The sequence below is a fragment of the Ctenopharyngodon idella genome, chromosome 7, assembly GCF_019924925.1.
Source record: "Ctenopharyngodon idella isolate HZGC_01 chromosome 7, HZGC01, whole genome shotgun sequence".
In the NCBI taxonomy this organism is placed as follows: Eukaryota; Metazoa; Chordata; class Actinopteri; order Cypriniformes; family Xenocyprididae; genus Ctenopharyngodon; species Ctenopharyngodon idella.
This window is the reverse complement of record NC_067226.1, coordinates 30,558,839-30,773,370: the sequence shown is the minus strand read 5'-3', so window position 1 is coordinate 30,773,370 and position 214,532 is coordinate 30,558,839. Positions and strand designations below refer to the sequence as shown.

At 35.8% G+C, this 214,532-nt stretch overlaps 5 protein-coding genes and 1 long non-coding RNA gene across 12 annotated transcripts; 4 read left to right on the top strand and 2 right to left on the bottom strand.

Moving 5' to 3' along the window:
• Positions 1 to 2,785: 2,785 nt before the first annotated feature.
• On the bottom strand, positions 2,786 to 24,347 carry cers3a (ceramide synthase 3a). 2 transcript variants are annotated; one of them, XM_051901576.1, is made up of 11 exons: positions 24,033 to 24,347; positions 19,148 to 19,329; positions 18,027 to 18,144; positions 17,257 to 17,375; positions 13,655 to 13,712; positions 12,000 to 12,050; positions 11,364 to 11,456; positions 10,926 to 11,054; positions 9,368 to 9,474; positions 9,050 to 9,203; positions 2,786 to 4,788 (listed from the first exon to the last, which is right to left on the bottom strand). In XM_051901576.1, exons 2-11 carry the CDS (start codon positions 19,318 to 19,320, stop codon positions 4,657 to 4,659), a joined length of 1,134 nt encoding a protein of 377 aa, XP_051757536.1. In that variant the 5' UTR covers positions 19,321 to 19,329; positions 24,033 to 24,347; the 3' UTR covers positions 2,786 to 4,656. The 2 variants fall into 2 exon arrangements, with proteins under 2 accessions (XP_051757536.1, XP_051757537.1); XM_051901577.1 differs by lacking the exon at positions 24,033 to 24,347 and adding an exon at positions 23,832 to 23,963.
• Positions 24,348 to 29,539: 5,192 nt separating this feature from the next.
• Positions 29,540 to 38,582, bottom strand: lins1 (lines homolog 1). Its single transcript, XM_051901587.1, has 6 exons — positions 38,271 to 38,582; positions 36,428 to 36,727; positions 34,160 to 34,249; positions 33,821 to 33,965; positions 30,125 to 30,693; positions 29,540 to 29,719 (listed from the first exon to the last, which is right to left on the bottom strand). Exons 2-5 carry the CDS (start codon positions 36,716 to 36,718, stop codon positions 30,338 to 30,340), a joined length of 882 nt encoding a protein of 293 aa, XP_051757547.1. The 5' UTR covers positions 36,719 to 36,727; positions 38,271 to 38,582; the 3' UTR covers positions 29,540 to 29,719; positions 30,125 to 30,337.
• LOC127516742 (uncharacterized) lies at positions 30,609 to 35,261 on the top strand. Its single transcript, XR_007931067.1, has 3 exons — positions 30,609 to 30,752; positions 34,443 to 34,482; positions 34,637 to 35,261. It is a non-coding gene; the product is annotated as an uncharacterized LOC127516742 (long non-coding RNA).
• On the top strand, positions 36,743 to 52,196 carry asb7 (ankyrin repeat and SOCS box containing 7). Of its 4 annotated transcripts, none has more exons than XR_007931063.1 (6): positions 38,670 to 38,752; positions 39,567 to 39,643; positions 41,835 to 42,088; positions 45,428 to 46,033; positions 50,270 to 50,702; positions 51,832 to 52,196. XR_007931063.1 is itself a non-coding variant. In XM_051901581.1 (6 exons), exons 2-5 carry the CDS (start codon positions 39,597 to 39,599, stop codon positions 50,407 to 50,409), a joined length of 1,047 nt encoding a protein of 348 aa, XP_051757541.1. In that variant the 5' UTR covers positions 38,670 to 38,752; positions 39,567 to 39,596; the 3' UTR covers positions 50,410 to 50,432; positions 51,832 to 52,196. The 4 variants fall into 4 exon arrangements, 3 of the variants coding, with proteins under 3 accessions (XP_051757540.1, XP_051757541.1, XP_051757539.1); XM_051901581.1 differs by having other exon boundaries at positions 50,270 to 50,432; XM_051901580.1 differs by lacking the exon at positions 38,670 to 38,752 and adding an exon at positions 36,743 to 36,761 and having other exon boundaries at positions 50,270 to 52,196.
• Positions 52,197 to 73,872: 21,676 nt separating this feature from the next.
• On the top strand, positions 73,873 to 103,863 carry aldh1a3 (aldehyde dehydrogenase 1 family, member A3). The gene is made up of 13 exons (XM_051901574.1): positions 73,873 to 74,041; positions 74,440 to 74,544; positions 75,168 to 75,308; positions 77,096 to 77,225; positions 83,281 to 83,342; positions 90,266 to 90,394; positions 93,057 to 93,170; positions 93,927 to 94,029; positions 96,999 to 97,183; positions 97,265 to 97,429; positions 99,667 to 99,824; positions 100,632 to 100,706; positions 101,009 to 103,863. Exons 1-13 carry the CDS (start codon positions 73,943 to 73,945, stop codon positions 101,082 to 101,084), a joined length of 1,542 nt encoding a protein of 513 aa, XP_051757534.1. The 5' UTR covers positions 73,873 to 73,942; the 3' UTR covers positions 101,085 to 103,863.
• Positions 103,864 to 104,978: 1,115 nt separating this feature from the next.
• lrrk1 (leucine-rich repeat kinase 1) lies at positions 104,979 to 209,482 on the top strand. Of its 3 annotated transcripts, XM_051901537.1 has the most exons (35): positions 104,979 to 105,146; positions 107,687 to 107,867; positions 116,764 to 116,930; positions 126,625 to 126,796; positions 127,193 to 127,372; positions 128,273 to 128,421; positions 129,034 to 129,260; positions 131,530 to 131,657; positions 132,246 to 132,409; positions 133,122 to 133,259; positions 135,352 to 135,464; positions 135,945 to 136,015; positions 137,193 to 137,322; positions 139,401 to 139,513; positions 144,131 to 144,348; positions 146,408 to 146,572; positions 147,467 to 147,639; positions 147,729 to 147,849; positions 148,026 to 148,185; positions 150,272 to 150,548; positions 152,848 to 153,019; positions 154,246 to 154,368; positions 154,678 to 154,847; positions 156,401 to 156,540; positions 160,024 to 160,282; positions 167,151 to 167,320; positions 175,933 to 176,130; positions 177,892 to 178,169; positions 182,120 to 182,314; positions 184,542 to 184,693; positions 190,960 to 191,077; positions 192,447 to 192,563; positions 197,636 to 198,516; positions 204,323 to 204,424; positions 206,835 to 209,482. In XM_051901537.1, exons 2-35 carry the CDS (start codon positions 107,795 to 107,797, stop codon positions 207,010 to 207,012), a joined length of 6,192 nt encoding a protein of 2,063 aa, XP_051757497.1. In that variant the 5' UTR covers positions 104,979 to 105,146; positions 107,687 to 107,794; the 3' UTR covers positions 207,013 to 209,482. The 3 variants fall into 3 exon arrangements, with proteins under 3 accessions (XP_051757497.1, XP_051757499.1, XP_051757498.1); XM_051901539.1 differs by lacking the exon at positions 154,246 to 154,368 and having other exon boundaries at positions 104,981 to 105,146; XM_051901538.1 differs by lacking the exons at positions 104,979 to 105,146; positions 107,687 to 107,867 and adding an exon at positions 112,483 to 112,651.
• Positions 209,483 to 214,532: the final 5,050 nt, after the last annotated feature.

Below are 214,532 nucleotides of genomic sequence, written 5' to 3'. Positions count from 1 at the left end.
GCCTAAGATGATTTTTTTTTCTCTTAGCTGGTCTCCCAACGTGTCCAAAATGATGTTCTAATGAAACTTGACCAGCTGGCAAGCTCACAAAACCCCTCTAAAATCAACCAGCCAAATGGCTGGGAGACAAGCAAACCAGAAGGTGGTTTGTTGGTCTGGGTTTTAGATGTGTTTGGGGTTCTTGTCAGCTGGTCAGTTTGGCCAATCAGCTAAACCAGCCGAACACTAGTTCAGCCGGGCCAGGAGACCAGCAAAATCATTTTAATTCAACTAAGGGCAACAAAACCACCTTAAACTGGTCTTTCTCCACCATTTACATAGTCACAGACCATAGTAAACTTGATTGTAAATTGTTATAGCTTACTGTAGATGCAACAACTTGTCAAATTAAGAATTACTATTAAAAATTAATATGAAATATTATTGATTAATTATCTTTAAATAACTTTTTATACTCTAAATAACATCGAACCTTAAAAGTGCAAGTTGTGTGAAACCTTGCAAGTCAAAATAATGACACATAAAAGAGGGGTCATTTGAAGTATATTGCAGTATATTAAAAGAACAACTTCAGTCACTTTGAACGCATTTTACTGCATAATCAAAATCAAATGTATGAAGAAAAAAAAAATGCAAATAACGTCCTGACAAACGGACTGATAAAAAAGGGGGAAAAAAAATCCATCTCTTTGTTTTAAAGACATTCTTTGTCATCAAATAACTTATTGTGAATCCTTATATAACAGGATCTCCGTGGCGTATGCTGGCATTGCCTGTAATTGTGCTTCATCAGTTTTAGAAGCAACAGATGTGATGTATTATTACAAATGCAGAGCATATGCAGACCTGGATAACGTTATGAGAGAGTATCGATTTAAGTACTGGATGATTATTATATATTGAGCTGAAAATTGTCGTTTTGAATGTTAGTCATTTAGTTGTCCACACAGATAAAGCAGTGCTATTGTAGAGTGGGACAAATCTTTCCCATAAATAGCCCATATACACTAATTAAAGGCCCAAAACTATGTGAGGTATGTGCAAGTCATGTGATTAAACACAAAAATGCATTTGGCGTTTTGCATGTGTGACAATACGCCTTGTTTTAATATTCAGCAAGAAAAAATAAAACAAAACATTATTTAAATGTCCTTTATTTTAAATATTTTACAGTGCATAAGGTTGTCTGTGATGCAACATTATGCACTAAACTGTTTGAGAAGTTAAAACAATGAAATAAAGGAGCATTTTAGTTGCTACAGTGTTTTTTGTTTTTGTTTTTTTAGTGTGTTGCTATCCAGGATGTCTTATAGGTGTATGCTTGCCTTAGAAAACATCACTAATTAGTATCTCATATCCAAAACAGGAGAAAGGCCTAGTGCAGTCTAGAGATGCTCTTATAGAGCTGAACAAACCTTTGGTGTAAGTCAGATTTAATCTACATTAATTTTGTGGATTCTCTTCTCAATAGAAAAACTCATATACCAGCAGGCCGTACCCTGAGAACAGAGCTCTTGTGAGTGGATAAAGTTCATTAGAGTAGGTCAGCAGAGGCTTTAATCCTATTTCAAGTGCTTTGATTTCTCATTCCTCTTCGCCAAAGTACCACAGAAGAATTACTGCTGCTTCCTGTGGATGGCGGGGCCGCTGGCACAAGTGGCCTTTAATGAGCAATGGCCATGGCAAAATTATCTAGGCTGGATACAGTGGTGATATCTGGATATCTGAGCACAGAGTGCAGAATTTATCACAAAATAAGTCTGCTGATTGTAGTTTGAAAATACAGTGTATAGCAGTAATAATGCACTGAAATTCATAATCACTGAACCACCCAGAACACTCAACTATTCAAAAAACCTAAGAAAAATCCCATAGAAAGTTAATTGCATGCCTCAAAATTTGAGGTTCATGTCCATAAACGGTTTAGGATGAGCTATGTGACAAATGTTAATACCCTGGGTTAGGGGTTTTCTCAAATCAACAAAACCTGAGTATGAACAACAGTACCAGTGATGCTTACTTTAGCAAACACTACTAATAAAAATCATGTTTAGGAGATGAAGCGTTATATTAAAGCAAAACAAAATATCACCTGCATGACAACAACACGGTTCCAAGTAGTCCAGATCCTTACAGTCATCCCTGGGAAAGACTTTACAAGACAGCAGTTACTCATAAACACAAGCACAATAATAAAAGCAAGTACCGTGACACTAAAAATAATGCCGTTTAGCAGGTATCATTTTAGAGTCGACGCCGTAGAACACAGGTTGTGTGATTATTGCACAGGTCAAGAGTGTGGTCAACTGCTCCCCCTAGTAGTGAATAGAGGCAGTTACACTAAACAGATAACTTGTTCAGTGTGAGTGAGTTTTAAAAGGCAGTTTGTCCTGTTTCATTATACCATTAAGCTGCTTGAGTGCCATTTACACACACTGATTTTAAAGGGACAGTTCACCCAAAAATTAAAAATTCATTTCTGTTGTCATTTACTCACTGTTATGTTGCTTTTGGAAAAATTATACACAAGCACATTTTATGTAAAATCTATATCTATAATAAAACGTATATATAGAATCGATTGTAATATATCTACATAATATCTGTTTTGAGCAACAAAACATTTTTTATGGGGAAATTTCACCCAAAAGTCCAGAGATTTCAAACTGGGGGTCTGTAGAACATATAAAACATGTAGGGGAGGAAAAAATTGTGACTTTTCTATCTATTTAAATGAACATTAACTAAAGATATGGTAAGCATTATAATATTGTTTACTGAAATATTAGATCAAAAACATCTTTATTACAATAAAACTATAAACATTTAAAAAAAATTATATCCTTCAATGAAGCCTTCACATTTTCAGTGCATAAAACAGTAAATGCACTACATAAATTCTCAAAACCATCTCTGCTGATCTGTGGGTCTTTGCATCACCCCAGAAAAACAAAAATGATTTGTCATACTTTTTTTTTTTGCAAAGGCCTTACCTCATTCACCACAATTCATTCTTTGTCATTCTCTCATACACATATCAGCTGAGTAAATAGCCTAAAACACTTGCCAAATCAGTCACTCACACATGTGAGTATTAAACCAGTTTATAAAATGTCAATAAGACTTATTAAACAATCTCAGAGTTATCACATACAGCATTCTTCAGATATACTTACGTAGTTTTAAGTCACATACATATTATCTTATGAAAACGTGTCTACGCTAAACACGAGCAGAGCATCAGAACTTTTATATTTCAACTTCTGTCATAGCAGAGCAATAGTTTGAAGGCACAGATAAATAGACAGACAGACAGATAGATAGATTTAGTTTGTATATTTCATATTTATACATTTAATTGACATATTTAAATTACCTTTTGTGGACCAGGTTGAAAAAACACTTCACACTTGTTTAAATTACAATTCAATAAATTCCTCTTCCTGTCATTCCACTTCAGCTTCCTGAGGTTGGGCCAATTCTTCAACCCTTATGAAAATTAACCATGATTTTACTACAAATAAAACCAAGAAAACATGATTATAGTTAAACTCAAATTAACCATGGTTTTGCTACACTAACCATAGTTTAACCATGGTATTTGTGGTAAAACTGTGGTTATACAAATGGTAATCAATCTGCCAAAAAATATGGTTACTACACTTTTACGATAATAAAAGGTTAGGGGAATTGGGAATTGTGAGATTTCCTCATTCCTAGTTTGAAGATAATCTTGTGGAGCAAGTAAAAAAGTTAAAACATGTTTTAACACCTTTAAAACTAGCTATTTTAAAAATAACACTTCTGGTTTTGTGGCACACACATCTGAAGGTGACTATTAAACCTCTGACTGACTGAAAGTCCTTCATTTTCAGTGACAGCTGGTGATTTGAGTTGAGCAGAGTGTCATGCGGTGACTGCCAATGGGAGTGCAGATTCAGAGTACACATAGAAATGCATACAAGAAACCAGCAGTGCAGAGACTCAGGGCCTCCAGCCATCAAAAGTTTATGCAGTGTGAACACCATCAAGCCACAATGTTGGACACATCCGATGCAGACACTAAAAGAATACGTCTGCTGTCTACTGTTAGAGCCGAAGCTCCAGAGTCCAGAGGTTAAAGTGATACAAGAGTAGATGTTCTTCTTCAAAATCACTTGCAAGAAATGCAGACTTGAGATTTCATTTCAGTTCTTCATAGACACTCCGTTGGACAGCAGAGGTTGATGTAAAACTCAGCAGCACAGCGGTTGAAGCCTCGATGGATGATGCCAGACAGCGAGGGCAGCCAGTGTGACGTGATCTTTGAGCTTCAAAAACAATGAGGAGTCTATTAAATCTTACGAGGAGTTTCTTTTTCTTTGTGCAGTGTTCTTTCATAATTACCCATGTGATCCTGTGCCACAATAAAAAAGTTCTTAGTTCTTGGGGGGGGGGGGGGGGGGGGGGATGGGAGCCAAGACACACAGCGCCTCACCTCCAGTGAAGCCGTGTGGAGAAAATAAACGTGTTTTCAGTGTTATTAGAAGATGCAATTTGTTTTGACAGGTCTCTGGCATATTCTGTGTGGAAATAAATCAAAAGAATGTTTTTGGCTCTTTGCATCCCTGAGGGCAGTTCAAAGTCCTTCACAGTTTAAGGAAAGATGTGTCAGTGTCAGTGATGATTAGCTCCGCCTCCTCCACAGCCATTGGTCACTTTCACATGTCCGTCATTGTTCTCGGTCACATTGGTTTCCCCATCCTCTTCCTCGTCTTCTTCATTGTCACTTCTCTCATCTTTGGTTAACTATCAAGAAAGATGCATACAAGAAAAGGGTGGAGTTAAAAATAAACAATAATCATTTATAGTGAACACAACATCTAAGATTCTTTTATTTCTCATATTCAAAACAAATTTGAGAAAGAAAATTTGACTGGTGTTTACCCATGCAAAACTATGCTAGGGCGTTGTGGGTGGTTGTCAGGGTGTTGCTATGTGGTCTGAGTGTTTTTTTTTTGTTTGTTTTTTACATGCCACAGTTTAATAGGTAACATTTTGCAGTAAAGTCCCATTGGTTAAAGGGTTAGTTCACCCAAAAATGAAAATTCTGTCATTATTTACTCACCCTCATGTCGTTCTACACCCGTAAGACCTTCGATCATCTTCAGAACACAAATTAAGATATTTTGATGAAATCCGATGGCTCAGTGAGGCCTGTATTCACAGATATGGTACTTCCTCACTCAAGATCCATAAAGGTACTAAAAACATATTTAAATCAGTTCATGTGAGTACAGTGGTTCAATATTAATATTACAAAGCGACGAGAAGACTTTTTGTGTGCCAAAAAAACAAAATAATGATTTTTTAACAATATCTATTTCAAAACACTGTTTCATGAAGCTTCGGAGCTTTACGAATCGAGTCAGTGATTCGGAGCGCCAAAGTCACGTGATTTCAGCAGTCTGGCAGTTTGATACGCGATCCGAATCACTGATTCGATTCGTAAAGCTCCGAAGCTTCATGAAGCAGTGTTTTGAAAAAAACATTATTTTGTTTTTCTGGTGCAAAAAAAAGTATTCTCGTCGCTTTATAATATTAAAGTTGAACAACTGTACTCACATGAACTGATTTAAATATGTTTTTAGTACATTAATGGATCTTGAGAGAGGAAGTACCATTGCTGTGAAAGCAGACCTCACTGAGCCATCGGATTTCATCAAAATATCTTAATTTGTGTTCCAAAGATGAACGAAGGTCTTACGGGTGTAGAATGACATGAGGGTGAGTAATAAATTACATTATTTTCATTTTTTGGGTGAACTAACCCTTTAAGGTTAGTTAATGCATTTACTAACAATGAGTAATACATTTGTTACATTATTTACTAAAGGGGACCTATAACTCCCCTTTTACAAGATATAATACAAGTCTTCGGTGTCCCCAGAATATATGTATGTAAATTTTCAGCTCAAAATATTCCACAGATCATTTATTATAGCTTGTCAAATTTGCCCCTATTTGGGTGTGAGCAAAAACACGCCATTTTTGTGTGTGTCCTTTTAAATGCGAATATGCTGCTCCCGGCCCCCTTTAGAAAAAAAGCCGAAGCTTTAACAGCTTGTGCTTCGGTTGCTCAACAACAACAAAGCTGGAGAATCTCACGCACCCAAAATAATGATTGTCAGTAACGGTGTTCATCCTTACATTGATCAAACCGGAGTCAACACTGATGGAGAGACTCAGGAAGAAGTTTTTTAGAATTCAACTGGACGTTTCTGAACGGTTAGTGGATAAATTTATGTAGTTGCTGTGGAGTTGATTCAACTCATTGACTAGCATGTGCCGTCATGTTAATCTTTTGTGCAAATCCAACATTGAATTGACCCTCGTTTGTGAAGCAGTCCAGCGTAAAATGACGGCATGGTAACAACACTCTACTACAACAACTCTTCCTCTTCTCTAAAGCAGCCCAACATGGGCTCACCCCCTTTGTTGCGTGTTCCCGGGGGCAGGGTTTATGTAAACTTTGGGAAGAAGTTTTTAGTAGTCCCTACCAGCCGTTTGTTATAGTCCTTAAACAGCAAATTTTTTACAAGAAAATTTCTCCCTTTGTATTGAACTTTGAGCGTCGTAACTTTGCAGATGTTGTTTATGCTCAAACAGCAACATTACACACTAAATAAAGTGGTAGTTGTGTAGCTGTCAATGGAGGGACGGAAACCCCTCGGATTTCATCAAAAATATCTTAATTTGTGTTCCGAAGATGAACGAAAGTCTTACTGATGTGGAACGACATGAGGGTGAGGGATAATAAATGACAGAATTTTCATTTTTGGGTGAACTAACAATTTAAGAGATCCAACTTTTGATTCTAATACTGTATTAATAAATGTTAAAATGAACTGAGATTGATGAATGCTTTAGAAGTAAAGTGTTACTGTTTACAGGTTTGTTTAAATCACTAACCAAAAGTATGTTGCATATATAAGCAGTAGGTTTATTGGTCCTTAGCTTAGCAAACATTTGAAAATCAAACAATAAGCAAGCTGATCTTTGAACTTCCTGTACTTTACAAAACCAAAATGAAAACCACAACATCTGAAATCAGAAAATACAGCCAATCTTGAAACATTAACCTAACGAGCCATTTGTAGAAACCAGATGCGCAAATACACAATCCATCATCCATAGTAAATGAATCCGAACAGTCTGATGTGCACTAAATCACGACTAATTAGGTCCCTTTGAGCAACAGGCTGCAGGTACACAGAGCAGAGAAGCGATTGAATCTGGCATCCCTCATCCGCTCTGCATTTGCGAGAGATCATGTACGTTGCCAGAGCAATCACTCTCAAATTATGACTCACCTTTTTCAATAGACTGAGCTGGAGTGAAAACAATAGAGCACTAAACACAGGCTGGCAGGGCTTATTTTAATCAGAACACGAGTGTAATGGGAAATAACAGAACAACGGCACAGACCTGGATAACTCAGTCACCGTTGCAAGCTCATGTCATCATTTGTGTTTGGAGTATAATTCATACAGGATGACTTTGCCTGTAACTGTAAATAAATGCACTGCATAGGCCTTTGCTTCACATTAATTAAGGCAGTGTTTCCTACAGGATTTTGTTGTTACAACAGGGCACGGTTGCCACCTTGTGGATAAAGTAATTACTGAAAAAAAAATTAAATGCGCATGTGCGACCTGTGTGTACAAAGTACAAAAATGTACGGCGCGCGTACTCTTCTGATGACGAAATTCGGGTCACGCTGACCCTCGCGTACGTGTAAAACGTGAAGTATACTTTGGGCTTAATTATCAGTTTTGTTTGCAGATTGCGGTTGTCACTCCCATACATTACCAAACTGACAAACTGGAGATGACCACATTTAATAGCAGTGTTAATCTCCATTTCCGCTCACCTAGCACTCAAAAGATTACATGCAGCATAAATATAATTGTGCTCCTGGGCTGTACCAACCCACACTGGTATAACCAGCATTATGGGATTGTTAACTAGACAGGTAAAGCCAGCACTGATGCAATTATAATCACAATAGGAAGTGGGACAAAAAAATAAACTGTCATAACTGAAACGGTACCAGCTCACAAGACAACGTATATATATATATATAGACAAGTTTTCTTTTATACAGCTTTAGTCAGGAACTCTTAAAAAAAAAACAGTCCTTTCACATGCAGGTCAGAGCATCCAGAAATTTATCCAGACTGAATATATGGCACAGTTTTATGACTTGTTAAAAGTCATACGGTCTCGGTTCTGTCTATTGAGATGATTGAGAACTAGCCAGAGGGTGGTAAAGTAATAGTGTTAATGGTATTTGTTAGTGACACATGGCCTACAGGCTTTTGAGTCATTTTGATCTGCTGCAACTGGAACAGTTTTATAAATGGTTTTATAATGTATTCAAGGCTTTTCACGCAACACTTAACCCCAGGCTAATGTCTTTTTAACCCTGGGTAAAGCAAGGTTTCACACTAGTAATTTTGAAAGAGGTTAGCGATGCTTTTAACCATGTGTTATAAAGATCCGTAATTAACTGCAGTGCCAAACGTATTAAGTGCCAAAATGTTATAGGAGTTCTTTAGCAACAGACAACCAATCATAAACTGCCTCAATGCTTGCCTCATTAAATATAATGAGCTTTGTACAATCACAGATGTTTTGTGTTAAACATATCGAAAAGTGATGCATACATTCATCTGCATTTCACTTTCATTTTGTCCTTTTATTTGTACCATGTTTTAAAAGATTTATGTCATAACATTTACACAGACGCACAAGCAAATGTAAAAACAAAACGCATACAGTAGCCTATTTGCCAAATCAATGTTATTAACTGCATAAATTTGAAAAAAATAAATAACCCAGGGTTTACAAATGTACAGTAAGAAATCTCAAAATACGCCTACCCAAAATTAATTACCAAATATTGTATAAGTATACTTTATTACTAAAGTATGAATGATGTGTATGAATGATTATCATGAATTTAAACAAATAAAACATTCCCAAATGTAAATGTAGATCAACTTACACTTCCGAAAAGGAACATCTTCACCATACGCAGAATCAGATAGGCCCAGAATATGTGGAGCATCAACAGGATGACAAGCATGAAGTTAAAAAAGTAATATCCAAAGAATGGAGGGTAATAGTCGGGCGGGTAAACCCATGTGCAGTGAATGATCCTGGAATAAAGATACATGAGACAACATAAAAATGAGATTTTTACAGCCTTTCATAATATCGGTAGGAATAAACAAATAATGCACATACTGTTTGTTATATAACCTACACCTGAAACTCTTTATCAGAGCTTAAAGATGGAAATAGTCACACACAAAATTCTCACCAAAATGGAAATATTATGAGCCGCGTGACTATGAAGATAGCAGCAAATACCACAAAGATGCCATTGCACGTTCTTTCCCATTTGGCATAGTTGAAGATCTTGGCAGACTGCAGAGAAATAACACAAAAACAGACAGATGCAGTTTCAGCTGTATAACATTAACCGTATGAAACCAATAAGAAAGAATCAGTCATTCAATTTGCACTGTTTAAAAGTCACCATGAAATCAAAATCTTGTTCAAAATCCTGGAATATTGCAGTGTTTATTATAAATGATTTATCCGTGCACATTATTATTATTTTATTTTTTTAATTCACGTGCATTTATAATCTTTAATCAAAATAACTTCCCCTCCCTCTTGTAGTGACATCTCTTCTTTTTTCTGATGATGTGTTTACTGGTACGAGGGCGGGGCAACCTGTCACTCACATGAGATCCACCAATAGCAAACCACAACCACCCAATCAATTCCCCATGGACAAAATCAAGTCCCACCCTACATTTTTCTTGTTCCAGAAGCTGTTTCATTCGGATATACGTCACACAGAAGAAAAGCCCATCGCAACTTCCATTTCATGGCGACTTTAATACTGACTCTAAACTATTGTGACATTAATAAAAGGGTTAGTTCACCCAAAATTGAAATTTCTGTCCTTAATTACTCACCATCATGTCGTTCCACACCCGTAAGACCTTCGTTCATCTTCGGAACACAAATTAAGATATTTTTGATGAAATAGGGTTTTTTATCTCCCATAGAAAGCAACGAAATTACCACCTTCAAGGTCCAGAAAAAAAGTAAAAACATTGTTGAAAGAGTCAACGTGACTACAGTGGTTCAACCTTAATGTTATGAAGCAACGAGAATACTTTTTGAGCGCAAAAACAAAACAAAAATAACCACTATATTCAACAATTTTTCCTCTTCCCTGTCAGTCTCCTACGCAGTTGACACAGTGATGAGCTTCCATGTTTATGTCCGAATACCGGCTCAGTATTGGCCGACGCTGTTCACGTGAGCAGCACAATGCTGTGATGCTGTCGCAGGGGCCAGCCAATAATGAGCCAGCGTTCGGACGTAAACACGGAAGTACTGCAATGTGTCTTCAACTTAAACAGCTTAGGAGAATGACAGGGTAGAGAGGAAATTTGTTGAATAAAGTCGTTATTTTTGTTTTAGTTTTCTCGTCGCTTCATTACATAAAGGTTGAACCACTGTATTCACATTGACTATTTTAATGATGTCTTTACTATTTCTCTGGACCTTGAACGTGGTCATTTTGTTGCTTTCTCTTGAGGATAAAAAAAACCTCTCAGATTTCATCAAAAATATCTTAATTTGTGTTCAGAAGATGAACGAAGGTCTTACGGGTGTGGAACGACATGAGGGTGAGTAATAAATGACATTATTTTCATTTTTGGGTGAACTAACCCTTTAATAAACATTCTTAAAGACACCATTAAATAGGTAAAACCCTAATAAAAAGGTAAAGTGGTAAAAGCCTAAAAAAAAGAATAATCAAAAAAAAAAAAAATCATATTTATCATATTATTAACCTCCAAAAGAATGTCTGAAGAATCGTGAATGAGCATGACCAGGGTCCCGACCCGGATGTAGTTTCCACACCAGGAGAAAGCCAAGAGTGTCAGTGTGGCCCAATGATGGATGATCTGTTCTTTAAAGTCCTGAAATAAAGATTTACCAAAAAATGTTCACAATCATTCTCTGTGAAAGAAGTAGATGTGCGGTTAGATGAGATCTGAATCTGAAATAAAAACAACAACAAATCAATCTAGTTTTAAATGATAGATTACAATAGCTTTCATTGTGCATCTTTATTTATTTTTTTAAATAATAATCAGATGTTTATTCTAGGTCATGTGATAAAAGGTTAGGCTCAAACAAAACATAGTTTGAAGTTTAATTTGAAAGATTTTAAGTAGTTAAAATCCTGAGGGTATAATTATGCAGAATAAGATCAACATGATACTGACCTTTCGTTTGACATCGAATGTTATTCTGAGCACTAGCGACAAATAGAAGCTCATCTCCACAATATAATACCAATACTGCGACTCTAGCATGGACTGCAGAAGCAAAAACACAACAATAAGCTCTCAGAGAAATGCACAATAACAAGGTATGACCACCGTTACATTTTTATGATGGAAAATGTAAAAGAGTCTGATTGATCCGAGATACAACTCAATGTGAATTTTGTGTAATTCATTGTGCTTTGATGCAGCGGGAGTTTGAAGAGGGTACTTTTTTTTTAGTGATTATTCTAGGAAACTCAATGTTTTGAGTGCCAATCTGGATGATATCACTGTTCTTTTGATTACAACCTGGAACTAACGAATGAACGGTTCCAAAAAAAACTCTTCAGCTGAGCCAACAAAAACCATCTTTCTTCTAAATATGGCCATGTTTGATTTGGAACAAGCGTGAGCATTATTATCTGCCTTATTTATTAGCCATGTCGTAAATTTGAGCATTGCGTGAACACTTTATCGGGGCCGGGTCAAAGTGAGCAAATTCTCACCTGCTCTTATTAGTGCAGGTAATATGAACAATAAAATATCCCTTGGAACAAATACAAGCAAATTAAAGATCTGAAGTCTGGAGCTTACCTGTTTGGGATAACCATTCCATACCTCCCGCAAATTATAAAACCAGGGTTTCTGTGATAAATAGAGGAATCAATTAAAATACTGATCAGCTGACAGCAAAATCTATGACAACAGGGACTCTAAACAAAGTTTAAACTCTAAACATTATTTTCTGACATGAAAAATTAGCTTTTTATTTATGTATTTATGACAGTTTCTATAGAGCTGCAATGTGACTGTGTTCTAAAGTGTGCATTTTAAGGCATCGATGGGATGATCCCAACACAAAGACTACTCCCAAAGGCAATCCCATAATGCAGTGGTTCTCAACCAGGGGGCTAAGAGGGCCTCAAGATGACTTAAAATGATTTAAATAAGACAAAACCAATTTTAAAAGGACTAAAACAACTAAATATCAAGAACAACAACTGTTTTTTTTTCTTCTTTTTTTCAATTTGAAGAACCAAGGTTCCTATAGACCTTATTTACCAGAGAAACAAGCGCGCCACCATCTTTAGAATACTGTCTTTGAACTTCCGTTTTTGCGGTAGCATATTTCTATGGCATCGCTGTTGAAGAATAATTAGCTGGTGAAGTGGATTTACCTGTTGTAGAGTTAATGAAAGTTATCATAATTAGTTCCCTGTCTACTGACAAATGTCAGTAGACCGGGAAGATTTTAAGATGAGCAGTTCTTTCATAAATACATAAGATCGCTGTGGAAATACAAGCCGGAAGTCAAAAGACAACGAGCGCAGCGCTGAAAAGGGGTGGGGCTACATAAGGTCTATACTATAGTGTTGAAATTGGAAACCTGGATATGTGAAGATGCCTGATTTTAAAAGTGCAATTCTAGACCTGGAAAAGTCAATAAATTAAAACGCCATGAGCATTTTTATCTATATGCAATTTTCTAGTTTTTCCAAGAAATGGCAAAATATTTTGCCAGGTAGAAAGTGAGTAAAAACATTTTTTTAAATCCTTGTCCTCACCCCCTAAATCGCAAAAAGAGTGGGATCCCTTAAGAATTCAGCATCCATTCAGCTCTGGAAGCATAAATTTTAGTTTTAGTTACTTTTTAAATTTACAGAAACCATGAGCGTCCTTAATTTTGAAAACAAATTTTGTTGTGGATAATGGGGGGCTTGGAGTCAAAATGGTTGAGAATGAATCACTGCCATAATGCATTGCAATATTTCAATCTGAATGCAAGTATACGTATAAATCATGCAGTAACAAAAGGAAGAATCAATATAAATAGTTCAATTTAATTAAGAATAAACTAGTTTACCCAATGTTTGTCTGAACTATGTATCGTGTCATTAACTTAGCAACATGATAACACCAAATTCTATTAAAATCAATCGTTAGTGGCGTCCTCCTGGGCGCTGTGTATGCATTTGTATGACGCTGCCTATGTAGTGTGTTTCAAATCGATCTGTATTTCCCACAGTGCTCATCTGTCAGAAGCTTCACTCACATTAGAGCTCTCAGTCCCTGAGGGCATCATAGAGCTGATCACAGAACAGTTTCAATGGTCCTAATCATGTCAATCATCAGTACAGGAAAACAGGCAAAATTTTCACATATTTCTTACTTCAGATATGCAGAAGGAAATACGTTAACAGGTTCATTTTACAAGGAAAACTGTGAGAAGAGGGAGAGGATAAACTTACATCATACAGGGCTATGATTCCACCAATGAACGCCCCCAGATAAAACACCATCCGCCAACTATAGAGACAACCCAACAGAGAGGAATGCTCATGTGATCAGGGATTACATTCAGATCAAAACAACTAATCAACACTAGTCTGGACAGTGGAAGCACACAGCAACAAGTCAGCAACCACTTGGGTTTCGGGCCTTGTTTAGACTTAATGACCACTGCAGTGCATTGTGGGTATTACATATGGAACAGTGTTTAATAGGTGACACTTTACAATAAGGGTTTGTTTGTTAATATTATTTAACTAGTTAACAAACTAAGAATTAACAATACTTCTGCAGCATTTATTATCTTAATGTTAATCTCAACATTTAATATACATTTTTTTCAGATCAAAAGATGTCTGTTCTCTGTCTCATTGTTAATTTGAGTTAATGGATTAACTAACGCTAACAAATGAGACCTTATTGTAAAGTGTTATTGTTTTATAAAATAAAAACAGTAAAGAAACAATTGTATAAAAATAAATTAGGCAAAAAAATTTTTATCTATTTGGATTATTGTAGCTTTCTCAGACTCGTTGAGTTTTTGTTGATTTCTTAATGAAAATAAATGATAAAATAAATAAAAAAATATATATTATAAAATAAAATAATTTTACTTTTGAATCCTACTTCCTATGCCATTTGTGCAACTATTTCTTATTTTAATTCAGGGTTCATATATTTTTGAGAAGCCCAATTTTGAAAGTGTGATTTCTAGCAGGGCTCCGAATGGATTCGAAAACCGGAAACAAACGAATTTTTAACAGGAACATAAACAAAAACGGAAACGAAATCAAGATGAATCATTCTTGAACAGAAGCGCTTATTTGAAAATACCATTAACCGGTTAATAACGTTGTTTTAATGTTCTGTGTAATATTTTAATTTGCCAGTCAACCAATCATGAATTCAAATAGGCTAGTACTATGCAAATGTGAACTTGATGCGTCCAAACCAACGTGAGTGAATTTTTTTTTCTTTCTTTTTTTTTCTTAACGTGAGTGAAATGCCCGCGCTCAGTCAGGAAAGTCGCTGGCATTAGCTTTTGGATCTCAGGAGTTTTTCCGAGGATATGTCACCAACACCAACCATTAAAGTACTGTGAAAATTAATGGCAGTTAATATCCAGTAATTAATATCCAGTGTGGTGTGTTTTGAAACCAGCGAAAATTGCAGGTTAGTGTAGAACCGCTACTATGCAAGATTTTTTTTTTTTTTTTTTTATAGGCCTAGTTAAACACCTTGCTGTCAAAGTTAGTATTGTGGCTTTATGTATGGCGAGATACTTGCGTGTCATTATATTATTAACATTTTACCAAAATCAAGCTCAAACGGAGTTACTAGGTGTTTCACCAGCGAATGTCAGGGATTTGTGTTTTGTCAGTCATTAACGGCCGCATCTGAGGCAGTTTAGCATTACGTTTCCATCAATTTACAGGTTACAACGTTTACTGTAGCTATATGTGGGCGCTCAGTTTTTCCTGTCGTTTAATACATTTGGCCAAAATCTTGTAATAAGAGATTAAGTGCTATTGACAGGCTGTATATGAGGGCAAATACCAGACTGACAACCCTGTCGGCTCTTCAAATATAGCTTTTACAAACATCGTGTTTCAATAAAGTAAACGCTGTACTCATTTAAAGAACCAGTTTTTTTTTTTAGAGCTAACGTTTACCGACAGTTTGAGGATCCACGAGGTTCAGTCACAAGACACACACAGCGGTGAGTATTGAATGCACACACACCAGGAGCAGTAAGGCCCAGAAAGGTAGTATAGACCTTATTTACCAGAGAAAAAAGCGCGCCGCCATCTTTAGAATATTGTCTTTAAACTTCCGTTTTTGCGGTAGCCCTGTATATTTCTATGGTATCGCTGGTGAAGTGGATTTACCTGTGGTACAGTTAATGAAAGTTATCATGAGCATTGTTATGTTTAAAACAAATGTCAGTAGACCGGGAAGATTTTAAAATGAGCAGTTCTTTCATTAATACATAAGATCGCTGTGGAAATACAAGCCGGAAGTCAAAAGACAACGAGCGCAGCGCTGAAAAAGGGCGGGGCTACATAAGGTCTACAGACATCGTTAAATTAGTCCATGTGACTACAGTGGTTCAACCTTAAATTTTATGAAGCGATGAGAATACTTTTTGTGCTCAAAAAACAAACAAAAATAACTACTTTATACAACAACTTCTTCTCTTTCCTGTCAGTCTCCTACATGTTCCCGTAGTACACACAGTGCAGCGCTTTTGTGTTCTACATCAGAACGCCGGCTCAGTATTGGCCGGCGCTGGTCACGTGAGCAGCACAATGCATGCGTGTGAAGCTGACGCAGGAGCTGGCCAATAACGAGGCCTTGAAAGTGGCAATAACGTTGCAGTCTATCGGAGGCCAGAAAACTCTCAGATTTCATCAAAAATATCTTAATTTGTGTTCCGAAGATGAACGAAGGTTTTAAAGGTTTGGAACGGGTTTTGGCACTAACATTTAGCATTAGACTTTTTTTATTAAAGGGAGGGGAGGAAATGCTATTTCATGCATTACATGGCTAAACATGGCCAAAGTTTCAAAACACGAGTTGGTTGTATGACGGAGTATTTCTATGCCTGGTTATGGACCAGGGTTTCAGAGAGTTTTTTTTTTTGAGTATGGCCCTTTATCACGTAATAAAGGGCGGAATTCCTTGTATAGGCCCTGATAAGCGTGCACACACACATCACCCAGAGCAAGAGCACGCCCATAAATGCGCTTCATTTGGGTTACGGAAGCCGAGACATTTTTCAACAATGTCACCAAAGGAGTGTGTTTTTGGTTGTGAGGGAAAGATGACCTTTTTTCAGTTTCCCAAAGAACCCAGCGTTAAGGGAACAGTGGATGAAGTTTGTTTTTCTGGGACAGCAACGGAGTTGTGCATGTGTGTTTGTTTGTTCCCGGAATTTCGGTGATGAATGCTTTGTAAACAAGTCCCAGTTCGGCGCTGGATTTGCAGATTGCGCGGGTGGTGAGTAAAACTGCATCAAATGTCTGTGTTTTGTTGGCAATCGGCGCTCAAGTGCATAAAATGTAACCAACACAAACGTTTTTGTTCCCTTTTTATTTATAATGATGTCGCAGCTTGCAGACGATCTCTACGCAAAAGCTGTGTGCACTCTGCCCACGGCAGGCACGCCTCCAGGAGCTCAGCTTTTTTCGGAAAGACTCGGTACAGCGTATCGATCTTTTATAAATATGATAAAACTAAAGACTTTTGGGAGATATGAAGGATGCAATACTACTCTTCAGGTACTCAAGATTATCATGAGATTGGTAGAAACTGTGTGTGATACCCTTGCATTCAAGGTTTACATTTTATGTTATGCATACATTCCCTGAAAACCAAACCCATGTCCTTGCCATTTCTAGAGCCATGTTTGAAGACTGCTAGAACACTAGTTTATCTTCATTATATGATACAATATACAAATTATACAAATATGACAACAGAATGCAGCATTTGAACAATTACAATCAAGTATTCCAGACAGCTATGTGGTAAGTCATATTAGTTTATGTGTATTTCATACCTGGCCTCTCTGAACTTTTTTAGAACACTAGGACGGTCCTGGTTTCGTCTCCTCCTGAACCAGCGCTCCACTTGTCTACTTGACCAGCTGCATTTTTTACACAGGCCATCAATATCTGCCTGATAAGAGATGGAAGAGATCAGAAGGGTAAGTGTGTTGTTCATATGGTGTGTTGTTAATTCATTAAACACTGCAACCATCTTCTGCAGAAAAGTGGCATTTTTATTATCAAAAGTGGTGCAATAATTATGGCTTTATTTTGCCAAATGTTACTACAACAAAAACAAAAAAACTACACAGGTTTGCCAGATTTACATAAACATTTGAAAAAAAATTCTTATCAAACACATCCAGTCAGACTATTACATGAAGGCATTGCATCAATTTCTGAAGGAGCCAAAACTGCTTCATTAGTCAAGCTCAAGTACTTGATCTGGGTTGATAATTTAATCTAATAATTAATTTGTTTGATATATATTTTTTTAATAATTCAACAATTAAATCTAAATCTTAAATATAGTAAAATGTAATATTTATAGGTGGTGGGTAAAACAAATTTTTAAAAAAAGAAGGAAAAACACCCTAATATAAATCATGTGATCTGGATGGAACTAAGTTAAATTCATGTTTCCAAAAAAGCTTTAGAGAATCTTGCCTTAAATGATGTCTTAAACAGTGAAGATCCACCGTGATCAAGCCATAGGCCACTTTAAACCTGATGAGGATCTGAAGTTCAGAATGATATGTTGTTAAGTGAGAGAAGACGTTACCTGTCCTGGGTGTTTTGACTTTGTAATGAAATAATGTTCAAGAACAGCATTGCGCTCCACTTTGTATCTGGTCTTCTCTGAAACGCCAAGCGAAGCTGCAAGCGGTGTCGCTATTAACCTAATCAGACAGACATTAGTAGAATTAAACCATTGATATTTTTATCAAGTATATGCTGCCATTATGTTCCAAACATGAATAATCAATAATCAAACATAGCTGTTTTAGGTCTTTTTCATAGTGAAATGTTTTGTTAAATATTTAGTTAAGATTTAGTGTAGGTAATAGTGTATACATCTTTGTGGGTGCGTCTCAATCAGCTCCCTAGTTCAGTAATCAGGTCACTGATTAGGGAGTCAGCCATTTTAAGGGCTGTCTCAATCACAGAATCCTTCCAGTGCACTGAAACATTCGCTCCCTAAAAAGTCCCACAATGCAACCAGGGAGCATCGATGCTCACTATATTTCCTTCCCGAAAATTCTGAAGTGCAAAACATAAATCACGTGAGCCAACTCACTACACTTAATGACATGCGATAGATTTTTTTTTTAAAAAACAAACAAACCATTATTTAATTATATTTCAGCATAAACATACATTGTTAGGAATGGGTAATGAACTTAATTTAGCTAACATTTATAGTGTTGCAGGGATATGTAACAATCAAAGTATTTATCATAATATACTTTTAAATAACAAACAATTAATGTCAGAAAGATATCTGTGCTGCTGTTGTTTATAAATACAGATATGTTCAGATATACATCAACAACATTGCCATATCGCTGGGAAGGGAGCTACGGAGCTGACTGAGACGCCTCACCCTGTATTTTGTATTTAGATTAGCCAAAAACCATCATTATATATTATATAGAAATGTCAATATAGTTGCCTATTTTTTGTCAGCTTATAGTGTAGCTCCCTACTTCAAATGGGTAGCTTTAGTTTAAAAATGAGCTTTTTAGCTTGAAAAGTTGATCATATCATATCTGTTGCAAAAGTGGATCATTTACAAATTCTCACGCTGTCCGTTGAAATATACACCCTGGGGTGATCGCTCAAATTTCCATTTAAATTTCTATTTCCTGCAACATAATCATAGAAATTCCACAACCAGCTCACCTTTCAAACAAGTATCTGACTAGCAGGAAGACTAAAGCATACGGCACAGTGACGTAGAGGTGGGAAACTCTGGCATAGACGAGCCCTTCCTCGTCTTTGAGATCGGCCCACGTGAGGTTCCCCGGCAGCCATAGCCGGTCCCACCACAACCACTCACCAATCATACCAATCATGACCACGATCTGTTGAACACAGCAGATGACAAGCACAGTTAGAGAAGACTGCACGTATCACATTATAAATAAAGTGTTTTCAGCCAACACTCTGAATACTGAATTCATTCATGGAGAAAGTGAGAGTGTATTTAACATGAAATCAAAATTGACACTATTTACACTCTTAATACATACAGTGCCTATAGAAAATCATCATACCCCTTTGAAATAGTTAATACATATGTGTCGTACAGACTAATAATCAAAAAAAAAAAAAAAAAAAAACTACCAGCTTTATTTATAAATTTTGCCCTACAACAAAAAAAGGAAAGAAATAGGCAACAGTTCTGAAAATGAATAATAACAAAACCCTGAAAAACTAAGATAACAGGGTTTAGAAAACTACTCTGTACTTCGTAGAGACACCTTTTGCTTTAATTACAGCCATTAATCTTTTTGGATATGTCTGTACTAGCTTTGCACACCTAGTTTGGGGAATATTTGCCCATTCTTCCTTGCAGAATTGCTCAAGTTCAGTCAAATTCTGTGATGTGCAGCAATGGACTGCTCTCTTCAAGTCCATCCACAGATTTTTTTTCATTGGATTTAATTCAGGGCTCTGACTTGGCCACTTAAGGACATTCACCTTCCTATCCTTAAGCCATTGCGTTGTTCTTTTGGCGGTATATTTAGGATCATTGTCGTGTTGGAAGGTGAATGACCTGCCCATCTTCAGCTGTCTAGCAGAGGGACGCAGGTTTTCCTCAAGAATTTGGATGTACTTGGCAGCATCCATTTTCGCTTCAATCCTGACCAATCACCCATTCCCTGCTGAAGAGAAACACCCCCACAACATAACGCTGCCACCACCATGTTTCACAGTAGGTATGGTGTGTTTTGGGTGGTGTGCTGTGTTTTCTTTTCGCCAAACATAGAGTTCAGTCCAAAGAGGCCAATTTTGGTCACATCAGACCATAGCACCTTTTGCCAGATGGCATCAGAGGCTTCCAGGTGTGTTTTTGCATAGTGCAAGTGCATTTTTTTCAGGAAAGGCTTCTTTCTTGCCACCCTGCCATACAGGCCAGCTTTGTGTAAAGCTTGTGAGGTAGTTGTCACATGCACAGATCGACCAGTCCCAGCCATAAAGACTTCTAAGTCCTTCAAAGTTGCATTTGGCCTCTTGGTAGCTTCTCTGATCAATGTCCTCCTGGCTCGGACATCCAGTTTGGATGGACGGACGGATGGCCTAAACTAGGCAATGTGTTGGTGGTGCCATACGCTTTCCATTTCTTAATGATGCTCTGAACAGTACTCAGAGGGAGAGCTAAAGCCTTCGATATGTTTTTGTAGCCTTCTCCTAACTTGTGCCTTTCTACAACTTTATCCCAGAGGCCTTTTGAAAGCACTTTCCCAACCATGGTGAATTCTTTGCAGTACCATTCACTACTAACAGTGGAATCTTCAAGAAACAGCTGGTTTTATTCTGAAGTAATCAAAACCACTACGCTTTACCAAACCAGGTAATTAATTTTTAATAATCCTTCAGAATGTTTTAAAATGTTATTTTCACTTTGATGGTTATAATGTGTACATACAGCTCAAAACAGCTAGACTTAATTTATTTTATTTTCCAGGGTGTAATGTGACAAAAGGTAAAGATTTTCACAGGGTATGATGACTTTCTATAGGCACTGTATTCCTGGAATTAATGTTCATGATACATCAGTGCATCAAGTTTCATAATAATAAATAAATAAATAAAACATTATTATTATTATTGATACCTACATATCAGTACATAATTTAATAAACATTTCATTGTAGCATACATTCATACAGCATAAAAGTAAAAGACTTTAGAACCTTACAAAAAAAGATGTTTCTATTATTTTTTTAAAGAGAGATGTGAAAGAAGATTTGGGAAATGAAATAGGAGATATTTGGAAATTGGAGGTTAAAATTTTGATTAAGGACAAAAACTCCAAACTTGTGTGCTGAATATATAATTTAAATCAAGAAATAAATGAGTAATTTTAGAGTTAGATATAGCCTTTAAAGACACATAAGCAGTCATGATGAAATCAGGCTTGTTCAGTGCTGTGGATTTATGCCATAAACCAAAACAGATCCTTGTTATTTTCATTATTATTTTACAGTACTCTCCTGCATCCATCTACACCTACAACAAATGTGCTGAAAGCAGAATCTTGATAATATCACACAATAAAAGGTCAATTATCAAATTATGCAGAGACTTTCATGAAAGTATGTGTTAAAATGGTTGAGATTCTGTAGCTCTTGTTATAGGCTATAACTGTGCAGATTCTGACAATCCAGTTTTTGAGCCCTAACAAAGAACTTGTCCAATTTGTTTACTGTAAAACAGCTCTGCTGCTACTGAAAACAGTGTTTAATAGGGTCGATGCTGACTCAAGGCAAAACCACACACTTATGTACCTACACACACCTGAGAAGCCACCTGATCTGGGAATACAAGTAGAGCTGGTGTGAACCTACATGTTATTGTGTTGATTTAAAGTTCAGATGCATTTAGTGAATTACACCATGCGTAACCACACCTCACACCCAAGTTAATACCGTCTAAGTATTAGTTGTGATAATCAAACACACCGAAGCTGTGCTAGAAGGAAATATTAATGAGGCTCTCACAAGTGAAAGTATGTCACAGACACTGAACTATAACGTAATCCTGGGTTATTTTAGTTCAAGTTTCACACTGTCCAGACTGGGTTAGTAATTAATCCTGGGTATCAGGTTTTGAGATTAAACTGTACTGTAAATCCTGGGTTAACATTGATTGGCTTGGCCAAATTTTTAAATACAGCATCACAAAGGTGATTTGAAAGTGTGGTGAAACATATAAAGCAGGTTATACCATATTATATATATATAATACATACATACACATATATATACACACACTCACACACGCCTCATTAGTGGCTGTTCCAATGGGCCGATAAATGTAAGCCGTCCGCCATATTGGAACGGTCAAAACACCGGTCCGTGAACATTCGAGAGAAAGTTGACTGTGTATGAATATCTATATCTGCAATAGACTTCAGCACAATACAACAAGATGAAGGCATCAGCTAACAAGACATTAAAAAGTTACCATAGCATAAAAACCTGTAATATTATGATAGTACATATAAAAACACCTCTGAAAGGTTATCCCATTTCTTTGGGAACTTAAATCTCAACAGATTCACAACCTGAAGCTACGCAATGTTGTGGCATCATTGATTCTTACTGTGAGTGACGACACGTTGACTGTTCCAAGATGGCGGACACACCGACGTGTTATTGGCAAAAATATTTTTAGATAAAAAAACTGTGAATAAAACTTTAGTTTATCCATTTTGGACTTGGAAATAAATGTCGATTTATCAGCAAGGGCAATTAATTGGCTGACGTTTGGAAATTATCAGACAACAGATGTAGCATTTAAAATGTTTGATTACAAAGATAGTATACATATATACTACTGTTCAAAAGTTTGGAGTCAGTAAGATTTATTGATTTATTTTTTAAAGAAATTAATACTTTATTCAGCATGCACACATTAAACTGCTCAAAATTGACAGTAAAGAAATGTATAATGTTACAAAAGAACTCAAATTCGAATAAATGCTGTTTACATAAAAAAAGCTTACCAACCCAAACTATTAAACTCATAACTAATGGCTGACCTTTGCAGTCTGATGATATTTTAATATATCTGCTCATTCCTTTAACCATAATATAATTGTTCCTTTATTTTATTTTGGCTTTGATCAGGCAATCAATGGCAGTCTTTCTCCCTGACTGTACTATGACCAAAGAGAATGACCAGAACACCATGTCAACTGAACATAAAGGGCTCAGAGTCTGTTTGAACAAGATGCTGAGTAAACAAAGCTGTCTCCACATGTACAGATAACACAGGATTATTATTATCATCAGTCCCTTCAACCCCATTACTGTGAAACACAACTCTAATGATACACTATCACAAAGCTACTATCTTCTTTGTTAACCATTTCTGATAGGAAGAAACTAGGATAGATTAACTGAATAATTCAAACTCAACTTAAGCTCATAAAAAATATCAAACTTTAGCATTATAACCCAGCTTAAAATGCGGTTGTCATTTGTAAAACACATTTTAACACTCTTAAAATTCAAAGAGACCATGATGGTGTTTTGCAATTGCTAAAGTTGAAGTGTCAAAGATTTATATCCTCTACTTTGACCAGTTATTTATTTCTTTCATAAGGGGCGTCTTTTCACAGCATCTCGATTAAATCTGGTCAAGAATTTTCTAATCACATTTTGATTAGTGCCAAGCCAACCACAAGAGATTTCGGGAGAAAGCAAGAAGAAAGAATTTAATGCGAGCAGATGAAACCAACAGACCAAAGCAAAGAGACATTAATCTACTAATGGATTATACGAAACAAACCCGAAGCTTCTCAAAATGCCTAAATACAAATAGAAACAACAGAAAACCTGGGTTTAACACTTACTTCCAGTCTTAAAACCCAAAAAGCTCTTAAACAGGCAGGTTTCCACAAGCTCTACTTTTCATTTGAGACACTTTCCAAACATCTTCCATAAAAGTCCTCTTATTTTCTACATTTTTCTTGTTTAAAACTCAAGATTGTTCTGGCCATGTCACAACCAGTGGCACTGCATTAACGCAAGGTCAAGAAAACCCACACGCTTACCTCTGCTTCCTGTCAGCAGTTCAGTGCAGCGTTCAGGTAAACGTCTAATCTCACGCCGCTCGCTCTGCGTTCCACTGCTGACGGTGGGAAAGTGTGTAACATGACAGCACCGCTGCTCTCGAGACCCACTGGAATACTCTTTGTTTGAAGTTCTTTGCGGTCACACCCCTGCCTTAGTAGCAATTGACTTGTTTCTTCCCCTCCCTACTTACTTCCTCCTTACCTTCTGTAGGTTAACAGGCATTCTGTAGGTTCGCTCATGCACACACGCACACACAAAAACTGCGCCCTAAGGACTCGCCTCATTTGCATTGTGCAACTGATAAAGCTGCAAGGTGAGGGAGAGATAGTGTGTGAACATATACGCAACCAGATAAGACAAAAGGACTTACAGACAGTCAGTGACTCAGTGACATGGGGTGTGTTTCGGCAGAACACGTTGCCTGTACTTGCACCCATTCACTACCTGGAATTAATTCAGTTATTTATAGCAGTGGATCTCAACTTGTTTTACTTCAGGACACAATCTTTACATTGGACATCAAGTGGTGACCAAACACAGTGTTAGAATCTGTGCATAAAAAGTAAACAAAAAAAATTATGTTGGCTCTATGCAGTTCATGATTAACATTATGATTACTATGATAACACAGAATAGAAAAATTTAAATTCTGGTCCTTAAATGTCTCTTGAATGGGTGAAACTCAACCCATACATTGTGGTTGACATAAATCACAATTATTCACGCTGCAAATGAATCAATATTTAATCTTTTTCCCTTTTTTTTAATCTAATTTGGCTTCTACTAAGCAATAGATATATTTGCACCAAAATTAATTTGCTCTGATCATTTGGTTTGTTGCATTATATTATTTGTATTTAGTATTTTTTCCTGCCCTTCACTTTGTTTGAGGTCAGTAAGTTTTTGTTTTTGAAAAAGGTCTTTTATGCTCACCAAGGCTGCATTTATTTGATTAAAAATACAGTAAAATATTGTGAAATATTATTACAATTTAAAATAACTCTTTTCTATTTGAATATATTTTAAATTGTAATTTATTCCTGTGATCAAAGCTGAATTTTCAGCATCATTACTCCAGTCTTCAGTGTCACATGATCCTTCAGAAATCATTCTAATATCATCATTTGCTGCTGAAGAAACATTTATTATTATCAATGTTGAAAACAGTTGTGCTGCTTCATATTTTAGTGTAAACCATGTTTTTCTGTGTGTTCTAAATATTGTTTAGCGACATTATTTGAGTGTTGCACAATTTAATCAGGCTTATTTATATTGAGGAGCTAGACCAAAATGTTTTATCCTCTGGGATTTAATTAATTAACATTCTCTAGTAACATTCAAGTTGAGGAGAGTCTAATCATCTAACAAGCCTAATCATGATATTAATGTGAGCAACAGCTATGAGATGTACTGTAGTGGTGCTTTTCCCTCTGAAGCTGTTGCTGGATGTTGATTCTGGATATTTGCATGAGAACTGATGGAAATTTACTTGCTCTCATTAGTTGGACTTAGTGATGCAATTTAAATGCTAAATTATGGTGTTGGTCCTAATTCCACCATCCTATCCAGTGGAATAAACCTGCAGTTAATATATTATATATATACATACACACACACACACACACATATCACAATAATCTCACAATAATAGCCACAAATGCTGAATGAGGGACTTGAGCCATATCTAGAGACCAGAATATCATCTTGGAAATTTTGCTTTTGTTAGAAAACTTATTATGGAGGGAATTAGCAAACCATAAACCAAATACAGTCAAACCAAAAATTATTCAGACATTTTTGATACTTTTGATATATTTTTACTAGTGGGTGCAGGACACTACAGTTCATTTATGTTAGTGAGGATAGCAAAATTAAGTAAACTGTGACATATTATACCCAAATATTCTTCATACAGTGGACTACCAGTAAAATTGATAAATTTGGAAGCAAAAATTATTCAGACACTTTGACCTGACCATGTTTTGACATAATTAAGATTAATTTTTTCTGACACAGTTTAACTCTGAGATCTTGTCATATTTTATTACCATTTTTTAAACTATAGTGAATAAACTGTATTAATGAATGAAATGTTCAAGGTGTCTGAATACATTTTGGTTTGACTAATTATTATTTTTTTTAATATGTCATGCAATGTTGCAATAAATAAATAAAATAGCATAATAAAATAAGGCATGAAATTTGTATTACATGAGGTTTTTCATTTTAATGCATATTTCACATAGCATTTCATGTCCTTTTTTATTTTACGTAAAAAAAATAAAAGTACAATGAAATGTAAGCACAAATAAATAAGACGTGAAGTGAAATAAAAAATAAAAAAAAAAAACAACGTATATTTCATGAGGTTTTTAAAGTGTTTTTTTTTACATAAAAAAAGGTAACGCTTTACAATAAGGTTCCATTAGTTAACGCGAGTTAATGCATTAACTAACAAAGATAAATATATTTGTCACAGTATTTATTAATCTTATAAAAAATGCAACTTTTCATTGTTAGTTCATGTTAACTCAGGTCTGCTAAATAATATTATTAATAATATTAACCTTATTTTAAAGTGTTACCAGATTAATACATTTCACGCTTTGTGTTTTATTCTTAAATTTCTTTGTACTTTTATTTATTGCAACATTCCATGCTTTATTTAATATTTTCATTATATATTTATTTAATTTAGACTATTAAATCCCTCTGTACGTTATTAATTTTGATGCAAAAATAATGTTTTGGTTCAGCGATGTATGTTTATTCACTGCAGTAACTGAACAGATTGACATTCTTGATCAGTCATAATCTATTCTTGTTAGTTAGCTTTAAGTCAAAGCTAGCTAACTAATCCTGTTTCTCTGGGGTTCAATGCTGTTTAACAGTTTTAGAAGTGAGGTAGGGTTGTAGGGGAAGAGACCCCTGTTATGTAGTCTGGTTACCGCCATCCTCAAGTCCATAAGACACACAAACACTTTACCTAACAGAGATTCGGACGCATATTCAGTCTCAACTTGTTCCAGCGCCATTACAGATGCTTCAGCATCTGTCCTACCAGAATCTACATCAGTATTCCCAGAGTTCCTGTCAGAAACTTGCTCTTCTGCCTCATCGGATTCGTCTGAGCTCCCATAATCAACCAGACGTGGAACTGAGACATCGTTACCTGTTGGCAATCTAGTGCAGGGAACAACATGCAGCGTCTCTGAAACAGCAGAAGGAGTTTGAACGGAAGCATCAGTTCTTCTTCTAGTGGCACCAAGGTTCAAATCACAGTCTTCGATATGACGACAAGACCTACACAAGCCTGTCCAGTCTTCACGGAGAAGCTTCAGGTAGCGGACGCAGTATTCCAAGAAACACGTTTCCGAGGAGATGAGGAAGTCAAGTAGCACAGTGTGGTCGAAGGAGAGGGAGCGGAGCAGAAGTATGAAATGACAGTGAGGGTTACAGCCCCAGATGCAAACCCCCGAGTCTGAGGAACTCAAACTGTGAAGACAAGGAAAAAGAAACTTTCACCATTCAATTACAAATTCATCTTTTTCAATATTTTTTTTTTGTACAATAGCTATTCCTTAATAAATAAATAAAACATTTTTGGTAACACTTTAGTATAGGGAACACATATAAGCTATTAACTACGCCTTTTCCCTTTATAAACTCTTAATTTACTGTTTATTAATAGTTAGTAAGGTAGTTGTTAAGTTTAGGTAATGGGTAGGATTAAGAATGTAGAATAAGGTCATGCAGAATAAGGCATTAATATGTGCTTAATAAGTACTAATAAATAGTCAATATTCTAGTATTATGCATGCTAATAAGCAACTAGTTAAAAGATCTTAAAATAAAGTGTTACCACATTTTTTTTTTAGAACCTATTCTATTAAAGCTGTAAAGGTCCATTCACACCAAGAACGATAACTTTATGAGTGTCCACACCAACGCAAAATAACTTTGTTTATCATAAGCGCGCACTGTAGTTTTGTCGTCTGCTGCTTTAAATGCTCAATCTCTTTAAAGCAGAATGGATTCTGATTGGCTGTTTATGTTTTTAGCATTTATCAGCTGGAAAAACTCTTTCTGAAAGTGATTCCAACAATATTGTTCCTCTGTGTCATTATCGTTAGTTGTGGTTGCTTTTAATACCAAGCAACCACTCAGAGAACTCCTTAGCAAAATCCCTAGCAACTGCCTTGAAATTAACAAGTTAAGGCTGGAACACACTTTGACTTTTAAAATCTGAATAGACTTTAAAACACTATGCATCATACACTAGCCGACTTTGTAAATGGTTACACAGAAAAATTGGGCATCATACGCTAAAGAACTCAAGATCAACTGCTGCCAGACTTTCAAGTCGTTCCGAACGCAACAAACTCACAAAAGTGTTGCTAGGAGACATGCGACAAATAAAAAGAAATATCTGTTCTAAAATTGATTCAAAATATCAAACATGTTTGATATCTTCCAAATGGATCAGTGTAAAGTCTGTGCTCATCATACACTACGCAGTTTTCTATACGTCAACTCTGTCTGCCCAAAATCCGTAGACTATAATTTTCTCCAAAAAGCTTATTTGCAATCACTCAGAAACTAGAAACAACTTGTCACCCAAGCAAGGAATATATGACCTTATATATGTAACCTTAATGTGCTTTAAAATTCATAATAATTTAAAATTTCAGACAAGAGTTTGTCAAAACAACATATAAAGTTTGTCTGAACATACTTTTTGATTTACAAATTCACAGGTCACCAAACATGAATTTAAGTATGCAGTGGAAAAAAAAAAAAGTGTGACCACTCATTCATTACAAAAGAAAGAGGGAAAAAAAAAAAAAAAACCAGTGTGGTAAGATTTAATAATATTAATTAATTAAGCAAGGATGCATTAAATTGGTCAAAAGTGACAGTAAAAAACAATGTTACAAAAGTTGTCTATTTCAAATAAATGTTGTTCTTTTGAACTCTATTCTTCAAAGAATCCTGAAAAAAAATGTATCATGGTTTACACTAACACTGATAATAATCAGAAATGTTTCATGAGCAGCAAGTCAGCATATCAGAATGATTTCTGAAGGATCATGTGACACTGAAGACTGGAGTAATGATGCTGAAAATTCAGCTTTTATCACAGGAATAAATTACATTTTAACATATATTCACACAGAAAACTTATTTTAAATTGTAATAATTCAAAATATTGCTGTTTTTACTGTATTTTTGATCACATAAATGCAGCCTGTGTGAGTGTAAGGGACTTCTTTCAAAAAAAAAAAAAATTCAAAATCATCCAGACCCCAAACTTTTGAAACTTTCTGTACATATTAATAGGCTTGGCCTATTATTTGAGTAAAATTTAATTTCAGCAATGCTGTACATCATTACCTCTGGAAATACCCATTTCAGCAGGAAGAGATAAAGTTTTGGGTACAGTTTCATATAACAGTGTGTGCAAAATAGATTCCAAACCTTTTTTGATATAAATACAAGCCAATCAAAGTCTTGGTTGACTCCATCATGTCATCATCCTGCTCAGCAAACACTACAGACACCCAGGAGCAGCTGTGAGCGTCTGCGGACACCAGAGTCCCGTGACGCTGGAGGAATGACATGAGCTCTGTTAAATACCGCCGGACGTCAATGTCACTCTGAGCTCCTGGAAATGACAAGAAACACAAGTATTATGAAGAGATGCAATGCCCTCTGCTGTTGTAAATGACTAAATGGCATGTTTCATTTTAACTAAGCTGTGGTGAAGGACTAGAATGTTCAATTTATGCTTCACACACACACACACACACACAAGCAAACATTCTTACATTTCAAGTAATTTTTAATAGTTTTAGATTAATAACAATAACAACACAAGGTGGCACGATCATATGAAACAACATTAATTATTGAAAAAAAAAAAATTAAGCAGTACTATACCTAAACTGTATAAACTTGGTAACTTTCAGATATCAAAAATAATTTTTTTTTCTTCATGCTGGCAAACAAACTTTCATTTTCTAGTTGCTAATATGTTGTGAAAACTAATAAACACTATTTTGACAGTTACCTTTCCAATGAAGGGACTGGATGTTTATTTCTAGTGACTTCAGCAAAATCAGGCTGACGGCTCTCAGAATCACATCGTCCTTCTGCGTCCCAGCGAGTCCCACATCACAGTTCCCACCAAAGAAACTGGACTGAGCTTTCACAGGCACTTCCTTGAGCCAGCCTGCATTCACTTCCTGTAACACTCCATCTGCCATGGCCAACATGTCCTCGGTCAGGCTGTGATCTTCATGTGACGAGGACTGACTTCACCTAAAGCCCAATCGTCCCCGGCTCTCCGCAGAAGACTTCTCTTCAGGAGAAGCAGCGCTCGTTTCTTCACAAAATATTCCACGTCAGCTCTCATGACATGAAGGAGCGCTTGCGACTCAACGAATATGACTCTCTGAACAGAAGAACAGACTCCATATCTGAGCCGGGCAGCGCTGAGGACCTCAAGGAGGTCAAAGAACTCACACATGGTTTTAGAGAGATTCATCAGTTCTCTTTTGTGAGGGTCTTGAGTCAGAAGGTTGTTGTGCAAGTCAGTGATGGAGGCATCCAATCCAGAAAGAAACTTCATCAAAACATCTATGGAGAAGACAAACAAGCAGCTGGATATAAGAGATCATGTCCTCTGGAATGACAAGGTAAAGTTTAGTTGTTTAATCCAATGTAAATTCATGCAATACTGTATCTTTTTATGTTAATCTGAATATATTAAGCATTAAACCTGAAGTCTCATCCCGTTTATGCATTTTTAAATCATTTTTTATATTGTTTCAAAAATAACTACAATCTTTTGTTTGTAACTACTAGCTGTTGTTTGACTGCCTGCCATTCTAATAGTAATAACAATAATTAAGAAAATTATTATTATAAAACAATATTATTATTAATATTAATATTAATAATAATAAAAAAAAATCCAACATAAAAAAATACAGTTTGATAAGAATTTTTGATCATTTATTCTCTTACCATTCTCATTTTTTTCCCGATATTGGAAGTTACTGTTTTATTATTGCTAATAATAATGATGATGTTATATATATATATATATATATATATAATAATAATAATAAACAAATAATATTAATAACTCACCTTATTCTCAAACCATTATTTTTTTTCATGCCACAAAGGTATTACTTTATTATTATTATTATTATTATTATTATTATTATTATTATTTATATACAGGTGCTGGTCATATAATTAGAATATCATCAAAAAGTTGATTTATTTCACTAATTCCATTCAAAAAGTGAAACTTGTATATTATATTCATTCATTACACACAGACTGATATATTTCAAATGTTTATTTCTTTTAATTTTGATGATTATAACTGACAACTAAAGAAAATCCCAAATTCAGTATCTCAGAAAATTAGAATATTGTGAAAAGGTTCAATATTGAAGACACCTGGTGCCACACTCTAATCAGTTAATTAACTCAAAACACCTGCAAAGGCCTTTAAATGGTCTCTCAGTCTAGTTCTGTAGGCTACACGATCATGGGGAAGACCGCTGACTTGACAGTTGTCCAAAAGACGACCATTGACACCTTGCACAAGGAGGGCAAGACACAAAAGGTCATTGCAAAAGAGGCTGGCTGTTCACAGAGCTCTGTGTCCAAGCACATTAATAGAGAGGCGAAGGGAAGGAAAAGATGTGGTAGAAAAAAGTGTACAAGCAATAGGGATAACCGCACCCTGGAGAGGATTGTGAAACAAAACTCATTCAAAAATGTGGGGGAGATTCACAAAGAGTGGACTGCAGCTGGAGTCAGTGCTTCAAGAACCACTACGCACAGACGTATGCAAGACATGGGTTTCAGCTGTCGCATTCCTTGTGTCAAGCCACTCTTGAACAACAGACAGCATCAGAAGAGTCTCTGACCTGGGCTAAAGACAAAAAAGACTGGACTGCTGCTGAGTGGTCCAAAGTTATGTTCTCTGATGAAAGTAAATTTTGCATTTCCTTTGGAAATCAGGGTCCCAGAGTCTGGAGGAAGAGAGGAGAGGCACACAGTCCACGTTGCTTGAGGTCCAGTGTAAAGTATCCACAGTCAGTGATGGTTTGGGGTGCCATGTCATCTGCTGGTGTTGGTCCACTGTGTTTTCTGAGGTCCAAGGTCAACGCAGCCATATACCAGGAAGTTTTAGAGCACTTCATGCTTCCTGCTGCTGACCAACTTTATGGAGATGCAGATTTCATTTTCCAACAGGACTTGGCACCTGCACACAGTGCCAAAGCTATCAGTACCTGGTTTAAGGACCATGGTATCCCTGTTCTTAATTGGCCAGCAAACTCGCCTGACCTTAACCCCATAGAAAATCTATGGGGTATTGTGAAGAGGAAGATGCGATATGCCAGACCTAACAATGCAGAAGAGCTGAAGGCCACTATCAGAGCAACCTGGGCTCTTATAACACCTGAGCAGTGCCACAGACTGATCGACTCCATGCCACGCCGCATTGCTGCAGTAATTCAGGCAAAAGGAGCCCCAACTAAGTATTGAGTGCTGTACATGCTCATACTTTTCATGTTCATACTTTTTAGTTGGCCAAGATTTCTAAAAATCCTTTCTTTGTATTGGTCTTAAGTAATATTCTAATTTGGGATTTTCCTTAGTTGTCAGTTATAATCATCAAAATTAAAAGAAATAAACATTTGAAATATATCAGTCTGTGTGTAATGAATGAATATAATATACAAGTTTCACTTTTTGAATGGAGTTAGTGAAATAAATCAACTTTTTGATGATATTCTAATTATATGACCAGCACCTGTAAATAATAATAATAATTGACAATACCTTATGAAAATATAAACAGAATGAGAATAAGATGGCTTAATAATAATAATAATAATAATAATAATAATAATCACCTCATTCTCAAACCATTAATTTTTTCATGTTGAAAGGTATTGCTTTATTATTAGTAGTATTATATTATTAATAATAATTGACAATACCTTCCAACATGAAAATATAGTATGAGAATAAGATGGCTTACTAATAATAATAATAATAATAATAATAATAGTCACCTCATTCTCAAACCATTAATTTTCTCATGTCGAAAAGGTATTGCTTTATTAGTAGTATTTTATATTATTAATAATAATAATTGACAATACCTTCCAACATGAAAATATAAAGGTATGAGAATAAGATCACTTAATAATAATAATAATAAAAATAGTAATAATAGTCTCCTTATTCTCAAACAGTTATTTATTTCATGTTGAAAGGTATTGCTTTATTATTATTATACTATTACATAATAATAAGACAATACCTACCAACATGAAAGAAATAATGGTATGAGAGTAAGATTATTATTATTATTTATTACAACCTCACCTTATTCTCCCTATTCATCAACAAATCGGTGAACATGGTGAAATTTAACCTAGCTACTAAACATCAATTATTGTTTTTAAGTCATTTCAAGATTAACTTTTAATTTAGATTCAGATGTAAGCGAAAGTGATGATGTCTGAGTGGGTGAGTTGTTTACATTTTAATTCATATTTTCTACCAGTTTTACGTATTCAGCCAATTATCCACATATTTAAGAGGTCCCGGCTCTCTTGCCACCTCGGATAAAACCTTTAAGGTTCTACCTAATTCCACTACATTAAAATGAGGATAATAAAGCAGCTCAGTCTGAATCATCTGTCTGTATGTGAACACACTTCAGTACCGCTTTTATTCTGGCATTTTTCTGCTCTCAGCACTCCTTTTAACACAGCGGTCAGTGACCACAGACAGGAGTCCAGTTCACTGCTGGCCGTTGACTTCTGAAACACTTCAGCACACGCGTGTCTCCAGATCGAGCTGCTGCCTCCCTATAATCAACAATTACAGTAGTGAACCCACACTGCTTGAGAGAGAGAGAGAGAGAGAGAGAGAGAGAGAGAGAGAGAGAGAGAGAGAGAGAGAGAGATCATGCAAGAAAAACATTATCAAACCCTCATAATACTAGATGAGCTGTATGTCTACACATTGCCAGTCCAAGTTAATGTACAGCAGCAATACTCACATTAATGCAAATGTCACTGATGACATAGACTGACGTACACTTTGCAGATAAATGAGACACCAGTCGGTCCTGACAGCTGAGGAGGGAAACCTGCATCAAGATATCAATATAATGGGTCAAAACATGCTCCTCTGACAGATATGAACTGCTCTAGGATCAGTCTCTACTTTAAGCTCTAGGCTTAATGTATAATCACACCAACATGCCCAAGTCACATGTTTACTGAATGCCCGTTTGATGTATCATGATCAATTTTCACTGTGTTTGTTCATCTATTGGCCAGAAGAGGACTGGTCCCCCGACTGAGTCTGGTTTCTCCCAAGGTATATCTTTTTCCTCCATTTCTAACACCTGATGGATTTTGGTTCCTTGCCACTGTCTTAGTATCCAGCAATATTACTGATTTACCTGCACTGGCATTATAGGATGAGGACAAACTTGCGCTGAATAATGACACTGTCGTCTTCTGCTTTATAGATGAATCAACTGTTTTCCAAACTGATGAAGTTTGCAACATCGACGCCACTATTGAACGAAATCAACATTGAACTGACTCGAGCTGAATGAAGACACTATTGTCTTCTTTAGAGCTGAACCTGTTTCATCATGAATGAACGTTCACACTTGTGGAACTGAACTGAATTAACACTATTATCTTGCTACAGCTGCTTTACAGCAGAATTTCTAACTTTTTTATATATTTGAAGAAGTTTACATCATTAATTATGTTATTCTCCTGTTTATTAATTAATGTGAAGCTGTTTTGAAATAATCTGTATTGTATAAAGTTCTATGTAAATAACATTGAGATAAGAAATGTGGAAGAAATGTGCTTTAATTGTCACAGAAATATCATCATAAAAAAAAAAACCAACACTTTTAGTAATACTTTTTAAGGTGCCCTTGTTACAGTGTACTTATACAAATAAGTATTGTACTGAGTAATATTAATTAACAACATATACTTGCTATATAATTAGGGTTTGGTTTAGGGTTAGTTGCTTGTAATTATGCATAATTTACTGTTATTACTATAGTAAGTACATTTAAGATGTGTAATAGGGACACTGTAAAAAAAAAAAAAAAAAAAGTATAACCAAAATATCTTTAAAAGGTCTGAAAACATTTTTGGTAACACTTTACAGTATGGTTTCATTAGTTAACTACTTAAGTTAACAGACTAAGAATGAACAATACTTCTACAGCATGTACTAATCTTAGTTAATACTAACTTCAACATATACTAAACATTATGGAAATCAAGTGTTGTATTTGTTAACATTAGTTAAAAGGTTAGTTCACCCAAAAATGAAAATAATGTAATTTATTACTCACCCTCATGTCGTTCCACACCCGTAAGACCTTCGTTCATCTTCAGAACACAAATTAAGATATTTTGTTGAAATCCGATGGCTCAGTGAGGCCTGCATAGCCAGCAATGACATTTCCTCTCTCAAGATCCATTAATGTACTAAAAACATATTTAAATCAGTTCATGTGAGTACAGTGGTTCAATATTAATATTATAAAGCGACGAGAATATTTTTGGTGCGCCAAAAAAACAAAATAACGATTTATATAGTGATGGCCGATTTCAAAACACTGCTTCATGAAGCTTCGGAGCGTTATGAATCAGCGTATCGAATCACGATTCGGATCGTATGTCAAACCGCCAAACTGCTGAAATCACGTGACTTTGGAGCTCCGAACCGCTGATTCGACACAAAAGATTCATAACGCTCCGAAGCTTCATGAAGCAGTGTTTTGAAATCGGCCATCACTATATAAGTCGTTATTTTGTTTTTTTGGCACAACAAAAATATTCCCGTCACTTTATAATATTAATATTGAACCACTGTACTCACATGAACTGATTTAAATATGTTTTTAGTACATTAATGGATCTTGAGAGAGGAAATGTCATTGCTGGCTATGCAGGCCTCACAGAGCCATCGGATTTCAACAAAAATATCTTAATTTGTGTTCCGAAGATTAACGAAGGTCTTACGGGTGAGTAATTAATGACAGAATTTTCATTTTTGGGTGAACTAACCCTTTAATGCGTTGTGAACTAACAAACAAACAATGAACAGTTGGATTTTTATTAACTAACATTAACAAAGATTAATAAATACTGTAACAAATGTATTGCTTATTGTTAGTTCATGTTAGTTAATACATTAACTAATCTTAACAAATGAACCTTATTGTAAAGTTTTACCACATTTTTATTAATCAAAATATTATTACTTATTTGATTAAACATACCAGTTTTGCCATCAGATTCATTTCTCCAAACAGTCTCCTCGTGACATCTTCATAGAATATAGCGACATCTTGTGGCAGACTCTGTGCTGTCAGCCTGTTAATGATGGTCTCAACAAGAGTGAGACACAAGCACATGACGTCTGTGTGTGTGACAGATGCCGCAAGAGTGTTTTCTGTTTGAACAACACATGATGAGATTCTGCTGGCGAGCTCTTCACTGCTCAGGCTGGGAGCAGATCCTGTACGCAACAGCCTGAAAATGCTTTGGAAATCCAATCCTGCGGCATCCATGATGAGACACTGTGAAAATAAAGGTTCAGAAGAATGATGATCAGTAAGTCATGCTTGTTTAAACAAAAAGACTGCAGATATGAACTGTGGTTTGTTAAATTTATGATGTTGTGCATTAATCAGACTAAAGCCACTGAATTATACCAACTCTTCAACAAAACTCTCCCCTTCATGAACATGTTAGACAATTTGATGTCAGCAAACCTGACTGTGAAAAATGATTGACAGGCAGAGAGTGTTTTTAATTGGCTAAAAAATCTGGACCACTTCCTGACTCTTGTTTCTAGGACTATACAAGAGCAATGACGTGACAGGTCATTTTTTTGTCCAAAGGCCTTAATAATAATAATAAAAAAAACAAAGATATGACATCCAAAGTATGTAAGGTAGTACAAATAGATCTCTTTTATTGAATCCAAAAGGTTTAATTATATTTTGCTACATATAAAGGTATTTTAAAGATTTAAGTGTCAAAAGGTCATTCGGTTTAACCGTCCAAAGGCCAATACAGCCATTTCATTTGTGATTAAAATATCTTAAAATGTAATAAACATATATACGTTTTATTCTGGGATGATTTTATAACATCATATATCAACATAGTGCAAAATGGTATTAAAATTATGTGTAGAAGTCTTCGCTTTGTTATGAGAAAGAATGTCCGGAAAAATTAATTTCATTATAAAACATGGAAAATGTTGTAATATTTTAAAAGTTTGTACTAAATATAAAATGTTTGGCTGTCCTTTTGCTAGCTAGATAGATATCAGTCTGTTAGCATTGTTTGAAAATATCATCATTGATATAGTGTCATTCTAATTTTGGTTAAACCAAATGACTTTTTTGGTGACAAATTTTGTCCATCTTGTAAAAAAAAAAAAGACAAAAGCAGTTTTAATTGATTATAAAAACCACATAATCTCATCGTTAACACTTAATAAAACTTCAAAATTAATTATATCTCCATTATGATTTTTTACACTTTTAAAAACCTTATTTGTCAATGACCCACAAAGAAATGTTTTGTCTGCTAATCAACAATTTTGGCTTTGTAAAGCTCTAAAAGACATACCAAATTTAGTTAGACTGTAAGTTATATCCTGAAATCTGTCCTGAATGTGTCAGACTTTAAAACAAAGCAACAGTATGTTATTGTGAGTATAATTAAAATTCATTAATAAATCAACTGCTTCAAGCCAAAGACTCCTGACAATGGCAAATGACCAAAGTTATGGCCAGCAAAATGACAATGAAATGATTGGCTTGTTTCTCAGTAAGAGAGAATTAATTGTGATTGTGATTTAGTCATGATTCAACACTGTACTTTTATATTTAAAAATGAATATTGCGAGGATTAAAAAGTATGATTCTTACCTTGTGTAATTGATTACAAGTATTCAGTTTTAATAGTATAGTTTTAAAACTACAAAATTCCCCAAACAACTTATAAAACATGATCTACCTATCTATACTAGTGTAAACTACTTATTAAGGACATTATATGTGTGCTATTCCAAAACATTCCAATATCACAAAAATCTTTATTGCTTACCTGATTTATGATGCATTTCCAATTGTCTCAATATCCTGTATAATGTTCCTGAACAGCCACTGCATCAGTCTCTGCAAGGAATTCATCTCGTAGACAAGAAGATCATAAACAGAAAAATAACCTCATATTTACAGGACGGTAGAGTTTGTTTAGTAGAGATCCAGTGACACACGTGACCTGTAGAAAGATGCTGCGGTAAAGCAGAATTTGTAATGAAGCGCTTTTAGGACTCCTGGTGAGTTTTTCTTCAACAGTGATTAAAAAAATACACTCCGCTAAAATGAATAAACGCCTCCATAAAGCACATGGAGCGCTGTTTGCCATTATACAGCCAAAACTGTCGCAAAACCCTGACATTCGGCGTATTATTTTGCAGCAGTATGATGTCTGCATGACGTATTTGACAGCTCGAATCTGATTGGTTGTTGCGGTTTGAAGCCTTGGAGATGATGTTCATGGCTACCTGACTGTATTTGTTCTCTGTATGTATACTATATATTTTTATTTCTTTCCCCCCCGAGTTATTATTGTCTTAATTAAGAAGATGTTGTTAATTATATCCTCTCGGCACAGGTTAAGAGAGTTTGAGTAACTTTAAAAGCAGTGTTCTTGTGAGAATGGGCAATAACCGCTGGCTAAATGCTAACTATGCTAATGCAGTAACAGTGCATGTCAATCACAGAGTTTTTCAGATTCTTCTTCAGTTTAATGATAAGTGTCAGAATTATCGGATCATTTATTGCAGTGATATTAAAATAAAGGATGCCTGTATCTAAAAAGAGCGCTTTAGTGTTTGTTTTAGGCTCATTTTAGCTGCCAGAGCTGGTTTAGCACACCAGCTAACAGATTCATTGTTCTCAGTGCAGCAGCTACAAACAGCATTATTTACCTTTCATTTACTATATTTGAGGTGATTAAAAGGGTTAAACTGCCGTTGATGGTATATATCACATATGTTAGCGAACATTTATGTTGTTAAAGGTAAATGTAGATGTGCAAATGCTCGCTGCAGCTGTTTTTTCAGAGGCTGAAAGACAATTACATTGTGAACTGATGGGTGGCAGTAAATATTTGCTTCTAGATAGAGAGCTGATCAATGTAATGTGACAGATAAGCGTGGAAATCAGACGTCATCATTTCGGTGTGGCTAAATAATGATTATGCACGTAAATATCTATATGAATCTGCATTAATATATATTAATACATGTAAATGAATAGATGTTTTATAAATGGTGAATATATAAAAGAATCATGTTGATGATGATGATATTTCTATGTTACTCTGCATCTCTAGAATGGAGATCTGAAGTGGATATGAATATGGATGCAGAACACAAAGGCTGTTTTAGATCTACAAGACATTAATGAACGGTAATTTCTAATTATCTGTAGGCCGTGGCCTGTTTTTAATTGTCATTTTGTTTTATATTAACATGTGTTGTTGTCTAAGCTTGTTATGGGTGGTTTAATGGATTTGGCTTCATGCAGTGCAACTAACAAAATCTCAGTACTTTTCATAAGTGCATAGATGCGCTTTCCATGCAAGAGTATTGTTATCATCTTAAAGGTGATGTGTGCAATTATTTTCTTTTCATACTGTGTTTTACAAACAAATATAATAATTTTTTTGCCTATATATTTGTTCTATCATGTCTATCAGGATGTCCTCTTTAAAAAAAAAAAAAAAAAAAAAAAAATATATATATATATATATATATATATAAAAACACTATAAGCAGAGTTATATATTTAAATAGTAATTATCACATATGATATATTATGTAAAAATTATCTCAAATGTATTGCTCATAAAATTTTAAGATTTGAGTTTGAGAAAAAATTATTAATTTTTATTATTGTTATTATTATGAAGAATGCTGACACTCTTGTAACACAAATAGTAATTTATTTTATTTTTATATTTGTATTTTTTAATTATGATTTTACCAGTAAGAGATGTATACATATTCACTTTTTATTTTTTTTAGATTTACAAAATTATTGGAATTATTGTTAATATTAGTGCTGTATACAGTAGGCTAATTTTATGTTTTATATACACTACCAGTCAAAAGTTTGGAAACGTTACTATTTTTAATGTTTTTAAACAAAGACTCTTAGGCTCATTAAGGCTGCATTTATTTCATAATAAATACAGAAAAAACAATAATATTGTGAAATATTATTACAATTTAAAATTATGGTTTTCTATTTTAATATACTTTAGTTTAAAATGTAATTTATTCCAGTGATGCAAAGCTGAATTTTCAGCATCATTACTCCAGTCCTCAGTGTCACATGATCCTTCAGAAATCATTCTAATATGCTGATTTATTATCAATGTTGGAAACAGTTGTGCTGCTTAATATTATTTTATAACCTGTGATACTTTTTCAGGATACTTTGATGAATAAAAAGATAAAAAATATCAGCATTTATTTAAAATAGAAATCTTTTGTAACAATATACACTACCATTCAAAAGTTTGGGGTCAGTAATTTTTTTTTCTTTTCTTTTCTTTTTTTTTTTTTGAAAGAAATTAATACTTTTATTCAGCACAGATGTGTTAAATTGATAAAAAGTGATAGTAAAGATTTATATTGTTAGAAAAGATTTCTATTTTGAATAAATACTGTTCTTTTTAACCTTTTATTCATCAATGGATCCTGAAAAAAGTATCACAGGTTCCAAAAAAATATTAAGCAACACAACTGTTTTCAACATTGATAATAACTGAGTATCAAATCAGCATATTAGAATGATTTCTGAAGGATCATGTGACACTGAAGACTGGAGTAATGATGCTGAAAAATAAAGTATATTAAAACAGAAAACCATTATTTTAAATTGTAATAATATTTTACAATATTACTGTTTTTTCTGTATTTGTGATCAAATAACTGCAGGCTTAGTGGGGGGGGGGGCACTTTCACTTTTGCGATCAAAGGGGCAGGGGCTCAAGCAGTTAGTAGATAGTAAATTAATGAGAAATAGATATTCTAAGCTGATCAATAAAAAATAGTATTGGTAACGGCAGATACTCAAGGTTGCAGTATCTAAATCGGACATGAAAAAGTTGTAATAAAAATCTCGGTAACCCTTTACAATAAGGTTCATTTGTTAGCATTAGTTAATGTATTAACTAACATGAACTAACCATGAGCAATACATTTGTTACCGTATTTACTAATCTTTGTTAACATTAGTTAATGAAAATACAGTTGTTCATAGTTTGTTCATGTTAGTTCACAGTGCATTAACTAATGTTAACAAGATTTTAATAATGTATTAGTAAATGTTGAAATTAACATTACCAAAGATTAATAAATGCTGTATAAGTGCAGTTCATTATTAGTTCATATTAACTAATGTTAACTAATGAACCTTATTGTAAAGTGTTACCAAAATCTCCTTTGAATCATTTGTAGGTTGATTCCACTAAAAAGTTTAAACACTGTGACTCTGTGTTTTCATAACTTTCATAATAAATAACTGATTGTCCTTTGATTCAAAATGATGATCTTGTCTATCAGTAATGTCATACGTGTGTGTTTGTGTGTAGGGACACAGGAGCGTCTGACGCCCGTACTGCGAGATGTGACAGGATGCTGAACCATCACTGCAGAAGGAACCCAGAGTTGCAGGAGGAGCTGCAGATCCAGGCGGCAGTGGCGGCCGGCGATGTCTACACGGTCCGCAAGATGCTGGAGCAGGGCTACTCGCCCAAGATCAGAGATGCCAACGGCTGGACGCTGCTGCACTTCTCTGCGGCCAAGGGCAAGGAGCGCTGCGTGCGCGTGTTCCTCGAACACGGAGGTAAAGGGTTTGGTTGTTTTAGGACAGTGGCAAGATGGGCGAGTCTGATTTAATTTTGTAAGAACATATCTAAAATGAACAGCTTAGATTGACACTTATTAAAAACTGTGGTTGGCTTGCTCAAGGTGGCTCTTGAAGGAATACGTTCACCTAAAAATTTGTCATTATGCTACTTAACCTGAAGTAATTCGGGCCCTGTATTATTGTCCCTATTTTTAAAACACAGGCTTCTGTTTTCCACACATTAAAAGTAGATTTAAACTACCAAGCTTCAGAGAGGACAAAAATGAAAATTTGTAGTTTGGGTTTCGTTTGGTGTGGATTAATCACTATATAGTTGTAAATGTGATCCCTCTCCTCAAGTAAATTTGATTGCACCTTTTGATGGCACACTCCTGATAACCAGTTCACAACGGTGGCTGATATTTTACACTTTTGCACCATACTTAGGTTTACTATCTTGCCATATCTTATGCCTTAAAATACTAAACTGGTATTATGCTGCTAGAATAGACACTTCTGTTCTGCTATGTTCATGTTTAAGTGTGGTAATGCATGCAAGACGTTAGGGGGCGCTATAAAACAGGGCTATTTTTATCAAAAGCTCTGCAGATAGAATGATCCACAATTAGGTTTAACTGTTCAGTAGCACGGCCCTCTGTACTTATTGAGATTCAGAATAAATTTAGTTCCGAGACAGAACTCACGGTTTCGGTGGGTCTTAAAGTCTTAATTCACCCATACACAAATTAAGGCCTTAAAAAGGTCTTAAATCAGAGAAGAAAATCTTAAATTCATAAAGTCGTGGCAGTAAATGTCACGTGCATTGCAAAAAAATGAGTATCTTCCTCAGTATTTTTGTCCTGTTTTCCAATACAAATATCTAAACATCTTGAAATCAAGATACAAAATGTTCTTATAATTACAGATTTGAAGTCATGTCTTCAAGCATTGTAAATAATTAGTAAAAATTAAAAAATCACCCAGCACTTGTAATGATTTTATGCAAACTGCTGGGCCTAGAGGATCATAAATTTAATATGTACTTTTGTTTGGTACCTGGGCACTGTGGAATCACAGGAAATGAGACCGCAGACACTGTCGCAAAAGAGGCACTATTGGCAGACCTCAAAAAATTGTACAATACCTCCTATGGATCTAAAACCTATAATTCATTCCTATATTAATAACAGATGTAAAACAGAATTGGATCTCTACACCATGAGCAAACTCCATGAAATTAGTCCCAATGTTGGGAGAAGAAGTTCCTAGCATTTTTTAATTAGATGGGACCAGATTGTTTATACACGTTACCGAATAGGCCATTCCAGGATGACACATAGTTTAGGAGAAGATCTACTAACATGTTCTCTTTGTCAAAATCTTTTATCACTGAATCATGTTTTATTATATTGTGCTAGGTTTAACCCTGTGAGAACCCTTTTTATTTAGTTAATACTATGAAAGGTATTTTTAACAAAGTTAAATCAAATATAGTTTAAGAGTTTTTAGCAAAAATAGATTGTAAAAATCTACTATGGTGTTATAACATAATTTTTTCTCACCATGAAAATAGTCACAGAATTTGGCATGGTGTTAAACAAACATCTGACAATGAAACAATGAAAACTTCCCTTTGAATTAAGTAGATTTTTCTTAACTCACTTCATTTTGATCAATTTCACAGAAAACAAGACTTCATATTTGATGTCATTTTGCATCTCATGTAAATGGATCTTGATTTAAGAATCTTTAGACATTTGCTATGGAAAATACGGAAAATAATGAAGAAGAACAGCACATTTTTGAGGTTTGATGTGCCAGAAACAGTAAAATTTAAGCCCTATTCGGACTGGATTAGTTTTACAGGACTGGATTCATTTTTTTAAAGTAATTATTACTAGAGCTTCTCAGTGATTTTTGTCCTGTCTGAATGTGCCATCATAGTAATCATTACGGACATCAGTAAAGATTACAGCGACTTTTACCTTATGTAAAAAGGTTGGGAAAAATTACCTCAGGTAATAATCCAGTGCAAATAAACCCGCTGTAAATATGTACATAAATATCCCATCATTTCCTGTATAAAAGTAGTTTTCTGCATTTTTTCCAAGTATGGAGGCACTTGAAGGCATTCAGTTGCGTTCTAATCGGTGGGACAAGTCTGTGGCAAAACTCAAGTGTTTCCCACATACCATTCAGATCAAAAAGAAGGTCAAATGCCTTGTTAGAGGCATGAAACTTAATTTAGCATTAGTTAAGTGCCTATTACAAACAGAATCCAGTCAGAATTTAATTAATAAATCATTTGACCGGACCTAACTGTTTTATATATATATATAAATATAGGTTATGCTATATGTGTTTGCACATGTGATATCAGGAAGCAACGTGAGACACACATGACGACAGGGAGTGTGTAAAACCCTCCCATTTCTGCTAGTTTTACTGAGATTTCTTATCCTGTGCGAATTGGCCATTAATATTACGGACATCCTATGGTAAAATTACATTATTCCATCTACCCTTGTTAAACTAATCCTGTCCGAATAGGGCTTTATTTCCATATTCTAGTGGTCGGGAGCAGAGGCATTCAAGCCTTCTTTTTTTTTTTTTTTTTTTTTTTTTTTGTGAAATGAATTAAAAAGTAACGTATATCTGTTGGAAGCTTATTTGCTAATACAACTCATTGTGTTTCTTTACTTGGTTTTAAAAAGGTCTTAGAAAGTCTTCAATTTACCTTCATAAAACCTGTAGAAACTGACAAATGCTTTGACTTGCACTGTCAGTCACGGGAAAACCCCTTAACTGTTAAAAGGACAGGATAATACATCAGACATTTAAACAGATTTTTTATTATGAACATAGGACTGACCTGAAGGAAAATGCTAAATCTGAATGCAGGTAATAAACTCGCTCACTCGATCTCTTTCTCATAATACTCTTCTAGTTCTACATAATCCAGTAAGCTTCAATGAACAATATTAACTGAGAACAAACAGTTTACGTTGCTAAGAGTGGTTGCTAAGGGTGTTGTGTAGTGATACACAGAACCGTTGGGTGAAGCAGTCATAGCCGTGTTTTATCGTGAATAAAACACAGCTATTGACCAATCAGAATCAAGGACAGGAACTAACCGTTTTAAATTTTTATATATATATATATATATATATATATATATATATATATAAATTCAATGATTTATGTTATGTAATAATTATTGTAGGCCTAATGCATATATGTCATCTCTACAGACATTTTTTCTTGCTTGATATTCTTGCTTGTTTAGTTTAGTCATGTGTTTATTCTTCAAGTTGTTTTTTTCTCTGTGATCTACAGCGGATCCCACAGTGAAGGATTTCATCGGAGGCTTTACAGCTCTGCATTATGCTGCCATGCACGGCCGTGCCCGCATCGCCCGCCTCATGCTGGAGTCAGAGTATCGCAGCGACATCATCAACGCCAAGAGCAACGACGGCTGGACCCCTTTGCATGTGGCGGCCCACTACGGCCGCGACTCCTTCGTGCGTCTCCTCTTAGAGTTCAAAGCCGAGGTGGACCCGCTTAGTGACAAAGGCACGACGCCGCTTCAGCTGGCGATTATCCGCGAGCGTTCCAGCTGCGTTCGCATTCTGCTCGATCACAACGCCAACATAGACATTCAGAACGGCTTCTTGTTGCGCTACGCTGTCATTAAGGGCAACCACTCGTACTGTCGCATGTTCCTGCAGCGGGGAGCGGACACTAACCTGGGCCGGCTGGAGGACGGACAGACGCCGCTGCACCTGTCGGCCCTCAGAGACGATGTGCTGTGTGCTCAGATGCTGTACACGTACGGAGCCGATACGAACACGCGGAACTACGAGGGCCAGACCCCCGTGGCCGTTTCCGTCAGCATGTCTGGCATCAGTCGACCCTGTCTGGATTTCCTGCAGGAGGTCACAAGTAGGTTCTTATTCCTCTTTAAAACTTTATATGTGGACTGTCAGAATTGTTCTTAATTTTTTAGTAGATGGTAGGGGTGTAACGGTACACGGAAGTCATGGTTTGGTATGTGCCACAGTTTTAGGGTCACGGTTCGGTACGATTTTGGTACAATAGGAAAAATGTTCACACTTTAGTTTAGGGTCCAATTCTAATTAATATCTAACTATTAACAGTGACTTTTGCCTCAATAAACCCCTAATTACTGTTTATTGATAGTTAGTAAGTTAGTTGTTAAGTTTAGGTATTGGGTAGGATTAAGGGATGTAGAATACTAGTTGGTACAGCACTAAGCAATAAACAGAATGCACTCTTGCATAGGTCATATTTTTTTTGCAGGACTGATAAAAAACAAAAGGTATTTGGTCACAAACAGCTACAAAACTAAAAATTTGCTCAATTTAAACTATATTTAAACATTAAAAGCTTAAGCTCAACCCTCCTATACTTAAATTTCCATGTTCCGCTCCATTTCAAGTAGCCTTTCAAAGTATTCTTCTTTGTCCATGAGCGCAGAAAGATGCATTCGATGCATGCGCACTACCTAGTGGACTTTGTTTTCAAGCACTCAAGTCATTTGTTTATGCGCTGTTCTTCTTAAGCTCTTTTTCCTGTTGTGGCGGTTAGCAAACAGTGTTGCATTACCGCGCGTTCCCCCTTCTGGATTGGAGTGTGGATTGCCTGTGACTGACTGTATTCGTCGTCTAACTGCATGAACCAAACCGTGACGTCCGTACCGATGAATACATGTACCGTTACACCACTAGTAGATGGCAATAGTTTTAAAACTTTTATGGTAGATGGTAATAGTAAAAAAAATTTGGCACACTGATTAGGGAGGGATTCTAGGTGACAGTATTCTTATGAGGTCTCTTAGCGCCACCAACAGTCCAAATTCTAAAAAGTACGTTTTAGCTAGTAACTTTGAAACCAATTGAATCTTTGCGTTTTAATGAATTTAAATGTTTTTAATCTTATTCAGCAAAAGTTTTCCTTTCATCTTTATTTTAGTAGGTGACTATATTTTTGCATACTGATCTCTTATAACGGTAGCACTGAATCAATACTTTTATGCTTTTTTGGTTTTAATACTTTTATACTTTTAATACTTTTTTGGTCTAAAATGACAGCAAACACATTTATAGTGTTACAAATGATTTTTACTTAAAATTAAAGCTGTTCTTTTGAACTTTCTATTAATCAAAGAATCCTGAAAAAAAAAAAATGTTTTACTTTATTGCAGTTATTCATTCTTTTGCACACTAGCAATTTTATTTGTTTTATTGCCAGTTTTTATAATCATTTTAGTTAATAGTTAAAGTTAAGCAGTAGTTAATAAATAAATAAACAATTTAAAATTTCAAGAATGTACCATTTTCATTTTTGAAGTTTTCTTCAGCTCGTTTTTTTTTTTTTTTTTCAAACGAGAAGATAATTACGAAAATAAAGTTTCATAACATGATATATCTTTCATATAAAAATATACCTTTTTTAAATTTCACATTATAGTAAATTTACCTTTTGTTCCTTTTTTTCTTGGCAGTTTTCTTGGTAATTTTTATTACCTTTTAAAGAGGACACCTCTTTGCAAAATTTTTTATTTTTTTTTTAAAGGAAAAGTTTGGTTCAGCTCAACTAAACTTCAAGGTTCTAGCTTTTGAAGTCGAATGTGAAGCTGTAAACCCTCAGTATTAATTACAAAAATGTCATCAGATTTAGTTCCCTCCAGAAATCAGTCTCTCTTGTGCGTTTGCTAGTTTAAATTGTAATCCAATAGTGACGTGCACAGCAATATCTTGAATAGTGATGTGCATCATATATGAGGTAATTGCTGATACCCAGCCCTAATTGCAGTGCACATTATAGTTGGTTTGCTTTGTACTTTTGCGTGTGTATTTTTTTTTCTCATTTTTAATTGCAGGTTTTGATAATTATTTTCGCTTGCCTTCACACATTGCATCTTCTAAGCTTTATTTTGTCAGTGACACTCATTACAGTTAATATTACAGATATAAGTTAGAAGGAAGCTCCAATCAAGTCAAAGGTGAAGCATTAAAACTCGAGGGCTTAATAACAAGAGTATCATCAAAGGAGGTCATATTCCCTCTTTCCTCCAGAAATATGTCAAATCTCACGGAGAGCAGCGGCCGTTCTGTCGATCTGTAAGTTGAGCAATGGCCTAACCTCCCTAACGAACACCCTTATGATCTCAATCCCCCACACGGAACAATCGGCCGTCTGAGAAAAGCGAGCCGTGTTACCTGAAGCACTAATGATCAAGTACGCAACAATGGCCACATTCCTGCGCGCCGCTTCAACTTTGATATCACCATATCAAAGCCACCTGTCTGTCGCAGACATTTACTCGCTGTCAACTCATTCAGCGTGATCCGATTTCACCTTGATTATTTATTAAAAAGGCACTTCGGCGGCTGTATTTACATTGACGACTCAGACTTTGAGAGCATGACTTCATGTCTTGAAGGGAGTGACCGGTGCGCTCCGTGAGAATACGCACTGATTTCATATGGGTTTCTCTGCCGTCACCTATAGTTGAGAGCTTTTGGTAAAGCATTGAGACTGACAGAAGACAGGGGCTGCAGATGGCCGTCTCCAGCCCTTTGTAGTGGTTTTTTCCAGCTGGCTTCATTTGTGTGCGCACAGCCTGTGCCATATTGTGTTGGGACTGGAAAACTGGCCCATTAAAACTGATAAACTCTGTGTACCGGGTTCCTGGAACTCATTGCAGAACTTTACTGATATCTTTTAAGATGACAAATGCATAAAAAAGAGAGACTTTTTCAATGTTTCTTTTTTGTTGTTGTTTTTTTTTTCCCTCCCCTGATGTCCACCAATAATATTGGTCAAGTTTTTTTTGTGCCAAGTTTTTTAATGGCCGTTTCTTGAATTGAACGTCTGGTTTTTACTGCTGTACCTATAAGATGTCTACGCAAACTTTTGCTGCTTCATCCTCTTCTTTGTGAAAGATTTATACATTTATTATTACATTTACATAGATCTATACAATCTCTCTCTCTCTCTCTCTCTCTCTATATATATATATATACTTTATAGCAGATAAAAACACAAGGGTCAGACTGTCCTTCTTAAATTATAAATCGACTTTAAACTATTCTTAAAAAAAGTTATCAACCAACTGTTTAACATTTTATTTACTCGACAAAGTCAGTTTTTGCTTGTATTTGTTGCCTATAGAGTGTTAATGTTGATATCATTTTAATTTACTATGATCAGTATGATGATGCCATTCACTTTTTGTTTGTTATCTCACGCTTAATATTGTATTATGAATTATATTTCTGTCTACCTTATGAGTTCACTGCCTTTGCACACAGTTTTTGGCATATTATGTACAAGTTTTGGTAACACTTTAGTATAGGGAACACATATAAACTATTAACTGTGACTTTTCCCTCAATAAACTCCTAATTTACTGCTTATTAATAATTAGTAAGGTAGTTGTTATGTTTAGGTATTGGGTAGGATTAAGAATGTAGAATAAGGTCACGCAGAATAAGGCATTAATATGTGCTTAATAAGTACTAATAAATAGCCAATATTCTAGTAATATGCATGCTAATAAGCAACTAGTTAAAAGACCCTAAAATAAAGTGTTACCCAAGTTTTTATAAAAGTTCACGTTTTTGGCATATTATATCTTTTAGACTTTAGCCCAGTGTTATTTTAGTATCATCAAGATACTCTTATAATTTTTATTAATATTGAATTAGTATTTATTATGTTTTATGTTTTTATTTTTATTTTAGTTAAAGTTGTAGTAATTTTTTTTGTGTTTTTGTCATTTTTGTTTTAAATGTGTTGACAGTTTTTATTAATCAAACATCTATTTTAGTTTTAGTACATCAAGTTAAACTAAATAAAAATGATAAATGCTGCCTTGGCAACTAGCTGAAAAAGAAAGTTTAAGTTGTTATTTTTATTTCAATTAACATTTCATTTCAAGCAACGTTTTTTTTTTTTTTTTTTTATGGTTTTAGTTTCAGTTAACTATAATAACCCTGCTGTAGCCTCAAATCTTTGGTATTTTTGTGAGTTTTTCCTCTGTTATCAGTTTGAAATAGTTCACGCACAGGTCGTCACACAGGAATGCAATCATTCAGTTTTTATTAAACGTAAACATAGATTGAATTTAACCTGGCAATCGTTGTGTTTCAGGGCAACCCAGGACTTTGCAGGATCTGTGCAGGATAAAGATCCGGCAGTGCATCGGCCTGCAGAGCCTAAAGTTTCTGGAAGATCTGCCCATTGCCAAGGTCATGAAGGACTACCTAAAACACAAGTTTGACAATGTTTGACGGAAGCCGACAAACTCATTTCTGTAGGTTCCCTTAAGACTCTATGCAAACTCTCTTTTTTCATTTCTACTCAAAACCTCTGGGAGCAGGTGCAGCGTTTTGTACAAGCGGAGTGAAAAAGCCTCTTTACGGAGTAACGACTGTGGATCGGGGAGCACTGAAATGGCCATGTTGATTTGTTCGTAGAAGGTGTCGTTTCATGCATGCCTGGAGAAATTCCTGACCCGTGAGAAAAGAAAAATGCGGATGTTTGTACCAAATATCTTTTTTGTTCTTAAATCAACAAGGCCTTTGTAAGTATATGACATTTTCTATTTTCTAAATTCTCAGACAAAGAAAAAGATAAAAACCCTTTTAAACTATCGAGACAAATTGGCAAATGTTCAGGTCGCCCTCACAATTTTGTATGCATGTGCTATTGTCCTTTTTGCTCTGGAGAAACCACAGTTCTTTGGTCCGTTAAGTTATTAAACCTCTGTTGAGAATCCAATTTGTTCGTATTAAACAACAAAATCATACCAAAAAACCCACAAGCTCTCCGTACATTTCAGTTTTTTTAAAGAATGCCTCATTTAATTTAATTTAAAAAATTTTTATTTACATGTTAATTAAGATTCAGTATCAGAGGTTCTTGGCTTGAGTTTTCATTAAAAGGTAAAGAAAAAGTTCTAGTCACGAGAGGTCTATAGGTGAACGTATATATACAAGCATAAATCATTAACAAACTTTATGTAAATAATTGTCATATGTACAGCAGATATTTTTAGACTATTTAAGCCACAAGCTTGTGTTATCAAAGTGTTTTGGGGGTTTTGTTGAGTGGTTTTGTGCTTTTCATGTGACTTGTCAAGGGCTTTCATGTGGGAACGTGAAAATTAAACGGAAAATTAGAATCGATTACAGCTATAAGTAATGCTTAATTTTAATTGGCCATAATTTCTTTAAGATTTATTTTTATGCACATGAAAAATCACTTAAATCTTTGCAATCAGTAACTTAATATTTCATTTTGTTTTTTAATGATTTGAAATGCACTTAAAGTACATATAAACATTTGTCAAACCCGCTTGTAAGGTCTGCATAGCATTAAGTTCGTTCAGTTCATTTGACACTTCTTCAAGCAAGCGTTCAGTTTGTTTCATACATTTATTTATTTATTTTTTTTTATTTTTTTTCCCCTTTAAAATCTCAATCAGTGCAAGACAGTTTTGTGGGAGATACTTGTGTGATCACTCTTTAAATGTCAGGACTCTAAACAGACTCTCATTTACTGTTACTCAAAACTATTTTATCCAAACCTTTTGTAACACTAGCTGCCTTTACTTGCAGTACAGCTACAGCATTTCATCATGAACTCAATTCAAGAGCATTAAAGTTACCTGCCACAAAATTTAAATGATCTCTTTTTTTTGTTGCATTTAGGTTCAGTTTAGTGTGTTTTGGGCGTTTGTTGGGACCGAAACCGTCTCTGGATGACTGCTTGTTACCATAATGTATTGAACTTCAGAACAAAGTTTGGAGGACTGATTTGAGAGCGAGGGAATGTTATATGGGAATTTATTAAGCGGAAGTCTTCCACAACTTCAACTACTGAATGTATATAATCTGCTGTTTGCGAGTTTCACTTGTACATTTGTGTGAATAAATGGATCTCATAATGTCCCCATTTGTTATTTTTCGAAGTCTTATTGCTGTACTTTGAAGCAGTAATTGTGCCGTGTTCATCGATTTGCATCCATTTTTCTAGTTTGATGACTTTCTAATAAAATATCTGCTAAATATGCTGATTACTGAATTCATTGTCCATTTGGTAACTGTAAATTACCTTCTAGGTTTTGCTCTCTTGCCATCTTTACTTTTAACTCCAGTACAGTCAGTCCTAAAAACACTGTTGAATAATGACTTTATTTTAAAGGAGTATTTCAGGTAAGATACAACATCAAATCAAAATGGACCATATTTTAAATGCTTGTAGTCTTTGACAAAATGTAGTAACTTGTTCCACCTCTAAAATGTCTTTTTTAGTTTACACCACAAATCCTTCTTACTACTCCAAACTTTTCAACCATCTGCCTTCATTCTGGTATGTAATGCAAATTTCTATGATCTAATAACAAAGTCCTGTTCTGCATTTTTTCTTTTGTATACCCAGTTTCATTTCATTAAAATATGTTGGATTACAGAAGTAAAATGACTTGAAAACTTTATCAACAGCATTTGCAGAATTTCAAGTCTTCCTCAGTTCTTCCATGTAGAAGAGTAGCTCCACCTCACAATACTTATTTATATTAAATTCATTTAAAATTAAAATGCTTGATATGGATTTCTGCATTTAAACCCTCCAGAATTACTTTAATTTTTTTTTATTATTAATTTATTTTTGCTTTTACAAACTGAGGAACAAGTCAAAGCTATTTTCTGTGATAATCAACAGTTGTTTTATTATTGTAGCGAGGTTCATTGATAAGGGAAGGAGGCGGGAACCAGCAAACAATCAACCTAACTTTAATAATAATAATCAACAAAATGAAAGTATAGCGGCAGCCCCTCATGGATGACTGCTGCTTACACTTAAACAAAACAACAACATAAAGTTCAGGCCTGTTCCTCTCATGTCTTGCGCTGTCGTCACTCTTTTATCCTTCCAGAGCTCCTCCATGGGACTCGAGACAGGTGTGGCGTGCAGGTGACGCTCATTAGCACTTGCGCCACCAGCCTCGCTCCGTTCCCATGACTCTCGGCCACGCCCTGCATGCTACATACCCTTAGCGTCTTTCGCAGGTGGGGCACGGCGGTGGCACTGGATGCCCAAGGTGGATGGCCTTATTATAGTATATCCATCTCCTCGCCAAACCCTCCAGCACCACAGCCCACGAGCGTCCTTGGCAGCAGAATTTGCTCAATTTAACTCGATGGCTCATCGACTTCCCACAGCGGCGAGGGCTCTATGACATCGTGTCCCTTCTCCCTCCTAGATTTCGGCACCAATGTAACGAGGTTTGTGTTCAGGCAAAAAGGAGGCAAGAACCAGTAAACGTAAAGTTTAATCACAACAAAACTAAAGTAAAGCGGCAGTCCTTCATGGGTGACTGCTGCTGAAACTAAAACAAAACACCAACATAAAGTCCAGGCCTGGTCCTCTCATGTCTTGCACTGTCGTCACTCCTCCTTTTCTCCTTCTAGAGCTCATCTGTGGGACTCGAGACAGGTGTGGCACATAGGTGACGCTCATTAGCACTTGTGCCACCAGCCTCACTCCATTCCCACAGCTCTCGGCCTTGCCCTGCTTGCCACATACCCCCATCGGCCTTCGCAGGCCAGGGGTACCCATGAGACTATGAGACTTTTGTTTTAGTTTCAGCGGCAGTCATCCGTGAAGGACTGCCACTGAAACTAAAATAAAACGCCAACATAAAGTCCAGGCTTAGTCCTTTAGTTTTGTTGTTTATATTTATTTCTGTCGTCACTCCTCCTTTTCTCCTTTCAGAGTTCATCTGTGGGACTCAACAGGTGTGGCACACAGGTGACGCACATTAGCACTAGCCTCACTCCATTCCCACTGCTCTCGGCCCTGCCCTGCTTGCCACATACCCCCATCGGCCTTCGCAGGCCGGGGGTCACCCACGAGACTGAGGGGGGCGGTAGCGCTGGATGCCCCAGGTGGACAGACTTATTCACCCCTCGTCCCCTAATGGCCTGCGATGGCTCCTCGTCATCGTCCGGCAGCGAGGCCCTGTTCTCGTGGCACCTGCTCCTCCCCATGCTGGTGGCTGGATGCAGGCCCTGGCGTCGGCAAACGGCGACACCTCAAAAGACCCGATGGCATCCGTCCCTCCATGCTTGGTGAACAAAGACGAGTATATCCATCCCCTCGCCGAACCCTCCAGCACCACAGCCTTGAGCGTCCTTGGCGGCAGAATTTCCTCAATTCAACTCGATGGCTCATCGACTTCCCCACAGTGGCGAGGGCTCTATGACAGCATGCCCCTCCTTCCTTCTGGGTTTCGCACCAATGTAACAAGGTTTGTGTTTAGGGAAAAAGGAGGCAAGAACCAACAAATGGTAAATGTAAAGTTTAATCACAAAATAAACTCAAAATCAAAACTTCACAGATGACTGCCCTTGAAACTAAAACAAAACACCAACATAAAGTCCAGGCCTGGTCCTCTCTTGTCTTGCACTGTCGTCACGCCTCCTTTTATCCTTCTGGAGCTCCTCCGTGAGATCACTCGACTCAAGACTCGAGTGATGCTCATTAGCACTCTTGCCACTGGTCTTGCTTCATTCCCACGACTCTCGGCCTCGCCCTGCCACAATTATATTATAATATAGTCATTTGTTATTAATAAATCGCTCACTGTTTTGATGACGAGGTTATCCAGCAATCACAAAGGAAAATTCATTGATGGGATTGGGAAGGTGTGGGAACCCTGTTTGATGCATCAATTCACACTTTCCCGTGGTCTCATATCTCATCGTTATGCCTCCCAACCAAAGCTCTGGCAAAGCTTGAGAGAAAAGCTCATCCAGTGCCACGTTATCTCAGTAACGCTACAGGTTTCTGCATACGGGGCACCTTAAATGACGACGCTTGGCACCGTATCACAACTTATTCCAGAGATCTGAATGTATTGTTTACTTGAGAATGGCTGATGTTTTGTTGAAAAGCGATCTCTCTCGCTCTCTTCGCTTTCCCAGGAACGGCGTTCTTAAATAAAAAGGTTTCTGCTTTCCTGCTTCTCTTGAACCCATGCGAGTGGGGCCCATGCCAAAATTCTGCAGTGACCTAAGAACGCCAGCGAGTGATATATTTGCGCATTCCTACGACAAAAACACGGGCCGCTATCATTTATCGAATCACAGGTAACATTACACAATAAAACAATGGCATCTCTCTGTAGCCCGTGTTTCCTTGCAGACATGCAGAACAATGCGGCTATTGTAGGTGGTCCTGCCGGATGGATGGTGTCCTCAGCGACGCTAGAAACAGGTCTTCCTTGAGCCCGGGCCGCTGGCTTCGGGAAACTCCCTGTCTGTAGGCATATATCTGTGAGGAAGGGGAAAGATCCATTTGAATATGTGGGCTGTTTGGAATCGTCTAGCGGTGTCAGACGGCGACAGAAGGAAATATGCAAAGCACACTCAATGCTGCTTTATGTGTTTTGGATTGTGGTTATCGCTAAACACTAAGTGTGTAGGAAGCGACGATTACTGTAAAGGTCATTAAGCTTTTTTTTTTTTCTTTTCCTTTTTTGGTGTTTTCATCTCTAATTTCAACCAATTCATTTCTACAGTAACACTTTACAATAAGGTCCCATTAGTTATGTTAATTCATTAACTAACAATGAATGAGCAATGCATTTGTTAGTTAATAAAAACAACTGTTCATTGTTAGTTCATGTTAGCTCAGGTCCATTAAATAATTTTGAACATAATTATTATTTTTGGGTGGACGAACCCTTTAACCTGCAAGTAACTCCTAGCAACATGGTGTCAAAGTTTGCATGTGCAAGAAAATGTAAAGATCCTATTCTTTACGGCAAAAACTTTTTTTTATTACTGTATGAACAGCCTCTCACAATGCCTGAATAATTACCATAATGCACAGCAGACCTTTGAGGAAATACTTAAATATGAACAGTTGTGACTATTTGTCTCTACTCTTATCTCCATATTCAGCATGATAAAAAATTTCCATGTTCTATTTCCTTCTAACTCTCCTCTCTTGAATATATACAGACAGAGCCGGGTGATATATTTGTGCATTTCTTTTTGTTTTTTGTGTTTAAAATCACAGATTCAATATTAGATGGTAAATTCATCATCATCAAATTCATTATAGGTAATAAGTTGTTGATGATGATTTTTTTTTTTAAACATTTTTGCCTGAAAACTCTTCATGAAAAATATTTTATTATATGACTATCACACATCTTTTGTTTTTGTTTTTATTGTATGTATATATACGTATATGTTTGCATATTTTTTACACTTCTATTTCTCCCAGTCTGTGTTGCTGTCACACACACTCGGGGGATTTTTATCAGCTTGGCTCTCACGGGCTGTCCGGCATTGGTATGTACCACACACCACTGGGTCACGCTTCCGTCACAGCCCATGGAAGCACAAAAGCGTTTTTTTTTTATGCTCGTATTCCTCCACTCGCCTGTTCCGGTACCGTTTTTATCAGGTCTTCATTTAGCTGCTGAAAGCCCAGACTGGGGCTCATGCGGGACGTGGCGGAGCAGAACGAAGTGAAAGGCCAGAAGAGAGTCCTTCCCTCCCTCTGGGCCCGGGAATAAAAGCCCGCGACCGGAGAGCTCGAGACCCGCCTGCGGCGTACACTGTCGGCCTTTGTGCTCTCGCACCAGTGTAATGTAAAGCCCCTAATTTTAAGAGCAGCGTACAGGTGCATCGGGGAATGAGACTATAGAAGGTCGTCTCTCATTAACAAGAGAGCAAAGCAAGAGAAAGAAAGAGGGGGGCCGCCATGGGACAACAGATGTGTAGTCTTAATAATAGCCGTGTTATGCTATGGAGGAGACGGACACATTGCTCAAGAATCGACTGTAATGAGATTAAATGAAAAACAGGGTCTCATACATTACAGTCATGAATGTCTTAAAGGCCTCTGCTAAAATGCTTAAAATTGATTAGACAAATATAAACATATTAACCCCTTAGAATTCCTGAAAAATTGGCCTAAACGCCTAAAAAAGGCATACCCAAAGTAAATTGCATGCTGTTCTTGAACCATTTGGAGCATATGCATGGTTTTGGTCTCTTTTGAAGACCTCTTTTTGTCTCTTTTGAGGTATGTGTACCGCGAGCGGTACAGTGGAACATTAACAGGTTAAGAAACTAAAATTTTAGCTTTTGGAATGGATAGTGAAGAGAAAAAAAACATGCATATGAACTTTAAAAACATCCCATTATGCACATCATGAAGTTGGTTGAGTGACCCCCGGTTTCACCAACCCAATCTCACGGCAATTCGTATGTATTTTACGAGGTGGCTAATTTGTATGACCTCATTTGTACAAATTTGTGCTTTTTTTGCTAAATCGTACGTATTTTAGGAGTTGCCAAATTCATATGAATTTGTACAAATTACCTACCCAAAACCCCGCCCCTAAACCTACCCGTCACTGGGGTTTAGACAAATCGTATAAATTCATACAAGTGAGGTCGTATGAATTTGTACAAATTAGCCACCTCGTAAAATACGTACACAGCAAAATCCCCAGAGTTAAATCAACTCTGCTTAGAGTACATATGGTCCCTCTCTAAATAGTGTTAAAGTAACACTGAAACAGAGTTAAAGTCAGTTGTAGTTTTTGTGTTTCTCTTTTCTTCAGTGATTCTGCTTGTTAACAGCAGGTGTTCATCACTAATGCTCAGTCAACACTTAATGAATTGCTTAATTATCTCTATAAACTATTAAAGTTAATAGAAGTTATCTATTAACTTTAACTCTGCTTCAGTAGTGTTACTTTAACACTATTAAGAGTGGGACCATATGTACTCTAAGCAGAGTTGATTTAACTCTGGGGATTTTGCTGTGTACGAATTGGTCATGAGATAGTGTTGGTTTCACAGACAAGGCTTAAGCTATGACACATTGCACTTTTATTTCAGATGCCTTTTTAAAAGAATACAATTAAATATATATATATTATATATAAAATTCAACCCGCCAAAGTGGCTAGTAGGAGTGACTGTCACAAACTACTGCTGAAATCCACCCTCATTTGGTGGGTCGGCGGGTGTTAATGTCAAGCCCTAATGTTTTTTCTAAGGCATGTTTATAAAAGCTATTGAAATTTCCTAATTAAACTAAGGCCTAATCCTGGCTCAATCTAAGCCCTGTCTGTGAAACCAGGCCTGAATGTCCAGAGTGAGCAGAACTAAAATGTTTTTCTTTGTGATAACTTGTTATTATGGGTTAGCTTTAGACTAGAGCTTGAATAAGGCCTAAGGTGTCTGTTTGAAAACCTGGACTTTGTTTCAGTTCTGTCTAGAATGATCTTCTGTTCTTAATTTTAGGTTTACATGTTGATTTAAAGACCCTTGTCCAGTTCTAATAGCACTGGGTCTTTGATCCAGTGGAAACTAACCAATGTTAAACATAAGCAAGCTAGCAGTGGCCTCATGTTGTCTTTATAGCAGAAGACCCAGAAGAATCAAACATGCTTATTTTAAATATTAAGTATGAGCATATGTCGCGCAGATGACAATGATGAGTCACAATAAGAGTTGGACTGATGATCCAAAATGCTATTGAAAATGTAAAAGCTTGGCTGAGCGTCATTTGCTCAAATGCTGCTGTCTTTTATTGCCTCTGATACTGTTTCATCTCCCACTGCTCGTACGAGTGACTCATAATGCGATGACAAAGATTTAAGAGATCTGGTCTGTGAACAGCTGCAATGGCAACAGTGTTAGTAGTCTTCATGCTAACTAGTCTAGTGCTCTTGGTTTTGCATAATGCAGCTATAGGAAATGATCAGCAGATAAGAGATGCATTTATTATTTGGAAAGTCATTCTGGTTAAAATAGTATGACCTGCTTTTTTCCTCTAACCCTGCTGGAGAGAAAGCAACCTTTAAATCAGCTTTAGGTGGTTTGATGGTCTCAGCTGGTTTCATAGCTAAAAAGTGCCCCTATATTATACTATCAAAACACATCAGCCTAACCAGCTTGGGAGACTATCGTAACCCCTTTAGCTGATTTAAACTGCTTGTCCAGTTATGATCTGGCCTCTCTCCAGAAGGGTGGGTATTTATGACGCACGTGGAGCTTGTTGATTTTGTGTTTATTTTAGTGCTGTCGGTTGAGTGTGTTAATTTAGTGTGATTAATTATAAAGAAAATAATGTGATGATAAAAATTATGCAATTAATCATGACCTCTGACAACTCAATTGTTCTCCCAGCAGAGCAATTCAAGCCTGAAGAACTGCTGGCATGTTTTTGTGAAATGGACCACAAATGAAAGACTTATTTTCAGCGATATAGAAATAAACTATATATTGACTTCTAATTTAATGTTCAGTCAGTGTTTTCTGTAGCTCGGCTGACAGAAAGGCCGATGGATTGATTCTCAAGGAAAATACGTACTGATCGTATAACTTTTGTGTTATAAAGTGATTGTGAGTCACTTTGGATACAATCATCAGCTAAATGCATAAATGTAAATGTTTTTGTCTACTACAATAATAAGATATGTGATTATATTTTGATTAATGAATCAGCATATCATGTAAGGAATTTTATTATTTGAATTTTAATCAAATACCATTATATTTTAATAAAATATTTATATTTTTATCACATTTTTGATCAGCTTCAGTAATGTTTTCATCTGCCACAATAATATAATGTCTTTGAATAGTTTTAGTTAATTTAATTAATCAGCATATCATGCAATGAATATATTTTTATTTAAATGATTTTATTTTCAAATATAATAAACTATTTTTTAATTAGCTTTATTAATGTTTTCATATGCCACAATAATGTTATGCTTTGAATAATTTTCATTTGGGGTAATCTTGATATGTGATTAATAGGATGGATTAATAAATGGATTAATAAGCATATCATGTAATTAGTTTTTTATTAATTTTAAATAATTTTTTTATTCAAATTATTTTATTTATAATAAATTTAACTAGTTTATTTTTCTATAAATATACTTTTATATATTGTTGATTTTGATTAATCAACATGTTCATTTAATTAAATGTAATTAATTTGATTAAAAATTGACGTTTTTTAATTATTATATTATTATATTTTTTACAAGTTTCAGATTATTTTTATTTTTAATAAAATTAATTTCTTTTTATATAAATATATTTGTATATTTATATAATATTAATATATAATCAACATTTTTTTGTGATTGATTTTCATTAATCAGCATATGTAATTAATTTGATAAAAATGTGCAAAATTGTATTTTTTCCGCTTTAGTTCATATATAAATGTCAAATATTCAATCTGACTGAGCAAAAAGCCAAAAAACATGATGATTTTCCATGTTGGCTAGTTTCCTAATGACAACAGCTAATTAGCCAACATTGATGAAGTGACTCCATAACTTACAGCAGAGATTTAGATGCAGTTTATCTGTTCATTTGCACAAGCGGAATGAATAAAGAGGAGCATGACAGCTATCGGTGTAATGGTTTATGTCAGAGGCCTCTCGTTGCGTTTAGCTCATCAAGGTTAACGTGGTCCTCAGTAAAACTATGATGAGCGCATGTGTTTTAGTTTAAGGACTTCCATTCTTAAACCTGACTCTGTCACTGATGTGCCAGACATTAAAAGCATTTGCTTTGCAAATTATCATGATTTCCCATTGGAACGCGTCCCACGTCAAGGCTCCAGCAAGCATTTCCCATGAGCTGGCATGCCATTGCGCTTATGCCAAACTCATATATACGGGCAGCGATTGTTTTCTCGTCCTCCGCGAACACCGTTTTGTTTTGTCCCACTGGACGTGCTGACAAAATATCAAGTGACACCATAATTTGATCAGTATTCAATAAAAAGCTAAAGAGGTTGACGGGGCCAGTTGAAAACACGCGCTCTCAGGGGGAAAGAGGCACAGATCTGCCAGTGTTCAGCCGGAGAGAGAACAGGCTCGGGAAAGATCCAAAAACCAGCTGGAAGGGTTTCAGCACAGAGTCTGGGACCAGACTATTAGCGCTCAGCCGGGTTAGGCGCTCAAGCAGAGAGCTCTAGCCGAACGCTGCGTTCTAAATGGAGGTCCAAGGACTGAGAGAGCTGGTTCGGGTTTCCCACACAAGTGTGTAGTGATTCCTGAAAAAGGCCATCCAAAAGAGGTCCGCTGGGTTTTCTGTTGAAAAGCAGCAGGATGAATAACTGAGTCAGATAAAAACACAAATTTATAAAAGTTTTGTCATTTTCATCACCCTTGATTCCAGAAATATATTCCCATTCATTTTCTCGCAGGAATTTTAAGAAATCTTGTTTTAAAAAAAAAAAAAAAAAAAAAAAAAAAAAAAAAAAACTTCAGTACAAGACTTTTATGAGGTAATGAACATCCTATGAATCACATCAAATCTAAAACAATCATACAATATAAATTTGACTTATTATATGTATCAAATTAAATGCATTTGAAGCTTATTGCCAAATAATCAAATTCCATTACATCATTTGGAATGTTAAAGGGGACTCAGTTCTCATTATGTGTTCCATGGTTTCCATAGTAACATTTGCTTCTCTGATTGGTGGATCTCATTTAAAGCTCATTGGTAATGTAGTTTTTCACTGGGAATTTGGTTATTAAACATTTAAAAAAAAAATATGACATTAAAATCTCACTGTCTTGCTCTTGTTCCTACAGAATCAGGTTTCCTCATAAATCACGATAGGACTATGTTACTGAATAAATTCTTCTGTCTTAAGCAGCAAGTATACTTAGTTTTTTTACGCGTACGCTAGTGTATGCGCACAGTCGAACGCACAGCTATGCAAAGTATAGGCGTACTTCATTTGACTCATATGCGTACACAGACGCATGCGCATCTCCCGCCACGAGTTACAACCCATGTAAACATCTTTGTATTCTTTCATGCTAGAGTTGTACAAATGAGGGTACTTTCTAACCTCTTTGCACAATCTGTCGTCTATGTAGGCCTCCATTGCCACTGTAGCTTGCACGTGTTCTGGTCTGTTTTGTTTATGCAGGTTTTCTTTGACTACCTTGTGAATTACTGCAAAAAAAAAAAAAAAAAGTACATGTGTTACAAAAATCCAGCAAAAATCTGACGACGAAATTCGTGTCACGTGCACTGTACACTGACCTTCGCATATGTGTAAAAAGTGAAGTATATTTTGGGCTTTAGGGGGCGTGTAAACTAAACATGTAAAAGTTTTATGCCTTTTGGCTGTTCATTTACATGTCAATGTCGTTTGGGTGCCTGAAAGCGCAAACTATTAAAAAGAGTTTTTTTAAAATGCCATTATCGTCTCCGCGTAAACTGCAAAAATGCGAACTTGTGAAAACTGATATATCATGCACATGCATATCACATGATCAGTCTATAGGCATGCGCAAGTACTTGACTTGGCTCCGTTTTGACAACGTTGTCGTCTGTAAGTGAAACTTTTAAAATGCAAAGGAAAAACTTTTCCATTTTTAGTACATCATGTAAACGTACCCTTAAAAACAGCTAATTATGTTTGGAATGTTGGTTTAAAGGAATATTCTGGATTCAATACAAGGGATAGTTCACCCAAAAATGAAGATTCTTCAAACATTATTCAAAATATCTTCCTTTGAGTACAGCTGAACAAAGAAATTCATACAGATTTGGAACAATACGAGGGTGAGTAAATGACAAAAATTTCATTTTTGGGTGAACTATCCCTTTAAGTTCAATCATACGGAGCCCCGGACATGACATGCAGGAAAAAAATAGTAGGCTAAATCGTGCGCACGATTTAGTATTTCGTTCCCTCGATTTATAAATCGTGCACACGATTTAGTACATCGAGGGAACGAATTAGTAAATCGTGCGCACGATTGAATTTTTTTTTTCTTGCATGTCATGTGCGGGGCTCCGTACAATCGACACCATTTGTGGTGTAATATTGATTACCACAAATAATAGCTTTGTCTAGTCTTAAAACAAAGTTACATTGAGGAACTTACAATGTATGAATGGGGCAAATTTTCGTGGAAGTTGTTCCAAACCTGTATAAATTTCTTTGTTCAGCTGTACACAAAGGAAGATATTTTAACCAAGCAGATAAATACTACCATAGTATTTTTTTTTTTCCTACTATGGTAGTCAATGGGGGGCGAGATCTGTTTGGTTACAAACATTCTTCCAAATATCTTCCTTTGTGTTCAGCAGAACAAAGACATTTATACAGGTTTGGAACAACTTAAGGGTGAGTAAATAATGTCAAAATTTTAATTTTTGTGTGAACTATCCCTTTAAAGTTATTATTTGAGCGGTTAATATCTTTTAGGGTTTGTGGCATCACATTGTCATAGTGACAAAGTTGTACGTTTTTATCTTTATACAAAAAAAAAAAAGGTTAGTAAGAAATTTTTCACACTATAAAATCACTCTTATTTTTGTGGCTGAACTATTGAATCAATGAATATTTTAACGTTTACAGAGTGGCCCATTCATCATGATTAGATGTTGATGCTACTTTGGTGTCCTGTAATGTGATGCTAACGCAAACATGTTTATAAAACCATGAGTACATCCCTTCTATTAATACAATAACTTTAAACCTGCGGTCTGAACCTGTCATAGTAGGCCTACCTGAGGAGATGATGTAGATTAACCGCAGAGAGAACCCTGTCGTCCGCCTGCGTGTCTTATTAAAAAACCCCAAACGCAGCGAGGCGGCTTGGGTTTCATCAGCCATAACCGCAGCCCTTTCAATGTTTATTTCCTACTCTTTAATAACCAGTTTCATCTGTCAGATGCCTATTCATTACGCTTGGGGGAATCATTTAAGTGTGTCCCATGACGGCAACTATCCTTGTCGCCACCGTAATAACACAAACGGATTCACGCGCTTCAGCCACGGAACAATAGCTAACATTGACGTCGTTGCCGAGAAGCCCCTCGCTCGCTCACAAGCTTCGCGAGGCCAAAAGTGAGATGTAAACAGTGTTCGGTCATTCAATCTTCTGCATTAGAACAGCGCTTTTGACAAGGAGCCCTGCATGTAGTCACAATAAGGCTCAGTAATTTTATGTGCTTTTGTCTTTTTTATTAGTTTTATTTTAAATTTTATTTATTTTAATTTTTTTTTTTGACCAAAGACCTTAATAATAATAATAATAAAAAACAATATGACATCCAAAGTAGGTAAGGTAGTAAAACTTGATATTTTTTATTGAATCCAAAAGGTTTTAATTATATTTTCTACATATAAAGGTATTTTAAAGAGTTTGAAGTGTCAAAAGGTCATTCGGTTTAACCGTCCAAAGGTTAATACAGCCATTTCATTTGTGATTAAAACATCTTAAAATGTAATAAATGTTTATTTATTCTGGCATGATTTTATAGCATCATATATCAACATACAAAATTGTATTAAAATTATGTATAGAAGCCGTTGCTTTGTTATGAGAAAAAATGTCTGGAAAAATGAATTTCAAAAATGTCATTCGGAGTAACCAATATAAAGGGACCATTTTGGATCAAGTCATGCGGTCAATATCATGTGACAGGATGTGACATCATTCAGACACCTGCAAAGGACCACATGGTCGTGAAGCAAAGTAACTAACTCTCTCTTAACTATTTGAAAAATTCATGTTTTCACTTGCTCATACGCGTGTCCCGAAACAGGTCATTTGGTACAACCGCTATAAAACATGGAAAATGTCGTAATATTTTAAAAACTTGTACTAAATATAAAATGTTTAAATGCCCTTTTGCTAGCTAGCCAGATATTAGCCTGTTAGCACTGTTAGAAAATATCGTCATTCGGTATAACCAAAAGTGTCATTCGATAAAACCGAAATTTTCATTTTTTTTTTTTTTTTTTTAATTAAAAAAATAATTAATGATAATTGTTTATTCAAATATGGTTCCATTAAAAAGAAATTACAAGGAACATATTACTTTCATGGTTACAATTAACGTTTTTTGAATTTGTTAATTTGCATTTTTCTGAATTCTATAGACCTTATGCGCCAGAGAAACGTGCGCGCAGCCATCTTTAGAATTTTGTCTTTGAACTTCTGTTTTTGCGGTAGCTCTGTATATTTCTATGGCATCGCTGTCAAAGACTAATTAGCTGGTGAAGTGGATTTACTTAATGTAGAGATAACAAAAGTTATCATGAGCATTGTAATGTTTAAAGCAGATGTCTTAACAAATGTCAGTAGACCGGGAAGATTTTAAAACGAGCAGTTCATTCATAAATAAGTAAGATCACTGTGGAAATACAAACCGGAGGTCAAAAGACAACGAGCGCAGCGCTGAAAAGGGGCGGGGCTACATAAGGTCTATAGTTAGGACCAATTATACTTACACTTCAGAAGTTCAGGAATTGAAAATATACCCAGATTTCCTTATAAATCCCATTCCTCCATTTGTGCTGTCTTTGCCTCCCATGTGTTTTGACTCTGCTGACCCCATCATCTTTGCCCAAACAAAGCTGCTACTTTAGTTGCCAGGAAATCTGGGAACGTGTTTTTGTAATTCAGCCTTGAGAAATGCTTCTATTTGTTCTTTTTTTTTTGTTTTGTTTTTACAATACAGATCTTTTAAACAAAGTATCGCATATCAATTTAAAGGAAAAGCAACATGAATGTGAGAATGTCTCCATGTTTGATGTCTCTCTCTTTTGCCACAGATGACATGAACAAAACCTGATGATTATGTTCTCCTGCATGATTTGAGATGACTGAAAGTTTGAGGTACTGTAAGTTTTTACTGAGATCCAGCTCTCCCATTAAACTGCTAAAATGTTATTTGCTCAATAAGTATATACATATTTATGTATAAAACTGCAAAAATGCATTTCTTACTTAGTATTTTTGTCTTTTTTCCAGTACAAATATCTAAAAATTCTTAAATCAAGATGCATTTGCTAGATGTAAGTAAAATGGCATAAAATATTCCTCCGGTTTCACAGACAAGGCTTAAGCCTAGTCCCAGACTGAAATGCATGTTTTAAGCAAAAACTCACTTTTCAGAAAACAAGCCATAATATTTTGTCATTTTACTTGTGTAGTAAATGTATCTTGATTTAAGAATGTTTATATATTTAGACTGGAAACAAGACAAAAATACTAAGTGTTTTTTGCAGTGAACATAAATCAGTTTTATTCAGCAAGGAGAATGCATTAAATTGAGCAACTGTTTTCAAGATTGATAATAATAGTAAAAGTTTCTTCAATGATTTCTGAAGTATCATGTGACACTGAAGACTGGAGTAATGATGCTGAACAAATATTTAATGCTCAGTTTTCATTGCTATGTAATTTTACAAAATGTAGCACAAAAAATTAAGCAGTTGATTGTTGTACGTTCTCAGATTCGTTTTTGCTGTCGTATTGCAGTAGAGAAAAGAAAAAAAATGTGTGAGAGAAGCTAATGCTGCAATTTCACAAAACTGTCCACAAAGGTAATTTCACCAAGTATGAAACACGAGCCCTAACTGGAGAAAACCAGCGATGACAGATGTTATATCTAAGGTTCTTTTGTTAGACAGTTTTCCTCAATAAGCTTGCAAATTGCTCTGATCTTAAACACAAAGCGCTCTCTCACTCGAGCAGTGATGAGCAAACCTGCTGCAGGAGAAGTGAGGTGCTGAGAAACGCTGAGGGTTTGGAGTCGGAGTCGACTTCAAAGAGGTGACGGTGACAGCAGGCACAGGGACCAAAAGAGGCCTGTCAAAGCCTGGGAGCTGAACTATGGATACAAAATCCTTGGATGATGGAGACTGAAAATAGCAGCCCTTCACAGATGCACATTTAAAGGGGACCTATAACGCCCCTTTTACAGAATGTAATAAAAGTTTCTTGTGTCCCCAGAATGTGTCTGTGAAGTTTCAGCTCAAAATACCCCACAGATCATTTATTATAGCTTGTCAAATTTGCCCCTATTTGGGTGTGAGCAAAAACATGCAGTTTTTGTGTGTGTCCCTTTAAATGCAAATGAGCTGCTGTTCCCGGCCTGCTTTCCAGAAGAGGGCGGAGCTTTAACAGCTCATGCTTCGGTTGCTCAACAACAACAAAGCTGGAGAATCTCACGCAGCCAAAATGGCGATTGTCAGTAACGGTGTTCAGCCTTACATTGTTCAAACCGGAGTCGGACACTGATGGAGTTGATTCAACTCATCGACTAGCATGTGCCGTCATGTTAATCTTTTGTGAATTGACCCTCGTTTGTGAAGCAGTTCGGCGTAAAATGACGGCATGGTAACAACACTCTACTACAACAACTCTTCCTCTTCTCTAAAGCAGCCCAACATGGCCTCACCCCCTTTGTTGTGTGTTCTTGGGGGCGGGGTTTATGTAAATTTTAGGGTTAGTGATGTCACCAACCTGAGAAGAAACTCGTTGTAGTCCCTACCAGCCGTTTGTTGTAGTCCTTAAACAGAGAATTCTGTAAAAGAAAATATCTCCTTTTGCATTGAACTTTGAGCGTCGTAACTTTGCAGACATTGTTTATGCTCTAACAGCAACATTACACACTAACTAAAGTTAAAAAAGTGAAATCATAATCAACCACCCCTTTAAATGAATAGTTTGCCTATAACTTGAAATCTGTCATCATTTACTCACCCTCACAAACTGTTACAAACCAATGTTGCTTTTGATGCAAGGATGACTAAACAATGACAATTTTCACTTTTGGTGAACTCTTCCGTTCCTCTGTAAATGTTTTTCATAATAATACACAAACTTTGAGACTGCAAACACGTTTCTATAGACACCTAGTCAAAATCTGCCTCATTACTTTGCTAAAATGTTATGACAAAAGAAACGCGAAACTCTGTTTGTATATAATTAGGCCTAAATGACCATGAGTAAGTGATAGTTTTAATAGTCTCATGCATATTTTATGGTCGTATCACATTCAAAGTGGTTTGGCAAATAATATAATTGTATGCATAGGACATAATCAGACGTGTGGAAACAGAGCAGCGCCGTTTGAAAAGCAGCTCGGTAGCAACAGCTATAATACAAATACACCGATGGCTGAATGCTGAATGAGTTACGTCGTTCCTTGGTGACTAATGTTGAGTTCTTGTGTTGTTCAAAACAGTGAAGAGCTGATTGGTCAGATCAGGTTTGCGAGCCCTGAACACAACCTTGCCATGTCGTGGATGAAACGTACGTAAGAATCACACAATCATCATTATTGCATGATGAGCTTCAACCCTGTGTGATAAAGTCAGCCAATGTCATGATCTTTTTTTGGCTTTATTTGGATCTTTTCTTTGGCGAATCTAATTTTCCATTCTGTGTATGTGTCATGTCCCCTAACAAAATATATTGGAATTAGTGACATGCTGTTTGCTAACATGCTTTTGGTAATTTTAGGAGCTTGACATGGAAAAAAAATTCTTCTTTATATCTCCTTTTGCTTTCCACTGAAAAATACATTATGGTGAGTAAATTGTGACTTTTCCTTAAAGGTATAGATTTGTATATAAAGACAACCCATCCTTAAATCGGCCCACAGTTCTTCTACACATGCTCAAGTCTGCTTTGTACATGCTTCGCTGGACTAATTGGCTCATTTTTATCTCCTAAAAACAAAGCCCGACCTTATCGAATCTAGTCCCAGCCGCTGTAGCAGAATATTACTGTATCTGCCTGTGTTTGCTTCGCTTTTATCCAGTATATTTTGCAACAAGCCTGAGCCCTCTTCATTTTCATAAAGGCAACTGAAAAGGCTCTTTGTCTGGGCCTTTGAACACCTGGAGGGAGTTATCTTAGGATGACTGGTCCTCCTTTGCTTCCATGGTCAGTCCGTATCGAGCTCATAGCCGCTGCCAAAGCAGTAAAGCCACTGCACTCACCCACTCACGACACTGGCTTCAGTTAGCAGTGATATCCCATCGGCTCAGGCCATGGGGCATTTCTTTCCTGGGCAGCAGCAAAATTGGGCCAGTCAAGTTCTTCCACACCAAACTCATCCAACCTTGTCTTTATGGACCTTGCTTTATGCACTGGGGCACAGTCGTGCTGGAATAAAAAAGGGCCTTACCCAAACTGTTTCCACAAAGTTGGAAACAGAGGTGTAAAGAGTACCTGAAAACCATACTTAATTAAATGTACAGATACCTTACTGTGAAAATGGCTCCATTACAATTTACAAGTCACCAGTTCCAATACGACTTGAGTAAAAGTCTTAGAGTATCTGATTTTAACAGTACTTAAAGGGTTAGTTCACCCAAAAATGAAAATTGTCACGTTTTACTCACCCTCAAGCCATCCTAGATGTATATGACTATCTTCTTTCAGACGAGCACAATCGGAGTTATATTAAATATATATCCTGGCTCTTCCAAGCTTTATAATGGCAGTGAATGGGGCTCAAGATTTTGAAGCCCAAAAAAGTAATCCATACGGCTCCAGGGGGTTAATAAATGCCTTCTGAAGTGAAGTGATGGGTTTTAGTAAGAAAAATATCTATATTTAAGACTTTAGAAACTATAATAACTGGCAGATGGCCGTATGCATTGATTTACAGCAATAGAGTAACCCCTAATGCGACGTAGGTAGGAGTAGTGTAAGCTTAGACGCCTCTCGCGATTCAAACAAATAGGGATTGGCAACAAACTCAAGCTCCTCTTCTCTTATGTTGAAATCCTCCGACATTTTAAACTTCTAATTCATGACCGTTGTTTTGTTTTGCTCTATCCTCTGCGCTTCCGTGTTCGTCAATACGTCATGCGTCGGATCAGAGGTCACTCTCTCATGTACAGCCGTTACCGGAAGCCAGTGATTATAGTTTATAAAGATTTAAATATGGATATTTTTCTTACAAAAACCCATTGCTTCCTTTCAGAAGGCCTTTATTAACCCCCTGGAGCTGTATGGATTACTTTTATGATGGATGGATGCACTTTTTTGGCTTCAAAATCTTGAGCCCCATTCACTACCATTTTAAAGTTTGGAAGAGCCAGGATACATTTTAATATAACGCTTGATTGTGTTCATCTGAAAGAAGATATGAGTCATATACACCTAGGATGGCTCGAGGGTGAGTAAATCATTTTTGGGTGAACTATCCCTTTAAGTATTGTACTCGTACTGAATGTAGGCTCAATAGCCCTCAACACCTAAGAGATTTGCCGGTGAAAAACAAACAGTTGATTTGTGAAGAGAGCAATTACATGTTTATTTTCTAAAATTGAAATAAAACTGAACTCAGTATTGCAATAAATCAAGGTTGACACAACAGCCTTAAATGTCTACTAACACTCAAGTCTCAGTTAAGCTCAAAAAGGCCATAAGTAAACCAATATCCTTTAATATAACGGATAAATAAAATAATGTTATAAAAATGAAATAGTCAAAGCCCATGTGCACTGGACATGCTGGTTTCGGCCTCATCAGCGGCTGCTGCAAATGTCCTCATCTCAAATATGAAACGCCTGCGATTCACAACTACCTGTTAATGCACTCACATTCACGTAAAGTAGGCTTGCTGACAAGTTTGAGTGAGTTAGGGCAAAACACACAAGCTATAGTACCTTTAATCAGAAATAAACTGCTGCAAAATAAGTTAGGTGCCATGCAAAATGTAAGGAGTAACTGCATTACTCATCACAAATGTATTGGAGTAAAGAGTACATATATATTTATTCAAAAAATGTAGTCAAGTAGAGAGTAAAAGTTGCGAATATCTTTGATACTCAGTAAAACTACAAAGTAGCCAAAAAGATACAGTACAGTAAGTAATTACATTTACTCAAATACTTTACACCACTGGTTGTACACATTGTCCAAAATGTCTTGGTATACTGAAGCGTTAATATTTTCATCCAACCCCTCCATACCATTATCCCTCCTCCACCAAACTTTACATTTGGCACAATGCAGTCAGGCAGGTAATGTTCTCCTGGCATCCGCCAAACCCAGACTCGCCCATCAGACTGGCAAACAGAGAAGTGTGATTCACCACAAAACACGTTTTCACTGCTCCAGAGTCCAGTGGCGTTGTGCTTTACACCACTTCATCTGACGCTTGAATTGTACTCGGTGATGTGAGGCTTTCATGCAGCTGCTCGGCCATGGAAACCCATTCCACGAAGCTCCCGCCGCACAGTTTTGTGCTGATATTAATGCCAGTGGAAGTTTGTAATTCTTCAGCTATGGAATCAGCAGAGAGATGGCGACTTTTTAGGCACCATGCGCCTCAGCTCTCATTGACCCCACTCTGTGACTTTACGTGGTCTTCTGGTTCAAGTCACTGCTGTTCCTAAACGCTTCCACTTTCAAATAATATTACTTACAGTTGACCATGGAATATCTAGCAGGGATGAAATTTCAGGAACTAACTTGTTGCAAAGGTGGCATCCTATCACAGTACCACCCTTGAATTCACTGACCTCTTCAGAACGATCCATTTTCACAAATGTTTGTAAAAGCAGACTGCATAATTTTATACACCTGTGGAAATGTGTCTGACTGAAACTCCTGAATTTAATAATTAAGATGTGTGTCCCAATATTTTTGTCCATATAGCGTATTTGTGGGGAAGTTAATTAACTATATATTTACATTTATTGATTATTTTTTTTACTTATTTTAATTCATATCTGTGGGTAAGTTAATGAACTAGATATTCAGATTTATTAATTAGTTTTTTAATTCATATTGTGGGCAAGTTAATGAACTGGATATTTACAGTTATTAATGAATTAATTAATTTTTCTTATTTTTATTCATATTTTTGGGCAATTTAATGTATTAGATACTTTTATTAATTTTTCGTGCTGTCAAATCAATTAATCGCGACTAATCGCATAACAAAAGTTTGTAAATATATAATGTGTGTGTGTGTGTATATATATATATATTTATATATGTTATGTTAGATGCGATTAATCGTGATTAATCGATTTGACAGCACTATTAATTGTACTTATTTTTTCATATTTTTGGACAAGTTAATAATAGATAATAGATAACAATAATAATTGATATTTACATGTACAATATTTACATTTTTACTTATTTCTTATTCATATTTGTGGGAATGGTAAGGAACTAGATATTTACATTTTCTGAAGATGAGTGTATGTGAGTAGTGTTTGTCTGGGCTAACGCCACTACCATAATGCTAGGGTTTTATGGGTGGTTGCCAGGGCATTTCTATGCAGTTGTTAGGGTGGTTGCTTACTGGCTCAAGTCAAAAGACCCTATCCCCAAGTATCTATTTATTTATTTTTTTGGACCCTTATGGCCTGGATCCCTCATTCAGTTTGCCTGTTTTATCATCCACCAGACAAGTGGATGATAAAACCAATTGCTTATGTAAATCCAATGGCTTAAAAAGTAACGGCACACATCTCAACACGCCTCACAGTTTTAGATATCATTCATATCCATGGCACAAATGGTGTGGAATGAGCACCAAACTTACTACTTGGCATCAGAGGTTTGTTCAAATCACTAACATGCAAGAGCAATAGAAAAACAGATTGTGATTGTGAATATTATTATTTATATTGTTTCATAATTCAAATTATTCTTTGAATTTATCTTGAATATAAACTGTGACTGTTTTCTTTAGTTGGAGCACCTGTTCTCTGTAGCTAAATCTCTATATTCTTGTGTCACTTCGATTCAGCAATGCTGAAAGCGTTTCTATTGAGATCTGTTTTGGGAAGAGTCTGCAGAGTCATGTGGTTTCTTTGAGGATGCAGTCATTACAATTAGCCGGGTAATGCTGCTAAACGGCGTTGAAGCCTGGAGAGGAGAAGAGACTTGACCTTCATTTAAAAGGTGTGGAACGCCAATTAACCGGAGCACCCAAGCTTGGAGGATGAGGGCACCTGCCTCCACTTTCCCACGATTCTTCCCCGGATCAAGTTTTTCAGGCGTTTTTCAAATGTGACAAGATTATTTGATTGATTGATTGATCATTTGCGTATTCTAATTTTCTGTCATAGTGATTAGCAACTTACAAATGATCATACTAAGTGCAGATATCTTTGTGTGCGCTTCAGGTTTCAGTGCACAAAATATGATTTTACTGCATTTTTCCTGCTTTCCCTTCCCAATGCGTTCCTTCCCGTACGCCCTCTCTCGCTCGATCTCTCTGAGCCTTGCCCTCATTAGGAAGTGTTTAGAAAGCTGCTGAAGTGAGAAATGGGCCCGCGAGAGCTCGTTGTCCTAATTAAACTTTGACAAGAAGAGTGACAAGAAGCAATGGAGGGGAAACAATGGCAACAGTGTCCGAGTATGAGCCCAAAGCTGGGAAAGTCTTTGTCCCGCCGAACAAAAGCATTTGTTTGCATGTATTCAACTCCACTCAACTTCACCAGGCCCAGGTGCAAAAACCAACTTCGTGAAGAACATCAGAACGCATCACACCTTGGCCCATCTGATGCCCAGCCCGCCGTCGCTTCAAATCCGTCCCTCCGCAAGCAGATCAAAGCGACTTTGTTACAATGTAAATATTGCTGGACGATTAATTCACACTCATTACCTCCAATGCCTGGCATAAAGACACAGCCAATCATTTTTGTGTAAGGCTTCTGGAGAGTCTAAAACTTCCTAACCGCAGCTATTTCCAATGTTTGATCTCCTAAAACTTTCCTGATTCATCGCGGAAAGGCATATCTGGAAAACAGCATGTTTTCTGTTTGAAAGACTGATTCACTGGCAGGTGGGACGAGAAACTCTGTCATGGTAGGCGGAGTGCACACTTGCCCAAAAGGGGAGGACCTTTAAAAGTTCCTATAAAGTGTGCTGGATGTAGAATCATGTTCAGTCAACAGTGATCTGTAATCTTCATCTCTATAACAATTCACTGCGACCACACTGCAATGGCACAGAACGGGACTATAGAGAACGGGGTGACTCGAAACACATCCCCTCCGCCTCTGCCTCAACCTGTGAAAATCCCTGAGATTAAACACACTAAGGTAAGAGTTTTTCATTGTAAAAAGAAATACTAGAGCATGTGGAATTTTAGTCTGATTTGTGTAGTGTCTTTTCAAGGACATTTATGAGAAAATGTAGGCCTTCACTATTAAAAATGAAGGATTTTAGACCCTCATGTCATTGAAGTTTTACAAAGAACTTAGTTTTTAGTAAAACTGTACAGGTGAGTTAAAGAGCCCAAATAAAAGACTTTATATTATCTTCAAAGAACCTCAAAACAACTACCCTATACAGTGAAAATTATTTTTATATAACATTTTAATTTTAAAGGGATACAGTACACATATATCCCATTGTCATGTTTTGTCTATAAGCTGTAATTCTAAAATAAGTCTAAACAGACTTCAGTGAAACTAATTACAAACTGTATTTGTTGCAGATTTTTATTAATAATGAATGGCATACGTCAATCAAAGGAAAGAAGTTTCCTACAGTCAACCCTGCAACAGGTGTCAAAATCTGCGACGTCGAGGAGGCGGATAAAGTAAGAGCAATTTGACTCATTAGATGTCTAATTAAAAAATGAATATGCATGTACAGTGAATTTAGAGTCATGTTTATCAGTTGTGTATTTATTAATCGTAATCATTCATGTAAATATGTGACTTGGCAGCTGATTTAAAAAGAAATTAGATTCACTCAATTTATTAAATTCCATTATTAAGCAAGAAATGAATATGCTTATGTTTTCAGGGTTTGTCAGATATTATCTGCTAATACAGGATTTAAGTATATTAGTTTAATTAGACTGCACTATTATCAGTTAAACCATGAATATGTAACCTAAATGTGACTGATTTGAGAGTTTGTATTTATTTTGTAATTGCAGTTATTTTATATAACTATGATTTTGGCAGCTGATACATGATTAATTATGTTGCATTATTAAGAAATTAGACTAGTTGTGTCCAAATAAGTCTGGTTTGAGAATTAGGTATGTAAGAATTATGGATATGATTATTTAACGGTATTGATACAAGATTAAATGCATTGATAAAGTTGCATTGTCATCTGCAATTTCACATAATAATTAATAATAATGATAGATTTACCTTTGATCTGTCATGTAGTTCTGGTGTAGTCTAAAGTGTTCATGTGATGGTTCAGGCTGATGTGGATGAGGCCGTTAAAGCTGCCAGAGCGGCCGGGCAGAGAGGCTCAGAGTGGAGGCGGATGGACACGTCGAGCCGCGGCAGATTACTGCACAGACTCGCGGACCTGCTGGAGCGAGAGCGCGCTGTGCTCGCGGTGAGTTCTCTTCTCTTCACGCGATTAAATCTGCTCGTGCGCATGCGATGTAGACCGCGCCTGCCATTTCTATATATGTTGTATTTGCGTCGCTACTCATTTACATTAAGTTGAACTCTGCTCAACTTTAGCTGTATTTTCAATCCCAAACTAATTACTTTCAAGGCCAAATTTGCCAATAGCGATAGTATTGTGCGCTGTTTGTGTTAAAAGTGCAGAAATTAATATAACAGGCCTACACAAAAAACAACTAGGCCACTAAATTAGCATACACACTAATTTTTATGCTAAAAATGATCAGTCACTGTTTTAAACAACACACAAACAAAACTGCATTGTAAGTGTATGTATTTCATCGATCAGCCCTAAGTTTGCTCATGTCAACTCATATTAAAAATGGCTTTTGATCACTATCGCAACAAATCTTTTTCAGAATGAAGAGACTTCATGTAAACACCTCAGTCAGAAAATATCAAATTGAGCTCAGTCAGAATTAAAAGTCTGTCCAATTGAAAGAGGTGGAATGAACACATGTTGGATTGTAGGCCTCATAAAAAGCCTTATGAAACTGTGCACACTTGATGCTTCATTGATGATAAAGGCTGTGTTGTGTTTGTTTTGTGTAGATAGGCTGTCACGCCTGTCTGAATGCATTCGTCAAACACTTCTGCAGGTGTGAGCGTTGACACGGTGGTCTGATTTTGAAGTCTTGTCAATTAAAGCATCAAAAAGTTTAGTATCTATATATCTATCTCTATGTAACTATCAAAAACTGTCTTCTTTGGACACGTTGTTGTTTGTTTCTCTATACAGTATCACAATGCTTCGGTTTTACATAATGAAAGCCTTGTTTGAGTTGGTTTTCACCCTGTTCTGCTGCCAGATCATATTAGTTGCCGCATTTGTGAATGAAATTTTACAGATGTGTGTGAAGTAATGTTTTTAGATTGCATGTGATTGATAATTGCAAACATGTCCTGTGATTCTGGAATATCAGAGCTCTGCATAGATAAAGAACAGAATAAATAAAGAACAGATTTAGAGAAAAAGAGGTTAAAATGATCTGTTTCTTATACTGCGTTCCCTTATCTATATTAAGCCTTTTACAGTGCTTTTTACAGTTGTAGCTACTTTGAGCAAATGGGATAGATGAAATGTAATATGTATTTCACAATTATACTCATGCATAATGTTTTGGATGTTTCCCACGCAAACAGATTCTGAAAGGGTTTTTTTTTTTTTTTTTTTTTCGCCTTTAGTATAGAAATGCAAAACACACCCAGCAATCTAGTATGATGAATTTGGGTGGCTGTTAGTAGCTTGAGATGTCAGATTGATCATGCTTTAGAACTGTAATGGTATTTTAAGTAATCTTTAACATAATGTGTTGTTTAGAAGTGTGCTCGGCAATCGATCCACTTCAGTACTGATGGGTCCCACATTACAGCTCTCATGAGCAAGAACTCTGCCAATGACTTCAGCCGTGGACTTTTTTTTCCTCATGATGACATTGTTTATATTGTTAGAGGGCAGCAGAATTTATTATTTGTGTTATTGTTTAATTTCTGGACCTATAAACTCCCCATGCGCATTAAAATCTTGGCATCCTCTGATGCACATAAAAAAAAGTTGTTTTGTATCAAATTTGTAGCTCTCGAAATGAGCATGCTTTTCGAAAATGCTCAATAAATATGCCTATTTGAAACAGATTGGTAATAAAATTATAACTTTATGCTTTTATGTTCTCAGAATTGGTTTTGAACCAAACGCTTTTTTTTTGTTTCTAGACTCTAGAGTCAATGGACACTGGCAAACCCTTCCTGCATGCGTTCTTTGTTGATCTGGACGGCAGCATTAAAACCCTGAGATATTACGCTGGCTGGACAGACAAGATTCATGGGAAAACCATGCCAGTCGGTGAGTGTTGTCATCTTGTCACTTATGTTTTCAGTCAAATCAGCTGATTTATTTAGTCCTATGATTGTCTGTCATGTGGACCAGGGTTGAGCAAAATTCTCAATTTTAGAACTGGCTTATTTTCAAGTCATGAGAGCGAATTTGAATTAAACTGTTGATGCATCACAGGACGTAGAATTAGAATTCAAAGGTAAACGACAGGATGAGGAATTTACTGAATTGCTGAGTTTCATTAGTGCAAAGCAACTTAATGATTTCAATCTTCTAGGCTGTTTCATTATGAATACTGTGGTAAATTAGAGCATTCTACGACATTAAGTCTTTTCACACTGAAAACAATGAAATATTACAGAATATGTCTAAATGAAATACAGTTTTTATCGGTGGCAACCGTGGCATTTAAAAGATCCAATGTTTCTGAAAATATGAACACTGCATGTTTATGCATAATTTATAATAAAATGAAATGTTGTTATACTTACAGCAGGTATACACTACTGTACAAAGTTTGGGGTCGGTAATATTTTTGAAAGTCTCACCAAGGCTGCATTTATTTGATCAAAAAATTTAGTTAAAAACAGTATTGTGAAATATTATTACAATTTTAAATAACTGTTTTGAATTTTTGGTTAAATTTGAAAAAAAAAAAAAAAAAAAAAAAACATTTCCCTGTGATGTCAAAGCTGAATTTTCAGCATCATTACTGCGCCACATGATCCTTCAGAAATCATTCTAATATGCTGATTTGCTGCGCAAGAAACATTTCTGATAATTATCAGTGATAATAACAGTTGTGCTGCTTCATATTTTTGTGGAAACCACTATACATTTTTTTCCAGGATTCTTTGATGAATAGAAATTTCAAAAGAACAGCATTTATTTGAAATAGAAATATTTTGTTACAAAGTAAATGTCTTATTGACCCCAAATTTTGAACAATAGTGTATAAATTTAAATTTTTGTTATTTTTTCAATTGGAAAAATAGTTTAATATGGATGGACAACTGTAAATGGGTCAATGACGTGACGGGTCATTTTTTTTTTTTTTTTTTTTGTCCAAAGGCCTTAATAATAATTAAAAACAAAGATATGACATCCAAAGTATGTAGTACAGCAGGATCTCTTTTATTGAATCCAAAAGGTTTTAATTATATTTTCTACATATAAAGGTATTTTAAAGATTTTAAAGTGTCAGAAGGTCATTCGGTTTAACCGTCCAAAGGTCAATACAGCCATTTCATTTGTGATTAAAATATCTTAAAATGTAATAAATATATATATTTATATCATCATATATCAACATAGTGCAAAATGGTATTAAAATTATGTGTAGAAGTCGTTGCCTTGTTATGAAAAAGAATAGAAAAATGAATTTCATTGATGTCATTCGGAGTAACCAATATAAAGGGATCATTTTGGATCAAGTCATGCGTTCAATATCATGTGACAGGATGTGACATCATTCAGACACCTGCAAAGGACCACAAAGATTGTGAAGCAAAGTAACTAACTCTCTCTTAACTATTCGAAAAATTCATGTTTTCACTTGCTCATACGCATGTCCCGAAACATCAGGTCATTCGGTACAACCGCTATAAAACATGGAAAATGTTGTAATATTGTAACTTGTACTAAATATAAAATGTTTGTTGTCCTTTTGCTAGCTAGCTAGATATCAGCCTGTTAGCATTGTTAGAAAATATCGTCTTTCGGTATAACCAAAAGTGTCATTTGGTAACCGAAATTTTGGTTAAACCGAATGACTTTTTTAGTGGCAAATTTTGTCCATCTTGTAAAAAATGACAAAAGCAGTGTTAATTGATTATAAAAACTACATAATCTCATTGTTAACACTTAAGAAAACTTTAATATTAATTGTATCTCCATAATGTTTTTTTACACTTTTAAAAACCTTATTCGTCAATGACCCACATAAGTCATTTGTAGGTTTTGCAGACTAATAGCAGAGAGAGGAAACCTGTTTGGACAAAGTCATTATTTATTAAATGACACACTGCACTTTTAAATTTGAATTTAAATTAGAATTCTGCTTCCTGTGTGCTACCAAATTCAAATTTGATTCAAATCGAGAAAGTGAATTGCAATTTAAAAGCCATTCTCAATTCAGCTGGTGTGGATATGATAAACTCATCCAAGCCAGTGTTTCCTAATGTCCTCTTCATACTAGTGATGAGTTAATGAGCATGAAAGGGTTGATGGGTTCCCTTCAGCCCTGGGTGGTATGTCATCCCCCTCTCTAATTCTTCCCTTTCCCCCAGCATTCCTGCCACTCCAGGATACTCAATAGACAAAACATGCTTTCCTTCCTTTCCCCCTGATTAGATTCAAATAAAGCGTTAAAAGACGAAAGCCCTGGCACACAAAGGAAAAGGAAGAGGCTCTGATCCTAATCGCTGAGGTACGACCGCTAGTGCCGCAGATGAGCTGGAGTTCAGGGAATCAGCGGCCAGATAGAATATCTCGCTCTTTTGAGGGCTGGAACACGGTGCGTGACTGAAGCCGCTTTGAATTTCCCCATTGATAACAGCTGCCAATTAGCATACGTCAACCGCCTACTGCCGAACTCAAGTGTTTATTTGGAAAAATGTGTTGTTTACGGTTCATTGCATTGGCTGGATTAACTCGTGCCAGTTGTAAGACCAATAAGGCCAATTTGACATTTCCACCCGCAGAGGTGGCAATCGTTCCATGGGCGTTGCATAGGGTCCCAACTAGATAAAGCTGCACATAAAATATGATTTTTTTTCATGCATATATGATATTTGGTCGTGTTAACCCTGTAAAGCCTGACATATGAAGAATGGAACAGTTTAATGAACCTTTAAACTAAATCTTTTTTGTTGAGAATCATATTTGATAGCTTTTATGGCTCGTATAGTATGATATTGGAAGATATGGAGCTTATACTTGAGGAGAAGGAAATTCAGAGGCCCAAACTGAGCAAAAAATATTTAATTTTTATTGTGGGGGGCAAAACATATAATGCAATGCAATACAATGGTGATAAACAAATAAACATTCCTCAAAAGCCTGATGGATAATATTTGATACTCACATTTTAACATGATCATGTATGAATAATCAAGTTGCTTCAGTTCATCTTGAATTATTATTAGCGATATAAAACTTATTCTTAAAGGGATAGTTCACCCAAAAATGAAAATTTGGCCATCATTTACTCACACTCAAGTTGTTCCAAACCTGTATGAGTTTCTTTCTTCTGTTGAACACAAAAGAAGATATTTTGAAGATTGTCGCAACCAAACAGTTGGCGGTAGCCATTGACTTCCATAACATATTATTTCCTATTATAGAAGTCAATGGCAACAATCAACTGTCTGGTTACCATCATTCTTCAAAATATCTTCTTTTGTGTTCAACAGAAGAAAGAAACTCATACAGGTTTGGAACAACTTGAGGGTGAGTAAATGATGACCAAATTTTCATTTTTTGGGTTCATTTTTTATAAAGAATTCACAGCAAAATGACACATGTACCACGAGATGAAGGAAGACATTTTACAATTATACTACAATTTATACTAAATTATACTAAAAAGTATGAACTATCAGTCAGATGACAGAAGGCGTGCTGTAGATTGTGTTCAAATGTTTTGGGTTTTTTTTAGCAAAGTTTTGATCAAATTGATAATTTAGAGGCACATCAAATATGATGCAGTAGACTTCATAGGGTTAAGCAATGAGCAACAGGATTTTTTTTACATGGGTGTGGCACTGGGTATAAATGCTTATTAAACATGTTCTGATTGATTGTCAATATGTCAGATTACAGTATTTTTTTAGTGCAGACAGATTAATTAGTTGCTGCTGGAAACTTGCGTGGTGTTGGAAGTCGGTGGGCGAGGCTTTGTGAACGTACAGTTTACTGAAATAAACCCCTTCTAGATGCCGTGTAAATTTAACCTTTGATAAGCAGCGCTGTCGGATCAGTTAGAAAGGGCCGTTGGCTGATCCCAGCCAGAGATGAGCATTGTGTGAGGGAGTCGTCAAGTCTGTAATCACCCCGACACATTGCAGCGTGGGGAAACACGAGAAGGTCAGGTCTCGCAGAGGCCGGCTGTGGTAGATTAACAGGCGTGGCTCCCACGTATCCATGCACAGATATATGAAATGTCACGCATGTTCATGGGAGTTTCGTACGCTGGTGTCAGCAGCATGTCTGAGTTTGTTGCTGGGCTGTAGTTTTAAGTGGATGGCTTTCAATGTATGTTGCGAAGTAAAATCTAGTAAGCTGCCTTATTGTCTGTTGTCTACATCATCCTATATACAGTTAAACCAAAATTTATTCAGACACCTTGAACATTTCATTCATTATTACAGTTTATTCACTATAGTTTAAAAAAATGGTAATAAAATATGACAAGATCTTGAGTCAAACTGTGTCAGAAAAAAAAAAAATCTTAATTATGTCAGATAACACTTAAGCAAAACATGGTCAGGTCAAAGTGTCTGAATAATTTTTGGTTCCAATTTTTTTATCAATTTTACTGGTAGTCCACTGTATGAAGAATTTTTGGATATAATATGTCACAGTTTACTTAATTTTGCTATCCTCACTAACATAAATGAACTATAGTGTCCTGCATATATGTATAAAATTAAAACATAAAAAATAATTTATTTTATTTCATATCTTTTTTTCCACTAAACTCATCAAAATATATTACAAAATTATAATACAAAAAGTGACAGTACAGACTTTTGTAATTTTACAAAGGATTTCTATTTCAAATAAATGATGTTCTTTTGAACTTTCTATTAATCAAACAATCCTGAAAATGTATCATGGTTAAAAAATATATAGCATCACAACTGTTTTCAACATTGATAATAATCATAAATGTTTGTTAAGCATCAAATCAGCATATTAGAATGATTTCTGAAGGATCATGTGACACTGAAGACTGGAGTAATGATGCTGAAAATTCAGTTTTGATCACAGGAATAAATTACATTTTAAAATATATTACAATAGAAAACAGTTCTTCGAAATTGCAATAATATTTCGCAATATTACTGTTTTTACTGTATTTTTGAACAGCTTTGGTGAACATAAAATACTTATTTAATAAACATAAAAAAAACTCTCTCTGACCCTAAGTAGTGTACATGTGATGTGAATTTGTTCAAAAGGTACAGTATCATGAGGATGATCATGCTGCCTACCGCTTATGATGCCTTAAAATACTGTCTACATAGGCAGCATACTAGGTTTTGGATCAGAGAGATGAATCTTTGTGAGTGTTTTAAACTGGTTTTAATAGAGGTGTTTGCTTTAATTTTTTTAGCTTACAGTTCATTAGCACCCTTGTGTTGTTCCAAACCTTTATTTTGTTCACTGAAAATCTTCCTCGGCACTTCTGTTCACATAGAAAAGGGTTTAGAAAGACATGATGGTGAGTAAAATAATGACCGAATTTTCCTTTTTGGGAGAACTATTCCTTTAATAATCACTCATTGTGTGCAGTACTCAGCAAGGCCACTCGAATCTTTAACTGGATACACATTGGAACAAGGAAGTGGTAAATTGGCCAATCTTAGTGGCATTTTCCAACGGAAAGGTTCAAGTGCGAAGAGATGTGATAAAACAGCATTGCTACCTTACATTACCCCTGACTGGTTATCTGACTCCTGGGAGAGAGAGCAAAGGGAGAAGGAGACCAGTGAGGGTGAACAAAGGTGTGCATCCAAGCCAAGAGCAGATCTGCAGCGGGTTTGAACTGCTGCCCAGACTTCTCACACACCTCAGGCCTCTCTCGTTTCAATGTGTCTCCGGTGAAAGCAGAAGAAAAAAAAAAGCAGCAGAACATATACACTCTTCCTGACCAGAGCTTTGTGTGGGCCATCGAAACCGTCGCTGTGTGTTTTTCCCAATCCTTTGTCTTTCATGTTTGCTTTTCGATGGTCACATCCAAGAGCTTCCCAAGGAAACAATGATTGTATATCAAAGGGGAGCTTAGTGTGTTACAGTGTTTAGTGCCCCTTGACTTCCTCATTTCTTTTCTTCCCAACAGATGAAAACTTTGTGTGTTTTACCAAACATGAGCCCATCGGTGTGTGCGGAGCAATTATTCCGGTGAGTTTGTGGCTATTTTCCATTTCATTTTTTTTTTTTTTTTTTTTTTGTTTTTTTTTTTGTGGATCAGATCAGAAGGTTGCGGTACATCCTGCTTTTTAATTTGTATTTTTAGATGTAATTAGCATTTTTATAGTTTTTTTTTATTTGATTTTTAATTATAATTTATATATTTATTTATATTTATTTTAATTATTATATTTTTTTGATTTAATTATATTTCATTTTAATTTTATATTTAATTATTTTTATTAGAGATGCATCGATATATCGGCCAATAATTGGTATCGGCCGATAAAAGCGAATTTTCACACTATCGCCAATAGTTTAAAAACAGCTGATAGTCAGGGCTGATATATCCTGTCAATCAAAAGAGGGCAGGAAAATGCACTGAGTTTGTGCTTTGTGTAAAGAAAATGCTAAGAAACCAGTTTGATGTTCAATATTAATAGTAATAATATGAATTGATAACTTTCAGAAAGTTAAGGAATATTAATTTTTAACTTCAGATTTTAGTTAATGTGATGAAATGGAGAGAATAAAGTTTTTATTTGCATTTCTTTCAAAATATAATAATTAAAAATATAATGATTAATTATAATGAAATTATCATTAATTTAAAAGAAGGTATAAAAGGCAGAACCCCCAAACTATCGTGATCCGTATCGGCAGATTTCACTCTGAATAATCGGCTATTGGTATCGGTGGAGAAATTTAGTATCCGTGCATCTCTAATTTTTATGTGTATTGATAAACCGTCAAAAAAAATATATATGTACATCTTTTATTTGGTAAATAAATACACTATCATTCAAAATTTTGGGGACGGTACTTTTTTTTTAATGTTTGTGAAATCTCTTATTCTCAGAAATAATTCTAATATGCTCATTTGGTGCTCAAGAAACATTTCTTAACAGTTTTTTCAATAAAACAGTTGTGCTGCTTAATATTTTTGTGGAAACCATGATATATTTTTAAGGATTCTTTAATAGAATAGAAATCGTGAAATATAAATCTTTTGTAACATTGTAAATGTCTTTACTGTCACTTGATCAGTTTAATGTGTCCTTTAATGAGTCCAGTTTAATGTGTCCCTAGTACTAATTTAAAGTATTAATTAATTAAGCATTATTTAATTTGAAGTATTGATTTTAGAGATACACTGATACTAAATTTCTCTGCTGATACCGATTATTCAGAATGATATCTGCCGAAACTCTCCTAAATAATGCAAACTATACAGGGAACTCTCATTTTGTACATTACTATAATATTAGAGGTTATAATTAACAACAGAATCCAAACTATTATATTCAACTGCTATTTATTTTCAGATATAATAATTACACTCAAATAAAAACTGAAATGTTTGTATCCAACTCAGTTGCACATAAGGTAGTTTTCATAAGCACTTGTCTTCATGACAAATTTAAACACATATACAAAGTTCTGTCATGAAACTCTAGATGGCGCAGGCTAATAGGTCCTTTAACTGCTCGTAATCACACCGTTATCTAAAGGGCACAGCTGATTGGTTCCTGCTGTATCAGTAGCCAATGAGCTTGTGTGCTCAACCTTCAAAATACTTTGGTAACATTGCCTTAGCAGTGCAGCGCGCTTCAGAAACCCTCCATCTTCCCCAGCTCCACCTGTATAGATCTGCTACAAGTGTACATTAAATCATGTATGCTATATTGTACAGCAGCAGCATCTCTTACTTGCTCACAGCAGCGTGTTGTGTACGTATGTATTGGCAGTAGCAAGTCCCGTACTAAGGAACTGTGAACTTTGGATTACTTTCCTGAGGTAGGCTAGCTGTTCAATTGATGTCTTTCCATGGTCCAAACACAGATTGAGCGATTACATGAGACATGATACGAATTTCAGTGAGTTGTATTGTATTTCTCAACATTAACTTTTGATGTTCATGCTTGTTTTCCTATATATAATTTGTATTAAAGAGGAAGAGGATGACTCGTGCTGCCGCTTGAACCAAGGTGCTACAACGATCTGTCATGTCACATTTAAGAGCATCAAAACGCCATTTATTGTTAGAATGTCATGATAAAATGGACAAAATTTGAAAGCTGATACTTTTTAATTCTTATCAGAAGTAACAAAGGCCAATGCTCTTTGCAGTTATTGGATAGGAGGCACGCTACAATAATGTTTGGTGTAGGAAAAAACATTATTTGGTCAAATACAGACTGCTTTTTTTTTTTTTTTTAACTATTAACATTAACTTGCCCTAAATTCAACACAAGACACACACATTATGAGTTGCAGTCTGAACTCTTAGATTGACAGGATATAATCGGCCCTGATCATTGGCTGTTTTTTAGTAGTCGGCAGATGGCCGATATCCCTGATAGCACACGTAGGCCTACATCACTGAGACATCTATTTGATGTCTGCATTTACATCTGCAGATTGTTATAATTTCCAAGGATCAGCATCCTCCCCTAAAAAGTGATTGGGCAAATCAAACCGTAAGCTGTAGAGACTTGAAACTTTGAGGGCTGGTCGTACTCACACACCGTCTACAACGTCAGCAAGGCTTGACCCGATCGGCCTGACGGGGGCGCTACAGCAGTGAAAAGTACGATATCGCTCAACGCTCAAGTGTCTTATATCGTTGGAATCCTTGGCTCAAGACGGACCAGTGTCTGCCTTGGATTTGATCATCACTCTTGGCGAAATTTTCGGGTATTTCGGATTTTTTGAAAAACCTAATTTTGAGAACTAGACCTAGGTTTTTGGCCTGATCGGAACCAAACCAGTGCAACAGGATTCTCTGGAGTCTGATTGTCAATAATTAACAAAAAAAGTTTCAATTTCGATTCACGGTCCCTAAGGGCCGCCAAAATGTTCGAAGTGGGCAGGGCCACTTTTACCAAAATAGCTATAACTCGTGAACGGAATGAGATATTTTCACCAAACTTGGCACACATATGTAAGAGCTCATTCTGTTGTTGCGTGAAAAAGGACGCAGCGACTGGCTACTTGGTGGTGCTACAACATGGAAAAAATGGCTATAACTATGCAACCCTATGTCTGATCGACTTAAAAAAATGGCGGCCAATGAAGTTTGAGCATCTGTCAGACAAGGTTAACAGAAGTCGTTCAGAACGAAACTCACTGGGCCTTTTTGACTCATGGCTCCAGAGGCCTGTGAGAAATTCAAAAGAAATCAGCCATCGGGGAGGCACCTTCACGTTTTTCATGTACGTAAAGGATTGCACATCAGGCAATGTTTCACATGCGTCCACGACATCCATACCACATGGTAGAACTCCTCATTCTGAGCAACTTTGCCTCTAGGACCACCACTGTCCATCGAATCGTTCATTAAATATTGGAGATTATTTCAAAAATGAACTTTGTTGAACAGATGACGTCTTAGAGACGTACCTGTGCTATCGGGGTAGTAAAAATACTTGCTTTTATCAGCCGAAAACCTACCGATTATTGGCTAATACATCGATGCATCTCTAATTAATTTCTTTAAAAAAGTTTAATGGTAGTATTTAGTTTAGGTTTCCCCAGGACGGGATTCTGTGTATTCTTTAATGCTTGCCAAATACACTTAATTTATGAATTTGACAGTATGAAAGCTGGCATTTAAACAGATAATTTAGAAAAGAAACATACTCGAACATGGTTGAATCCTGTGAGTGTTGAATCACACATACGTGATGTCTTTGCCACAGCATTGTTTATATACTGTAGCCAACGCCTGTCTAGAGTCTTTCAGATGCATGTAAGGAAACACCTTGGATACAGATACACACACTCACACACAGACGAACACAAATACACCACTCCCTCTCACAGACATCACACGAGACGAGCGTATTATGATCTCACGTGCTGCTGAAGCTTATGAATGTTTATGAAAGCTTGCATGAGCGTCAACTCTCTGAAACCACAAGGCCTTGTTTCGTTTCCTTACTGTAAAGAGCCTGTTTTCTCTCTCGATGTAACTCTATCAGTGTTCTGGCGGATCTTTTGTGAAGCTTAAAATCCTCACTAATTCCAATTACAGAGAAGCAGCCTGACCGTGAGGTATGAAATGAAAGTGTGATTTGACTCCCATGTAATTAAACATCTCCTGTACGCCCACTAAATCCGAATACATGCTGCAAAAATGCATAAGGACATACATGTCACTGAGACTGTATACTACTGTTATAGTTATTGAAATATACAATGACATTGCTAAGTGGTTCCTAGGAAATCTGTTCAACTGGTGTTTATTACTGTCAGCTTAATTGATGTGTTGCTAGGGTGTTCTGAATGGTTACTAGGGAATTTGAGTGGTTTCTAGGGTGTTGCTAAGGTTTTCTGAGTGGTAGCTATAGGTAATTGCTGGGGTATTCTAAGTGCTTGCTAGGGCATTGCTAGATGGTTGCTAGTGATTTTTGAGGGGTTGCTAGGGTGTTGCTTGGGTCTTCTGAGCGGTACCTATTTGTGCTTATTATGGTGTTCCGAGTGGTTGCTAGGACATTGCTAGATGGTTGCTAGTGATTTTTGAGGGGTTGCTAGGGTGTTGCTTGGGTCTTCTGAGCGGTACCTATTTGTGCTTATTATGGTGTTCCGAGTGGTTGCTAGGGCATTGCTAGATGATTGCTAGGGTGTTCTGAATGGTTGCTAGGGTTTTCTGAGTGGTAGGTATAGGTGCTTGCTAGGGTGTTCTGAGTGGTTGCTAGGGCATCGCTAGATGGTTGCTAGGGTGTTATGAATGGTTGCTAAGGATTTTGAGTGGTTGCTAGGGTTTTCTGAGTGGTAGCTATAGGTGTTTGCTAGGATGTTCTGAGTGGTTTCTAGGGCATTGCTAGATGGTTGCCTGGGTGTTCTGAATGGTTTCTAGGGATTTTTGAGTGTTTGTTAGGGTGTTGCTTGGGTTTTCTGAGTGGTAGCTATAGGTGCTGGCTGGGGTGTTCTAAATGCTTGCTAGGGCATTGCTAGATGGTTGCTATGGTGTTCTAAGTGGTTGCTAAGGCATTGCTAGATGGTTGCTAGGGTGTTCTGAATGATTGCTAGGGATTTTGAGTAGTTGCTAGGGTGTTGTTAGGGTTTTCTGAGTGGTAGCTATAAGTGCTTTCTAGGGTGTTCTGAGTGCTTGCTAGGGCATTGCTAGGGTGTTGCTAGGGTTTTCTGAGTGGTTGCTAGGGCATTGCTAGATGGTTGCTTGGGTGTCCTGAATGGTTGCTAAGGATTTTGAGTGGTTGCTAGGGTGTTGTTAGTGGTAGCTATATGTGCTTTCTAGGGTGTTCTGAGTGCTTGCTAGGGCATTGCTAGAAGGTTACTAGGGTGTTGCTAGGGTTTTCTGAGTGGTAGCTATGGGTGCTTGCTAGGGTGTTGCTAAGGATTTTGAGTGGCTGCTAGGGTGTTGCTAGGGTTTTCTGAGTGGTAGCTATAGGTGCTTTCTAGGGTGTTCTGAGTGCTTGCTAGAGTATTGCTAGAAGGTTGCTAGGGTGTTGCTAGGGTTTTCTGAGTAGGTGCTTGCTAGGGTGTTCTGAGAGCTTGCTAGAGCATTGCTAGATGGTTGCTAGGGTGTTCTGAGTTACTTCTAGGGCATTGCTAGATGGTTGCCTGGGTGTTCTGAATGGTTGCTAGGGATTTTTGAGTGGTTGTTAGGGTGTTGCTTGGGTTTTCTGAGTTGTAGCTATAGGTGCTGGCTAGGGTGTTCTAAATGCTTGCTAGGGCATTGCTAGATGGTTGCTAGGGTGTTCTGAATGGTTGCTAAGGATTTTGAGTGGTTGCTAGGGTGTTGTTAGGGTTTTCTTAGTAGTAGCTATGGGTGCTTGCTAGGATGTTCTAAGTGCTTGCTAGGGCATTGCTAGAAGGTTACTAGGGTGTTGCTAGGGTTTTCTGAGTGTTAGCTATGGGTGCTATGGTTACTAGGAGGTTGCTAGAGTGGGTGCAAGTTATGCATGTTATGCAACACCCGAGCAACCACCTAGCAACCTATTGTAAACAAATTGATTTAATGATTTTTAATACTGTCACCCTATTTGAGGCCACACCCTAGCAACCACAGATAAAACCCTAACATTGTGACAGTGAATTTAGTAATTTTGTGCCATTTTTTTGTGCAAAAAAATAGTTTAATAAATACCATACAATAAAAAGGGAGTCATCTTTCTTTCTGATAATAATTAACAAACAAAGTTATCATAATTGAAAGGCCGGTTTGAAGATATTCTCCTGGGTGGGTAATTCTTGACTATAAATTAAGTTACTGTCAGCAATGAAACACCATATTGATTCAATTTTCATAAGTTAACAGTTTACATACATATAATTTATCAAATCAATGAAAATGCCTTTTTATTGTCTTATGTTGCTTTGGAAACAAAGCACAAACTGTTGATAGACACTGGAGATTATATCATAAAGTCATTATTCATATTTGGGATTGATTTGGTGGTAATTAGAGAAAGCAATGCTGGCATTCAGAGCAATGAGTCACTCAGAAGGAAAAATAAGAAAAGTGAAAATGCAATCCAGAAACATGTCTAATTGCCATGACAACATCCAAGAAGATGTAAAAAAATAACAACTCTCTACTGGTAAACAAGTGATTTGTGTACATATTTATGTAACTAATTTTACAGAGAGCAGCAGTTGATGGTGTGTTCTCGTATTTAAAAACAACAGAGGCTCCTTCACTTCTGGCAGAAAATGTTCACAGCATACTTTCTGCTTACGCTTTTTCTTCTTCTTTTAGCCTCCATTTTTATAAAACCTGTAGTAACAACTCATAATACTCCACATAACAGCCAACACATTAGCAATCACCTGACATCTTCAAATCTTGTTTCAAAAAACAATCCCAGTCAGATGAATTCAAACTAGCGCAGCTTTACTGATATACATTTGTTTATGTACTTAATTATAATCTTCTTCTGCATTTATAGTGGAACTTCCCTCTGCTGATGTTCACGTGGAAGATCGCGCCGGCTTTAGCCTGTGGGAACACGGTGGTCGTCAAACCCGCTGAACAGACCCCGCTGACGGCTCTTCACGTTGGATCTCTCATAAAGGAGGTGAGGGTGCAGCGGTGGCTCATGGGATTTGTTTGGTTTGGTGTTTTTGATTTTATTAACATGGACACTGATGATTGATTGCATCAGCGCTGCCTTTCTTGCGTCCCAGATTCTGTGGTTTGATTGTGGATGTTGCACAAACAGTGTTTCCCAACCAAGGCTTCATGATGGATTTGTGCGGGGATCGTGAGATTATGATAGAAATGCCAAATTAAAGACTTTTTGCACCCCAATGGATATAATGACATGTAACATGAGTTTCTGGAATACTTGATTCTGATTGGGTGCGGCATTGAGCAAATCTTTGGTTACACTTTACAATACGGTTCATTAGTTAACATTAGTTAACATGAACTAATAGTGAACTGCACTTCTAAAGCATTTATTAATCTTTGTTAATGTCAATCTCAACATACATTTTTAATATCAAAAGTTTTATCTTTTATGATTTGAATGCATTCCACTTCCCGTTGGGTGGTTCTTAGCCTTACATCATGCATTAAAATTGTTTAATGCACAGCTAGCTGTTGATTATTCCTCTTATACTATGGTCATTTACCAGCATTGACAACTTAAAGGGTTAGTTCACCCAAAAATGAAAATTATCCCATAATTTACTCACCCTCAAGCCATCCTAGGTGTATATGACTATCTTCTTTCAGTCAAACACAATCAGAGTTATATTAAAAATATTCTGGCTCTTCCTAGCTTTATAATGGGAGTGAATAGTACCATAGATTTTGAAGCCATCCATCATAACTTTATAAACTATAATCACTGGCTTCCAACAACGGTGGTACACAAATCTAGTTCCAGCGGAAGACTGAACTCTGACCTGACGCATGACACAATGACGAACATGAAAAATTGTAAAGAGAAATGTCGGAGGATTTCGATACAAGAGAAGAGGAGCTTGAGTTTGTTGCCCAGCCCTATTTGTTTGAAATGCAAGAAGCGTCTACTTTCACCTAAGCTTACGCTACTCCTATTTCCTACGTCATACACCGGGTCAGAGGTCACTCTTCCGCCGGAACTCGACTCGTGTACGGCCATTGGCGGAAGCCAGTGATTAAATTCTATAAAGTTATAAATATGGATATTTTTTCTTACAAAACCCATCGCTTCACTTCAGAAGGCCTTTATTAACCCCCTGGAGCCGTATGGATTTTATGATGGATGGATTCGCTTTTTTGGGCTTCAAAATCTCGGTTACTATTCACTTCCATTATAAAGCTTGGAAGAGCCAGGATATTTTTTAATATAACTCCATTTGTGTGTGGCTGAAAGAAGAAAGTCATTTATACCTAGGGTGGTTTGAGGGTGAGTAAATCATGGGATAATTTTCATTTTTGGGTGAACTATCTCTTTAAAGCTGTTATTGACATTTACAGTGCAATATTTGACAGGAATGGAAAAATGGCGGTTATTTTTGTCAGTTACGGTTTGTTAGATCTAGCATTCTGCCCGCTTTGAATCAGACACAGAGATAAAGTAGTGCGGTAAAATTACATTTATTTGAATGAATGATTTATAGCATTTATTTGAATTATTATCGAGAGAGAGAGAGATGCTTGTGTGAATTACCTGTCTGTTCAGGGTCTCTGTCTATTAACAACAAAGCTGTGAGTTTAATTACTTCAAAACCAGTGATGTTACCTTTCTCGTTGTTAAGAAATATAATGTAGCGATTCAGTAGCGAAGCTATTTTATTGATAAAAATCGCAGCATTGATAAGTTTCTGTGTTCCTGAATGTCTCTGTGTGCGCAGTGTGATGCCTTATCTCTGTGTGCGAGTGACGCGTGTGTGTGTGTGTGTGTGTGTGTGAGTGCTTCAGTGGAAACAGCGCATTAATATAAAACGGTGATTAAACTGCTTTATTGCACACCTTCCAGCCAATCAGAATTGAGTATTCAGAAAGACCATGGTGTAACATAGTTAACTAACATGAACATGAACATTTGTATTAACTTAAACATTAAGAAAGGTTAATAAATGCAATAAAAACAAATGTTAATTGTTAGTTCATGTCAGTTAATGCATTAAGTGATGTTTACAAATGAGACCTTATTGTAAAATGTTACCAATATCTTCTAGAATCATAAAACAAATCACTTTATTACACTGATCAAATATACAAAAAAATCAGTAATTGAATTTATTTTATATGTTTATTGAATGACTGGAGGTTGAAGTCTCAGAGGTATAAACCCAGTTGGGAGCCCCTGGCTGTAAATGACTCAGCTGCATTGTGGGTAATCAGTTGTTGCTCTGTCTCTGTTTATACAAAACTCTCAAATTATCATGTTTAATTCTTCAAAGAAAGCAGGATGCATGAATTGCTGTAATGACTAAAACTGCAGCTGCAAGCCTTCCGTCAACCGCCCCTCGCTTTCTATTCAAGCCGTCTGTATCTAAAAAAGAGATGATTTATGTCTTCATCATTATGAATGAGATCAGTGCGGTTTAAAACCCTCAAAAGAAAAGCGTCTCTTTGTGTATATCAACAGTCTTGCTGTCTCTGTCCCCGTGGGCAGTTTTTTGACCTATTCATTTCCCATTTTATCCTCCGCTTCTTTAGAAGAAAGTATTAAGCTGTATCACACAGTCTTAAGCCTGTATGTTTTTGTAAATAAAGCCCATTCTTTCCCTCATGTCATACAGGCCGGCTTTCCACCTGGAGTCGTGAATATCGTACCTGGCTTTGGACCTACGGTTGGAGCCGCAATCGCCAGTCATATGAACGTTGACAAAGTGGCGTTCACAGGCTCTACAGAGGTGAGGAACTATGGGAAAAAGCTCAGGCAAAATGATATTGGTTGCTCTTTCAGAGCTTCTCAGTAATAAGTGTCCTTTTAATATGTTTCTCCTATTGTTCCTTAAGAGACACAATATAAAAAGTCACAAATTATGCAATTGTTGACAGTATAAATTAAGTAAGAGTATAAAGCTATAAAATTAATTTGGATAGTAGTTCAGATTCTTTAATGAATGAATGTGTTTTTTTTCTACCAAAATATATATTTTAAATAAATGTGGTGAACAGCGCAGCTTAGGCAAATATATTTATCAAACCTTCACATGCCAAAATGTACTTGTACTAAATACATTTTCAATCTTTAAAATATATTTTGGGTAAAGGCAAACTGTTTGTTAAAAAATATATTCTTTGTAAAATAAATATGTTTTTGCCTTATGAGTAACTTAAATTGCAGAGAAGATTAAGAGAAACAATTAAGTTGAGATGATTTATTTCTCCTATGGAAAATCATGCGTCACCTCAAATACTAATAAACCATTTTGTTCAAATATCAGTTGTGTAGTATGAGATCCATGTGAGCTGAATCTCGGTGCTCTGAACTGTAGTGTTTCAAAGCGCTGTGCTGTTTTGGTAGTTTCCCGTCATTATCTACATGACAAACCAGATGATATTCATAAGTTACATACAACTAGACCAGCTTATGGAAGCATCATTAGCAACCGCCGGCTGCACTTCCCGCTCTCGTTATTGTCATGTGCTGTGTTTGTGTTCAGGTGGGCCAGCTGATCAAAGCGGCGGCGGCCAAGAGCAACCTGAAAAGAGTGACTCTGGAGCTGGGGGGAAAAAACCCCTGCATTGTGTTTGCTGACTCAGACCGTGAGTGATGTGGTTTGCCAGATCTCACTGCTGAAACAATAATGATTGCGCTGGGAGGGCTGGGAAAAACAGGGGATGGGAACGATGTGTGCAGTATTTTCCTAAATGAAGACATACAGGTCTTCATTTAAAAGAGGGGAAGTTTTTAGACACTTAAGGCACACTTAAAAATGTCTGAATGTTATTGTATTCGAAAACAAAAACCAAGTGCATTTATTTTAAAAGGAAAATTGCAAGTATTTTGTGTTTGTGGAGCATAAGTGGAACATGTTCATAGTAGTAAATATGACAAGCTACACTTAATCTTTAAACATCCATTAACATCACCAAAACACCATTTAAAGACATTGAGCAAAAATGATGAAGAAGTGACGTTAGTGTGTATTTTGACATTTAATGCAATGTCATTTAGACATTTTTGAGAGTGACAGGTCTTTCTGTTTTAAATATTGTGCTATTAAATCATCTGCCAAAAGCATGAATGTAAATGACTGAAATCTGTAAAACTTACATATGAAATGATAATCAGAAAAATCTTTTTAATGAAACAGTTAATTGAACATTTAGACAAAAGAAGTCTGCATATATGTTTTTTGTTGAGTATCTTATTTGATACATCAGGCTTTTATGACTCAAACAGTATGATATAGTGAGAATATTTTTTCATAAGAGCAAGCTGAGCAAAAATATGCAATTTGGTGCAGATATTGTTATTTATATGGCCATAAAGATGACATTCTGAAGGCTTTTAATGTAAATCAATAAGATCTTTAAAACATTATAACAGAATACTTACATAAAATTCATATAAATATCAGTTGTCACTCTATATCTCCCATTATTATGTCTTATTAAGTTGATAGTTTTAGGATCAAAACTCTGTAGTTTTTATTGCAGGGTCAAAACATATAATGCAGTGCAATACAATGATGACTGAGAGATGAATGTTCTTCAAAAGCCTGGTGTATCATATTTGATACTCACATTTTAACATGATTTTTCTAAAAAATGATGTATGGATAATCAAGTAAACCTGCTTCAGTCCAGTAAGTGTTCATCTTGAAATATAATAACAATATAAATGTTATGATAACACTTTAGGGTCCAATTTTCACTATTAAAGGGTTAGTTCACCCAAAAATGAAACTTCTGTCATTAATTACTCACCCTCATGTCGTTCCAAACCCGTAAGACCTTCATTCATCTTCAGAACACAAATTATGATATTTTTTATAAAATCTGATGGCTCAGTGAGGCCTGCATTGCCAGCAAGATAATTAACACTTTCAGTGGCCAGAAAGCTACTAAAGACATATTTAAAACAGTTCATGTGATTACAGTGGTCCAACCTTAATGTTATGAAGTATTGAGAATACTTTTTGTGTGCCAAAAAAAAAAAAAAAAAAGACTTTATTCAACAATATCTAGTGATAGGTGATTTCAAAACACTGCTTCATGAAGCTTTGAAGCTTTACAAATCTTTTGTTTCAAATCAGTGGTTCGGAGTGTGATTGATTTGAAACAAAAGATTTGTAAAGCTTCGAAGCTTTATGAAGCAGTGTTTTGAAATCACCCATCACTAAATATGGTTGAATAAAGTCGTCATTTTGTTTTTATTTTTTTGGCGCACAAAAAGTATTTTCATCGCTTCATAACGTTAAGGTTGAACCACTGTAGTCACATGAACTGTTTTAAATATGTCTTTAGTAGCTTTCTGGGCATCTGAAAGTGTTAATTATCTTGCTGTCAATGGAGGCCTCACTGAGCCATCAGATTTTATCAAAAATATCTTAATTTGTGTTCTAAAGATGAACGAAGGTCTTACGGGTGTGGAACGACATGAGGGTGAGTAATTAATGACAGAATTTTCATTTTTTGATGAACTAACTCTTTAACTAGTTGTTTATTAGCATATTACTAGGATTTTGGCAGTTTATTAGTACTTATAAAGCACATATTACAACTATGTTACTAATTAATAAGCAATAATTAGGAGGCAAAATTCATAGTTATTAGTTAATAGTGAGAATTAGACCCTAAACTAATGTGTGACGAAGTTATTTTTACATTTACTTCATAAAAATCAGTAAAGATTTCACAGAAAAAAGATGTGTACCACAACCTGAAGGTGGACATTTTTACAGTTATACTAAAAGCCATTTTACTTGCTGACAGAAGACATGTAGTAGATTTTCTACAGTACAACAGATTTTTCAGCAAAGTTTTGATCATGTTGATGATTTAGAGGCGTTATTGTGCCCTCAGGCTCTCACTATAGACTACTAAAGATGAAGAGCAATCGATACAATTATTCATTTGTCCTTTGTGCTATCAGATTGTTAAACAATCTGATGGTAAATATAAGTATTTTAGATTTATATGTACTGTTGTGTGTTCTTATTTCTTTTATTTGATTTGTTTTATATTGTGGTGTTTATTTTATGTATGTCTACTACGCTGCATCCAAATTGCCGGTAAGGTTGAACTTGAACTTGCGTATCAATATGATACAGTAGGTTTTATAGGGTTAAGTTGCCAAATACATATTGGGCCAATATACAGTTCATTGAAGTGCATTTGGTTGTGGTGCGGTTATATATTTCTGAGGGGCTTATTTGGCTTGAGTTTATTCAGCCCCAGTGATGTTGCAATACTCCAGACCACCCGTGCAGCTGTGAACTACTCGCTGCTCTATTATTATGTATGTTCACATCTGCACACAAACCCAGATTTATGCCAATGCACAGCTCATTAAACTCCAGAAAGGGTGTAATGATATAATGCATTATGTTATCAAGTTTACAAATGAATCAAAGCATGAACATTGGCACAGGTATGGAACTGCTACGTAATGCACTGCAGCTTTGCAGAAAGAAAAAAAAAAGCATAAGGGCATGGGAAAATAACACTGGGAAAGGTTTTGTATAAAGTGCGCACTGATGAGTGTGTGTGTGTGTGTGTGTGTGCAGTGCAGTCGGCGGTGGAGGAGACGCAGAAGGGCGCGTTCTTCAATCAGGGTCAGGCGTGCACCGCTGCGTCACGCGTGTACGTGGAAGAGCAGGTTTTTGACGAATTTGTGCGTCTCAGTGTGGAAAGAGCCAAGAATATAGTGATCGGAGATCCTATGGAACCACAAACCTCACACGGGCCGCAGGTGATCACTCAGTTTACTCATATTGACTTAAGTTTTTCTTCTTGTATGCAGGTTCTTTATGTATTTCTGCTCTTCTTTCAGATTGACCAGCATCAGTTTGATAAGATCCTGGCGCTGGTAGACAGTGGGAAGAGGGACGGGGCGAAGCTGGAGTGCGGCGGATGTGCGGTGAAGGACAGAGGTCTGTTCATCCATCCCACCATCTTCTCTGATGTCAAAGACCACATGCGTATCGCCAAAGAAGAGGTACGACGCTCCTCTGCGCTCTGTGCTACAGTATATGTACTATCATTTGTAAAACATATATAGAAAAACAGCTACATATAGGGCAGATGTAATATAATTTTTAATTTAAAAAAAATGTCAAACTTCCTATTTAGATGAAAGAAATGAATTTTTCTAAAAATGTTAATGAATAAATAAGCATTATTATTAAATACTTTACTGATTAGAGTATTCGGTGAACCATTAAATATTTAAAAAAAAAAATGATTTTGAGATTAATTAATTTCAGTCATGACAACAATTTAGCACGTTATTCAATATGGCAATGTTAATGTATTTGGTCTGGTGGACTAGATCTGCTACTCTGCTGCTGCTGTTGATTATTGTTGCTGCTGCTGCAGAGCAAGTATGGACTTGCTAGTGCTAATATATACACAGACAAATGCATAAATAGACATACATAAATCTCATAGCAGATCTAGACAGGTGGAGCTGGGGGAGGTGGAGGGTCTCAGAGGAACTCTGCAGGACTATCTTACAGCAAACACTGAACCAGACTATTTAAATGTTGAGCAAGCAATCTCATTGGCTGCAGGATGAGCAGAGGCAAATCAGCTTGTGTCATGTGGTAAAGATATGATTGCTTGCAGATTGCATGTAAAGGACCTATCGTCCTGCGCCATCTAGAGTTTCATGACTGAACTAGATATTTATACAACCTTAATTTTGAACTAGCTATAGAGATCTTTAGGGCCCAGTTCAAAAAGATTGATCTGGATTTGGAAATCCTATGTTTTGCTATCCGGGATCAGGTGATCTAGTCTACTTTTGTGTTGGTTTTTTAAAGCAAAATAGGATTGAATCACGCTGATCCAGATGCACAGATTAGCAGTGCTCCAAATGGGGTCACATTTCACACTGTAGGCTGCTAGCTATGTAAAGAACAACCGGTGGATGAGTCGATGTGGGGTCACTTTAAGCTTTTTTATTTGAAGAGAAAGAAAACAAATATCCCCTTCCATTTTCAATTTCCTTTAAACAATCAGATGCCTATGGAGGCACTAAGGGGACACAGTGATGGGACAAAATATGAAATGGGAGAAAAATTATATATTTTAATGAAAAATATTTTAATCAAACAAATTTACATTTAATAAGGGATGCAATTGTTCATCTCTGATGATTGTGACAATGTAGTGTATATACAGTACAGTGATTAAATAAAACACTTAAAATTAAATATATTATTTTTGTTTGATATTGACAGCTGTTTGGGGGATTATTTATGGTTCCAAAATCTCTTCTTTTTTTTTTACTTTACATACTGAAAGGCTTAATCGGTAGCCTAATGTCTACTTCTAATTTATTACTTTAACAATTAAACTAATCAAGAGCAAAATAAAAATATAAATGTGTGTATATATATTACATGATATAAATGTTGTATTTTTTTGACCAGTTTAAAGTTTTTGTTCCTGAAATCAACCATTTTAGAATCTTTTTTCCTCTTCTTCTTTTAAACAACCAATTTTCAAGATTTGATCCAATCTGAAATTCTGATCAGTTTACTTTTGAACAACTGGGCCCAGGAGGCAGGAATCTGAATTCGTGTCCTATAGTGCCACCTGCTGGATGATTGTGGCATTATAGATCTGTGATCTGTGTCTGTCCTCAGATGGCCTGTTCAAGTCAAATCAAAATCAAATAAAAACAGTATATATATATCATGCCAATGGATTTCCATTGATAAGTAGGACACAAATAAGTAGGACACATAGTTATCCACCCATTTTACTGGTGTTGATAAATTTACATTTCTGCTTTATTATCACTGAAAATATGCATCTGGTTGCAAATTTGCTTTCTATTAATTTACTTCCTCATGTCATTTCAATCCTGTATGCATTTATTTTTTCTGTGGTCACTAAAGAAAAATTGAAAGAATCTCCTTCCATACCACAAACAACCACTCATATGACCACGTCTGTCAAGCTCCAAAAACAACAAAGAATCACCATAAATCACCTTTTTTTTTTTTCTTCTTCTTCTTTTTTTTTTTTTTTTCTTGTCCTTTATGAAGCTTGAAAGACATGATCACTATGAACTCTTGTTTTTGATATAAAAAGCAACAGCATACAGGTTTGGAATGACATGGGAGTGAGTAAATAATGGCATAACTATTATTAGTATGCACTATACCTTTAAGGACCTGTAGATAGCCTGGGCATTAGTGTTGCACTGATGTGTGTATTTTGCAGATCTTCGGGCCGGTTCAGTGCATCATGAAGTTTAAGACGCAGGAGGAGGTGATTGACAGGGCCAACAGCTCACAGTACGGCCTGACGGCAGCCGTGTTCACGCGTGACATTGATCGCGCCTTGAGCGTGTCTGCGGCCCTGGAAGCTGGAACCGTCTGGTAGGAGACTCACCAAACTCTTGCAGTTAATTTGTAAGCTTTTACACTGTAAAAAGAATCACCAACTGTTATTTATAATAACAAATACAGAAGTAAATACAAAATCTAGGGGTGGATATGGGGTTTTTTAATGACAGATAACGATATCTACAGAGCAGTTCTTTCTCAACTGTTTACATTCACTTAAAACATAACTGACTGTGTTTACGTGAATACTCGCCGGCATTTAGACATTATTTTGTGTGTATTTGACTGTTTAAGCGCAATAAGCAGCAAAAAAGAACTCAATTTAGTTCTGAGAGGCGGCTTTATGTGGCGCACTTTGGGCGTGAGCATAAAATCTGCGAGAATCATGCGCAATACGTGCAATCCCATGCCGAAATTCAAGCCCTGTAACACCAACAATATTCATCCGGAGCAAATTAAATGAGTGAGTGAGGGGAGACGGGTTTGTGTGTTGACTCGCTGTCAGAGAGATAAGAGAGAGAGAAAGAGCAGCTGGTATCATGTATCTGTTCTGCAGAAAATGAGTATTGAAACACTACATTGCACGTAGTTTGTTATTTCAGATGCCTTTTTAAAAGACTACAATTGAAAAATGTATTATATATAAAATTCAACCTGCCAGAGTGACTGCATTACACGCCACTGCTGAAATCCCAAATTGGCCAGTAGATGGTGAAATATGAACTGTTTTCTTGTTAATGGTCAACTCAATTTGTATGCAATTATTTATATACAAAAAACATGAAATGAGCGGATATTTTCCAAGTGAGGTCAAAGGTCATGTTTCGTTCTGTTCTCCAGGGTGAACTGCTACAACGCCTTACATGCTCAAGCTCCATTCGGCGGCTACAAAATGTCAGGAAACGGCCGGGAGCTGTGAGTGCTAATGCTTCATTTTTTCTGTTACCTCGTTTCATACCTGTCTAATAATATGAACATACATTTTTATTACTTGTTTTTTCTCCCTGATGTCTACTTGTTATGTAATGTTAGTTTTTAGAGTTTTGCACCATAGTTTTCTTTTTTTTACAACCATTTTCCACCATCTCAATCTCAAATCCTATTAAACAAGCCATTCTACCCGCTGTAAGGGCATATGCCTCATGATAGTTTGAAGAGGCTTATTTTCTCTCAATTTGGATAATGCATGTACATTTCCTTCAAATGTGTGTGTGCAGGGGTGAGTATGCACTGGCGGAGTACACTGAGGTCAAAGCCATCACGATTAGACTCGGCGAGCAGCTGAAACTGTGATCTGAGGCTCCAACATCCATCTGTGTTCATAACAGCATCTGAAGAAACTCTGGCTTTAACCATCAGTCTCATTTCAGCTCTTTTTCTACCAGTCTGTTTATTTGATGTAGATGTGCTGTACAGATTTAAAAAGAATTTTTTTTTTTTTTTTTTAATTTAATTTGGATGTTTTAAAATGAAGCAACGTCATCCATCATCTCTCAATATTTCCTAATATAAAGATATATATATATATATATCCAAGTTAAGTACATATGTTTTATGTAGTTATTACAACAGATTCACTTGCATACACACTTTTGATTTGGAGGTTCAATTCTTCTTAGAGCTCTTACAGTCGGTATGAAGCGGAAGTTGCGCTAGTCTTTTCTTCCCTATTGTGACGTATATCTGAGTGAAACAGCTTCTCAAACAGGAAAAATGTAGGGTGGGATTTGATTTTGTCCATGGGGAATTGATTGGATGGTTGTGGTTTGCTATTGGTGGATCTCATTTGAGTGACAGGTTGCCCCGCCCTCACGCCGGTAAACACATCATCAGACAAGAGAAGAGATGTCACTGCAAGAGGGAGAGGAAGATATTTTGATTAAAGATTATGAGGGCACATGAATTTAAAAAATAATGATGTGCATGGATAAATCATTTATAATAAATACTGCAATATTTCATCAAAACCAAGAATGGTCCATTTTGATTTCATGGTGACTTTAAAGGTCTCCTGTCATGGCAGCTAAAAACAAAAATGTTACCAAGTCTGTGTGTAAAAAACAAGTTTTTGGATTGAATTTCCTAAATGATCCTTCGATTCACCTCAGAGCTGTCTTAAATGAAATAATTTCTGCTCCTCTGACACCAAACACAACTGCAAAAATGATTTAACTGTTACTACGTTCACTTTGTGATGCTGAATGCAAATTGAAATGATGAATCATTTTCTGCACTGTATATGAACAGTGTGTTGCCCTGCATAATGTGTAATTAGCATTAAAAGTGATTTCCTTTTGTAAATGTACATACACATCATATGACAGGTGAATTGATGTAATTGTTTAAAATATATTGTTTACTGTCTTTGACTTATTAAATAGCTATTGATTTAAAAAAAAAAAATGAATCTGAATCAATTAATCAATAAATAAAAATTCATATGAAGTAAATGTTTATTGTCATTTTGATCTGTTGTAGTGGTGCGAAATATACTCTATGAAAGTACTTAAAAGGGTTAGTTCACCCAAAAATGAAAATTCTGTCAATAAATACTCACCCTCATGTCGTTCTACACCCGTAAGACCTTCGTTCATCTTCTGAACACAAATTAAGATATTTTTGATGAAATCTGATGGTTTCTGATCCACACATAGGCAGCAACGACATCGCACCTTTTGAGGTCCAGAAAAAACAGTTAAAACAGTCATCTGTCCCCTTTCATACTGCTACTCTATAGAGCACTACCTCGGAGATGACGTGTTTTTGTAGGCCAACCCGGAAGTTAGTGGCGCACGGGTTCCCTCGATTGAAAGCTTATGCATTTTTCCCATAGACTTTTGGAAAATCGCAAAAAATAAGCTCTGTGTTTAACAAAGGGTTATGACACTTACACGTTTTGTCTATAAATATAATCCTTACAAGTTAACACAGCATTTATACATTTTGAAGCCTAAATAAAGTCGTCAGATATAAAAAGCTAACAGTAGGCTATAAACGGACTACAGCACACCATGGTTGCAGATCAACGTCACCACCACCAAGCTTCCTCAAATTTTATTTAAAAAACAACTTTAGTTAAAAACATGCTCGCTGATTATGATCTGCGCTGTGTATGAATACTTATCCACTTTTTCATGAGAAATGCTGTCCAAATGTCCTGTTTGTCATGATGACGTCTAAAGTCCCCGCCAAAGGAAGTAGTCCCTTTTAGCAATTTGTTAGCAACCGCCGTTTTTAAGACACAATAAAGGTTTAAAAAATCACAACTGGTGTGTTTTATGTCACAGATCAAAACATGAAAATATTTAGAGGCTTTGTTAACCACAGACCTTATTTCAGGCGATTTAGCAAAAACCCATTCAAAAAACCCATAGACTTTAAGTAGATGGAACCGGAAGTCCTAAAATGCTAACTCGCTTCTGGGTTTTGCCTACAAAAACACGTCATCCCTGAGGTACTCTATTGCAGAGCTTAAGTGTTTACGTCCGAACGGTGGCTCAGTATTGCTCTGGTCATGTGAGCAGCACGACTCATGCGTGAGCCCGCGTTCTGACATAAACACTGAAGCTCTGCAACGAAAATAGCGTAGCAGTATGATGGGCACAGACGAATTTGTTGAATAAAGTCGTTATTTTTGTTGTGTTTTTGCGCACAAAACGTATTCTGGTCACTTCATAATATTAAGGTTGAACCACTGTAGTCAGGTCAACAGTTTTAACAATGTCTTTAGTATCTTCTTTTTAGTACCTTTTTTCTCTTTCAGATACTGGCATTGATGGAAATTTATAAGCTATGCAGATATCACATTTGGTTAAATGGCACAAACATTTGAGGGTAACTCTATCACTTCCTTGAGTACTGATGGTTGATTTACACAGAAGTATATACAAAGGGACAGTGCATTTGTAACTTGTGTATTTGCATATATGTTTTTATAAGATCTGGTTGAGATATTAAACCGTGGCTCTCAACCTTTTGTCCCCCTATTGTACTAAATATTCCATATTGAATATTTCTAGTATTATTGCTGTAATGACAATGCATAATAATAAAACTTTTTTATTACAAGAAACTGGGAGTGTTGATATATTACATTAAATTATTGCTTATTCTGTATTCATTTCTGTCCAATAAAAAACAATAGTTAATGAAAGGGAAAAATAGATGATTTCAGTCTACATCTTGATTTTGTGTGTGTGTGTGTGTGTGTGTGTTTAGTATTGTACACTGTAAAAAATTATTTTCATGATTTGCTATCATAACATTTTTTCTTTTGTCAAATCAACTTAGATAATTAATGTAGTTCAGATAACATAATATTTTGAGTTTCTGTTGATTAAACCAGTTGCCTTCATTGTATTAACTCAATTTTTATTTCAGTGAACTCAGAATTTTAAGGCAACCAGGTAACTTTTTTTTTTTTTAAGTTAAACCAGCAATTCTTTTTTACAGTGTAGTTGCACACCCTTCTGACCACAATAATGTCGACAAATACACAGTGACAAAACTCGAATGTGCAAAATAATTAAATGCTATGTACTATGTATCTAGTACCTGTCAGATAGTAAAAAATGTTATGAGTGCTATTCCTAAAATAAAATCTGTATTTGAATACATGTAGATTCACATGAAACCTAAAATAAAAGCAATGCAATTCTGATCCAATTCAAACATAGCAAACGAAGAATGGTAAAAACATCCCAAGATAGTATAAAATATGACTTTCACATTACAAAAAAAGTGAAATATAATGAAATATGTTACTTTTAATAAAATCAGCCTCTCTGGCATCTATGGTGTGTCCTCATTTATATTCTATTTGGTAAAACTGCTGAGGATCAGCGTATTCACATAGCCTAACATGCTGGAACTTGATTTGTGAAGACAGTTGAAGTGAATTAATTAAAGTGGGCAAATCATACCTATTTTGATAATGATCATGTAAACAGGTTTCTCTGAGTGTATCACGGAAACCTAATATATATTGACAGACAACAAGAAAAACAGCTTAAAACACCTGTGACCTAGGCTATTTATTAATGCCTTGTTTGAAATGTAAAAATGCAGAAAGGCTTGTTTGAGGGTTACGTTTACGCTATAGAAATATAATTGACTCGAACAATAAAAGTCTATGGAAAGTCCCCTGCAGATTTGAAAGCGAGCGCGCGCGCGTGTGCAGTGAGCAGAGGCAGACTGACTCTCTCAGCTCCTCAGGAAAATTTGTCCCTCAGATCAGGAAGTAGAAATCTGGTTTGATCCGTGAGCGTCTACGAAAACTGATCCAAACCGAAAGCATCTGAGGAGGCCCGTTTTATTCCGCGTTGTGACTGGATATATCATCTATTCAAGTGTGTGGTAAGTACACTAAACTATCATATAATGTTGTTGACTACACATGTATTCCTCAACTACACTGTCTGCGTCGCGACGCAACGTACACGTTGAGTTTGGTATGGAACTCTTGCATTAACTCACGCGTTGCGCGCATGCAGCCTTTACAGATTTAGCGAGCCGTGCAGCGTTTGCAATACAGGTGAGGTTGTGTATGTGGGATACTGTAAACTGTAACATTCATTCAACAAATAAGTTGTTAGAGATAGCCTATAAGTAGATCTGAGGTTTGATGTGCGTTTGTTTCCTATAGCAGAGATTTTTCAGGTTAGTTTCAAACTCGTGTTATTCTTGCTGTTCATGAATTTTGTTTTGTTGACGGTTTTAGTGTTTAAAGTTGGCTGAATTTCTATTGTGACAACTTACCCCGTGTGTTGTGACAGTATGCCATGCTATTGGGCCAATGTGTGTTCAGTAGTCAAGTCACCTTTATTTTATATCGCTTTATACCATTCAGATTGTTTCACAGTAACAGGAACGTAATTCAATGAAGCAAACTGTACAGCGGCTCTAGTGTCACTGTTCAGCTGAAGTCAGTTTAGTGAAAGATCATTAATTATTAAATTAGTTCATTTCATCTATAAAGCAGCTCTGCAGAAAAACAGTCGTTGTCCAGCTCAGTTCAGTTCTCATCCAATAGTGTCAGTGCATTCAAATCAATAATATTATTGAATATTAAGGCTAAATGTTTGGAACTTTTGGCTAACGATGGAAATATTTAATAATTCCTACATATATTTCTGTAGTCAAGTCTTAAACGTTACAAAGTCTGACCTTTAAAAATAAACCCACCCTTGGAAATAATGACTGGAGTAAGTGTGACAACTAGCCCCGGTCTCTCCTACTTGTATATACACCTAGCTAATAAAGTACTGGTATGGATCATTTGACAGTACCGTGGTACTTTGATATGGTACTAAATGGTATTTTAAAGTGCTTGACATTGCATATGGGACTCGTCCATGTTTCAAAACATTTAATTGCAAAACGTGAATCAAAATGTGTCTGGTCGTACCAGCGTTGCAGAGGTCACTCATTAAATTCAATGTAGCCTACTGTAACTCACTAAAGAAAGCTTGTTTTGTTTGTAACCAAATGACCAATGACCTCAAGCCAAGGAAAAATGAGTCACGTCTTTAGCTGGCACAACACTTCAGCTCTGGAAAAGGCATCAGTTTCTTGTGGACGATTTTTAGACTTGTAGAATAATTGTTCGAATGGACAGTTGGTATGTAGATCGGCTGACGTTTAGCCCTTACAATGGAAAGCATGATACCAGCAGACTTCCTTTAGATTGGACTTCTATAAAAAGATGGTTGGCAGTGGCATTAAATGAGAACGTGCAAGATGCCACTGGTGTTGTTTCCTTGCTGTATTTTCATATTCAAATCATTGTAAAACTAATAATTTCCAAGGAAAACAGAATTGGATTCAAAAGTAAGGGTTTACAAAGAGTTTTTTGCTTTTAAACAACCTGCACCAATGAATAAGATCAGTAATATGTATTACAAAGGGTCATTTTTTAAATTTGTTGTTTATCTTGTTCTTGCTGCTATCAGTGCTTATCTTTAAAGGGTTAGTTCAGCCAAAAATGAAAATTCTGTCATTTATTACTCACCCTCGTGCCGTTCCACACCCGTAAGACCTTTGTTAATCTTCAGAACGCAAATTAAGATATTTTTGTTGAAATCCGATGGCTCAGTGAGGCCTGCATTGCCAGCAATGACATTTCATCTCTCAAGATCCATTAATGTACTAAAAAACATATTTAAATCAGTTCATGTGAGTTCAGAGGTTCAATATTAATATTATAAAGTGACGAGAAAATTTTTGGTGCGCCAAAAAAACAAAATAATGACTTATATAGTGATGGCTGATTTTAAAACACTGCTTCAGGAAGCTTCGGAGCGTTATGAATCAGCTTGTCGAATCATGATTCGGATCGCGTGTCAAACCGCCAAACTGCTGAAATCACGTGACTTTGGCGCTCTGAACCACTGATTCGACACGCTGATTCATAACGCTCCGAAGCTTCCTGAAGCAGTGTTTTGAAATCGGCCATCACTATATAAGTCGTTATTTTGTTTTTTTGGCGCACCAAAAATATTCTTGTTGCTTTATAATATTAATATTGAACCACTGTACTCACATGAACTGATTTAAATGTGTTTTTAGTACATTAATGGATCTTGAGAGAGGAAATGTTATTGCTGGCTATGCAGGCCTCACTGAGCCATCGGATTTCAACAAAAATATCTTAATTTGTGTTCCAAAGATTAACAAAGGTCTTACGGGTGTGGAACGGCATGAGGGTGAGTAATAAATGACAGAATTTTCATTGACGTTATTTTAAATGACATTATTGGGTGAACTAACCCAATTAATGACACAATGCAATGAATATTCTAAAATTATATCTATATTCTGTTGCACTCTACATAATGTTGTCTTGTTCCTTTTCAATTGTCTACAAGTTTAAAGTGTCTCTGAATTTTGTTTTTAAGACACGCAAATGGATGGACGTCTCACAATCTGTTCCTCAAGGGACATTTCACATATCTTCAAACACTGATGACGTCCTTCAAATGGCACGGCAACTTTTAGCCTGAAAAATGTCGTCGTACTGGAACGTTATAGCAACTGCAGATCCAGGCGGCATTGTCAGCAGCATGGAGGAGCAAGCTGGTAAGAAACCTTTCCACATTCAACAGGTCCAAAATGAATCTCAAACGCTCACAGGACACAGTAAAGTTTGTTTGTTTATTCTGAAGCATTTACAGAAATGTTTATTAATGTGCAATGTCCCTATTAACTAAAAGAATAAAATAAATAAATGTTTTTTATTATTTTTTAAAATAATTAATATTGTTTTTTATGTCTTTATATTATTTATTTTTACATTTTTATTAAATATTACATTTTTATTTTTAATCATTATTTTATTTATTCATTATTATTTAGATTATATCCTTTAATTATATTTTTTTAAACCTTATGATATTTATTTAATGAATTTAGTAGTTTTTCCCTGCAAATTTGCCACTTGTTAGCAGTTGGTGAGTGTTCATTTTGGACCGTCTGGCAGTGAGCTACTTGCAAATTTTTTTTTACATTTTTAACATTTCCAGAAAATCATACTGGCACAGATTCAAATAAACTGTAAAACCAGTGACATTTTGGTTTTTCAGTGAAGGCATACTGAAGTCAGAGAAACTTCCTCATTGTTTTGCAAATGGTATGTTGCCAGTTAGGGCATATACAGTAGTGTGGCGGTTTGTTGATTCATTCAATTTGAATAATCTTAGTATTATGATGGTTAATAATTCCCTCTGAGAGAAACACCAGTTCAGCGACTTTACTGTGTCACATGATAGTTTGATATTGTCATTCTCAGAGTGATATAAATTCAGCCTAGTGTACCATGTCAGTAAGATTTGTTTCTTTTTAGCTGTTCATTTTACCCCTCTGAACCCTGAGACAAAATCTGTAGTGCAGTTCTGGTTCAAGGAACTTCACAGTCTGAACTGTATATATAGAAATATGAACTGAAACTCTGCCGTTCTTCAGATAGGTGTTTATAGCACTGCACGTCATTTCCTCTCACATTTACCCAAGTTTGAATGTGCAATTGGGCTGAATGCTTGCATTTCATTTGCAACATATGTGCACTGAGCTCTCACTCTTTAGTCAAATTTCGATAGTAATTAATATAGGGTTGACCTCAGAGAAATAACTTCCCCTCTGTCTTGCAGTGACATCTCTTTTCTTCTCCGATGGCACAATGATAAATGAAATATTATGATATTTATTTATGGTGAATGTGGAAAATAGTCATAATAAAGAATCCAAACATTTGGCATTTTTATTAGTTTTAACTGCTTAGCCTGGGCCAACATGACTAAATAAATAACATATATACAGTGTGTGTATATATATATATATATATATATATATATATATATATATATATATATATATATTAAACAAAAAAAATGATAGTAGATGTTTCACAGTAACAGATATTTCTCTTAGAGTAGTGCCAAAAATGTCTACAACACTAATTTTAAATATTTAACCTTGTCCTTTAGATGAAAAGGTTTTTCAAATTTACAAATTTAGTCACATATGCCTCAATTTTTGACTGGCTTTCAGCAAATTCAAAATGTAACATTAAAGGGATAGTTCACCCAAAAAATGATCCCATGATTTACTCACCCTCATGTACAGTGGCAAGAAAAAGTATGTGAACCACTTGCAGAATCTGTGAAAATGTTCAAAATTTTAACAAAATAAGAGAGATCATACAAAATGCATGTTATTTTCTATTTAGTACTGTCCTGAGTAAGATATTTTACATAAAAGATGTTTACATATAATCCATAAGACAAAAAAATAGCTGAATTTATTAAAATGACCCAGTTCAAAAGTTTGTGAACCATTGATTCTTAATACTGTGTGTGGTTACCTGGATGATCTACGGCTGTTTTTTTGTTTTGTGATGGTTGGTTATGAGTCCCTTGTTTGTTCTGAGCAGTTAAACTGAGATCTGTTCTTCAGAAAAATCCTCCATGTCCTGCAGATTCTTCAGTTTTCCACCATCTTTTGCATATTTGAACCCTTTACAGCAGTGACTGAATGATTTTGAGATCCATCTTTTCACACTGAGGACAACTGAGGGACTCAAACACAACTATTAAAAAAGGTTCAAACATTCACTGATGCTTCAGAAGGAAACACGATGCATTAAGAGTCAGGGGGTAAAAACTTTTGAACAGGATGAAGAGGTCCAAATTTTTCTTATTTCACTTGAATATCAGTGCATCATGTTTTTTTCTGGAGCATCAGTGAATGTATGAACCTTTTTTAAAAGTTGTGTTTGAGTCCCTCAGTTGTCCTCAGTGTGAAAAGACGGATCTCAAAATCATACAGTCACTGCTGGAAAGGGTTCAAATATGCAAAAAATGCTGGAAAAATGAAGAATCTGCAGGACCTGGAGATTTTTTCTGAAGAACAGAGCTCAGTTTAACTGCTCAGGACAAACAAGGGACTCATGAACAACCATCACAAAACAAACAAACAGTCGTAGATCATCCAGGTAACCACACACAGTATTAAGAATCAATGGTTCACATACTTATGAATGGGGCTATTTTAATAAATTCAGCTATTTTTTTTGTCTTGTCGATTATATGTAAACATCTTTTATGTAAAATATCTTACTCAGGACAGTACTAAATAAAAAATAACATGCATTTTGTATTATCTCCCTTATTTCATTAAAATTATTAACATTTTCACAGATTCTGTAAGTGGTTCACATACTTTTTCTTGCCACTGTATATGACTATCTTCTTTCAGACAAACACAGTCGGAGATATATTTAAAGGGGTCATGAACTAGATTTTTTTATTATAATGTTTCCTGAGATGCACTTATAATGTTAATGATTTTTACATTAAAAATTGTCATAATTTAGAAATAAATGGCTATTTTCTACCCTGATTTTAGCCTTCTGTTTGAAGGGGCGTGTCTGCTGTGAGACTTCAGTGTAAACGCCCACTGCTGTGATTGGTTGACATCTTTGCAATTGAAATTTACTAAATTTTTACTATTACAGCTGTCGAAATTAACAAATTGAGAAAAGTGTTGATTAATGCATTATATGTAGATCTATTACTATCACATGTAAGGTTGCAGTGATGAGCACTGAGCAGATGATTGTTGATCATGTGAATGCAGTGATCTCGTCATTGCAATGCAATTTCTGCACTCTCGCGAAATGCTTTCACCATAACAAACAGTGCAAACACGATGTAAATACAGTAAGAGATTCATTGTGTAGTGTAAGAGCGTCACTATAACAGGAGTTTTGGCAAGTGTCCAGAAAAACTCATGCTGTGTGAGCGACAGCTTCAACCATTATAAAGAGAGTATTTTTTTTAAATAAAAATACTTCAGTCGCTGGTAAAATGTACAGTACAAACATGCAAGTCAGCACTGATGTGACTAGGACGTTCGTTAAAAATAAACTGAATCCATTTTTCTCTGACATTTGTATTAATGATACAAAGACCTCTTATATACCAAAAGACCAGGAAAAATTACCCCTTTAAAAATATCCTGGCTCTTCCCAGATTTATAATAGTAGCGAATGGAGCTCGAGATTTTGAAGCCAAAAAAAGTGCATCCATCTATCATAAAAGTAATCCATACGGCTCCAGGGGGTTAATAAAGGCCTTCTGAAGCTAAACCTTCCGGCAGACGGCCGTACCGGAGTCTTCCGGGGGAAAAGTGACCTCTGACGTATTGACAAACACGGAAGCACAGAGGATAGAGCAAAACAAAACACCGGTCACAAATTAGAAGTCTAAAATGAGAATTTTTAAAGAGAAATGTCAGAGGATTTCGATATAAGAGAAGAGGAGCTTGAGTTTGTTGCACAACTCTATTTGTTTGAACCACGAGAGGCTTCTAAGCTTACGCTACTCCTACGTCCCATGTCATGCTTTAGTTTATAAAGTTTTAAATATGGATATTTTTCTTTAAAAAAAAAACACTTCGCTTCAGAAGGCCTTTATTAACCCTCTGGAGTCGTATGGATTACCTTTATGATGGATGGATGTGCTTTTTTTGGCCTTCAAAATCTCAAGCTCCATTCAGTCCCATTATAAAGCTTGGAAGAGCCAGGATATTTTTTTAATATAACTTGTCTTCGTCTGAAAGAAGATAATCATATACACCTAGAATGGCTTGAGGGTGAGTAAATCATATGGTAATTTTCATTTTTGGGTGAACTATCCCTTTAATTGCAGTCCAATTAACTATTTTCATCTTGTCCATCCTTTTTTATATATATATAATTTCTGGGTTGCTCTGCATTGCATTTGGCCGGAAAACAGATGAAGTAAGCATCCCGTGAAAAACGGTCAATATCCCCCAAGATTTGAAATCTCATGCCATAGGTGTTGGGTTTCCCTTCTCCTGCCGGCTCAGCATCAGCAACACCGTTGCCATTAGCAACAGTGACTTCGCGTGCATCCATCGGTGTGTGTTGGAGCGGCGTGGCTCATGTCTGAGTCCCGTCACGTATCTGTGTGTGATTGAGTATGTCGTCTGGTCTTGTGTGGCAGTAACACATGCTACAGAAAGAGGCCAGTGTGCTAATCTGGCTTAGCGTGGCTTGAGCTAGCTGTAAACGCAATCTGAGGTCCTCTTGGGAGGGGCAGAGACACAGCAGCAGGCCAGGGAGGGTTGGGTTTCACTCTTTAATGTGTTTACGGTGTAAGATAACCTTGCCATTAAGGACAGCACGGAGGGAGGAGACGGGAGTCTCGTTCTGTGAAGCATCTTTCTCCTCTATAGGCACAGAGTCAGGTTAAGCTCACAGGTACTGCACGTACATCAAGCTTGTGGATTTCTGACGGACAGTAATGAGATGATTGCCGGATAGATCCGTGCAGAATGATAAGGTATGTGTAGCTGACAGAGCGTTCGGTGTGATTGTGGATATCTTGGTTTTTTTCAGTGTTCATAGTGGGAGTTGTAGTGGAAGTGATAATGTAGTGAACCTTTCATTGACTCTTTAACTTTATACTTTCAAATTCAGTGATTGACTTCTCTTAGAGGAAAGTAGTCTCTCTTATCATCCTCAGGCTTTCTTTTCATTGTCTGATTTGTCACATGGTTTCAATGGTCTTGATAGATTGTGCTTGTAGTCTTAAACTTAGCAGCAGCAAGCTTTAAATGTTTTCTATAGTTTAAGGAGATGAAGAGGTGATAAAATATCTTTTTACACTGGAGAAAGGGAGAAAAATAATGAAAAAGTTAAGTTTAGATGACTTTGATTTAATCAGCAGATGCTGAGTAAGTGTTTTCACTTTTCATTTATATGTTAATGGATGTTTAAGTGTCTTTTCAAGAGCAGAAATTGAATTCAAACCAAGTTTATTTGTATAGTGCTTTTCGCAATACGTTATTTAAAAGCAGCTTTAAATTAAAGAGGTTTGCGTTGTCATCTAGAGCTGAATATTGCTTTTTTCAGGCTTTGAATACATTTAAAGGATCAGTTCACTTCTGAATGAAAATTTCCTGATAATTTACTCACATGTCATCCAAGATGTTCATGTCTTTCTTTCTTCAGTCGAAAAGAAATTAAGGTTTTTGAGGAAAACATTCCAGGGAGCCATAACCGGGAACCCTTCTTATAACGCCTGATGTACTCGTTACATCATAAGAAGAATGGCATCCACGCTAATATTAATAATCGACATTCTCTAGGATCAAGTTGTGTTTTTATTTGAGTGGAGGAGCTTAAAGGGATAGTTAAAGGGATAGGGATAGTTCACCTAAAATTGAAAATTATCCCATGATTTACTCACCCTAAAGCCATCCTAGGTGTATTTCTTCTTTCAGAAGAACACAGTCGGAGATATATTTAAAAATATCCTTAGTCCTCTAAGGTTTATAACGTTTGTGAATGGCTGCCCACATTTTGAAGACAAAAAAAATGCATCCATCCATAAAAAATGAATCCATACGACTCCAGGAGATTAATAAAGGCCTTCTGAAGTGAATAGATGCGTTTGTTAATGACAAGTATCCTAATTTAAAACTTTATAAAGTAAAATAACAAGCTTCCGGCGCGAAAGCCATAGACATTCAACATGCGTCCAAAAAGCGTTAACTTCCGCTACGTAGTACACAATGCCATGACGTTCTACACAATGACATGATGTACTAAGTTATAGCGTAGGACGTAGCGTAGTATGTCATGGTGTAGTGCAGAACGTCATATAAGCTCGTTATTTTACTTTATGAAGTTTTAAATAAGAATATTTGTATTACACAAACACAACGATTCACTTCAGAAGGCCTTTATTAACCCCCTGGAATCGTGTTTTCTTTTTTTTTCTTTTTTTTAGGGATGGATGCATTTTTTTGTCTTCAGAATTTGGGCTACCATTCACAACCATTATAAACCTTGGAGGACTAAGGATATTTTTGAATAGAGATGCACCGATACTAAATAAGAAAAGACTCGCGCTCCGAGCTGCCGCCTGAACTGAGGCATTACAGCGTTCTGACACGTCACATTTAAGAGCGTCAAAACGCCATTTATTGTTTGAATTTTATGATAAAATGGACAGAATTTGAAAACTGAAACTTTAATTCTTATCAGAAGTAATAAAGCACAAATCTTTTTGCGATTATTGGATGGGATATATATATATAATATAGCCAGCAAAATATTTGCAAATGAATTGTGAATATTCAACATATTGCTGAGCCCAATGTTGACTTAGATTCTTTTTTTTTATCTTTACATATAATTAAAGTAGAAATGAGTTTAAAGTAGAAATCAGATTTTCTTACAAGAAAATGACCAATACTTTTCAGTATATATTGAATTATAATTGTATTCTTTAGTCACAATTCTCCCACTTTATCCACAATCTTGGATGAACTTTTTCACTGAGCTTTTTGTTATGTGTTTTTGTATGAGGATACATGCTGTGACACAAGTATTGATTTTCATTTACCGTCATTGATTTGAGGTGACACAAGCGAGTTTGGAGATGCAACAGGTTGAACTGTATTTATGCTGATCGTTCTTTCACATTAGGAGCATCTTAAATACCTTAAAATCTGTCTAGGTTGTCAGCTTTGCTAGGTTTCAGAACGAAGCTATTGTCTTGGCTTTGGTTTCTCCTCCAGGTTGATTTGGTCTGTGCGGGACGTGAGCTGAGACTGTATTGATGCAGACTGGATTTGTTCTAATGGTTACCCTCCCTCAGGATCTCTCCGGCCTCTCATCAGAAAAATGTTGTAAATTATTCATATGAGCCTCTTCTATTAAAGCGCACAGCCACACTGGCACTTACCCACAGGTCCGGCTCCTTTACATCAAAGCAGACCTGACGTTAATGGAGCAGCGTCTGCCGATGGCCACATTTGCCAGATAAATGTTAAAGGGCTGGATGGAGTAATGTGAATAATAGGAGGGAGTGATTGATTTGACCTTCACTGCCCTCTTGGATTGATATCATAAAACTCCTGTTTACTGTAGTCTGGCCGCTGATCTACCCGGAGCAATGGCAACTGGTGATGTGCTCTAGATTGAAAATAGATTATTAAAGGTGTAGTTTGCCCCTAAATAAAAATGCAGCCTCATTTACTCATCATGTCATCTATCTATCTATCTATCTATCTATCTATCTATCTATCTATCTATCAGTCATTCTGTCTGTCTATCCATCTATATTTATCCATCTTTCTGTCTGTCTGTTATTCTATCTATCCATCTATATCTATCCATCTTTCTGTATATCTATCTGTCTGTCTGTCTATCTGTCTGTCCTTCTATCTATCCATCTATATCTATCCATCTTTCTGTACATCTGTCTGTCTGTCTATCTGTCTGTCCTTCTATCTATCTATCTATCTATCTATCTATCATCAGTCGTTCTGTCTGTCTATCCATCTATATTTATCCATCTTTCTATCTGTCTGTCTGTGCTTCTATCTATCTATCTATCTATCTATCTATCTATCTATCTATCTATCTATCTGTGTATCTGTCTGTCTGTCTGTCTATCCATCTTTCTATCTTTCTGTCCTTCTATCTATCCATCTATATCTATCCATCTTTCTGTACATCTTTCTATCCGTCTATCCATCTATCATCTGTCCATCTTTCTATCTGTCTGTCCATTTATCTTTCCATCTACATCTATCCATCTTTATGTACATCTGTCTATCAGTCTATTCATTTATCTATCTTATCTATCTTATCTATCTTATCTATCTATCTATCTATCTATCTATCTATCGTTCCCTCTATCATTCTATCTATCTGTCTATTGTTCCTTCTGTCTATCCATCTTTCTGTCTGTCTGTCTATCCATCCATCTGTCCATCTGTCGTTCTGTCTGTCCATCTGTTGATCCATCGTTCATTTTAAATGGTCTTGCAGTGTGACGAATTAATTCTTCAAAGTACAAATATTTCATTTAGTTAAAAAATTTAGTAAAATAATACAAGGTGTCAAACCTGCATGCATAACAATTACAAAAGAATGATCAAAATGCCATTTAAAATAGCTTTATATTTAGAATGTCACACCACAGAGCATAACTTCCCAAAATATTTAATGCAAACTACCAACACACATGCCTTTTTAACTTTAAGTGTTTTTTTTTTTTTGTCCAGATTGTTGCTTTTGTTGTTTGCTTTTTGAAATGGATCTGCAGTGGTTCATATTGCTGCATGCATATGTTTGAGCATGTACTTGTGAGTATCACTATCTATTCACCATACCCCGAACTTCCCGATCTCACTCTTGCCCACAGTAGGTGCTCTTTACATCAAAGGTGAACGTGGTAAAGCACGGCTCCGCAAATACACCCTCAGCAGTCCGGGGGGAAAGGCATGTGAATTCTTTATGAGGCTGACCTGATTCCCGGCTGCTCCCTCTCCTCCTGTGTCTCATTTCCCATCGCGTCATCTTTGCTTTAGCATGAGCGTGTGCTAAGATTCCTTCTCTTTTACTGACTTGTTTGTGGTGGCTATGCCCCAATTGCAGGCGTTCCGGAGATGGGAGCCAAGCAGTCGGCGGTTGGCAACCTTCCCTTGAGTCAGTCGCCCACTCTGAAGAACATCCAGGAGGCCTATATGGATGGCGAGGACCAGAGGGCACGCGAGCTAATCCGTCTCTCCTGCGAGAATAACAGTGGAGGGGGACCAGATGGGGTGAGTTTGATCATTTTCCCACTTTGCTATTACGTTTTACTGAAAAATTATATAAAAACTGAAGGGAAGCTGGTGCATTGTGCAGTTCACCTGCTGAAGGACACGCATATGTTGCGCTTTGGAAGCTGCTACACTCAAAAGAATATTTAGGGCTTCATTTAAGATCTGTGTATTTGAATAAAATTTCCATCCATTTGGATTTCACAGTTTTAACATAAACCATCTAATAAACTTAATGCAATGTATATTTGTCAGAAGGGGTGTGACGAGACACTTTAAAGTTTTAAGATTGAGTTCACGAGAACGAGACGAGATTTTTGCACAGTATTTTTAAGAAATCCTCAATGATAAAATTCATGACTGGAAAAATAGTCTGCAGGTGCATGAAATGTTTTAACTAATCATCTTGAAATGAATGTCATTTCAGTTCTGCTTTCTGAGTATGATTTATCATATGCATAGAAAGACAATAATATACAAGCACTGTAAAACTCAACTGACTGGCTTCTCTCCTGTATAATTTCACATGAGTCTCTTAAGACATTACTGTACATGAATTATGAGCTTCCAGAACTTCTGATTGAGGCTGTGTGTGAACTCCTAATTGAACTCCTTTCCACAAATTGAACATAGAAATAAAAACAGTATAAATAACACAGTTTTTTCTTAGTCTTATTAAGTGCAATCAATAATTGCAACCATAATCAAAGCACTCTCTCAATATTCAAAGTGCAAACAGAGACCAGAGCTAAGAGGTGGTTACAACTACACAGCCCAGCAGGATAGGTTTGATATTGGAAGACAGGCTATTGTATGTAGCCTAATTTGCGCACATCAGGGAGCTCGCGTTTTACTTTCGCTTTCGCTGCAAGATAAGACATTTATCAAACGCTTAGGCTCTGCTGCGCAACGAATCCTCGCCATGGTCTTGTCAGTCATCTCGCCTTACTCTTGTCACATGATCAGTGAACTCTAATTCCTGCTGTACTGTGTGCGACTCTGCAGCTCGTGCTGGATGAGCAGAGTGGACGTTTACAATACTTTACAATTGACGTGACCGTTATCCAACTGAATTGAATGGTTTCTATTAAAAAAAGAAAAACGACAGTGGAGTAATGTAAATATAGCGGTGGCATATTCTATGCTAATTTCACCCTCACGTACCAACGTTGCGATATCGCGAGAGCTTTTCACCTTGACGAGAAATCTCATCACATTTTAATTTCGCAAGATCTCGTGGCACGTCACACCCCTATTTGTCAGTCATACATAAATGAAACCGCTAAGAAACGGGTAAGATTTATTTAATGGTACTAATAAACTGAATATGTTTTAAATACAAAATATATGGTTTATATGTTTAGCATCAATAAATCCATTTTTTTCAGTATCATACATTTTAACTAATTGAATATTGCTTGTTTCACATCTAGCCATAATTTAACCATGTTCATACTTTTTAACTAAATCAATGTAATTGATTTCACAATGAACAGATTTGTACTCATGTGAAAATATAATTATATGACAAAATAAAATAAAATACATGCAAATAGTTAATAAACTATGCCATGATTTTTTTGAGAGCAGAAATTTGTTTCTTACCTCTTTCATTTATGTATGACAGACAAATAAACATCGCAGTACGTTTATTAGTTGGTTTATGTTAAAACTGTGTGATCCAAATGAGTTTTAAAAACTCAAGTATGGTTTTTCGGCATGAAAATAGCCAAAGAAGCTGACAAACAAACTTATAACTCATGCAATACTGAAAATGCCAACATGCTAATGCCAAAAAACTCTATTTAAATCAATTCAGAAGGAGCTATTTATATCATGTACAGAGTTGTTGCTCATGTAAAATGGTCTAAATTATAATTATAATTGTTTTTTAGCAGACACTGTTTATAAAATCAACTTACAGTCCACTCGTTACAAGGACATTTATGTGCAGCAAACTGGGGTTGCTTGTAAAACTCTCTGCCGTGATGCTAGGTTGTTGTAAGTTGTGAGGGTGTGGTGCTTTATTGTAAACAAGTGCTTAGAAAAGCAATAACGCATTCTTCTCAACAAGTTCATTTAGCTCAAATAGTAGAGAGCGAGAAGTCATTAAGGGATGCATGAACTGAAAAATATCACTTGAATGCGGTGCAATGGATAAGAGCATCTGCCAAAATTAAATGTAAATATAAAAGGTCAAGGTCATGGGTTTGATTCCTAGGAAATGCAGGAACTGAAAAAATGTGTCTTGAACGCAATGTAAGTTGCTTTGGGTAAAAGCATCAAATGCATAAATGTAAACTGCATGATTTGAGGTGTCATGCCTGGAGCACAAAGGATGCACGATGAGTTAAACGCCAAAGTTTTATAGAGAGAATTAGAGTGTTTTGCAAATTAAAAAACCTAAGTATGAGCAATAGTCCAGTATCAGGCTTGGCTTTGCATAAGATTGCATTGGCTTTTCTGATCTGTGTTGGCTGGGAAAATGTGAAACCCTTGATACTTCTCACATAGACACATAATGCAGTACTAAAAGAGGCTGTTAACAAATATTAAACTTCACAGCTTTTTTCACACTTGCTTCTCAGTTTCACCCTTAATGTGTTGAAAAATACAGTGCACACATTATGTTTTTTCAAAACAGAAACCCATGCCATAGACCTCCTACTCAAAACACTACAATGGCATGTGTTTACAGTTTGTGATGCTGATAAGGTATTTCTAATGGTATACTGATGTGTTTTAACATGTTAAAACATGTTTTGGCCTCTAAGTCTACTCTAGCCATCTGTTTGGGTGTAACAATTAAACTAAAACAGTGTTTTGAAAAGCAGCAACAAAACAAGCTTAAGTCATTTGGATTTGACGAGGTGATTGTACAGGTGATTGTTTTTCTAAATTACAATACTTCCTCCTATCATAGCTTAATATGCAGAAAAAACTGCAAGTAAATCTTTTGCATGTTGATTTCCCTGTTATATGTAAACACTGACAATGATCTGTTTGTTTAAACCACCTGCCATGTTACCATCTGGCTCAACCATGTTACCATCTGGCTCAACCAATGGCGTGAGTTTGGTGCAGCCATTTTGTTAGTTTGACAAAACAAATTTATTTGATATTTTTTTATAAGCAGTTGCCTAGCAATCATTGGGAACACCTAAACAACCACCTTCTTAGCATTCAGAACACATTTGCAATTTTGGTTACACTTTATTTACTTTAGATGTAGATACATTGTTCTTACTATAGAGTTACTGTTAGGGTTTGGTTTTAGGGTTGGTTACTTGTAGTTATGTATAATTTACTTTAGTAAGTACATATAGTAATGTGTAACTACATCAAAATAAAAAAAAATTTGCAGTACCACAGATATCTCAGTGTATAATATAATATAATATATAATATAGCCTATTCTGTGTGCAAGCTTGCAGCAAAGGACCGGCAAAAGTAATGATTATGAATGTGTTGGGATTATTTATTAATAAAGTAGTGTTTTCTGAGTCAGTGTCGGCTGCAAAGATGAAGTTGACGATGCTGACCCATCTCAGCAGTATAGTGGATGCTCCTTTAGAGAGAAATACACCTTTCATATGGATTACATAAGCAGATAGCAAAACTAGACTGTCAGTACACAGAAGTGTGTGTGTTTACGTGTGTGTGTTCATGGACACAAAGAACTGTGGTTCTACTACTAGAATCTTTATAGGACATCAGCCATCTTGGTTGAGTTTACTGGAGAACAAGGACTTGAAAAGGCGGACAGCTTGCACCTGTTAGGCCTTGATAAGGATCTTGGAAATCTTCAGAAAGTTACAACTTGCCTTAATCAAAAAGGTGACCTAATTTCTGTGGTAAACAACAGGAGTGTAAAAGACTGATCAGTTGATTGCCTCTTTGAATACTGATACGTCAGCAGAAGCCCAGAGCTGAGCACACCTTTGTTTGAAAGCTTGTGATTATTGTATTTTATACTTTCATTTCAAGTTTTATTTGCTTTTATATTTTGCTTTTATATTTGAGGCTTTGATTTAAGTGTTTTAGGACTTTATGATAGAACATACCACAGAGAAATCTTCTGACCAAATATAATTTAGGCCAGATTCTATTTACTTTACCTAACCTGAGATTAATAAATAAAAAGGTTGAAAGTGTTGAGATCAAAGTACACACCGCAAAACAATGGTAATATATTTTTTTATGGTACTCCAAAAAAAAAGAAAAAAAGTCCTAATCCATATTATAAATCAACTATATTGCATGGTAACAATTTATTTTAAGGTGACGTAGCTACACGTTACTACATGTACTTACTATAGTAATAACAGTAAATTATGCATAATTACAAGAAACTAACCCTAAACCAAACCCTAACTCTGTAGTAAGTACATGTAGTTAATTAATTCTCAGTTACTTATTTGGATAAGTACAATGTAACTAAGTCACCTTAAAATAAAGTGTAACCGATTGCTTCTATGGTTATAGTCTGTGATTAAAAAAGACGCAAGGCAGAAAACATTAAATGTGCCGTATGTAATATTGATAGCTAGCTATTGAAATAGGCACTGCAGTCCAAATTCAAAATATTGGAGAGGGTTGTTTCTCCCGCCGCTCCTCCTCAGACTCGGCGCTCACGCGGGTTGCCAGATTGAGGACACGCAACAGGACCGAGCGGAATTGACAATGGAAGGCGAGGAGACTTTCACACTGTAAATTGACGAGTTGATTTATCCGCGTTACGTTATATCCGTTGATAGAGATTTTTAGATGGATACCGAGGCTTTTTAGGTTGGGTATTTTCTGCGATCTCTGCCCTAGTTTGTTTGCTGGCTTCTAAGGCTACAATACACTGCGTTTTCCGCCAAGTGGCAACCTGGGGTGTCGAAATACTATTGGGTAAATTGGCAGTGGGCGGGATCACACAGACCAAAACAAAAACAGACATTCCGACACGGAACACGCATTTCAAAGTAGAATAACCGGCTGTAGCTTTGTTTTTCTGAGAAACAAGTATGTGAACTTTAGCATGTTTGCTAAATCACTGCAAACATTTTATGGTATTTTTGTGCTTTAGTACATTCAAAAAAATTACATACGGCACCTTTAATTACAAGGCGTGTTTATTTCTTAAAAGGCTTTGTTCACAGTGATTACAGATGACATTACAGCATGCGGTCAGTGAGTGCGCAGTGATACTGCTCTGTAAATGCTGTAACAGGTCTCTAATGAGGTCACGAGTGATTGATGGTGTGACTGTAATGGCTTCTAACTGGCCATCAGTTAACAAACACACATCTGATCCTCCGCTTCTGCCTCCACGCTCTTCACATTAGTCCCGTTCAATCGCAGGCGGAATCAGTTTGTTATCGAGCTTACTGGTCTCGGAGATTAGAAATGTGTGTAATATATAATGTATTTCAATATTTCTCTGTGTTACCGTAAAACACGTGATCTACGGTCAGAATGAAATGCTCCATATGTGTAGTGTACACTATATACTGTTTTTAAAAAATAGAATTTTAAACACCATATGATTTCATTGCGTTGGATGTTTAATTTAGCAAGTGACATAAATAAAAAATGGCTATTTACCTATTTATTCATTTAGCAGACAATTTAATCCAAAGCAATTTACAAAATTGGAATAAAAATGCAAAAGGAAAAAAAAAGCTTTGTATTTTTCATAACAAAACAATTTTTTTTTTTTTTTTTTTTTGCATTTTGTGTAAAACCTTTTTAACTAAGTTCATCAAATTACTTAAGATAGAGATATTAAAAATAAATCACACTTGATTTAACTTATGGTTCATTCATGTAGCAAATTAGCTCAAAATAAATATAATAATTAATCATAACTAGTTAATTATAACTATTAATTATAAAAATTTGGATCAGTTAATAAAATTAACTTAATGTAATAAAATTAATATTACAATCAATTAACCTGTTTGGCCAATGTTTATTAATTCTAAGAAATGTTCATTTCCAGGTTATGGGAAATAACAATCTTATTGTACAGTACTACTCAGAGCATGTAGTCAGGATCGGCATAATTAGGGACTCCAGTATATAAGCATGAAACACGGACAACTTTACGTGTGACATGAACAAGACTTTATTAACTAGACCAGGGGTGGGGAACGTTGATCCTGGAGGGCCATTGTCCTGCAGAGTTTAGCTCCAACCCTGAAAAAAACACTCACCTGCCTGTAACTTTAGTAATCCTAAAGTCCTTGATTAGCTTCAGGTGTGTTTAATTAGGGTTGGAGCTAAACTCTGCAGGACAATGGCCCTCCTAGATCAACGTTCCCCACCCCTGGTCTAGACTAAACACTTAACTACTCTATCATTCACACACATACATGCATACAGTTTACCAAGGGAAAGAGAGAGCTGAAGCAGAATACAGGAAAGCAAGAAGTTACAGCATTGTTTTCAATTCAGCAGATCAACAGCCTTGAGCAAACCATCAGTTTAGTTCTAACATGCCCTTCTTTAAAAGGGGTAAGGATACTCAATATATCAAATAATGAGACTAAGTTTGATACTTTCATGTCTCGCCCATTTGAATTAAAAATGTCCTGATGCAATTTGTGGAGGCTCCTGTTGAATCTTTGCTGATATTGTCTTGATGAAAGAGAACCATTTGGATTCAGAGGACCTTTGGTGAATGGAAGGTCCAGGCCGGAGCCTGGCACAAGCTTGGGGTTTCTTAGAAGCTTCTAGCTTCTTAGCATCATCTTCACATCAGCATTTTTCAGTAAAAAAAAGAAGAGCACTGTGATCTGGTGATCAGTGATTGAGCCAATAAGGAGTTTTCCCTTCGGAGGGAATCTTTTGTTTCCCGTCTTTGTTCTGTAGCAGGATATAAGCATAAGACACTGGATGAATGAGAGAAGAACCTTCTAGATTCTTATAATACTAATGTGTCACAGTGTTAGTAACATGTAACATAAATTACCAAATAGGAAACGAAAGTTGGAGTCCATAGATAACTAAAATCACATGGGTAGCATGTTTGGTAACTATAAATTTGCAAACATTAATACCAAAATAGTTCAAAAAAGAGAATTAATACATAGAATAAACCCTATAAAAGGAAAATCATAAGAGGGGAAAATATATAACCGCATGAGAAATGTATAAATGTGTATCCGTTTATACATTTCTCATGCGGTTATATATAGAATATATAGGATTAAGAGGGTTTATTTGTCCTTCTCAGAAAGAATGAAGTCAGAGTCACAAAATCCTGACAGTCATAAAAAAGTTCTTATCAGTTTTCTTGTGTCCTGTAACAGGACACCTAGTTCTGTCTGTGTGTTAAGCTTCATTTGGGATGCTAGTTGCAGTTTAGGGGGATGGGTTCACAGAACTTTGAGAGAGTGAGTTTCTGGATTATTCATTAAATATGATGAATAATTGTGTGTCTGATTTGTCCAGACGTTATATTCATCACACAGAGAGTGGAAGTTCAAGTTATTTTTATTTTAAAATTATATTTTAATTTAGTTATACATTTTAGACATTTTTATATTTTATTTATATCAAGTTTTTTATATGTAATTTATTTATAATTTAGTTTTTTTTTTTTTTTTGGTACATATTTTTGCATATTTTTTTCCTTTTTTATGAAGCTTTAAATATAGCTGCTCAATGGAATTTCAGAAATTAGTTCTGCAATATTTGTCTGTAAAGCTGTTTTGAAACAGTGTACATTGTGTAAAGTGCTATATAAATAAAACTGACTTGAAGCTGAGTGCATTGTGGGACATGTAGTCTTCTGCTCAGTGTGTGCTGTTGTATGCTGCATCTTCTGGGAATATACAGTAGTAGATCATCCAGGTATTCCAAATTGTATTCTGCATACTGCAGGAATAGTAGTTTTCAATTGTTAGTTATAAATTGTCTTGCACTTACTTTCCCTCACCCTCATTCAGAGATTCAGAGATCAGTGGGGGAAAAAGCCAGTAACAGAATGAGGAAGTGTGTACTTACATTTAAACTTTAGTTTTTAGCTGACGTGACTCTTGCAACAGCTGTTTTGCCTAAAATTAAATCTCATTTTGCAAGTGAAAGAGTATGCAATAGCATATTAGCATACTACTCTTACTAATCCACTACATTTGTCAAAATATGCATCCATGGCAAACTTTAATGAAAACTGTTTCCCATAGTTCAGTGTGCTCTACTCTGCATGATTTTCCATTCCGAGTGTGACGAATGAATCGTATTAGTATTCCATTCTCAACATAGCCAAAAATGGTGGTCTGATCATCGTATTTTAAACACCAGGTTCATGATGGACAACATGAATTATTACATATTTGATCAATGTTTAGATGAGCTTAATTGCTACATAATATGCTTACAAATATGTGTACGATTTTTTTTTTTTTGAAAGAAATTAATACTTTTATTCGGCAAGGACACATTAAGTTGATCAAAAGTGACAGTAAAGACATTTATAATGTTACAAAATAATTCTATTTCAAATAAAATCCTGAAAAAAATGTATCACTGTTTCCACAAAAATGTTAAGCAGCACAACTGTTTTCAGCATTGATAATCATATAAAGGATCATGTGACACTGAAGCGTGGAGTAATGATGCTGGAAATTCAGCTTTGATCAGAGGAATAAATTACATTTTACAATATATTCATGTAGAAAACAGGTATTTTAAATTGTAATAATATTTCACAATATTACAGTTTTTACTGTATTTTTAATTTAAAAAATACAGCCTTAGAGAACATAAGACACTTCTTTCAAAAACTTATTGACCCCAAACTTTTGAATTGTTACTGGAAGACAAAAGTTACAAACTAAACTATCCTTTTATTTAGTGTAATCTGTCATTTGAGAAGGTGAAAAGGTGAGAAGGTGAATTACTGCCACCTAGTGCTATTTCTCTATAAACAGATACTGTATGTGGTTTCACAACATACATTGATTTTTCAGTATTGAGACAAAAAGTACATTTTATATATATATATATATATATATATATATATATATATATATATATTTTTTTTTTTTTTTTCTTTTTTTTTTTTTTTAACAAATCTAACATTCACTTTAAGAATGAGTTGATAGTACTCTTTTTGAGCCACAGCAATGACATACCTGAACTCAAGTGGTCATCTTTTATAAACCTTTTGGGAGTGTGTGCACAGTTGTGGTTTGTTTTAAAAAAGAAGACACTTGGAGCTTAATTTTCAAGCTTCAGAGTTAATATAAGTAAAAAAAAAAAAAAAAAAAAAAAAAGGTACTTATGCTGGTAACACTTTACAATAAGGTTTATTAGTTAAACATTAGTTAATGTATTAACTAACATGAACTAACCATGAGCAATACATTTGTTACTGTATTTACTAATCTTTGTTAATGTTAGTTAATGAAAATACAGCTGTTCATTGTTTGTTCATGTTAGTTCACAGTGCATTAACTAATGTTAACAAGATTTTAATAATGTATTAGTAAATGTTGAAATTAATATTAACAAAGATTAATAAATGCTGTACAAGTGCAGTTCATTATTAGTTCATGTTAACTAACTACTAATGTTAACTAATGAACCTTATTGTAAAGTGTTACCCTTATGCTGAAGTATAGTGGTATGGAAATGGTTTTTGCAAAACGTCTTTTTTAATTAAACAGATTTATCTGTTTTATTGTTTGTGTGTGTGTAGCTGGAGCTACTGTGTTTGGCTGCTCAGAACGGTGACGTGGACGGCGTTCGGTTCTTGCTGCAGGACGCACGGGTTGTGGTTCCACAGGAGCCCAGCGAACGTAACCCTGCCGTCTTAGCGGCACATCACGGACATCAGGTGTTGGTCCGAGAGCTGCTGGACTCCATACCACGTGAGCAGAAACCAAAATCCACTTCCTTAAAGTCAGCATGAAATCAAATTTGTCAATATTGTGGTATTTATTAAAAATGCCACAATATTGTGATGTTATGAGGTTTGACTGACAGTTTGAGGATCCAATGGAGTTACGAGATTTAGCTCTTTTTAATACTTTTCGTTGGTTAAATATTTGCAAAAAGCACAGACATAAAGGTTAACCAATAGTAATGATTTATGAAAAAAAAAAAAAGAGAGAAATATGGAGATACAAGGTTTCCACCCTACAGCAATGCTATGATTTGACGGTACATGATATTGAAAAGAACAAAAATTATTTTTTTTTTTGGTATTACATATATCAAAATATGATGATTTTCTCCACTTCTGAGACAACGTTCTTTTTCTTTAGGTCCGTGTGTCCGTAAGGATCTGCTGAAGTGGATGTTGGCTACGGCGTGCCAGGAGGGTCATTTAGAGGTGGTGAAGCTGCTGGTTTATACGTACAATGCTGATGCCGAGGACTGCGCAGTGAATTCAGGAGATTTTGCCATGATCACTGGTTTGCCCCTGTACGCTGCGGCGCAGGCAGGTACTGTAGGCTTCTGCTCATCATATATTTCACATTATTAATACAAAGACAATAGAGTCTAACAGCGAACGCCCACTCTTTCAGCGGCACTGGTTGTGCCACTTTCGATAAAGGATTAGTTCACTTTCACATGAAAATTAGCCCAAGCTTTACTCACCCTCAAGCCATCTTAGGTGTATATGACTTTGTTCTTTCTGATGTGGATGGAAGCACTTTCTTCAGCTCATACTCGTGACCCATGTTCACTGCCATTATAAAGCTCGGATACGTCAGGATATTTATTAATATATCTCCGATTGTGTTCATCAGAAAGAAAAAATCATATACACCTAGGATGGCTTGAGGGTGAGTAAAGCTTGGGCTAATTTTCATTTGAAAATGAACTAATCCTTTAAAGCGCTATAAGCCATGAACCAAGCCAATCAGCTGCAAGGTGAATCACAACATTACAAACTTTGATTTGAAGCTAAAAAAAGTATTTGAAAATCTGACAAAAAACTACAATCCCATGAAGCATTGTGAACAGCATAATCAAAAAATAATGGAGATATATAAAACTACTCATTTAAAAACATTAATTATACAAAAACGATATATTTTAAGTTTATTGCAAAATATGCACATATATACCAATTTTTTTTGAATATCTATCTATCTGTCTGTCTGTCTGTCGTTCTATCTATCTGAATGAATCTAATCAAACTTTATGGTCATGAACTGCACACTGGGCCTGAAAAGTGAAACCAGGGGAATTTTGACAGTGTTCAGGTTTCCCGCTTTGATCCAGCACACGCATATGCACTTCCTCCATTACACACACTTCCTCTTTCAGCACAGAGGTGTGGAGAAATAAAGCAAAAGTTCTTCCTGGTTTAACTCAAGTGTGTTTTCTCCTCTCAGGAAATACAGAGGTTGCATGTTTTCTGCTGCAGAATGGAGCCGGTTTCTCCTCGTACACCCTGATGGATCATGCAGACTTCAGCAAGCAGCTGCTCAGACAGCGCCTCCTGCAGGACAAAGACACGCCTGCGGATGGGAGACTGCTGCAGGTGAGACTGATTCACACTCTTGACTGACCGAATTATTTTAAGATCAGCGCTGGACTCATGAGCAATGCTGCGACTTCGTTTTACAGAAGTTTTACAATCAGTGCTAGTTCCTCTTTATAAATGTATTACTCACACACTGGACGAGACTTTTGATACCTGTGCATAAACACTATCTATCTATCTACCTGTGTATAAAAGTGTATATTTTAGTATTATATACAATTATATTATTCAGTCTATTTATACTATAATGAGAGTTAGTTGACATGTAGTTGCAAAGTTACTTTCAATGTCTAAAGTGGGATAAAGTGTTACTTTTTTATTTTTCTTAATTTTATTGCTATATTGAATTGCATTATATTTAATTATATTATCCTGTACTATGTATATATGTGTTTTTTTTTAATTCTATTTTGTATTTTACTCATTTTCTTATTATATTATATTATTTTATTTTATTATATTATTGCTAAATTTACCATTTTTTGTACTGTCAACATTCACAGTAGTAATGTATTATGAACAATCCCGATATGATTTCGCAAGGATTCTTTAATCATCACTTCTTTAACTCTGTGTCAGGAAAATCTGTTTCACTTTCCTCGTCCACAGGCTGTACAAGTTGAGTGGTCAGGACTGAAGCTACCCTGGCTGGATCTGGACTGGTTCATGGACGTATCGTCTCGGATCACAGTTCTGGATCTGTCTCATAACTGTCTGTGCTCGCTGCCGTCTGTGGTGCCCTGGGGTCTGATACACCTGCGCTCGCTCAATCTCTCCCACAATCAGCTCAGAGAGCTTCCCACCCCAGCGTCATCGCAGGAGATCATCTGCAGCAGGTCCGTAAGGCTTCCAAACACCGCTCAAAAACCAGGAATATCAACACATTTTAGAACTGGAATAGTCATTCTAGTTAGTGTTTCATTATCCTCATACCTGAAATATTTTTGGCTAGTAAAATTACTTTTCTGAGTGCACTTAAAACGACTAAAAAAAAACCTTATCTAGTAATCACAAATTGGAAAACTTGAAGTGAAGTATCAACTGTGTCTCAGATGTTTCTCCTAAAAGTTCATATCAGTGTTGTTTTAGTATTATTTATATAATATTATTGGTAAAACTTTACAATAGGGTCTAATTTGTTAACCTTAGTTAATGTATTAACTAACATGAACATAACAATGACCAATACATTTGTTACTGTATTTACTAATCTTTGTTAATGTTACTTAAAGGGTTAGTTCACCCAAAAATGAAATAAAAATGTCATTAATTTCTCACCCTTATGTCGTTCCACACCCGTAAGACCTTCGTTCATCTTCAGAACACAAATTAAGATATTTTGATGAAATCCAATGGCTCAGTGAGGCCTGCATAGCCAGCAAGATCATTTCCTTTTTCAGTGCCCAGAAAGCTAAAGACAGTTTAAAACAGTTCATGTGACTACAGTGATTCAAACTTAATGTTATGAAGCGACAAGAATCATTTTTGTGCGGCAAAAAAAAAAAAAGCAACTTTATTCAACAATATCTAGTGATGGGCGATTTCAAAACACTGCTTCATGAAGCTTCGAAGCTTTACGAATCTTTTGTTTCGAATCAGTGGTTCATCATGTGATTTCAGTAAACAAGGCTTCATTACGTGTTTCGAAATTTCAATAGTTCGCTTGACTTTGGCAGTTTTTATTCAAAACTAAAGATTCGTAAAGCTTCGATGCTTCATGAAGCAGTGTTTTGAAATCGCCCATCATTAGATATTGTTGAATAAAGTCGTTATTTTGTTTTTTGGCGCACAAAAAGTATTCTCGTCGCTTCATAACATTAAGGTTGAACCACTGTAGTCACATGAACTGTTTTAAATATGTCTTTAGTAGCTTTCTGGGCATTGAAAGTGTTAATTGTCTTGCTATCTTAATTTGTGTTCTGAAGATGAACGAAGGTCTTACGGGTGTGAAACAACATGAGGGTGAGTAATTAATGACATTATTTTCATTTTTGGGTGAACTAACCCTTTAATAAAAATCCAACTGTACATTGTTTGCTCATGTTAGTTCACAGTGCATTAACTAATGTTAACAAATACAACATTTGGTTATAATAATGTATTAGTAAATGTTGAAATTAACATTAACTAAGATTAATAAATGCTATAGAAGTTTTGTTAATTCTTACTTCATGTTAACTAAAGTAGTTAATTAATATTAACTAATGAAACCTTAGTGTTATCATATTATTAATATTTTGATTTAGCTTTTATTTGTATTTTTCAGTTTTCAGATTTTTATTTAGGTTTTAGTGATTTTGATATATGCTTTTGTCATTTTTCTTACTTTTGGCTTTTTAAAAATATATACATTTCTATTTAGTTGTATTGTTTTTTATATTTCAGTTTAAGTAATTTTAGTACTTCAGCTTATTTCAGTTAATTGCCAAGGCAACATTTTTTTAAGTTTAAATTTTTCAAGTTTTCATCTAATATTCATTGTTATTTCAGCTTTATTTCAATTAACAAAAACGATTTTTACTAGTTGTATAATAGTTTTTAGAATAGTAATCGTTTTATATCTCTGACTTTGATATATTGACAAATCTAAGCACTGTATGAGACGCTGTTGAAATCTCTTCTGAAGCTCTAGAGGAAACCTGATGAAAAGCCCAGATTTGACCAGCATGAATAATGTGAGCTGTTTTATGCTGGTCTAGTGCTGGTTTAGTCGGTGGACCAGTGTAGTTAGAAAAACCTAGCTGGTGAATCTGGTCAACCATATGCTGGTCTTCAGCTGTGACATGTAAGATTACTGTGGTCTCTTTCTCTGGAGGAACATCTGAGAAGCAAGACACATAAACAAAAGTCTCCATTCAGTCTCAATGCTGTCTAGGAGAAACAATTGAGATATTAAAGAGCTCATTTGTGATTTTTCTTGTTCACATACTAAAGTTGGCCACAAAAAATTTCTTTAGTTGACGTGCCTCATGTAAGTTGAATGTAATCAGCAGGTCTATTTTAGCATTTTAAATCCAAATGTTTTGCCCCAAATTCAGCACAGGAAATGTGAAAAAAATCTTTCTCTCTCGCTAATAACTCCTCTTTTGTCCATGTCTTCTGTAGATTATCTCATGTGAATTTCTGTGACAATGAGTTGGAGTGTCTCCCTGTCGGCCTGCTTCATCTCGGCCAGTTGAAATGGATTTCTGCAGCCAAGAATAAACTCACCAGCCTCTTCAACATCCCTAATGGTACACACACAAAGACACTCCCTATCAGCTTCAGCCACATGCACAGATCTTTGCTTTAGCAGTATAGACAACATATTCTTTAGGATGGCATTAACTACTCAATCGCACACACTCTGTTTGTTTTATCGCTCACCTACAGCGGTTTCAGGAGTTCGATTCAGGATCACTTTACTGCACTGGGACTTTACTTGAAATTAAAATGTTTATTTCCTGCTCCTTAGCAGACATTATTTTCCTTTCATCAGGCTTTTAATGCATGAATTCATTTAAGATAAGTGTGGCTTAAGTCTCCACTTAATAGTATATCTACTATTTTACCATTTAATTCAAACCTCAAAACCAAAATGTCATTCATGTCGAACAATTTGCTTGAATAGGTGCTCCTTCACAATGAATGACACTAGCTTCCTAACATATTCTTTCTCTTTTTTGCCTCTGTAGTAAACACTTGATTTTGCACATTATTTAATTCATGTAATGAAAACAGCAAGTATACAGTTACTCTGAATGGTTGTTCAGCATTACATGGTTTTAAGGGGTTATCATCGCAGATGTGTATTAGTATGAACAGGCGTTTTTCTGCTGCAGGCACTAACTGGATCGGCCTGCGTAAGCTGCAGGAGCTGGACGTGTCCGATAACAGCCTGACGGATCTTCCCTCCTCCATACTGCACTGTCTGAAGGCCCTCAGCTGTCTCAATGTCAGCAGAAACAAACTCACCAGCTTCCCGGATCCCTGGGCCTGTCCTCTGGTGTGTTACTGCTGCAAACACAATATAATCACACGTGTTTAGTGCAGTCTATAGGGCTCGAGAACCTAAATTTTTAGCAACATATTTTTAAAGGAAGGTATGATTTTGTTTTATTGTTTTGCTGTTTATTTTATTTGTGTTTTTATTATTATTTATTTTATTATTTTATTAATTATTTGAATGTTTTCTTATTTTATTGTTTTGTTGTTTTTTTGTTCTATATTTTATTTTATATAATTTTGTTGTTTTTATTTGATTTATTTATTTGCTTTGTTTTTATGTATTTGTTTTTATGAGGTTATTGTCATTTTTATTATTAATTGTTTTTATTTTAGTTTTTTTTGTTTTGTTTAATTTATTTTATCATATTATCATTGTTTATTAGCATTTTTTTAATTATTTTGTTTTATTTTCTTTTAGACGACCAAAATATTAAAAATAAAATAATAAATATGGAACTGAAAATGTGCATTTTAATGCAGTTAAATACATAAATGTATTTACGAAAACTAACAGCAGTTACAATCAAAGGAAACAAAATGTTGCATGAATTTCACAGTTTTGCATTTTGGGTTAAATGAATGCCATAGTTATGTACCATGGTATGATGGATAGCAGTACTAATAGATAGTAGATACATCAATAAATATCTTGGTACATTTTGTTAGAATATTAGAATATGATGATAATCAGGGATAATTTCACCCCACAGAAAATCTGCAAAGCTTCAAACAACCAGATCGAGGTTCTTCCCGACACCATCTCCATCTTCTGGAAGACTCATCTGAGGGAGGTGGACTTCTCTGAGAACGTCCTGAAGGAGCTGCCCTCCTACATATTTGAGCTGGAGGTAAGGAGCACCCCTGCTAACAACTCAACTAGTGTGAACCAGACCACCATTTTGACTGAAGAACATCTTGAACCATTATTCCCCCCCCCCCCCCCCCATTTGTCTGGACATTGTATCTAAATCAGCATAAAATTCTTATACATCTTTTTACATTTTAATTAATTTATCATAGCTTTTGCATTGTGGTACTGAGAATTTCTGAGGGAAATGTGCTTAACTAAACTACCCTTTTTTTCTGTCAGCAAACTATAATTTCTTGCTTTTGAAATATAGTGAAATATGGACATCAGGCATGTTTCTGACAGGTTTCGTGAGATTCTCCCTCTAACATCCTGCTCAGATCCTTTAATTCATTTGGGAAGAGTTTGTTTTCTTGGATTTGAGATGGCCAGTTTCTTTGGTCTAACAGCACTCAGTTTCTTTTGTCTTTACCTCATGGTGGCGCTCTTCTCACAGTAAAGGTCATTTGTAGCACATCTGAATGATGGTGGGATTTCCTTCTGTATCTCCTTCATGGTGATAGATACCAATGAATCAGGAAGAAAGTGCAGGGATAATAACAGTTTTTTACACTAGTAAGTTTGTAAGACACCAAGTGTGTCATGAAGTGTTTCCAAACGTACGGCAGAACAGCTCGGGGATTTTATAGTTGTTGAGTTTTTATTAACTTCACTGTCAGTTTCACAACTGGCAAGATGTCAACACAGCCAACGACAGAGCGAGAAATAGAGATTGCAAACTAGAGAGCTTAAGAAAGTGTATAAGAAATAAGGGAACAGGTGTTTCTTGATTTAAAATTCAATTTAATGCTCGAACAGTTTGACTTTAAAATCTCTGCTCTTTTAAATACTAAATATTTATGCAGTCTCTGAGCAAAGACGATGATTACACAGTGAAGTACGAGTCAAAACTGACAATGTATAAGGATATCACACTTAAACAAACAGACACTGTGTGTTTAGATACAGATAACATGTTTAGGAGAAGGTGAGCCTCACTGATTTGAACAAACCCCTAAACTTAAATACTTAACTTCTGCATGTAACTCGTCCCATTGTTTGTGCTACAGATGTTGTTGATTCCTCAAATCATGCAGCCTGAGAAGAGGTGTTCTGTTTCTCTTTTCTCTTGATGGACAAAAAATGGGCAAAAAAAATAAAAAAAATCGCATGGACTTGCATAGAGACATGAGTGTGGGCTCTTTTGACTTGGACCACAGACAGACCACCCAGAATGCCCTAGCAACTTCATAGCAATGCTCTGGCAACCTCAAACAAAAACCTCTAGCATCGTGGTGGCAAGCTTTGCTTTGGATTACACCATTCACATTTTCCTATTTTGTTTGATTCTTTTTATTTTATATATATATATATATATATATATATATATAGAGAGAGAGAGATTTATACATTTTTTATTTTTTTCATTTTATTGTCGTTTTTTATTTTATGATTTCATTATTATTTTATTTCGTTTTTTATTTTTGTTTTTATTTTAATATTAGTTATTTTTATTATTAATTATTATTATTATTATTATTTTTATTATTTTGTTGTATTTCTTTTTTTTATTTCTTATTTTGTGTTTTTCTGTTTTATTCTTATTTTATTTTATTATTTTGTTGTATTTCTTGATTTTTATTTTTTTTTAATTTCTTATCTTAGTTTGTGTTTTTCTGTTTTATTCTTATTTTATTTTATTATTTTGCTGTTGTTTTTATATTTTATTTTATTTTCATTTTATGATTTCATTTATTTGAATTTTTAATATTACTTATTTTTATTATTAATATATTGTATTATTTTGTTGTATTTCTTTATATTTCTTATTCTTTTTTTGATGTTTATTTTATTTTTTTAATTTTATTTTACTTTGCAGAGATTTATTAGTAGTCATTTAAGGGTAGTAGGCATCCAGTTTTCTTAACCTCTGTATACAAAACTTGACATAACAGATAAATGTTTTATATGTGCTAGTAAGTTCACACTTGCAAAATTTCTTACATTATTGCTTAAAGTACGAGGCCAGCGATGATGCATCATGTTTATACCTCCAGGAGTGTGCATCACAAAGATCACTGTGTGTGTTTTAGGCCATTGTGTCTCTGAAGTTGTGTGGGAACCAAATCTCTACTCTGCCCATTCCCAACAAATGGAAATGCTCTTGTCTCCGAACACTAGACCTGTCCAGAAACCAGCTGGGGAAGTAGGTCAAACTCACACACACACATATACTGTATGTGTATATACACATATACACACAGAAAGGCTCTGTTCCAAAACCTAGTGAGCCTACATAGCCTGCATTTTAATGCATCCTTAGGCACATCACCAATCTGAAGGCTGTTCATAATTATGCCTTTTATGATAACCTCTTTTGCACAATGCTAATGCTGTGAAAGCATAAAAATAGGTAACAATTTTTTTTTTATTGAATAAATTATATGTATATTAATAATCAACATTATGTGCACATTATGCATTATGGGATTGCCTTCACTACAAAGGATACGTGTGATGCTGCCTTATAATTTAGAACACAGCAGAATTATGTTGGAAAAAAATATTCTTCTAGCCCTTTTAGATCACTAATACATATTCACAGTCATTGTGGTTTTATACAGACATTTGAATGAAATATTGTGAATATCTGAAATCGAATGTGCTGTGCTGAATGTTATTTTAGGACTGGAGAGCCGACCAAAACCAGGAAACTGGCCTTCTTCACTACGTGGCAGAGACGGGACCCAGAGCCAGGTACAGTACATTCAAACACTGTGGTTACGTTGCCATGGCACAGTACAGTTTCACACTGTAATTATGGTATTACCAGCCCTGAAGGGAGTTTACCAAACTTACCACAGAGAAACTGCCCTGGCAGTAGAACTAGAGTAATATCGCCATGGTAATAATGTTTTGTTGAGACTGTGACAAGTGTGTGGATTGTTTTAGTAATGGCATCAGAAACTAAAATAAAACCCTTTCAAACTGATCCAAAATTACTTTTTCAACCAAAAGTTGGATTTTAAGTTCATTTTTAAGTGTTTTTAGACAATAAGGGTTGGCGGTATGACCAAAATCTTCATATATCATATGTAAATCTTCAATATATCACAATATGGTTGTTTACACTACCACTTTTTAACCTTTTTTTGTTGTTGTTTGAAAGGAAGGACGGATTAAATTGAACAAAAATTGTAGTAAATATATTTGTGTTAAACAAGATTTCTATTTCAAATAAATGCTGTTCTTTTGAACTTTCTATTCATCAAATAATCCTGAAAAAATGTTGTACACAACTGTTTTTAACATTCATAATAATAATAAATGTTTCTTGTGCAGCAATTTAGCATATTAGAATGATTTCTGAAGGATCATATGACACTGAAGACTGGAGTAATGATGCTGAAAATTCAGCTTTACCATCACAGGAATAAATTACATTTTACTAGATATTACAATAGAAAAGAGTTCTTTGAAATTGCAAAAATATTTCACTGTATTTCAATTTTTCAGTATTTCTGATTAAATAAATGCAGCTTTGTTGATCATAACAGAATAATAGTGTATATTAAATAATCATGTGCTATGTCTAATCATGTCTGTGTTAATGATAATGCATTCAATTAAATGAAAGATACTTAAGGATACTTATCTTTTTTGTTGGTTTATTAATGCAAAACAAAAGATATTTTGTATTTTTGCGAGATTATAATGCAAAGCAGTCCTAATAGTTGTATGAATATGGACACGTTTCTCATAGTAGGCCTGCATTCCGGTCTCACCGCCCAGCTCTATTACTCAGTAATATTAGAAATTAGCTTTAGAGTTACTACCACAGTCATCCGTGATCGTCCATTAGTCTCCAGGGATTTTAATTCTACGTTATGTGGTTTCGGTGAAGTGCTCATCTTCTGTGGCTCTCTTTTGGCAGTGTGTCCCATTCAGTTTCCTGCAATCTTGCGGGATTCTCTGGAAGTTCTTTTCCTGAATGACAACCAGCTGGAGTGTGTGCCGCCGTCAGTATGTGCCCTCAAGAACCTCTCTGAACTCTATCTTTCCAAGTGAGTCACAGGGAATCATGGGAAATGTAGTTTGTGCAGGAGTGCAGATCTTCATTTCTTCCACTTTATTGTACGACTCACTGGAATACTTGATTGTGATTGGTCGATCGCAGCATTCAAGGGTCAAAATATTATTGCGTAATGGTGCTAAACTGAATAATAAAAAAAATTGTAATAATTGAATTGAATAAGCTGAAATAAAATAAAATATAAATATTAGATGAAAAAATATAACTTAAAGGTGCAATATGTAAGATTTTTGCAGTAAGATATCCAAAAATTACTAGGCCAGTGTTATATATTTTGTTCACTTGAGTACTTACAATATCCCAAATGTTTGCAACTATTTGTAAATCGTAAGAAAATTGCAGTTTTAACCAAGGCTCCGGGACGTGTGAGGAGTCGCCTGTCAATTGTGTCATACCCGCGTTACCCTCAGAAACACCAAAGACACTTTAATATATTACATGTTTTAATAGACAAGGGAACAACTGTTTTGATATATTTATAGACAGAAAACTAATTGTTGTTATATAGCTCAACACGTTTAGTCTTATTGTTTAAATCTAATTTTCTTGATTTTCTGCGAGTACCATGCTTTACCATGCCTCAGAGAAAAACACTATTTTGTCAAGTAGCTAACATAGCATAATCAGATGCAGCTTTATTTTTAGTAACAGTAATACAGAATTTTCTCTATGATACAATACGTTTTAAAATGAATTGCATGCCATTTATCAACACAAGCCATCCAGCATTTAATATGATATTCTAAAATCGATCTATCTTACTGCACTGTGTAACAGTGTCTCACAGCAGCCGCCAAGTGAACGCACAGAGTAACGTTATAACATCATTTTCAACACTCTCAAATGTATCTAATATGACAAACAGAGCTGCATTACCTCATACTCATGACCGGAAAAGCGGAAGCGGCGCCGGCGCCTGTGGCGGCAAAAAAGTTCCGCTGCTCGTGAGGCGTGTGTTGCGCAATCGCTCCAGCGGCCTCATTCAGCTCCCACAACACTCGGTCCTGCTCTGCTTCATACTACAATAACGTTAATAATCGCATCCATGAACATGATTTCTTCCCGAGTCCTATCCCTATTCTTTTGCACCGTCCGTTGAGTTGAAGACCACATGTCCCAAGATTCTGCTCTCAAACTTGGTGTCATCAAGCTACGCCTTTGTTTTGAATAGGCCTCTAGTGCCCTCTAGCGGACAGAATTCTTACATACTGCACCTTTAAAGTAATTAAAATGAGTAAAACTGAAAATAAATTAAAGCTAATATATAAAATATAAAAAAATTCAAATGACAAAAGCACATAAAAATTACGAAAACTTAAACTAAACTAAAAATAAAAACTAAATAAAATAAATCTAATTCAAAATATTAATAAATACTATATTAGTATATAAATAATTCTAAAATAACACTGTGTTTAGCGCTCTTTCCTCTCACATAATAAAATAATCTCATCTCAAATAAACATTTTCATGTTCATTTTTTAATTTAAAATGAAATTGATAAAATACAATCCCATAATGCATTGTGACAAGCTCAGTAAAAATGGTGGAAATATAGAAGAGATATATAGAGAGAAATATTGATTTATAAATAAAGTATTAAAAAATACAATCATTTAATTTAAGAAAATGTTTATATTTTAATTAAAAATTAACTTTTTTACTGATTTATTTCTGTGTTTTATATTTACTAGGCGTAATCTTAGCAACATGTTAATGCCAAACTGCTGAAATCAATTGCAAGTCAAGTCAAGTCTCATGTGTATTTCATGGAGGCGTGCTATTTATGTGATGCTGTCTTTGTAGAGCCTTACAATTTAGTCACAGATGGCAAAGAATCTCACTAGTTTTTGGAACGAAGCCCAAGAATCACAGTTGGTGATTCAGGGTTTTCACAGTGTGGGTGAAAGTCAAGAGTTCCAAGTCAAACTAATGTGCAGTACCAAAAAGACATATTCTTCTCTCCTTCCTGCTTCAGAAATTCACAGGATGTAATGATGTTTTGTTTAGACTTCAGTAGCTTGATTTTAATCCTTCCTGTCTCTGCAGTAATCCAGGTATCCAGGAACTTCCTATTGAGCTCGGGCAGCTCTCCAACCTCTGGCAGCTGGACATCGAAGACATGAACATCACCAACGTCCCTGCAGACGTCAGGAAAGATGGTATGACCCTGGCAACTTTTCCAGTCTTTCAAGTACAGCTTGTATATATTTGAAGGGAAACTTGTCGAGATTACATATAAGTTACACATGCAACAATATTCAGCAATAAAAACTCTCTTCAATATCATATATTTAGCTTCTTGCGGTCAGAATTGTCTGAATAAACTATTTTTCAGGGTGGTTCAGCAAATGTAGCTTTTTATGGAAAAGCAGGACTTAATTTTAGTATAAATAAAGGAATTAAAAGTATTAAAACATATTTGCTAATTAAAATAAAGCTGAAATACAATCTTTATTTATTGAAGTTGCTTATTTATTCCAGTTATTTACCAAGGCAACATTTATATTTTTCTTTTAGTTTAAGTTGAAGCACAAAAAACAAATTACTAACTGGAAATAAATAAAAACTGAAATGGAACTAAAACTGAAATTCAAATAAATTTAACCTAATATTTAAAAAACATAACAAATTATTTAAAAAATCAGCTAAATTTAAAATAAAAACAGAAAATATAAAAATAAGAGTTAAATCAAAATATTAACTCTTTCCCCGTCAACGTTTTTGATAATTTTCACTAAATTTTCATGGCCCCCAGAATATTTTGTTGTATGAATATCTGAACATGCAATAAAGTCAAAATAAAGAACAGAGCCTCTACTTTTGAACAAAAAAAATCTGTTTTATTCTAGCTTCAAGCATTCTTTTTTTAACAACAATTGAATATAGGTAAGTTTCATTAAAAAGCGACATTTTGAGCAAAAAGCTGAGAAAATCACGTTTTTATCAAACACTATATCTGGATCATATTCAGTACCATGATCAAAGCATAGATGCAGTAGATCGCTTCCATCAACACCCCTAAAGATTGCACAGTCCTACACCACTTCCTGGATCGACATTTCACACGGGAACATTAGGCAGTTTTCAAGCTGTTATTGTTGATGATCGCATTATTTTTCATATGCATGTGCTTACATATGAGATCGGTCATTTCTGCGCCTTCCTCGTCTGTGCTTTCGATCGGGAGATTCTGTACTCATTCAGAAGATGCGAAATAGCACCCCCGAGTGTATAACAGTAAAAAAATGAAAACCTGGAAAATATTGTGTTTGGCAGGGAAGCGTTTTCTCATAAATAATGGAAAATTCCGTGTTTGGCGGGGAAAGAGTTTAATAAAAACTATAATGATCCAAAACATTATGACCACCTGCCTATTATGCTGTTGGTCTTCCACGTGCTGCCAAACCAGCACGGCCCGCCGATTCATGTACTCTACAAGAGCCCTGATTGTTTCCAGTGGTATCTGGAACCAAGACGTTAGCAGCAAGTCCTGTAGGTTGCGAGGTGAGCCGCCGTAGATCAAACTTGTTGGTCCACTACATCCCACAGATGCTCAACTGGATTGAGATCTTGGGAATTTGGTGGCCAGAGCAACACCTTGAACTCCTCACCATTCCTAAACAATGTGTGCAGTGTGGCAGGTGCATTACCCTGCTAAAAGAGGCCACTTCCTTCAGGAAACACCATTGTCATGAAGGGGTGTACCTGGTCTGCAACAATGTTTGGGTAGGTGGCACGTGTCAAATTGACATCCACATGAATGGCCAGACCCAGGGTTTCCCAGCAGAACATCACACTCCCTCCACCAGCTGTCATCGATCCTACAGTGCGTTCTGGTGCATCACTTCAGGATTCAAGATTAAAATTTTGTGACTTGTGCCACAGTAGACCTTCTGTTGGCTCAGACCAGGCGGGATAGCCTTCATTAACCCTCGTGCGTCGATGAGCCTTGGGTGCCCTCTCAGACCACTGTTGGTAACTTATGGCCCTTGTCAAAGTTGCTTAGATCTTTATTTCTGCCAATTTCTCCTGCATCCAACATATTGATTATGAAAACTGATTGTTTGCTTACCATCTAATCTACCCAGACCTTAATTATGTGGCCTTGTTAGGAGATGATCAACGATATTCGCTTCACCTCTGACTGGTCATAATGTTTTGGCTCATCAGTGTAAATAAAACTAAACACTGCTGCTAAATGGATGCTCTGGAAATTATGACTTTATTCATCTTCTGCACTTTGAGTTTAATGTTGCTGCGGTAGAGCAATGTATATCTGGAATGCAATGAAAGTGCTTTTGATAAAAGCATCTGCCAGATGCATGTGTAATGCATCTCTGAAACTAATTAGGTGAAGAACCTTATTCTGTCTTAAAGAAACAAAACTGTTTTCATGTTGAGCATGACTTATTTTCTTTTCTTTTTTTTGCATTAGAGAACGATATTCCACTTCAGCCTCTGAAGACTATAATCTAGGATTTGTCTGATAAATATTTCATTGGTGAATCCAGCTGCGAGTTGTTCAGCCAGCTGTCGATTCATCATACAGCTGATGCGTTTGTTGCAATATTTAGTGCTTTGTGCTGTCATAACATCAGGCTCAAGAGATTTGAGAGGAAGTAGTGTGTCCCTAGCAAACATTGCTCACACAAACACGTCAGCAGCGTAAAGCTGATTCTCTTGAAATGAAAATCACACCATGAGTGGAAGCTCACAATTGACCCTTCGCCAGGAGATGATTGACAGGCGATCTAACCAATCATAACACCAAATCCGCCGTTTTGTCCAACAAAGCAGTCAGGGGAGTTAGCAGATTAATGTAGGTGGACTTGAACTTGAAAAATGGTGTGTACTGACGTCTTTCCGCAATTGAAACAACATTCCTTATGATGTTCATTCATGTTTATTTGATGCTATAGTAGGAAGAGATGATCAGTTCACGAGCCGCTTGAACTGAGGCGATACAGAGATCTGTCACGATACATTAAAGAGCCACAAAATGGTATTTATTGTTTAAATTTCTTTAAAAATGACAAAATTTGAAATCTGAGACTTTGTTTCATATCAAAAGTAACCTGTTCTGTCTTGTCTGTCGACGCGTTGTCCGTGTCCTCTTTGCTCCACGATGTACTTTTCACAGCGTGAGAACATGATGTGTGGCAAGAGATCGGCATGGCTTGTCGGACGTAGCAACAGTAACTAAAGGGGCCCGTCTTTGCGAACGGTCAATTGATTTCAATAGAGTTTGGCATTAGCATGCAAGTTCATGATGCAACACTATAATAAGGATAAAATTCAAAGCACACAAATATTGCATAGAATAGTCCATTTTTAATTTAAATCATCTACTTTCAGGTTTCTGAATCTTATGTTTGAATAATTAAAAACAATCAATATAAAGTTCTTCTATTGCTGTTATCACTTGGATAATAGCATCTACTAACAGACACTTTATTTTAATATTTTAAAGTATAAAATGTTAAAATAAAGTGATAAGTAAATTAAGAAATTGATGATCATCAAATTAAAAAAAAAGTTAAAATGGAGTTCAATTCAAATGAAAACTATGGTCCCATTAGCTAACAATGAGCAATACATTTTTTTTTTTTTACAGTATTTATTAATCTTTGTTAACTGTTCATTGTTAGTTCATGTCAGCACAAGTCCCTTAAATAATAAGATACAACTTTTGATTTTGTATTAGTAAATGTCGAAATTAACATGAACTAAGATTAATAAATGCTTTAAAGTATTTTTCACTGTTATTTCATCTTATTGTTAGTTCACTCAAAAATGAAAATTATCCCATGATTTACTCACCCTCAAGCCATCCTAGGTATATATGACTATCGTTTTTCAGATGAGCGCATTGGAGTTATAGTAAAAAATATCCAGGTTCTTCTAAGCTTTATAATGGGAGTGAATGGGGCTTGAGATTTTGAGAGTTCATTTGAGAGTGAATTCTGTAAATGTTTTCCAAAAAAGAAGTATGTCTTTAAGAATTAAACCATTTACTTAAAGACAGGGGCGTTGGAAGATGTTTTAGGTTGGGGGGTGCTGTCCCACAGCATCTATTTATATACGTAATAAAAAGAAGCATTTATCATTTATTTAGTATATAAAAAGTGTCAAAACTCCGGGAAACAACAAGCATATTGCTGAGAGGAAAAAAAAGGGAAAAAAAACGCTGAGAGCACTGCATAGCCCATACACCAGGACATTTGACTACACATGGGAAATACATTAGCCTAAGCTTGTAAACACATAAAAAAGTATAAAACGTTTTTTTTTTCAGTACATCCATTCCACTTTTAAGTTACGTGTCGCCTAGCCACAACCTACAGGTCCCAGCATAAACAGTGATACATTATAACATTTATTATTAAAGTGTCAACAACATTCAGAAACATAAATACAAGCATAGGCAGTGCTGCGTGCATGATTTGACATGGCAGAATGCGCGCAACGAGCGCTTCCTTTATAATCACTTAAACAATGAAAGTTTGTTGCGATCTCACAACTTTTTAAATCAGGATTTGCCAGCATGCAAAGCATTCAGCACTGAACAAAAACTCTGGCGTTTTGAGCAGTGAGTGGATCCTAACATCTCATTGCGTTTCAGAAATCAACAGATTTGTCTGTGCTGCAGCACCCCCACTTCCTGCGCCCATGATTAAAGATGGAAAAACATTGAACATGTCAATATAAGTAATAATGAAGTAGTGTAGTGAAGGAGACACTGAACTGAGGCACATCTCTCTCTGTCCTCGTCGTAGGTCCTGCTGCGGTTCTGGCGTACCTGCGTGCGGAGCTGCGAGGAGCAGAGCCCTGCAGACTGCTGAAGCTGATGGTGGTCGGTCCGCCCCGGCAGGGTAAGAGTGCTCTGCTGGAGGGGCTGCAGACGGGCAAAGCCTCTGCCTTCCTCAACACTGACTGCAGCATCCACACATCCAGCTGGGATCTGGAGCGGCCTGTAGGAGTAGTGAAAACTTCTGTAAGCGCCCTCACTCTACACACATACACTTGTATATGTGGTTTACATAGATGTAATGGTTTTTATACTTTACAAACTGTATATTCTATCCCCCTACACTAACCCTACCCCTAAAACTACCCATCACAGAAAACTGTCTGCATTTTTTGAATTAAAAAAAAAACACAGTTTAGTATGTTTTTTAAGCCATTTGGTTTACAAGGAGTGTCCTCATAAACCATGTTTACGTTGTAATACCCATGTCATTATACACATTTGTGTCCTCATGAACCATGTATACAAGAACACACACACACACACACACACACTCATTAGTCTTAACCAAGCATTTCATCTATCAGTCTCTCTGTCTGTCTACATCTAGCTATATCTCTACATAAGCATTCAAACTATTTATTCAGAATTTCTATGCATTGGTGAGGAAAGTAACTGAAACACACTTCGGACAAATGAAGTAATCTTATGTTGAATTAAAAACAATGTGTGACTTCATTTGAGCTTTTTCTGAATTCCCAGTCTCTCTGATTGTTTTTCAGGGCGTGCCATCAAATGTCTTTTTCCCACAATGCTTTGGGGAAATGAACAGCTATGTTTGCTTTAACTCTGTAAACATGACAAGACAAAAATAAGACAGAAAAAAACCTTTATAGCAAGTCTGGAAAAAGAAAACGAAACCATTAAAATGCCAACATTTTGACATCAGGGTTTATGAATGAGTAGCAGCTCTGGACCTTTGACCCCCAGCTCTATTTGTGGCCTTACATGGTTTCTTAGCAGGAGTTAACAGTGTTTCCATTCTCATCAGGAGCCCTGAGTCAGAGCCAGACATATATAACCCGAGAGAGTGTCTCACACACACAAAAACCCACACACACACACACACACACACACTGATGTCATATAGACATTTTCTTATAAACACACACAGAATGACCTCTTACACGTATATATCATAGACAGAAGCAAATGTATACACAAGCACACTGATGTTATAAAGCCCCAGAGATGTTGCCCCAACTCGAGCAGCTGTGAACACTTACTCCACTGCTGGCTCAAGGCAAGAGTTTTTGTGTTTTTTAAGATTTGCTGTTTAAAAGAAACTTTCCCCCACAAAATAAGGCTGCATCTTGAAAAATAAAAAAATCTGCTGATTTGCAAAAAAAGGCCTAATATTAACTAATTTGATGATGCTTAGTTTAAAAATACCAATAAAAACTTTCCATCACACAGTATTTTAACAAAATAAGAATAAAGGTTTTTCAAATTTGATATATATCAGCTTTAATGCACTTATCAGACAAAGAAAGTTTCGGTTTTAATGACAAAAAGTACAATTCAAAATGTACTGTCATTTACCTACTTAGTCTGTAAAGGATTCAGAAAAATATGTTCAAATACTCCATTTAATGTCAAAGACTTTGTTTTACTGTAACTGTTTGGATGTAGTAAAACACCCAGAAAACATATGGACCTTTTTTTTTTTCTTCTGCCACTAGCCTTAATTCTAACATTAAAATCAGGATTAAATAATGTCATACATGTGAAAATCGGCGAAGGGTTGAACAAATAGTTATAACTTGGCTCAGAGGAAGATAGGAATCATGTCTTTTTGGCAGTTTTTCTGGTAATTGAAGGACTAATACAAGACTTTTTCACCTTACAAATGGTTGTCGAAAAATGCTATGAAATGCACATCAATTTTTGTGAGAAAGTGTGACATGCAAGAGCAAAACAGGCACTATTTTTGGAATCGGCACCCCAAAATTAATAAGAAACAAGTATTGGATTTCATTCAGCAAATATGATGCGTGGCGATGTTATTTATTTACTCACCCTCAAAGTGTTCATACTGCATTTCTATAAAATGAAAGTAGAAAGATAATTGTGAAGTAAATAGGGTCAAATTTTATTTCAAATTGACTTCATAACAGGAGAAAATAACCATTGTTTCACTTCAGGAACATTATAATTGGTCCCAAAATGCCTTGATTAAAAAAAGTAAGAATATTGAGCGATGTGTCAGTGCGATGTAATGCCTTTGTTTCTACTGTGGTTACAGGTTGACTTGGTGTCCTTCAACGTGTGGGACATTGGCGGCCCAGCCAGAATGTCGACGGTAAACCAGTGTTTCTTCACGGATAAGGCTTTGTATATGGTGATCTGGAATCTGGCTTTGGGAGAGGAAGCCGTGGCCAACCTGCAGTCCTGGCTGCTCAACATCGAGGTGAGGAAAGAGTAGATAACAGAGACACTTTGAAAATCCGACAGCGTTTGAGCACTTCCTCTAGTCAGGAGGCGTCCATACTGGGCTCCTTTCTATAAATTTGAACAAAATTATTGTTTAATTGGCTTAAAGGCACTGGGTCATTCTATGAAACTGGTGCATTTGTTTATTTTTTTATTTAATGTGGTGTAAATTAATGTGTTATTGCAAAATAAATGAGTACATTTTTTAGTTTTTATTTAGTATTTGTTTATAAGTTATGTTATGTCATATTTTAATAATAATGAACACTGCAAACTAAATGAATAATGTGTATTTATTTAGGGAATAGTTTAATGATAAATAATTATTTAGTATTTATCTGTTATTTATGACATAGTTAAATATTAATGAACAGCATGTTGCATTACAAACTAAATTAATAAAGTTTGTCTCTTTATTTATTTTGAATTGATCTATTCTTTATGGAATAGTTTAATAATAATGAACAGTTTTGTCATTGCAAACTAAATAAAGTTGTATTTATTTCTTAATGCAATAGTTAAATGATAATAAATTACAATTAATGATAATATATGAATTACTATTCACAATTTAAAGCTTGTGTGATGCTAAAGTCTAAATATAGCCTATACAGAGTGAAAGAACAAAGACAAAATGATATTATACTTAGAATGTGCATATTTGCTAATACAGCAAAGAGTAGCTAGAAATGCAGGTGTGGGGACAAGCAAAAAATATATATAATTTAGAAAAATATTAGTATAACATATACATACACAAACACTTTCATTATAAGCACAATGGCATGAGCTTTTACTGATAATGTAATTTTTTGATGGACATAAATGGCACTTGTTTTAATGTGTTGGTGTTCATGTGTGTGTCCTCCAGGCTCGCGCCCCTAACTCTGCTGTCATTGTCGTTGGCACGCATTTGGACCTCATTGACACTAAGTTTCGTACCGAGCGTGTCGCCACGCTCAGGGCGTATATCCTGGCACTTTGCAGAACCCCGTCGGGCGCACGGGCCAGCGGCTACCCCGACATAACGTGGAAACACTTACAGTTAGTTTTATTATCATAACTTGCTTTAGCATTTCTTAATGGAATTGTTGTTTTGAATTTGTTTGAATAAATGTGTGGTTGTTTGACAGTGAGGTGTCGTGTAAGACACTAGAAGGCATGGACGTACTCAAGAGGCTGTTGTTCCAGGTCACTTGCTCTATGAAGGACATCAGCAACCCTGCTAGCTGTCACAAACTGGTGGGACGACTGGTTAGTGTTAGTTAAGATGGCATAAATCACTAGTCTCTGACATCTATTCAGTAAGACAAGCTGAAGTCAAACATACTGTTGCATTTTACCTGTAATGCATAAAGAGGAGTTTTAATAACTTAGTTTCTTTAAGTTGAAATATCTCAGTGTGTTTGTCTCTTTTTGTTGTTATACAGATCCCCAAAAGTTACCTAAACTTGCAGGAGGCCATAAAGGCAGAACGTCTGAGGAGAGACGAAGCTGATGAGGTTCAGTACCTGACGGACACAGAACTGGAGCAGATCATTGATCAGAGTCCTGCTGGTGATATCAAAGACTATGAGGATCTGCAGACAGGTAATGCATAATATGAATTATGAAAATAAATATCCATCCATCCAAAATTTGACTACTTTATTCAATTTCTGTTGCAGGCTAGTACTTATCTGAATGGCACAGTTAATTTTCAAAAACCAAAACTGTAATCAGTGCTTTTTGTTATTAGTTTCTTTGTTCTTATTGTATTGCTGACTATTTATTGTCTTCTGTAACTCTTTTGAGGACCTTTTACTTACATTAGTTAACCTAGTATTAGTTTTTGCTGAAGTATACACTATATTGCCATAAGTATTGGGATACCCCTCCAAATCATTGAATTCAGGTGTTCCAATCACTTCCATGGCCACAGGTGTATAAAATCAAGCACCTAGGCATGCAGACTGCTTCTACAAACATTTGTGAAAGAATGGGTCGCTCTCAGGAGCTCAGTGAATTCAAGCGTGGTACCGTGATAGGTTGCCACCTGTGTCCATTTGTGAAATTTCCTCACTACTAAATATTCCACGCTCAACTGTTAGTGGTATCATAACAAAGTGGAAGCAATTGGGAACAACAGCAACTCAGCCACGAAGTGGTAGGCCACGTAAAATAACAGAGCGGGGTCAGCGCATGCTGAGGCGCACAGTGCGCAGAAGTCGCCAGCTTTCTGCAGAGTCCATAGCTACAGACCTCCAAACTTCGTGTGGCCTTCAGATTAGCTCAAGAACAGTGCGTAGAGAGCTTAATGGAATGGGTTTCCATGGCTGAGCAGCTGCATCCAAGCCTTACATCAACAAGTGTAATGCAAAGCGTCGGATGCAGTGGTGTAAAGCACGCTGTCACTGGACCCTAGAGCAGTGGAGACGTGTTTTCTGGAGTGACGAATCACGCTTCTCTGTCTGGCAATCCGATGGACGAGTCTGGGTTTGGCGGTTGCCAGGAGAACGGTACTTGCCTGACTGCATTGTGCCAAGTGTAAAGTTTGGTGGAGGGGGGATTATGGTGTGGGGTTGTTTTTCAGGGGTTGGGCTGAAAGGAACTCTTAATGCTTCAGCATACCAAGACATTTTGGACAATTTCATGCTCCCAACTTTGTGGGAACAGTTTGGGGATGGCCCCTTCCTGTTCCAACATGACTGCGCACCAGTACACAAAGCAAGGTCCATAAAGACATGGATGAGCAAGTTTGGTGTGGAGGAACTTGACTGGCCTGCACAGAGTCCTGACCTCAACCCGAGAGAACACCTTTGGGATGAATTAGAGCGGAGACTGTGAGCCAGGCCTTCTCATCCAACATCACTGCCTGACCTCACAAATGCGCTTCTAGAAGAATGGTCAAAAATTCCCATAAACACACTCCTAAACCTTGTGGAAAGCCTTCCCAGAAGAGTTGAAGCTCTTATAGCTGCAAAGGGTGAGCCAACTCCATATTAAACCCTACGGATTAAGAATGGGATGTCATTAAAGTTCATGTGCACATAAAGGCAGGCGTCCCAAATCTTTTGGCAATATAGTGTATATTGTTAAATTTCCCTGATATTTAAAATTACTCATCATGAAATAAGACTTTGATCATATCACCCACCAATAATCGTGTTAAATAATTGTGATTTCAGTATTGACCAAAATAATCATGATTATGATTTTTGACATAATCTAGCAGCCCTAGTATGATTTTTAATTGAGTTCATTTGATTATTTATTTCATTAATCGACCCCATTAGGTTAATATTAAGCAGATCTTTTTTTTTTCTTTTTTTTTTAATTCAAACATTCTTTTTTTTTTTCTGTGAAGTTTTTAAAATTTACTAAGCAGCATATCGTTTTTTGTGCTGCATGTTACAATGTTTTAATGTTTTAAATTTCAAAGCATGTAGAATTCTAGAAAAATTTCTAAAAAATGGCCCTTCATATTAGTGAAGTAATTATTGATAATTTTGTAAATCTGTTCATCCCTGGTTTATTTCATTCACAGTTCCTCGCATTAAAGTTTAAAATAGATGTGAACTCCTTGCAACCCATATGATTGCTGTAATCTAATGCATTTCCAAGTGAAATGGGATTAAATGAGAAGAATATGGCTACATTACATCTGTCATAGCAACATCTTTTCTGAATCACACAGCGATCAATTTCCTTATCGAGACCGGCACCATACTGCATTTCTCTGACACGAGTCACGGCCTGTGTAAACTGTACTTCCTGGATGCCGTGTGGCTGTCCGAGTGTTTGGAACGCATCGTCAACCTGAGGGACTCGCGCTCCGTGGCCTGCAATGGAGTCATCAAGGCGGAGGACCTCCGCATGCTGCTGGTAGGAACCGGATTCACCCAACAAACGGAAGAACAGTACTTCCAGTTCCTGGCCAAGTTTGAGATTGCTCTACCAGTGGCCAGCAACAGGTAAAAACAATGGCTTTTTTCGTAGCTTCCGCATATTTTTACATTAAGTGCAAATAGCGTCCCTCGTTGGCAGTAGTAAGGCTCGCAAACCTGGCTTTTAACACGATCGACTTGGGTTCGAATCCTCCTTTTGCCGAGCTCACGTTAATTTTCAGTAAAATTTAAAATAATGTTCTAAAAGTGGAAATAAACTGCGAACGAGTGTTTAATAATATTAAAAGTGTTTATTGGGTAGGCTTAGGGGAAGGTGTAGGGAGGGTTTTTATTCTCCCAATAAGGGAGCATCCATTTAATAATTTTAATAAATATAATCATTTACACTCTGATATTATTGCATCCTGTTAATGTACAAAAATACTGAGGTGCAAATAGTATCTGCCAATATAAAGTATAGATAGCATCTAATTACTGTTTATTCTTATTGTAAAGAACTGATATTTTTACATGGTGTAAATAGAATCTATCGCTATTTTCACCTAGTGTAAATAGCATATCGCTAAGAAAATGCTGCTATTGTCACTTAGTGTAAATAGAATATATTGATATTTTCACTTAGTGTAAATAGCATCTAATTGCTAGCCGCTGCCTATTTTTTATCTATGAAGTATTGAGTTGAATTCCTTCAGATGTTGATGGGTAATGCATAACATGCAGTGATGCTGAAAATTATATATGTTTTATTATACGGTAATAATATTTTTTAATAGGTAAAAACTTAAATTTAATTAATGGCTCCGTCAGGCGGGAATGCATGAAGGCAGAACAGAATTGGAGGAAGGATAAGTTACAGGTTTCTCTTCAAATTATGAGGCAACGCTTTTTTGAGTATCAGGCTGCTGTGAGAACAAGCAGTATTAAAGAATAAGTATTTTTAATGTTATTGCACATAAATGTAATGCCCCCTCTTTTCAACAATTAATAGATTACTTAATCCAGCTATATGTTCTGGTTTGACTCCCTCATTAGAAACGTGAAATGTTTTGGACATTAGGCAGGTATCATCGACACGTTAAGGATGACATTATTCGTTTGAAGCCCACTTCAAAGCCTTAAAAAGCCATTAATAGCAGTCTCCATAATGGTGTTGTTCCCATGGGCTTTAAGTAAGCGGTTGTTCAGCCGCTTCTTAAAAAGCTTAACTTAGACCCACTAGAATTGAGAAATTATCGGCCAATCTCAAAACGACCTTGTATATCAAAGGTTTTAGAAAATGTAGTTCTGTCACAGTTAATGTCATTTTAGGAAAGAATGAGGCCCTAGATAAATTTCAATCAGGTTTTAGGGTGGCTCACAGCACAGAGTCTGCACTTTTAAGTGTTGTAAATGATCTTTGTATAATCAGAGATTCAGGTAATTCGGCAGCCCGGATTTTATTTGACTTGAGTGCAGTAATTGATACAATAGACCCTGTGAATCTCATGTGGTTGGGATCCATGGGGCGGTTTTAAAGTGGTTCAATTCTTATCTTGCGAACAGATCATTTTCAGAGAAGTTTGGTGACTTTGTTTCATCAACAGCACCTATTACCTGTGGGGTTCCCCAGGGTTCTGTTATTGGCCCGATTTAATTTTCTTTATATATGCTGCCTCTGGGCCTGATTTTTTTTTTTTTTTTTTAAACATGGCATGTCCTACCATTTTAATATTTAATTTAATTTACCATTTTAAATCAGGAGAGAATTGTGTTTCTAACTCACTTTTGGCATGTTTGGATGAGCTTAAGACCTGGATGGCTCGCAATTTGGGTCAGTTAAACCAAGGAAAAACAGAGATGGTGATCTTCGGGCCTGTCAGAGGATGCTCAGATATTGTTACATATTTAGGTCCATGGTTAGCCTATTGACATGTCCAAATAAGTAATCTAGGAGTTGTTTGACCCAGAACTGAAATTCAACAAGTAGATCAGTGCTGTGATTAGAGTTGCTTTTTCCAGATCAGGTCTCTTGCCCGATTAAAGCTACTTCATTCGATAAAAGTTTTAGAGAAGGTAGGCCTAAGTAATATTTTTTTAATAGGTAAAAACAATAGCTTTCTGCTCTTCGTAACTTCAATCTATTTTTAATGTTTGAGTTTTATTTATTGAGTTAATTATTTTTTATTTATTTATTATTTTTATTTTATCTGCAGGCGGGTAATGCGTAAAGTTTTATTGGCTGTCATTTCTGTGTGATGAATGTTCACACCCTATTCTCACCCCATCGATCTAGGAAGTAAATTACGAGTTATTATATATTATGCATTTCAAGCGTGCAGTGTTTCAAACCTAATTATGTCCCACAAGTGTCATCTTCTCTTCATAGTTATCTGCTGCCACACCTTTTGCCACCCAAACCTGCTCTGGACATCCACGGCTTTCGGCACCAGAGCAACAACAACATCCAGCGGCATTTTAAGATGAGCTTCGTACCTGCAGGATTTTGGGAGCGCTTTATAGCCAGAATGCTAATCAGTTTAAACCAGATGGACATACAGGTAAACACATGACAACTTAACTGACCAATAAAAGCCATAATTGCAGTCATTGCAAACACAGAATTAGAAGGCACACGCTGACAATGCTTCTGGCTGGGAGTTTACGGCAGCCTCTGAAAATGCATGGCAAGACGCTTGGCACACTGGGGCTTTCAATATTTCAGGTACCAATTTTGCTAAAATTTTTGGAAAAAAATTGGTGATTTATATATCAATATGAATATATAATAATAATAACAACAATAATGATAATGTTATGAATAATAATCCAAGAGATTATTAATTATCCAAGAGAAATGTCTTATGGAACTAAAAAAAATAATGTAGGGCGGGACTTGATTTTGTCTGTGGAGAAGAGATTCGTTGGTTGTGGTTTGATATTGGTGAATCTCATGTGAGTGACAGGTTGTCCCGCCCTCGCACCAGTAAACATCATCATTGGAGAATAGATGTTGCTGCAAGAGGAAGGGGAAGTTATTTTGAATAATGACTGTGAGGGCACATGAATTTAAAAAGAAAAAAGACGTGCACAGACAAATCATTTATAAGAAATACCACAATATTCCATAAAAAACAAGATTTGTCAATTTTGATTTCATGCTGACTTTAAAGCTTCTCTTTTGTTGATAATAGCCGATTTATAAGCACTTCTTATTACAAGTTTGAGAAGATGGTTGCGCATGATGTGATGAACATTAAAAGAGACCCAAATGTGTGGTGCAGCATTTACTATGATCAGTCGCAATGAGATTCTGAGTTTCTTGCGTGTAAAAGAACACAGTGCTGTGCTTCATGCTGAAACACACAGCGCATATATTTATTTATTTATTAAATCAAAGCCTTTGCAATTTGATAAGTAATATTGCAGTTTCTATTTTATTTCAATTTATCGTGCAGCCCTAGTAATGCATCAGTGAATTTGACAATGAGGACGCGTACATGAAGTGAGACATGTCTTTGCAACGCTTTGGCTGATTTGCATGAAGCTTGCTATGCATCGTTGCCACAAAGCCCTGATCGTACAAGACCAGTTTGGTGACATCGCCATCTAGTGGCCTAGGTGCATAAAATCCAGCCAGAAATCATTATAATTTTTCCATGATGAACGTCATGATTCTTCACTTAAACATGTATTTCTAGGGTGCTACTTTATGCAATTTTGGACCAATTTTGCATATTGTTTTTTTTTTTTTTTTTTTTTTTGTTATTTGCTTTTCCTCCTGCAGTGTTTGTTGAATCCTCACCAAAATTCGTTCAGGTCAGACAAAGACAAAACCTCACACATTCAATTACTGGATTTTATACTCCAGAAAAGCCTTAATTTTGCTGGCGAAGACACCAAACAGGAAGTGAGTCATTATCTTAGCAAAGCTTTTGCATATTGACACAATTTTTCTGTTTCAATGCCACATTGGCCTGAGAATATCATTCAAATTTGTAGCACCACCTACTGCTAAACCTAACAAATCTGCTTAATCATTCAGTATCCGAATGAAGGCATGGCCATGTAGATGCAGCTATATTTTAAAGTATTTCCTTATGTGACAAGTTCTCAGGTGAAAGTGTCGTTGAAGCTGATCGCGGTGTTCACATGTCTGGCTGGTTTCAGTGGACTGATTTTGATGTCTGTATCCTACTTCCTTTGATTTCCGTAATAGGCATTCGAGACCAAAAAGAACACGAAAAACCAGAGGAACCGCAGTACTGTGATCTACAGCTTTGCAGGGAACCAGCAGCGCAATCGCTGCAGCACGTTTCGCGTCCGTCGCAGTCAGACCATCTACTGGAAGGAAGGGCTGCTGGTCACCTTTGATGGTGGATATCTGAGGTTAGTAAGTGTTTAGGTATTAGGTATAATTTGTTTTGTATTTAATGAATAAAAGTATATTTGTTATTAACATGTCTTTAACATCATCACTTCAGTGTTGTTATTGTTAAATCATTTTTGTTATTTTTTAAGTAAAGCTAAAATAAAATATAAATATTATATGAAAAACTTAAATGGAACTAACTAAATTAAGATGAACTAACTAAATAAGATGAAGTACCAAAATTACTAAAACTGAAATTAAAGCTAAATAGAAATATTTTTTAAAAAAATTATAAAAAATGACAAAAAAAATTACAAACTAAAAGTAATATTACAAATATAAAAATTCAAAAAATGTATTAATTCTATAATAAATAATACTAAAATAATACTGTATCTGTCATCTTGTGACCCTGGACCACAAAACCAGTCATAAGGGTCAATTTTTTGAAATTGTGATTTATACATCATCTGAAAGCTGATTAAATAAGCTTTCCATTGATGTATAGTTTGTTAGGATAGGACAATATTTGGTGCAATTTTGATACAATTATTTGAAAATCTGGAATCTGAGGGTGCAAAAAAATCAAAATATTGAGAAAATCACCTTTAAAGTTGTACAAATGAAGTCCTTAGCAACGCATATCCACTCACAAAAATAATTTTTTGATATATTTACAGTTGGAAATTTACAAAATATCTTCATGGAATATGATATTTACTTAATATCCTAATGATTTTTGGCATAAAAGAAAATTCGATAATTTTGACCCATACAATGTATTGTTGGCTATTGCTACAAATATACCTGTTCTACTTATGACTGGTTTTGTGGTCCAGGGTCACATATTTTTATGGAGTTTGCCGCAAAGCATTATGGGATTACCTTCTCTGCAAGCAATACATGTGTTGTTTTAAAAATTAGTCTATAACGAGTTATCTTATGCCTTAGGTGTGTAGTCTATTTGCTGTATTTGTATTATTTGTGTCGATCAATATTTTTCCATTTTCGTACGGTGTTCTGTCCACTTTAACAGCACCAAAAGTCACAGAAATCATTTGGTTCCAGTGTTTTTTAACCATGTGATCAGTTCTGAATACATGTAAACCAGGGCTATTATCGTTAAGTAAAATTAAAACAATTTTGTTAATTGAATTAAAGCTGAAATAAAATAAAATTAAATTAAATATTAGATAAACTTAAATTAAATTAAACAAAAATGAGAAATGTTTCAACTCAGTGAAATAAATTGAAGCACTAACATCACTTACTGGAACTAAAAACTAAAACTGAAATAAAAATAAATTCAACCTAAATAACAAAATTGCTTAAAATTAATTTAAAATTAAATGAAAACTAAATATAAATCAAATAAAATCAAATCAAAATGTATTTATAAAGCACAATAAAAACAACAGTAGTATAAAAACAATTAAAATATAGATAACAATTATAATAGTATATAAATAATACTAAAATAACACTGATGTGAACATCTGACTCAGATCCTAACCCTAGTGTGTGCAGAGATTCGCATAAGAAAAGACTCTACACTGTTTCTCGCCCACAGCGTAGAGTCATCTGACCTAAACTGGAAGAAAAAGAAAAGCGGAGGCATCAAGATTATCTGCCAGTCGGAGACGAGGGACTTCTCCGCCATGGCTTTCATCACGGATCATGTTAACTCTCTCATAGAGCAGTGGTTTCCTGGTGAGGACTCCTCCAAATGTTATTGAGTTTCTCAGATCCCAGTCCACAGGCGTAACAATCACTGTAGATCTCATATATTTAGGGTGCTTTCACACTAGCACTTTTGGTGCGCACCCGGGTTCGATTGATGTACATTTGGATGATGTGAATGCTGTTTTCTCAAGTGTGCACACACAAACCGTACCCGAACCCACATAAAAAGGCTGGTCTGGGGTACGGTTCACGTGAACTCCAGTACAGTTCGCTGCTGATATGAATGCAATTGTACTAAATCACGTAACCACTATTGAAGTATGATAAAACTGTGTTCGGGTGTGTTCTCACTCACTTTCAATAGTGAGCTAGCTTTGAAAGCATAAGATCCCAAAGTCTAGGACTAAACCAGTAGTAATTATTCCAGTTAGAAGCAGCACTGAAATGCTGTTTGAGATGCACATTGTGACAGTACTAGTCTAAGATGATATAATATTAGTGACTCCATGCAAAACAAAAGTGACGACATCACTTGTAGTCATAAGGCAGAAGTCCAGCAGAAAACAAAAAGACTAAAATATCATCATAATTAGGGTGTCAAGTGTGATAATATTTTGACAAACATCCTAAACCCATAACCAAAGGGTATTGATATGGATGTGCAGCTGTTTGTTGCAGTACAGGCACTGTGGATGTTTGCTGTGTGTCAGTGCAAAACTGCTTCACACTATTTACACGCTGTCAGTCAACAACACAGGTGCAGCACAAACACACACTGAACTCGTATAGATGGGGTGAGTCATACTTCAGTTTGTACTGCAGCAGTGATTGATTCATTAATCCACACAACGGCTGTTAATTACACCAGACGCATCAGCACACACCTGCTCGATTCGACAGTTACCCATCAGGACTTCACATGTGACTCTGTGCTCTGCACAAATGTTTGTAGGGTAAACAAACTAACTGCTGTGAGAGATTATTAACAGATGCATGTAATACAATTACATAAATATTGAAATGTAAATTGAGTGTTGTCAAATGGCTGATAAATAAATCTATAATAATAAATATTACAAGATAAATCAACCCTTAAAAAATAAATATATACAGTGCCTATAGAAAGTCATCATACCCTGTGAAAAACTTTACCTTTTTTAACATTCTGGAGGATTATTAAAAATTAAATAGTGAAATACCTGGTTTGGTAAAGTAATCAGCCCCTTAGAGTATACCTTTATAAACTTGCTCAGGTGCAACCAGTCAACTTCCAGATCAAACACCAGGCTAACTGCCCCACCTGACATCAATTGTAGTGGTTTTTACTTCAGAATAAAACCAGCTGCTTCTTGAAGATTGCAAAGAATTCACCATGGTTGGGAAAGTGCTTTCAAAAGGCCTCCGGGATAAAGCTGTAGAAAGGCACAAGTTAGGAGAAGGCTACAAAAACATTTCGAAGGCTTTAGCTCTCCCTCTGAGTACTGTTCAGAGCATCATTAAGAAGTGGAAAGCGTATGGCACCACCAACACATTGCCTAGTTTAGGCCGTCCTTCCATCCAAACCAGGATGCCAGGAGGACATTGATCAGAGAAGCTACCAAGAGGCCAAAGGCAACTTTCAAGGATTTACAAGGCTTGGGACTGGTTGGTCTGTGCATGTGACAACTACCTCACAAGCTTTACACAAAGCTGGCCTCTATGGCAGAGTGGCAAGAAAGAAGCCTTTCCTGAAAAAGTGCCATACACCTGGAAGACTCTGATGCCATCTGGCAAAAAGTGCTATGCTCTGATGAGACCAAAATTGACCTTTTTGGACTGAACTCCAAGCGCTATGTTTGGCGAAAAGCAAACGCAGCACACCACCCAAAACACACCATACCTACTGTGAAACATGGTGGTGGCAGCGTTATGTTGTGGGGGTGTTTCTCTTCAGCAGGGAAAGGGCTGATTGGTCAGGACTGAAGCGAAAATGGATGCTGCCAAGTACATACAAATTCTTGAGGAAAACCTGCGTCCCTCTGCTAGACAGCTGAAGATGGGCAGGTCATTCACCTTCCAACACGACTATGATCCTAAACATACCACCAAAAGAACAACGCAATGGCTTAAGGATAGGAAGGTGAATGTCCTTGAGTGGCCAAGTCAGAGCCCTGAATTAAATCCCATAGAAAATTTGTGGATGGACTTGAAGAGAGCAGTCCATTGCTGCACATCACAGAATGGGCAAATATTCCACAATCTAGGTGTGCAAAGCTAGTACAGACATATCCAAAAAGATTAATGGCTGTAATTTTTTTTTTTCTTTCAGAACTGTTGCCTTTTTTTTTGTTTGTTTGTTTTTGTTTGTTTTAAGGCAAATAAATAGAGCTGGAAAAGTTTTTTTTATTTTTTTTTTTATTTTTTTTTTTTAATGGGTTTTGATTTTAGGCTGTACAACAAATAAAGTAACTATTTCAGAAGTGTATGGTGATTTTCTGTAGGCACTGTATATACAGTATAGGCCTTTATAAAATGGTTAGTTCCTGTCCTTAATTCTGATTGGTCAATAGCTGTGTTTTATTCACGATAAAACACGGCTATGACTGCTTCACCCAACGGGTCTGTGTATCACTACACAACACTCTTAGCAACCACTCTTAGCAACCACTCTTAGCAACGTAAACTGTTTGTTCTCAATTGATATTGTTCATTGAAGCTTGCTGGATTATGTAGAAGAGTATTGTGAGAAAAAGATCGAGTGACCGTATTTATTACCTGCATTTAGATTTAGCATTCTCCTTCAGGTCAGTCCTATGTTCATAATAAAAAATCTGTTTTAATGTCCGATGTATTATCTTGTCCTTTTAACAGTTAAGGGCTTTTCCCGTGACTGACAGCGCTAGTCAAAGCATTTGTCAGTTGCGTCTTGTTCCGTGTTCACAACAATTCAGTCTTTTCAATATAAAAGTCTTCGCTACTGACTGACACACTCATAAAGACAGTCTTTCTCGCCATCTAATGGCGTAATAATGTAACTGCTGTTGCTGTTCACGGTCAGGGACAATTTTTTCCGGCGGAAGAAAGGCTTTTAGTGAAAGTTTACTTCATGAAAGTTGATTGATACATATTTTTGGCTTTAATATTTGTATTGTGTGGTAACCGTTTTATAAAAGCAATAAGGTACTCGAGGCTAGTGCTGTATTGTGAATAAGTCACGGCTGAAGGGGTTGCTGAAGGGGTCCGCTTCATGTCGTGCCTAACAACGCCCTTCAGTCCTGACTTATTCACGATACAGCACAGCCTCTCGTACCTACTTTCAGATCAGAGAAATCATCACTTTAGCTAAACAGCCATTGTAGCCATGTAGATTCATTTGAATAATTATGTAATATAAAATCTACCTTTTTCTCTTGAGCCCTTTTCATTAAGCCATGATTAATGTCCATTTTTATATAAATATGAGCATCCATATACATACATGCGTTTAGCATTGCAAACACATAATTATCTTTGGCCTTCTCCCCCGGTCAGCGCTGACAGCCAGCGAGAGTGACGGCTCTCGTCTCATCGAGCAGTACGCTCCCTGTCCGCACTGCAGCTCCGTACCCAGAATGTCCGACCCGCTGCCTCTGTCCGGCTCCAATAGCAGCACCGTCCACTACTTCAACATGGAGGACTGTGTCCTGGCAGCCGTGGACAAGGAGTACATCACCTGCCCAAACCATCCCAAACAGCCCGTGCCGCTACAGGAGCTGGTGCCGGAGCTCTTCATGACCGACTTCCCTTCACGGTAAGATGTCAGCATGAAGTTTTTAACCATTTTTGACATTTTTTATATTATCTTTTCTGGATAAAATTGACAGCTAAAAATTAATCAAATCCATTGCTACTAAATGCTGATGTTAGCGCCGTTGTTTTCCCACCAAAATGAGATATATCAAAGTCCTTTTAAGGTAAGTAATTTCACTCTCCGGCCATCTCTCGGGCAGCTATTTCAGTCATGCAAGTTCACCTCCTATCTCTTTGAATGGGGAAACTTCAAATTCTCCAAAACTGTACACCAAGCTTACAATTAAATTTCATATTTGAAATAACCAATGAAATCTGACAACTGTCTCATAAATTTTAATTATTACATTCAAGTAGCATTACAAAAGCTTATTTTTCAGACTGGACAAGCCAATGTGCATGTGCAGTCATAAGAAATATCAGAAATGAACTTTCTTTGTTGGCGCGATGAGAGATGACACTGTGCATTTAAGTTACGTGACAAAAACTACAGCTAGACAAATTAAAGAAACATGAAAAGGACTCAGAGCAGCTTGTTGTCATATTTTACAGTACTCTCACAAAAATCTGATGTGAAGAACAAATAGGCAAATAGTCTATTTATTATTTTGTATGAAATATTGAAGTTTATAAATAAGTGTTTTGGCACACCTGACCAAGTGAGCTACATATTGTTCTAAAGTAGGGTTTTAATTACGGCATGTTAACGAACGCGCCGACGTGCCCACTTTGATTTTTTTTTTTTCAGTGGAAAAAACTTAAAACACTCCGTTTTTGTCATCAGAGTAAGAGTGAGACATCATTCGAAACTGTAAAGGATCTACTTTTATTCGTGTAAACGTACAACGATGAATGTTACAGTAGAATGTTTAGACCACTGTTTACTGTGAATATCTGCTCAAACGCAGATGTTTATAATGCCTATTAGGAAAGGACAAGGCATAAGAGTGAAGATATTGCTCTGCTTCAATTAAAATGTAAAAATGATTAATTTTCCGAAATTGTTTTATTAAAGTTCATAATTATTCCATAAGTTTTACTTTAACAGTAAAATTTACTGAAAGTGAATTTTTTCTATCCTTACTGAAGTTCATTGAATTGTGCAGTAACATATTGGCATATATATGTGCTCTCCTGAGCATCTGCTAGCATGAGGCATTTAAGTTTTGAATTCAATGTAAATGTTGCACACCTGGTCCTAATAACCAGGGTTTAGATGTATTTAAAGTGGGTAAGGGTTGAGTTATAGCACAAATATACACAAGGCTTTCGGTGGGCTGCTGTGCTCTTGTCTTGGCATGAGATGTGTGTTCTCTGTGCGGTTGTGGTACATTACATAAATTGGATTATTAATTCTGATGTTAAAATGGAAGCAAAATCTGAGGATTTGAACTGCAGTTCTTGTCTTTGAGCCACGTCAAACAAATCTCTTTGAAGAGGTTCCTGTGCAGCAAAGGGCCTGAGTAAAAGTCCCGGTGGGACGTCATACTTTATATTAGGACTTGAAAATCACATAATTATGAACTGATAAATCTCAGGATTACTACATTTGTGCGTTTGACAGAAGCTTTCATCCAAAGTGATTTACAATGCATTCATGGTTTAGTTTTGTATGTGTCTTGGGAACTAGAACAGCAATCCAGACTCTAGTTGTCAACAGGGCTTGAAAAATGTAAAAAGTCAACATGAAACACTGTTCACAACTTTTATTCATCAGGAATTAAGTAAAAGGAAGATGATTTTGTGATGTCATTATTTTACAGGGTGGGTTTTTATATTTTGATCTACCAAAACAACCATTTTTTATTCATTTGGAATAACATACACTGATGATCATTAAAAAACACTGATCATTAAAAAAACATTAAAAAAAACAAAACAAAACAAAAAACATGTAGTAATATTTTGCCACATTGGCTCTGTTTTAAACTCGAGTAGACAGCATTTTTAGACTGCAACTTTATGCTGAATTATTAGAAAACTCATTTTGGCGACCTCTTATTTATTCCTCATGAATAATGCAATCCATTGTGACAAGAACAAAGTATAATAGACGGAGTCCACAGAAATGTTATAAATTTATATATTGTTTTTCCGCAATAGAAAATTAATAGTAAATAATAAGTAATAGTAAATAGTGTAAAAATAATTGCCGAAAAAGGAAAGGAAATATCTGTGGACATCTCTGATCATGAGGTTAGGATAAAGCTGTTTAAATTACATCATTTAAAGCACTTTTAACATATTAACATGGTTTATAACTTCTGAGCAGTAGGTGGCACTATGACGAAACGCTGTATGTATCCTCAAGTAATGCCTGTGAAGACATGTTCTAAGTTTCGTGTCAATTCACAAAACTTTTGCAAAGATACAGCCGCATTTCCATTTTGGCATTCTCGCAGTCAAATTTGTTGATGCAGTATAAAACAACGGTTGGGTCTATCAAAAATCTTTTAATAACTTTTTGTCATGAGTGTCTGTAGATGTTACATACCAAATTTTGTACAAATCAGACAAATTTTGTAGAAAGAGTTCGAAAAAGTAGGTTTTGAATAAAATTCAATATGGCGGACAGTAAGTATGGTAGAATATGGCCAATTTGGTATCGTAGGACTCGGCATAAGCCAACAAATCTAATGATGTAAGTTAACTGACAATATGTTGAATTTTTCATATATTATAAGCATTTGCATTAATTTCATTATATCTCTTGACCACTAGGGGGCACCGACCTCTCAGAACATGGCCTCGATGAATCATACTGAGTTTCGTAAAGATACATTCATGTGTTCGTAAAACACATTTAGCATTTTATGACAAAATTCGAAATGGCCGATGCCCAAAATGGCCGACCAAAGAAAATTGGATATCGTTCAACTCAGCATGCCTCAAGGAATCTAAGGAGACCATCCTCATGATTTTAGGACAAGGTATTCAAAAGTTATAATCTCGGCACCAGTTGGTGATGCTGTGACGATACTGTGCATGTAACCCCAAGTCATGCCTGTAATGACACATACAAAGTTTGGTGTCAATACACCAAATCATTGCAAAAATACTGCATCAAATCCATTTTTGCGTGCTCGCCATCAGATTTGTTGACGCGCTATACGAGAACAGATTGGCCGATCAAAAATCTTTTAATAACTTTTTGTTTGCCTGGAGTGTGAGTAGATGCTACATACTAGATTTCGTGCAAATTGGACAAACGCTCTAGGAGGAGTTAGAAAAAGTAGGTTTTTCGGAAAATTCAAAATGGCGGAAAAATTTTCATGATAGAAATGATGCCATAGGGTGCTTTCGAATCAACGTGAGCCATGGAATCGGAGGGGAAAAAGTTTTGTTTCTAGGACTTACACGTCAAAACTTATGAGCATAAACATGAGTGAATCTTTGAACTGTCAGGGCATGAACCCTAATAACAAATTATTCATAATGCCTAATTAAACAATATTTATGTGTGCTATGTATTTTATCATTAGAGTATTACATCAGTCACTTATGAGGTTTCATTTCAATTATGATGCTGCCTATGTAGGCAGCACACTTTTAGGCAGCTCTCTAGCATTTGGAACAGAGCCACTGTCACACCAAAATTACTGGAATATGTTCTTAATACAGTTTGGAATTACTAATAAGGTCGAGTTAAATTGCTTTACTCACAAATAGTGACCTTTTAAACTTTCTCTTTGAAGAGTCTTCATAACAGGCCTTTTGTGAATATCAGACCTAATGAGCATTAACTCGTCCTGACATGATCAGCAGTTTTTGCTTACTTGCAGATAAACCTTATTATTCAGACCAACAACTACATCAGCAATTTTTCATCTTATTCTTAAACTGTAAGTATGGTGTGCGTGCATTTATGCATGGACAGTGTGACCAAAACCTTATCAGTCATGCTGCATGACAGAATATAGTTATTTTTCCTGTTAATTCAGCATAAGGTCTATTTTTGGATAATAGAGCAAATTAAGTTCTAAATAAATGGCAGAACTTGATGGACTCAAACCAATAGATTATTTATAACAAATTTCTGATCAGTCTGCCATCAGTGTTATTATAGTATTATTTTTGTATATACTATTATGGTATTTATTAATGTTTTGAATTAGCTTGTATTTTTTTATATTAAGTTGTTATGTCCTTTGTCATTTTTAATATTAGTTTTTGTCTTTTTATATAGTTTTATTTAGATTTAATTAATTTTTATGTTAGTGATTTTAGTACATAAACATTTCAATTTGTTGCCTTTCTAAAAAAATTTCTAAGTTTTTTTGTTGTTGTTTTGTTTTATCTAATTTTAATTTTCATATATCAGCTTTATTCCAATGATCAAAAGTGTTTTTTTTTATTATTTTTTTTTTTATTTTAGTTAACAATAGCAACACTGTCTGTCATTATGAAACCCTCAGTTAAAAACAAAGATTTGCATGAACTTCATGACAACAGCAGTGTGGCCTGGAGACGTCTTTAATTATACAGGGGGGATGAATGATTTTACCAATTATTTATATGATTATGCAAACAGTGTAATTCTCTTGGCTTGACGTCTCATAAACGAGTGTTTCCTGTTAATATCTTTGCCGCAAGTTTGTATCACACGGCCATAAGGAAGGAAGGAGAGCATTAAAAGCATCTGTACGTACAATCAGCCAGCGGGGCGGTTCAAAGCACATGTCAAATTAAATGACATTCCCATATGGAGCTTTAATGGAAATGATTAGGAATGACGGCTGACTAAATGGACTCCGTTTGTATTGACAGACATTAGGTTTGATTCAACAGCGGCCACAAGAATGGAGCTGGAAAGATAGAAAGCTGTTGGATAATGACAGAGATCTTGCAAAATGTCAAAAGTCAGAATGCATAGTTTAGTTTAGGATTGGTACAGTTTTTTTATGTTTTAAAAGAAGTCTCTTATTCTCACCAAGGCTGCATTTATTTGATCAAAAATACAGTAAAAACTGTAATATTGTGAAATATTATTACAATTTTTTTCTACAACTGTTTTCATATATTTCAAAATCTAATTTATTCCTGTGATCAAAGCTGAATTTTCAGCATCATTATTCCAGTCTTCAGTGTCACATGATCCTTTAGAAATCATTCTAATATGCTGATTTGATGCTCAAGAAACATTTATGATTGTTATCAATGTTGAAAACGGCTACTTAAGGCAAGACACTACAGGCAAAAACACTTTTTTTCATACATCTGTCAATGGACTTTTTGGCTTTTCATAAAGTGTTTTTTCAGACTAGTGGAAAGAAAACATCCAAAATACATGTTTAAGTGTATCCTTTATAGCACTTTATCTATTTACATGTGTAGATTTCAATTACAGTACATATCTTTAAAGGCCTTTTTCTCAAAATGAGTTTTTTCTCCTGCTCTGAGTCAGAAATCTCCACTTCTGCAGCACTTACCCACACCAAACTTTACAGTTTTATTTCCCATCTATATTCTCAAGGTTTTTACTGAGGAGTTTGTGCCTGATTTTATACATTTTATTCCTAGAAAAAAATATTTTTTTCTGGCTGTTGACAGTATTTTCTGATTTATGGAATGATAAAAAGATCCCATCTGTAAAAGACTCAAATATGTCCAAAAACAAAAAATTTTGAACCTGGATTTATCCAATGTTAAGATTTTTGTTCTAGAAATGTATGCAAATTAGTGCATATTTAATTAGACAATGCCTCATTTGTAATCAATCAACTGGGAAAGTATGGTGATATCTATTAGTTATCTATTTTTTTCACCCTATTCACCTGGGGTGTCTTGCCTTAAAGGGGATCTATAACACCCCTTTTACAAGATGTGATAAAAGTCTCCGGTGTTCCCAAAATGTGTCTGTGAAGTTTCAGCTCAAAATACTCCACAGATCATTTATTATAGCTTGTCAAATTTGCCCCTATTTGGGTGTGAGCAAAAACACGCCGTTTTTGTGTGTGTCCTTTTAAATGCAAATGAGCTGCTGCTCCCGGCCCCCTTTCCAGAAGAGGGCGGAGCTTTAACAGCTCACACTTCGGTTGCTCAACAACAGCAAAGCTGGAGAATCTCACGCAGTCAAAATGAGGATTGTCAGTAACGGTGTTCAGCCTTACATTGTTCAAACCGGAGTCGACACTGATGGAGAGACTCAGGAAGAAGTTACAACTTTTAGAATGAAACTGGACGTTTCTGAATGGTTAGTGGATAAATTTATGTAGTTGCTGTGCAGTTGATTCAACTCATCGACTAGCATGTGCCGTCATGTTAATCTTTTGTGAATTGACCCTCGTTTGTGAAGCTGTCCGGCGTAAAATGACGGCATGATAACAACACTCTACTACAACAACTCTTCCTCTTCTCTAAAGCAGCCCAACATGGGCCTCACCCCCTTTGTTGCGTGTTCTCGGGGGTGGGGTTTATGTAAATTTTGAGGTTTGTGATGTCACTAACCCGGGAAGAAGCTTGTTGTAGTCCTTAAAAAATGATTTAAAATATCTCCCTTTGCATTGAACTTTGAGCGTCGTAACTTTGCAGATGTTGTTTATGCTGAATCAGCAACATTACACACTAACTAAAGTTAAAAAAGTGAACTCATAATCAACCACCCCTTTAATATTTTTCCTTTTTCTATTCTTTTTTCACAATTCTTTGATTAAGAGGAAGTTCAAATAAACAGCATTTATTTGAAATAGAAATGTTCTGTAACATTATAAATGTATTTACTGTCACTTTTAATCAATTTAGTCATCCTTGCTGAATAAAAGTATTAATTTCTAAAAAAAACAAAAAAAAAAAAGAAAAAAAAAAGTCTTAATTCAATCTCAAATGTAATGTACGTAAGTGGTGAAAACTTCTATATGTGTGTGTTTCAGGTTGTTCCTGTTGAAGAGTGATCTGCAGTGGAGTGAAGAGGAAGCAGATATCCTGGGTCAGGGTGGCAGTGGCACCATCATCTACAGAGCTAAATACAGAGGCCATCCGGTGGCTATTAAACGCTTCCACTTCAAGAAATGCAAGCAGCAGTCGCTCAACAGCAGCACAGGTACTTTACGCTCCTGCACTGATCCTGAAGTTCCTCTGAAGGCAGCCGTTATTATCTTTAGGCCGTCACCGGATAGTTCCGCTCACTGCGATGTTTGGATTTGCATTCGATCTGCTCGATGAGAGATTTTAAAGTCAGAGGTGATCAGTTGGGGAAAGTAAGCCATGTGTTCCAGCAGCCGTATGTAAGGTCAGAGGTCAAAGCGCTGTCGTTCTGCTCAAGGCTCGCAGTGGGACGCACGGCGTCTGTGACTGATGGAATTTCCTGTTAACAGAGAAATCTAATCCTCATTGGATTTCTCCCGTTGTGTGTCTTTCTCTAATCCAAAACCTAGTGAGCTGCAGAATTTAATGAGATTTATGCTTGAAACAAGTTATTATCTTGAAAAGTTTTGTAAGTATTTGCTTGATCAAATGGAAGTTTAGATAAACAAGACAAAAAAATACTGATTTATAAAATTATTTCTTGTAGCCACTACCAAAGCAGGCCATAGACATGGCTCTAGCAAAACCACAGTCATGAGTTTAATTCCTAAAAATGCATGCTGATAAAATACATTCATTGTATTATAAATTGCATTGGATAAAAGCATCTTTCAAATGCAATAATGTAAATTTAAATATCTTCTACTTAATATTGAAGTCTTTAATTTATGCAACCGGCTACAATTTATTTTCCTTTCACACTGCAACAAACAGGGATGTGATTTCTCTGTATTTATACAGATTTTTATGTTGTCAGACCTGAGGAAAAAAGTGCTGTGTTTTCAAGTATTTCATGCATGAATACTGACAGCACTGTACAAGCTAGCGGCAACTTCTGAATATCAATTCAAGTCTCTTTTATTTAAACAGCACTTTATACAATACAGATTGTTTCTAAGCAGCTTTAGAGGGATAAATGGGAAAATAATTATGCAATGGTGCAAATAGAGATCAATTCTACTGTAAAACAGCTCTAAAAAGACAATAGAGCACAACAGTAGGGTTCCGGAAGTAAAATCTCCATTCATTTTCTCCATAAGAAAACTGATTTTGAATGATAGCTTATAAACTTTTAAAGGCAGATGTACTGTGAGCTATGAGGTTGTTAATCCATAGTATTTGCTTCTGCTGACGCTGTCAGCCTGCATTATTTCAATGTAGTTTTAAAATAATCGTGTTTAACAGTGGAATTCCTAGTGAAAAACTGCATTACCCATGATGCTGTACAGAAAATTACACCAATCAGATAGTCGAAAAGAGCAACACGTGCCAAAATAGCTCTTTAGCTCCGCCCACTCCCATGAAGCACTGCTAATGACGTACTCGAGTCGATCTTCCTAGGCTCTCAAAATACTGAAATGTTTATATATTTTTATACATATGATCAACATTTGTACATCAGAAGTTTTATATTTCTCCATTTCTCCAAAAATGTAAGATAACTCTTAATATATTTATATATATATTTTTTTTTTCAGTATATCTAAATATTAGTGCTGTCAATCAATTAAAAAAATAACTAATTAATCTCACATTTTTGTGTATTTAATTGCAGTTAATCACACCTAAAGTTTTGAATACACTGCCAAGCCAAAAAAAAAAAAGTCACTGTTTGGATTTGAATAGGCAAATGCTTAAGAGTCTATGATTGGATCATTTTTGCAGTGATTATTATGTTTTCTATCATGTTTTATGTTTGGCAACATTTCTTCTAATCCTAACTGATGGAGTGTGTAGCTTTTCATTTCTTAAACAACCATGTAGGAAGACACATCATGACCATATTCCAGGATGACAATCTCAAGATTCACCAGGGTAAAATTGTGAAAGAAAAGTTGTGAGGGAGCATGAAGAATCAGAAGTCCAGACCTTAAATTCATTGTAAGTCTTTGGGATGTGCTGGAGGAGACTTTACAGAGTGCTCGACTCATGTATTGTCAATAAAAGATCTTGACCAAAAATGTATGTAATCTGCATTAAATTTTTGGTCAAATTGTCATCCTGGAAAATGACCATGATGCGTCTTCCTACATGGTTGTTTAAGAAATAAAAAGCTACACACTCCATTATTTAGGGTTAAAAGAACCGTTGCCAAACATGTAACAAGCTAGAAACATAATAATCACAGCAGTAATGATCCAGTCAATAATGATAGACTCTAAAGATCTGACACACATCCTATTTTCTCACAACTCTTTACGTTCATTTAACACTTTTTAACTCATTTAAGACTGTTCTTATGAGGATACTTGCCAAAATGGGAATTTTGACAATTTTCTTTGTTTTTGTCCATTCAGGCATGAATGAGAACTCAATGTGGCGCTGTCTGAAGTGGCTTTCTGTGCGCGTTTCGGGTGTTTGTTCACAGAGAGACATTTCACACATGCGCGCCAGAACAGATTTGAGTTCTGTTTTTTGCGCTTGAATGGTTTAATAGGACTTGAATGAATGATAGCATGATCATATACGGATGCTGCGATAATTGCATTAAATATTTTTAACACGTTAAACTGAAAAAATTAATTAATTGCATGCGTTAACACGCTAATTTTGACAGCCCTGTTTAATATATTTTTAAAAATGTGATTTATTCCTGTGATGGCAAAGCTGAATTTTCAGCGGCCATCTTTAAATTTATTTAATTTCGATTTTTTTTTTTTTTTTAATTAAATTATTTTTTTATATAATTAGTTTTTTGATAATAATAATAATAATAATTTTATTATTATTATGCTGATCATTTTTATTAATATTTTTAATCGTAGTAGTAGTAGTAGTAGTAGTAGTATTGTACAGTATGATCATATTAAATGGGGAAAAAACGTTTTTCTTATTTTTTTTTTTTCCGTTAGTGGATCACATGATTGAACAAAGCAAAATATAATATAAATATAATAATCTACCAGCGGGAGAGATTTGGAGTTCTGTAAAAAGTTATCAAACTTTATAAACTGTTGTTTTACAGCAGCAAGATTCAATACTGGCAGCACATCTCAATATAATGATTTTCCTCTGAGCTGTGTCACGCTCAACTAGTTTCTGCATTTCTCTGACCTTGAAGGCCTCTCGCCTTTTCTGTCTGCCCCTCCGTCCGCTTCCCCTAATCCTGCGAAATGTCTCCGAACTATTTATGATGTTCAGTTTGTCATAAATTATACTGCAGGCGAGAGAGAGCTCCTTCAGGAAACTGAAGAGAAAAAAAACTACGTTTGCAGGACTCTCTCCATCAGCGGCCGTTTTATGTACGCTATTTCTTTGTCAGCCTCATTCACTGCTGTTTGAATTGGTCTCTCAGCAGTTCCCAGTTTTACATCTCTGTTGATTTATTCCCTCCCACTCATTCTAGAGGTTTCTTTACAATAAAGACGCCTAATAAATCAAGACATTTACTTTTATGACACAAAGTTTATCTTCTTCATGAATTCCAGACGTTTCTTGTTCAAAGTTTCCCATCTTTTTGTCAAGTGCATTCATGTACTGGAGTTTTATGGTCTGTAAAGTGCCCTATGGTAACCAATGGCAACAACAGGTGGCATCTGCTCTTTGGATGAGGCCTCTGAGGAAGCTTCCAGAATCAGCTTTTGTGCCTATATATATATATATATATATATATATATATATAGATATATAGATATATATATATATAGATATATATATATATATATATATATATAGATATAGATATATATAGATAGATAGATATATAGATGTATATAGATATATATAGGTATATAGATATATATAGATAGATATAAATAATCAATATACAAAGCTGGCAATAGAATAGTGTTAAAGTCTTGGTGTAGATAGAGATAGAGAGAGAGAATGATAATGTTTTTCAGTATAGACAGGTAAATAGATATTGGAAAGAAAAGCTTGATAACAATATTTACAAATACAATTTAAACATGTTAAAGGTATGGAAGCACATGTGTAGCAAATTTCAATTTGAAATGTAATATGCAAAATGGAAATGCAATATGTAAAATGGCAATGCATTTCTGTATTTAAATTTACATTTTCCATACTATATGTGCAATGTTTGGAGCAAAATGATCATTCAAATTAAATAATATAATTTACATTTGCTATTTCCTACACTAGTTTTAACATATAATTTAAACATATATTTTAATGCTTTATAAGTTGCAAAATTAAAATGAAAATGTATTACAGAAATGGTTATATATGTTCAACCTGTTCAAGCAAAAATTGTAGCAAAATGACCATTTAAATGTTCTTAATTGCATTTGCACTCACAGTTAAGACACTTGCAATTGCATTTTCATTAAATGTCCCGCAATGAATGTAGCAAAATTCAATGTGGATTTCAAAATGCATTTCGAGCCGATCACATCCCCGCCTGGCGCTCGTGCACCTTATCGTGAGGTGAGCGCGTTCGCGTGTCTTCTACAGACGCGCGATAAGGTGCACGAGCGGCAGGCGCGTTCTCTACGAGGCGTCCTAAATATCTATGCTTCTAATAACGTACTGGTTCTATCACTGACGGACGCGCATTATCTTCAGGAACATTGACATTTCTCTGTTATTGCTCAGCTTCATCTGCCAGTTTATGCCTCGCTCTTCTTAGCTCTGCTGCCGCCATGTTTCCAACACCTGGCCCCACCTTGACGCAACGATTGACAGGGCGGGGCCGGGATGTGATCGGCTTTGAATGCTTTTTCAAATCCACATTGAATTTTGCTACATTCCTTGCGGGGCATTTAATGAAAATGCAATTGCAAGTGTCTTAACTGTGAGTGCAAATGCAATTAAGAACATTTAAATGGTCATTTTGCTACAATTTTTGCTTGAACATGTTGAACATATATAACCATTTCTGTAATACATTTTCATTTTCATTTTGCAACTTATAAAGCGTTAAAATATATGTTTAAATTATATGTTAAAACTACTGTAGGAAATAGCAAATGTAAATTATATTATTTAATTTGAATGATCATTTTGCTCCAAACATTGCACATATGGTATGGAAAATGTAAATTTAAATACAGATTTGCATTGCCATTTTACATATTGCATTGCCATTTTGCATATTACATTTCAAATTGAAATTTGCTACACATGTGCTTCCATATAAAGGTGCATTTGTTGTAAACACACGTAATCATTTTGGAAAGTGGTACTCATGAATCCTGATCCTTGAGATACATTATAATTCTCTTTGGAATTATTGAACATTACCAAAAAGTTGTATTTCTTTATTATTTGGCCCTTCTGTTAACTACGTAAAATTAAAAAGGCTTTAATTTTTAGTTTCTGCCAAAAGAAAAGAAATTAGAAATTAGAAAATACCAGTCATGCAAATGTGATCATGCCATTAGATATTTTTTTTATTTGATTCATTTAATTCATTAATATTAATGCAAAACATGCAAGTTAAGAATTCATGCATGAGTACAACAATGTTTAATAAGTAATAACATTTATTATTAATATTAATCTTAATAAACACATTTTTCTACCATGAAATCTGGTCCATTAGCCTAAAGGTGATATTTTACATTATGTTGTGTTGCTATCAGCTGTTACCTTGCATATATAAATGTAATTTACATTTATTCATTTAGCAAATAAATAAGTCTAATTATATATATTCACTATATATATTGTACCTTGTGGCTCTTCCAATCAGATTTTGGAGTCAGAGATATCTGCTTTATAATGACAGATTTTAACATTACATTTCCCAAAACTGTAAATATTAGGAAGGAGCATTACATGTACTGTAAGAGGAAGTCACATGGCCTCTCACATCACTGTTTTCATTGTAGATTTGATTTCAGTTCACTTTTCTCCTGTTTGTTTTGGAGAAGAAGATATAGTGAAATGTCATAAAACACTGTGGCCTACTTTGAAAGAAACACATGGTGAAATAACCCAAACAGACTGATGTGAGTATAGATCTTGATTTATGTAAGTAGGAAATGCTGTCAGTGGAAACTGGCCTGAAGTAGCAGACTTCAGTTCTCCAGGAGTCAGTTGTCGAATTTGAGTGGAAATAACCAAAGACACACGGCAGCCTGGTGGTCCGTCAGCCAACTGATCTTAAATCATGTCTGTATGGCACAAACCTTTTTTTTTTTTTTTTTTTTTTTGCGTTCTGGAACTCACAGGTGAACCCCTTTCAGCAGCACTGAGACTCCTGCACATTATTTCAAGCTACCGTCGTGGCATAAAACAAACTTTTTATGGTGATGTGCGGCACAGCAGGAGAGAAACTGTAGCGGTGCTCATTAAGACTTTACAGTGGCAGGCACTGACCCCAGACCAGCTCAGTTTAAGTACATGTGAGTAACCAGAGCCATTAAAAACCCTGCAGCTGTAAATCAGAACATTTACTTTCAGGTCAGGGAACAGTTACGGGTTTCCTCTTTGAGGTCTCAGACTGGATTAGATTTTTTTTATTATAGTGCTTAATGGGAAAGGTCAGTATGCGTTATGTAAAACCTGATCCTTGACCGCTGCTCTTTTAACCTCACAGTATGTACTGCCAGCACATCCAGGACAAACAATCAATATACAAGGTATATATGTATATGTATATAGTAAAACCAAAATTTATTCAGACACCTTGCACATTTCATTCATTAATACAGTTTATTCACTATAGTTTAAAAAATGGTAATAAAATATGACAAGATCTCAGAGTTAAACTGTGTCAGAAAAAAATAATCTTAATTATGTCAGATAACACTTAAGCAAAAACGTAGTCAGGTCAAAGTGTCTGTATAATTTTGGTTCCAAATTTTTATCAGTTTTACTGGTAGTCCACTGTATGAAGAATCTTTGGGTATAATATGTCACAGTTGACTTTATTTTGCTATCCTCACTAACATAAATGAACTATAGTGTCCTGCACCCACTAGTAAAAGTATATTAAAAATATCAAAAATGTCTGAATAATTTTTGGTTTGACTGTAATATATATATATATATATATATATATATATATGTGTGTGTATATATATATATATATATATATATATATATATTGCTCAGTATTTAGTAGAAGCACCCTTTTGAACTAATACAGCCATGAGTCTTTATGGGAAAGATGCAACAAGTTTTTCACACCTGGATTTGGGGATCCTCTGCCATTCCTCCTTGCAGATCCTCTCCAGTTCTGTCAGGTTGGATGGTAAACGTTGGTGGACAGCCATTTTTAGGTCTCTCCAGAGATGCTCAATTGGGTTTAAGTCAGGGCTCTGGCTGGGCCATTCAAGAACAGTCACGGAGTTGTTGTGAAGCCACTCCTTCGTTATTTTAGCTGTGTGCTTAGGGTCATTGTCTTGTTGGAAGGTAAACCTTCGGCCCAGTCTGAGGTCCTGAGCACTCTGGAGAAGGTTTTCGTCCAGGATATCCCTGTACTTGGCTGCATTCATCTTTCCCTCGATTGCAACCAGTCGCCCTGTCCCTGCAGCTGAAAAACACCTCCACAGCATGATGCTGCCACCACCATGCTTCACTGTTGGGACTGTATTGGACAGGTGATGAGCAGTGCCTGGTTTTCTCCACACATACCGCTTAGAATTAAGGCCAAAAAGTTCTATCTTGGTCTCATCAGACCAGAGAATTTTATTTCTCACCATCTTTAGCAAACTCCATGCGGGCTTTCATGTGTCTTGCACTGAGGAGAGGCTTCCGTCGGGCCACTCTGCCATAAAGACCCGACTGGTGGAGGGCTGCAGTGATGGTTGACTTTCTACAACTTTCTCCCATCTCCCGACTGCATCTCTGGAGCTCAGCCACAGTGATCTTTGGGTTCTTCTTTACCTCTCTTACCAAGGCTCTTCTCCCCCGATAGCTCAGTTTGGCCAGACGGCCAGCTCTAGGAAGGGTTCTGGTCGTCCCAAACATCTTCCATTTAAGGATTATGGAGGCCACTGTGCTCTTAGGAACCTTAAGTGCAGAAGAAATTTTTTGTAACCTTGGCCAGATCTGTGCCTTGCCACAATTCTGTCTCTGAGCTCTTCAGGCAGTTCCTTTGACCTCATGATTCTCATTTGCTCTGACATGCACTGTGAGCTGTAAGGTCTTATATATACAGGTGTGTGGCTTTCCTAATCAAGTCCAATCAGTATAATCAAACACAGCTGGACTCAAATAAAGGTGTAGAACCATCTCAAGGATGATCAGAAGAAATGGACAGCACCTGAGTTAAATATATGAGTGTCACAGCAAAGGGTCTGAATACTTAGGACCATGTGATATTTCAGTTTTTCTTTTTTAATAAATCTGAAAAAATGTCAACAATTCTGTGTTTTTCTGTCAATATGGGGTGCTGTGTGTACATTAATGAGGAAAAAAAATGAACTTAAATGATTTTAGCAAATGGCTGCAATATAACAAAGAGTGAAAAATGTAAGGGGGTCTGAATACTTTCCGTACCCACTGTATATTAGTATCATTTGTGATTGTGAAACACTGTGATTTTCCAATACAGAGATCTTTGTATAGTTCCGGATTCACATGCTTATGTGAGTGTGTGAATATGATTACATTTGCGCTCATCATCGCTAATTATTCCATAACCTGAGGTGAAAGTCTGAGTGAACTCTTCAGGCCTGCAGCTGAATGAAACCATCTTGAATTTGTCTTTCACAGACACCATGGTTAAGCACCTGCAGTCCATGGACGCTGCCCGAAGCTTCTCCGAGTTTCGTCAGGAGGCCGGTATGCTCCACTCTCTGCAGCACCCGTGTGTCGTGGCTCTGGTGGGCATCAGCATACACCCGCTGTGCTTCGCCCTGGAGCTGGCGCCGCTCGGCAGCCTCAACACCATCCTGGAAGAGAAAGCCAAAGGTGACACATTAGCACAGAAACTGGCCTGTATTTTTCTGTGTTTGCACAAAACTTTATATATTTATACCCTATGTATAAAGATCTGCCTTAATGATCAGGCAATATTATAATTCATTATATATTGTTATAAATGTTGATATTTAAATAATAAATTAATATAATATAATATAAATCTAAAAATATATGTAAGATTATAACATACCTTTTAATAATACTGAATATTAACATATAAATATAGAAGTCACTCCTGAGCATGTAATTTTATTAATAATATATACATTATTTCATTATAATATAAATGCCATTGTGAATATCTCTATTTTAAAGCCTCTCTTGAGCATTTCTGGAAGTTTTACTAGTGTAAGCAGTGTACTTTTATTTAGCAAGTTTTTTTTTTTTGTTTGTTTTTTTTTTTAGTTCTGCATAACTTTTTTCAGACAATGCTGAAAATGTGTCATCAGTCTATTTTTGTGCAACAATTGTTTGTGAATGTTTTATACTTCAGTCTTTTGATGTCATCAGTGTGGAAGCATGTTTCGGGCACTAAATAAAAAAATAAAAAAGGTAATTGTGACTTTTTATCTCACAAAAAGTCAGAATTGCATGATATAAAGTCAGAATTGTGAGATATAAAGTCAGAATTGGGAGATATAAAGTCAGAAATGGGAGATATAAAGTCAGAAATGGGAGATATAAAGTCAGAATTGGGAGATATAAAGTCAGAAATGGGAGATATAAAGTCAGAATTGGGAGATATAAAGTCAGAATTTGGAGATATAAAGTCAGAAATAAGAGGGGAGATATAAAGTCAGAATTGTGAGATATAAAGTCAGAATTGTGAGATATAAAGAAAGAAATGGGATATATATAGTCAGAATTGGGAGATATAAAGAAAGAAATGGGAGATATAAAGTCAGAAATGGGAGATATAAAGTCAGAATTGGGAGATATAAAGTCAGAAATAAGAGGGGAGATATAAAGTCAGAATTGGGAGATATAAAGTCAGAATTGGGAGATATAAAGTCAGAAATGGGAGATATAAAGTCAGAATTGGGAGATATAAAGTCAGAATTGGGAGATATAAAGTCAGAATTGGGAGATATAAAGTCAGAAATGCAAGATATAAAGTCAGAATTGGGAGATATAAAGTCAGAATTGGGAGATATAAAGTCAAAAATGGGAGATATAAAGTCAGAATTGGGAGATATAAAGTCAGAATTGGGAGATATAAAGTCAGAATTGGGAGATATAAAGTCAGAAATGGGAGATATAAACTCGCAATTCTGAGAAAAAATGTTGGTTATTTTTCCCTCACAATTGGACATTGTAACACGGAATTGCGAGTTTATATCTCACAGTTCTGACTTTATATCTTGCATTTCTGACTTTATATCTCACAATTCTGACTTTATATCTCACAATTATGATTTTATATCTCCCAATTCTGACTTTATAACTCACAATTCTGAGAAAAAAGTCACAATTAGCTTTTTTATTTTTTATTTCATGGCGGAAACAAGCTTCCATACATCAGAGCAAACCTTAAAAGAGAAAAATACTCCAGTCACATTAAGTGTTTCAGTGAATAAAAATTCTCTGAAAGTTCACAAAAAAATAAAAATTCCTAACATCATTTACTCACCCTAATGTCATAAAAGCATCATAAAAGTTTTCCACACAACTCTTCAGAGGTCATATGATGGGTTTGTGTGAGAAACGAACTGAAATTCACACCTGTCCTTTCTGCTTGACTGTCCTAAGGTTCTCTCTACATGCCGCTGGGTCACATGCTCACCTTCAAAGTGGCCTATCAGATCGTGACAGGCCTGGCGTATCTTCACAAGAAGAACATTATCTTCTGTGACCTCAAGTCTGACAACATCCTGGTGTGGTCTCTGGACGCAGAGGACTCTGTAAACATCAAGCTGTCTGACTACGGCATCTCCCGGCAGTCCTTTCACGAGGGAGCTTTAGGGGTCGAGGGCACGCCCGGGTATCAGGCTCCGGAGATTCGGCCTGGCATCGTCTATGATGAGAAGGTACCAAAGGGCTCTTACTGATCTGATGAGTTTGATTGGCTGTCAAACAGCCACCAAACCAGATTTTAGTGCAACAACAAAGGTCAAAGTCTGTTTGCTGCTTGAATTCTAATTGAATTCAGATTCAGGGGTCAAGTCTTTTGGTCTTTAAGATTCAGTCTTTAAACTCCTGCCATGACCATATAAAGCCGCTTAACCAGTAGCTTTCACACAGTGTGTGCAACAATGCCAGAAAGGAATGTTAATTATGACTATATGCAAAGTACTGCTTAGGTGGAAAAACTTCATCACAGGAATTATGTATAACTAGAACAAGTTAAAGAACAAATAACACATTTAATGGAAGAATTAATGTAAGCTTTACATATCTTTACTTAAACTCTTCAGTCACTTTCCATTTTAAGTGTTTTATATTTACATTTATCCATTTGACAGTCCTGCTTGGACTTATTTCTGATTATTGAGCCCCAAAATATTTTTTAACTGGCTTTCCTCAAAAATTATGCTACTGTATCCATTGTTACTTTAGTATTATTTATATACTATTTTATTATTTATTAATATTATGAAGTAGCATTTATATTTTGTTTTGTTTGTTTTTGTCATTTTTATAGTTTAATATATTTTAATAGTGCTGTCAACTTGATTAATCACATCTAACATAAGTTTGTTTACATAATATGTGTGTGTATGTATATATATATATATATATATATATATATTATGTGTGTATATATATAGATATAGATATATAGATAAATAGATATATACACACACGATATATATTTATATATATACATATATATATTATGTGTGTGTATGTGTGTACATATATATATATATATATATCACTTATATTATGTAAACACACACTTTTATGTTAGATGCGATTAATCAATTTAACAGCACTAATTTTTAAAAAATATTTTTATTTGAATTTATTTTTATTTCCATTTTAGTTTTACAAATTTTAGTACTTCAATGTATTTCACTTAGTTGCCAAGGCAAAGATTTCTTCATCTAGTTTTTCATCTAATATTTATTTGCTTTTAGCTTTATTTCAATTACCTGAAAATGATTTGTAATAGTTTTAGTTTTAGTAACATTTACAACACTGGTTCGATCAAGCGTTTTATTGTACTCATGTAAATAATTGTGCATTAGTGTCAGCTGATCATGATCATGATTTTTTTGCTTGTTTTTACAAACTGAGGAACAAGTTGAAATGATCTTCAGTGGTAATCGACAGCACGCCACAGTATGTCAGTAGAGCTTAACTTGTTTTGAACCAGGAAGCGTTCTTTTCATCTGTTTGTTCACTCCAAGAAACCACATTCAATAGTGAATCTGAGAGCGGTGTGTCTTCAGGGTGTTTAGAGAAGTTTTCTTTGAGATTGCATAGGGATTTCCCTTCAAAGGCGGATTCGAGATCCAGTAAGGCTTTTAGGTCAGTTAACGAGGCTGATTTGTTTTCCAGCTTGGTTTGCTGAGTACGCAATGGATCATGTCCAACAGAACAGAATGAGATCTGTTACCATGTTTTTAATGGAATTTGTGACCGTGTTTCCTTAACTTTCATGCAACGTCACGAGAGAGTGACAGGTATTCATAGATGTTTTAGTTATAGGCACAGTTCCTGTATACTGGTCAAATTTGTTTTGGAAGTTTTGTTTTTCACTGATTTTTAGGTCCAGGTGGAATCAAGATGTTTTTCCACATATAGTTTTTGGAGGGAAATCTACAAAATCTGCAGAAACATGATTTTATTGTTCCAGTAGACTGTTAAAAACACATCCTATGCATCCTGAATCATTTAGGTTGTGTTGCAGTCAGGCAATAAAACAGCTTTCCAGTTTTTTTGTGTTTATTGTTTGTGTATGTATCAAACAGTAAGTACACTGTAAAAAAAAAAAAATATTGTTGGTTTAACTTAAAGTAAGTTACCTGGTTGTCTTAAAATTTTGAGTTCATTGAAATTAAAAATTTGAGTTAATACAATGGAAATTAGTTTAATAAATAGAAACTCAAAATGTAATGTTATCTGAACCACATTAATTATCTAAGTTGATCTGTCAAAAGAAAAAAGTTATGATAAATCCTGAAAATAATTTTTACAGTGTAGGAGGATTGTGGGCAGTCTGAAACTGAAAATCCAGCCATCCCATGGATCCCACAAATGTCTGAGACGGCATTGAAAATCCTAGTTATTATCCTAGTATATACTTATTTTATTATTTAGAAGGGTGAAAAAATGTAAATAAATAAATACTATTACAACTACTACTACTACTACTACTACTACTACTCAAATTTTATATACAATGAAATGGAAATATGTAAGGTTATATTTCTATTTCACAAATCAAAAATGAAATTAGTTCATTTTCATTCAAATTGTGCTTTTAATATATTTTGTAATGAAAAAACGCTTCAAAAATGGTTGAATTAGAAAGTTATTTGGACATTTCTTCTACAAAAATAACAAGGAAAGATATATATATATATATATATATATATATATATAATATATATATATATATATTACTTGCAGCCAATAGAAAAGTGCTAATTAGGAAAATGGCTCAAGGAAGACCCTCTAGATAAATATGAAAATCCCCAAAAATGCGTATAACATTGAAAAAAACAATATACTCATAATATTTCATCATACTGGAGGAAATTGTTGTTAATAAACAAAAATATTAAATCAGTTGCTTAAGCTAATATAATAATGAAGAACTGGGAATATTTATTTTATTTTATTTTAGTTTATTTTTGATGACCTTATTTTGTTGACATTTATATTTTTATATTTTGTTCTGTTTATTTATGTTCTTTGAACCTTGTTAAACTAAAAAAGAGGGGGGAAAATAGTAATTTTCCATTTTCAGTGGCCATTTCAGTGGCCACCAATGTGTTTCATGGAAGAAAGAAGGTCTCACAGGTTTCCTTGAGTATAAACCAACAGGAATCATTCAGTCTGTGATTGACAGCTTGATATTTAGAATAAAGTCTCCTTAGAGGCATTTTAATTGATCAGTGATTCTTGTAATTGCTAATGGAATCATTACTGTAATAGCCTTTTAACGTGAGTTATCTGCACTCAACGTAGCTAGATTGAGAGAAAAGAGTCTCTAGATCTGCCGTTTGTGTTTTTGTGTGTGTGTGTGTGTGTGTGTGTGTGTGTGTGTCAACTACAAACTATTTCCTGCTCTTTCACATGCCTGCTCTGTGATGTCATTTCAAGCTCCCGAAACTGAAGCGAAATGTGGAAGCATGCCTTTTTTCCTTTGTGTTGGCAAAGCAAAGCGCTCTAAAAATACAGTTCAGGATTGACACGGCTCTCGTCAAAGCTCATGTCCATTTATAGAACTGACCTAGAAAGACGTTTAATAAAAATGTGTCACTGTCTCCAGAGCATCTGTCGAATCAACATCAGGAGTGCATGACGTACATGTCTGTAATGATGACTTCATTCTTCCTTTTGTTAAGTCATCCTTTTCTTTTCCATCTCTCCTCCCTTCTAGTCTCGCATTTTACCATCCGGCCACATTGTAGACTGATCTAGACAGGACTTGCACACTTACACTGGAAAAAAAAAATTTCTTACTCAGTATTTTTGTCTTGTTTTCCAGTACAAATATCAAAACATTCTTAAAGAAAGATACATTTGCTGGAGAAACAAAATAACTTAAGATATTGAGTCTTGTTTACTGAAAAATGTACAGGGCAGGAGCGAGCCCAGTTGTTTATTATTGTTTTCATTTATCAGATTGTTTCACAGCCAGAAAGTAAAGTGAAATATATATGGCTCAGTTTACTTGCACCTGTCCTGCAAAATGGGAATTGCATGGAGTGAATTGGCTGTAAATGAGCCATGGGCCATCTGAGACTGTTGAACAACATTACTGTAGATTGCTTTTAAATGACTGTTGTCATCTGTGCTTCAGGTGGATATGTTCTCGTACGGCATGGTTCTGTATGAGCTGTTGTCCGGCCGCAGACCATGCATGGGTCAACACCAACTACAGATCGCTAAGAAACTATCTAAAGGACTCAGACCAGCGCTGGGCGCCCCAGAGGAGGTGCAGTTTCACTATCTGCAGGCGCTGATGCAGGAGTGCTGGGACACCAAACCAGAGAAGGTACAGCTTGACTCTGTCTATAGTGCCACTATTGTGCTATTTTAAAGGTTCCTAATTTTGTTTTGGAGGTCTCCTAATAGGTTTACATGCAAAAACACTCATAATGTACATTGCAGATCACCTCATTTCTCACAGTGTCTAAAACGGTTTGATAAAGGATTTAGTCTCTCTAAACGCCTCCTTTCAGAGAGTCTACTCTGCTTTGATTGGTCAGATGGCTCAGTCTGATGTGATTGGTCGACCACTTAACAAAACATGAGTTTTTACCATATCCAGTGCGAGTCTTCATCCTTTGAAAGTGCATGCAAAAAGTGGATTTGCTTTCACAGCACAGAAAATGGCGTCTTCTTGAAATGTCGACAACACGAACCAAACTCTTCCAGTCTCAGCTACAACTACAGTGTTTGAGGGTCAAAGTGGATTATGGATAGCCAATGAAGACCATAAGCTGGAATTGTGCAAATATGTTAAAAGCCTATGTAGGTTCAAGCAGGAAGTGAGACTGAAATTACTGACAATTCGTTTCAGGCAGTTCAGAATCAGTTCTTTCTTTTGGGAGAATTTCACTTCATTTATCATGCACTTTGATCTTTGAAACTTTGCAGACCTTTTACATTCATAAACGGTACTAAATAATAAACAGTAATAAACAACTACTTGAAAGGTATTATCCAAAAAAGCATGACAAAAGATACATTCACACTGACAAAGGTTGCACTCTCCAACTGGTTGTCGCCACTGTTCATTTCCATAAAGTTGCTTCGCAACTTTGTCGCAGCGCTGTTGGTCGCCATTGCACATTTGAAGTTAACAAATTCCACGTTCTTTGTTACAGCAAACGGCTGTCAGTGTGAACGCCTAATAATAATGAGTTGACTGCACAGAAAAAAATACCGGCTAGGGATAATGTTAGTTTTTGACTACAAAAATCTAAGCGGTTGGATAAAAAAAAAAAATGAATATTGTATTTTTACTTGGAAAAAAAGATTATTGACGTTAACGTGGTTTCAAATGGTATTTGAATTAATAATTTACATAAATATTTATTTTCACTTTCGTCTTTTTCATCTTTCAAATAAATGCGGCTCTTTTGAACTTACTATTTATCAAAAAATCCTGAAAAAAAAAAAAAAATGTATATCAGGTTTACATTAAGAATTTGCTCTCTTGTTTTAGTTTAATCATGGCAGTGTTGAACTAATTGTTCCCTTATTTTGATTTAACTAAATCAAATTTAGTAAATCGAGGGAACAAATTATTATATTGTGCACATGATTTACTTAAAGGTGCAATGTGTACATTTTAGAAGGATCTATTGACAGAAATGCAATATAATATACATAACTATGTTTTCAGTGGTATATAAAGACTTTACATAATGAAACGTTATGTTTTTATTACCTTAAAATGAGGCATTTCTATCTACATACACTGCGAGTCCCTTTCCATGTTAAATCGCCATTTTGAGCCGACATGTTTCTACAGTAGCCCTAAACGGACAAACTGCACTACAGAGCGCGTTTGCTTGACTGGCTACTCTCTGCTGTCTCAGACGACGACATATTTGTCCTGTGTTGGCCACCGTAGCTTCTCTATGTTGCAATTCGCAACCTCACTGCTAGATGGCGATAAAATGTACACACAGCACCTTTAAAAACAATGCAACGAATTAGTAAAACATGCTGACATGTTAGTAAGTTGTGGGAACTCATTTTTAATTTGTGGCCACGATATACGTACAGTATTTCTTTTTCCATGTCATGTGCAGGGCTCTGTAAGGGTTTCCATACAATAATAATAATAAATGTTTCTTGAGCAGCAAATCAGCATATTAGAATGATTTCTGAAGGACCATGTGACACTGAAGACTGGAGTAATGATGCTGAAAATTCAGCTTTGATCACAGGAATAAATTACATTATAAAATATATTCAAACAGAAAACAGTTATTTTAAATTGTAATAATATTTCACAATATTACTGTTTATACAGTATAAGTATTATTTACTTTACAGTAATATAGTAATTGGTGAACATAAAAGACTTCTTTCACAAACACAAACCCCAAACTTTTACACAGTAGTGTACAGCATGTCATAATGGTTATTGCCTTATAAAACTGACATAAACCTGAGACAAAAATAGTCAAGCTGGCACATTTTTTAACCTGCAGATGTTGTGAAATAAAGCATGTGTCTAATAATGTCCTGTCCTCCGATGGCTTTAGCGTCCCCTGGCCACTCTTCTTATGAGACAGATGCAGGATCCCAGTTTTGCTTGTCTCAGGTACCTGCTGTCCTGCCAGGAACACAGTCAGCTCTTCTTATCGCCGCTGCAGGGCCACAACGCCGTATTCTGGGATGGAGACAAAGACGACAGGTGCGCTCTTGGGAATATCAGCATGAAAACATGCCTTTCTTGCATGTTCACGTAGCATTTCTTTTCAGATTGGGCTGGTATCATGAAGGTTTGTGCGTGATTTGTTTGCAATTTTAGATTTTGTGGCTCTGTTCCAAATCCTGGTAAACATCCTGTCTACTGCCTGCACAGCTGTATTCCTAACTGAAATATAAGCTCCTAGCTTACTGTTATAGCATGCACTAAATAGGCAGTTTGAGTTGATTTTAAAAGAGTTTGGATTTAAAACTTAATATACTGTAGTATGAATTTTAGTGCTATCAAACAATTAATCGCATCCAAAATAAAATTTTGTGTTTACATAATATATGTGTGTGTACTGTGTATAATTATGTATATATAAATACACAGTTTATTCACTATAGTTTAAAAAATGGTAATAAAATATGACAAGATCTCAGAGTTAAACTGTGTCAGAAAAAAATAATCTTAATTATGTCAGATAACACTTAAGCAAAACATGGTCAGGTCAAAGTGTCAAATTTTTATCAGTTTTACTGGTAGTCCACTGTATGAAGAATTTTTGGGTATAATATGTCACAGTTTACTTTATATTTCTATCCTCACTTAAATAAATGAACTATAGTGTCCTGCACCCACTAGTAAAAATATATCAAAAATATCGAACATTTTGGTTTGACTGTATGTTTATATAATTTATATTATATATAAATATAAATATTTTATATATGTAAATATAACACATTTTTCTTAAATATATACATGTATGTGTGTGTATTTATACATAATTATACACAGTAAACACATATTTATTGTAAACACAAACTTTTATTTTCGATGCTATTAATCACGATTAATCATTTAACAGCACTAATGAATTTATTTATATATTTTTATTTAGATTGAACATTCTTTTCTAAATTGTTTTTGAATGAGTCAGATATATTTATATTTCATTTTGTTCACTTCATCATAAGGTAGTATATATTTATAGTATTTATACATTTTTTTGATTTAGCTTTAAATTTTATATTTTCAGTTTTCAGTTTTATTTTTAGCTTTAGTAAATGTATGTGCTTTTGCCATTTTATTAAGTTTTATTGGCTTTTTTAAATTTCTGTTTAGTTTTTATTAATTTATTTTTTTATGTTGGTTTTAGTTTTAGTAATTTTAGTACTTATACTTATTTTATTTCATGTAGTTGCCTAAGCAACATTTTTAATTTTCATTTAAGTTTGTTTATTTTATTTTTAGGTTTATTTTATTTCAGCTTTATTTCAATTAATGAAAACAATTTTTAAAAGTTTTAGGTTAAGTTAACAATAACAGCACTACTTCTTACTACTGTCTTAAATACATTTCGTCAAATTGTATCATGGGATTACCTTCTCCGTTAAGGATGCACTTTGGAATTTAGCCAAAACGAGAAGGTTTTGGAACAGCTTTCGTGTCATTAGTGCGCCTATGATGCCTTAAAATGCTGCCTACATATGCAGCTCACTAGTTTTGGAGCCGGAGTCTTTTCAGTAATGAGGCAGAAAGGCCAAAGAAAAAATTAAATCTCAAAGACCAGGTTTGCACTTTACAGAAATGGCCCTCGTATGCTGGTACAAACCCCATACCAGCCCATAATCAACCCTTTCACTCCATTTCCCTCATTTAAACACTCTCCCGTTTTTCTATTTACCGCCGATTGCTCCCCTTCAGACCTCTCGCTCACTCATATAAACACCCTCATTAGAATCATTCAGGAATCTCATTTTTCCAGCTTCCCTTGACGCTCTCAAGCCTCCTTTAAAAAATGACTCATTTTAATATTCATGAGCACACATATAGGAGCTTATTATTATGCATGACGGCCCAACAGGCTGATAAATGCCCTGCGATCTACAGCCGGCCTCATCTGATCATTTGCCGCTTTAATGCGAGCACTGGATCTCTCCATAAGACGCCTCGATGAAATGCTTCACTTTTATCTTGCAGCACAGGTGTTTGTAATTACCAGCTTTGCCCGTCATCGTGCCAAATGGAGCAGCCGTAGTCGCATTGGAGGTTCCTGTAATACGTCATCACGGGCAGAACAATGAAGGCTTTGTCTTGTGTTAATCATTATATTAGACCGTGACTCCTAGTGCCCTAAACATGGGTGTGAGTGCTTACAAATACAGACAGCATGCTTTGAGACGGCTAAAAAACAGCTGGAAACAATATCAGGGAATTTTAAAATGACCAAGTAAATAGTACATTTCCAAGGAAATATATTGTATAATGTATAATTCATTATATACAATACAGTTCAAAAGTTGATTATAAATATTTTACTGTCACTTTGATTTATTTTTAATGTTACAAAAGTTTATATTTAAAAGAAATTGTTCTTTTGAACTTTCTATTAATCAGAATTCAAAGAATCCCAAAAAAAAAAAGTATCATGATTTCCACAAAACACAAATAAATTCAGGTTTGAACGTTTGAATGTCTAGTTTTGCTCTGTAATATTTCAGTGGGTAGAAATTGATCTTTGTTACGGTTTATGAAGAGAACAATAATCCTGTAATCTACCAAAAACTGTAACAGTCATGGAAATTCATTGATAAAAGAGTGGAAACCCTGCTGAGCTTGTTTAAGACGGTCTCAACTTGGGGTGGAACGGGTCAAATTACTCACGGTTCGGTTTTTATCATGGTTTTAGAGTCACGGTTTCGGTACGGTTCGGTATGTGCTATTTTGACGGGAAAAAGGACTATATATCAAATAAAAATAAAGAAAATAAGAACAAATAATCAAACTGCAAGCAACGCCAAAACAGGTCATTTAGGTATCTAACAGTTTTCATGTACAGAAATTGAATAATCAAATGTAAAATAACACTACATATTTATTCACTGAAAAAATTAAATAAAAATTAATCATTATTAAAGTTAAAAAAGCTATTTAGTCAAGAGCAGTGAGTGATTTCCTTGTCTTTTGTTGTTTGATTAACATTAAAATCACAGCAGCAGGAATATTAGGCTGCTGTCACTTTAAGACATGCACAGATCCAATACACTGATACTAAACACATGCGTTGTCTTTCTCGACTGTTACACGTTCACGCAAGACATAACCTACTATGTTTGCTAGGATACTTGCCAAGATGGGTCTCCCAGCCTGAGCTAAAAGGTGCAAAAAAACTGCCCAAAAACTGGTTAAAAGACCAGACTGAGACACCAATCTAAGTAGTTTTTCTGGTCTTAACTGGTTTAAGTTGGTCTCCCATCCTGGCCAAGCTGGTGTTTAGAAGAAAAGCCCTCTAAAAACAGGTAACGGACCAGACTGGGAGACCAGCTAAAACCAGCAAACCAGTTTAGACTGGTTTAAGGGATTTTTTTCTTTTCTTTTCAGCAGGGAGGAAAACAAGACATCAAATAATTGGCACAAACCAGGCAGTAAAAGCTCCATGTGGGATTTGTGATCTAATGCCCCCCTTGATCACTGGATACCAGCAATTTCCTGTAAATTATATTTTAAGTACATTAGCGTGAGGTCGGCCCAAATCACTTTATCACCACAGCCTTTATTTATCCAAGTTTGACATTGCCAATTAGATTATTGTGGCTTCATAAGTGAAAAGGAAAAACCGAAATCACAATAAACAACTTGCCAGCCTATTTGGATCAGAAGCGTTTATAGTTAAATTATGGAGTGCGTCATGACTGATCGAATCATTTGGGTCCTGTCACAACACACAGTCAGATAAATGACTCGACTGATCCAGTAATGAATCAACGTTGCACAAATGAATTAACGAAACGTATAAACCTGCAAACCACCCCACGCTGCTGAGAGCTGTGCACCCGCATAACAGCATAATGTATAATAAATGTTGAGATTAATGTCTGTTCATAAATCAAACAGTGCATTGAAATCATTTTGGGTTTGTATAACATACTGTGTCCGTACAAAAGAACTACACAGAACAAAACAGCCAGGACTTGAATTATGTTTATTAGCGGTGTCAAGTGTCATTATTACTGTGTGAAATATCAAGGAATTTTACAATGAGTATTTCCAGGCCTTAATGAAATTTAAACAAAGTTTTGGAAATGTGAATATAAAGGAGAAACACAGAGACTTGTGAGCAGATTCTTGTGAATTGAGCTAGCAATCGCCTGTCAACCACCCCGAACCAGAGTTATTATCGTTAACTAAAACTAAAACCATAAAGAAAAAAAATGTCAACTGAAATAAAATATAAAAAAAGTACTTATTTTATTAAAGCTAGCTGCTAAGGCAACATTTCTCATTTTCGTTTAGTTTTTTTTAGAACTTGAAGTATTAAATGACTAAAACTAATAAATAAAATGTATAAAAACTAGAAATAAAAAATACTAATAAAAATTACAAAACACAACAAAATAATTAAAACTATAACTAAAATTAAAATGAAAGCAGAAAATATAAAAAATTCAAAATATAGCAACTGCATAGTAACATCCAAGAAAAGTGTACTAGTTTTTATTAATATTCTGAATGAGCTTTTATTTTTATATTTTCAGTTATCTTTTTAATTTATGTGCTGTTGTCATTTTTATTAGTTGTTAGTTTTTTTTTTTTTTTTTTTTTTAATATTACTATCAGTGTTGGGTGTAATGCATTACTAATTAATTACTTTAATTTAATTATTCTTCCCTTGAAAAAGTAAAGTAAGGGATTACTCGTAATTTTTCTGTAATTTAATTACAGTTGCTTCTGATATAATTGAATTAAATACTGTATAGACTATAGAACAATTCTATATAAAACAATAGTGGATTTAACATCAAAATTCAACATCAGTGGTCATTGGTCAGTTCAAGAATAATTTATGTAATTTTATATTATTTATTTGAAAGAACTAAAAGAGCAGTTTCATGTCTATCCTTATATTGTTCAACTTGTTGAGGTTGATATGGGATTTATAAAGTAATTAATAATAAGTAATGCATTACTTTTTAGAGAGAGTAATTGGTATAGTAATCTAATTACACTGTTGAAGATGTAATTAGTAGCTAGTAACTAATTACTTTTTTAGAGTAACTTCCCCAACACTGATTACTATTTAGGTTAAATTTATCATTTCAGTTTTATTGCAACTTCAACTCATACTTACTTCAGTTAGTTGCAAAGGCAACATTTTTAATTTTCATTTAGTTTAAAGGGTTAGTTCACCCAAAAATGAAAATTTCTGTCATTAATTACTCACCCTCATGTCGTTCTACACCCATAAGACCTTCGTTCATCTTCTGAACACAAATTAAGATATTTTTGATAAAATCCGATGGCTCAGTGAGGCCTGCATCGCCAGCAAGATAATTAACACTTTCAGATGCCCAGAAAGCTACTAAAGACATATTTAAAACAGTTCATGTGACTACAGTGGTTCAAACTTACTGTTATGAAGTGACGAGAATACTTTTTGTGCACCAAAAAACAAAATAAGGACTTTATTCAACAATATCTAGTGATGGGCGATTTCAAAACACTGCTTCATGAAGCTTCGAAGCTTTGCGAATCCTTTGTTTCGAATCCTTTGGTTCGGAGCGTGCATCAAACTGACAAAGTCACGCTCCCCAGTGGTGAACCATTGAAATTTCGAAACATTTATGACATAACGAAGCCTTGTTTACTGAAATCACGTGACTCCGAACGCTCCGAACCACTGATTCAAAACAAAAGATTCGTAAAGCTTCGAAGCTTCATGAAGCAGTGTTTTGAAATCGCCCATCACTAGATATTGTTGAATAAAGTCGTTATTTCGTTTTTTTTGGCGCACAAAAAGTATTCTCGTCCCTTTATAATATTAAGGTTGAACCACTGTAGTCACATGAACTGTTTTAAATATGTCTTTAGTAGCTTTCTGGGCATCTGAAAGTGTTAATTATCTTGCTGGCAATGGAGGCTCACTGAGCCATCGGATTTCAACAGAAATATCCTAATTTGTGTTCTGAAGATGAACAAAGGTCTTACGGGTGTAGGACGACATGAGGGTGAGTAATTAATGACAGAAATTTTATTTTTAGGTGAATTAACCCTTTAAGTTGAAGTACTGAAATAGTAACTTTTTCATCTAATATTTATATTTTATTTTATTTCAGCTTCATTTCTAATAACAAAAATAGTTTTAGTTATTATTAATAACCCTGTCCCTAGCATCTTTTTTTTTTACAAGAAAAGCACCATTTGCATTTTTACAAAATGTGGATTTCATATGTGTGTGTGTGTGTGTGTGTGTGTGTGTCTTACAGGAACTACACCGTTGTAAACTTGGCCAAGGGGCAGGTGGAGGTAAAACGGATGTCGTGCCCGGGAACACGTCTGAGCTGCCAAATAAAGATGGAGAACACCCTGTGGACCGCCACTGAGGTGAGCCTCTGGGAATCAGTTTCTGCATTCTGTCCAACGGCATAGGAATGTTACCAAGGCAACAGCACTAATGGATATACACTGCCCTCAGGTTCTCACAGTAAAGGAGACGTGTTGTAACTTAATGTTTGTTGCTCAAGTTTTGTGTGTGATAGCAAACATAATGACCGTTTTCAAACAGGTTTCCTGAATAGATTCCTCTGTCCCAAGCTCACACTATTAGTTGACACTGCCTTGTTTTTAATGCCTGTAGGCTAAGATTTTATTCAGAAAGCATTTTAAGAGATATTTAATAAGGTTTCATCACCTGTAGACTAGACCTTGTTTTTTTAAGATATGAATACTTTTTTTTTTTTTCAGCAAATATGCATTAAATTGATCAAAAGTGACAGTAAAGACATTTATAATGTTACAAAAGATTCTATTTCAAATAAATGCTGTTTCTATTCATCAAATAATCCTGAAAAAATGTATCAGTTTCCACAAAAATAATATTAAGCAACTGTTTTCAACAATTATAATAATTCTTATAATAATCATAAATGTTTCTTGAGCATCAAATCATCATATTAGAATGATTTCTGAAGGATCATGTGACACTGAAGACTGGAGTAATGAGGCTGAAAATTCAGCTTTGATCACAGGAATAAATTACATTTTACTATATATTACAATAGAAAACAGTTAGTTTAAATTGTAATAATATTTCACATTTTTACTGTATCTTTAATCAAACAAATGCTGCCTTGGTGAGCAGAAGAGACTACTTTCAAAAACAAACAAAACATCTGATAGAGCCCAACATCAAAACATTAACCTTTAAAAAGGTTTAAAAGTGACACATTTTGTCATTTTTAGTTTGGTTTTAAGTTGTTTAAATTAGTTAATTTTATTTTACTTCACCTAGTAAGTTTGACTGACTTCGTTTTTCTCTTTGTATGTAGGGATGGGAATTATTATAAATTTAATTTGGGCTCTTACTCTGATTTTAATTAACAGTTTTAGTCCCTGAACAGTAATTGGATTACGGGAAAAATAGAAAAGGTCTAAAGGCACCTTTATACTGTAACCACCGTCTTTACTCAGAAATAATTTGAAATAGCACATGCAGTATACCAAGAAAAGACACATGGATTTTAATGCTACACAATGGCAGCATGTACGGTATGAATGTCGATCCAGAATCACTGGTGAACCCAAACATCATGAATTTCATTTGGTCCCAATATTTTGTAAAAATAATAATGATATAAAAAATAATAAAAAGGTTCTGAATTAGAAGCATTTCTCCATTCCCAACCCTATTTGTAAGTGAGCACATCAAATGAATGGAGATGGTTATCTTGATACCTTGTTGATGTTTCTTCAGGAACAGGAAGTCTTTATCTACAGCCTGAAAGAGATGTGTCCCTTGAGTCACCCGCAGAAAGTGCTCTCCTGTCCGGCCGTGGTAACCTGTCTCTTTTTAATGCCTGCCAGGAAAGAGGTCAGTGCCCCGACTTGCAGTCATTGTCATGTAAACTACACTTCTGCTTATCACGTTTTTGGTTTGTTTTCTTGGTTTAGATATCCAAAGTAAAAAAAAAGAAGTACATTATACATAAATGCATGATTATTTTTGATCTCAACATGAGAGAAAAGTAATTTCTACAAAAAGTTAAGTTTTTGGCTTGCAGCGGAGTGTTTTGTAAGGGTGTTTTCACACCTGAGCGTTTGTTTCAGAATCTGGTGCGTTTTCTCGGTTCGCTTGCCAAAACAATCGCTCCGAGACCGCCTGAACGAGGTGGTCTCGGCCTGATTGCAAACGAACTCTGGGGCAGTTCCCTTGTGGTGTGAAAGCAATCCGACCCAACGGTCCAACGAACCAAATCATATATTTCATAACAGGAAATGTGTTATATAAAATGCAGCAGTGTTTGATTCTGTGAGTGAGCACATTAGTTACTGCAGTTGAAAACCAAAGAGCACCTCTTCATCTTAAAACGTTGTGTAATCGTGCTTCGACGTGCAAGAACGCTGTCCAGACAAAGCCTTGATTCCCACTCTAGCTGCATTATAACGTTCATATAGTGTTGAGATACAGAGAGAGAGCGTGCTTCAATTAGTACGAATGTAGTACATAATTTAACAGCGGGAATGACGGCTACATTCGTATAGTGTTTGCGTGTGTGTCAACAGTAGGTACTAAACAAGCCACAATATGCTCATGAAGCAAACTTGTCAATCATTTTAATGAATGACGCAGTGCAAACTCTGACCAATAAGGGGGCAGTTGTACACGCATGTGACTTGCATAAACACATTTTGGTACGCTCAGGGCCGGCACAAGCTCAACTGCCGCTCTAGGCAAAACACTGTCATGCCGCCCCACCCCCACTTCACACTCACAATTAAACTCGATCTTTGAGATGCTTGTGAAAGACTGGAGGTTTTGTTTATTGACTAAAATAAAAGCATGTAGAGGCAAGTTTTCAGATTTCTTTTTTTTAATTTTTTTTTTTATTTATTCTGCAACGTAAAAAAACTACCCTTAAGTGCAAATGCAAACGCTGTATTATATTATAGGCTATAGCCAGTAAGAATATCTCCTGGAAGATTCAGGAAAATTCCTGGTGGGCCGGCAGTAGCTTACTTCAACATAAAGACAGTTTTACACAGGACCCGCAAAGCACAAGCGGTTTGCAAGCGGTTCTCACACTCAAAATCCGGTCACTTGCACATGCACAGCTCTTCGTTAGAAGTAGAGGTTATAGGGTGCATATAAATATTACGCACACAAAAAGCTTTCTCTCACACACATAGGCGGAGGGTGAACTCCAAGGGAAGGCAGAGAAGTTCCCCTTTAAAAACACATTTCCTTTTAATAGTTTAAAAAAAATAAAAATAAAAATAATCATACCGTTAAGGGATTTGGCATGTCAGAAAGCGCACAAAGAGCCAAATCCCTTAACGGTATGATTATTTTTCTGTTAAAATTAACAGTGGTTGGTGAACGTAGACGCTTTAATAACAAATGATTTATCAGGAGTGTTTATGCTGGGCTGTGTAGGTTGTGCGGCGACACGTAAATTTATTAAAAGGAAATGTATGTGTGTTTAAATGGGAACTTCTCTGCCTTCCCTTGGAGTTCACCCTCCGCCTATGTGTGTGAGAGAAAGCGTAGGAGAGGTCACGTAGCTCACCTTTTTGAAATAAAATAAGAATAAATAATCAAATTACAAGCAATAGCACAAATAAATACAATGCGACAAAGATACAAATTAAATAAACGGTGCTTTTAATGCAGGTCTAACAGTAGTTTTCAGGTACAGAAATTTAATAAAGTAAGCTAATCAAATAAATAACACTGTATAGTCTTTATATCCTTTTTAAAGTTCGAGAGCAGTGAGTGATTTTTTTTTTGTTTGTTGTTTGGTTAATATTAAAAACGCAGACAGCAGCAGGATTATTAAGATACTGTCACTTTAAGACCGAATGCGTTTCCTTTTTTAACTAAAGATATAACTGACTATTTACTAGGATGCTCGCCGAGACAGGCATTTATTTTTTGACATCATTTTGTGTGAATTTGTCCATTCAAGCACAGAAAGGTATTAAAGAGAGCTCAACTTTGTATTTTTCCCGCTGTCTCAGACGCGCCTTCAGGGCACGTGATTCAGATGTTTCGCAAAGACCTTAGGCTAGTTTAAATTGTCTTTTTCCCATCAGGCTTAAACTTATGTAAGTGGGCAGGTTTTTCCTCATCCCCATCTCTAGTTGCTCTCGTGTTTGAAGTAGCTGGACGTCCAGGTGTTCCCGCTCTCCCTCTCTTCAGCAGATGTCCCAATGACATATTCAGTCCTCGTCGCTTCTCCAAACACTCTGTTATATGAGCCTGGCTCTTTTTGAAGTGTCTTCGGTTCCCACCGTTCGTTCGCTGAGGGTCACTGACAAACTGAATGTCAAAAGCTGTTGTGGAGATTAGGGAAGGAACACGCAGCTGGTTTGGGGCTGTCAAGACGGTTTTAGGGAGGAAACGCTTTTCGATATGGCACTTGAACAAAAATGCATGTGAAGGTGGACTAAAATATACAGAGAATAAATGTTCTGTATAATTAGTCAGGATGTTTTTTGGTTTTAGTATGACACTGTGTGTTTGAGAAGATTCTCAGATATCCAGGTCATTTAGAAGTTAAAAACAGCATGACGGATCACAACAAAATTAAATGGATCTACACTAATCCCGCTGATATAAATGACTTCTCAAAGAGTTTTAAATTAGTCTTTTTGACTTGTTTTCCAGCAAAAAAATTTAGAAATCTTCAAAACAAGACATTATATCTTCAAAATTATTATATTATATTATATTATATTATGTTAATATATTAAATAGATTTGAAAGTATAAATATATAAAAAGTGTATTCTAGTCTTTTTGACTTTTTTCAGAAAATACATTTGAAAGTCTTTAAAGCAAGTTAAATTCATTTGAGAAGCAACACTTGCATACAGTTTTAAGATTTATTTTTATAGACTGAATCTTGAATGTGTATTTTGTCTTTTTTTTATTATTATTATTATTATTGCTTTTAAACTTGTTTATACTTAAATCAAGTGAAAAATCTCCCAGTGCAATAAGACAAAATACACTCGTATATAGAGCGATCTGAAAGTAAGTCCTAATATCTTATGCAGTGTTGCTTTCCAAGTAGGTCTTGTTTCAAGGACTTGTAGATATTTCAACTGGAAAATCTTGAATTAATTTTGTGTTTGAACGCCCTCATGTTCTGTTCAGCTAGTCATGATTTTGTTTTGTTTTTTGTTGCTTGTGATATTTGTATGACATCATGACATGTTTTTGATATGTCTCACTGTATATTTAAGATGTTAAACAAATGTGTTCTTAACAGATGAAGGCCCGGTTTCACAGACAGGGCTTGGATTAAGCCAGGATTAGGCCTTAGTTCAATTAGGGCCTTAGGAAAAAACATTACTGGTGTGCATCTTGAGACAAAACAATGGAACTGACATATTTTAAGATTCGTGCAAGTTACTTTCAGTTAAAACAGCTCAAACATGCATTTTAGTCTGGGACTATCTTAAGCCTTGTCTGTGAACCTGGGGGTATGTCTGTGTGATTTCTGTACAACTAGTGACACCAAATGGAATTGCAGAATGTCTAACTTTATACTGTGTTAGCTGCACATGCAGACTTCTGTTACTGCTAGAGTGTAGAGGAAAAGTGTGTGGGACACAAAAGCTAGATGACTTGAATCAGACTGAAAGGATCATTTCAGTTGAGTTGAGTTCATCCACATGTACATTAGTAATCAATAAGGATCTGAGGCTCTCAGAAATCTTTTGTTGAAATATGCAGCATTTCAAGCTCATGGGGCATAAAACGGAATTTCCACATTTTTTATTTTTGACAACTTGTGATCTGATGGAAAAGTAATCTCTCAGTTTTTGACTGATAGGGAAGTGTTCTGGAAATCTAGCTAAAATGGTGTTTATTTTTGCATTTCTGTTTTGGTGCCGCTATTGGTTGAGATATTACAAACTTCTCCTTTTAAGATTTTTGTTTCATAATTTAACTTTTTATTATATTATATTATATTATTATATTAGCTTGTGTGTCAAGTAGGGGTGTAACGGTACACAAACATGACAGTTCGGTACGTTCCTCGGTATTGAAGTCATGGTTCGGTATGGGTTTAGTACAGCAACATAAAATTGATTCCAATTTCTTCTTTTTTTTTTAATAAACAGTGGTTTTAAGTTGTTTCTCTATCTTTAAATAAATTAAATTATAATTAACAATTTCTTAAGGATAAAAAATCAATCTCTGCTGATGCTGTAAACCAGGGCTGGGAAATGTTGATCCTGGAGGGCCATTGTCCTGCAGAGTTTAGCTCCAACCCTAATTAAACACACCTGAAGCTAATCAAGGTCTTATTTTAACATGTATTAAATAATTAAGACATTACTAACAGGTAACGTAAATATAATGAATATATAAGCTAATATAGTGCTTATATTTCCCCTCTAGAGTTGATTTCTCTAGTGAACTAACATGCTGCGGACACTAAATGACTTGCCTGAGGTAAATGTAATGCTACATGAGATATTATTCTCAAGTTGTTTTATTGATGTCTTTCCACGGTTGAAACACTGGTTGAGAGATTACACGCATATCGCCCGTTCTTCTTCTTCTTCTGCACTTTTTCCTGTTGTGGTGGTTAGCAAACAGCATTGTATTACCACGCACGCCCCCTTCTGGATTGGAGTGTGAATCCCCTGTGACTGACTGTATTTGTCGTCTAACTGCATGAACCAAACTGTGACGTCCGTACCATATGGTTCGGGACAAATACATGTAACGTTACACCACTAGTGACAAGTAAAAACAATACACTCATAATAAGGAAATAAAAAGGTCTAAAAACAAGCCTTAATATATTATGCGATTTTGCAACTCAAGTAATGGTCTTGTTTCAACTTGTAGATATTTTAGCCTGAAAATGTTTTAGCTGTTAATTACATTATATTCTTTAATATTTACGTTATGTCTCTTGTTCAGTCTCTCCCGCAGGTGTTTGCAGGCATGTCTGATGGTCTCATAGCGGTTTATTCTCTGGTGGACGACATGCCCGTGGAAGGAGAGACCTACATCTGCTCGCACACGATCAACAAGCATCTGCTGAGGATGGACGACTTGGACCCTCGGCAGCGGCCGTACCCGGTGCGAAGCATCGTGCCCGTGCGCACCGGATCGGAGGTGTGGTACACCAACGGCCCTGGTGTGCTCGTCATCGACAGCCTCACGCTTCAACCCATCTGCCGCCTCGACCCGTATCTACCGCCGTCCTGCGTGGTGTCCATGGCATCGTCCGCCAGCTGCTGGGGTGACGAGGCCGTCTGGTGTCTGGACAATCACACCAACACGCTCCTGATGTATCACGCCGCAAGCTATCAGATCTGCGCCACATACAACTGTAGCGATGCCAATCCACTGCGTGACGTTTTCCCTGTGGAAAGGCCGGCGGGGATCGTGACGCCCGTGAGTCCTGACATAGATGTAGAGTCTCTTCCGCTCAACCTGGAACTAGTGCAGATAACGGTTACGCACAGCGAGAATGCAGGAACGCAGATCTTGTGCCAGCAGGACTCGCTGGATTACTGCTCCATGACATCTTCCGGGTTCAGCTCGGAGCAGCTGGATCAGATCGGGGATATGGAGCCAGGCAGCTTGTCGGGTCTTCCTCACATCGAGCGCTCTAGTTCGGGACCCCTTAGCTCTTTGACTAGCTCCAGCAGTATGCCTTTTTCCGTTGCCGTTTCACCGGATTCAGTGCCATCCAGGAGCGCAACAGATCCAGAACTAGCGGATCAAAGCTACACACCACTGGAGCTGAAGGCCTTAAATGTCATTCCTGTCAACAGCACCATCTGGGTTCCCAGGTATGGCTAACACTTCATCACAAAAATTAGATTATTTTCCTTGGTATTAATTTTGATTAATAGAATTTAAAAATACTTTATTTGTCTGTTATTTTGATTCTGTCATGCCACAAGGCCAGACTTTGAAAATTAAATATTAAATAAATTAGTACTTTTATTCACCAGGAATACATTAATTTGATCAAAAGCGACTGTAAAGACATTTATAATGTTACAAAAGATTTATATTCCGAATAAATGCTGTTCTTGCGTTCAAAAGTTTGGGGTCAGTAGGATTTTTTTTAATGTTTTTGAAAGAAGTCAGAAGTCTCTTATGCTCACCAAGGTTGCATTTATTTAGATTAAAAAAAAAAGTAACTGTCCACTATATGGAAAAAAATCCTGGAATGTTTTTCTCAAAAACCTTAATTTCTTGAACATGAACATAAATTATCAGGAAATTTAATTCTGAAGTCAACTAATCCTTTAAAATCAATTGTTGTATCTGTTAATATTAGTAATGCACTGTGAACTAATATGAACAAACGATAAATAATTGTATTTCTATTAACTAGCATTAACAAAGATGACAACTAATGCATTAACTAATGTTAACAAATGAGACCTTATTATAAAGTGTTACAGACTTTTTTTATTATTATCAATGTTGAAAGTTGTGATGCTTAATATTTATGCGGAAATATGGATAAATTTTTTCTGAATTATTTGATGAATAGGAATTTCAAAAGAACAGCATTTATTTGAATTAAAAATCTTTTGTAACATTATAAATGTCACTTTTGATCCAATGCATATTTGCTGAATAAAAGTATTAATTTCTTTACTGACCCCAATTTTTTGTAGAGTGGTGCAAATACAAATGCAACTGGAGTAGATGTAATGCTCTAATCAGTACTTTTCATGATTAGTTGATCATGTAATTATAATCTTGATTTTGTTTTTCTTAATTAATTGTGCAGCCCTATCAGACAACAAAACTAACAAACTTGTTCGAGTCAGAATATCAAAATTGAACTTTTTTTAATGCACATTACTTATATCATTATAAATCTTAATTTTATTTGCAAACAATTCATCCATGCATATATATTTTTATAAAATTCTTTTAACCTCAATCTTTTGTTGTTCAATAGCCGTTTAACTCAGAAATACTTCTCAGTACAGTAGTAAAACTGGTCGCATGTATTTTGTATTTCATGCTGACTATAAAACATAGAGATACAAGAGGCGTTTTAGACATATTTGAAGCCTAGCCTGATTTACAGAGGTTGAACATGCTCTTGGATCAAAGCAGTTAGCAGTTTCTCAGCTGGGGCAGGTTGTTTTGAGCCAATAACCTGAACTTAGGGCTTAGTTTGGGCCTAAAACAACATGATTGCTGTCGAACATGTTGAATTAGATCTGTGATTGGTCGATCATTGTCCTCTGGTTTCAAACTATTAAAAAAATGTTGTTCCAGGAGCGACAAAAGAACGTGTCCTGCTGGAGTTATTCATCAATTAAACATTTGGTTAAAGAGAGCTTAAGCACTAGATCAAGGGCAGAATGAAGTGTTATTTCAGAAGAGCACATTAAAATGTCTGTTTTATTCATGAATATAAAATGCATTATAATTTGAGTCTCCGGGGGCGTTGGACTTTATTCTCCATAACCCAAACACCACAGTATAATCAGGTCACACAGGTGCCTCATGTTGTGCTCAAAAGAAAACGAGGTGCCCAATAAGGACATTGATTTATAAAAGGAGCTTCCTGCTACTTATAAACTAGGTTACATCTCTTTTATAAGCATGAGAGTTCAGTATTGTATTATAGTGAATATCAGTGTACAATGTGTTCATTCATTCAAACAATAAAAGATTAAATTGGCAGATAGTATTATTCAGTGTTCATTTTTATAAAGGGAACTATAAATTCCCTTCATGGTTTTGGTTAATGCCAACAAAAATGATTCATGTAGTCCCAATTTAAATGGATTATGTAGACGTCCGTTTTGCAAATGTAAGTAGATTAAATGAAGAATTTATTTTAATTAAGCAAATTGAACAACCAGCCAAAAATTATTATTATTATTTATTTTTTTTAATTGCTGCAAGTTAAAAATCTTTATCCAGGAATCACAAATGACTGGAAAAGTCCATTTCAAGAATTAAAAGAAATTCATTTGTTTTTTTTATATTGTCTTAAAAGAAAACAATTGTTCAAAGACGCCTGGGAGCCCTGATAAAATCTGAGTGGAAGAATTCATGAAAATGAACGTTTAGCAGCTTTAACTGTGTTTTTAGTCGCTTGAGAGATGCTGTTCAACAACAGACAGAAGAAGTTGAATGTGATTGTGAAGTGTAAAATGTCTGATCAATGCCACACTGAAGTGGATAAAATGTCAGCGGCTGCTTTTTATTCCCTATTTGTGCATCCTCGTTTCCTTGTTTTGTTTTGCGTCCTACACTCAAAAAAATGATACGTTGGATTTACTTAACTTTATGTCAACAGGTTTCACGTAACTGGGTTATGTTGCATTTAATTAATATTCTTTATTTCAGTAAACTTAAGTTTATTACATAAGGTTAATTCAATGTTATTTAGTTGAATCAGGTTAACATTCTTAATTTGTTCAAAACTATTAGGTTCAATTATCCTAAAATTAATATCAAACAAAAATTAAAATAAGTAATCCAGTTTAATTGATTAGTTGGTTTAATGTTCGTTTTTTACAACTTTTACAAAAGTTATCTAAGAATAACACTTTAACAAAAATCTTTACTCTGTTAGATATTAGCCAGAAGATTATTACATCCATGGCATGCCCAAAGTAGTTGTTTTTTATTATTAAAAAACACTAACATACCAGAAACTCTTTTAAATACAGACATGAAAGAACATTAAACATTAACAAGTCTCCGAATTTTATCATCTTGATAAAAACAAATGCATAAAAAAACATTTTATTTCAACATTTATTTTCCCTATCCAGCCCTGTGCAAAGCATGATGGGAAGGGGAAATCCTGTCTTGGATTAACTTAATTTGCTTAAGTAAATTGAACAAGCATCAAATGTTATTTTTGGCTTACTTAATTGAAACATGTTCTTTCAAAATGAAAATACTGAGTTGAGCCAAAACGCAACTGTTTCAAGTCAGTTTAACACAATGCAATTGTTTGAATGAGAAACCTAATACAATGGTGTTAAATGATTTTTTTTTTTTTTTTTTTTAAATAAACTGAACAATATCATAAAATCATTTTTTGAGTGTATAGCTTCTCCATCTTAGGTTGCAAGGATGGAGGAATAGAAGCAGAAAAATATTTGTTCAATGTAGGGTTGCCCTCAATTAAAGATTTTTCTGGTCGACAAGTAGTCGTTCATTTTAGTCGACTAATCGCACATTTATTAATAAAGACCTTTAATGCGTACATAGCCTAATCATCGCTCAAGCACGCATAAAGCTTGTCACAGCGCACCGGCAGAAGTAATGATTATGAATGCGTCTGGGAAAAATAGCAAGGAGTCTGCTTTAACATTTTAATAATTAATTGATAAACTAGTGTTTTCTGTATTTTCGGCTGCAGTGATGAAGTTGATGATGCTGATTCGTCATCTCCACAGTAGTGCACGCGCTTATATGCACGTTTCATACGGATTACATAACCTGAGACCATTTGTTTTCCATTTGAATTGGTTCTTTTAGAGACATTTTGCTTTCTAAAGATATATTTTTCATGTCTGTGAGGCAAGTTAACTTTTTTTGTTTTTTGGGGGGGGGCGCGCTCAAGTTCACAGAGAGAGACATTAGAAAGCGCACCATGTTTGCTTTCATTATTTTACAAAAGCACGTTTTGTTGTTATTGTGAGTGCACGCAAATAAAAGTAGACTCTTTACAGATTCAAAAGATGTATTACTCTTATCTGTATGACCAAAAATGACTTTTAAGTGAGTATTTTAAGTGCAAGTGATCGCACCTGCACCTCTACGTTAGCTGTCATGCAGTGAGCGCGCTACTATTCAGCTTTCACACTCCACACAAACACTTGAATAGCCCACATTTTTTTGGTTAATGTTAGAGCGAGCGGCCATGTAAAGTTGCTACTACTTACATGTTTGAGATAAGCCATATTTGAGGGGGATGAATGATGGGTGATAGTTTGGATATCCTGCCTGATGTACTGTAATTACCACATAGATCAGCTGTTAAAGGGTTAGTTCACCCAAAAATGAAAATAATGTCATTAATTACTCACCCTCATGCATTCCTCACCCGTAAGACCTTCGTTCATCTTCGGAACACAAATTAAGGCATTTTTGTTGAAATCTGATGGCTCAGTGAGGCCTCCATAGCCAGCAATAACATTTCCTCTCTCAAGATCCATTAATGTACTAAAAACATATTTAAATCAGTTCATGTGAGTACAGTGGTTCAATATTAATATTATAAAGTGACGAGAATATTTTTGGTGCGCCAAAAAAACAAAATAACGACTTATTTAGTGATGGCCGATTTCAAAACACTGCTTCAGGAAGATTCGAAGCGTTATGAATCAGCTTGTCGAATCATGATTCGGATCATGTGTCAAACCGCCAAACTGCTGAAATCACGTGACTTTGGCGCTCCGAACCGCTGATTCATAACGCTGATTCATAACGCTCCGAAGCTTCCTGAAGCAATCAGTCATCACTATATAAGTCGTTATTTTGTTTTTTTGGCGCACCAAAAATATTCTCGTCGCTTTATAATATTAATATTGAACCACTGTACTCACATGAACTGATTTAAATATGTTTTTAGTACATTAATGGATCTTGAGAGAGGAAATGTCATTGCTGTCAATGCAGGCCTCACTGAGCCATCGGATTTCAACAAAAAGATCTTAATTTGTGTTCTGAAGATGAACGAAGGTCTTACAGGTGTGGAACGGTATGAGGATGAGTAATTAACGACGACATTTTCATTTTTGGGTGAACTAACCCTTTAATGATCTGTCTGTCACAGACTGTGAGATTTCGCCACTTCCGGTGGATTTTTTTTCTTTCTTTTGGTCGACTAAACCTCTTTTAAAAGAAGCATCAGGAATCTGCCCTTATGTGATTGGATTTTGTTTAATTAAGACATCCTTTGAAAATCTGGATAAAACAAAATGTACTATATGTTACTATATGTGAAATATGATTTAGTCATTTTCAACTTTTACATTTTTATTGTTGAACAAAAATGTGACTAGATATATAATCTTTATTTTTTAAAATATATGGTTTATTTACATGATTTTTTTTTTTAATTTTACTAGCTTTATATAAACTTTTTATTTATTTTTAAGTTTCTTTTTATTTTATTTTTTGACATCACTTTTATATTGTTTTGAAGAGTGTTGGGGAAAGTTACTTTTAAAAGTAATGCTTTATAATATTGCATTAGTCCCTAATAATTGTTACTTAGTTACTTTTTTATGGAAAGTAAAGCGCTGTGTTGCTTCTGTGTTACTTTTTCTCATCTGGGCTGGGCTTGATGGTTGTTTGTTTTAAAACAAAAGTTCTATTTTTGGCAAATGTAAAGGCCCTTTCACACCAGAAGTGAAATTAATAGATTCATTTCTGTACAGTAGAGGGCGCAGCTCAAACAAACATTTCAGCTGTGCTGCCATTCTGGACTATATTATTTTTAATTTTTAACATTACTTTTAAACTAACTATGTATAAAGTTGTATTTATTTATTTATTTGTTTATTTATTTCAATTCCACTGTGTTAATCTGTGTGATTGTGAAGTGTAAAATGCTCTGCTCACTTCAGGTGTTTTTATGTGTGTTCGCAGGCGTGGAGGAGACATCATGGTTATCGAGGTCCAAGAGCAGGCGGGGTCGCTGAGGGGTCGTGTGATAGCCGTGTTGACGCCACCTGGAGTGCCAGAGTACGGGTACGTGTCAACGGCCAGTCACACGCAAACACGCACATAAATAATCACACAGTGTCCACATATACAATTCCACACTGTTCGTGACACCGATTGCCAGTAGCAAATGAAAAACGGTGATGGATGTAGCGCCGTGCTGCCCATAAACAAACCCAGACAGATTTTTCTTTCACATTTTCTGCGTTGATTTTAGAACTTTCAAAACACTCTTTCTGGTAGATAAAATCAAATCTAGTCTTATTTTTTAAATATTTAAAGCTGCAAGCATTTGCCCCAGAATACAGTAGAGTAACTGATTAAACAAAAGAGGGCTACAATTAGAAGTTGTAGTTCAGTGATTCATAAACCTGTTAAATTTCATGCACACACACCTGCGTCACAGCAGACACACATGCACACATCCATAACAGCCCAGCGGATTCATGTGACCAAACAATCAAGTGTGTGTGCACAACCTCATTTATACAGCTGACAAAACCCTCATAAAGATCCTTCACAAACACACACACGTCTCATCTGGGTCAAATGAATTGTGCTGATCCCTCAGGACATATATTTCTTATGCATTTTGTCTTTCTGGATGTCCTTGTGGTAGATATCATGTTGATGAAAGAATGAGCCACAAGAGGCGTTGTGTTACAGTGATTTTACCACACTGAAGTGAGAGCAGTGGCTGCTTTTCGTTCTTTATTTGTGCATCCTCGTTTCCTCGCTTCATTTCGCTTCCTATAGCTCCTCCATCTTAGGATGCGAGGATAAAGGAATAGAAGCAGAGAAAAATATCTGTTGAATAGAATATTTCTGAAGCGTCACGGCAAAACAACATCAGGAACCCACCCTTATGTGTGTGGATTTTAATTAAGACATTAATAAAGCAGTATGTCGGGTTATACTTTATTTTACAGTGCCGGAGTTACATTGTAATTACTCAAATAAGTACTGAGTACTATTAATTAACCACATGGACTTACTATAGAGAGGGTTAGAGTTTGGTTTAGGGTTAGTTACTTGTAATTATGCATAATTTACTGTTATTACTATAGTAAGTACATGCTGTAACGTGTAACTGCGGCACTGTAAAATGAAGTGTTACCGTATGTCGCTGTATGTGAAATATGTATATTAAAGTTTTTATTATCACCTTTTATATTGTTGAACAAAAATTTGACTATTTAAAATTAATTGACTATTATAAAAATTAAATATTTTTTAAATATATATATTTTTTTATAAATTAATGTTTGATATTTTTATACTGTATCAAACAAAAATGTCACTAGCATAATCTTTTTTTAATTTATATATTTATAAATATAAGGTGTGTTTATTTTAATTTTATCATTACTTTTAAACTAGCTAAATATAAAATATTTTAACTTTAAATATGATTTATCTTATTTTTAATATTACTTTTTATATTGTGTTTATTTCCAACCTATTTTGGGTTCATTTTAAGCAAGCAATATAGTAATTTTTAAACAATAGTTGAGTTAAATTAAAACTACCCAGCAGGTTGGGCAAACATTTAACCCAGCTGCTGGGTTAAAACAACCCAATTGCTGGGTTTGACCATTTTTTTAACCCAACTTGGGTTATTGTTAACCCAGCATTTTTAGAGTGTACATTCAAATTTTATTGAAAAAATGTTTTGCAAAAAATGACTAGTAGTACATAAAATCTTTTTATGTTTATTTTTCATTTCTAAATATATGGTTTATTTTAAGCACACAGGTAAATATAAGCTTAAACGCTTGTGTCAGGTGTTTTTCACTGTATAGATTTCTTCATAGGATGCACCCGTGTATGTCCTCTAAAAGCCTCCCTTCTCTTTGTTCCTCCCGGTTCAATTAGAGAATTGATACGTCCTTCCTGGCGGAGTTTGAACGGTTTCCAGGTCACATGCTGAAGGACGTAGGAATGAGAACACAAGGAAACCATCAATTACAATATTGAAAAGCAGCCAGAATGATAAAACACACTGGTGCTGCATATATAATTCAATTAGTCTTAATAATCACACATTGATTTTTACATTTTCTGAAGAAACTGTGAATGGCTACTAGTAAAAGTTGAAACCAACAATAAGAATCATCCATTCAGCTGAACCACCATTATTAGAGTGTTCTGTAGGTCTTCAGGGAGAACTTTCATCTAAGTTAGTGCTGTTGTGAAATGTTTATCATAACCTAGTCTCTGTCCCTGTCTGACTCCCGTCAGCTCTCTGCGTAAACACACATTAATCAAACAAGCGATGCTTTCAGGGCCTGTAACTGCTCCTCTATGAGACATTCCAAGAACAGACCCACTGATACTTCTGCGAAGAGTCCGCGCTCGGTTTATTTTCAGCGTTTGCACGAAAGCGCTCGCCTCTGGTCTCACTCTCTGTCTGTCTTTCTCTCCGTCTGTCTCTCAGGACTCTCATGGAGGCGGCGCTCGTCGCAAAGGACACCGTTGTGTGCGGCTTCCGTAAAGAAAACATGGACTGGTGCCTGGCTGTCTGGCGGAGCTGGGGAGCCCGCGAACTGGAGCTCTTCTACCAGGGATACGAGGAGCTCGGCCGCTTGGAGAGCAGTTTAAGGAAAAGGAGGTAGCTGTGTAAACGTGTGCGCGTGTGTGTGATGGAGAATCGACGTACTGTGCGGCCAATAACGACACACACACACCGATACAGGTGTGTGTCGTGGGTAAGGGACACACACACACGGACTGTTGCTTTAGGAAATATAATCCTGCAGGACTCAGCCACATACACATTTTATATATGTATATATAAAGACAAACAGATTGAATGCCACACACACTAAATGCATCAACATATACATTCAGCCCTGAGCGTCTGGAAGCACTCTGATATATGAGTACATTTACAGTCATGTACCCAGAATGCATCAGAATTAAACTACGGGGTTCTTGCATTCATGAACTTGGTGTGTGTGTGTCTGTGTTTAAATGCCAAGACAGAATGATGCTGGCTATCAAACTTAATCAACTTCCTCTCAAGTTAACCAGCAAACTTGATGTGCCTTTGGATGAAGAACCTGCTGTCTCAGAAGTGATCAGCAATAAGAACCAATGAACTGACAGACCGCTGAAACCCCGCCCACTCAGTGAGGTCATAATAGAGTGCAACAGTGCCCGCCCACTTTTTCGGCAACCTTGGTTTCGGACGTGAAGATTTCCCATTTAAAGGTGCAATATGTAAGATTTTTGCAGTAAGATATCCAAAAACCACTAGGCCAGTGTTATATATTTTGTTCACTTGAGTACTTACAATATCCCAAATGTTTCCAACTATCGTGAGAAAATTGCAATTTTAACCAAGGCTCCGGGACGTGTGAGGAGTCGCCTGTCAATTGCGTCATACCCGCGTTACCCTCGGTTTATTTTGTAGAAACCATGGAAACACCAAAGACACTTTAATATATTACATGTTTTAATAGACAAGGGAACAACTGTTTGGTTACGTTTATAGACAGAAAACTAATTGTTGTTATATAGCTCAACACGTTTAGTCTTATTGTTTAAATCTAATTTTCTTGATATTTTGTGAGTACCATGCTTTACCATGCCTCAGAGAAAAACACTATTTTGTCAAGTAGCTAACATAGCATAATCAGATGCAGTTTTATTTTTAGTAACAGTAATACAGAATTTTCTCCATCATACAATACATTTTAAAATGAATAGCATGCCATTTATCAACACAAGCCATCCAGAATTTAATATGATATTCTAAAATCGATCTATCTTACTGCAGTGTGCAACAGTGTCTCACAGCAGCCGCCGAGCGAACGCACAAAGTAACATTATAACATAATTTTCAACACTCTCAAATGTATCTAATATGATAAACAGAGCTGTGTCACCTCATACGCTTAACCGGTAAAGCGGAAGCAGCGCCGGCGACTGTGTCATAATAAAAGTTCCGCTGCTCGTGAAAAGTGTTGCGCAATTGCTCCAGCGGCCTCGTTCAGCTCCCACAACACTCGGTCCTGCTCTGCTTCATACTACAGTAACGTTAATAATCGCATCCATGAACATGATTTCTTCCCGAGTCCTATCCCGATTATTTCCACCGGCTGTGATGTGAAGACCACATGTCCCAAGATTCCACGCTCAAACTTGGCGTCATCAAGCTACGCCTTTGTTTTGAATAGGCCTCTAGCGACCTCTAGCGGACAGAAAATATTACATATTGCACCTTTAACAACCTCATAGATCACAGTAGGTAAGATAAGTTAGTGTTAAAAATCAGCTCCCCTATGCAGAAAACGAATGGGATTTTTTCACTTCTGCAAATGGTTGCACTCTATAGGGCACGGTTTAATGTTTACTGTGAATCTCAGCGGTTATGAACGGAATGGAATACTAGCATACTGAGTACTTAGAGCAGTAGTATACAAGGTGTCACATGACCTCATCGCTTTGCATGTTCAATTCATTGAGTGACATCTGTCAATCTTTGAAAAATATGGCTGTTTTACATTTTCAATCCATTTTTGTTTAGAATATCGTAAAATTTGGCAGTATAATCAAATAATGAGGCAATGTGATGTTAAAAAGTAACACTGGAAATGGAAGGTCAAGTTGAACACGTTGTATTATGGGATGTGGTGTTCCACGCAGTGTAGTGTACATACAGTAGTCAACATTTGAAGTGAATCAAAAAAGGTCATCAAAGTTGTCCTAAGCACTAAGTTGTCCCAAGAAGAAGGTTTTAGGACAACTTTGATGAAAGGTTTTGACCCAAATGTTGTACACATACTATATGCACTGCAGAAGTAGTATGCTAGTATGCATTACTGAACACAGGCAGAGAGTGATGGCAATCTCTGATTTATAAGGAATTCTGAGAGGTTTTGATCGGTTTTGTGTGTTGAGAACACCAGCATGTGGACAGTTTGTTATTGTAAATAATATCTGAGCATTTCATCTCTATAGAATGAATGGTATTTATTGTAGAATGTTTAAATCTCATGCTGCATGTGTAAAAAGTTGTTACTGAACTGTAAATATGCTGAACAGAATATGATGAATAAATCAATAGCATTTTATATTTAAGAGACTGTGTGTGACTGATGTATTTAATGCTGCTTTGACCTGAGGAACAGATTCCCAAATTACAAACAAACATTTGCATTTAAAATATGAGTCTGGTGTTATATAAAGGTTCATAAAGTGTGTGTTGCTATTACTGCAATGCACCAGCTTTGCATTACACTCTTAAAATGCCCCATTATGGTTTTTCAAAGGTTCCTGATTTTGTTTTGAAGGTCTCCTACAATACATTTACTTGCATCAAAGGTCAAAAAACAATTTTTTTTTTTTTTTCATAATATACATTGCACATCACCTCATTTCTCAAAGAGTCTGAAACGGTTTGTTCATGGATTCAGTCTCTTTAAACCCCTTCTTTCCATGGGCCTACTCTGCTCTGATTGGTCAGACAGCACAGTTTGTTGTGATTGGTGTTGGAAAAGAAACGCCCATTACCATACTTTAATTTCAGCTCCAGAGGCTTCCTCAGCACTAGCAAAGAATATACACTAACGAGAAGCGAAACTCAATAGAAAATTCCATTGCAACACCGGCGCCCAGCAGCAGCCCTGCGTTTCCTCCATTTTGGGGTGAAAGCGAGTCGGCAGTCCACTAGTTTCTATGGCATTATCAGCTGCTTTGTTAAAAAAAAAAAAAAAAAAAAGTACATTAAAGCTAAAATCCAACCTGAATGATGACAACACAGAATAAAATACTATCGCTAGTGATCATCAAATCCTTTTAAGAGTTTATTTTACAGACTTTGTGTTTAAGTCTTACACTTTTTTCACAAAACCTTTGCTCTCTAGAAACCCAGTCAGTTTGGGTTCAAGTATTAGCATTATAAACACTGAATTAATACCAACATATGAAATTAAATTAATGCATCAGAATGCATTCACAGTGATGCTGTAGAAGAACCATTTTTTGGTTCGCCAAGGAACCTTTCAGTAATCATTTTTACTTAGTGTGAAGACTTTTTTTTTTTTTTTTTTGGAATGGAAAGGTTCCATGAATGTTAAAGGTTTTCCATGGAACAACAGATGCAAATAAAGATGTTTTCAAGCCTTTACAGAGATGAGACCAAGTTTGAATGTGCAGTAGCTTGCAGTGCTGAAGATACAACACTTCACTGGAAATGGTGTGGTAAAACAGCCCTGAGGTAACATAACTGGCAACACATTTATTACACATTCTCACATTGGCAAGATCTGACTCACACACTTTACCACTCTAATCTCACACATACAAAAATGTTGGATTTATGGAATAAGTGAAGTTCCCTAACATAATTTCGGGAGGAGTGAACTCATCTAATCTGTCAATTAACTGCCGGAGCATATAAGCAGCAATTCACCTTGCTCTGGCATCAGCTTTTTTGGCATCCCTCCCCAACTCCACCAACATAATTTAGGAATTTTGCTACCATACTCATCTTGCAAGCATTAGTAGTCCCACTTGGGGGCATATCTAAGCTCAAGTTGAAGCTCGAGCAGCAAGCCAAATACGCTTAACAGCTTAAAGATTATATGGGTAAATGAACTTGTGAACTATAAATAATTGTAACAGTGTTGACACAATGCCTGGTGATTCCATTGGTATATTTGGGATGATGTTTTTAGAAATTTGCCTGTCAGAAGTGTGGCAGAACAAGTCCACACAGAGCTCCTGGATTCAGATTCACTCACCATGTTCCTGCTGCTGCTATGATGATGATGATGATGACAGACAGGACTCTCACACACCTGGAGATTCTTCAGGAACTCAAATTACTGCGATTACAGCACGCTGACAGAACACAGCGCCTTGTAAGGGAAACGTCACTCTGGTGACTTTCATTCTGCATCGACCTAAAATCTCTCTTGTGACATTCTCACTTTAGTTCATCCAAATCTCTGCAGCTTTCAGGTATTATCATGCCTGATGCGCGAAACAGATTTCCAAAACTGCTAAATTTACAATACCGTTCAAAAGTTTGGGGTCAGAAAATTGGTTTTGAAAGAAGCCAGCATTTATTTGATTAAAAATGCAGCAAAAACAGTACACGCTAAAAAATGCTGGGTTAAATACAAACCAAGTTGGGTTAAATATGGACAAACCCAGTGGCTGGGTTAAAGGGGACCTATTATGGACCTTTTCACAAGATGTAATATAAGTCTCTGGTGTCCCCAGAATGTGTCTGTGAAGTTTCAGCTCAAAATACTCCACAGATCATTTATTATAGCATGTCAAATTTTCCTCTATTTGGGTGTGAGCAAAAACACACCGTTTTAGTGTGTCCCTTTAAATGCAAATGAGCTGCTGCTCCCGGGCGGAGCTTTAACAGCTCTCGCTTCAGTTGCTCAACAACAACAAAGCTGGAGAATCTCACGCAGCCAAAATGGCGATTGTCAGTAACGGTGTTCAGCCTTACATTGTTCAAACCGGAGTCGACACTGATGGAGAGACTTACAACTTTTAGAATGAAACTTTACATCTCTGAATGGTTAGTGGATAAATTTATGTAGTTGCTGTGGAGTTGATTCAACTCATCAACTAGCATGTGCTGTCATGTTAATCTTTTGTGCAAATCCAGCGTTGAACTGACCCTCGTTTGTGAAACAGTTTATTTAACTCAACTATTGATTAAAAATTACTACATGGCTGGCTTAAAATGAACCCAAAATTAGTTGAAGAAAGAAAAAAAAAAAGAAAAAAGGCTGTCCATATTTAACCCAGCATTTTTAGAGTGTAGCCTACTTAATACTGTGAAATATTATTAACTGTTTTTTCATTCAGCATTATTCCAGTCTTCAGTGTCACATGATCATTCAGAAATCATTCTAATATGCTGATTTGCTGCTCAAGAAACATTTCTTATTATAACCAATGTTGAAAATAGTTGTGTTGCTTCATATTTTTGGAAATGGAAATAAATTGGTAACATGTTATAAATGAATCAGGACAGCATCTGATCGGAGAGGAGAGCGACTTTCCCTGCTGATTCTTTGTAAACAAGCCGCTGGATCCGGAGACGGAGGTTTATTCAACACTGGACATGGTGGCCTAGAAATTTCAAGCTGGATGAATGTTCCTCTATGGCGCGCCGGGCCTCTGTTTCCTTTTGCATGATGGAAATTAGTTTTGTATGATCTATGGCAGGCATCCTCAAATACCGGGCGGCGGTCCGGTTCCGGACCCCGGCTTGGTTCCAAATGGACCGCGAGACTCATGACAAATGTGGCACCGTTTTACTGTTTCTACACTTTAAAGTGAGCAGCGCGTTTCTTCTCTCTCCCGCTAAAGACGTACAAGCAGCAGAAGACACAGTTATTTTAAAAACATTAAAACAGTTGCAGAAACACAGTGAGCAGCAAAAAATTATACTTTCCCTAAAACGCTTCAGAAAGCAAGAATGCAGCAAATATGGTTATTTTTATCTGTCATCATACATAGGCCAACAGTAGGCTATATGACTCCGAGTCTCCGACCCTTCAAACCAGGTTTGTGACATGGGGTTTTTTTTTTTATAATAGCATGAAAAGACCATTAAAACCTTGAAATTACTAGTTAGTTCTGCTCATAAGAGCATTTTGATTATGTAGGCCACATTGTGTGTTTGTTTTTAGTAGGGTCTGTTTCTTTTGAGCAGAATATAAAAAATGATCCAGACTTCAAGAGGAAAACCCTGAACCACAGTATCTTTTATCAGTCACATGCATGGCATTCTGCCATACATGGGTATCTGATGTAAAAAAAAAAACCAAAAAAAAAAAACCTAATAATCTGATCTTACTTTAATATTCATATCCAACTGGGCTCAGCTGATGAGTTTTAAATTATTATTATTATTTTTTTTTTTTAATTTTCAGACACCACTGCTTTGGTTTTAGAACCAATATCCTCATCTTTGATGACTATTATGACTACAAAAAAGTATTGTCCGGACCTTCACTATAGGAAATATGGTAAGCTGAACTGAGTCCTGCAGTACTGCCAATCTGTGGGTGGTGGTATGATTTAAAACGTAGCCTATATAAGCAATTTCACATCACAGTAATAATGGTATACTGTACAATATCACAGTATGTTTTTTTAATTTACAGTTATAGCTGGTCAAGTGGTTTGTGGGTTTCTGGGATGAAGTCAAGGATCCACTAACACTCATTTCTGTCTTTATTATTTTTTATTTGCCAGAGATCAGTGAAGTTGGTGTCCTGCCTCTGTCAACAGTGCTGGGCTCATATTCTTTATTTAACCCTGGTTTTTATTCTTATTTGCATATTTATTTACATTTGCCATGCTCTACAGCAACACTTATTTGCATAATTTGTTAATAACATTAATTGGACAAGTGCAGCATGTGACCTTTGTTATTAGCAAGACCATCTGCGTACATTTCGCCACACAAATCCACACTGGTTGTCTGAAATCTTGTTAATTTGTCTTAAATTGACATTTTTGACAGAAATTGTAAAAGCAAAATTTCTCTTCATCACCTGATTGTCATTCATATTCAACACTTTTGTTTCCATCTGACCCTCAAACATTACCATTCATAAGTTTGCTGTCTAAGATTTTTTAAATGTTTTTGAAAGAAGTCTTTTATGATCACCAAAGCTGCATTTCTTTGATTAAAAATACAATAAAAACAGTATTATTGTGAAATATCATTACAATTTAAAATAACTGTTTTCTATTTGAATATATTTTAAAATGTAATTTATTCCTGTGATCAAAGCTGAATTTTCAGCATCATTACTCCAGTCTTCAGTGTCACATGATCCTTCAGAAATCATTTTAATATGATTTGTTGCTCAAGAAACATTTCTGATTATTATCAATGTTGAAAACAATTGTGCTGCTTCACATTTTTGTGGAAACCGTGATTAAAAAAAAAAAAAAAATCAGGATTCATTGATGAATAAAAGTTCAAAACTCCAAACTTTTGAGCAGTAATGTAAGTTTCTGTGATTGTTAAAAGCTCATGAATGTTTAATAAGACATTAACATTCAAAAATCACATTGTTTGGCACAACAATTTTGAAACTAGGATCCATCATTTATGGTTAAAAAAAATCTGTGTACATTTTGA

What these genes read in the sequence shown, in the direction of transcription:
- lins1 (XM_051901587.1), bottom strand. Translation starts at nt 36,718, where the DNA reads ATGGATGCCGCAGGATTGGATTTCCAAAGCATTTTCAGGCTGTTGCGT. An exon ending in TCAGTGACATTTGCATTAAT is followed by an intron (nt 33,966 to 34,159) that starts GTGAGTATTGCT and finishes TGTTGATTATAG; the next exon opens with GGAGGCAGCAGCTCGATCTG. An exon ending in AAAATGCCAGAATAAAAGCG is followed by an intron (nt 30,694 to 33,820) that starts GTACTGAAGTGT and finishes TCTTCTCCATAG; the next exon opens with ATGTTTTGATGAAGTTTCTT.
- cers3a (XM_051901576.1), bottom strand. Translation starts at nt 19,320, where the DNA reads ATGATTGGTATGATTGGTGAGTGGTTGTGGTGGGACCGGCTATGGCTG. An exon ending in GTCAGATACTTGTTTGAAAG is followed by an intron (nt 18,145 to 19,147) that starts GTGAGCTGGTTG and finishes CTGTCTGATTAG; the next exon opens with GTTAATAGCGACACCGCTTG. An exon ending in GGAATGGTTATCCCAAACAG is followed by an intron (nt 11,457 to 11,999) that starts GTAAGCTCCAGA and finishes TTGCTTCTGCAG; the next exon opens with TCCATGCTAGAGTCGCAGTA.
- lrrk1 (XM_051901537.1), top strand. Translation starts at nt 107,795, where the DNA reads ATGTCGTCGTACTGGAACGTTATAGCAACTGCAGATCCAGGCGGCATT. An exon ending in GCGAAGACACCAAACAGGAA is followed by an intron (nt 154,369 to 154,677) that starts GTGAGTCATTAT and finishes TTTCCGTAATAG; the next exon opens with GCATTCGAGACCAAAAAGAA. An exon ending in GGGACACCAAACCAGAGAAG is followed by an intron (nt 182,315 to 184,541) that starts GTACAGCTTGAC and finishes CGATGGCTTTAG; the next exon opens with CGTCCCCTGGCCACTCTTCT.
- aldh1a3 (XM_051901574.1), top strand. Translation starts at nt 73,943, where the DNA reads ATGGCACAGAACGGGACTATAGAGAACGGGGTGACTCGAAACACATCC. An exon ending in ACGTCGAGGAGGCGGATAAA is followed by an intron (nt 74,545 to 75,167) that starts GTAAGAGCAATT and finishes GTGATGGTTCAG; the next exon opens with GCTGATGTGGATGAGGCCGT. An exon ending in TGTGTTTGCTGACTCAGACC is followed by an intron (nt 94,030 to 96,998) that starts GTGAGTGATGTG and finishes GTGTGTGTGCAG; the next exon opens with TGCAGTCGGCGGTGGAGGAG.
- asb7 (XM_051901580.1), top strand. Translation starts at nt 39,597, where the DNA reads ATGCAGAACACAAAGGCTGTTTTAGATCTACAAGACATTAATGAACG. An exon ending in CTACAAGACATTAATGAACG is followed by an intron (nt 39,644 to 41,834) that starts GTAATTTCTAAT and finishes GTTTGTGTGTAG; the next exon opens with GGACACAGGAGCGTCTGACG. An exon ending in TTTCCTGCAGGAGGTCACAA is followed by an intron (nt 46,034 to 50,269) that starts GTAGGTTCTTAT and finishes GTTGTGTTTCAG; the next exon opens with GGCAACCCAGGACTTTGCAG.